Here is a 227500-nt window from a genome sequence, read left to right on the forward strand (position 1 = left end):
TTGTTTATTTGGAGGAGATATCCAGATGTAGGAGTTGGTGGATTAGGATCACTGTATCGATTGCAAGAACAGTGTGCGATTTGTATTCTGTATTCTACAGACTGGAGCATTTCACTCTATACAAATAATTTGGCAGAATTCAATATTGGTTGGTGATTAAAATGAACTATAAAGGTAAGTTTCTGGAGTTGGGAACTTGCGCAAATACAACAGGTATTCTATGTTTTTCCAAGTAGGTCTTGAAAGGGAGAGCTGGTGTAGATTTGTTGAAGTTTTGGACTTGGTTTTAGGTATGAAGAAAGATCAAAGTTTCCATATAAATCTTTATAGTCTAATGATCAATGGGGTTGGAAAGATGTTGTGCTGTCTGCTGTGGCACCTGCGGAGGAGTGGTGCAATCTCTGGTGGATGTGGCGGTGGCTGCTAGTAGAGAGAACTTCATTGGATGTAGGATTTGTTGCGTCGAGAGGGTTAGAGCCTGGTACTCCAAGGGTAATGGAGTGGGCTTGGAGTCTGGTGGGCTGGGTATTAACTTTACTTTGCACTTGGGGCAGATTTTGGGTATAAAGTGGTACATCTAAATAAATTTAAAGAAACCCCATGGTTTCTGTCAATTACCTTCTCTGAAGCAGGCTTCATATCCATCTCAGACTTCGCAAGATGCTTCCAAGTTCCGTTAGTAATCCAGGCCTAACGCCCGCATAATGGTAGCACAAAGTTAGATCCGGTAATGTAAAAGGGAATACAGCTGAGGCTCAAAAAGCACATAATGAAAGAGCCTTGGAATTGTACGTACTACAGCTGTTTTGTCATTGGAGAAAGAGCAGTTGGCTAAATTGCTTCGCAGGTAAGGGATATCAGCGCAATCAGCCTTGAAGGGCAAGAATAGGTAAAAGCCAGACTTGGTTCAGACAACTCATGGAGTGTGGTTGATGCCTCTGTACCTTTTGAGGGAGAGGAACCCTGCATTGATGAGAGAAGAACTAGTGAACCTCCATTGGTGGCTGTTGACCAGGGGACGGGGGTTACTAAGAACCAAGAAGTTTGTGTTGATGAGATCTGGGGGTAAAATTGATGGTTTGAGAGAAAAATCTATTGGTGAAGGAACCAACTTTGGTAAGGTTAGAGTTCAGAAGGTATATGCTTGTTGGAAGGCGACACATGCGCGTGTTGAAGTGAGAAAATTTTTGAAGAGAAGCCACGTTATTCTGGTGGGAAAACAACAAAAATTTTTAAGGAGCAATACAGAAGGAAATTTATACATGTGAAAGCTCCAAATGTTCAGAAGAGTGCTACATTTGAGAGGTTATCAAGGGTGAGGAGGAGAAGAAATCGGGGGGTGTCTCGGATACTAACAGTGAAGTCGGTAGTGAGTTTGATTGTGATGGGGGTTTGCTTTTGAATGAGTTTTGGTAACAATATGGATATGCTTCTGACTCATCTGATTTGCCTGGGGATTTATTGTATGTGACATCATCTCTGAAGGAAGTTTTAGAGGGGATTTTTCTATTTTGAAGGATTATGGTTTGGATAAAAAGCTATGGGGTAAGTATGGGATTCTGCTCACCCTTGCAGAAGACGTTAATGTGAAGGATTCAGAAACTCAGCAATTGATGGATTAGATGGGATTGTGGCTGTTTGATTCTGTAGGAAACAAAGTTTGACTTGTGCATGGGGTTCAGTCAGGTACAGTTTTGACCAATACTGAAAACTGAATAGAAAATATCAGTTTTTAAAAATATTGAACCGAGACCGAACGATAAGCTAATGGTTTTCTTATTGCAAAAGTTTATGATTTTACAGCTCAGTTTGGTTATTAAACCGCTTTAACCGTTTAAATAAAAGCATTCAATACTTCTCCAAGGCAATTATTCGCAAGTTATGCCTTTATGTGGAGAACTTATGTACATGGGTCAGGTGCTAATGCACATGCAGTCCCAGCCAAGGAGATGAAGCAAATGGATGGGGAAATCTGTATGTATAGGGAAGAGAGAGAGTGAATATTTGAATCATTTCCAATGCGGGACAAGGAAATTGGATGGAGAATATTTGCAAGGTGCAAGTGGGCGGTGGTTGGCTCAACACTTGAGCCATCTTGTGTCCCACATTGAAATTTCTTAAGTGGGAGCGTCCCCATCTCTATAAAATTTACCAATCCTCCCCTCACTATAATAGTAAAGTTCATCATTAAAGGAGAATTGAAGTAAAAACATCACTAAAAAATATTAATATATTTTACAACCTGCCTTAAGCAAGTATCATGTATGCAATGTAACAAAACTCATATATATCAAATTTATTAGATAATATGGTTTCCCTATTTTGTTTTGGTTTGAAACTGAAACTGAACAGAAATTTAAAATCTTTTAATTTCAAAAACTGAACTGAAACTTAGTTCAGTATGGTTTCCGGTCTATTTTTGATTTTTTCAGTAAAATTAGTACACCTCTACTGGATGGTGGTAAAAGAAAGGTGAAGAAGGGATAGAGGGAACTAACTAATTTCTAGTGCTTTGTTAATTATGATGGAGAGGGTTTGAAGAGGGGTTTTCTTGGCGAATCATTGTTAGATTTTTATTTTATTTTCTTTTATATTTTTTGAGGATTCCTTGCCCTCTCTCGGTTGTAAGTTCTCCTCCTATTTTAATGCATCTTCTCTTCTTTTCCAAAAAAGGAAAAAAATAAAGAAAGCTTTGGTTTTGAAAATTTGTCTGTCATTTTTTCTAGGAAGAAGCAGAATTTTTCCTTGCTTTGGAATAAGATTCATTCTTTAGTCTCACTTTTGCATGTTAGTTTGGGGGTGCTCCAAGAGAGTGAGCTTCTCTGAGGTCGTATGGGATTGGTTACCCCTGTTGGCTCAATTGATGTATTTTTTTTTTCCCTTTTTTTTATTTTCAACTTTTTTTTTTTGGTCAGATCTGATTAAGAGGATATCTTACTCTCCTTTTTCGATTAAGAACTGTCCTTTTTAATCACATATACACTTAGTAATGCTTCTTATTCTTATTCTTGTGGCAATCATAGAGAAAGCATCCTTCCTTTTGAACTGGTCAAATCTTCCTTGCACTTTGAAAATTGCTCTTCAGATATTTTGTCCTCAATTTACTGATTTTCTTTTGTTTCTTCTTATGCAGCACTGGGAGCACATCTGTGAATGCAAACCCAGCAGACGTCGTCTTCTTTATCGTCATACGCTGGCTGAGTTGAGTGACTTGGTGCTTAAGGCAGATAAAATTGATTTTGAGGGGACACCTCAAAGCCGAAATTTACGAAGACAGCTTTCATGTTCTAGCGAATCAGCTGCTTTGACTAAAAAGGTTCAGATTGTGGTTTTTTTCCTTGTTCAGTATTTTTTTTTAAGCATTTCATGTATGTTTTGGTTGGAGTGGTAACAGTTTATGATGTTAAAATCTGTTCATCTTGAGTGTGTCCCTGGCCATCTCTTTGGTTCCTTGTTTACCTTTTTTTTGTCATTCATTTTAAAAATTACATTGTTACAGTTTAAGTGTGTCAATATTTCATTCCATCATTAATTAAAGTTTAATTATTTTAAATTGGTATCTAGTGCAATTTTAATGTTGGAGATTTGGATGAAATTCGTACCAACTTCTGAGTAAGGAAGATTTATAAAGGTGCTCATTTTTGTCATATCCAGCACCCCAATATAGCGTGGGAGCCTCATGCGTTGGATGTTAAATTTTCATTTTTTTTAATTATAAATTTTTGTCCATCCTCATTTTTGGATCAAAGATATAGCTGAAAAAAGCTACTTAATTGAAGCAAGATTTATTTTTAGTTTATCTTTCCCTTTTACAGTGAGAGTGCCTTCATTTTTTCTAGGGATTCCATGGTCAATTTGTAAGATTTGAATTTAGGGCTTAAAAAAAATTGGGTTATGATCTTAGTGCAGATCATTCCTTTCTCTCTGCATAGATCTGGATATGACTAATATTGGTACATATCCCGTGATCCAAAAACTCCCTTCAAAAAAAAAATTTGGTAAAATATGAAACTGTAGAAGAAAAAAGATATAAAAAAAGAGAAAACCTGAAAAGAATAGGAAATAAGATACTGAAACATAGAACACTTTGGTGTACGAGTTGAAATTGATTCCAGTGGCACAAAAATCCAACAGAGAATCCATATCTTTCAATTTTTGAAATTTTTTTGAAAGTTTGTTTTCTCACAATCTACTGAGAAGGGAAGAGTTACTCTAATTGGTAGTGATATTAGCATAGCAAGAGACATTTGTATATGCACTGGTGAGGCATCAATTTGATTTGTGTCTTGGAGCCATATTACCCTTGTCCAAGCCTCAACGAGTTCCAGGTTCTAGCATAAGTGCCCCTCGGTGGTTTGGTTCAAACTTGAGGATTCAATGGTCCAGAATTTTGTTGCTGATGAAATTTTGTTATTACAAATTAATGGTGTCTCAAAAATTAAGAACTGCTAATATAATTTGTGAGGGGTGGTCTTCAGAAATTAATTTGCAAGGGATGAGAGGAATCCTTCAGTTCAGTCTCTTTCAAGGTTGGAATCTTCCCCTTGTTTCTATTTAGGCATGATATCTGTTTTCGGGATTCAATCTCTGAAGGGCAATTTCACTATTTTTTTGACCTGGCAGTGAACATGCAGACCTGCTTTCTACAGGACCTGCTTTCAAGGCACATGGTGTAGAGAGTGTCATGGCTTCCTGAGTGATTTGGAAAGCCAAATCTCCTTTGAAGGTGGATTTTTTCTCTAGGGAAAGTCACTTGAGAGTGCATTAACAACTTACAAGGGAGGAAATGGGAAGATTTTACAAGGGGGAAATGTTTTATGCAATGATGGATATTTGTTGGGTGCATTCCAACTTTATGATGGCTGAGATTTTCCTTGGCATGAGCTTCTGAAGGGGAAAAATAAGGATTTTTTGGGTAACAAAGAATATTAAGAGAGAGAGAAAGAGAGAGAATAAATACAAAAAATAGGATAATGTATTGCCCACTAAAGCACAAAATGAGAGAAGAAAACACTGAAGAGTTGTAAAACAACTAGTGATACTCTTCTTGGTAGTTCCTTTGATGATTTGTCAATGAAAATCTCCTCTGAAGAAACCATTAGTAAGACACCAAAGAGATATCAAAAACACACCCTACAACTAACTTGTTTGACAGGATTAATTGAACCATAAAGATTGGTGCATCCCACTCCTCTCGAATGCACCAAATCTCCTACCAAAAAGCTTTCCTTGCTTTGTTTTGCCAAAGCCCTTGGAAAAAATGAACATGTGCTTCCCAGAGAGAGAGAGAGAGGGCACCTATTGCTCTTGAAAAACAGCGAACAAGTTAATCTAGACTTCCCACAAAATTGAGATTTTGGGTCTAACAGAGATGACATTGTAAATTTTGTTGATATCTTCATTTTGCTTTTGACTTTTTGTTATGTTTTACACATTTTAATTTTCTATGAATTCTTGTTTGATTTTCTCAGCGAGGCTTTTACATGAATTTAGCCTTCTACCAATAACAAGTTAATGTGAAACATTTCTGTTGAAAATAACATTGTGGTGGTCATTGTTTTAATTTCCTAGTTCTTATTTTTCAAGCTGCAGATACACAGTTCTGGGATATCTGATTTGGTGCCATCTTTGAACCTTTTACCTCAATCATGCACTAAAAATTTTTGTTTTATTGAAGTATGTCTGGTTAAGATAGTCATGTCATTGTCATTTCAGAGTTTCTGGACACCTTATTGCTTGTAGAAAACATTTTGAATGTGGCACTATTTCTTGTAGCATGTTGTTGTTTCTATTAGTCATTTCTAATAAAAGGGCATCCCCGGACTAGAAGGCTCCTCATTGCGAGGGTAGAGGAGGGTCATCACAGTGTATGCAGCCTTACCTCTGCTTTTTATGCAAAGCGGCTTTCCTTGGACTCAAACCCATTATCAACTGGTCACAAAGGAGCACCCTACTGTTGATCCAAAGCCGCCCTCTGTTTCTATTAGTCATTTCTGATCATTGTAGTAAATAGATAAAAAGGATAAAAAATATTGATAAAAGCAAGGATTCCAGCAATGAATGGTGCATTGTTTAGGGTTGCACTTGGTAAGAGGGAAAAATCAAGATACTACTTTTAAAAATATTCCTAGTTTGTATTAGTTAAAAACATTTTTTGTTTCACCATTCAAACTTTTCCCATTTTATTACTCTATCAGCTATGAGCCAACTGAAGTGATTTAGTCAGATGTGAGAACTATTTTAATGTAGACTTGTCTTAAAGTTAACCAGTGAGAATTATTTTAATGTAGACTTATTTAAAAAATCTGATCATTTTAACTTAATGGGTCTACTTGCTGAACAATTTTGTGGTGTGCTGCTTTTCTTGTTTAGTAAGCACTTTATTTTTTTCCTTTTGTTACCGAACGCTGCTTTTAAAGGGGAGCCTTGGTGCAATGGTAGAGGTGTTGCCATGTGACCTGGAGGTCATGGGTTGGATGGATGCATGGAAACAGCCTCTTGCGAAATTGCAAGGTAAGGATACATACAATAGACCCATTGTGGTCTGCCCATTCCCTAGGGCCTGCATTCGCGGCCTTTTTTTAATAATTGCTGCATTTCTTGGAAAAATAATTTGCATTTTGCTATATATTGTTCCTCTGATGTTTCTGTTGGCTTGTACTTTTAGGCTGGATGGTGCTTGTTTCATTATATCAAACTACAGTCTCACTTGGGTCTGATATTATATCAAACTACAGTCTTACTTGGGTGTGATATTTCATATTGTTTGCCAGCTGTATTTGTGTTAACCTTAAAACGATTTAGGTGAAATTATGATCTACGATATTATCAAGATATTTTTGTCGAATCGTTTGAAGCTAGAAACCAAGTAATGTGCAGGTGGAAGGTGGCCATGTTAATCACATTCAACTTGCAGATGATTGGATTTTGCGCTCATGTAAGATTCTGCAGATGCCGTTTTCTAGTGATGCTTTCGTGAAAGTACTGAAGGATGCTGAACAGTTTCTTTGGGCTGGTTCTGAAATGGATCAGGTGAGATTCAAATTTTTATTTGTTTAATATCATGCAATTCTTGATTTTGTCCTTTTGTCTAAGCAATTTGTCTTTGTTCTGCTTTGGACTGTAGGTGCGTGACATGGCAAAGAACTTGATTGAGGCGCAGAAGTGGGCAGAAGGCGTAACAGATTGTGTTTCTAAGGTTGAAAAGTGGTTGCGTCATCAATGCCCTGATTCAGATAAAGTGTGCCTTGAATATGTTGATGAATTGCTCAGTTTCAATCCTGTACCCTTGAATGAGCCTGGGCTTCTTAAGTTGAAGGTCACCTCATTTTGCCATGCAGTTTCTAATTTTTTATTTCGCAGTATGAAAATTGAGAGACTTGATGCCGTTTATTTTATTTTATGCAGGATCATGCAGATGGGGCAAGGGTTTTGATTCAGGAAATTAATTCTGCTCTGTCAAATGGCTTAGAGGTTTTTGTAACTGAACTCTTACTTTTTCCCCCAATAAAATGTCAAACAAATATTTATTTATGCAAATAGAAATTGTCTTTTGGATAATGAATGTCTCTAATTCATGTTGCTCTGCTTACCTTCAAAATTTTTGTTATGATTAACTTTGTTTCATTTTGGACAACTACTTCTACAGATCTCTGAGCTGGAAAAGTTGTACTCTAGAGTTTGTGGCTTATCGATTTATGTAAAGGAAACTGACAAATTAGCACAAATGATTTCTACAGCTAAGGTACATTTTATTTGAGATTTGTTTTTTTTGATAAACAAAGAAGTTAAATAGATGAGAGAAGAATGTACATCGGGAAAAAGAAAGAGAAAAAAAGAAATGGAAAATAGACCAGGGAGAATAAATATCCTCTCCTTAAATCAGTTAAAAAAAACTACAAAAAGCCAACTCATGTAGCAGAGCCAACCAGTCCTGCAGGTCTTCCAAAGAAACATGACAAAAAAATCCATTAGCTGACACCCAGTGATTCAAGATATACCACTCTACTCGAAAGCTGATTATTAGCAGTAGCCACCCCTTTGAAAATTCTAGCATTCCTCTCCAACCTGGCACATCAAATAATAGCCATAACAGTGCATCCCCCCAAAGCTTTTCTATGGTTCCCTTTATCAAAACCTGAAATGTGATCGTATTAAAAAGCCCTTAAAGTGAGGGGACAAAACCAATCTTCACCAAAAATACCAAATTGTTTATTCCAGAGTCCAGATGACACAAAGGCAGTGAAGAAACAGAGTGAACTAGTCTCACCAACTCCTTAAAAACAAAGGGCACAAATATCTAGAGACAAGGCCTTATTAGGCCTTCTCTTCTAAAGCAAATCATTAGTATTAATTATTTCAAGAACTGCAGTCCAAATAAAAACTTTTATTTTTGAGGGAGCATTGGCTTTCCAGATCAAAGAATACAAACCAAAAGGATCCGCATTAGGTCTCTAGTCAAGTAGGAGAAAAAAGATTTACAAGAGAATTCCCCATAAGGATCTAAACCCCAAACCCTTTTATTCCCCACATGATTAGACTCCAGACTCAAGGGACAATGGTCAGAAACAACTCTAGGAAGAACTCCTTGAGTAAGGTTATGAAAAGCATCTTCCCATTCAGTGGTAAACAGGAACCTATCAATCCCAATAGCTGCAGATCTAATGTCATCAGTGAACCAAGTAAAATTTTATGAGATATTATGGTTTAAAAATTTAAATAATTCTGCAACCTTCAGTAGGGACACCTTCACCTGGAGTTAATTTGCTCATGGGCTTTCTACCTTCGTCATATATATATATATATATATATATATATATATATATATATATTGTTTTTGTCTTATTTATTTCTCAAAAGGAATAAACATTTTATTTTAGATGGTAGTATTAGTTTTTGAGCTCTTGCGTGCACATTTACAGATTATCTTCAATGCCAATCCTAGCTCCAAAGGTATGAATTGGCAAAGTGTTTGTTATACTTTCTCTTGTCCCCCCTTCCTAGGTGTTGATTTTACGCTTAGAGGTCTGGGTGGATGGCCTTTTGCCACTTTGATTTTCTTTCTTTGGTTGCTGGCTAGACACTGGTTGCTAGCTAAAGATAATTGTTCTAGTTTGACTGCTATACACAATGTATCTCAGGCCCAGTTATGATAGCTTGGATTGTGTAAATGAGTTTCTTTTTTTGATCATTCTGGTTTCAATAAGAGCAATATTTTTAGTTAAATTCTAGGACATGAGTGTGTTGTTTCACTGCCTTTGCTAATGCTTTTTTTTGGCTGTTCTCTTATTTGTGTCTAATTCAATGTTTTAAAAGGCGAAGGCATAAGACGTAAGCCTTTTGAGAATTTATTTTTTAAGATATATTTAAAATAAAGTAAAAATTAAGAAAATCACAAATGTACTATTGAGAAGAAAAATTAGATGTACTTCGCAAAATACTTGTTGGCTATTCAAAAATTGCTAGCTTGAATATATGACATAAATCATGACAAGAGATAGCTATACCATTACAAAGTTCAAACTATTTTCATGATGCATGAGACAACTCTCAGTTATTTTGGAAAGGTTGAGGTTCAAGAGTTTTAGAAATAAACTCATATTATGACATTTCTTTTATACAAACATGTAGTTAAAATTTTCTAACTAATTCTAACTTGATAATCGCACACCCAAAATGTGTAAGCCTCAACTAAAAAGGCGCAAAAAGCGTGCTTTTTGTAAAAAAATGTGTAAGCCTCAGCATGTAAAGCGTTAGCCTTTTTGGAATTTGGTATTTTAGATTGAGCCTCATGGCATTTTAAGCATGCCTTGCCTTGGGGCGAGCCTCAATTGAGCCTTTTAAAACATTGGTCTAATTAAATGATTACTATGCACAAGTAAAATCATTCATTTTCAATATATTCGACAAAACCATTTTAAAAAAGTCATTCCTCATTGTCTCCTTTATTGAGGCCACCACTAGCTTTCCAGATATAAATATAACCATTTCTTCCCCACCCCCTTCCTCTCATCTAGTCATGTTATTGTTAATTTTATGTTAACAACCTCATTTTAGTTTGAATATGTTTCTTATTTGCTGCCTAGCATTCTAAACCATAAGGCTACCTTGCCTTACAATTGTCTTATAAATATTTCTTGGCTGAATAGGTATTTTATCATGACATAATACATCAGTGGCAGATATCTACTTTTTCTTTTGTTCTTTTAGCTATATTCTCCCAAATTTGCCCCTTCAATATAATTTATGATATCATTCTGGATAAGGAGAATGATAGTTTTTTGTGTCTATTAGTCATTCCATTTTTTACTATACAAGTATACTTTCATTTTTGTTTCTAATTTAAGTGAAAATGCATTCTGTAAAATTGTGTTTTGGTATTACTGTAATACTTTAAACCTTTGGATTCTAAATTCTCTTCATAGTTCTAGCTTGAAATTCATCTTGATGCTATGTTTGCGAAGTTAAAATATAGTATACTTTCAATTTTTTGTTTCTAATTTAAGTGAAAATGCATTATGTAAAATTATGTTTTGTTATTACTGTAATACTTCAAACCTTTGGATTCCAAATTCTTTTCATAGTTCTAGCTTGAAATTCATCTTGATGCTATGTTTGCGAATTTAAAATATATCATATTCACCATGAATACTATCATGGATATGTCTAGTGTGATCTGTTATCAAAGAAAAACCATTTGCATTATCTCCTTTGTCCTTTGGTATTTATATATATTTTCTCAAGAGAACTATTGAATGTGATGTTCTCTGTACCTTTCCAATAATTGCTTAAATTAAAAACATTTTCCTTCAGGATTTATTATGCAAGTCAAATTGATTTTTTTGAAAAAAAATGTAGTTTCATTTTTTAGAAGGTGTATTCTAGAGATTTTCCAATCACAAATAGGTGTACATCAAGGTTTTACTTTGAGTCCATATCCTTTTACTTTGTGATCGATAAACTCTCTAGGAAATATCGAAAATGAGATCTCTTGGTGTGTTTTATCTATAGATGATATTGTCTTGATTGATGAAAGTAGGAGTGGAGTGGAATCTAAGTTAGAACTTTGAAGAACCGCTTTAGAGGCTAAAGTTTTAGGATAAGTAGAAATAAGTCTGGGTATATGACCTGTAGTTTTAGCGATGTAAGTGGTAGTGGAGAGAAGATTAAACTTGATAGTCAAGAAATTAATAGCACTTGTAGATTTTGATATCTTTGATCTATTATGCAAGTGAAGGGGACATTGAAGAGGATGCAACACATAGAGTTAAAGCAGGTTGGGTGAAGTGAAATGGAGGAGTATGTTAGGCGTGTTATATGATCATAGAATACCCTTAAAATTAAAAGAAAAGTTCTTTAAGACAGCTATAAGGCTAGCTATGTATTTATGGTTCAGAATGTGGTCAACTAAGAAATAACATGTAAAAAAATTAAAACATTTTGAAATGCGAATGTTAAGGTGGGTGAGCATATATGCAATAAACTAGGCATGAAATCAGTTGAAAGACAAGATAAGTGAGGGGCGGCTTAGATGGTTTTGGACATTTGAAACGCAGGCCTAGTAGTATACCTATGAAGAGTGAGTGAGTTATTGTTTTGGGCATGAAAAGGGGTATAGTGGTAGGCCTGAAATAACTTGGAATGGGGTGGTGAGGAAGGATTTAAAATCTCTTAATCTAGTAGAGGAAAATGCTCTTGATTGGGTGAATCGGCGGAAACCAATTCATGTAGCTGACCCCATATTGTTGTTGTTGTTGTAGTTTCATTTTTGTGTAGTCACCTTCATCAAAGTTTCTCTTATTTATTCATTTATTCCATGGAGTTTGTGGAATATGATTTTTGGATTGTTTCCTGTGTACTGGGGGTGTGTTATTTTCTTGGGAGTCCTTATTGATTATTTTTAGAGGTTTTGGGAGATGTGAGGATGCAATGAGGTTTTGGTGCTGTGCAGTTTGTTTGCTGTTTTTTTGGGTGTTCTGGTTGGAGAGGAATGTTAATGATTTCATGATCATTATTTGCCTATTCATTTGATTAGGGACAGGATTGTCTTTTTAGCATCATTGTGGGAATTCTTCTCTCTTTGTTATAGTGGTTCTTGTTTCTCTGGTCTTGAGCGTGATTGGTTGGCTTTGTTTGCTTTATCTTTCATATATAATGTTGGTTTTTTCTTTTTCTAATTTAAAAAAAAAAAAAAAAATATATTTTTTAGTTTTGGAGCCTGAATTATCCTCATACTTTCTAGATTCTCTTAATAGTGTTTAGGAGCATGGATTTCAGGCCTTGGATTTGGTTTTGTGTGGATTTGCATGAAACTCAATACAATTTTGTACTGCATGTTTTTGTCCAAATTCAAGGCGTGAAATTCATGCTCACAAATGCAGGGTTAGTAAGTTTTGGTTTTCTTTCGGAAAAATCAAAATTCATAGGCCCCAAAGAGCTGACATGCACCAGCATTACAATGCACCATTGAATATTGTCTTCACACACACTCATCCACATTCATTGAGCTTCATATTTTTTCATGTTTGCATAGTTTTGCTGGTTTGTGCACTTACAAGTTATATCCCCTGCTAATTTTTGTTCTTCCTCCAGGTTTGCAGAGACGGCATGAGAAATTGCATCTCAGAAAGATGTCCTGCTGCAGTAGAGATTGATATGCTTTACAAGTTGAAGTCTGAGGTGATTCAGATTTCTTTTGTAATCTATAATTACTGTCTCGCTTTGTTTCTTCATAGATTTAGATTTTGTTTCTTTTTATTAATATGAATTTTCTTGGATAGGTTTTGGAGCTTCAAATTCAACTCCCAGAAACAGAAATCCTTTTGAATCTGTTAAGGGAAGCTGAATCATGTCGGGCTCAGTGTTGTGAGATTTTAAGAGGTCACATTACTCTAAAGGTAAGTGTAACCCTCTTAGATTGTCTTAGTGTTTTTTTTTATGACAAGTGTCTTGAAATATGAACTTTCACTGGAGAGCATAAATTTTCAACTTTTAACTTCTGCAGAAAATTGAGGTGCTTTTTCAAGAATTGGATGTTTTTCCAGTAAAAATACCCGAGTTAGAACGTCTAAGGCAATATCACAGGGATGCTGTTTCTTGGATTTCCCGTTTTAAAGAAGCCATAGCTAATGTTCATGAACGGATGGATCAAGAAAATGTCATTGAGGAGTTAAATTGCATTCTAAAAGATGGGACATCATTGAGAATTCAGGGTTCACTCCTTAGCTATACAGACCCTTGTGTTTTCTTATTGTTAGCATTAAACCAGAGCCTAATTTTTTGCATTTTTTCTGAAACAGTTGATGAGTTGCCTCTTGTTGAGCTTGAGTTGAAGAAGGCTTGTTGCAGAGAAAAAGCTCTGAAGGTACTCACTGTATGCTATTTTTCATCCAAACTTGTTTCTGGGGGTTATAATGTGAAAATTACGTAAAGTTATCTTCATTAATAATCCTTCTTGGCTCTTGTTCTTTTTCTATTTCCTTAATGGACTTTGATGTTTCGAATATCTGCACGATTAATCTTTTTTCTACCTAATTGTTATGATGCATTTTTCTCCATTTTTTTTTTTGTGTGTTTGTAGTTCTAGGATTTTTTTACCCTTGATGTTCAATTCTAGACAAGTAGCTTATTATTGATAGTTGATACAGGCATGTGGTACTAAAATGCCTATGAACTTCATCCAGCAACTGATGATGGAAGCTGCCACGTATGCTTTCTTGCCTTGATGCCTCTTACAATTGAGATTATTAGGATTTTTGCAATTGATCATTTCTATTTTAAAATACATGTTGGAACTTTTTCCAGGCTACAGATGCAGAGGGAGAAAATATTCGTTGATGTTTCTGGGGTACTTGCAGCAGCCTTGTGTTGGGAAGAAAGAGCAAAACATATTCTTGCAAGTGAGGGTCAGATGTCTGACTTTGAGGATGTTATTAGGTTTGACTGCTTGTGTGTTATTTCTTTTTCAAGTGAATGAATTTTATGGCTTGTAAATCTTTTCTGGCTTTAGTCAATGAGTTCTAATATTGTAGGACTTCGGAGGACATATGTGTGATTTTGCCATCTCTCAACGATGTCAAGGAGGCGGTATCAATGGCCAAGTCCTGGTTAAAAAATTCTATGCCATTTTTAGCACCCAGTTTTTCTAGTGCAGCTGCTCCAAATTCTTTGCTTAAAGTTGAGACCTTGAAGGTTCTTATCTTCTCTTTCTATTTGGTTTTCCATATATTTATAAAAGTTTGTTGTCATAATGACTTCTTTTTTTGCAGGAGTTAGTTTGTCAGTCAAAGCTTCTGAAGATTTCTCTGCAAGAAAGAAAAATGATTCAAACAGTTTTACAGAATTGCTTGAATTGGGAACACGGTGCCTGCTCTTTACTACAAGATTTAGAGTGCCTATTTAGTTTGAACAGTATTAGCAGTGGAGCAGCCAATGGTCTGATCTCAAAAATTGAACGTCTTGTTACTGCTGTGGAATCCATCACAAAAGATGGTTTATCTTTAGGTTTTGACTTTAAAGAGATTCCAAGACTTCAAAATGCCCATTCCTCACTCCAGTGGTGCTACAAGGCGCTTTCATTCTGCCCTATATTCCCATCGCTTGAGGTGATCAACCTTATTTTCAGTTCATGGATGACTTCATATCATCTATTATATGTGAACTTGTGATACTATACATTCTTTGTGCAGTTGTCTGTACATTGAAATGCTTGTTTCTTTTTATACGCAAGTTATGTTTGTGGAGCTTAATTGGGGAAATATGCAAGCTTCATGTGATATATGCAATTTTTTTTATATATGATGGCGTGGACCAAACTGTTATTGGTAGTTGGTCTTCTTGGTTAGCAGGTGCTTATTTATCTAACTAAATTTGTTTTTTGATGGGTCATAGTTTTCTTTTTCAAATTTTCTTCAAAAAATCAGGTGAACAAGTAATGAAACTAATCTATTAATTTTTCATTAATGGTAAATGCATCTTTTTTGATAATTCTATTATTTTTTTCATTACTTTAACTTGCTCATAGTCTTTTGCTATGTTATTGTACTTACAACTGGTAGGGGGCTTAGAAATTACTAAAATAAAAAATTGTACGAAAACTGTACCGTTTTCAATTTGGGTTTGATTTTCAGTTACAGTTTGGATTTTTTTTATAATTTTTGAAAAATTGGTTATTGATTTCAGTTTTGATTTTAGAGGGAAATTAAAAATGAAAAACTAAAAAGCTAAAAAAGCGTATTTTGATTTGTTGGAATATAAATTTACTTTAAGTTCGTTTTATTAGGACTCATCAATTAATTGGTTTTTTATTTAGTGCTCTTTTGTTTCATTAATTAATTTGTGGAGGGAGGTGGAGAACGAATATAGAGGGGCGAGTTGAAGTGGTATCTACATGGGAGAGGAGGAGGCCGCCCCACTCTCCCTTTTTTCTACGCATGATGGAGGATGAGGAACCCGCCCTCATCTCTAGTTCCATTGTACAGCATGGTTTGTGCTGTGACAGTGCATGCTGCACCTCACCTGAACCCAAACTCCCATGGGCAGCGCACTGCATGCTGTATATGCATACTGTGCTACACAAGGCAGTGTTTTTTTTGAAGGGGAATGGGTGGTTCCCACCCTCACATAAACAATGGAAGGAAGGAGGTGGCTTTCTCTCCTTTATATAGATCCCCTAGCCCTGCACCCTCTCCAATCCAACCACAAGTTGAGCTTCTACTGTGTGCCTTTCCCTAACCCTTTGTTGATCTTTGCAATGCCCCAGTTTTGGGCTGAGTTAGTAGTTAAAAGTTTTCTGTATGGCTCAAATTTTGGGTTGATGGTGTTGGTCCATGTACAGTTCACTATTGGGGTCCATTTGTTTCGTGGGAAATTCACCACTGGAGCATGTTTTCTATATTTTATGATTGGGTCATCTCAAAATACAGTCAATGAAAATGGTTTCCTTAATCAACAATAAGAAAAATCTTAAAAGATGAAACAGTTTGGCTCAGGATTGGTTTTACTTAAAAGCGAACTGTAAAAATTGTTTTATGGCCTTAATAATTAGGGTCCACTTGTTTCACAGAAAATGGACCTCTGGAGAATGTTAAGAGTGTTTTCTGTATTTTTCTGGTGATTTGATCTTAATGAAAGTTTCCTTGATCAATGTTAATAAAATCTTAAAAGATGTAAAACAGCTTCCATTTTTTAAATGTTGACGTCGCATTTGTGGCTATTAGCACAAAACAAACTAGTGAAAATAATTTTCATCATTCTATCTAAATAGTAGTAAAGTAACCATTTCCTATGAAAATAGTTTCTATGGAAAATATTAACTAAAATTTCAATCAAGATGTGATTTCCACAAAACAAGCAAACCCTTTGATGCCTAGTCTTGTTTCTAGTAGGTCTTGCCTTTTTCCCTTTTTGTTGCTAGTTCTGTTTATGCTGTTGTTCTTATACAGTTTACAGGGATTGTCATAATTTTGTAAAATCAGTGTATGATGTATCTTAAAGGTAACACATTTAGTCAAGGGTGGGCTTGAATAAAAGTTATTGATGAATGCAGTCTTAATGAGTTGCTTCAAATGCGAGGTTAGGCTTGTGCATATTATCATTAATAATGTGTACAGTTTTTTTTGTCACAAAACTGAGCCTAAACTTATTGTTCATTTTTCTACTAAAGAAACTCTTGAGATGCGTATCTTAATGATATCATCATGATACAAATTGATGATACACATTGATATTACTGTTTTGTTGGGTATGCTCTTGTTCTCCTCTCGTTTGTGTGGCATAGATCTCTAAAAATTTTTTAGTCAAACTGTCCTTTTAGGATATCATAATTTTTGCATTTTTTCTGATTTTTCCTGTTCTATAATGCCTATATATTTTTTGTTGTGTTGTTTGATTTCATATCTTTTAACTCATTCTAGCAGAGGGTCAGAGACTAATCCCAGGAATAGTTGTTGCACCATTTGTGTTGATCCACTACACTGGACTTGTACTTGTGAATTTTTGCTACACAGTTTCTTTAAACTTCTATGTTACAGTATGGTAAAATTAATGTCATTTAGCATAGTTCTCAAATCTAGACTGGACATTAATTGGGTTATGAATTGTTGGCCTAGCAAATGATACTTTTTCAATTATAATGAAGATAATTCATTCGAGTTATGCATATGATATGTTTGATCTATACAATTGATGGAGTGTGTTGAATTTTAAATGGCAATGGCTTCAGTAAAGTAGCATTGAGATGCTACTGTTCAGGGATTAAAAAGGACCAAACCTTACCCATAGTGGGGAACTGCTGCACTGGGTGTCCCAGGGTAGCAGGCCAATGCATGGTTGGGCCCCTCCATTATTAAGAGCAAGAAGGGAAAAAAAAAAATCTCAAGCCATATTTATTTGGCATAACAAAAGTTGCACCGAGCTGTGATGACCTGGTTGATTGAAGATTATGTAGACTAGTTGACTTGCTGATCTGTATAGAATATTCCATATGACGAGTAGGTTTGCTGATGTAGCTTGGTTCTGTTTATTATGTCTTTTAGTATTCAATATTTATGACGCATATTTTTGTTGAATGAAAAAAATTTTTATTACAAGTATAGGATGCAACATAAAACAGAATCACAAAAGTACCAAATGTGATGGATGTTTGATAAAATAGCTTACTCAGTGATGTTAGTAATTTACGTTGAAAATATTGTAGCATCTTTATGCTTTTTATTTTTAGATTTTTTTTAAGATCTGCTCCTAAGAATTAAATTAGTGACCAGGAAGTTATTGTTGAAAATTGTCTTTATTTGTATAATCATCTACCTATTTTAAAGGCAAGTGTGAATGAATGAATTTCTTGAGAATGTGAGGTTCTTGTGTGTGTGTGCGTGCGTGTGTGAGAGAGAGAGAGGATTGTACTTTTTGATTAGCTTGTTTGATAAAAGGATTGTGTTGCTTTTTCCTTCTCAGGAGGTCAATTTGTTGACAGAAGCTGCAGAACACCTTCCACTAACATGTACCTCCACTGCTTTGTTGAGTTCATTGCTTGATGGGGTTAAGTGGCTAAAGAGAGCTTCAGAGTTGGTTGTTGTGCCATGTCATTATAGAAGATATAAGTTGACTGATGCTGAAGAAATTAAAGTGGAATCTCAGGTATTCAATTTGTTTATCTACTCCTTCATTAGCTTCATGCCTCATTATGAAGCATGGGATACATGGGTACCCATTCTTTAAAAGTTGAGGTACTATATGGTGAGGATACATTTATTATTAAATATATATTATAATATATATATTTATTATAACGTACATGCACCATTTTACCATGTTCTATCTAAAAAAAATAACAAGTACTGAAAAAGGTTTAAATATAATACACAACATGATAAAAATATTGGATAGAAGTCTAGGGATTTAAATAATGTCATTTCTTTGTCATAACTTGTGTTGTTTTCTTTAATTATTTAGCACTTTGCTAATAAATATTTTTCACATAAAAATATTCCATACAAATATTTTTAGTTTTTCAACTATATGTTTAGTGTCTGAAGAACATTAGATGTATTTTCAATGTCAAAACTTTTGCTTGCCCACAGAAGTATAGGATATGTCAAAGAATGTTTTTGAACTATCTGGCACATATTTGAAAGAGCTTCAGAGGCGTATGGCTAATACTGATATAATCCCAATACAATCACCCTTTTTAAAAATATCCATGTTTCATGAATTCCTTGTTATATTTTAACTTCCTCCTTTGCATGCACCAACTTTTAACTTGTTCTACTTTATCATTTTAAATGTTATCTAGTACTTAAGCTCTACTTCTAAAATTGCAGATGTTGAAAGTCTCCTTTCCGGTGATGGTTGATCAACTTGTAAATGCTGTTGAAAAACATAAGTGAGTTTTTTTATGGGTGTTCCGTTGTTTCCTTTCTGTTATCTCTGTCATTTTGAAGGGAAAATTGTTGCTTGGATTTGTATCAGAAAAGATATATGCTGGTGGTTCTTGTGTTTTCTAGGCCATTTGTTTGTTTCAGTGAAAAAACCATGTTCATGAAGTCCCCATGTAGCATCCCAATTTTAACAACCTATGATGATCTTGGTGATACTGTTGAACCAAATAGTTGCTTGAATAACAACATTTTTGTTATGTTTTCAGTTTTTTTAATTTACTGTTTATACTTTTTTCATTATAAGTTGTTTTGATGGACTTAAGAATACTACAATTGAACACTTAATCTCATTGTTAATCGAGGCTCTTCCAAATAGGCTATTTGTTATTTTCCTACTCTTGAAAACTCACTAGACAATATTTTAGGTTTATAACATTTAAATTTATGAATTGTAACTTTTAAATGCATTTTTTAAATATCTATTTATTTCGGTAATAGAATCTTATTACCCATCGAAGGGTCCTGCTTATCCCTTGCAGCGATCTCATGTAGGATCCTGATTTTAACAAACTTGATTTTAATAATTCATTTCTTAATAAGAAAAGTTGTTGTATTTTGTGATTGTTTCTGAAAATTGATTTTTGTTAAAATTCATGAATATTGGTTTTTTGAACTTTTTGCCTAACCCTAGTAGGCCACTTGAGGTATTGTGAGAACATACGAGGTCGGGAACCCGAGGAGAAACCCGGGGGGGGGGGGGATTGAATTTGGTTGTTCATCTGGGAAAGTAAAATCTTTGTAGTAAGAAAGTTTCATTCACTGAAAAAGAAACAAAAATACAAGAGAAAAAAGAAGAAAAAACAATCACAGAAGTGCTGCCCTCCAATCCTCATCCTTAGACCTATTAAAACCTCTCAACTACCTCCCTCTTTCTCTAATTACAATCTTCCTTTTGGCTTCATAAGCTCTTTGTCACTTATGTGCATGTTTAATTCATATAAGCTAGCATTCAGGCACATGTGTTAGAAATAATGCAGTCAAGGTCTTAAATTTTGATTTCGGCTCAAATTTCGAAACTCCAAAAGTACGGAAATTTTGACAAAAAATTATATTTCGATGTTAATTTCAATTTCAATTTGAAAAATAACGAAAAGTAGTAAAGTATGGAATTCTTTGTGATAATTTAGAAATGGTTCACAAACATAATAAGGTAAGTTTTAGGACTAATATATTACAAGTTAAATACATCTATATGTTGTGTATGAGTTGGAAAAGTTGTAATATTGTTTGTGTATCAAAAGTATTTGTAAGATAGTGTGTGTTAAACATATTTAGTTAATACAAATGAAATTCATAAATAATTTAAACATCATTTATTTTACAAATAATGATAATTTAGACATGAATGGTTAAATAAAATGTTGTTGTAAGTTTATCTTTTCATCTAATTCCAAAAGCTCTTGTAATAATCTTTTGATTCAATAAAAATCAATAAAATAAATTAACACAGAAATTTCACTTCACTCCTAAATCTCTCATTTGAATTTTGAGGAAATTCCATTGCGTAGTTAATATTTCAACAAGTTTTGCTAAAATTTCGAGATTTCAATAAATTTCGGATGATTCGTTGAGATTTCGATGGAAATCATGCAAGATTGAAATCGACTGCCATTTCGATTTCGAGGGTGACTGAAACTGGAAATTTCGAAGAAAATTTTGACAATTTCGTGAAAATTTAAGACCAGGAATGCAATTTTCATTAAATTCCTGTTTGAAAATTGCACCTAACAAGTGAATGCGTGTGCGCACACAAACACATTCCAATTTGTTTGAGGAGAAGGAATTTCTAAGAGAATCATTCCTGTTCCTTTATAGAAAGGCCACAAAGTAATAAAAATATTTGTTAACAAATTCGTGATTGCATTAGTAAATCTCAAGTGTTGTACTTGAGGTGTATGCCACTTCTTTGTCATTTACATAGACAAAAGATTTGTAGGAAAAAAAATTTTGCTCCATTTGGGAGCATGGATTTCGAGCCTTGGAATTGAATCAGGGTATTTCAATACAAATTTGTATTACTTCAAATCCAGATCGGCCCAAATCCAAATCCAAGGCTTCTCCCTAACATAGGGTTTGTGTATGTATTCTGGAATTCCTTTTATTATTATTTATTTTTTAATTTTTGTTATCTCTTGGATCCTTGATTGCTTATTACATAAATGCAGGTTGTGGCTTGAGCAGGTACATCTGTTTTTCAATCTGAATTTTGGTGACCGTTCCTTCTCTTTATTGATGCAACTCAAGGTACTACATTGATGCAGTTCAATTAAATATGATTACTTATTTGACCTTGTAAAAACACATTTTATGATGTTCACACTCCAAGCATGCTTCTGACTTAATATGACTGCTACTTTTCATAGATGTTCAGAGCTCTGATCTTGCTCTCCAATCTTCTAAGTACAGCATTTAAGGAAAAAATATAATTTTGCTCTATTCTTGCTTATGTTCATCCATAGCTTCAAAATTTTATACTATATCTTTAAAAAGTTTATTTTGTTAGCTCTCCTCTATCTACCTGCCTGATGCCTGGATCTGTGGTTTACCATACATTGAAGATGATAGTTTGTTTGTTAAACTGGAGTTTGGAGTAGTGAACTGAAACTGAGATATTTTTTGCATGTATTGAACTATTTTGTAGCTTTAGGTGGCAATTTAATGTTATCTTATTAAGTACCTTATCGAAACTGTATTGATGTAATTTGTGTTTTTTTTTGGGTAATATGATTGCATCACACTCAGGAGCTTGGGGAGGCAGATGCCTTTAATTGTCCAGAACTAGATATTATTTTATCTGAAGTTGAGAAGGTTGAAAAGTGGAAGATACGCTGCAAGGATATTGTAGGAACTTTAGTTGGTGAGACGAATCCACTGCCTGGTGCTTTGTTAAAGGTTTGTTCAAGATCTTTTGCCCTCACTGTGTCTCTAACTTTCATGCACTTGCATCACAGTTTAGGCCCTTGGAATCTTTTTCAATGTTAGACAGATAAAACATTCTTTAGATAAATCTTTGCGCATATATGAGACGTCAAGAGAACACAAAGAAAGAGAGGGATGCATCATAGTTTTGGTGACTTGAGTGTATTTTTCATTAGATTGGAATATTTTGGCCCTTAGATTTTGATTACTTTCTGGTTGTATTTTTCTTAATTTTTTGATGGTTTCTTTACTTGGGAAGTTCTTAGTCCTTTGTTTCATTGTGCTATCCTTCTTTTCACTTTGTAAAAATAAAATAATAGAAAATTAGTTTATATAATTACATTTAGAATTTTTTTCAATGTTGGACAGATAAAACATTCTTTGGATAAATCTTTGCACATATATGAGACGTCAAGAGAACACAAAGAAAGAGAGGGATGCATTTGCTGCTTCATAAATTCTGATAATCAGGAGTTTTTAACTTGTTCAACCTGCAAGGACTGGTAAGGTATTTCTTGTGAGTGTTTTGATTTCTGCCACTTGTTTCATATATTTTTCAGTTTCTTAACTTTATTCTCACAACTCTATCTTATTCAAATGGGTTGTTAACGTTCAACCTCGGTCTTGTCAAATAAACATTTGAGTTTTTCAGGTTATAAAAATTAGAACTCAAAATCCATTTGATTGGAATTTGATTTCTGATCGGAGGATTCACTGATGCTAATCTTATTTGAAGGAGTCATTGAACCTTGTATGATAACTGTTTCATTTTTTATATAAATTCCGTGATCTCATTTGTTACATGCTTGTCATATTTTTATTTGCAGTTACCATTTGCGGTGCTTAGGACCTAAAGTGGATGGCATAAATGATGCAAAAGAATATGTATGCCCTTACTGCCAATTCATTGAGGGTGGATTGGTCCCTCGAAATGGAGGGGGTCTTCTGGTATGCTGATGTTTGTTTATTGTAGTATTAGAACTGAATGCGCTTAAATTTCCAGCCTTACCTTCCTTTTTCTTGCACAGAAATCTAAAGCAAAGCGTGTGGAGCTGAAGTTGCTTTCTGAACTTCTTTCTGTTGCTGAGGATTTCCGTGTACGGTAATAAGCTGCATCCTTAATTTATTGTGAGGAATTATATGTCATTGCTTTGTTGTACGTCAACTGTAGGTGGATGGGTAGGCGGGCTGGTGGGATTTCTGGCGGGGACTCATGGTTGAGGTTTTAAGTTTTGATTCAACTAAATTTCAAGGCTTCAAAACTACAGAAATTAGGATGGAAATTTTATTTTAAATTTTAAAAATTGATAAAAATTAACAGTGAAGTGTGGAATTTCTTTAATGAAACTTTAGAAACTATAAACAAACAAAAAAATGCAAGATTTAGAGCTGAAATATCATCTGAAAATACGTCAATAACAGGTTTTGGTGTGTAAGGTGCAATAACTCTAATATAATAACCATATAAAACATATTTATGCTCAATTAATATAAATGAAAGTAATGCAACTAATTTTAGACAAAGTGCCTGAATGAAATGTTGTGGCTAGTATCTAAGTTCAATCTTGTGCAACATTTTTAAAAATATGAAAGCTTTCATTCTTATCCTTCTTGTAATAATCTTTATTTGCAATAAAAAGACTACTTTTTAATATTGAAATTTTATTTATATTTAAAATTCGAGATTTTGATACTTTTTGATGATTTGTGGAAACCTCTTCAGAAATTTTGTAATATGGAAATTGACTACCATTTCGATTTTGAGGGTGGTGGAAAGTGGAAATTTTGATAATTTCATGAAAATTTAAATCATGCATGATTGTTTGAATTAGTATGTGCATTTTATCTATGTGATTGCTTGATATTCAATTTTTTTGGATTACCTATGCAATACCTTGCCTATTTTTCAATATATCTGGAGATATACCTTCTGTTAGAATGTGATGCAATGATTTGGCAATAGGGATTGGACATTAGTGTTTCGGTGTCAAATCACTATGTGGTGTTTGGTCTGCAGAATCAGGGCTAGAATGGAAGTAGAGTTCCAGGCCTGGTTCCAATTCCATTGCTTGGTTTCCAAAAATGGAAGTGGAATTGCATTCTTGTTGGAATGCTGATTCATCCACTTGAGGGAATGAATGGTGATTTTGCCTTACCCATGGGAATCCCCATTCCTTTTTTGCCTATTATTTACCAAGACCAAAATAAGCTCCTATATAATGTTTATTCAAAATTTGCCTTCGTCCCTGTTCCTATTTCCCCAGCCCCTCATCTCTGCATCTTTTCTCTCAACACCTATCTAACTTTGATTTTGGTTCTCGTGATCAGTGACATTGTTGAAAAACCCTGGCAACCATTGGGCCATTGGAGCCTTCTCTTTCTCTCAATGATGGACTTTTTCTACAATAGATATGTGATGGATTCATCTGACCAAAGCCATCAAAGTTAGTTTGTCGTCAGTATCCCATGGCAATAGGAAAATATTTTTTTTAAAGAAATTTCAAAATCATTCGATTGGAGCATTGAGCACAAGAACGACTAAAATTCTTTTCAGAAATATAACTGAGGCCTCCCTTTATCTCTGTGAAGAAGAAAAAGAAATGGGTTTTGTTGAAGTTTATAGTTCCAGAGTCTTTCTGGAATGGACTGTTTTCATCTGTGATAGATCCAGTGATCCACATGTACATGCAACGGCGTAATCCTATTCCGATATCTAATCCATCCCTTGGTCTAGTCCATTCCAGGAAGGGTGATTACAAGGTTGACAAGTGGTAGAGAAGAGAGCTTATTGTTCTCTTATTTTCTTACTCTTTCCTTGCTTTTGTTGAACATTTACTCTAGCTTTTGCCTTGTTAATTTGTCTTGCTTATTTTACTTGTAATGTGTAAGTAGTTGGCTTGCAGCTATTTTGCTACTAGTTCATCAGATTCATCATCTTCTTGCACAAAATTTTGTAGGGCTTCATGGGAATTTCCCTCCATCTCTAGAGATTTCTTTACCACCCTTGCCCATTATTGGATTCGAGTTTGAAATTAAACTTGCATAAATTGATCAATAGAAGTATGCTCCTCTATCATTGTTATACAGTAGTTCTCCCCAGCAGCTGAAGTGTGAACAGGCAAAAAAATTGGTTGAATGTTAGATAATTATGAAAAATAAAAAATTTAATTAAATCTCTTAAAATTTTGTAAAATGAAGTACTTTAATTTTGAGATACATGTATTCAACATCTTGTTTTTTGTCCTGGTTTTATTTATACATTGTTGTGTTGTAATCTTGTATATGCCTTATATTTTATTGCCTTGTAAACAAGTTTTTATATATTTTAATTTTCTTCTATTATCCATCTCTCATTTCAACTATTTATCCTATAAATTACTTTTACAATTTAAGAAGTTTTTGTTTTAAACTTAAATAAGTATGTATTTCAAAAAAGACTTATCCAAACTATTTTTTTTTAAGGAAAATAAGTATTTTCTAAACAAGTACTTTTAATAATTAATCTTAGACTACTTTTAGAAAGTACATTTTCACATAACTACTTTTTCCAGAAAAGTACTTTATTAGTGGTTCCAAACAGTCTCTTGACCAATTATACCATTGGTTCAATCGGGTATGGTGAAGTGGCATTTTGAACCAACCAATGACCTTTTGGTTCTAATTTCACTCTGGTTCGAACTTCTAATAACACCATCCTCTATACCAATTCCTTACATTTCTGCCCCTTTTTCTCTCTTAAACTGCTTAAATTAGTGAAGAGTAATAAATAATAACATGCATAGCGATTGAAAAGAAAGCTTTTTATTTTTTTTATTTTTATTTTATTTTTTATTGTTATTTTTTTATCGTCATCTATCTTCCATTTATCTACTCCATGCTTTGACAAAATCTTTACTCCAATCAACAATGATAATGACTTCAATAATTATCTGGTTGTTTGTAGTTAGTATATAAAAGGTCCACTTGCTTCATGTGATAGTAACATTTTGGTCCTCAGATAGGTCCCTGTCATTTTATAGTTTTGTTTGGTTGGGGGAACGCGAAAATGGAAGGGTTGTCAGGAAAATGGGTAGGGTGTTGTTATTTGGAAAAGAGGACAGAAATTACTGCTGCTTTTCTAAAGCCATTTTCTGTTGCTTTCTCTGGATTTGTATTTGTGTTGCTTTTCTGATAGTACTCCAATCCAGTCACTCCATTAGTTTTGTGTAGTGTACGCCAGCCAATCATTCCTTTAGTCAAGTGTGAAATTTTATGAAGGGTATTTTTAGGAATGCAAAAAATTGATATCAAAGTTGGGAATTTCCTTCATGGAAGTAGAGATGTTACTGTGAGTCAGCACAGGGCATTTAACCCAACTCCAAGTCTTTAAAACTCAAAATCACTGGACCACTCTTTATTTTTTATTTTATATGTTAATTTATAATAAATAATGTTAGGTCACACGGATCACCCACACTGCAATTGGCAAATACACAAGACAAAATTGCTAGAATGAAAGAGAAGTAAACAATCAGTGGTTTGGCACTAGGCCTACATCCACAGGCAATCCGGCAAGAGTTTAATTACAACCTAAACCTTACCACCACCACCAAACCCTAAACCCAGCCATCCTACGCAAATTAGCCAGCATCGGAGGATCAACCTAGAAAACATTCCAGGGATTGCCAGAAAACTCAGCTGTCGCTGGAAAATATCCTGGCTGTCACTGCCTCTCTCAGAACCTTCAAAACCCTTACATATTTCACAAGACCAACCATATACTCAACAACAGAAACTATCCCCCCTGCCCCAAAATCTGTAGTTCTATAAAATCCCATTGCCGGAATCCCCTTCATGTGCCCTATGTGATGGCTGACTGCTGGCGGTGCCAACCCCATTTGCCGTGTTTCCCAGCCACTTTTTCGACCATGCACTGTTAGCCATTCTGTTGTTGTTGTTCAGTATTAGTGAAGTCCATTGGCGAGTCTCTTGGAGCAATGGCAGCGTCCATTCATTGATTTTGTGGATCTGTGGCAGTGTTATGTTTGTTTGTTGGCGACTCATCTGTGGTTGTTTCGGCAGGTGACCTTATTTATTGTTGTTTTGGTTAGTGTTATTATTCCTCTTGTTTGACATTGGTCTAGTTTTTGAGTGTTGGGATGTAGTCTATAATCCATAAATATGCTTCCTTTATCACTGCCTTAGATAACAGTTGAAAAATTGGATGGAAAGATATATGTTTAGTGGTCTAAGGCTGTTAGGGTCTATTTAGCTGGGTTAGGAAAATCTAACCACTTGTTCCAATGTGGACCCTCTAATGAGAAGAGAAAAGAAGTGTGGACTCGAGATGTTTTGACTGTTTTCCTCTTGTACGCGATGGAACCCCAGATTGCATGGATGTGCTTGCATCTAGGAGATTTAGGATTATGTCAAGCTTTTGTACTCTAGTAACACATTTCATGTATGTATGATTTATCCCTGGAATACCTTTAGTTACAATAGGAAGATAGGAGTGTGACTGAGTATTTTACAAAGATGAAGTGTATTCATGAGGAGCTTAACATTGTGCAACCTATAACCGCCAATGTTTGCGAGATGCAGAGGTAGAGGGAGTAGATAACAATTCTTCAGGATCTAGCGGGTTTAATTTGAGGCAGTCCTGTCCCAGACACTTGCTAGTGCAAAATTGCCATCATTTGCCGATGTTTATTCTTGAGTCCTTCTTGCTTCCTCCATCACACATTCCCTTGCTCTCGCACCTGGCTCTGGAAGGATAGTCTTGCCATGCAATTTCTAGTTTTCCACGCAGCGGCTGCAGAAGTTATTGAGATGGTTCAAGTGGTTGTGGTGGAAGAGATGGACGAGGTAGAGGCACTCCTCGCAAGTGTGCTCATTGTGGACGAGGTCATACTATTGAGCAATTTTGAGATTTACATATTAAACCTTCTCATGTTGCCAATGTGACCACCATAGACTCCCACCATAGATTCCTCACCTTTGGGGCCAGGTGGGAGCAACATACTATATCTATGTGAAAGGAACATCATTCCAATTCTAGTAGTATCAAGCATCCCAGGAAGCTTCTCTTCCCATTGCATCCCTTGTCCAATAACCCTACAATTTGTCTGTCATCTAGTACTTCTTGTTCCAGTCCTTAGGCTGCAAATTTCGTAGCCACTGGTCATATCACAAGTATACCTAATCTCTTCTCTATTCCCAACATCCTGAAAACTTCATTTATTATTCTTACAAATAGATCCACCACTACAATTAAGGAATTGGGATTGTAAATCCCACTTCCTCTATTTCTCTTCTTTTGGTTTTGTATATTCCTAAATTTCCTCTCGATCCTATATCAGTTAGCAAGATTACCAAATCCATGAATTGTTCAGTAACATTCTTCTCTGATTCTATGGTCATTCAAGATTTGAAGATGAGGAAGACGATTTGTAAAGGGTGTGAAGCTGGTGGACTTTGTCAATTTGAGCTGCTATTACCTTCTACTGCTTGCATTTTTGCTGCCAGTTGCCACACCTCTCCAAATTCATTGTCGCCTTGGTCATCCTTCATTATAAAAATTGAAACTACTTGTTCCGAATTTGGGTCCTGTGTCTAGTCTTGATTATGAATCTTGTTAGTTGGGAAAGCATCATGATGTCCCTTTTGCTTCTCGAGTCAATATATAGGCAGCAAGCCCTTTCGTGTTAGTCCATTCTAATGTTTAAGGTCCTCGTCAAGTTGTGTCCAAGTTGGGTTTTTGATACTGTAATCTTTGCGAATGATTATTCAAGGATGACTTGGCTCTATTTAATAAAAGATCGTTTTGAGTTATTTCATATATTTTTTGGCGTTTGTTCTAAAATAATGACTTAATTTTTGGTTTGCTAGTTTGCATACTTTGAAGTGACAATGCTAAAGCGTATTTTAATACTCAATTCACTACTTGTATGACTAAACTTAGTATTGTTCATTAGTTATCCTATGCCCACACTTCTCTACAGGGGTTCCATAGAGGGAAAATAGGCATATCCTTGAATTCACTCACACCTTACTTTATCAAATGCATGTACCTAAAGTGTTTTGCAATGATGTTTTTCTTAGTACTTGCTATTTTATCAACAGGATGTCATCCTATGTTTTTAGTGACAAAATTCCCTACTCCATTCTCTTTCTAGTTTCACCTCTCTTCTCTTTACTTCTTTGTATATTTGAGTGTGTGTACTTTATTCATCAGCTAACTCCCGGGGTGGATAAGTTGGATCCTCGTGCTATAAAATGTGTGTTTTTAAGCTACTTACTGTTCTCAAAGGGGATATTGTTGTTATAGTTCTACTCGACATTGCTTGTTTTGATTCTATTAATGTTATCTTGTTTGAGTCTATACCATACTACCATTGGTCCTTGAGTGCTAATGTGTATCTTCCTCTACCTAATCTTTTAGATTCTAGTTTGTTGTCCTTACCCAGTCATCCACCTATCCCCAAAGTCCTTCTAATTGTCTCGAGCGTCCTAATTTGTAGGTGTATTCATGATGGTGATGATAATCAAGGTAATAAAGCCTAAAACATTTTCTACAAACTAAGTTTTAGACCAAAGATTTGAGACCATTGAAATACTACTTGTGTATAGAAGTATTCAGATCTCGTATAGAAACTATTTTGTCACAAAGGAAGTATGTTCTTAAAATTTTGGATGAAATTTGGCTGTTAGGATCCAAATTCCAAACCGGTTGATGCACCCAATGTTTTAAAAGGTGAAGGTGTAAGGCAAGGCGTTTTACCCTTTGTGGGGCGAGGTGTAAACCTCAAGGCATTGAGGCGTAAGCCTTTTGGGACTGTATTTTTAAAAATAATTAATATGTAAAATAAATTTATATATAATATAAAAATGATAAAATCTTTAGAATAATGGAGAAAAAAATAAAAGTATAATTCATAAGTATCATATAGGCCAAATTTAGCTAACAAATCCAAATAATGCATGTTAAAAGATAGGTATGAGCCATAACATCACAAAATGGACACCATTTTCGTGCTTTAAAGCTTAAACTCTTAAAATAAGCATTACAAGAAGAAGAGAAAAAGCCAAATTAAAGCATCACAGTGTCTCATCATCCTAGGTTCTGAGAATCTAAATCTAAATTAACAAAGTTCAAAGAGACTCTCTTGCCTTTGTCTTGAGTGCCTAGATATTCAATAAAGCTATAGGTTAGGACTTAGGAGAAATATAGAATTATAAAATGATAATTTAGTAGATTCAAAAATGACTATTGATATATACGTACTCAAGTTCGTACAATGATCACTAGTCCTTCTTTTGCTAGGAATTATGGAATGCGAGCTACCACAAGCTTGTTTTACTTGAGCATTATCTCCTTCAAAGCTACCACCGGCAAAGCTCTAATAGCTTCAACTTCAAAGAGATTTTCATCATCAAACCAAGAAGTATCTTTTGGGAGGACAAGTTTTTCCATCTGAATGATCCACTCATCATCTAAATCTACTTCCTCCACCAATATTGAATCATAATTTTCTCTTCTTCTTATAGTTCCCACCCTCAATTTGGTGTTGTACTTCACATAAAGTAGAGCATTCAATCTCTTGTGCTCTAATCTATTACTCTTTTTCGTATGAATCTAAAATTGAGTTTAAGCCATTTAAATTTTTAGATGTTAGAAGATAATTGCATATTTGAGTTTAAATGAGAATAACATGGCATTTGTAAGAACTAAGAACTTGCTCAAATGTGCTCCAAGTCGCCTCACATCCACTAGCACTGCTAGTCAAGCTAAGAACATGAATAGCAAACTTTGTCAATTCTAGGGTTTTTGTCATAAAATGCTTCCACCAATCAGCTACAAAAGAAGAAACACATACTTCTAAGTTATAAGAAGAAACAAAATAGAATACTATTACTAATTAACTAATTTTTATTGATGTATTATTTTTACCTGGACTTCTCAACATTTTAGAGCCAATAGCCACTCGAGTCCCAAATTTCCCTTTTGCATTATCAAACAAATCCAATTGGATGTCTGTAGCTAGCCTTTCTTCATATCCCAACATTCTATCCATGCATTCAAATAATCCTCTCTTCACTTCTTCTCAATCAGAGAAGTTCTCCCTGCAACACAATTGGGGATTTAGATAATATCCTGCAGCATGTAAAGGGCGATGAAGTTGTGGAGTCCATCTATCATCTATTTTGCCCCGAATGGGTCCATACTTGGCTTGTCTAGAAAATTTGCAGCAATTGTTTCCTTCGCCAAATCCATCAACTCATAGATAAACCCCATGGCTGGTCTTTCCTCAGAATCAACTTCCCTTAGGACACACAAGAGGGACAATTCTCTTGATAACATAAGCCACGTGAGGCCAAAAATATTGGTCAAATAAAACAATTGAGCAAGCCCTTATACCTTCATGCATTTTTGCATATGTAGAAGTACACCACATCTCCGAAGAGAACATAGTTTGAAGGCCTCACTTTTGTTTGTGAAGGCTTTGAAGTGTCAAAAATGCAGTAGCAAAACGCATCCCTGCAGGGCAGATGAGTTCTTTGTTGTTGGTGAAATGCTTCTTCATCATTGCATGTACATTGGAATGACTATAAATAAATTTCGCAACTTGCTTAGCCTTTAGGATTGTGGTTGCATGGATCTTCAATTTTGCAATATCCTCCAACATGAGATCCAAACAATGTGCGGCACATGGAGTGCAATACAGCTTCTCCCTCTTTTCCATAAGCTTCTTTCCACCTCTTATCATGTTCTTCGCATTATCAATTATCACCTGCACAACATTCTCCTCACCAACTTCCTCAATTACCTCATCCATATACTTAAACATCAAATCACCATTTTTTTTATAGAATCAGAAGCTTCAATGGATTTTAAAAACCATGTACCAGCAGGAATTTTCACAAGGAAATTAATCAGGACCATTGAACATCCATCAATCCAACTAGCAACCATGATAGAACATCCATATTCCTTCCCAGCTTTTTTATGCTCTTTCAACATGACATCTATGTCTTTCACTTCATCTTTAAGGATCCATGTCCTCATTTCTTGCATAGATGGAGCTTGAAACCTGGCCAGTAATTAGCAATACCATCCATCATAACACGCCAATATATGTCATCCATCAAACTAAATGGAAGAGCATTGTTGAACACAAAACAGCCACCTTTTCTACACACTTTATTTCTCTCTTCTTTCTTCCATGTTGAGTTTAGAGTGGCTTGTTTGGTTAGTGAAGATGCGAACTTTTCCATTGGACCTCTAGCCCTAGGATTAAGGTCAACCCCCACTCTTTTTTTGCTCAAGACTGATGGAGAAGAAGCACTCTCTATCCCTCCTCCTGGACTCATCTCAATCTCTTCAAGAAGGTAATTTCTTTTACATTCTCTTCTTGGAATTTTCAAGAGCGATCTTGCACTCCTCATCTCTCACGTTTTGAGGAGGTTTTGGGCAAGGTTTCATTCCCTTCCTCGTACTAGCCAAATGATGTTTAAATCTTGTCACAGTCCCACTGCAAGTTTGATCACAAAATTTTCATCTAAAATATCTTTCTCCATCAACTTCTTTTATGTATTTCCAAACAAAATTTTTTTTCTGCCCCTTCGATTCACCTTCAGACCTGTTTTTGTTTATTGAACAGGAACAATCAGCAGTTGCAGCAGGAAATTAAAACTTTGTCAGAATTGAGAGCTCTTTACAGGAAATGGGGAAAAGAGCAGCAGAGAAACAGCAGCTCTTCAGTATTTCATTGTGGACAATTTGGGAAAAAGTAAAAATACTAAAATAAACAGCAAGGAAAATTGGGGAGTATCTATTGAAAATTGAAAGTGAAAAATTGAAACAGGCTCAAATGGCAGTAACTGAAAATTGAAATGTAAAAATTGAAAATTGGAAGAGCAGCTCTTCAATCAGCAAGGCTTCATTAGTTCATTCATTGGTTTTGTTCTTTAACAATTTTCCAATTTTTCATAATTCATATATCATATATGAAAATTGATAAGTAAAAACAATTCAAAAACAGCTGCAAATGCAACTCACCTTGACTCTCAGAGTTTCAGTTGAGACTTGAGAGAGATAGATTTGAGACACTGGCAGAACAAGATTGGAGAGAGAGAGAGAGAGAGAGAGACGACAACTTGGAAGAAGGAAGAGCTCTGCGCAAGTCCTTCAATCGTCGAGAAGGGGGGGGGGGGGTTGCTGTCAATCCCTAACTTATCTTCTTTAATATATTTTATATTATTATGTTTGCTCCCAAAAGGCGTACACATTTCCAGCTGAGGCATAAAAATTGTGCCTTTTGGTTTGAGGCGTACGCATCATCCCCTGAGGCGAACACATTAGAGGAGTTTTGCCTTTTAAGTTTCGCCTCTAGAGGAGGTCAACCAAATACATCTTTCGTAGGCTCGCTGAAAAGTTGAATTATCTCATAGTCGCTCAACCAAATATATCTTTCGCAACATGTGTTGTGAGTCAATTTTTGGATTCTTCGAAGACAAGTCATTTGGAGGCAATAATTTGCATCTTGAGATATCTCAAGGGTGCACCTAGGAGAGGTCTCTTATATCGAGATTAGGATACACTTTTGTTTAGGGATATACTGATGCCAATTGGGTTGGATTACCTTTAGATAGAAGATCCACAGCTGGGTATTGTTTCTTTATTGCTGGTAACTTGGTCCTAGAATAGTCAAAAAGAAATCATAATTGTTAGGTCAAGTGCTGAGTCAAAGTATAGAGCCATGTCTCACACTACAAATGAGCTTGTTTGGTTGAGAACGTGTTGGAAGAATTGGGTTTTTCACATTCTCGGTCTGTGGAGTTGATGCATGATAATCAAGTTGTTCTTCATATTGCCTCCAACCTAGTCTTCTATAAGCAGACAAAACGCATTGAGTAGATTGTCACTTTCTTGGGAGAAACTTGCGTAGAGTCTCATTATGACCACTTGTGAAGTCTGATATGCATCTTGCTGATTTTTTTACCAAAACTTTTTTTTGGGGGAGGTGGGGGTGGGAGATGGTGTTAAATTTATTTATAACAAGCTATGAGCATATGATATCTATGCTCTAGCTTGAGGGGGAGTGTTAATGGTTGTTTTAGTCATTTAGCATTATTAATGTGTTAGTGTTATTTTAGTAAGGGTGACCCATTGCTATGTTAGGTCTTTTGTTTTACTCAAATTTCAACACCGTCAATATTGATGTTTTTAGCTATGTTCAATAATATATGTGAGGAGAGCTTTGCATTTGCACACTTCTTGCCTTCAATGAAGAAGGTGGTATCAGCACCAAAGATCTTAATATCTAAGGTTCAAGGTGCCGATCAAGACAAATGGTGTAACTGTAACTTGGGAGAATGATGTGGGGCAATAAAGGATCAAGCAAAAACAAGTTCAAGTGTTGCACTTTATTTTTTAAATTACAGATGTTGTGGGCATAGCTGTAACTTTTTAACACTTGCTCCAGGGTTGTACTTTCTTATTTTTAAGAATCCTTTAGTAAGTCTTGTTGTCCAGTTATTTGCTTTGAAGTTAGTTGTGGGTTGGTTCTCGAAATTTCTTGCTTCTCAATAAAGTTGAGTACTCATATGATTGGTTAGTGTGAAGTATATAAAAGAGTTGTATTCTCTAGCAGTGGATATTACTTATGCCCTTTGAGGTTTTCTGCGATAGAATGCTACCCACCTTCCAGCTCAAGATAATTGCGTGCCTGATTGTTTTTCTTTGTATTTTCTATTTTCCAAATTCAGTTTAATATATAATCTTGAACAATGTGATGACATCTAATAGTTGTGGCTGCTTTTGACAGGATTGAAGAAAAAGAGATATTACAGGAACTTGTGCAGAAAACACTTGCATGCAGAGCTTGCTTAACTGAAATAGTGGATTTTACATTAACTTGTCTTGATGAAGATATTGGGGCCACATTTAGAAAGCTAACTACTGCTTTAAAGGTACTGTGCCCTGGTTTTGTCACTATTTAATTTTTATGTCTCCTCTTGTTTGCATAATTAGATGCTTCTTTTTCTAGATTTGTTGATGGTTATGCTTAAAACATGCCGCAAGATTAAATAATTTCCTTTTCGTGACTGCATGCACTTCTTTTTCCCTTGCACACAGGCAGTGGAAATGGGAGGCGTCTCTGATCATCAGGGTAATGACAGCCTAGAGCTGGCATTAACAAGAAACTCGTGGAAAGTTAGAGTAGATAAATTGTTAGAGAGTCTGCAAAAGCCCTCAATCCAGCAGATTCAACGGCTTTTGAAAGAGGTGTGTCCTGCTGTTCTTCATTTGTTATTGGGAGCATTTAACCATTTTCTGATAGATGAATAAAAAATAAATAAGAAAATTCCAGAAGGTATGTGATCTTTTGCACATCCCAAGGTCCATACAGCACAGAAACAATGACAACAAAGACTTGAGTTGTCATTTTGCATGATATAGGGCAACATCTTCTAGAAGTTGGATTGTCATGAAGTCCTTTCTTATAACCACCTCACTCCAAGTTATTTTAGGTCACTCTTTCTACAAATAGCCTCTAGTGTCAGTTAAATCGCTTCCTCACTGGAGCCTGGTCTATTTTGCTAGGGTCCAACCCATTTTACTGGCTGTCCCTTCCATTATCTGCTACAATCGCCACTTTAACTTACCTACTATTTTGCTTGTTTCTTATTTTATCTTTTAAAGTTTTACTGTTTCCTCATCTTTACACTCATTTTAATTGCATTTGCTTTCTGGATATGTGATGTAGCATCAGTAAGGGAAGATCACTATACTTCCGAATTTCAAATGCACCAAATTAATGTACATGGCTTCAACATTCTAATTTATAGCAAAGACTAAAATACAAGGAAATTATGAATCAACCCTAGACCCATTCATTTGAAATCCCACCCCCACATACACAAGCCTAACAAGTATTAAACTAAATGCATCTGGTGGATCAAACAAGCTCGTGACCTTATTCTTTGGAATTGGCCTCCAAATATTGTCAAAGTGATTCATGCATTGGCTGGCTTCCCCTGGTATATCAATATGTTTTTTCTTAGTTACCCAATATTTTGATTCATGTTACTTTGCTGGTTTCGAAAGGAATGCTAGATGCATTATTTTCCCTTTGTTCGCTTATTTCATCCAAGCTGAAGGAATCCTAGGAATTTCTTCACAATCTAGTTTTGCCTTCTCTTTGTCATTCCTACGAAAGTTTCTAGATTGCATTTCATGTGTAGATTCACCCATGCATATGCATAGAAACAGAAAGAATTAAACCATTTCACAAGAGTAAGTTTTACTACGGAGGCACCTCAAGTGCCTTACTTGAGTAAGTGTTAATAAAACTTTCAGTTACATAAGGTCCCGATTTTGATTTGGTCTTCTATTATAATTCCCTTTCTCTATTTTTGGAGATGGTTTGTTGGACGACAATTCTCCTGTTCTGGGGAAGAGTAGTTACAGTATTCTGAGTAGACTTTTTCTTGTAGGCATGGTCTTAATTTCTGAAATTCTGCCAAATTTCAGACTCCAGGAAGGTTCGGACAGAAACCGGGTTTCAATTTCCAATTTGCAAGATATTGGCTGAAATTTTGGGAATTTCTAAAGTTTTGTCTGAAATCCCCAAAATTTAAAAAATTTAAAAATTGGCAAAAAAAGGAATTTTGAGGTTTTCCATTTGTTTCTGGACTATTTGCAATCATCTACTTGAGTGTTTAGAAATACAGTATTGATAATAATATGATAATTTATATTAATATAATATAATATATATTACATAAATTTTAAAAATAATATTAATATTATGATATCTTTATTAATATTTAAAATATTATTATATATCTTAATATAAATATTAAGCTATCGTTATTAACATTTTTATTATATATAAAAATATTATAATATAAAATAATTAATAAAACAGTATTAAATTCTAAAATATTATGATATACTTGTGGTATGATTGTTGATTTATTATATTAATATTTGTAATCTCAAAAATAAAACAAAAAAATATTTATCATTATCATCAATTATAATAACAAAATCTAACAATGCTATAGTATTTAAAAAAAATATAATACTATTGTATATTAAATATACGTAGGCACATATACGTTACAATGTAATAATAATATATATAATAAAATATATACTACAAAAATATAAAAATAATATTAATACTATGACACCATTAAGTATAAGTATATAATAATACTTTTAATATAAACTATTTTAACTATTATTATTAATATTTATATTATATATAATAATATAAAGGGAAAAAGACACTGACCTCCCCTTAAGGTTTGAAAAAAAGACATTGACTTCCCCTCAGGTTTTAAAATTTCTAGAGACCTCCCCTGAGGTTTCAAAAATGTCATGAACCTTCCTTCGGTTTGCCAAAAAGACAAAAACCTCTGCTCAAAACCTAAAGGAAGGTTCATGACATTTTTGAAACCTCAGGGGAGGTCTCTAGAAATTTTAAAACCTGAGGGGAAGTCAATGTCTTTTTTTCAAACCTTAAGGGGAGGTCAGTGTCTTTTTCCCTTTATATTATTATATATAATATAAATATTAATAATAATAGTTAAAATAGTTTATATTAAAAGTATTATTATATACTTATACTTAATGGTGTCATAGTATTAATATTATTTTTATATTTTTGTAGTATATATTTTATTATATATATTATTATTACATTGTAACGTATATGTGCCTACGTATATTTAATATACAATAGTATTATATTTTTTTTAAATACTATAGCATTGTTAGATTTTGTTATTATAATTGATGATAATGATAAATATTTTTTTATTTTATTTTTGAGATTACAAATATTAATATAATAAATCAACAATCATACCACAAGTATATCATAATATTTTAGAATTTAATACTGTTTTATTAATTATTTTATATTATAATATTTTTATATATAATAAAAATGTTAATAACGATAGCTTAATATTTATATTAAGATATATAATAATATTTTAAATATTAATAAAGATATCATAATATTAATATTATTTTTAAAATTTATGTAATATATATTATATTATATTAATATAAATTATCATATTATTATCAATACTGTATTTCCAGGAATCAAGATTTGATTCCGAAGTGAGAGTCTGGAATCAAAATATAGGCAAAAGGAGGAATCCTATTCTTGCGTGAAATGGGAATCAGAATGAGATTACTGTAAAATAAACATTAAGAATTCGAATTAATCATTCAAATTCCAATTCCTAGAGTTGATTTGCAGTTACCAAATGCCACCTAATTGATTTGCTGGCTCTTATTCTATTTCTTTTTCCTCTTTTCCTTTGTACGGTTGACACCATACTTGGGCGCTGACATGGTGCATCACTTTGGGGTGACAACGTAGGAAGAAAAAAATCTAAGGGAAAGTAATTGTTGTAGAGGTTAAAAAAGTGGGGGATAGAATCATAAAAGTCAAGATTGTCTTAGGCCCAGAGATAATAAATGTTATAGTGCATATGCTCCTCAAATAGGCTTTTAGCTGAAAATGTTAGAAGGCAACTTTGGGAGGATGTGAATAGTATTATACAAGGGATAGCACGGACTGAGAAAATATTAATAGGAGCTTATTTGAATGGAAGCATTGGAAAAGACGATAGAGGTTATGAGATGGTTCATGGAGGGTGTGGACATGGAGATGAAAATGAGTTTGGTGCCTTGATCTTAGACTTCGCCATCTCATATTATCTTCTTACGATGAATACATGATTTAAGAAGAGAGAATAATCGTCATGAGTAGGCAAAATATAAGTTTCTTAAATAGGAGGGTAGATCGTTGATCATGCAAGGATTGTGAAGTGATCTGAGGTGGAAGTTTATACAGAACATAGAATTTCTAGTGCTAGATATATGTGTTATAAAATGAAACAAGAAGGGTAACATAAATCAATGCAAGAGAACTAGGTGGTGGAACATAAAGGGAGAAAAAATAATAAATTTAAAGATAAAATGATCAAAGAGGGATTGGATATTAGAGGATAGCGTAGACGCATACACTCTTTGGAGTAGGATAGCTAGCTCTATTAAAGAGATAACAAGAGAGATTTTAGGTGAATCTAAAGGAACATTGTCAGCTAGTAAAGAAAGTTGGTGGTAGGATTAAGATGTTCTAAATGTTGTAAGGATAAAAAGAATTTTGTATAGAACATGGAAAAAATGTAGAAAAATGGAAAATTTTGAGAAGTATAAAGAAGCAAGAAAGGATGCAAAAATGGTTGTCAGTGAAGCTAAACATGGAACATAATAATTTATATGTTGGATTAGATACAAAAGAAGGAGAAAGATGCATATTTAAACCTGAAATAGCAAGAGAAGGAAAGAGCAAGGACTTAGGTAGTGTAAAACGTATAAAAAGTGAAGACTGTCTTGGTTAAAGAAGACGTAAAAGAAAATGGAGAAGTGACTTTATTAAACTATTTAATGAAAACCAAGTAGAAGGCTTATAATTGACAAATGATAAAAAAGCTAGAAAAATTTATATTTATTCATGAAATTAGAGTTATTGAAATTAAGTTTGCATTAAAAAAAATAAAAATGGAAAAGATAAAGGATTGGATGATGTCCCATTTGAAATTTGGATAATGGAATTATATGGTTAATTAATTTATTTAACACAATTATAAAAACTAAGAAAATGCTTGACAAATGGGGGAAAAACACTTACCTATATAAAAAAGTAAAGAGATATTCAAAATTGTAATAACTATCGTGGAATTGTACTTATAAGTCATACATTAGGGACCCTTTGGAATCTCTTATTTAAAAGTACTTTTCTTAAAAAATGCTGAATTTTGTAAGTGCTATTAGTTAGTGTTGAACTAGAAAATAGTTGAAAGTCATAAGTGTTGTTTGGTTGCATCTAAAAATAAGTGTTGGTTACAAGTTCTGATTAAATAAGCAGTGTTTGAATACTTACGGTTATTATTAGTGCTCCATAAATTTATAGTATTATTATGAGTAATAATCATACTATATATTAACATGTAATATATATATATATATATATATATATATATATTATAATACATAGCAAAATAATATTTAATTGTTAAATTATGTTGATAATAATATAATTGAATAACTTAACATTTTAATTAATACAATAACAACAACAACAAAACCTTAACATAAAGTTTATTAAGGAGGAGGGTTGCGTTAGGTAGCTGACAGCCAGTGTAAAATTTGTCAGGTAACTATGATATGAATCCTTAACATTTTAATTAATATTTTTTAATTGATATTTTGAATTAATGATTTAATTAACCCGAAATAGTCATTATTATTTCTTAATTGACAATAATATTATTATCACATGAATAATACTATTACATTCAACATATAATAAATATATTATAATACACAACAACATAATATGTATTATTTGTTAAATTATGTTGAAAATAATATTATTAAATAAAATAAATTTTTAATAAATATTTTCTAGGAAATACTTTAAATATTTTTCAATTAACAAGTTGTTTAAACCCTAACAAAGTCATCATTATTTCTTAATTTACAATAATATTAATACTAAGTTACATTTATTATAATATTAATATCTATTTTTTTAGAAACCAATAATTTCTAATTAATAAATTAGTCGAACCCTAGAATGCCATTAAATTTGTAGATTTGGAGAGGCTAATCTGCTGAAGATGCCTTGATCTGCTGGTGCTTCACTGTTTTCAGCGGTGTCCGGCAAGGAAGGCAATGGGAAGAGGAGGGTGACAGTGTCCTTGGTGTGAAGAGGCAACAGTGTGAGGTTGTGTGGGGAGGGTAAGCACAAATCGTGGCCGAAAGACCTATGAGGAGGGCGTGCAGTGGCTGGTGGTACAAAGACTTAAGGTTAGTTTGGTTTTTATGCCTAGGAGATCAACTATAGAAGCCATATAGTTTTTAAGAAGATCAATCAAAAAGTTTTGGAAAAAGAAAAGGGACCTGCATACGATTTTATTGGCTTAAAAAATGCATATGATAGGGTACATAGAGAAGTTCTATGTTGTTTCTTAGAGCAAAAGGGAGTATGTAATGGGTATATTAATGTCATTAGAGATACATATGATACTGTAATGACTAACTTAGGATTACAAATGGAAAATCTATGGCATTTCCAATCACAATAGGTGTACATCAATAATTGACTTTGGGCTCTTATCTTTTTGTATTAGTGAAAGATGAACTTACTAAAAGTATCCAAAATGAAATTACATGGTGTATATTGTTTGAAGATGATATTGTCTTAGTTGATGAAGCTATGGATTGAGTAGAATTTAAGTTGAATTATGGGGAAGCTTTAGAATCTAATCCCTTGTTTGGTTTGCGAAATGAAATTGAAGTAGGAAAGGAATCGAAAGAGGAATAGAATCAAGGTAGGAATGAAATTTCTCCTGGAATACAATTACCGGTTTGGTTAGCAACATGAAACGATAGTAGAAATCCAGTTTCAGTTTCTTTCCAATATTTGGCATCCTTCAATGGCTTCTAATGGAATGAAAATAAGTCCTTTTTCAAAAATCCGTAATACATAATTATTTAATTTTTATTTATTATTTTTATTTTATAATTGTGATTTTTATTAGTTTTAATATTATTTTTTATTGTTGTTATTGTTATTTTTTTATACTTTATACTAATTATTATCCTTAAAATAATAATAATAATTATTTTTCATTTTTATTATTATTATTTTTATTTTATTATTATTATTTATAGTAATAATTATAATTGCCATTGTAATTATTATTAGTTTTATTATTATTTTTTTGCTATTTTTTTGTATAGTTATTCTGCTTAAAATAGTAATAATTATTATTATTTTTATTTTCCTCTTTACTACTATTTTATAGTTATAAATATTATTATTATTTTTTATTATTGTATTGTAACTGTTTTAATTGTTATTGTTTTTATAATAATAATAAAAACTAGTATTGTTATTGTTGTTGTTTTTGTTTGATTATTATTTTCTATTATTTTATAATAATGATTATTATTTTTGTAATTATTGCTTTTTTATTGTTGTTATTACCATTTTTATTACTTTTATAATAATTATTATTCTTAAAATAATTATTGTTATTATTGTGGCATTTTTATTCTATATAATGTTCTTGTTGTTATTATTATTTTAATAGTAATAAATATTATTATTAGTTGTTATTATTGTTATTGTAATTATTATTAGTTTTTATTATTTTTATAATAATAATACCAATTAGTATTATTATTTATTTTTTTTTATTATTATTTTTTATGTTTTTTTTTTCATAATAGTCATTATTATTAGTGTAATTGTTATTGTTTATTGTTGTTATTGCTATTTTTATTATTTTTATAATAATTATTATCCTAGTAATAATTAATATTTTTTTCCTTTTCTTATTATTATTACTCTTTTTGTTATTATTATTTTACAATAATAAACATTATTTTTATTGAAGTCATTATTAGTTATTATTTTTTAATATATTTATAATAATAATTATTATTTTAGTGTTTTTTATTATTAATATGGTTCTTGTTATTGTTATTATTTTATAATAATAAATATTATTTATTATTATTGCAATTATCATTAGTTTTTATTATTTTTATTATAATAGTATTGAATATTAGTATTATTCGCATTTGTTGTTATTTTTTGATTTTTTTTTTTTAAAAATGATTCTTATTCCATGGATTGAAGATTAATTCTAGTCTATCTGGACTGGAATCGTGATTCCCGCATTCGCAAGAGTTGTATTCTGGTCTGAATAGGATTCCGCTCTTAACTTGCGCAAACCGAACACAGGAATGCAATTCTTTTTTAGATATTTGATTCCATTCCAAGTCTGATTTCGCAAACCAACTGGGGGGTAAAGGTTTTAAGTTAAGTAGAAATAAGAAAAAGTATATGAAATGTTATTTCAGTCATGGTAGGAGGAATACTGGAAAAAAGTATTAAATTTGGTGGTCAAGAGTTACTAATTCTACTAGATTTAGATACCTTGGATCTATTATGTAAGCTAAAAGGGTGAAATTGAAGAAGATGTTTTGCATATAGTTAAAGAAGGGTGGGTAAAATGGTGAAGTGCTTTGGGTGTGAAATTAAAAGGAAAGTTTTACAGCATACCTATATGACCAACTATGCTATATGGATCATAATGTTTGGCAACTAAGAGACAAACATATTCAAAAAGTAGAAGATGTTGATATGAGAATAGTAAGGTGGATGAGTGATATAATGTTAAAAGATAAATTGAGGAACAAACATATTCACAGTAAGTTAGGTATAGCACCTGTAGAAGATTAGATAAGGGAGGGGTTGGCTTAGAAGTTTTGGGCATGTGAAACATAGGCAAAGTAGTGCGCCCATGAGAAGTGAGCTTATTACCCTTTGCAGCAGTAAAAGGGATAAGGATAAACCTAAATAATTTGGAATGAGATAGTAAGACTTTAATAGCTCTTAAATTGTCAGATGAAATCGCCCACAATCGTGTAAATTGGCGGAAAATGATTGGTGTAGCCAATTCCACCTAGTGTGAGTTGAGGCTCGGTTTTTTGTTGTTCTTAAATTGTCAGATGAAAATGCCCACAATCGTGTAAATTGGCGGAAAATGATTGGTGAAGCCAACTCCACCTAGTGTGAATTAAGGCTCGGTTTGTTGTTGTTGTATCCCCTTTTGTACGTTCTTGTTTGTAATGGATTTTTTTTCTATCCATATTAATATAACATTCCCAAAATTTCATCACACTTTCCGTAATTTATTATAATTTTCCAATGTTTCTATCGAAATCCAAATATTGGTTGAAATTTCTATAAATTTAGGCCTTCAAAATTTCTGTTGAAGTTCAAATTCTAATCCCTGGTTAAGAGGAGGAATTGTCAACTGGCAGAATGGAAATAGAGTATTTGATACATCTTCCCTTGTTGCAGTTGCTTCTCTCAGTAGGGGCATCATATGTAGTTGATCAGCTACAACGTTATTACTGCTTCACATGAAAAACAAGCCACCACTTTAGTTACCTCTGGGTGCTAGCTTTTGTACATGAAATCATGAAACTATAATTTGGGTTATACTCATGCAGGGAGCAGCTATAAGCATTCCGTCTGAAGATCACTTCTGGCAGAAACTTATGGAAGTGAAGCGCATTGGCATGCAGTGGGCTGATACTGCTAAGAAGGTCAAGAACTTCAATTGTCGAATAACTGATGTCATATTTATCTCTGAATAAGTTTGTTATAGCCCTTAAAACCATCGGTTTCTATTGTCCAGGTTGCAATGGATAATGGTGCGCTCGGATTGGATAAAGTTTTGGAGCTCATTAAAGAGGGTGAAAATTTGGCAGTTCACTTTGAGAAGGAACTGAAGGTAGCGAGCTCTAGTTTTGCTTCTGCACGCCTGAGCATTTGATTTATTTGTATTTTTCTTGGTGGCTGCAGCTATTGAGAGATCGAAGTATGCTCTATTGCATTTGTCGAAAACCCTATGATCAGAGGGCAATGATTGCTTGTGATCAATGTGATGAGTGGTATCACTTTGATTGCATTAAATTATCTACGGCACCAAAGATCTACATCTGCCCCGCATGTAAGCCTCAAACAGAAGAGCTTTCTACTTCACCGTTGGTAGATGAGGATAGGTAAGCATATACAAAACTAGACACACACACATGCACCCATTTATTTATTTGATAAAAAAGGCTATTTTCATTTTATTGGCTTTCTTTCTTAAATGTTTAGGCTGTGTTTCTGTGGCATGCTTTAAATTGTTGCATCTTGAATACAATGATTCTGTTTGGTGCTTTTTCTGGAGATCTCTCTCTCCCTCAAATGCATTCTGTTTTTTAACGTTTTAGGCATCCTAAGGGAAAGAAAATAAAAAAGTTATTATAATAGCATGGGAAAAACAACATTAATCAATTGCCCGTCTAATTTTATAAATAATTGAAAATTTTACGAACGGGAATTTGCTTCAGACAATTATTTTACAATTTGATATTCAGATATAGAATGCCGAGGTCAGCCCATGCTAACTAGTGTGGTTTTTGTTATGTCGTAGCACCTTATCTGCTATGGCCTAGCACCTTTGAAAGCTGTGAGTGCTGGTTCATCAAAGGCTTTTTAGTCCAAGACATGCCCCAACTGCCTTTCGGAGTTTGGTAGCCTTCAATATTTGATTGAAGCACAAGCTATAAAATATATCTTCATCTAATATCACATTTTTGTGGTAGTTTTATCTTCTTGTATGATTTCACTTTGCTTTTCCTAGAAATTTATTTAACATAAATCTGCTCCTACATCTATAGATGGTATGGGATATGGAGTTCTTGTATACTTATTTTAATGCAGTTTTACTGTCCACAGTTCTAGGAGGAATGGCTTGGCATGGGGAAGAATTTTTATACAGATTAATTATGGCTGAACAATAACACTCGTGGCTCTCATTATCGTATTAGGTCTCTATTAAAATCATTAGAAGACTCATGTTTTATCATGTGGAACCCTAGCTTACGGGACCTGCTGATTAGTTGCTTACATTTTTCAGGAAAATGTTGGTACAGCATGTTAGTAATCATTCAATAGCAAATATGGTGTTTGCATTGAAAAAAGAGCTTTGAGCTTACATTTCTTATGGGGTTGAATAGTCAAGTCGTTTTTTTTCTCCCTTTCCTTTTTTTTCAGAAAAAAAATTATTGTTATTTTTTTGGGGGGGTTTGCCTTATTTCCAACAACTGCTTTTTCTCAAATGCTCTGACAGGTCAACTGGCGCCAAATTTGGAGAGCCTCAAACACCTTCTCCACAGCACAGAGAGACAAGAAGGCAAATGAAAAACAAGACCAGTGTAGAGCAAAAGGTCCCTGTTTCCGTGGATCACAGTAATTTTTTAAGGTGTTCTAGTGGAATTGATCTTTTATTATGGAGAAACCGAAAGCCTTTTAGAAGAGCAGCTAAAAAACGCATTGAACTTGAAAGCCTTTCCACTTTTTTCCATATACAACGGTGAACACAAACATAGAAAAAATGTCAATCATTTAATTTATTCAATTGATTCTTATGTTCTCAGGTCAATTATGTTGCCTGCCTAATAAGCCATAATGAGAAAAAACTTCTCTTTTCCACTCCTCTTTCTGTACGGTCATTTTTTGACTGTTTCATGTGCTTAATTGCTTGTGGAACTTTTGAAAAGCAAATGTCATGATGTTTAATTCCAGCTATTAGTCTTTTTCTCTTCTCTCTCTCTCTCTCTCTCTCTCTCATGAGGTGAGGTTGGTTTTGAAGGACAAGGATGGTATGACCAACCTTGTTCCTTTTATCTGCATAAACCCCACTTTCCCTATTTGGTTATGCGTAACTCACGGTTTGTACATTTATCACGTTTCCGTGTTGATTTGGCAACAGCTCTGCCAGTTTATTGACTGCCTGCTTTTTTATCCCCCCCGTCCCCGACCCACCCGCCTGATGGCGGAATCTTTGAAATGATTGTGCACATGTTGGTTACAGTGCTGGGATGCTGTCTGTACAAGTTGTCTCTACAGGTAACGTAATTGAAATATTGTATGGCGTCTGGTGCTTACGCACTGTTGTCAAGCAGAAAGCTGGAAACTTTCCTCCCTCAGTTGTAATTCTTGTTCCTTCCACAGTTATGATCATTCTTGTTCGGCTTTAGACTTGTCCATGTTTGATTGATACCTCTAGAAGAAAGGAAGAAAGCCTTCATTTGCCACGAAGTCTTTGTTTTCTTTATATGTGTACATATTTTCAACTGTGTTTGGTTTTACTGTCTGCTGATAAGATTTCTTTTTGGGGCTGCGGAGTTAAAATGGTAATGCCGAAAAGAGTTTGATTTCTGGATGGAAAGAGAAGCAAGCTTTTCCTGAGGACTTAATCCAACCAAAGATTGCAAGAAAAATCCCCTAGATGTTGATGCAACAAATTACTTCATTTTCTACTTGATTGTTGTTTGATCATAGTTTACTCATTTAAAATGACTGTTTTAGGGAATGTTATTGTGCTTGAAGGCAAGCTATTCGAACATCTTAGATTGGATTGGATTGCTTTGCCCATGGAGCTTGAAGGTGGTCGGGAATTTATGGCCGTGCCTTTGGCTTTTGATCGATGAAAGATTATTTTGAATGTATTAAATATTAACTATCATCCTTATTGGCATTGCTGGTGAATTAAGGTTGCACTGGATTTGTGTTAGTTTGTAGTAAAATTATATTGAATTTTTTTCAAAATTGTATTCTTTGTGAGATGGTAACAAATTTAAATTCAAATTCTGAAATTCATGCTCCAAACATTACCTAAAAGAAATATAAGCACCAGGCTTGATGTAAATAAAACCCAACTCGTGATGCTATCACTTTGCCCTAAAATGGATTGCTAGTCACAAAATGATTCAGACACAGACGGTTGCACGCTTGCTGATCATCAGTTCTGATAATGAAATGGACGACTAGTTTTTAATCCTCATTTTTTGTTTCAAATATTTCAATTTATTTCCTTTTATTTAAAATAATCTATACAGTTAGTATTAGACTTGAAATCAGAGAAGCTTCAGAACTACTTGCATCTTTACTTTATCTGCCTGACGTGTAACATTTTCTCCACATTCCTATTCCCTCTTTATGTCTCTCTCATCATTTCAATTATCATTGTTCCCTTGAAAGAAATTTGCAATGCGTAAGGAGAAAAGCACACAATGCACGTGCAATTCGCTACTGTTAATAATCAATAAGAGCTTCCTCTGCATCATGTACACCGCCAATTAATTCAAAATGTTTGACATCCAACTTTAGTTCTAGAAGCACTTGGGGTTTGTGTGGAATTTAAAAAATGAAAGAAAAATATAAAAAAGTTTACTTTTTCATTTTTGATTATAAAGAAAGTGAGAAAGAACGTAAAAAAGTATACCAAATAAATAAAATTATGACTGTACGCGTACTAAAAAAAAATGTGAAAAGTGAAAATGTGTTTATTTCTTATTTTTCTTTTTTTCCCTTACCAAAATTCTTGATCCAAATGGGTCCTTAATCCAAAGAATTGGATGAGATACAATTAAGATTAAATAAATATTGCCTAGGAATGTGATGATTTAATAGGGAAAATCACTCATTTATACATGTTATTCCATATTTCAACTTGTAATTGGAAAGGAATTTATATACTTGAGTAATTAAGTTTGAAAATAATTATTATTTGTAATGGATTTATAAAAAATTAATTTTTTTTATTATTTATTTATTTATGGTAATGATAATTTTTTTGAAATTACTCTATTTTAACTATTCTATTAATACGAAGGGACACTACCTGAGCTAAATGTAACCCTATTTTTTTATTTAAAACTAAAAAATGATGAATGAAATGAAAGAAACGTACGAAGAAATATTATCTAAAAACCAAGAAAAGTAAGGGAGAAAACAAAAAAATTTCAAAATGCGATAGCATTACTATATATTAAAGCGTATGTATACACTTAGAAAATGGCTAGTAGTGCTGGCTGGATAATGTCCTTGTGCATGAATGAAAAAGAAAATAAATGGTAATTAATTGATTATCCCAAAAAAGGTAATTATCCCTCCACTTCTCCATATATTTGTATTTTATATATTAAACATATAATTAATTGGTCCTAATATCAAACATATAAGGAGCGGATTCACTTTTAATATATGTATAATTTGAAAAACAGTCATAAGGACACGTAGAGGGGGAGGTGAATTCATGCCACTTCCTCCTCTCTCTATATATAAGGAAAGCTAGCCGGCTAGGTTCTCACCAGTGGGTTCAAATTTAGTTCAAAGTTTGGCAAGACCAGTTCATCATCATCATCCTTATTCTAGCTTACATTAATTAATTTCATATTCTTTCTGGTCTGCGCTGTAGTCTGTGCTAGCCGAAAAATTAAGAAGGTACCGTTTGGGGCTGGTGGAGAATTCCAAAGGGATCGCATTGATCCCCTTACTTGATTATATATATATAGAATATGATGCATGGGATCATGCGATCTTTTTGGACTTTTCCCTCTGTCACTACTTGATCACTCATCTTATCAATTATTGTTCTATCTTCTACATGCCTTGGAATTTTAATTTCTTGTGGAGCAATCTGATTAATTGCTTCTTCTGTCTGATCTGATCTCAGGTATGTACGTCTTTAATTAGTTGATTTCTTCAGTGAACCCAGTCTTTTTGAATTATATATATATGAGCCTCTTCATTGATATGGTGTATGTGTTTGGCAAGATTTCTTTCTTTTCATTTTTCTCGGAAAGGAGGCTTCCATTCTTACATGAATGAAAGGATTCAAATTAAAAGTTAAAAGGGTCCATTTTGATATAATTTATGTTTCTTATTTTCAGTTTTCATTTCTATAAAGTGAAAATAGATCAACGACATGTTTGTTTATATTATTAGTTTTATAAATATTAACTAACAATGACAACTAGTTTTTAATTTTTATTTTTATTTCTGAATTTATTTTTAAAATTTTTAATTTTTATTTCTAGTTTTTTATTTTCATAGTTAAAACCAAATGCCTCCTAAGACTTTATTCGTCATAATTAGAATATTTTCTTTCTTATAATACTCATTATATTAATAACATATAGAAGTCAAATTGTGTTTATATTAAATTTTGAGGCTAAACTTAGTTTTTAATCTTTGAAGAATGAATATAATAGTAATTCGTACTCACTTTATAGTGTATAGTTTATTTTTTATTTTTTTATTGTTAAGATATTCATATAAATTCTTTTAGATAAGAAAACAAGTATAATAAAAAGAAAACATAATTAAAATGAAATGAGGATGAGAAACCCTCAAAGAAAATCACAAAAGAAACAAGTTACATCAAAGTTGTCTTCCAATCCCTTTGAATAGTAGACAACAAAAGACCCCCGGAAACCAAAAGAACGAGCCCAAAAGGAGGTAAGAAAAATAATTTTTTCGATCTTTAAAAACTTTAGCATTCCTTTTTCAATCAAAGTGATTGCAAGATTGTAAAAACAGCACACTCCAAAATACCCTCTCTCCTCCATGAAACCCCAAAACTTCAGTTTTAAAAAATCTTAAATTGTAGTTGGAGCCACCCAAACATCACCAAAATACAAAAACAAATTGTTCCGCGGCATCTTGCTACCTTACAACGTGTGAACAAATGACTAATGGTCTCATTATATATTCATTGCATAGCATACGCATTGTTAGCTCCAAAATTTCATTAATACGATTTTAATGATAACAAATTATTATGTACTAATAGCTTTGTACTTAAGTTGTTTATATATAGGAATAAGCCATTGAAGTTGAAGAACAAAGAGAAGATTTGAAGACTTAAATTCTCCTTTGTTTGTATTTTTACTCTCTCGATTGTATTGTACTTTAAATTATAAAACTATAAAAAGATATAAGGCGTAGCAGAAATGAGCTTAAACTAGAAATTGTGAACAAAAGGAAGATGGATCCCAGCTTTTGTGCTAGGGGTTACCAACTAGCCCTTGAAAGTGGTTGACCAATCTGACACATTTTGCCTCTAATGATTTATCCTTCTCTCTAACTGTTAGCAAGTGGTTGACCAAATCTAGTAAATATCGACCAATTTGACCAACAAAAAGGCTCAACGAGTGGAAAACAACTAATTTTTCTTTAAACTCCAAATATATATGTCCTCCAAAGCCATAAGAATGTTAGAGAATATACACATACTAAATATATAAGTGTTCTAGCCTTAAAAACCTCACTTAGTACCTTTGTACTCTATATTGCTTATTCTTAAGAGGTCAGAAAACTCTTGAGCCATATATTTGATTATTCTTTGAGAGTTTCCTTTATGAGTTTCAAATTGAATATCTTCATTGTGAGAAATTTGTTTTTGTGAGCTTTATTATATTTTATTTTTTTAGTTTTCGAAAAACAAGAAATTGTATTTGATTTCCTTAGTCTCTAAAAAATAAAGGGTTGTATTTGATTGCATTGTTTTCAAAAAATAAGGGGCGTAATTGGTTCCTTTGATTTTTGTTAAAACAAGGGATTAGTGGAACCTAAATATGGTTTGCCTTGAGTGAGTGGATGCATGTCGGTTGCTAAACCACTATAAAAGAGTTTTTAATTCCTCTTCCCTTCTTTCTTTAAAAATTGCTTTAATACTGTGTGTTCTACTTAGTTTGTCTCTTAGGTTGTCATTTGGACCAACAATTGGTATTAGAGTAAGAGTTCTTCTTTTAAATTTTGACTTAATAGTCTTTTAGTGATCCATGATTACCTTAACACCATTGAGAGATTCTCCACTGTTATACCTCCATTTTTTAATAGAGAAGAATTTGCATATGGTAAAAATAGGGTGACTATTTTTCTAATCTCCCTTAACTTTGAAATTTGAGATGTTATTTATGATGGATGTACTCCTCCCAACTATCATGGAAAATGGTGATATTTGTTGAAAATTCCACTTGTGAATTTGTCCCACATTGGAAAAATTGAGTGGATCGATGATGGGTACTTATATACATGGTTGAGCCCAAGAACCAATAGGCTTAAGCTTTTGGGTGAAGTTGGTGTTCACCCATGTGTATCAAGCCCACCCATGGGCTCTTCCAGTCCTAACTAGTGGTATAAGAGCCGATGGTTCGTAACTCTAAGTGAGTGACATTGTAAAAAGTTGAGACGTGAAAATAATTCTCTTGACGTGCTAACAGTTGGAGGACCAAGTGTGTGGCCAAGACCAATAAGGATCATTTAGGCTGTGGATGGATTCGAATAGGGTCAAGACGTGAGAGGCAGGATTAGTTTGGAGGCATGTGGAATGCAATCCGACGCATGTAAGGCGCCAGTAGTAAGGCCCACTTGAGTAATTGTTGGGGAATTAGGCTTACTCCCATAAGGGAGACGATTTCCGTTTAAGGGGGAGCAATTGAAACTTATAAGTGAGGGGGAGATTGAGAATTCCACTTGTGAGTTTGTCCCACATTGGAAAAATTGAGTGGATGATGGGTGCTTATATACACGGTTGGGTCCAAGACTTAATAGGTTTAAACTTTTTGGTCAAGTTGGTGTTCACCCATGTATATCAAGCCCACCCATGAGCTCCTCAGGTCCTAACAAGATTAAACTAAAACCAAAAAATTTGTGAAATGATAATGAAAAACGCATGCACTAAATAAATTTCAAAGCTACAAATATTTTGCATTGTACATTAGATTGCCAAAAATTTTGTCGCATTATTAGATGTACCTCCGTTAATCAAATTTGGCACACACTTCATGTGATTTATAAAAAAAACCTTTAAGGTAAATTATCGAGGATAATTATGTTTGTCAAAAAAATATGAAATGTTTGAAATGCATCAAAATGAGAAAATTAATTATATGTTTATAAGGTTTACTAATATCATTAATGCTTTAAAATCTCTTGATAAGAATTATATTAATTTTGAACTTGTGTAAGAATACTTAGGAGTTTGTCGAAAGAGTAGGAGGGAGGTCAAGAAGACCACAATCGTAAAGTCAAAAGACTTACAAGAACTTCCTCTTGAGGAGTTCTTCTTACACATGAAATGGAAGCAAAATTAAAGAGGATAATGGACATAAGAGATAAAGAAGAAGACATTTGCACTCAACTCAACAAAAGAAGGAGAAGAAGATAGTGATGAATAAATAGTATTCATCATCAAAAAGTTTAAAAGATTCGTCAAAATGAAGAATGATGAAAAGAATGATGAAGCAAGCAAGCAAGAGAAAATCACTTGCTATGAATGCAAGAAGTCCGGGTACCTTCAAATCAAATATCCATATCTCAAGAAGGAAAAAAGAATATTCAAGGAGAAGACTTCCAATGCTATTTGAGAATATAGTGACTTTGATCTAGACTCTAACAAAGAAACAAAAAATCTATATTCATGACTATTGAGGACAAAGATGATGTTGATTTTTTTTAGTTTGATCTCTGTTTTGATACTGACAAAACACAAGTTACTTATGTGTGTATTTAGCATGTGAACAAGTCCATTAATTTAACACACACATAAGGGAACGGAAATGGAAGCCTGAAGGACTTAAATACTATATGATCTGACATATTCCACGAAGACTGAAGAAGAAGAAGAAGAAGAAGAAGAAGAAGAAGAAGAAGACATTTGTGTTATTTTGTAATGCATTTTAGTTTTTATTATTTGGCCTGTAATAATGAATATCTCTGCAAGATATGACCTAATGCTCAGGACAAACCATAGACTGACCATAGGGACCTAACCTTTCATGAAAAATAATTTTCTAAAATATTAAAATCATACAAAGGTTTTTCAAAAAATAAATAAGGGCAAAAATTGAGGAATTCACTGACCTCGGTCGACCGACCAACTAGTGTTATAATCAGCTCAGTCGACCAAAGTTAGGCAAAGTCAAAGTTTGACTTAGTTCGGTTGACCAACCATTTTTGAACTTAACTTCCATAGTCAACCGACTACTGAACTTGACTTTTCTACCTTCCTCAGTTGACCGACCCTAAAGAATCGGCAGACCAGCTCAAGTGTCAGTCGACTGAACCTATAAAGGTTCAGAAAGTCACCCAGGCCAGCCGATCGACAATTTCCTCGGCCAACCGAACCTGTTTAAAATTTCAAAAATGCTATGTGAGGTTAGCCGACCGACGCAGGCACCGATCGACCAAACCTTTCGGGTTAGGTTAATTTCCAGTGCTTAAACATGTTTAATTTTTTAATTAAATAATTTTAAAAATACCAAACGTATACCCAACGGTCAAAAATTATGAGAAGTCTATATATACTCCTTCCATAAGTAAATTAGTAACTTTGATTAATTTAAAAAAAACTCCCTCAAATATTTTTTAATCAAAGTTCCTCCATACAACATTTCATTGCAAAATTTTCTTTTTGGGCAAAATCTTTCACGCTCTCCAACTCTCTTTCATTCATACTTTGAAATTTTATTTTACAAGAGTATATTTTATTTGGTATTCATATCATCAAAAGAATTTTACTCTCATTAATTCTTTTATTTTTTTAAAATCATTCTTGAGAGTAAATCTTGGTTCTCTCCACATGTTTTCTTGATAAATGTTTATTGGAGAAATCATTTTCGTGCTTGTGAATCTTTTGCACTTCCATTGCAAGATTCCTAAGCTCATCTTGTTTTATTACACAAATTCATTTTTGAGCTAAAACTCTAAAATTTCCTATACTTTGTTTTGAAAATATTTTTGGAGATTTCATTTGAGGATTTGAAGATCTTTGAGGTACTCATTGCATACTTCATTTTTAATCAAAGATCACATTTGTGCAAAAATATCTTTGAAAGCAAACCCTAAATTCTCCTATTATTTCTTGAAAAATATATTAGAGAGAAAATTTTATTAGGGTAAAATCTTTAAAGCTAAGTTATATAAATCATTTTCAAAGATTGGAAAAATTATTTTGAGAAAAATACCCTTACTCTCTTGAGCAGATTTCATATCATATGAGAGTGTATTTTAGATGTAAAGACCCAAAAAATTAAAATGATTGAAATAATAAAAAAAATAGATAAAATAACAAATAAATAAATAAAAGGAATGCATGGGAAAAAAAATTTTAATTTTTTTAAAAAATTAAAAAAATTAAATTAAATTAAGATAAATTAAATAATTAGTTATTAAATTAAACATTATTACATTGGATTTAAAAAAAAAAGACTAATTGAAATAAGATATGTGTGTGTATATATAATAATAATAATAATAATAATAATAATAAGTATAAGTTAAAGATATATATATATATAAAGTGAAAGAAGAAGAAGAAGTCAGAAGGTTCACTGCCTCCCCCCCCCGCTGTGAAATTTTCTTCCGCCTTCAGTTCGCTCCGTCTCCGTCTCTCTCTCTCTCTCTCTCTCTCTCTCTCTCTCTCTCTCTCTCTCTCTCTCTCTCAATTTCTCGACGAGTTTGCGACGGATCGGGAAACGGAAGGTGCCGTTCGATTCTTGGTTCTGCTGCCGACATTTCTACTGGAGCAGATTTTTCATGAGAACGGCTTAGGCACTGCTCCTGGGGAAAGGTAATTTTTCCCCATTTTCTCAATTTTGCTTTAAATCAGTTGTTAAATTGACGATCGAGTACCACCACGTAGTCCTAGTCGCGATTGCCGTCATTTTGACGTGGATAAATTTCAATTGGGATTTTTTAGGCCCTACTCCAAAGCGAGAGTGAGATTTGTGAAATTTGACAATTTGGATATATTTGCGGGTATTACTGTTTATTTGGAGATTATGACCTTAGGAAATATTTAAATAGTATTTTATTTAGGAATAATTTAATGGAACTAGAATTTTTGATTCAGGGTCTGAGTGAGCGCTGTAGGTATTTTTCGGAATCCCTGTTAGCGTAGTTCAAGAAACCAGGTAAGGGGAAAATTTATATATTAAATCAGGTTTTTCATAAATTAAAAATAATTATGTGTTATTTATGTATATATGTTTTTATGTGGGTTTAAAATGCCAGTCATGAAATTTATGTTTTCTGAGTCTAGGATTGTTGATATAGTTATGTATATGTGAAAGTGAACGAATGAAAGTGAAAAGAATTTTCTGATGAATTAAATAAGAAATGAAATGTATTTTGAGTATATAAATGTTAAATGTGGGTTAGCTTATTTTATGAGAAATATGTATGAATTTTACTAATAAATTGTGTGACATGAGAATTTGTGCAAATTATATGTTAAATGTATGAGATGCACGGCTAAGTAAGTAAAGTAATGAGAATAAAATATGATATGGACAATGTTGTCTGTGTATGTTAAATGCAACCATGTAAAGGCACGACAGCTGAAAGCCGGGTTAGCAGATTTTAGCGCATTTCTATGTAGACTAACTGTAGCAGATTCTAGCGCATTTCTATGTGGACTAACTGACGATGGCTAAAGAGCGGTTGTAGTACAAAGGAATGAAATGAAAATGTTATGAAATGAAATGACAAAAAATGACAATGCAATGAAATGAAATGTGAAATGTGAAATGTGAAATGTGAAATGTGAATGATACAAATGGGAAAGAGCCACTTAAAGTGAAACACAAGGAAATGTTAAGTTATGAATATGAAAGAATGTGAATGATTGAATAATGATGGAAAGAATGATGTATTATGATATTAGAAGTATCTATGTATATTAAACATGTTACGATTGGGTGACGTATACTCTTTATCTGAGGTCTTGTTGAGTAAGGCTAGTGCACTAGTAGCTTCAAATGTGGCAGTAGCTGCATAACGCACTAGGGCAGAGGGAACCTACTTGTATGGGCGGGTAGAATTCCCTATTCTTAGGGCTTTTTCTGGTAAACTGTTGTTGAATGCATGAGTATGAGATCAAGTTAACACTTGAGGGCTTACTGAGTAAGGTGAGTGCTCTGGTATGCTTTAGTAGTGACCTTCGGATTACCTAAGTATCAGAGCAGAGGGGTGCTACTTGTATAGGCGGGTAATCACCCCTATCCTTGGGTAATCTCGTGGGTAAACCTTTGCATGTGATTGTTTACGTTCAGAAAATGACTTTCAGTATTATGTTAATGATTTGCAAATATTATAAAATGATATGTATAATCTTATGATAGCCACACGCTGTGTTTAATATATTGTTTATTCCCTTACTGAGATGTGTCTCACCTGAATATGAATTTATCTTTTTTCAAGATTTCCTCGAGATCGAGCTTAGAGAGCTCGAGGTTTTTATAGCATTATTGGGAAATAGAAAAAGAAAAGGGTATATTTCTATGTTAATTTTGAGATGTATATGTTATGTTTTATGTTTTGTATTTTAAATCTTCTAGATATTATGAAAGGTTGTGAAACATATTGGTATTATGAATACTGAATAATGTTTGGAGATATGTATATATTTGAATACAGGTGGATGATTAATTTATTATGGTTGGTAGATGATTTAGAAAACTCTGGTATTATATAATTGAGAGATTATATTTATGTTTTCCGCTGCGTATATGTTGATTATGGATTATGATTTATTAGGATTTTACCAGGTATAACGCGTCGAACCTGGGTTTAAGGGTTCGGAGTGTTAGATTTGAGCCTTTAATGTGTACATTTTTGCTTGTATTTAGAAGCATGTAATATGTACAAAAATTATTTTTATTTTACCAGTTGGGTAAAACCTGTAAATTGAACTAGGGCATCTCTACCCCGTAAAGGAGACCGGTTTGATTTAGCTTAGTAAATTGAACTAGGGTGTCTCCGCCCCGTACGGGAGATAAGTTGGGCTCAGCCTGATAATTGAGTTGGGGTACTTCTCGCCCCGTAAGGAGAGGCTGCATGGTTATGGCTCAACCCTGTAATTGAGGTGGGGTACTCCTCGCCTCGTAAGGAGAGGTTGTTACGACTTTTGCTCTGCTCGTTTAAGTGAACAGTGATAGTGAAATCTTTGAGGGGTAAGCCCAAGGCGAGGAAGTAGGCTGGTTTGGCCGAACCTTGATTACAAATCATGTCTCTCTCTCTCTCTCTCTCTCTCTCTCTCTCTCTCTCCATCTCATTTATATTTCTGCACTTTAATTTCCACGTGTGTCTGCTTGTCTATTTATTGTTATAATTATTTGCATGCACACATTAAATTAAATAAGATATGCTCCACACGTGTATGTTTACATTTATTGCTCAACCATTATACATACACACTTTAAAATATAAATGGGATATGATGTGATATCTATAAGCTAATATATAATTTGTTATGAATGTTTTATTGGTTTTAAATATTAGCATACCTGATTAATTGAGGGAATTGAGACTGCTTAGAAAGATCTTAAGTTGTGTAATACTGATTGCGATTTTAATTTAACTTAGGAAGAATTTTAAATATCCAATTCACCACTCTCTTGGGATTACACCAATTACATTAGACGAGATAAGCTCATTCTCCTTGAATGAAAATTTTTAAGATAAATTATTTAGTACCTTTAAATTTGGGATTGGTTGATAATGACTTTTCTTAAAAAATGAATCTTGGACTCTTTCAATTCTTTTAACATTTTCAAAATAATTTTTTTTCGCCCAAGGTTTCATCTAAAATAAGGATTTTTTTTTTGGGTAAAAGAGGGCAGCACCTCCTTTCTTATTGTTGACCTTATGGATCATTCCCAGTTTTGATAATGACAAATACTTTGGTATTTAATGGTTTTCAAGTTTGTGTGCATGATCATACTAACTGGATCATATTGATGGCATGCGGCACACAGTGGCTTGAAGTAAAAGAAGACCCAAAAGATTCATTGTTGTAATTTTATAAGTTTAGTATTAGGTGTGTAATAGTAATATAGGAACGACCTATAATAATTAATGCATGACATGCATATAGGATCGATAAGCTCAGTAAAACCGAATGATCTTAGGGAACACCCTTCGGTCGACCAACTTCGGATTTTTTTGATAGGGTAAAAAGACCTTAGAAAAGACCCTAGGTCTTAACACTTAGTGCACATTGTCCCCAACATCACTTATCATATTAGGGGAATTAACTGAGGCAAAATTGAACTCAATATGAAAAACATTGTGAGAGGTTGGGAGACCGAACCCTTGGTGTTCAAAACACCCGACCATGGATCGGTACTTACACAAGTACTCCTACACAGCTAACCAACCACTACACTCTTGAACCACTAGGACTTTAGTGTCGGTTACTCGAAGGACCTAAAAAACATTTGTATGATAGGGGTGAGACATCTCTTAGTAAGGGAGAAACATGTTATATCAGTGTGTGGATGCATGAGTTTTATTTCAACAACAAATATGCATTTCACAATACTAGTATTTTCACAAATACAGTTCAAGTATATGTATGATACAAAAGCAATACGATCTAGTGTCGTTGCACCCCTCGATCTAAACCGGACTGTCTAGTGGTATTTCACACCCTTCGGCAAAAGCTAGACTGTTTGGTGGTATTTCACACCCATCGGAAAAAGTCGGTGGCCTCGGTAAGCTGGCATAGCATAAGCCCCCACACCATTGAATCGGTGCAGGTCTGGTGTTCTCACACCCTTCGATAAAAATCAGCCGATCTAGTGGTATTGCGCACTTTTCGGCAAAAGCCAGACATAAAAGCCTGTGGTCTTATTCCTATTCGGTTCAATATCTTAACCTATGACTTTTTAATCTAGCCCTTTTGATATATCCCCATCGGTATTATCCCGCCACAACATTTTCACAAAACCTGGAACATTTTGGAACTCACGTCCCCATATCTTATTTGAATAATTCACAGCCTATGGTAGTTAACCGGCACGCTTTACTACAAAATACATTATTCAAATTCATCATCTCATTCCACACTCATTTAGGTAAACAAACAATTACATATTAGGTATTCCAAAGATACAACTTAAAATAATCAAAGGCACTATCATCTCTATATCGCAGTTTATACCAATATAATGTTTTCCAACAAAAATGGAGATGATACCCGAAACCCCCAATTTTTCCAAAAACGGTAAACCGAAAATCCCAAAATTTTACCCAATAGATTTTCCCAAATAAGTAACCAAAACATTCGTAGAATCGTAAACTACAGTTTTACCTATTCAGATTACAAAAAAAACTGATATAAACAGAAACCCCTTACCTTTCCCGAAAATCGAAACACGAACTTAATCGGTCCAAAACAACAACACGAGACCCCCAAAACCTAAAAATCGAAGAACAATACTTCAATATATTCACAACTACTGCAAATCTACTGAACTAGAAATGAAATCGAACTTTTACCTCAATTTTGGATCAAAACTCGAAAATCCTTGAAACGAAATTTCGATCTCCTATAAACGTAGAGATTCCCCCCTAATCCACGTGGTAACGTCGGATCGTTGATTTGGATAACAGACGGCCCGAAACCCTAGAGAGAGAGAGTGGTTCGAGTTCTAGAGATAGAATCTTAGTTTACTTAACAATGAAGAAATGAATAGATATTTATAACCCCTTTGACCCGGCCAGACTCATTGACGAGACGGTGTCCTCGTCGATGAGCATAAGAAGAGAGTTCATCGACAAACCTCTGAATTTCATCGTCGAGCCGTATAAGGGGCCTTGTTGACGAGAAAAGGAGCCTCGTCAACGAGCCCTGCTAGTTTTCCCTTTTTAATTTCCTTCCTCTTTTCTTATTTTTTTAATTCAAAATTCTCGGGTCGGGTTCTTATAACGTCCTCTCCTTACAAAAATTTCATTCTCGAAATTTGTAATCTCTCACTAGATAACTTACACAAAACCAAAACGTATACCCGACTCTAGAAAGAGTCGGCGGCCACCCACATAGCAGCCCCTTTCCAAATATATAACATACCCTTACTTATGACGGAGGAATACCGTGGTCACATACACAGTGTCTCGGGAGTTCACAATATCACAAAAGTTTCCTAGAGACTAACCACATATTAATACTCTAAATAGATACATCACATACTTACCTAAACTGTACCTGTAAACATTACCCTCATAAAAAATGTGGATATTTTTGGTGCATTTCCGTCTCTAATTCCTAAGAAGCCTCCTCAATCGCGTGATTCTGCCACAGCACTTTCACTAACGGTATCTCCTTGGTGCGCAGCTTCTGAACTTTCTGGTCCAGAATCTGAACGAGTATCTCCTCATACGTCAAAGCATCCTCAATCTCTAAGGATTTGTAACTAATCACATGTGACGGATCCGGCACGTACCTTCTCAACATAGATACGTGGAACACATCATGAATCCTAGAGAGCATTGGAGGAGTGCAATCCTATAGGCTACTGGACCCACTCGTTCAAGTACCTCAAATGGTTTGATATACCGCGGGTTCAGTTTGCCCTTCTTCTCGAACCTCATCACCCCTTTCATGCGATTCTCATGAATATCTTACCCCTAACCTCGAATTCCAATTCACGACGACGAACATCCGTGTAACTCTTCTGCTGACTTTGAGCTGATTTAATTCTATGTCTGATCAATCTGACCTTCTCAGAAGCCTGTTGTATGAGTTCAGGACCTAATATTTGCAGCTCACTGACCTTATCCTAGTATAGAGGATACCAACACCTCCGACCATACAATGCCTTAAATGGTGTCATACCAATACTAGCTTGGAAGCTACTGTTATAGGCAAATTCCACTAACGATAGAATTTGAATCCAACTACCGCTGAAATCTAATACACTTGCTCGTAACATATCCTCCAAGATCTGTATCACCCTCTCTGACTGCTTGTCAGTCTGGGGGTGGAACCTTGTACTGAAAGTAAGCTTCGTCCCCAGTGCCTCATGTAAGCTCTTCTAGAATCGAGAAGTGAGTCTTGTGTCTCAATCTGAAACAATGGACACCGGTACCTCGTGCATTCTGACTATCTCTTGCGCGTATAGATCTGCAAGCCTACTTAAAGAGTAGCTAACCTTCATCGGCACAAAGTGAGCAGATTTCATTAACCTGTTCATGATCACCCAGATTGCATTCTGTCCGTGGTGTGCTAGTGGTAACCTGGTGATAAAGTCCATGGAGATATGCTCCCATTTCCACTCTGGGATACTCAATGGCTGCAATGGCCCTGCCGGTCTCTGATGTTCAGCCTTTACTTGCTAACACGTGAGGCATTACTCCATAAATTGAGCAATCTCCCTTTTCATGCCACTCCACTAGAAAGATTCACGCAAATCCCAATACATCTTCGTGCTACCCGGATGTACCGTATACAAAGAATGATGCGCCTCCTCTAAAATTGTCCTCATTATCCCCTCGTCGTTTGGAACACACAGTCTATTTCCAAACCTTAATACACCTCCCTCAGAGATTTTAAAATCTGCAGGTAGCCCCTATTGCACCTTCTTTACAACCTCGACTAATTCTGCATCATTAGCCTGTGCGGATTTAGTCCTCTTTAATAATGTCGACTGGATCACTAAGCTAGCAATGAAGCCTGATGATTACCATCCACCAACTCCACGTCAAGGCTTTGAAGATCCCATCTGATATGATGCTGAGCTATCACTGTAGATAATGTGGCATGCTCTGACTTCCAATTTAACACATCAGCTACCACATTAGCTTTCCCCGGATGATAGCTAATGGTGCAATCGTAGTCCTCGATCAGTTCCAGCCACCTCCTCTGCCTCATGTTCGACTCCTTCTACATGAAAAAGTATTTGAGGCTCTTGTGGTCCATGAAGATTTCACACTTCTCACCGTAAAGATAGTGTCTCTAGATCTTCAGTGCATACACCACTACCGCCAACTCCAGATCATGCGTGGGGTAATTCTTCTCGTACTCCTTGAGTTGTCGAGAAGTATAAACAATTACTTTACCCTGTTGCATCAGCACACATCCCAAACCCTTCAAAGATGTGTCGCTATAAATCACAAAACCACCGTCCCCAGATGGGATGGTTAAAATTAGAGCAGTGACTTGTTGATGTTTCAACTCTTGGAAACTCTGCTTGCACTCTTCGGTCCAATCAAATCTCACACCTTTCCTCGTCAACCGTGTCAGTGGGCTAGATAACTTAGAGAATCCCTCCACAAACCGCTGGTAATACCTAACCAGTCATAGGAAACTCCGAACATCCTACACGCTCTTTGGTTTCACCTAGTCAACCACTGTTTCTATCTTACCTAGATCAACTGAGATACCACCTCCCAACATGACATGTCCAAGAAATGCAACCTGCTTCAATCATAACTCACATTTATCAACTTGGCATACAACTTATTTTCTCATAGTACCTGAAGTATCAACTTTAGATGGTTTTTGTGCTCTTTTGAACTCTTTTGATCCAGGTACTCATGAAAAACCCTGTTCATTAGGTCCATAAATACTGTTAGAGCGTTAGTTAACCCAAATGACATAACCAAAAACTCGTAGTGATCATATCTGGTTCGAAAAGTAGTCTTCGCAACATCCTCAGTCCTAACTCTCACCTGATGATACCCTAATCGTAGATCGATCTTCGAAAAGACTTGCGTTCCCTGCAACTGGTCAAATAGATCATATATATGAGGCAACAGGTATCGATCTACACTGTTACCTTGTCGATCTCACGGTAATCAATGCACATTTGCATTGACCCGTCCTTCTTCTTCACAAACAATACTGGAGCTCCCCAAGGCGAAACACTAGGTCAGATAAAGCCCTTATTCAGTATTTCCTGCAACTGCTCCTTCAACTCTCTAAGTTCAATTGGAGCCATCCGGTATGGAGCTTTAGAAATCGGTGCCTTGCTTGACAGCAATTCAATAGCGAACTCCACCTCATGATCAGGAGGTAAACCGGGTAAATCTTCCGGGAATTCATTCAGAAATTTGTTAACCACTCGGACATCTTCAAGTTTCAAATCATCCCGTGGTGGTTCCTTCACACAAGTTAGGTACCCTTGACAACCGTTCAAAAGTAACCTTCTTGCCTGCATAGCTGACAGAATTTGTGGCATCGAACGCACACATGATCCTACGAACTCATATTATGTTTCCCAGGAGGTTTGAACACCACCACTTTTATACTACAATCAATCATCACAAAACTAGATGATAACCAATCCATCCCCAGTATAACATCAAACCTGTACATGTCGTATACTACCAAATTCACCGGTAGCGACCTTCCCTGAATTTCCTCTGGGCTATTCTCTAACATCTTCCTACATATCATCACACTCCCAGACGGTGTAGCCATAGACAACCCCTTATCCATCACTTGGGTTTTAGCCCCACACATTTTCAAAAAATTCGCAGATATAAAGGAGTGGTTTGCCCTTTAATGGAATAAAACAACGACTTTATTTAAAAGCAATAACATGGTACCTTTCACCACGTTGCCAATGTGTTCTGCATTCGTTGGAGTAAGCGAGTACACTCTTGCCTGAGCTCTGTTTCCCCGAGGCACCTGGTTTTATCCTCGGTTCTGACTCGGTGCAACCGTATCAGACATCGATGTAGGATAGTTTCGGGATACATGGCCCGATTCGCCATAGCATAACAGTTACCCATGAATGACCGACACTCCCTATCATGCCACTTACAACACTTGGCACAATGCACGCGAGGTGGATCCCCCTGAAGACCCTATCATTCCGTATTCTGGCGATTTCCTGAACCAAAGTTCCTCTTCTTCCACTGTCCTTATCTAGAACCAATCTGAGCACCAGAAGGTACCGGCCTCTTTTTCTGATCCTGTGTCACCTCATCCTTTCGAAGACCAGCCTCAACTACGGCGTCTTTCTCCACTAGAATCGAAAACTCCCGAATCTGCAGCATTCCTACCAGCCAACAGATGTTCTTCCTCAAACCCTTCTTGAACCTCCAAGCTTTTTCGTACTCGTTCAAGATCATACATGGCGCAAAGTGAGACAACTCGATGTATCTAGTTGCGTAACTCTACACTATTAGGGTCACCTGAGTCAGACTCAAGAACTCATCTGCCTCTGCATCACAGACGAAAGTAGGGAAGTATCTCTCGAAGAACACCTCCTTAAAGCAGCCCCACATCATCCCAGGTGAATCGGCTCTCTGCTCCTTAAGCAGACTCACAACCACCCACCACCTTTCAGCTTCTCCTACCAATTGAAACATAGCATAGAGAACTTTTTGCTCATTGGTGCAATGCAAAACTTTCAGTATCTTTTCTATCTTCTGCACCCAGTTCTCTGTCACAATCGGGTCAGATCCCCTAGTAAACGTTAGAGGATGTATATGGGTGAACTTCTCAATAGTGCAACTCGCAGCCATAGGTGGACGCTCTCGTACCCTAACACTTCACCCGATCTCTCACATAATATGTCTGGTCAAGCCTTGAGGCACGGAAGGTGACCCTTCACTCATAGTCCCCTCCGAACTACTATCCTAGTTGCTATTTTTGGGCTCCATACTGAAATAGTATAGGAATAGATTAGCATTCCTATATCATTGCACAATTAACACAATCATTTATAGAATAATCATGTTAAACTCTAGACTCTCAGGTTCAGGTCTGCCCTACTGCACAAACACGAAACCATCAATGGTTTGCTGTGATTTTACCGAAATCATCATTCTAGGAAAAACACAGAACACCGTCAATGAATCCTTGTCTAGCTACAAGACAACCCTCGACCTACTCTACCAATTTCCTACATCCTATACTCTGGTATGTTCACATAATTACGCCTAACCAAGTACAAGACCTAACAACCTGGTTAGCTCTGATACCAAGTTGTCACGCCCCAAACTTGGAAATGGGCCCCAGGGTATAATTTAGTAACCTAACCTATCCTTGTATCATACAAACGTCCATAATACTATACAATATAAGGATGCAATCCCGTAGGGTTCACGTATACCCTATCCACCATCACATACACAATCATATATAGCAAAATAATTCAACCTAATACATTTATGGTACCATACCAGAGTCTATACAAGACATGATCTAGTTCCCCCAAAAACACATAACAAACCCTGGGTGTCTACATAACCCAAAATGACAACCCGACCATGGATCAGTACTTACACAAGTACTCCTACACAGCTAACTAACCACCACGCTCCTGAACCACTAGGATGCTAGTGTCGGCTACTCGAAGGACCTGAAAAACATTTGTATGATAGGGGTGAGACACCTCTCAGTAAGGGGGAAAAAGGTTATATCAGTGTGTGGATACATGAGTGTTATTTCAAAAGAAAACATACATTTCACAATACTAGTATTTACACAAATATAGTTTTAGTATACATACAATAAAAAAGTAATACGATCTAGTGTCATCACACCCTTCGGCCTAAGCCGAACTATCAGGTGGTATTTCACACCCTTCGGCAAAAGTTGATGCCCCCGGTAAGCTGGCCTAGCATAAGCCCCCACAGCGTTGAACCGGTGCAGGTCTGGTGTTTTCACGCCCTTCGATAAAAATCAACTGATCTAGTGGTATTGTGTACTCTTTGGCAAAAGTCGAACATCAAAACCTGCAGTCTTATTCTGACTCGGTTCAATATCTCAGCCTACGACATTTTAATCTAGCCTGCTTTGATATATCCCCATTGGTATTATCCTACCACGGCATTTTCACAAAACCTGGAACATTTTGGAACTCACGTCCCTATATCTCATTTGAATAATTCACAGCCTACGGTAGTTAACCGGCACACTTTACTACAAAATACATTATTCAAATTCACCATCTCATTCCACACTCATTTGGGTAAACAAACAATCATATATCAGATATTCCAAAAATACAGTTTAAAATAAACAAAGGCATGGTCATCTCTATATCGCAGTTTATACCAATATAAAGTTTTCCAACAAAAACGGAGATGATACTCGAAACCCCCAATTTTTTTCAAAAATGGTAAACTGAAAATACCAAAATTTTACTTGATAGATTTTTCCAAATAAGTAACGAAAACATCCGTAGAATCGTAAACTACAGTTTTACCAATTCATATTACAAAAACAATTGATATAAACAGAACTCCTTACCTTTCCCGAAAACCGAAACACGAACTTAATCGATCCAAAACAACAACATGGGACCCCCAAAACCTAAAAATCGAAGAACAATACTTCCATATATTCACAACTACTGCAAATCTACCGAACCAGAAACGAAATCGAGCTCTTACCTTTATTTTGGATCAAAACTTGAAAATCCTCGAAACAAATTTTTGATCCGCTATAAATGTAGAGATTCCCCTCTTGATTCACGTGGTAATGTCAGATTGTTGATTCAGGTAACAAATGACCCAAAACCCTAGAGAGAGAGAGAGAGAGAGAGAGAGAGAGAGAGAGAGAGAGAGAGAGAGAGAGAGAGAGAATCTTAGTTTACAATGAAGAAATGAATAGATATTTATAACCCCTTTGACCTGTCCAAACTCATCGAGGAGACAACGTCCTTATCGACGAGCATAAGAAGGCAGTTTGTCGACGAGCTTGAGATTTTAGAATTTCCCAAAATCCCTTTGCATCCTCTCGTCGACGAGAAAAGGAGCCTCGTCGACAAGCCCTGCTAGTTTTCCCTTTTTAATTTCCTTCCTCTTTTCTTATTTATTTAATTCAAAATTCTCGGGTCGGGTTCTTACACTTTAAAATATAAATGGGATATGATGTGGTATCTGTATGGTAATGTTTAATTTGTTATAGATGTTTTATTGGTCTTAGATATCAGCATACCTAATTAATTGGGAGAATTGAGACTGCTTAGAAATACCCTAGGTTGTGTAATACTGATTGCGATTTTAATTTAATTTAGGAAGAATTTTAAATATCCAATTCACCCTCCCCTCTTGGGATTACACCAAGTACATCAATTGGTATTAGAGCCCGGTTGCAATAAGGTTAACCGCATTTGCATAAAGATTGCAACAACTCATTTTCAGTGTATCCCTATTTTGAGGGTCAATATTTTACAAATCCTCTACTGCTTTTACTGTATATATTTTACCTTGTAGATATTGAAAATTATGATTTTCATAAAATCAATTGATGGGAGGATTTGAAAAGTGTTTGACAAAGTTTTTCATATCCCATTAAAAATGATTTCAAAATGCGTTTGTTCCCACTTTTGAAATTGAATTGAATGGCCATGACATGAACTTAATGCATATCATTTGAGTGTCATACATATACATATATATATATATATATATATATATATATATATTGTATTGTTCCTTAGCTACTAATGCTTCTACAAGGTTTATGATTTATACTAGTACTAAAGAAATTTCGGGAACAATGAGCGGTATGGAAAAACGGAGAGAGAAAGGAACACCACCCCAAGCTTAAACGATTAAGAAGGAGTAAAACGTAAAGGTATATCTATCATCCTTCTAATTTATTGAATAATTCATGTTATGATTCACATGATATATTGTGGGTTAATTTGTGAATCATATGATATTGTACACCATCTTATGAGGTGCACTTAAAAAAAATATTTTTTTTATACTCATAAGATTTTAGGATATAATGTGAATGGGGTTATAGTGCTTTAAATGCTTAAATCGTGTTTTGTGCTTAAAATTCTAAATTTTAGTATACACTATTATCATACTGAGACCCATAAAATAATCAAGCCAATGCGTGAGTTTTAATGATAACATCCAATCCATACTTAATATATATACATATCAACATGATTGGGTAATATCTGAATACATTGGCTATAGTATGCTTAAAATAAATCCCCTTCAAATGGACAACGTATTCATGAGTTGAATATTTCTTTAATGTTATATATGCTTTAAGTTAAATATTTTAAATATAACATATCATGTCCATCATACAAAATTGAGTTTTAGGGAATTAATCATTATACTATATCGTAGCCCTAAACTCATAATGAAGCTAAAATGCTTAAACATCTTCAAAGCTCATCCCTAGTTAGAAATTATTGAATAAGTCTAAGCCTAAAATGCCAAATACTGATTATTGAAAATTTGAGGTCTTGGCTTAGATTTGAAAGCATTAAAGGTGAAAATTGAAAATATAATGATGCTTTGACTACATAAATGAGGGGGAGCAGAAAATTTAGTTTTAATAAACCCTTTATGGCAATGTACTTATTTTCAAAACGTCGTTTTATTATGGTTATATTTTATACCTTTATGCTATCTGTACTGAATGCCATCATCCATTTTTGTTTAAAGTTTGAATCATATTAGATGGATGGACTATTTTTGAAACAATCTGCAAGTGTGCTAAATGCTACTATTCATTGATTAACAAATGATAAATTATTTGATTGATGGTTTTATAATTGAATTAAAATGAGTTGTATGATACTTTGAACTGAAAGCTTACTGTCCATTCTTCGCTTAAATGATAGTTTCATTTAATGGACAAATAATGCATTTTCATTGATTGCACTACTGAATTGCATGCTTGAATTGGAATGCCAAGTGCATGACTAATGCAGTATGTTGTGCATTACATGTTGGTGGAACGCCAAGTGCATAACTGATGCAGTATGTTGTGCATTGCATGTTGGCAGTGGATATAGGTTCTCGCATGCTTGAACTGAATGGTATCTCTATCAGGTTTTAGGTAAATGGTAAAATGAGAAAATGTCCTATTTACAGACGGCATGTTGCCAAAATTTCACTAGAATTTTTCCAAAAGCAAAACCGTGTGCTAAAGATGATTATGATAAATTTATTGTTAAAATTTTTTTGAAAGGATGAGTGAAAACTAAATGGATATTAAATTCCATCCTTACATAATCATCGAGTATTTAGAGGAGCTGAGCTCCATCCTCTGAGAAAAGGCTTAAGAGACTCATATGCATCATACAGGTGTACCTTTTCAAATATTGAGTCTCTTCTAAAAAACGTTGAACATCATATCCGGTTTTTAAAGCCTTATAATTTGATATGGAGTGTTCTAAGGTTCATGAGCTTTGTAGAATGCCTTGATATACACTTTCAGATGCATGTGTGTTCTATAGGGAAGACTATATTGGTCAAATGATAAAATGCTTTGATATATAGATATCCAGTATTGTTGTGCTAAGAAGTTTTAAAATGATTGCCTATACTAGTGTGCACGCTAGGTTAACTTTATGAATATCTTCATAATGCATGCTAAATAATTAAATAGGTTGGTACATGTTGAATTCCATATGGCATGTGCTGGATTGAAAAACATGTACAATCAACATTCCTTGAATTTTCCTAGGATGTCCTTCATCGTATATACATCCTCTAACTCTAGGAAAATCTAATTAATGGACACCATTTAGTCCAAATCTTTGGGTTATGTACTTTCACTCAAGACCTAAATGGTAAAACATCATCCTTGTAATTAAATGTCTCACATTATGATGATAGTCCATAAACTAGGGAAATTGCATGACTTAGGGGGAGTTCTCATTTTGCACACACTCATTATGTATATTGAGTTGTGCCATCTTTATATTAAACCCCTATTGCATAATCTTGAGTATAGCCTTGATTGGCTATCATGTTTTAAAATCAAAATGCATTATGTCATGTGTATATGCCAAATGATTAATATTTGCTATATGTTGAAATCCTTTGAAAGGATGAATATATGATGAATGCTCTTAAATGAACATCATCATGGAACTAAATGCAAGAATGTATGCATGTAAATATATAGGGGAGCTTAAGCCCTATTCTTAAGTAAAATGATCATAATCACCTGCCCCATGGACTCACATTATTGTTGTTTCTACTTTTTGAGTCCGAATCTTTTGCTAGAAATTCATGAACATCATATCCTGCTCATAGTGAATCAATAATGGATATGGATTGTTCTTGGGGGGGCATAGGAACACCTTGCACATGACTTAAATGTTAAAACTCTAGTGCATATGTTCTAGGAATGGTTTTACTAGTGAAATACTAATTGTTTAACATATATCCAGTAAAATTTGTGTAAGAATGAAAAATAATACTTATACTGTTTAAACTGTTTTAATGAACTTTCACTATTAGTATCAGTATAAGTAGCTAAAAGCATCTAAGCACATAATCAAATCGATTGGGGGAGTTTTTGAACTTACATTTTCATAGCTTCGGTGTATTCCCAAAAGGGAGGGGGGGTGAATTGGGTATTTAAAATTATTGCCTAGGTCAATTGATTTAACAGCAGTATTACATAACCTAGGGTCAATCTATGTGATTAACAAATAAACATACACGTGCAATGAAGGTAAAGTGCCAAAAAGGAAACAGTACATGCAATATGTTATCGAGGTTCGACCAAATTGCTTACGTCCCTGCCTTGGCGGACAAGCACAATGATTACCATTATAGGCTCACTTAACGGGTGGAGCGGCGCCTAAACAACCAGGTCAATTAGCACAGGGCTAACCTTAACCTTTACAAACAATCCTTACCTGGCTGGATTACCGCCCCCTCAGGCCACACCTAGAAATACAACAGTATTTTGTCAATATAACCGATATAGTGATTATGCTTTCATGTAAAGCAGATATGTACCAAAATATAGTACAAACAAATATGCACTCACATATGATATACATTTAATGTTCAGGTGAGATCCAATATGTAAACTCTCTAAGATGTGTGAGTGTATGTATATGTGAGAGTTCAACCTTTGATTCAAGATAAGATATTCAACACACAAATGATCAAAGGACTAGAAAAAACAATATCAAGGATAATATGCAAGCTTGTGTAAAATAATATTTTTGCAAATCAAAATCCACAAGCTTAATGAGTCTTGCAATCAAGATGCAAAGACTCACTAGCTATAAGGGTATTCCCATTAAAAGATTTATTGTTTAAATCGGGGGAAAAAACCCTAGCTAAAAACTTTTAATGAAAATTAATCAATCAACAAGTAAGGAGAGTTTTAGCAATGTAGAACACTCAATAACACTTTTAGGAACTTGATCTATCAAGGGAATAGCAAAATAGAGTGTATGGAAGTAGTATGGGCTAAATGGGATTTTGAAAATTTGAGAGAGTTTTTGCTTAATGATCTTGCTAATCAACCCTTAATTTTGCAAATGAGAAGATATATATAGATAAGGGGAAAATTATGACCGTTGGGGACTCAATGGGCATTATTAAAAATATTTTAAATGAGTTTAACATTTTAACCTTGTTTAACCCCTTTAATTTTTCAGTAAAAATTAATTTACTCCTCGAGATTCAGGTGCCCGATCTGAGGTTCGAGTGCCCGAATAGACACACTTAAAAATCACTTTTTAAAGGTTAGAGTGTCTGAAGAAACGATCGGTCGGCTAAATAAAAGTCAGTAGCATTTGTCGCATTGTTCGGGTGCCTGGTGAAAAGTTTTGTAGCCCGAACTTGCCAATTCGGTCACCCGGGACATATTTGAACGTGGGATCCGGGCGCCCAATTTGGTGAAAAGGTGTCTTGACATGTGTTTGGTTGCCTGAGGGCAATAGGTTCAAAACATGTTCGGTCGCCCGAAGCCTAGTCAAACTGCTGACTTTCTAGTAGTTCAGGTGCCTGAGGAGTTTTGAACTCCTGGGGTTTGGTCGCCCGACCTCTCTCATATTATGCCATTTTTCCAAATTTTACTTCAATTAATTCCTCTGATTATGTAAGTGATATAGGGACTTATTAGTGCATATGTGTTGGGACCTAAAGTCTTTTCAAGTACACCCAAAAACCTGGCGTCGGTCGACCGAAGGTCATTTAGTCCCTATGGTCTTGTTGAGCATTAAATCCTATCATGCATGCAGATGCATTATTATAGACCATATAAATTATTACAGACCAATACAAAAATTAATGCAAATACAATTGAAAATAGATTTTCATTCCTTTTGCTTCTCCAAGCTCCATTAATGAAGCTTGATCTTCATAGTCTGCATGACTTGTTTGAGTTCCTACCAATAGTGCATGCTAAGGATCAAGAAGCTCAGTGTACATGTGAGAAACATTGATTTTGTCATAATCAAAACAGGATCAGACTCATAGAGTCAACACATTTCTATCTTGTTGTGCTAAGCCATTCTTAGGCTTAGATTTGATTTGAATTCAATGTGGCATGTGCATTAAAGTATGATGACTTTGTTGAATATCTTAAATTGAAATAATATTGTTTTCCATGTTTTTTTATTTTATTTTGCCATATGATATAGGACCAAGTTGTTTAAATCATTTTGGATCAATATGTTTGCATCTTTCTGATTATAACATACTATGTGCTTAATTGTTTACTAGAAAGATGTTTGCTTGCTTGATCTTTGAATTAAAGGTTCTTTTTTAGCAAGTATTGGGTAATCCCCAATATTTATTGAAAATCCTAAGGGGATATACATATATATATATATATATATATATATATATATATATATATATATACACACACATTTTTTTAAAGCAAGAAATGAAATTATATAGAATATATTTTATCTCTTGCTTAATTATGTGCTTAAATGCTTTCATGACCCATGTTATCCCTTAAACTCAAATTTTGTGTCATGAAATTTCAAATTTTTTTTAAAGGTGTTGCATAATTGGTTCATTGATTATACATGAAATGCATGTGAACTAGTTAGATAGATTTTATGCTTAAACATTTTTTTTTTTTTTTTATATATGCCGCATGTATATTTCTGGTCTGACCATGTTTTTCATGTCATTTTTTTTAATGACCAGTTAAACAATTTTTGTGTGCAAAATTGCCAAATATTTTTAAAACAACTCTAAATTTTTTTATGCCCAAAACCTATACCAAAAGGGGGAGAGTTTTCTAAGAAAAATAAAAATTAGTTCAAAATGGGGGAATTCTCTTAAGTTAAGTTTTTTTTTTTTTAAATGATCAACGTGTTTTCTACTTACCTTAGCCCTTTTTGTTAATGCCAAAAGGGGAAGAATTTTATAAGTAAAATGATAATGACCAAAAGGAAATTTTTTTTTTTGGGGCAAACAATAAGGGGCAAATATCTTAGCGTAAATGTGCTTTAATGCAAAAATTAAATGCATAATTAATTTGTAATGTCTTCTTTCTTGATATGCTTGTGCTATATTGTCTGCATTTTTAAATTATGCATATTGTTAAGGAGAGTCTTTTTAGGCTGTACCCATTTTGCTTTTAGGTGTTTGTCATCATCAAAAAGGGGGAAATTGTTGATTTTTTAAGTCCGATATTTGTTTTGATGCTGATAAAGCACAAGTTACTTATGTGTGTATTTAGCATGCGAATAGTTCCATTAATTTAATACACACATAAGGGAATAGAAATGAAAGCTTGAAGGACTTAAAGCCTATACGATCTGGCGTATTCCATGAAGACTGAAGAGTAAAAGAAGAAGAAGAAGAAGAAGAAGAAGAAGAAGACATTTGTGTTATTTTGTAATGCATTTTAGTTTTTATTATTTGGTCTGTAATAATGTATATCTTTGTATGATATGACCTAATGCTCAGGGTGAACCATAGACTGACCATAGGGACCCAACCTTTCATGAAAAACCATTTTCTAAAATATTAAAGTCATACAAAGGTTTTTCAAAAATTAAATAAGGGCAAAAACTAAGGAATTCATTGACCTCGGTTGACCGACCAACTAGAGTTATAATCAGCTCAGTTGACCAAACTTAGGCAAAGTCAAAGTTTGACTTAGCTCAGTTGACCGACCATTTTTGAACTTAGCTTCCATAGTCGACCGACCGCTGAACTTGACTTTTCTACCTTCCTCGGCCAACCGACCAATTATGAACAAAATGCCCTCAACTGACCAACCCTAAAAAACTGGTAGACCGGCTCAAGCGTTAGCCAACCGAGCCTATGAAGGTTTGAAAAGTCGCCCAGTTAGCTGATCGACCCTTTCCTCGGCTAACCGAACCCGTTTAAAATTTCAAAAATGCTGTGAGGTTAGCCGACCGACGCAAGCACGGGGTCAACCGAACCTCTCGGGTAGGGTTAATTTTCAGCGCTTAAATGTGTTTAATTTTTTTATTAAATAATTTTAAAAATATCAAGTGTGTCCCCAACGGTCAAAAATTTTGAGAAGTCTATATATACCCCTTCCATAAGCCAAATTAGTAACTTTGATTAATTTCAAAAACTCTCTCAAATATTTTTTAATCAAAGTTCCCCTATACAACATTTCATTGCAAAATTTTCTTTTGGGGCAAAATCTTTCACACTCTCTAACTCTCTTTCGTTCATACTTTGAAAATTTATTTTACAAGAGAATATTTTATTTGAGTATTCATATCATCAAAAGCATTTTACTCTCATTAATTCTTTCATTGTTTTAAAATCATTCTTGAGAGTAAATCTTGGTTCTCTCCACATGTTTTCTTGATAAATGTTTATTGGAGAAACTATCTTCGTGCTTGTGAATTTTTGCACTTCTATTGCAAGATTCATAAGCTCATATTGTTTTATTGCACAAATTCCTTTTTGAGCTAAAACTCTAAAATCTCCTATACTTTGTTTTAAAAATATTTTTGGAAATTTCATTTGAGGATTTGAAGATCTTTGAGGTACTCATTGCATGCTTCATTTTTAATCAAAGATCAAATTTGTGCAAAACTACCTTTGAAAGCAAACCATAGGTTCTCCTGTTATCTCTTGAAAAGTATTTTAGGGAGAAAATTTTATTAGGGTAAAATCTTTGAAGCCCTTATTATATAAATCATTTTCAAATATTGGAAAAATTATTTTGAGAAAAAGACCCTTACTCTTTTGAGCATATTTCATATCATATGAGAGTGTATTTTAGAACTTTTAATGTGTACATCTTTACTTGTATTTATAAGCATGTAATATGTACAAAAATTATTTTTATTGTACCGGTTGGGCTCAGCTCGTAAATTGAACTGAGGAGTCTTTGCCTCGTAAGGGAGACCGGTTTGATTTAGCCCGCCCGGTAAATTGAATTGGGGTGTCTCTGCCCCGTAAGGGAGACTAGTTGGGCTCAGCCTAGTAATTGAGTTGGGGTACTCTTCGCCCCATAAGGAGAGGTTGTATGGTTGTGGCTCTGCCCTGTAATTAAGCTGGGGTATTCCTCACCCTGTAAGGAGAGATTGTAATGGCTTCTACGCCACCCGTTTAAGTGAGCAGGGATAGTGAAATCCTTTATGGGTATGCTCAAGGTGAGGATGTAAGCTGGTTTGGCCGAACCTCGATAACAAATTGTGTGTGCCTCTCTCTCAATCTCATTTATATTTCTACACTTTAATTTCCACGTGTGTATGCTTGTTTATTTATTGTTATAATTATTTGCATGCACACATTAAAATAAATGAGATATGCTGCACAAGTGTATGTTTACATTTATTGCTCAACCATTATACATACACACTTTAAAATATAAATGGGATATGATGTGATATCTATAAGCTAATATATAATTTGTTATGAATGTTTTATTGGTTTTAAATATTAGCATACCTGATTAATTGAGGGAATTGAGACTGCTTAGAAAGATCTTAAGTTGTGTAATACTGATTGCGATTTTAATTTAACTTAGGAAGAATTTTAAATATCCAATTCACCACTCTCTTGGGATTACACCAATTACATTAGACGAGATAAGCTCATTCTCCTTGAATGAAAATTTTTAAGATAAATTATTTAGTACCTTTAAATTTGGGATTGGTTGATAATGACTTTTCTTAAAAAATGAATCTTGGACTCTTTCAATTCTTTTAACATTTTCAAAATAATTTTTTTTCGCCCAAGGTTTCATCTAAAATAAGGATTTTTTTTTTGGGTAAAAGAGGGCAGCACCTCCTTTCTTATTGTTGACCTTATGGATCATTCCCAGTTTTGATAATGACAAATACTTTGGTATTTAATGGTTTTCAAGTTTGTGTGCATGATCATACTAACTGGATCATATTGATGGCATGCGGCACACAGTGGCTTGAAGTAAAAGAAGACCCAAAAGATTCATTGTTGTAATTTTATAAGTTTAGTATTAGGTGTGTAATAGTAATATAGGAACGACCTATAATAATTAATGCATGACATGCATATAGGATCGATAAGCTCAGTAAAACCGAATGATCTTAGGGAACACCCTTCGGTCGACCAACTTCGGATTTTTTTGATAGGGTAAAAAGACCTTAGAAAAGACCCTAGGTCTTAACACTTAGTGCACATTGTCCCCAACATCACTTATCATATTAGGGGAATTAACTGAGGCAAAATTGAACTTAATATGAAAAACATTGTGAGAGGTTGGGAGACCGAACCCTTGGTGTTCAAAACACCTCGGGCGCCCGAACCACTGAGAAGTCAACGGGTTGACCAAGTTTTGGGTGACTGAACCTAAAATGAACGTATCGCCCTCGGGTGACCGAACCTGTGTCAGGGTACTTTTCACCAACCCGGGCGATCGAACCTTTGCGTTCTAAATCGCCTCGGATGACCGAACACTGAAGTTCAGTTAACCGAATCTTAGACCGGGCGACCGAAGTGCGAATAGTGTGTAAATCGCCTTGTTAGCCTTAGAGGCTATGTGAGCTTAACTGCACTGTTTTGATGATAACAACCCATTAGTGGTTTTAGGTAAGCTTATCTTTGCATATCAAGCCATGATTAGTATGAATACAAATGCAAAGATTAAGTAAATTAGTAATAGGTTAGACATTATCAAAAAGGAGGAGAATGTTAGCTTTAGTGGCTACACCATCATTATTTAATGTGTTTTGATGATATTAACCTATATGTTGTTTCTAGTGTTTTCCTATCTTAGCAGATCTAATTTAGTACAGGTACAAAGTGTTGGATACATGGAAGTACCAAATCAGAAGCAAAAATCGGACCAAGTAGACATCAAATAGAAAAGATCGGAAGGACGCTGACTCGTAAGTACCAAAGCACATCCTGAAGTTTTTATTGTGTATAAATTAATTGTAATAAGGGTTGTGTGAGTGAGTGCGTATTGTAACTCTTGCGGTGTGTGTCTTGCATGATTTCTGAGTAAGAGATGAGCCATTGCATAAGCATACTAGGACACATGAGCATATAGGATCTGCACAAAAGTAACAAACTCACAATCCATAGTTTTCTAAATTAAAACAAGAGTTTGTCAAATGAATCCTAAAACTCAAATATGTTTTCAAAGGGACAAGTTTTTAACATCCTAGTTTTAAGAACATTTTTATACTTAGTCTCGATCGTGTTAAAACAAGTTTATGTCCTAAAGATTCAAATAAAGTCAAGTATATTTATAAAAGGACATACTAAACATACAAGATATCAAAATGAGTTTTCAAACGTGTTTTATTAATTAAGATATCTTATATTCAAAAGGAAACTCATTTGGACAAGTTTTAATCTTCATTAGACTTAATATATTTCATATACTTTTTTCCAAGAGTGTTTTGAGTCATTAAAACACTTTCTAACAAAGAAAAACAAAGCAATCGTCACTACCGTAGTTCAACTTTGAGTCATGAACACCTTGAGGTATTTTGGGCATAACTTTTTCTAAAAAAGTCCAAATGGGACAATCTTAGTGTCCCTAGAAAGCTAAGACAAAATTCCACAACTTTGATTTTATGAATTTTTCTGATTCAAGGACCTCGTTGATGAACATAGGAGATTCGTCGATGAGTCCAACGGGCAGAATGACATTAACGAGCGGAAAACGGCTAGTTTGCCAAATAAAATATCTTTTCTTCCCCCCAACGGCTAGTTAACGGCTCATAAGGCTCTTGGGCTATAAATACAAGCTATTAGGCTTGTATTAACATGGTTTTGAAGGCTTTTGATCATTCTTAGTGAAAAATATATCTTTACACCAAAACCTAAGCACCCAGCACTTTGCATTGTTGTTCTTCATTCACAAGTTCTCTTTCTCTCTTGCTCTTTAATTGTGTTTGATTCATTACTTGAGAGATAGTGTGAGGTTTGCTTTGTATTTAATATTTGCTCATTTGAGGAGCATCATATTATATTTCTATCATCTTATTATAAAGTTTTTTGTGGACCATTTGGTGAAGGTTCTTTGTGAACCGAAGAGGCTCTTGGTGAGTGGATAGGAATTTGTTCCCAAGTTGTAAGGTTTCTCCACCAGTGAAGGAGATAGTATAGTGGAATCCTTGAGTTGGTCTCAAGGCGTGGATGTAGGCTTGGTGCCGAAATATGTAAAAATACCAGTGTTGATTTTCTCTCCCTATACTCTTTATTATTTGTCTTGTGTATGATTTAAATTTCATATATTGTGATATAATTGCTTGCATCTTTTCAAGTGTTTTATTTTGTAGAAAAAATTTGTAATTCCATAAAAGAGTCCATTCACCCCCCCTCTGGACTATTTACTCCCGAGCTAGGACGTCTAACACGCCTTGGTTCAGCCAACCGAACCTAGACTCGGGCTATCGAACGTTTAAAAATAGCTTTTTGAGTTGAGTCTATTCGGGTGACCGAACTAAGGTTCAGTCACCCAAAACCTCTCGGGTCGCTTATTTTTTACCGGGATTAAAATTAAGTAAAATGGGTTAATTTTCTTAATTGGTTTAAAAAAAATCTAATAATACCCTATATGTCCCCAACGGTCATAATTTACCCATTCTCTATATATAGGGGCTCATTTGCAAAAATTATTGGTGATTAGCAAATAGGATTAGCCAAAAATTCTCTCAAATTTCCTAAACCCTATTTGTTCATTCCAACCCCATAACACTCAAATACTTTCATTCCTTTGAGAAATCTCACTTTGTGAGTATTCATTTATTGTTTGTTATTGCTAGATACTCTTAGCATATTCATTGTTGTTTGATTTTCAAAGTGAGAGTAAAGCAAAGATTTTTCCCCCGATTTCATTTAATAAATCTGGGCGTGGGAAAAATCTTATAGGTAAGTGAGTCTTTACATTGTTATTGTAAGACTCATTGAACTTATATTTTTGTGTGCAAAAATATTTTCACAAGCTTATTTTCAAACATCTTTTGTGCTAGCATCTTGAGAAAATATTGGTTGAGATTGTTTGATTATACTTGCTAAAAATCTTTGAAACTCTAATTTGTTATTGAGAAATATTTTTATACAAAGTTTCAAAGATTAGCTTATTGATACACTCTTGTGCTTGATTGTTTATAGACATAACCTTAATTGTTGTTTGCACACATAAAGCATCGAGCTTATAGTTCATACATACTTGAGGTGCATTGATTATATTGTGCGTAGTGGTACATATCTGTTTAGTTAAGAAGCATTTGCTTGTATGCAAAATTTGTACTACATTTGTTGTATTCCGAGCATGGGTTTGAAGAGGGAGACTAGCCCTATTGAATAGTCCCGAATTGGCTTAGATCCGGTTAGGAAAGTTAGATGTACCATCCTAGTAAGACATATGTTGAGGTCAGTCCCGCTAATTGACCTAGTTGTAACTGGTGCCGCTCCACCAGTTAAGTGAGCATTAGTGGAATCCTCAGGCTTGCGAGCTAGAGGCGGGGACATAGGCAGTATTGGCCAAACCCCGATAACATATTGTGTGTGTAATTTACTTTTTTGCAAATTTATTTACTACATGTGTATGTTATATTGTGAATGCTGCACAAGATTTATTTTCCGCTTATTATTTTTATCTGCGCATATTGGAACTGCATAGACAGACCCTAGGTTTGTGTAATACTGGTTGTTGGATTAGTTGAACATAAGACAAAATTTTAAAATTCCAATTCACCCCCCCTCTTGGGAATGCACCAAAGCTAACACTTAAATTTATTAATAACCCTCACCTATAACGGAGGATTACCGTGAAAACAAAAAGACACTTGGGGCTTACATAATAACCAATAAAACACCCTATGCATCAAACCAAATAAAAGAAAAAAACAAACCTATACCAATACCAAAAGGAAACCAATTAAACATATCTCATATAAGTCGTATCCATCTTATCCAATCTATACAAACCTTTAATAATTTTAGGAAGTTGACTACTATTTGTAAACAAATTACTCCTCTCTATGGCACCTTATCGAGTCAACACATCTGCCACTTTATTCCCTTCTCTATAAAAAAGAATTATAGAAAAATCTACTCCTTCCAATACACCAATAAGCTGCTCCCAAAAATCCCACAAATACCATAAAGAGCATTTACTGGATCTTATCCAATTTACTATAATATTCAAATCACATTCAATGTCAATATTGGTATGACCCAATTGATCTAAAATAAGGAATTAAAATTGTTTTTAAACTTGTATTTCCTTTACAATGTTTGATTATATTCAAATCTTTTGCTAATTTTTGAAATACAATGAAAAAATTTGTGAAATATTGATTTAAAAAAAAAAAAAAATAGAATAAATGAACATTTTGATGATAAACATGTTGATTGAAAATCTCCTATATTGTTGTTGATCATATTAAATATATTGATAATGTAAAAGATGAACTTGAATGAATATTTTGTTATGGTCATCAAGTTTATTGGTAATGAGCATCTTATTGTTGAATTTGAGTTTGATTGAATATCATGATGAAATTTAATATATTGAAACATCATTGTAAATGGTTCTATGAATTTCATTTTTAAGAATAGATTTCATTTTTGAGAATCCCCTCCTAAAAACCTTTTAATATTTACCAAGAGGGAGCAAACATAAGTAACAATATTTTTTATTGTCACCTTTACTATGTGAAAAATCTTTTTGAAAATATGAACATTATTCTAAACCATTTTGAAAAAGATAATAAATGAATTAGTGAAAATTAGACTTTGAAATTTTCACTTGAAGTTCAAATTGTAAATCATTTTTGCCCCATATCTTTTCTTTTTAATATTGACAAAGGGGAAGAAATTTCAAACATGGAAAGTTTATTTTTAAATTAATTGGTATTAATTCTCTTTGAAATGACTTAGGTTTAGCAATGATTGGTATGTAACTGTTTTTGACGTATGACCATATATTAAATTGGGCTATCATTAATTGTCATAATTTTTAAGCATGCTAAAATTTCATGAGAGCATATTGACATATATATATTTTTTTAAATTGAAACTTCGTGCTTTAATGTATAAAATATTTAGCATTTGGTTTTGATGATGTCAAAGGAGAGAGATATGAAAAATAGGAACTTTTGTGTAATTTAAATATCTTATATTTATTCCTATTTTTTGTGAATAGTTTGTCATCTTCAAAAAATGGAAGATTGTTAGTCTCAAAGTTTCGTTAACATGATTTTTATGATAACAAACTATTATGAACTAATGACTTTGTGTTTAAACTGTTTTTCTATGAGTATAAATCATTGAAGTTGAAAATTTGAGAGGAGATTTGAAGAGTTAAATTCTTATTTATTTGTATTATTATTCTCTCAAATGTACCTTATTTTAAATTGTAAAAATATATAAAAAAAAAAAATATAAGGCATAGCGCAAATGAGCTTAAACTGAAACTTGGGAACAAAAAGAAGACCGAACTTGGCCTTTGTGCTAGGGGTGGTCGACTGGCCTCAGTGGAGGCTAGAGGCCCTAAAGGCAATTGATTGGCCTGACAACTTTTTCCTTTAACCGTCTTTTTCCTTCTCTCTAACAGCTAGTGAATGGTTGACCAAATTTAGTAAGCGATCAATCGATCTTACTAGCAAAAAGGTTTCAAAGGGTAGAAAATGGTTAGTTTTTCCCCAAACTTTATATATATATATATACATGTCTTCTAAAGCCTTAAGAATATTAGAGAACATACACACATTGTGTAGCGATCCCAAAAATTGTTATACTTGATTAGGGTTATGATCCTAAATTTTTTTTAAAATTTAATTAAATTAAAATTAAAAAATTAAATTATTATTATTATTAATTAAATAATATAATATAATATAATATAGTAATATATTATAATATATATATAAGTAAGTAAGCTGAAGGATCCTTCAGGATTCAATTTTTTTAAAAAAATCTAGAGAACGCCCCCCTTTCTCTCTCTCTGTCTCTCTCTCTCTCTCTCGCCAACTCTCTCTCCTCACATCTCTATCTCTCTCCTCCGCCCGTCTCCCTCACTCTTCAATTTCTTCTCCAATTTTCGGCTGATTGGAGAATGGAAAATACTCTTGGGTTCCATTCTCCGTCACCGACATTTTAACTAGAGTAGATTTATCGTAGGAGCGTCGTAGGCACCACTCTTGGGGTGAGGTAAGGGGAATAAATTATGTCAAGAATTTTTATAATTTAACCGATTAAATTGTAATATGAGATTACAAGAATTATATACACGTTTTTCTGAATATTCTGGCATATGCAAATTAGATTTTGGATTATTATTATTATTATTATGAGGTAATTAAATTGGTGTTTGTGAGTTTAGAGATTTTATAATAATTGGTATTTTAAAATTGAACTGATTGAATTAAAGTATTTGATTTATGGATTATTGTAGTAGACTTTCTGAATGATTTGACCGGTTAAAATTATTGGTTTGATTTATTATACATATTTTGTAAAGAATTAAAGTGAGTAGGGTTGATTATCTACGTTTTTTTTTCTTTAAATACATATTTTGAGTTAAATAAATAGTGAAAATAATTAAATCGGTGTTTTCGGTAAAACAGATATTGAAAATAGAATGACCGATTTTCTAGTAATTTATATAATTATGAGAAACACTCAAATCGTGTGGTATGAGAAAGAATATTATTGTTTAATTAAAGTTATGAGTTTATAGTATGATATATTGATATACTGAAATGTGTAGGTACTATACTATTTTTGGAACTATGGAAAAGAAAGTAAAGTATAGAGTATTATTATTGTTAAACTGCAATGTATGGTTTAAGAACTTCGATGGACCATAGAACGCTTGGTACTGCAGTTACAGTAATGAAGAGCTTAGTGCAACCACACGTCTTGGGGAGAGTGTTGGTATTGAATAGTCGAGTGAGCTAGTGAAGTGTAGAGTTCCCACCTGAAGTTTAGACCAGGTATGGGATGACCATTCGTACTAGCAGAGGTAAAGTGTAGTTGACTTAGTCTAGTGGCAGGCCAGCCAGGGTTAAGTCCAGCTTACGGACCACACAACCTGTCATGGGGGAAGCATGTCGTTTATCCATTCGGGAGTGAGTTCTTATATTCATATTTGTAGATTTAATCAGAGTATAACAGAGTAAAGTATATAAAAACAGAGCATATTTAACAGAGTATAACAGAGCAGAGTATTTCAAAGATTATAATTCACAGAATACAGTTGCAAAATGTTTACAGTACACAGCTTATAATTGCAAAAGTATTAACAACTTATAGTTTATAGTAGGTGTGAGTTATAGTTTTCATATGAAAGTTAATTATAGCAAAGTATTAAATGTATTTTATTCTGTAGTTTTTTTGTGTAAATGGGGCGAGGTATACTCTCCGTCGAGGGCTTGTTGAGTAAGTCGAGTGCCTTGATAGGTAACAGTTGTAGTCACACCCAAGTTAAATAGGTAAGGTTACATAAGGTATTAGAGCAAAAGGGTGTTACATGAATCAGCGTGTAATCTCCCCAATTCTTGGGAACTCCCGCTTATAAATAATGGTGCATGTGTGAGTATGATCTATAAATGATTTTACAATTATTGTTTATTAACAAATGGTTATTTTATGTACACACTAAACTCATTGGTAACACATTGATGATAATTTATTCCATCCTTACTAAGAAGTGTCTCACCCCATCATTATCAAATATTTTTCAGATGTCCTGTGGAGAGAGACAAGAATCAGAGCAATGCAGCGGAAGCGTGGGTGGGGTTAGAAATAGTAGTTTAGATTAATAATTAAATTTTTTATTTATGGTTTATCTTAGAATTTCTAAGAATGTATTTAAATTTGTTATTGTAGATATTTTGTAATAAAAGGTTTTTAGTACTCTTGTATATAAATATTGAGGTCTTTCGTTGTATAATTAATTGGTTTTAGAGATTATTATTTTTTTTAAATAACACTTTGGACCCTAGTTTCGGGTTCGGGGCGTTACACACTGAATATTCAAGTGCTCTAACCTTAAAAATCACTTTTATTCTCTTTGAGCTCTAAAGTTCTTAGTCTTGAGAGAACTCTAGAAAACTCTTGAGCCTTATATTTGATTATTCTTTAAGAGTTTCCTTTGTGAGCTTCAAATTGTGTATCTTATTTGTGACGAATTTGTTTTTACTAGTTTTGTTGTATTTGGTTTCTTTGATTTATGAATAACAAAAGGTTGTATTTGGCTTCTTTGGTCTCCGAAAAACAAAGGGTTGCATTTGGTTGTCTTGTCTTTGAAAACAATAAGTGTAATTGGTTCCTTGGTCTCCATTAAAACAAGGGATCAATGGAACCCAAGGTGATTTGTCTTGAGAGAGTGGACATAGGCCGGATGCCGAATCATTATAAAGAGTTTACAATTTCTATTCCCTTCTCTCTTTAAAATGCTTTAATATTGTGTGTTCTGCTTGGTTTGCTTAATTACTTTAAAAATTGTGTCAAATATTCAATTTTCATTAAACCAAATTCACCTTCTGTAACGCCTTGAACCCATAATCTCGGGTCCGATGCGTTATACCTGACAAAATCTTGATAATCCATAATTCAACATATACGCAGCGGAAAAACATAAACATAATCTCCATAAAACATAATACTATAATACCATATATAATGTCGTAATACCAGAGTTTACTATTTTCTATCTATAAATCCATAAAATCCAACCATCACCTACATTTCCATAGATACATACATCTTTTGAATATTTCAGTATTTTCCCAATCATTCATTTCTCAACAGACTTAAAACATAAACTTAAATTTAAACTTTATACAATTCCTCAGTATATAAAAAAATATACCCTTTTCTCTTTACAACCCTAAAAAAGCTATACACCCTCGAGCTCCTAAGCTTGACCTCGAGGATGTCCTGAAAAAGAAACATTCATATTCGGGTGAGACACATCTCAGTAAGAGGAAAGGGCTAGGAGTAGTATTCATGGATTTTATGAGATTGGAAAAAGAAAGACCCTAAAAGAAAGACCCTAAAGTGTCCCCAATCCAAAGTTTTGTATCTCCAAGCAAACTTAGCACGAAAGAATACAACACACCAATTGAAGAGTTGACTCAAACTTTGCATATATGTCGTCCAAAGCCTTAAGATTAATCTTTGAGAGTTTCCTTTGTGAGCTTCAAATTGTGTATCTTCATTATGACGAATTTGTTTTTACAAGTTTTGTTGTATTTGGTTTCTTTGATTTATGAAAAACAAAGGGTTGTATTTGATTTCTTTGGTCTCCGAAAAACAAAAGGTTGCATTTGGTTGCCTTGTATTTGAAAAGCAATAGGTGTAATTGGTTCGTTGGTCTCCATTAAAACAAGGGGTTAGTGGAACCTCAAGGTGATTTGTTTTGAGAGAGTGGACATAGGCCGGTTGCCGAACTATTATTAAGAGTTTGCGATTTCTATTCCCTTCTCTCTTTAAAATGCTTTAATATTGTGTGTTATGCTTGGTTTGTTTAATTACTTTAAAATTTTTATCAAATATTCAATTTTCATTAAATCTAATTCACCTTCCCTCTTGGATTGCTACTTGAGCCCACACACATGTCGTGACTAAGGGCTTTGTAAGGCCTTTTTTATTTTTTATTTTGGTAGCATATCATTTGTGTTGATCTTGTTAAGAATTGAATTCCAAATGAAGGCTTGGATTTTAAAAGAAATCTTTATTTTTCAAATAGCTTTGTGTAAGACCAAAGGGCTAGGAGTAGTATATGTGGACTTTATGAGATTGAAAAATAAAGACTCTGAAAAGAAAGACCCTAAAGTGTCTCCAATCCAAAGTCTTGTATCACCTTGCAAACTAAGCAAGAAAGAATCTAGCACACCAATTGAAGAGTTGACTCAAACTTTACATATATGCCATCCAAAGCCTTTAGATTATTCTTTGAGAGCTTTCTTTGTGAGCTTCAAATTGTGTATCTTCATTGTGACGAATTTGTTTTTACAAGTTTTGTTGCTTTTGGTTTCTTTAATTTATGAAAAACAAAGGTTTGTATTTGATTTCTTTGATCTCCGAAAACAAAGGGTTGCATTTAGTTGCCTTGTCTTTGAAAAATAATAGGTGTAACTGTTTCCTTGGTCTCCATTCAAACAATGGGTTAGTGAAACCTCTAGGTGATTTGCCTTGAGAGAGTGGACGTAGGGCGGTTGTAGAACTATTATAAAGAGTTTACGATTTCTATTCTCTTCTCTCTTTAAAATGCTTTAATATTGTGTGTTCTATTTGGTTTGTTTAATTACTTTAAAATTTTTATCAAAGATTCAATTTTCATTAAATCCAATTCACCTTCCCTCTTAGATTGCCACATGAGCCAACACACATGTCATGACTAAGGGCTTTGTAAGGCCTTTCTTTTTTGTAGCATATCATTTGTGTTGATCTTGTTAAGAATTGAATTCCAAATGAAGGCTTGCATTTTAAAAGAAACCTTTGTTTTTCAAATAGCTTTGTGTAAGAGGAAAGGGCCAGGAGTAGTATATATGGATTTTGTAAGACTGGAAAAGAAAGACTCTGAAAAGAATGACCCTAAAGTATCCCTAATCCAAAGTCTATCTTCCCGCCAATTAAGCACGAAAGAATCTAGCACACCAATTGAAGAGTCGACTCACCAACCTTGCTTTTATTAAGACTTCTAAAGAAATAAAAATACCAAGAAAGAGAACCCCCTCTCAAAAAAAAAAAAAAGTTGAAATTAGTGCATTGTGAAGGGTAAAAAGTCTAAAAAGTTGTGGCATGAATAGATTTCAAAGAAAACTCACCAATCCAAATGTCCTTATATATTTGAATTTTATCTCCAATACCTGCTTTAAAATGAGTAAGAGTAAAGAAAATACTAGTAACCTAGAATATAAACTCTTAAGGGCTTATATGACTATCACCTCCTTTGGAATCTCATCTATTCATATGATTTTGTATTTGTTATTTATTATACTGTACTAATAAGGATTTAAAATAGAATAGTCATAGTGATAAATGTTTCTGATTTCTAATAATTTTAAATAAATAAATTAATAAATCTAGACCAGTTAAATATCTTGGTTCAACTATTAACGCAACTTAATTTTAATATAAATAATCACATACTTTTACAAATCACGCCATCATTATTTTAATTTTGCAAGACTTTTTCGGTAAAAAAATATATATTATTATGATTTCAAATAAAAATAGATATATATATATATATATATATAATTTATAAATAATATATAGCTTTTTCTATTCAGAGCGTTCATCTTTCCTCGTTTATTTACTATGAGCCATCTCTATATACGACACATGTAGGAATGACAAGATAAATTGAAATCCGAGGATGACCCATAATCCATCCATTTAAAATCGAATTTAAATTTAATACCATTTGATCTATATATAAACGGGTCAAATCCGGACACAATCTATTTAATTTCAATCCATTTATGACCACTCAACCCGTTAACCCGTTTTGCCGCGCTGCGGCCAAAAGCCCTAGCCTTCTCGGCCCCGAAGTCGCCTCTGTATCGGTGTACGTCGCGCGTTATTCTTCGGTGTCGCCGTTCTTCGACAGCCAGGTCATGCTGTTAACTGAGTTTTGTGCTCAGAGTTCCAAGAAATTGGGGAATTTCCAATTTCTTCGCCACGTTTCCTCGCTCTCTCGGTTGTACCATAGCTCCAACGCAACACCAGGAAGTTGCCCAGCCACGTTTCCTTTCTCTCCCTTTCTCTGTCGATATAGTTAGGTCAGCCTTCTTGCTTTAATGTGGGGCTTCATCGCGCAACACATCCCACTACCAGCATTCTCTTTGTCGAGAACTCAGAAGCATCTTTGTTATGTTGCTTCACTAGGATAATACCAGTCTCCCTCTCTCTCTCTCTCTCTCACTGGCTTTCATTATTTTTGTTGGTTTAAATTGTGTTATATTGGATTTTAATTTTGAATTATAGGTTGTTGTGACCATTCTACTATAACTGAGATTTAATTGATTTTTTTGTTTGTTGGTTTTCTATTAGCTTAATTTGAGTTATAGGCTGCCAATATCAATTTGTTTGAGATCTGAGAGATTTTGTTCAGGAACAGTTACAATGCAATTGTTACTAATATTCGTTTGAGATCAAACATATTCCTATATTATCACAGTTGCTTTGTGAATTGTTTTCCCTTGTTATAAAATAATCTATTTATTCCTAATTATAGAAAAAAAAAAAAACTGATAAATGTTTATGCTTTATGCTTTATGCTTTATGGTTTTTTTTTTTTTTTTTTTACGATATGCAATTTCTCCAAAACCGATTCTCATATTGATTAGTTCGAACCAATGAGATGGGCCCTGGTGTGTTCTATAATGTGTTTGTGAAAATGTATGAGTGAATCCAAGGGAGTTCTACTTGTGGGGTCATTTGAATTGCAGGACAATGTACTAAATCCGTTAACCATCCAGGTCTGTTTATATGTTTGCGAAAGTTTTATCACATCATCAGACTGGACTGATTAGTTACTAATATGGTAATATGCTGATTCATATAAAATATTTTTTGGTTGGTTGTGAACTAAGGTAGTATTGTGTTTCTTATTTCTTTTCTTAAATTTAATTAAAATATTGTTGTCACTTGAGATGTTTTGCTCTTTTTTCAGATTGTTTGAATATTTTTGCTGAGGTTGACACTCTTTTTTGCGTTGTTTGTGGTAATTCCATCAACTCTCATCTTAATTTCATGTAAGATAGTAAGATTTAATTGATTATTTTGTTTCCTTGAATTTCTATTTATTTTAATTTGAATTATAAACTACTGATATCCAAATGACAGCACCTAATGATACTGCTATTACTTTTAATCTGTTTCTTCCACATCTACAAACTAAAAGAAGTGGCATGAACTATTTACGAGCAGTTGATGATATCCTTATAAGTTTTTAGAGTTGTATACATGACAGAATCATGGGATAAGGGACAAAAGGAAATAAAAATGAATCTGAGCACTATCTCAACAAGTCTGCAGTGCCTAAATGCAATGTTAAAAGTTAAATCTACTATGTGAATTTTTCTTACCTAAATCTAAATTTCCCTTTTGCATTACTGCCACAAATTCATTGTAGTCAATGTGGGCTATCTTGAAAGGCAATATAGAATAAAACTAACTGAAGATTAAAAGACTATCTAAAAGAATTCCCCAATGGCTGGTGAGAGTACAACTATGTTCAGTGGCCTCTGGCGAAAATTAGCCCCTAAGGGATCCTGTAAAACCTACAAAATCCATGCAGCTCACTCATATCATATATGAACAGTCCATCAAGCTGGAAACCATGACCAAACCTTATAAATTTTCCATAAAGCTGGAAATCATGAACAAGGTTTTTTTTTATTCCTGCCAAAAGCCAGAGGTTTGATTTCTTATATACTTGAAGGATTGCAAAAATAAGTAATTCTGCATTCAGTGCATTTTTGGAAAATAGTTTGGGTCCATTTATTTGTGGAAAATATTTTTCATTTTTCTAACTTTTAGTTTTCCAAAGAATTATTAAAAATTTATCTTATTTTTTAATTTTTCAAGATTCGTATTATAAAAGTAGAAAATAAACAGTTTGTTTAAATGTGTAAAACATTTTTTTATTTTTTATTTTTAGATTTCAAAATAATCACAAAAAAGATAACTTGTTTTCCAGTCCAAAATTTATATAAGGTAATTCTTAGAATCATGGATTATGGTGCTTGAATTTGGATTTGTGTCAATTTAGAAGAAACTCTATGCATAATCCACACAAATTAAAGTCCAAGATCCAAATTTCATACTCCTATATGCACAGTAAGTTTTAGAAATCTAGAAAAAATAATGATGTTTTTTCCAACTTTTTTATATAAATTTGGAAAATTAGAAAACAAGGTGGCACTTTTGTAATTATTTGAAAAATTAAAAATGAAAAATAAAACTATTTCCACAAGTAAATAATGCCAAAACTATTTATTGTTGTTCATTTATCTCATACAAATGTTGAATGAAAAATTAGCTAACTTTTTTGTAATTTTTTTAGAAAACTAATAAAGAAAATGAAATTTTTTTTTTCCAAAACTAAACAGGCACCTATCTTTTGTTTCATTTTTTTTTTTTTGTAAATAGTTTATTTTTGTTTTCATTTTAGCCACCATTTAAGGACACTTTGAAAAGGAATCAGAAACGCATTTCCAATAGTCATTTTATATGACTAACCAAACATAGTAATCGCATTCCATTAGTGATTCTTGTCTAGACTTGATTCATTTCATGCTTCGATTCCATTCCTTGAACCTTATGATGATTTAATTATGCTGACAAAGTATTAGTCTTGCGTTTTTCAATTTGACAGCATGTCTAGTTGAGTAATTGCACTACTTTTTGGTTATTCATCCTTTGGGACATTGACATGCATTGCTATTGTGCAAAAATTTATTTTTCAGGCCAACAATTTAGGTCAAGATATGGGTTAAACCACAAAACCAGCACGGCAACCTGTCCACTTTACCTGTTTACTAGTTAGTAGTTACATTCAAGAGCGAGTATAGCACATAATAACAACCCAACCACAACCCTGTTTTGCCTGGCTGAGGTTTGTTATTTCATTTCATCTCTCCTTCTGTGTGTGTGTGTGTGTGTGTGTTAGGGCATGCACACTCAAGAAAGTAAACTTTTATGGTTGCCAAACTTTTGTTAGCCTACCGTGTCTGGGAATGTCACATTATTCAGTGCATGTTTGATGAGTCTGGCAGATGAAGTACGTGAAACCCTTAAAGTTGTTCTCTGAATTGCTCAAGAAAGATGCTATACAACAAAGGCGCTTGCTTGGTTTGGATGTAGGCAATAAATATGTAGGCCTAGCTGTTTCAGATCCACTTAATATAGTTGCTTGCCCTTTAAGGTATGACCCTATCTCTAAATTAATAAGATTCTTGCAGTACCATGCCTATTGATAATTACTGACTAAACAGTGGCTTAGACCCACTTATATTGAATGAAGTTGCTAATTACTCAAATAAATAGCTGGGCAAGAACTAAAACTTGCTGAGGAACTTCCTTGCAATTTTTGAACTTTGGTTTATATATGTTGACATTTTATGCTCACGTGGAGTGTGAAGCAGGCAATGTGCTGGGCATGTGTTTGGAAATCCATGTTTATGCAAGCGTGGCAACATTTTATTTTGGTACATATTGATGTTTGCCCATAAGATTGAATTATTTGAGCACATGTGCACTAGACTGTGTGCTTCACTGACTGATAGGAATCTAATGCCATGTTTGGGAGCATAGAATTTGAGCCTTGGATTTTGAATTTTGTTGATTTGGACAGAGTACAATGCAAAATTGTACTATTTCCAATTTATTTTGGGTTCTTATTTAGGGCATGTTCATGCTCAATTTGTTGAATAATATGGATTTTTGTCAATGCTCCAGTGTGCTGATGAGGACAAAAGACGATATTGATTTGATGGCCAGTGATTTTCAAACTATGGTGTGTTTGCCTTTCCTATTTGATTTATTTTTGAGTTTTTCTATGAACCGAGATGGAATTTTGTTTGGAATACTTTCTCAGATGAAATCTAGGATTAGGAAATTTAAGGATCATGCTGATCCTGGAGTGCAAACATGAAGCTCGAAATAACTTCATCACTAGTTATAAGTTATTTTATCTATTTAAGGCATTGCATATCAAGACCTTTCTGTTTGAAAGAAAATTCTTTTTTCGGTCTTAGTAAGGTGACTATGCTGCATTTTATCTGATGTTCTCTTCTTTTTTGTTAGCTTTTAATATTTGAAGGGGGTTTGGGAAGATGTTTTTCTTGTCATTAACACCATGGATACTATATCAAATTGTATTGTAAAGTTTGTTACTATTTTGCATCTGCTATTTTCAGTCTTAGATTTTGTAAGTGAATAATTGATTATACACCTATGGGATGAGGAACTCTGTTTAGTCATGTGCTTTAGTTTCTTGATTTTTATTTAGCATTGCATTTGTGATATATGTTGGAGCCCAATTCCCCAGCCTGGTAATTAGGATGAATTAACTTTGTATTTCAAGAATCAATATCATTTAACAGAGTAGCCATGATTTTTTCATCATTTATCTATTTTATTGTTGATTATAGATGTAAGCTGAGGTGACTATAAATAGAGGTTCGGTAGATGCCTAATTATTTTTTTCACAATAGTGATTACCTTGCTTCAAGTGTGGCTCCATGTAGTCCTATTAGACCAGTATCTTTTACAAATTTTGTGATAGATATATATGGAAGAGGTGACCTCAATATTATGTATGCATGTATCTGAGGCCATGAACAATAACTTTATTTATGTTTGACACAATGTCCAACTTATACACCTCTTTTGTCTATGAGCAGATTTCTGAACTCTCAGTGTCAGGCTTTGTTGTTGGCTGCGCTTTTGATAGATTCGGGAAGTGCCCAGATGTGTGTTTTAATCTCATTAGTCTTCATGCTAATATCTTATTATCCTGTCACATTATTCTTTGTTATAATGATTGGTTAGGTTGCGCAAGTGAAGATTTTTATCGATGATCTATGTAAAACGGGAAAACTAGAAGGTTTAAAGTATACATTTTGGAATGAGTCCTTAACATCAAAGGTGAGTGTCACACAGGGAATATGATATAGAGTTCAATTCTTATGGTTCTTATATTTCTGTGAGGCCATGGTTCTGTGTGTGGAATGCTTGCAAAAGTTTTTATTGTATCATTCAGTGGGTATTTCCCAGAAGATGATTGATGCGTAGAAGATGCCTGTAATTATCCAATAAGATTCGCTAATTTTGATTTTCTTATGTGGTAGATTTGAGTATTCATGGTTAAAGGAACTGTCAGAAACTAAGCCTACGCATAGCATGAACAGAAAGAACTGTCATGGCAAAGTGTCGCCATAACTGTCATACGTTGTTATACCTAAGACAATTCTGTCCACTGGCTTCACAGCCCACTTCATAATCTAAATTACACAGAATCTCTTGATTGCTGGTTTATTTGATAATGATGGCTGCCGTGATGTTGATTTTTACTTGAATGCTTGTTCCCAGGCTGCAGAATTGCTACTGAAGCCTTTGAAGCTGCATCCAGTGATGTCCAAAGCAATATTGGATAAATTTGCTGCTGTTGGAATTCTCCAGGTGATCAACTGGGTTCAACCATATTTTTTCTGTATGTTGCTAAGTGTATCAGTCTGTTGTGTTTTGCATGCAATTCTGAAGCATCATTGGAGTGTTATATGGGAGACACCAGTATAATTATGATATAAAAATATTAAGAAGTCAATCTGTTGAAAACTTGAATACCCTTTCATTAATTTAGTGCCCAGTAATAGTAAGGTCCAATGAACAGTGCACGAAACAACAGTGGATTCATTTCAAACCTGCTTTTCTCATTTGGGGCTCAAATTTTAGCAAAAATCTAGTTAAAAATTTGAACTAGAGTCAGAAAATATCTAGTGTTTTCAAGGTTCTAATGCTATGGAATCAAAAAACTTTATGATTTCTGTATTGATCAAACTCGAATCTTCTTTGGAAGTAGAGTAGCCGATTTATTGAAGTTTGTCAACTTCATACAGCTTGGCTGATTTTGGCTTTCTTGGTGTTGTTTAACACCCCTTGATCTAATATATTGATGCTTGCCTCTTTACAAAAAGAACTTTGTTTAAGAAACTCTTGTTTATAAGCTTGGAAATCATATCAAGTGATGTGTTGCTTGTCATTTAACAGGATTACCTGGACACACTGAACAGGAGCATGAAGTTGAAATCAGTCACAAGGGCAAGGCATTCCAGGATCTGGCGACTGTAAATATCACACTAGCAAACTAGAAATGTTGTAACAGTTCTCCTCGGTGAAATTTTATTTATAATATTAATTAGGGGTTATTATTCCATGCAAGTATTATTACAGTAATCCATTTTTTGAAAAATTAAGACGAGCTAGGACACGAGTATAGGCTATCCATTTGATGTCGTAACTAGTTCGTGTGTTTGAATAATCAAGAGAGGTTCAGAAATCTCTCATATCGCTCCCGGACCTTACAGTTCTGAAGTCTAAACTGAGTCAAGCCTGTCTTGTGGTCATAAAATCCTAATACCAAAATTGTTATATGTTAGTCCATCATGTTCCATTTATTGGAGTTTTCAGAATTTCTGTCAATAAAGCACTCGCATTTTTGTGCTGCGAGAAGAGTAATGGGGTATGCAAAGCTTTTTTGGCCAAAGCATTTTTGTGCTGCAACTGCAAGAAGAGTAATAGGGTGTTCAAAGCTTTTTTGGCCAAACGCCAAATGGAGAATTGTTGTCAAATAAAAAAGGGCATCTATTAAACAACTTCACAACATAATTACTTATTCATTTCTAATTTTTAAAAATGGGTAAAAAATTATGTTAAAATAAGAAACCAAGAGAAAATACAGGATGAAGAATGTGACATCCTTTTTAAGGTCCCTTTTGAGAAATGAAAGGATTGAGATGATGAGTGTAATATTTGTATGATTCTTAAATGTGTATAATATTTACATATATATATATATATATAATAATAAATTTACTATGATTTGTTAAGAGATGTTCATTATAATTTTGTTAATTAATTAAATGGGCGTGGATCTATGTTCTAATCACTTATGAATGGGCTAATTTGAATTTGAAACCTTTTAATCTTTGTTAAATGATGACTTAATTGAGCTTGGCCTCTTGACTCTTTCACCCGTATCAGATCAAATTATTTGAAGGAAATGCACTTACAATGAAATTAGAATTAAAATAATTTGATGTTATATTTTAATCAAAATTTTAATTTTCATATGAAGATTTTATGTTCTAAATATGATCTTAAGGACCTAAATATTCCTCGTTTCTATTTTATTGTATTACATTAAAGAAATATGTTATGACTATTTATTTATTTATGCTACTAGTTTTCCATTTATATTGTCACCTTTAATTGTTTTCACATAAACTAAAGATTAGATTTATGATTTTCAGTTGTTTTATCGTTTGATTGTTATAGATTTATAGTATTTTAATATCTACAATTTCTTTTTATTGATCAAGCATTTATTTTATACATAATTTTAAAATTAAAAATTGGAAAATAATCGTATAAATTTAAAACATAATTAAAATAAAAAATATTCATAAAACAAAAGTATTTTTACTAGCTTTCAATTGTTATGTTCAATAAAATTATTTTCAAAGGATTAACAATTTTAGTAAAATAATTAAAACTATTTTTATCTTTTACAATAAGATTTTTTATTTGTATTCTTTTGTATTTTTATTATTTTCATTATATTTTCTGACTATTACGTGTATAGTTAAAGACACACTTAAGCATTTCCTTCAATTAGGCATTAATTTATTTTAATTTTGAAAATATTAACTAAATAACTTGTTGATTTTTAAATTTTAATTTTTATTATTCTTTTTCATAAGCATTTTGCCAAAAATAAAATAAAATCTAGGAGTACTGTCATTGAATATTTAATGTTTGAGTCAAAGACTCAAAAGGTCATCAAATTTGGTACAAGTCAACTCAATTGAATTGACCTGGTTCAAAATTCAAAGCACAACAAAAATTAAAGCGTTGCAAGTGTAAAAAAAAAATAATTTAAAGCTAAATAGTAGAATGCTGAGTTTCCATTTTAATATTATTTTATAATAAAATATTAAATAATATTTCGTTTGGAAAAGATTTTCCCCTTTTTAAGGCTTACGTAATCTCACAACTTGATCCAACGAGATTTAAACAAATTTCGCTGGACCAAACTGCGAAATTTAAACGGGCAGGGCTTCTCGTGATGATGCATGGCAAGCTGGGAAGCAAATCTCGTAGGACAAAACTGCGAGATTTGAAAACAATGTGACATTTTTGTAAATATTTGAAAATTTAAAAATAAAATAAAACTATTTTCACAAGTGAATAGTGATACGTCTTTTTTTCAAACTGTAGTTCAGTTATTTTAAATAAAAAATTAGTTACACTTTGTCACGCTATAGAATACTCATCATTCTATCAAAGAAAAAGTGAATATGTCTATCCAATTCTATTAGCTATTTTAAAATTTTAAAAATTATGAGTTTTTGTTTTAGTTTCAAAGCAACTCCTAATTATTGCATTTTAATTTGCTCCATTTTTAAAGTTATTTACTAACTCGACATTTTTCAAGTCGTGTGCTTTGATATATTTTTCAAAGTTATGTTTCTCAATTTTAAAACATGTGAAGTGATAATTCATTGTAAATTCTATGTTTATCATTTAATTTGTTTTCAACACTATTCTAAAAATATAGAAGTGAATGTTTGATTTTAAGGTTTTCCTCAGTTTATATTTTTTTTATTAGAGTAGAATTGCATGTATGATAGGAGGATTAAAATAGTGACGTTAATTTTTTGAGATAATTTACATCATGATGGCTATTTCTTTGATAATGAATAGATTTCAAATACATTTTTGTATGAATTCGAGTTGTGAAATGCGAAATAAACAATTAAATAAATTATAACATAAAACATTATTAAAGCTAAAAGACGCATGCATTGTGTTTATATCACCATTAAAAGAATAACTATCACTAATGTAACACATTAGCACAAAAAATATGTGATAACATCATGTTTCATTCGAAACTGTCATGCACAACTTTTATTCACATATACATGTTGGGAAAAATGAATAAACATTCCCAATTATACATAAATAATACAACAATGCTATACAAATGAAATGAAAATTATCAATGTTATACAAATGAAATAAACATAATGTTATACTACTCAGTGCCGTAGCGAGGCCGTCTCCGGGATCGGGGTGGCTGCCATCTGTGTCTGCCCTCTCCTTGCTGGTCATCTGCATTTGGTGTCCTGTCCCATCGTCGTACTGTTTGTGGATCATTTCCACCAAGAGGTACTGCGTAATCAGCATCCATGCGAAACGGATGGGGAGATAATTGATATGATGGCTCTGGACGAGAATGAGGTGGCATAACAGGTGCATCAACCTCCTCCGCATCGAAAATTTCGTCCAATAAGTATAACATCGATGGGGTGGCAATAGAGTCAGAAGGGGCGTCAACTTGTTTACTAGACAGTCCCGCAATATCAGCTCTTGGCGAAGGCACATACGGTGCTGACGGGCCGAACACGTACTCCGCCTGTACAACCGGTCGCGAGAAGGTGAGACTCAATGGACGACTAGAGGAAGCACGTCATCCTCCTACTGGAACTGCTCGACCTCCTCGTACTGGAGCTGATTGACCTTCTTGTGCAGGCGGGTCAGGTCGAGGTGTAGGGATCTGTCGGCCGTCCTCGTGGACAAGGTCCAATCCAACTCACTAACCTCTGGATTGCAGGATCTGGAGAGATCTGATCTACCTTATGTAGTATGTCAGCTTGCAGTATATGAAAAAAATTGGTTAACATATGCAGATTGTAACGTACACATAACAAAAGTAAGTGTGGGTTAAAGTCTTCTTACGAGGCTCATATATACAGCAGCGGTCTTGTTGACGAAGCATCGTGTGATGAACCTATACTAGGTAAAGTATGGGTCATCCAAACACATCAGACCGTCCTCTGCCTCCATCGATGGAATATAGTCTCGCTGATGCTGTAACGACCTACCTATTTTACCATATATTTTTTTTCCATAATAAATACTCATATAAACTCTAACACCTACTAAATTGATGTAATCATTATCAACCTGGACCCATGGGTACTAAGGATAAACCTGTCATATAAACCTGTCATATAACTCTGATACCTAAGCAGCAGGAAACGTAATATATAAACATGCCATCCAACCAACCACAATACCAGAGTCATACTAAATTTGTTATATATATACAATCATCCACCAAAAGACCAAAAAGTAACCTAGCCTCACTTCCCAAAAATAAATCTAACCCCAGCTCAATAACTCACCCTTCTGATAGGGTAGTTCGGTTGGACTCTACTGCCGCAAAGCTCTATCTTCTCCTCTACCTGGATTTCCTGAAATTTTTGAAATGCTGGGGTGAGACATCTCTTAGTAAGGGAAATAAACTAATATCAATGTGTGGCGTTATAAGCATTTTCGTGTTATACATATATACCTAAGCATATTTAGTAAAATCTGTCTGTAGTAGAATTGAGTAAAACATGATGTGTCATATCATAATAAAGCATACTAGATTTCTATACATGAAAATTATCTTATAAAATTGTACAATACTGAAATAACACCCAGGATGGATAACTAGCTAATGTCATGTCTTACCCTCACATGATTAGGTTGTGTAACTCGAAGGCGGGACCTAGCAATGGCTGGCCGACCATGCTAGATCGACATAAATTTGTAAGTACGATGGGCCTACCCCTCCTGGTCTCGAACTGCTAAGGGAACAACTCCACTCTACACTGAAGCCACCTCGACTGCCATCTCCCACACTATTGGTCGTGTGGTAGCACTGTCATAATTCTAAACATATAGCCACGATACCGTGTTCTTGAAAACTGAACTAAACCATCCGGGTTCCAATATCATATAATAAGTTTCATATAATAAACATAGTTGCTTCATATTCCATAGCAGCAACTGACATATAAATGTTTTCATAAATCCTGTCATATCATATATGATTATGGCATCTGCGCCAATATGAATCACGACACCTGCGCCGACATAACATATCATGTAAATCATGGCATCTGCGCTGGCATTTTATAACATACTAAATCATGAAATCTCTGTACTGTTTAACATAATATTTTAGAACATAGTTCTTGTACTGTTTTATGGTTTTTCCTGAAAACTGGAAATACATGATTATTCTGGGAAAACATAATATTCCATTAACATAATTTTCATGGTAAATGTTACTCATGCCACACAAAAAGGGTAATATCCAAAACATAAAATTTGTTTTAAAATCATATTTCTAGTAAAATACATTAAAATCATATTCCTGATCAATAACAATATTTCCAAACATAATTCTACAATATACATATTTACCTGAAATTAAATGCTGTAAAATAATAAATATATTTTCATAAGAAGGCTGACTTAGTTTATCCCCTTACATTGCTTACTGAGAAGCCCACAAAACACCCAATCCTACACCTGCAGTGTTTCCAACACAATACCCTGAAATTAATATTTTTCCCAACAAAACTTCAGTATAAACCCATTTAATATCTTCCCTCAACCCAGAAGTACCAAATACCTTAATAAATATTAAAATAATCAACTTACCCAAATTTTGGGATGATTCCCAAACTTACCAAATCAAATTTCCACTCCAGCTATGTTGTAGAGAATCTCCCCAGGATCACCGTGGTAACTTCTGATCGTCAAACCGGGAAGAATCGGAGCCGAATTTCTAAAGAGAAGATAGAGATTTCGATTTCTAAAGAGAGAGAGAGAGAGACTGTGGCATGCAGGAAATTTTGCGCAGGAATTGAGTTTGGGACTATATATAGAGTGTTGTCCACGTGGCACTCGTCAACGAGCCACAACTTCTCGTCGACGAGTCCAAGCAATAGTCTCGCCGACAAACGCCTACTCCTCATCGACTAGATTAAGGCCTTGAAAACGACCCTCTCGGTAACTTCTCATCGACAAGACATACATTCCCGTCGACGAGCCAAGAGCCCTGCTCGTCGACGAGCACTTCTACACTCATCGACGAGACCCTATTGAAATCTCTTTTGAAAAATCTTTTTCTCTCATTTATTTTATTATTTAATTATTATAATTCTTCAAGTCTTTACAAATGCTCCAATGCAGTCACGCATATCTTGTGCGTAGTCGCCTAGTTTGTGACCCCTCGACCGCATCCATCCATGCCATGCAGTCATCTGCATCCAACCATCACTCAACAAATTGTGTGCCCCCTCGGCAGAACAAGGGGTCATCGTGACCATCAACCCATGCTCGCCTGAACCGGTGATCATCACCCATTATCAACACGCTGTGATCAACAGGCCCTAGATCGATCCTACAAAAGGCGCCAATGAAATATAGTAAATACAAAATGAACATGATGTGTAGTAAAAGTTCTATAAGTGCGTCATAAGTCAATGCGAAGGGCCAGCTGCATCCCCTAGTTACATCCTTCTCGGCTATTGAAATAATGTGCAACGCGATAAAATGTTAGTTGCACAAGGGCCGTTATTGGGAGGCTACAAGCTCCTTTCAGGGCGGCGTTAAAACATTCCACAAGGTTAGTGATCATGTTCCCATACCTTCATCCACCAACGTGGCACTGAGTCCGCATATGAGGAGGGATCTGCTCGAAAAATGACTATACTGGTTCTCCACCCTCATCGAATATCCTCTCCATCCACTTGTCAAATTTTCTTACCTAATGCTCCATTCCCGCTCGCTAAGCTATACATTTCAGATTGACACTTTGTACTTTTGTATTAAAGTTGCTGACCATGTGTCGAAGGAAGAATAGGTGGTGGGCACGTGGTGATTGCCAATCAGGATTTCGTTGCGCTGCAGCGAGAATTATTGGATGCCGATATGATATCAAGCAAATATCATCCCTATCGATAATGGAATGAAGACAACACAGAAACCAATTCCATGTGTCCAGACTTTCCTTTTGGACAATAGCAAATGCAAGGGGAAATATTTGTCTATTTGCATCTGGGCACGTCACAATTTGGAGTTTACCTTTGTACTTACCATACAGGTGTGTCCCGTCTACATATAACGGGAGGGCAGTGACAAAAACCTTGAATAGATGCTATAAACGACCAAAATGTAGATACAAACGTTGTGGTGTTCTCGCAACCTAGAACAGGAGTCCACCTCCACTTGACTACAGTACCAGGATTGTACACGCACATCGCTTCCATCCACTTCGACAAAGTTTGATAAGACATCTCCCAATCGCTGAAAACTTGGGCAATTTCCTTTTGTTTGCCCAACCAGACCTTCTTATATGAGATCGAATAACCGAAGCGATGATCTATGAACTCTTTCAATGTGACGATTGATGTCAACGCATCTTCCCTTATCATACTCACTATCTCCCTAGCAATTAGGGACAATGTGATTTGGTTATGGTCATGCGAGAGAAGTTCATTCAAACAAGTGTGCGGACCACTATATTAGGTGATTTCGAATAATCAGTGTTTTATCTGACACATTGCACACACTTTCCATCCGCAATTGAACTCCTTACACCTAGCAACCCATAACATTGGGGTAGACTGCATAATGTAGAAGTCATGGTGGGTTCGAGCGTGATAAATTTGCACTGCTGCTATCAACTGATCCTTCGACCCTAATAGCATCCCCCTAGCCAGCTCATATGATTCAACTCAACGAGTTGCCTGTATAGGAAGCTCCTCTTCATGTGACAAATCTGCAACATCTACGTCAATTTGAGGGTACATTGGAGGTTTGTCCATTAACTAGGCGTTGTAGGTGGCATCATTTGTTCCACAGGGGGTAAGTTCACATCATCGGTGAACTCATTTAACCCTTCACCTGTTTCTTGCTCGTACATGTCTTCATCTTCTAAATTAACATGGTTTTTAATATTTATCCCCTCATCTAACGCAATGTTTGCAATGGCGAATAACGATGCTTGACCTTTTGTCAGAACTTCTTCACAACCTCCTTGATCATCCATGTGAAGAACATGTCTTTCGTACGATCCCAGACATTCATTGAAATCCACAGCAGGCGTCCCACCAACCTCCGCACTCGTGTATTGTAACAACCTTCTTAACTTACCACATTATCAACCATATTACCATCATTAACTTAAAACATAATAAAGCCATCCCAAACCCGTGGGTAGTGAGGACACACTTGTCATACACAGCAGAAACTTAAGCAGCAGTAAATATCAATTTCATACACTCAACCATAAGATACAATATACCTGAGTACCTATATTCTACCATATACTGTTTAAATATACAATCCTCAAAGTCACTAAAAGATAAAACTACAATCTACTACCAAAAACTAGCTAATCCTAACTCAAAACTTATCCTCCTAATGGGAGAGTAAAAACTGTCTCAACGGCGGCCTCGGTCTGTCGATCTTTCTGGGTTCCCTGAAATGATTTAAACTGGGGTGAGGCACCTCTCAGTAAGGGAGATAAACTAAATACAATTGTGTGACAACATGAATATTTAGGTGTTATAATAAATATACAGTACATATTGCATGCTTAAAAACATTGATAAAATTATAGCTGAATAACATACAATCTCATAATTATACTGAATCATACTATTCATAAAATCATCTAATATAACTAGTAATTCTAAAAATTTACCCAGGATGCATAGCTAATTGATGTCATGTATTACTCCCCATGATAGGTTATGCAGCCTAAAGGTGGAATCCGACAATGGCTGACCGACCACTGTAGAGTTAAAAATGTCTGTAAGTACGATGGGCCCGTTGCACCCTGATCTGAACTGTCAGGTAGACGTTTACAACTCTACACTGAAAGTCACATCAACTATCCATCTCCCACCCCCTCTACTAGCAGAGGCAGTTAGCACAAGTCTGAACTGAAGTGAACTGTATAGTTACGGTACCGTGCTCCTGAAACTGATCTGAACTATCATCCGAATTCTAATAACATATAATACACGTTAATATATTATTTAACATAAATAGATTGATAGCATTTTCTTATTTCTGTAATAACATAAATAATTACGACATAGTGCCGAATATATTCATAACGGCGACCTTGCGCCGAAAACATGCATAATCCACGGACTTGCACCGGCTATCAATTACGGTCTTATGCCGAACATAACATACATATTGATTTGAGTAAATGTATGATTTATCATGTATTCTAAAATCATAATGTACTGCATTATCCTGTTATTCCTGAAAATCACTGAAACATGCTTTAACTGTAAAATTGACTTAACATAATACGATATGCATAAAATAAAATTCATGTCACACAATGTTAAATAAAATCATACATTCTGTTCTGAAATCATATTTCTTGACATTTCATATTAAAATATACATTCTTGTATAATAGCAGTATTTTCCCAAATATATATTTTCTCAATATTACCCATATATAATACATGCTTTATGAACATAAATCTGCTAATAAATAATAATAATTTTCATGGAAAATTACTACTTTATTTTATTGTAACGACCCCGACCCGCCACATGGGCTCGAAGTGCTACTTTAGTGACGTTTGTGTACCTAATACCTTGTTCATCATATATAAAACACATATATGCAGTAGAAATAAAATACAAAATCCTCAAATTACATTACCAGAGTTCTAACTATCTTTATACACAAATATATCCATTTTCATATAATTACATCTCATAAAACTAAACAAAAATAAAATCTCTATTTACACACTATCTACATAAATTTACACCTCTAGCCCAGCTCCTCAAGCCCGCTAGACCCGATCTCTAGGATTTCCTGAAAAGATAGTTTGTAAAGTAGGGATGATGCACAGTTCAGTAAGGGAAAGATTAAGTTAATGTCACAGTGTGACCAACATGCATTTAGATTACATAAAATAACCAGTTCACTAAGCAAATAAACACATTTATGAAAACATTCTTATTTTACACTCACACGCACAATTAGCAGAGGATAGGGAAGATTACCCGCTCACACAAGTAGCTTCCCTCTGCTTTAGTTCCATTACTATTATCAGGGCACTCACATTTCTTAGTAAGCCTTCAAAGTTATCTTATTAATTAACCGTATTCACATAAATTAACAGATATGCATATAAGACACTCTCTGTGACAAACACATCATTTACTTCTCCCATGGCATGGGTTGTGCGGCATGACGGTTGGACTAAGCCTAAGTGATCAGCCTAAACAAAGTCAAAAATAACATCTTCTGCAAACACGTCTGCAGGCATTCATAACAAAGTTGCAGGTCTGACACCCTTACTTCAACCTCACACAGGCAGTCGGCTAGGACCCCCATACACTTCTACCTAGAACAGTGTGGGTGCACATGGTCTAACTAGCAACGGTACCGTGCTCACAATACACTGGTCCCTAGAGTTCCTAAAGCATATCATGCAATTTAGATAATAGAAATCACCATTTAAAACATCATTTCACATATATTCCCTGTTATTCCAAAACCTGGCCCCCGACCACAAAATACAACCTGGCTCAAAGTCGTTTAAACAAAACCCCGACCCTCAATCGTCAAATCAAAGTCCTGCATTTTTCACAAGTAGTTCCACTATTTTTCACAACAATTCCAGTATTTCTCAAACAATTCAGTATTTCAAAATCCCAAATCCAGATATACAGTAATCTATACAAACTAAATTATCTGCCACACAATTTTTCACATTTTAACATATCCATATAAACAAACGAGATTTCCACCATTCATTTTATTCAAAAATACCATACCATATATCCTACGTTTGTAAAATCCATTTCAAACGGTTGGTTTTCAAAATAACCTTTAAATTTTTAAATAAATAAATATATATATATTTATATAAATATAACAATTAAATTGATTCAAATTTCATAAAATTATTGACTTAACTTAATCCCCTTACTTGATTCCTAAAAAGCCCGCTAACACCTCGGCCTACACCACATAGCGTTCAAAATCCCTGAAACCCTGAAATTCAAACTTCACTACATTACTCATCACAATCCCTAGAGTAACTTTTCCTAAAATTTTCCTAGGCTCTGAATACCCTAAATAGCCTAATAAAGTCTAAATTATTAAACTTACCCCCGATTTCCCAGAACTCCAATTCGAAAACCTGCTCCGGCTAGATTGTAGAGAATCTCTCCACGAATCTCCTAACAATTTCTGTTCGTTAATTGGGCTTATAGTTTAAGAGAAATTGAGGTAAGTTTGAGAATTAGCCTTACCCCAAGAGATATGCCTACGCCGCTCCCACGACAGATCTGCTCCAGTAGAAGTGTCGGTGGCGGCGAATAGAGCCCAACGGTATTTTCGAATTTCAATCGGCCAAATATCGAAAACGAAATTTAGGAGAGTGGGAGAGATGGGACGGAGGAGACGAAAGGGAGGCCCTGTCTCTGTTCTTTCTTCCTCCTAAAGGATCCTGAGATCCTTCAGGATATGTAATATATATATATATATATATATATATATATATATATATATATATATTTATCATTATAATACTATATTATTATTATATTATATTATTTAATTAATAATTATTTATTTATTTATTTTAAATTTAAATTTTTTTAATAATAATTTTTTAAATTATTTTTAGGATCACTACATTTATTCTTTTACCTGATTACTGAAAAGCCTCTACAATGTCTAGTCCTATACCCGCAGGATTCCCCATTCGACATCCTAAAAATAATATCTCCCTAAATAAAATTTCAGTATTTCTTTGAGTACTACATTTCCTATAACTATAGGAAAGCCAAATATTGAATAAAAAGTCTCACCTTGAATTTGGAATGAAATTCAAGTCGACCCCACCTACGATCCACTTTAGCAGATTTGAAGAGAACTTCCCTAGGAGTGTCGTGGTGGCCTCAGATCGTCGAACCGACAAGAATCCGGCCCGAAATCTTATAGAGAAGGGGCAAGGGACAAACAGAAGAGAGAGTGGAGGGTTTTTGCGTGTAAATCTACAGAAATATTCGAGTTTAGGCTATTTATACACCTGCACTCGTTGACGAGCCACGTCACTTCGTCGACGAGGCAACGAAGGAAGTTCGTCTACAAATGGCTATTCCTCATCGACAAAATTCAGAGCTAAAAAATAGCCTCTCGGTATCTTCTCGTCGACGAGGCACATGTCCCCGTTGATGATCCCCTAAAGCGTGCTCGTTGACGAGCATGCTGCATTCATCAACGAGACCCCTGTTATAGTTCAAATTTAATTCCTTCTCTCCTCCTCCTATTATTAAATTACGATAATTATTCGGGTCTTTACATGTATGGTTCAATACCTTCTTTCGTAGTCATTTCATAATGACATGTTTGTTGGGTGTCTTCCTCCACTTCAACCATATGCTCGGCAGGCGTCCTCGTCTGCCTATTCGCGGTGACACCCATTTGAGGAATGGTTTTGACATATAACTGCACAGTTAAATATGTCGAACCTACACAGTGTGCATCCAACACAATGCGCAGACCATAATCATCAGTTATAAGAACAGTCTCATGGAAGACTGTATCATTGAACCCTTGCATAGGGCATCTTGGGGTCACTCGCAATGCATATTGATCTAGATTAATATGCAAATATTTGTATATCTTCGCATACAATTTATTTAATTTAATCTTGTGGCCAATTCGAATTGGTCGAACCGGTTTAGTATTATAACTAACACCTTCTACTCCGGTGATAATTCCTCCCCTCCATATACAACAACATCGTCACCGAAACACTGCTTAAGCTTCCTTCCATTTAGATTGACCCTCAAGGAAATAGTAAAGATGTCACGCCCCGAACCCGCCAAGTGGGGACCGGAGTGTAATGTGATTCAATCACCTGTGTCTAATACCATAACCTCAATCACGCAGCGAAAAAAATAAATAAACATCCTTAATAATATATCAAGGTACTATATAAACATCCCAAAATAATATTTCTCAACATCCAGTATCCATATATATATATATATATATATATCTCAGAAAAACTAAAAACATAAGCCAAAAAAAATACAACCAAAATTTGTACCCTCTCACAAAAATACTATGCAAACAAACCCAACCCCGAGCTCGCTAAGCCCGATCACGCAAAGGTCCTAAAAAAGATGAATTGTATAACGGGTGAGACATATCTCAGTAAAACGGAATAGATTAATACCAGTGTGTGACTATCATGAGGTTTGTGTATAAAATATAATCATCATTTACAAATTAATCGACAATTATGAAATCATTCTATGTCCTTACTCGCACACATGCAACGTATTTTATTAATGAGAGTTTTCCAAGGACTGGGTTGATTATCCACCCATACAAGTATCATCCCTCTACTCTGATACCTTATGCAACTTATGGCTACAACTGAAGCATATTAGGGCACTTACCTTACTTAGTAAGCCCTAAGGTAGAGAATATATCTCGTATTCACACACATTCACACAAATGTTTACAGGTAGAAGTTTTCGACAATAGAGAAGATTACCGGCTTATACAAGTAACTTCCCTCTATCCTAATACGTTATGCACCCCAGTATGACTATATCATATTAATCAGGGCACTTGCCTGTAACGCTCTAGAAAATAATATGCATGGAAGTGTAAACTTTTTTATTTAATTAAATTAAATAATTAAATAATTATTAATTATTAATTAAATTATATAATATAATATATTAATATATTAATATAATATAATATTTTATTATTATATATGTATAAAGATTGAATCTTGAAGCTTAAAGAAGCTTTAGGAATTCAATTTGATTCTTGCAGATAGGACCCCCCCCCCCCCCAAAGCGTCTCTCACTCTCGCCAACACTCTCTCCTCCATCTCTCTCTCTCTCTCTCTCTCTCTCCTCTCATTTTCATGGCAGATACTTGGCTGATTGGAAAATGAAAAATATCGCTGGGTTCCATTCTCCGCCACTAATATTCCTATTGGAGTGAATTTTTCGTAGGAGCATCATAGACACCACTCCTATGATAAGGTAAACCCACTTTTTCTCCTCAATTTCTTTCATATCTTCAGTCTAACTAAAGATCTGAAATCACCATGTGATTCTAGGAGTATTTCTCTACAAGTCTAGTGGAGCGGATTTTTGAACTAGACTTTCGAGGCACCACTCCAAAAGGGGTGGAAATATTGGACTCTTTGGTGGTGCTAGTGTAGGAAAGACTGCTAATTATGGAACTTATCAACAATATTGCCAAAGCTCATGGTAATTTACATTGAATTGTGTTATAAGATGCTTTTTTTTTTTTTAAATAATTTATAGTATTTTTATTGAGTACTCATTTTTTTTCCCTGTTCAGGTGGTTTTTCTGTCTTTGCTCGCGTGGGAGAGCGAACTAGGGAGGGAAATGACTTGTACAGGGAATTGATTGAAAGTGGTGTCATTAAGCTAGGTGATAAGCAGGTTGGTGAGCTGCAGATCTATGCTTTTATTTGTTTTATTTTGTCTTGGTAAATGATTCTCATCTAATTTCATCTACTTCTATACGCTGACCCTTCCTCCAGTCCATAATTATTTCTAAGTACTCTGTATTTTAGGCTGATAGCAAGTGCACCCTTGTGTATGGCCAAATGAATGAGCCTCCTGGTGCTCGTGCTCGTGTTGGGCGTACGGGGCTGACTGTGGCTGAGCATTTCCGAGATGCTGAAGGGCAAGATGTGCTTCTCTTTATTGATAACATTTTCCGCTTCACCCAAGTATGTTTGCATTTGATTTATTCGTTACCTTCAAGTGATGCATGTTTGTATTTGGTTATGTGCTGATCTTATTATCTTTGCTGAACTTCCATTCCATCCTGCAGGCTAACTCAGAGGTGTGCTTTGCTCGGTCGTATCCCATCTGCTGTGGGTTACCAACCTCCTTTGGCTACAGATCTTTGAGGTCTTCAAGAACGCATTACGACAACCAAGAAAGGTTCCATCACATCTGTCCAAGCTATCTATGTGCCTGCAGATGACTTGACAGATCCTCTCATGCTACCACTTTTGCCCATCTGGATGCCACAACTGTGTTGTCCCGACAGGTTTGGCTGTGCTCATATCTGAATTAAGGAAATTATTTCTTCTGTATTTTTGGTTTTCACTTTTTTCTTTCATATTCGTGGCTTATGGTTTTTAACTTTGTTTCTGGTTTCTTATAACCAGATTTCTGAGCTTGGTATCTATCCAGCTGTTGACCCCTTGGATTCTACATCTCGCATGCTCTCCCCTCATATTTTGGGAGAAGAACACTACAATACTGCTCGTGGTGTTCAGAAGGCTCTCCAGAACTATTAAGAATCTTCAAGATATTATTGCCATTTTGGGAATGGATGAGCTTAGTGAAGATGACAAGCTGACTGTTGCACGTGCTCGTAAAATTCAACGGTTCTTGAGCCAGCCTTTCCATGTTGCAGAAGTGTTTACTGGAGTCCCAGGGAAGTACGTAGAATTAAAAGAAAGCATCGCCAGTTTCCAGGAGCATCGCCAGTACATACAGATATTTAATTTGTCTGTTAGAGCTTAGAATTCTCTGCGACTGTCATTTTGTGTTTTTTAATCCTGTAGCTTTGGACTTGGAGAATAGTTTGGTGGGTTGGTAATAATTTGTTAACGCGTAATAGATGCTGTGTCATGTGAGTTTGATACTATCTAAAGAAAGTGTGCGCACATGGACATGTGCACGTATATTGAAACAGTTTTCCCAGTGGACATATCTAATGAACTCGTTAGATTGGTGTCTGTTTGCACTTGGAATTTGTTTGAAGTTTAAAGTCCCCCCAAGATGGTACCTGCATGAACCACAGTATAGTTTTATTGTGCTTGTTGTCTAACGTGAATAACGAGGAATCATGGTCGTTTTCACCATCGTAATCCATGGTTAACGGCTTCAGTCTGCTTGTATGGGCTACATGATGAGTAATTGATGATTCATTAGTTGAGGAAAGAGAAGTAGTGTTAAGACTTGAGGCTGGCTTATTGGAATTTCGTAGTAGCATGGTTCTGATTTAGTTAATTTGCAGGATATCATTGAGGAAAGCTATAGCTTTGTCAAGGAATTATTTGCTTAGCTGAGTTTCTTTAATAAGTAATTTTCGTGAAGTTATTTGTTTAGCTATGTTTCTTCAAGGAGGAAGTGAAAATATCTTATCTTGTAAGTGATTTAAATTTTTGTTTTGAGAAGTTGCTGGTTTAATGTTCAGGGTTAGGTGGGTTAGGGTTTACTGGTTCTGGGCGATCATTGTGGGTTGCTTTTGATGCTATTGGTGTTGATGGAGAAAATGAGTATGGTTTGGGTCAAATTGATAAAATGATCAATATAAATCCGAAAAGGAATGTGAAGGTAATGGGAACATAAAATAATAGACCGATTGTACTGAGAACTCTCGCAGAAAGATTTGGATGCACTACTCTAATTATCATACCCTTATGGCTGCAAGCCTTTGTGTTAGTTTTCAACAGAAGCACAAGAGAACTTGATTTCATCAATTTGGATTAGATTATGATTGTACTGATTGGTGAACATTTGTGAAAATGAGAAATACAATTGGAGCCTAGGTTGTCTGATTGGAAGTTCAGAGGAATATGGTTCTGATTTGGTGAATTCGCTCAACAACATAGGAACAGGAAATAAACTGCATCTTAAGGAAGCTTCCCCAGTCCTCACTCCACAAAAAGGGGTACTAAACACACATACATATTGGCCAAGAACACAAGGGACGGTGGTTAGAATCTTGGATTGATGGTTGATTCCTAGTTTGTGAAAGGTTGTATGATGGTGCAGCAGAGTTAGGTGGATTAGGCCTGAAAAGAACTATTTTATGTAGCAGAGAAGATGATATAGGAAAATATATTGGATTTGTTCAAACTATGGAGATAGGAGATATATATATATATATATATTCTTTTTTTTGTGGCCCCTCTGAACTTACTTAGTCTAGTCAAAAGCACACTGGGCACATGCTAAGGCATGGTGAGGTGCAGACCTGGTACTTTTTAAGCTCTCAAGATAAGGTGCCTTAAAAACTGATGCACTTGCCTCTGGCATCCACCCATACGCTTGCATGAGGTGCAAGAATCAAGAGCTGGTGTATTATTGACCCATGGAAATAAACCCATTTGAATTAAATAGAATTTTTTGAGAAAAATAAAACACTTAAAGAATAAAATGTTAACTCTCTCTTTCAAGAAATTAAATTAGATTATTTGAGGCAGTTTGATTCTCCCAGTTTCAAATTTGAAGACGTATTTGCAAAATTAAGCCACGATAAAATTAGTTACCCAAAAATATAGCTGGATGTTCAAGTGCTGAGAAAATTAATTTCAAGAAACTGTATTGGAGGCCCTGGTCAAATTTCGGTCATACACAAGATTTGTGTAACTAGCATAACTTCTGAAAAATGCAGTCTGCATTATTGTAGGGTTTTGGTGTGTAATGATTGTGGTTGGTTCAGATGTGACGCAATATGTAATGAATAGTGCAATTTTGAATTCTTTGTTGCATCAATGAACTTGTTAAAGGGAAAAAACCATGTATCTGTTCCGATTCACTATTTTAAATATTGAGTATTAATGTAATCTAAACTAAGAGATCATAAAAATAATGAAACATAAACAACAAAAGATACTCTTGTTTCATATTCCGAGGATAATCACATAAATACATAAATATTTAACCAAAGGGATCATAAATAATATGGATGAATGTTAGATTACCGCTTTACCTAAAAGCTTAAGCTATTAGGTTGTGAGCCAACAATGTATATTAAGCTTTAACACTCCCCCGCACGTGCAGCCGGACAACACTTGGAGAGATAAACACACAATAAATTTTTGAATACCACAAAATGCAGGTGATGAGACTAGAACCCAGAACCTCCTGGTAACCATCTCTGATACCATGTTAGATTATCACTTTACCTAAAAGCTTAAGCTATTAAGTTGTGGGCCAACAATGTATATCAAGCTTTAATAATGAAGAACTAAAGTCCATTTGCTTTCAATTGTATATTTATATCACAAACATAAATCCTAAACAATGGAAGAAAAAGGTTTTAAAATACAACTTTTTCTATTCCACATAGCAGGATGTTTAATTAATTAATCTTAATATTGAGCTTCATTCTTGACTATTTGATAGAAAAAGGAGGTATATAGTTTTGAAATTTGTTTTATAAGCATTTTTTTTTTTTTTTTTTTTGAAGAATTCAGAAACTATAGAAAAACTAGTTTTAAGCAACCCATGGGTAGTTTTGGGGAATACACAATGATATGGATGTGAATTGGGGCATAATAGTCAAAATTCTAAACCATGGTAATTAGACAACATTTGTACTTGATGAACTATATTCTCTTCAAATATTTCAATGCATGAAATTAGGTAAATTGAAGAAACTTTTATTTCAAGCTAAGAAACATTAAATTCTAAGTCAATAGAACATGCATATGTTTACTATTATATATATGAGTTTGTGTGTGTGCATATGCGTGCACGTGTGCCTTGGGTTCTCTCAATCTCACTCTGTTCTACTAGCTTGGCTGTATATGAGATGATTTTATAAAATTTAACTGGTCCCGGTTGTAGGGTTATTGGTGATTTTTATTTTCTTCTGCATTGGTAACAGGGTGATTTTGTATTTTATTGCAGTGGAAACATGCTTGCAATGTGTATGCTAAAGAATGAGACCGGTTCAAACTTATTGAACTTAATCAAAAGTCTTTAGTGAGTTTCTTACTCAAGGCTAATTGAAAGATGGTTTTCATGTTGATCTTTAAGTGGTTGATGATGTGGAATCATTAGAGAGGCAAAAGAAAGAAAATGGGAAGAAGAATGAGGTGAACATGAAACAATGAAAGGAAGATAGAGGTTTAGGGTGGGGGGGAATTCAATTACAGATTACCAACTTGATAGTAATGCGTTGAACTAAGTTATGGGTAAAATTATAAATATGAAAATTGCAAGCCAACCCCTTGCTATTTACTATTCAAATAAAAGCTTCTAAGTCTTATGAATTTATAATAAATGGATATAATCCTAACTAGTTTAATAAATCACACCATTGAGCTTAAGACCCAACAAACCCCTGATCCTATTCTTTGAAATCAGCCTCCAGACACAGCCAAACTGATTAATCCAATTTCCAGCATCTTGTCCTACTTCAGTTCTCCCCTTTCGGGAAGAACCCGACCCCCATCGAGTTACGGAAAGGACTTAGGAGACAATCACTCTAAGAGGAATCATCATGAGGCAAGAGGTGGTTGTGAGCTTCGGTGGGGTGCATCAGGCATCAACTTGTCCTCCTTGTCGATGGAGAATAATAATATATGGTATCGTGCTTTACTCTCCTAAAAGAATCTAATAAACCTTAATTGTAAGAAGATCAAAGTGCACTGTATTCTCTGTCAAACCAAATCTTGAATGAAGGCAATGATCATCCATCTTCAAGTTGGGTATTGCCCACCCATCTATCTTCTACGGGTATACTGTACCTTTAGATTCAACTTCAGTCGGACACTACATTGTGCAGCTACTGGGTCAATGACACAGTATGGAACTTCCTCTGGCTAAACATCTAAGTTTGAAAGACACTGATTATGTTTGGAAGATACTGATTCTCTTCCAATCTTCATTTCTTTCAAATTTATGCAAAGAGAACACAGGTCAAAGTACTAAACAATCCCTTTTTCCTACGCTTCCATCTCATGTAAGTCACTTGGGATGTTTCATTCAATTATCAGTTCTTTGGGTTTGATTAACGTCATCCTTGTACATTTGGCATTATTTGGTAGGACATTGTGTAGAATGATGCCCAAAATCTTGAAACTTGAAATTGCTGGCTGGATCTTAAGTTGACCGCGAATGTGCTCAAGGCATTCATAGAGTTGGTGCAGCCTGAACACCTTTAGCCAACTGTTTTGACTTTTTGACTTTTCTTGTACGCCACCACCGGTGGTCTTCTCAAAACAAAGGACTGATGGAGTTCTAGGGGTGGATTACATTGCTTACCCTCTTTTGTCTGAGCAGGTAACCTGAGCTGCATTTCCATCCAACTGTAATGAGATGGCAAACAGCCAGTTGGATTTTTTCTATAAAGCAATGGTCGCAGATGCCTCTTTCTTTGAATGACAACTTTGCATTGGTCACCATCTATTTGATTCTTTTTGCTGTCCATCTCAAAAGTGACTGTATTGTACTTATCATTTATTTGTCATTTTTTCACAAGAGATGTGAATTAAGAAATGGAGTGAAGAGGGAAGGGGGTCCGAATATGCTAGGAGACTCCTTGGTTTCTTATGAGACCACTGGGAGCAAAATATTACTGTTAAAGCTAATATGTAAACATCGAACGGGAATCAAAGCAATGAAAAATTGAACTTGAAACTCAAAACAGGTTGATGGAAATGCACGTCTGGGTATTTGGGTGTGTGCTATTCTATCTGATAATCTGGAGAAAACCTTCAATGATGTAGTTGATGAGGGTCTTGATGGTGTTGGTGGTGTAAACTTTGGGAAGAATGGGATCTGAAAGTGGCAGCAGCAGGAGTTTCAAAGAGTGCATGATGGCATTTTTCCCATGGGCTGCTTGCAGGAGTTCAGCAATAATCTGGTCGAGGTTCTGATCTTACAAGTGGAGGGATATCATCAATGAAGAAGTGTAGGTCAACTAACCAAAGTTGGATCTGTTTGTGTGATAGTGTGTGTTTGTTTATGGCAGATGGGAGCTTAAAAAGCAAAGAGGATGACTCAAGTATTAGATAAAAAGGTGAGGGAGGAAGATTGTGGGAATGGAGTGTGGGAAAGTTTTTATTAAGTGTTTTTAATAGAGGGGAGGCAGTTGGTTTGAAGGGAACTCCAGGAAAATAAAGAACTGAAACATGAGAGAAAATAACAAATGGCAGGAGTATTGAAGTGGGAGAAGAGAGCTTGGATTGAAGGTGCTATGGCACCAATTGATGTGTATCGGTTAGAGGAGAAAAGAGAGGAGGCATGAAGAATAAGAATGAGAGGAGAGGATAATTAGAGAGGAAGAGGGAGACTTGGAGGAAACCGCAAGACTCCAATTCAGGTTGCAAATTAACAACTTGATTGACATTAATATATCACAATATTTTATAGGAAAAAATAAAGTTAAGAAAATTAAAAACTAGTGTCTTAATAAATAAAAACCCTCATGATTCACAAATTTAAAATAAATCCCCACAATCTTACTAATTAGTTAAACTAAGCACTTGGGCTTGGGACCTAACAAACCCTTGATCATATTCTTTGGAATCAACCTCCAATGAGGGTCAAATCAATTCATCCAATGTATGGATTCTTGTTCTACATTTGGGAAATTTTGTCTGCAAGTGTACATTGGCCTGATCTTTATGGGATCCCATCATTGTGAAATGTTGTTTCTAGTTAGTTCTTGTTTGGGTGTGATATCTCTGTTCCAATCTGTGCTTTCACAAACTTTTGTTGTGTATTGTTTTTAATGACTTATTGCTGATCATGGATGGGAAATTTTATTTGCCCCATGAGTTATATTTTCTTTATTGTTATTCTCTTGTATGATGTTCATATATTTTGGCTTCTATTTTGGCAGGGAGTCTTGGATGGGAAATATGATGACCTTTCTGAGCAGTCATTTTATATAGTTGGTAGAATTGACGAAGTAATTGCGAAGGCAGAGAAGATTGCAAAGGAGTCGGCTGCTTAATTGTTTCAAAATTTGCTTCCTTATTTGCTACATATGGACTTTGGAAGGGTCACTAATTTAAGGCAGAGGATTGGCAATGCCAGCATCAAGAGCTGCAATCTTCTTCCCGCCCCTTCCCTTCCCTCCTTGCCCGAAAAGAATATTAGTATTTACTACTTCATCCAATTTAAGTTTTAATTTTTGGTATAGTAGTGTTATTAGGAAGAGAAATGAGGCGAGGATATTCCGAGGCCTGAGGCAAGGGCACGATCCTTGTGGCATTTATTGTGCAATAAGAAATAGACTCAAATGTGTGTATTTGATATATACCGGATATTTTTAACCCAAAATCTTAATTTTGTGTGAACCACTGGGTAAGAGTGCTTTGATGGTTTCCTCAATTTGTTTTCGCTTATGTTATTATGGATCATAGAGATGGTTTTTGGTATGCAATAGAAAAAGAAATCACCACCAACTCAAGTTGAAATCCCAAGTACAATAATGAGGCAGTGGAATTTCTATAGGCTTGGTGTTAGGGAGTGACAATGTCATGGGGAAAAGAGGGAGAGAGAGACTGCTATAATTGTATTCTCCAAGGATTTAGAATGAATATATGATTATCTGTGTTAAGGTTTGTATGGTCATTCTCTTGGAGTTGAATAATACAAGTAATCCTTTTCATTATGGTGTTTTGTTGCCTTGGATTGTGATATCTCTAATTGTTATAGTCTTATTCTGTGTATGAAAATATATTGTTCATGTGATCCTATTGTTCCTTATTTTCTTGAGTATTGAGACTCGTCTGATGCTCGTGTTTGTAGGCTTGAACGTGTGAGATTTGATTGACTTGTCGAGAGAGAGCTCTCAACGAGTGCCACACGGCCCTTATTTGAGTCCCATTTTGAGTGTCCGTGACAGTTGGTATCAGAGCATAGTGTGGGTGAGCACCATGAGTGAGAATATGAGAAACAAGTCGGGAAAAGTGGAGTGCATTGAGGCGCTTGAGACAAAACTTGTAACCCTGGAGTCAACGTGTTGTGAACTCCAAGGATTGGTGGCAACATTGATAAAGGAGAAAAGTGTGCCAACAGAGCTTGAGGCCGCTAAAGAAAACCCCAAAGAAAATCTCTATGGGGTATCAAAATTTGTAGAGAGACTTAAGGAACTTGAAAAATTCATTCCACGTGTGAAATCCCTTGAGAAAAGGCCAAGAGAGCTTGAGGCCTTCCATAAGAGTATCGAGCAGTTGGAAGCCTTTGAGAGTAGGCTAAAACATATTGAGGACATATTGTCATCTCTTTCGTCCCAACAGAGAGAGCCAATAGAACTTGAGGCCTCCTTATGGGAGCTAACGGATAATTTTGATTTCCTTGCAGAAGATGTTAAGGAGTCTATTACTGCTTTGAAGGAAGATTTGAAGGAGATGGACAATATCCAAAGTGTCGTGGACCAGGTTCAGATGGATTTACAAGAGATGACGGTGAAAGTGAATGCAATGGCACAGATAGCCCGAAGGCCGGTTGCAGATCCAAGTGAGGGTTTTCGATTGAAGGTAACGGAACCTAAAAGTTTTAAAGGTACGCGAGATGCAAAGGAACTAGATAATTTCTTCTTTGATATGAAGCACTACTTCATGTGCTCACGAGTGGATCTAGAAGTGGACCGGGTAAATATGACAACCGTATACCTAGTTGGGGATGCAAAATTGTGGTGGAAAACTAAATTGAATGATATTCAACACAACAAGTGTGTCATTAACACTTGGGAGGGGCTGAAATAGGCGTTGAAAACCCAATTCTATCCAGAAAATGTGGAGTACATAGTAAGGTGCAAAGTAATGGAATTGCAACAAATCGGCTCAATAAGGAATTATGTACGGGAATATTAGCCCTTGATGTTAGACATCATAGACATGACCGAATCGGATAGATTGTTTCATTCTCTTTGGGGTTTGAAGACATGGCCAAAGAATGAACTACACCGGTAAGGTGCTAGTGATCTCTCTTCTACCTTCCTTGCTATTGAACAGTTGGATGATTTTTCAAACAATTCTGGGAAGCAAAATTTCCCTACATTCGCCAATAATAATTTCAGGCCCAATAAAGTATATAAGCCCACAAATGAGGGAAATGACAGAGAGACAAATAGTTCTTGGAAAAATAAACGAGCGCCCATGAATAGGGAGAGGAGAGGCAAACGAACGGGTGGTGGAGAGCGTCGAGTGCCAATCTCATGTTTTCTTTACATGGGACCACATCGAGTGGCTGAGTGTCCTAAACAAAAGGCTTTGAATGCTTTAAAGACCCTTCGAGGGGAAACCGAGACCCCGATAGCAACCCCAAAAGAACAACAGAATATGGTGGGAGCATTAAGATTTTTGGGGGCATTAGAGCGTCAAGTAGTTACCAACAAGTCTCAAGAGAAGGGTTTAATGTACGTTGATCTACTTTTGCATAGAAAGAAATCAAGGCCATGATTGATACAGGGGTCACCCATAATTTCATTGCTGATTCAGAAGCCCAACGGTTAGAATTACAAGTAGATAAGGATGTGGGGAAGTTAAAAGCAGTGAATTTTCAAGCGTTAACCATGGTGGGAGTGGCACCTAAAGTAGCCTGCCAAATGGGGTCGTGGTCTAGAACAATTGATTTCACCGTGGCACCTCTCGATGACTTTGATGTGGTATTGGGGATGGATTTTCTTAAAGTGACACGCTCAATGCTGATCCAAGCTGCGGATTGTCTTTTAATAATGGGAAATACACCTTGTGCGGTCCCTGCAGCCAACAATAATTTCGATGAGAGGAAGTTGCTTTCATCCCTCTAATTCAAGAAGGGAGTAAGAAGGCGAGAACCTTCTTTCGTTGTTCTACCGGTAGTTTCAAAAGATGAAGAGATAGGGAAATATCTAGTTGAAATTAAGGAAGTTTTAGAAGAGTTCAAGGAGGTAATCTCGGAATAGCTACCTAGGGTTTTACCACCTCGACGACAGATTGACCACGAAATTGAGCTTTTGCTGAGAGTAAAGTCGCCAGCACGTGCCCCTTATCGAATGGTCCCGCCAGAGTTAACTAAACTTAGAAGACAACTGAATGATCTAATTACAGCAGGATTCATCCGCCCTTCAAAAGCACCTTTTGGGGCCCCAGTGTTATTTCAGAAGAAATAATATGGTAGTTTGCGTTTGTGTGTAGATTATCGAGCTCTTAATAAAGTGACGATTAAGACTACTTGTGTCACCCGGTATGGAGCATTTGAATTCCTTGTCATGCCTTTCGGGCTAACAAATGCACCTGCTACCTTTTGTTCTTTAATGAATCAAGTTTTTCGGGACTACCTTGATCAATTTGTGGTCGTTTGCCTTGACGACATAATGGTTTTCAGCACATCCTTAAAAAAACATAAAGATCACCTTCGGAAGGTTTTTCAAAAACTCCGAGAAAATCAGTTATATGGAAAAGGGGAGAAGTGTGCTTTCGCTCAAAAGCGTATTAAATTCTTGGGACATATCATTGAAGAGGACCAGATATTGATGGATTCAGCTAAAGTACAAACCACCTATGAATGGCGAGCACCTACATCCGTTAGAGAACTGCGATCTTTTTTGGGCCTAACCAACTACTATCGAAAGTTTGTAGAAGGGTACTCCAGAAGAGTTGTATCGTTAACAAATTTACTGAGGAAAGGGGTATCATGAGGATGGTCAGAAGAGTGTCGATCAGTATTTGTTGAATTAAAGGGAAAGATTGTATGAGATAATGTGCTAATCCTTCCTGATGTGACAAAGTCGTTTGAAGTACAAGCAGATGCCTCAGACTTTGCATTCGGGGGAGTTCTTTTCCAGGAAGGGCATCCAGTTGCTTTTGAAAGTGGAAAATTAAAGGGTGCCGAACGGAACTACACAGCACAGGAAAAGGAGCTTCTCGCAGTGGTACACTGTCTATGGATGTGGAGGCACTATCTCTTGGGGTCCAAATTTGTGGTAAAAATCGATAATGTAGCAATTACTCACTTCTTGTCACAACCTAGACTAACTTCAAAACAAGCTCATTGGTAGGAGAAGCTAGCTGAATTTAATTTTGATTTTGAATACAAAGCAGGGAAGACGAATGAAGTGGCCGATGCTTTAAGTAGAAAAACCAAATTGGCAGCATTGAAACTCATCAGTCATTTATCCACTAGTAGGGTGACATTACCTTTGAAGAATCTTATCAAGGAACATTTAAGTACAGACCAGCAGGCGCAGACACTGAGTAAACTAATAGAAGAAGGGAAGACATGACAATTCTGGGTAGAAGATGGACTGATAATGACTAAAGGCGAGAGAGTCTATGTGCCCAAAGCTAAAAACTTGAGGAAAACCTTACTCAAATAGTATCATGATACATTGTGAGCTGGTCATCCGGGATGGCGAAAAACTCATGCATTGATTACACAAGGGTACTATTGGCCGAATATGCAAGATGATGTAATGAGTTATACCAAAACTTGTTTGATATGTCAACAAGATAAGGTAGAAAGAAAGAAGACCTCAGGTTTATGGGAGCCATTGCTAGTTCCTGCCAGGTCACGGGAGAGTGTCTCTTTGGACTTCATTTCCTCGTTGCCAAAAATAAAGGAGTATAACACAATTTTGGTGGTGATTGACCGATTCTCAAAGTATGCAACTTTCATACTAGTCTCGAAGCCATGTACAGCAGAGAAGACAGCTTAACTATTCTTCAAGCATGTGGTGAAGTATTGGGGTGTTCCAGAAAGCCTAATCAGTGATAGGGATGTCAAATTCATTGGGGGATTTTGGGGTAAACTCTTTCGTTTGATGGGTTTAAACCTTAATCTGTCTACCAGCTACCACCCACAGACAAATGGTCAAACCGAACGTTTTAATGAGATGCTAGAAGAATACTTGCGATATTTTGTTAACTTAAATCAGAAGAATTGGATTACTTTACTGAACACGGCACAATTCTGTTTTAACTTTATGAAATCTTCTGCGACTAATAAAAGCCATTTTGAGATTATGACTGGTTAACAACCGACTCTCTCGCACACTCTGGATGGTCCATACAAAGGAAATTGCCCGAAAGCATACCAATTCACAAAAAACTGGTTGCAAAACATCGAAGTCACCCGAGTTCAGTTAGAAAAAGCATCCAAGCACATGAAGAAATGGGCTGACAAAGGGAGACGACCACAACAATTTGAAACTGGAGATCTGGTTCTTGTAAAAGCGCCACCAGAGACATTTCGATTTCTTCGCAGCAAGGATAAAAGACTTTTACGCCGTTACGAAGGTCCAATCAGAGTGATCGAGAAGGTGGGACATGCATCTTATCGGCTTGAACAACCCGAATGGATGAAAAGCCACAGACATCCAGTCCATCTCGTGTTCATGTAAGCAATTTAAAGTCATTCGACACAGATGAAGCAGATCCGCACCGACAAAAGATAAGGAGATCAACAATTTCCAAAAGGCAGCCTGTAAACAAAGATGTTCAAGACATCATTGCAGACAAAGTCATCAATGCAGAAGGTCGTCAACAACAACAATATCTAGTTCAATGGCTGGGGTTGGGGGAAGAAGAGAATAGTTGGGAAAAAGCAGAAAACCTTCAACATGTCATACAAAAAGATTGAAGATTTCAGAAATTTAAAGACAACGACATCAGCTTCAACATCAGCAGAGTGAGAACGCCTTCTACAACACATTGACGAAGACATCGATAAAATGAGTGGGGGAGGATGTTAGGGAGTGACAATATAATGGGGAAAAGGGGGAGAGAGATACTGCTATAATTGTAGTCTCCAGGGATTTAGAATAAATATATGATTATCTGTGTTAACGTTTGTATGATTATTCTCTTGGAGTTGATTAATATAAGTAGTCCTTTTTATTATGGTGTTTTGTTGCCTTGGATTGTGATATCCCTAATTGTTATAGTCTTATTTTGTGTATGAGAATATATTGCTCGTGTGATATCCTATTGTTCCTTATTTTCTTAGATATTGAGACTCACCTTGTGCTCGTGTTTGCAAGTTTGAACATATGAGATTTGACTGACTTGTCGAGGGAAAGCTCTCAACGAGTGCCACAGGGCCTTTACTTGAGTCCCATTTTAGGGGTCCGTGACACTTGGCATACAAGACGGTGGATTTTGCTAAGAACAAACAAGCGATTGCGTGGCTGAGTTGAAAGGATAAATCAGTGCATTAGAAAATTTCCTGGTGGTGGAAGCCCAGAAGTAATCGCCGGCTTATTGGGTCTATGTCCTCCACAACTACTCCCTTTAACCTGACAAAAGCTGAAAGAGATAAACTCATGCAATATGCCTGCATCAATTCGTAATACATGCATTACATCCAAGCTTTCAACAGATTTGATGAGCAGTTTAAATATTTTTTTATTTAGTGATATTATACTAGAGAGGGTTCATCTATAATTTTTTTTATTGCAAATAACACACGATATCAACCATTTTAGAGTGTACCATATGAGCAAAAACATCTCTACAGACAAGATCTTGTTCTGTTCCCTATTTTAAGCACACGCTGCACCTTGAATTTAAAATTGGTTGTTTGATTATTTATACATGTTCATTACTCATGATTGAATTCTTATTATTTTCTTAAAAAAATTAAAATTAAAATCACCATTACAATATGATTGAATTCTCTAATAACTTTGCAGACGCTAAGAACCATGCAGGTCACGTCGTCTGTTTACTTGGTGGTGGGTGGCCATGCACTTTTGTTAACATAAAGCAGCTAACCCAATCTTTATTACGCATGCCCGAAGTTGGGAACAAAGAAATGATAACAAACTTTCATCCAACTCAACGTGCTCATCCAAGTACTCCAACTGGGTTTTGAAGCAGACCAAAACAAATAAAAATCTCTACTGACCCAAAAAATGAAAAAAAAAAAAAACAAAAAAAAAAAAACAAAACACACAAAAAATAGAAGCTAGATTTGAATCGAATGGGGAAGAAAAATCTTTTTTCTTATCAATCATGTAACTTCTATCCAATCAATTCAATCAGACGAGTCGCCAATTCAATAGACAAGGATGAAATGAGCGGCTCAGAACAGAAAATGACGCCCATTGCCCCTCAAATGTAGTTTAATAATGAACCTGTAAAGAACTCAGCATTTACTTATAGGTGACCAATATTTCTCCAGTAGCTGAGAAAGCTAGAAACCTGGTTCATCTGTCACCACCAGAAATGCTAAATGACACAAGGCAAACAGCCCAAATTGAAGATCAGCTACGTCTCTTAGGTTGCTGTTCCCATACATGTCAATGGTACGCAACACTATGGTTTTCCCTTCTTTTGTATGCATGGCACGTGTAACTAAAAAGCATGTGCCTGTGCGTCTGTGTATCTCCAAGGCATGTTCATTGAAACACCTAGTATCAGAATATCTAGGAAAAAACAGCAGTTAAAATGAAGAATTAAACAAGAATGAACAAGAGAGACCCTTACATAGACTACAAAAAGCTCTCAATGTTGAGCTCCACATAGGAACACGGATCAGGGATGTCAAAATTGTTCAAGACCTATGCCACACCAAAGAAAGACAACTATGTCAATTTAACAAGATCTTTTATTTTATTTTATTTTGGTGCTAGGGACATAAATTTAAAAAAAAAAATTTATTTTATATAATAATGAAATTTACTATAATTAAGCATGATATATCAGCTTGGTCCAAAAACAGCATAAGAAATGGACCATAAAACGTTCTAGAAATGACTGCAAGGTTGCCAAAGTAAATCAATACATGCTACTGACCAGGAAAAAATCCAAAATAAATAAATAATAAATTATCCAATCATTTCAGTTTAATGAAAATGTTAAAAGACATATACAACAGTAGCTACATATAAGCAAAATAATACACACACACACACAGTACTGACAGGTAACAATGTAACATCATGCAAGAAAATAGAAGACATGCAACCAATTGATTACAGGACATAATATACACAAGAAAATAAAAACTATGCAACAAGCAATGAAGTTTTCTATCTTAAACTGCACAAATCAGATCCAAAATCATAGAAGCGCATAGATCTTCTAATGGCTGTTATAAAGCAAGAAATATGAAATGTTAAAAAAATCAATCTGCAAAAAAAAAAAAGGGGCAAAAACAGTTTTCACTTTTATTTTAAATTTCCAGCTTTGTAAACAATTACAAACTGCCACCTTATTTTCTAGCTTCCGAATATTTGTATAAGGAACTTGAAGAACATCTTTTCATTGTTTTTCAACTTTTATACATAAATGTCGGAAAGCTGAAAAAACAAGATGGCAGTTTTGTAATTATTTAGAAAACTGGCAAAGTATTTTCCACAACTAAGCAAGCCCTAAACATCCTTCCTATATCTCACCAAATGTCTCACCTAGCAATGCTTGGCACAACTAGTGCTTCGTGGTACACTTGGTAGTGCAGCATTGGCTCATCAAGCTGTATCATTTAGCTCAAATATAAAACTAGTTAATAATAGTAAATTTACCTCTGGATGAACAATGCCAAAAGTGCCTATCTGCTTCCCCTTGTGAATGATGTTGGCTTGTCTACCCAGGAGAAACTCAGGCTCCTGTAATGAATGTTAGGATTGTAGGTATGAGGGCAATGGAACATAGCCCAAAGAAACCACATAATAAAAAAATGCTTACATTTGAATGTTTTATATAATAGCCTCTACTGTCTCCAGATGTAACAAAAGGAGTCCCAATAACTTCCATTATTCTGTCCACTAGGCAATGAATCAGCTGAAAATAAGATAATACAAAAACTTAGAATTTCAGATCATGTTAGAAGGGGTAGGGGTAGACCTAAAATAACTTGGGAGGAGATAATAAGGATTTAATATCCCTGAATCTGTCAAAAGAAATGGTTCATGATCGCATAAATTGACGGAAAAGGATTCATATAGCTGACCCCACCTAATGGGACTTAAGGCTTGGTTTTTTTGTTGTTGTTGTGGGAGCTTAATTCTTGCAATATATGTCCAAATCAGAAAACTGACATGAAAGAAGAGCTAAAAACATTTTTCCATTATACAAAGAACAAAAATGAGTCTGATGCATTTAAATAACTGATAGCATTGTCATATTTCTATGTGGAGGTAATTTGTCATGAACACAGGAAAGAAACCAAGGAAGGTTGAAGTAATTACAAAAATTGAGCAATAAGCAGTTCATAAGCCTGCACAAAATTGTAAACCCAGCTCTTTTCCAGAAAACACAGAAAACACTTTTAACACTAAAATTCATCAAAATTCAAATTATAACCTCTAGCTCAATTTGACAGTATTAAAAATCAAAATCTACACAATTTGCAAGTAAACTACAATGTAAAAGGCTAAACTGAAATTCGAAGGTTCATAACCAAGATGTTCAACCACAATGTACAACAAAGATGCACATACAACAATTTATAAAATTGACAACAAAGACATACATACAACGGTTTACACAATTGATATTTAATGCCTTGTGATGGAGCCAATGTAGAACTTCAAATGTTTACATTGTAGCTAGGATTTTGTTTTAGATCTGTCAAAAGAAATGGTCCATGATGGCATAAATTGGCGGAAAAGGATTCATATAGCCGACCCCACCTAGTGGGACTTAAGGCTTGGTCTTGTTGTTGTTGTTTGTGAAAAATTCTGATTATTTTAGCAATTTAGTTAATTTAGGGTTATTTTGTATTTTAAGTACTTCTCAATTTTGTATTTTAAGTACTTTGCAGTTATTTTGCAAATGTATTTTTTAGTTGTAATGTCAGATATGTAAGTACTTTGTTTATAATGTATGAAACAGTGTTTTATCAGATTTGAATTCAGAATATCTCCCTCTCTCATACAGTTCTCCTATACTTCTTCCTCCTTTCTTCTTCTGTTCTTCTCTATTCTGTCTCTAGATCTTCTGTCTTCTAATTGCTGTTCTAATCTGTTGCTGTCTCTCTCTTTCCTTCTCCCCAGTTAATTCTTCTCACTTTCTCCCTTCTTTCTATCTCTATTTCTGATATTCTGTCCTACAACAATTTAGTACCAAAGCCTGGCCACAATGACAAATCAAGGAAATCACAAATTTCCAGAAAATTACATTTGTCCCCCTCAGTTTTTGAACACCATTGTCCAGCCAACATTTCGCAACACCTCCCTCACCATTGGTAAGCCCCATCCCCTGCAATTTCACTTTCATCGGTGGCTTCCTGCCACCTGAAACTAATCCAGCCAACCACCCACAAAATCCCACATTCACCATTTTTTCTTGACACACCACCACCGCCACCATTCGATAGACCACCACCACCATTCGACAGACCACCCCCTCCATCTACTATCATCCAGAAGATTATCACCAGAGGAGCCTTGCCGGCAGCACATGTGCTCTTGACAGTTTCAGAAAACCACTGCTTCCAGAATGGCAAGAACTTTAATTTAGCCACGATATTTTGAAAATTTTTTGTTATATTTTGGCTTGGCTTCAAGATATTTTTATCCATACTACTAGATCTTGGAATGCCAATGCAAATTTAAGTGTTTTGAAGGCCTGCCAACATTTAGATTGAGGCCCAGCTGCAAAAGTTCTGCAGCTTGAGCTTTGCTGTGATAAGTAGTTTACCTTTGTGAGATTTGATGCTGGTTTGAAGAAATCCAACTTTGATTGTTTGATCAAATATTTTTGGAGGAAAAATCCAGTGTGCCAATGATTACGCGCCGAAACTGCGTAATTGGACGTTTAACCCGAGCTTTACGGTTTATATTTTTAATTAAATGTCCAAAATTGTCCAATATTTTAATAAAATGCGAAAATCATCATTCTTGAACTTTATTGCACTATTTATGAGAATTTGGTAATTTTTTGTCGCAGGAAAATTCCCGAGAATCAAAACCAACACCTGTTCGTATTTTATGCATAACTTTTTTCGTCCGAGCTCCGATCGAGACGATTCAAATTTCTGGAGAAAGAGGAAAGGATCATCTACAACTTTCGTGTTTTGAGTTTTGTGAGATACGGGCTCCAGAAGAGTCAGATTTGCGATGAACATAGAATGAAAAAAATGAAAAAATATAGCAATTCGGGTTTCCTATTCGGGTCTAGGGCTTTCCCCCCCTATCCTATTTAACCCTTCTCTTTCTCTTCCTGCGTAGGCAGCCCCCATGGCTCCCCATTCTCCTCTTCTCCTTCTTCTTCTTCTTCTTCTTCTTCTTCTTCTTTAGTTTTTTTTTTTGTTCTTTTCAATTCTGCTTCTCTCCCCTTGTCTCTCTTCCTTCCCTTTGTCTTTTCTCCCTCACTCTCCCCCTTTCCTCTGTTTTTCTTGGCATCCTCTGCCCTCTTGTAGTACGGCCAGCCTCCTCCACCATCTTCAGCAGTCCCCAAGCACAGCAGAACACTAGCCGACTCCATAGCAGGACCACCAAAGCGCAGCAGCAACTTCTCCAGCACAGCAACAACTTCACGGCTCCATGGATTTGTTTCTCTCTCTCTCTTTTCCTTTCTTTCTTTCTTTTATTTACTTTTCTTTGAATCTTGGAATATTGAAGAAAGTTTAGTTTTTTTTTAATGATATTGGAGTTTTCTTTCTTTTTGTTTAAGTTGAGTAATGTTGGGTATTTCATTATTGTTAAATTAATCTCTTTGTTTATCTAATTGATAGTTATTTTAATTTAGCATTCTTAATTAAATTTAGATATTTTTTTTGTCGAAATTCGATTTAGTTAGGGTCTATGATTAGTAAAGGTTGTGTTTTTATTGTGTTCCGTTATTGTTTACGTTTTTTTAAATTTCCGTTGAATTCATGTTTGCATTTAAATTGTGAGTCTTGATTTGATCTCTTAATTGTGCTAAAGGTTCGATTTTTAGTAGGTTCGGGTTTTTTTTTAGTATGTGTCTAGTTTAGTTTCCATTGTGTGTTTTTAATTCCATGTTCTAGGTTGCCATTTTTAATTAACGCGTGTCCCAGTGTGTCCTTAAGTAGACTAGGGTTTTCATTATTGTTATTTTAATTCCATGTTTAAAGTTTCCATTTTTAGTTAGTATGATCTAGTGTTTCCTTGAGTAGACGTAGGGTTTCTATTCTTGTTTTCTTTTATTTAGTGCATGTTAGTTTAGGGTTTTAAATTGTGTCATTTAATTCATCAAAAGTGAAATTGAACCATCTTGAAAATCCGAATCTGAACCAAGTTCAGTACCTTTTTAATTTCGATTGGAAGAACGTAAAATCTGAAATTAAAACGCATTCCCTGAGGAGACGATCTAGCCCTTGGGCTTAATATTACATGACAGAATTCCTATACTTGGAATAGCTTCCGAGCTGCTCATTTTTCGAGTGAGTCAAGTTTTTGAAGAAATCCAACTTTGATTGTTTGATCAAATATTTTTGGAGGAAAAATCCAGTATGCCAGCATCTTTCAAGTTTATTAGTAGAGTATCTATGATCATCTAAGGACCTTGGGTAAGGTTGCATAAACTAGCACTACTTGGACTCCACAGAAATTGATTTAATATCAATAACCTGATTGGTACTTGTTTGAATTTGCAACAGTCCACATTTGCTACATGGCTTTTTCCAAATACCTAGTTCCCACCTAGTTGGAATTCTCAACAATTGATAAAACCTAGGAGTCCTCCTGATTTTGATGGTTGTTCCAAGTCCAAAATTTTTCTTAGATTGGTTGGATGACAAAGATAGTTATTTTAGTTGGTATAAATTGTGTGACCACCAGAGTACATACTTAGCTAAATCAAAACTTCTTGGTTTAGCAAAGTGAGAATGGGACAAAAATTATTGTGGGAAAACCTGTATCACTTGTTTTGAAATTAAATAAAATTTGAGAGAGAAATATGCCCCACATTCTTATAGGAAGCAGTTAGTGGTCCAACAGCATAGTCTTATGCAACTTTCTTCTATTATCACTGATCATTACCTTAAATTTAGAGACCTCATTTATTGGTGTGCTCTTAGTGAGGATTGAGGAACCTGGAGTGGTGATTATGTTCAAAAAAGGGTTGAGGGATGAAATTATAAAGCACATTATTTTGCAAATTTGGAAACATCTCTCTCCCTCGCTTCTTCCTCTCTGCATTTCTCTACCCATCCTACATCCCCTTGTTAAGAACACACAAAATGACAAAGACACAAATACATACTCTCATTCAAACTAAAAAAGCCTGGTGTCCGCTTGTCAAAAGAGAACATGTTTAAAAAGGGTGAGTAAGAAGCAAAAGACCACCCCTCACAATTTAGTTTGAGATACTGATCATACACAGCAAATGACCAAATATTGTGGATCAAATTTGATGGCAGATGAATTTCATTATATTCATAAAATTTCAGCAAATGAAGCAAATCCATCTTTGTTGTAGGAACTCTCCCTTGTTTCTTCCTTTCTGTATTTCTCTACTCGTCCTACATCCCCTTGTTTAGTTAAGAACACACAAAATGACAGAGATGCAAATACATCTTCTAATTCAAACTAAAAATGCCTAGTGTCCGCTTGTCAAACGAGAACATGTTTAAAAAAGAGTGGGTAGGAAGCAAAAGACCACTCTCCACAATTCAGTTTGAAATAATGATCATACACAGCAAATGACCAAATATCGTGGATTCAAATTTGATGGCAGATGAATTTCAATATAAATTCATAAAATTTCAGCAAATGAAGCAAAACTGTCTTCGTCGTAGGAACTCTCCCTTGCTTCTTCCTCTCTGTATTTCTCTACTCGTCCTACATCCCCTTGTTTAGTTAAGAACACACAAAATCATAAAGATGCAAATACATCTTCTCATTCAAACTAAAAATGCCTGGTGACCGCTTGTCAAAGGAGAACATGTTTAAAAAGAGTGGGTAGGAAGCAAAAGACCACTCCTCACAATTCAGTTTGAGATACTGATCATACACAGAAAATGACCAAATATTATGCATCCAAATTCAATGGCAAATGAATTCAATATAAATTCATAAAATTTCAGCAAATGAAGCAGATCTGTCTTCGTCGTAGGAACTCTCCCTTGCTTCTTCCTCTCTGTATTTCTCTACCCGTAATACATCCACTTGTTTAGCTAAGAACACACAAAATGACAGAGATGCAAATGCATCTTCTCATTCAAACTAAAATGCCTGGTGTCCACTTGTCATAGGAGAATATGTCCACAAAAGACGGGTAGGAAGCAAAAGGCGACTCCTCACAATTCAGTTTGAGATAACGATCATACCCGGAAAATTAACAATATTGTGGATCCAAAGTTGATGGTAGATGAATTTCAATATATTCATAAAATTTCAGCAAATGAAGCATGTCGCGACGTTCTCGAACACGAACTTGGGACGACTGAAAATGAAGTTGAAGTGTGGATTTTGAAAATGTGATTTTCATGGAAAACAATGCGTATGGAGTTGTCACTAACCTTTTGAAGTGTGGTTAGAACACTTAATTACTACCCTATTAAGGGTAGAATCAGCCTACGTCATCAGAATCAGGCTCGAGAGTTCGGTTACGTGAGGGGAAGGTATTAGCACCCCCTACACACCCGTTCTTACGAACGGTACCTAATTAATCGAAAATTATCCCAAAATAAACCTAAAAAATCTTCTTATTTTACTCCATTTCGAAAAAGTGTGAAGAAAATGTACAAAATAAAGTACTATATAGGTATTCCCTCATAACCGGGGCATATCGTGCTCTAAAGAGCTCAATGTCTCTCTTTTAAAATCATCAGGATATGAAAATCGAGATGGTACAGTATGAAATACACTCCCGGGGGTTTTGAAATTTGCAAGGTTTCTACAAGTGTAAAAAGGATATTCCGGGAGGTTTTGAATTTATTTGGAGATAAATTTGTAAAGGTGTGTTCTCTAACCCAAAAATATTTTTTCCTAGTTTCCTATGACTTTTATGAATTTTTATGTGATTTTTTCAAGTATAAAGCAATTTTAATCTCCAAAATATAATTTATGACCTTTTTTTTATTTTTAATTGAAATAACAAAAAGTCAATTAAGCAAAAACAATAAGAATCAAGTTAAAATTATTTTTAAGTTTTTTTTTTCTGAATTTTTTTTTAATTTTTCTAAGTGTAAAAACAAATCTGGTTTGCAAAAATATTTATGTGAATTTTTGGCATTTTATGTGATTTTTAACATGGGAATTATTTTAAACAATGAAAACTGACTTAAAATATCTTTTAGAAAATTTCCCCCCAATTTTCTAAATTTTTTGGAAATTTTCCTGAGTTGTTTAAGAATTTTTGTGAATTTTAAATGTATTATTTGGAATTTAAAACAAATGAAAAAATTAAAATGAGAAGAACCGAGTAAAACTAGTTCCTGGGGGGGGGGGGATCGGTTTAAGGTCCAGGTCAAGACCTTGATGCGTGTCACACAGCGAGCGGTGGGCACATGCGGGTGAGGATTGGCCTCGTGGCACGATCCAAAGCATCCCTCGAGAGATGATGATCCAACGGCTGTGGAGAAAACCCGCGTGTGTCTGTGTGCATTAATTGTAAAGGAGACAGGCAGGACACGTGTTGCTTGGCGTGCGGAGGAGTGTGCAAGCATTTATGAAGGGGAGCTGGCAGCATTCAATGCCCCTGACACGGGTGAATGCTGATCGTTGATTCGCTTCGGCAATCCAACGGTAGTGATGGAAAAACACGCAAATCGCCCGCGTGTCCTTATCCGAGGCGTTCACCACTAATGCCAAATGAACGGTCAAGATATGGTTGGGTATAAGTTGATCCTAAGGCTATGGGGGTTCCACGTGGCAGCATCTTACAGCTTCAGGAGCAAACATACTTAAAACTCATTTTTTTCCTTCCGTCTCATTTTTCCATTCTTCCTCGAATGCTCTCAGTCTCCTTTCTCTCCCTTCTCTTCTTCTTTTCCTCCTCTGTCCCCTGCAAATCCTAATCTTCTTTTGTCACTCTCAAAAGCCCCCTCTCTTTTCTGAATCCCTTTCTATTTTCTTCCTTCTCAGATTTCCACGAGTAGGAACTACAAGCAAAACCCTAGAATTTCACCTTCAGCTCCTCTTCTTTCTAGAAAGCCTGCCACTCAGATTCGAAGCCCTACCCCCAATTTCTGCAACTCTCACTAACCATCTGAAACCCTAGAGTTTCAGATTCCCTTTCTCCCCGGTTTCGAACTAACCTAGCTCTTTCCCTCCGATCCTCAAACTTTCCTCTCTCTCTCAAGTGCTCTCTTTTGCCCCTCTTTCAAACTAGACTCAAAGACTCCCCTTCTTAAATCTGAGAACCCTAGACTTGTAACTCTGTCGAGCCTAGTTCGAAAATCCAGAGACCCTAAAGCCCTTGCCTTCTTCTAGCCCTTTGTTCGAAGACTCCCTGAGGTTCGAAAAACAGAAGCCCTAAATACCCAAGTTCTCTCTTCTCAGTTCTCAGGCCTACTCAAACTCCCCCTCTTTCCAACTTCAAGAGGCCATGGCTTACATGTCTAAGCCATTTTACAAGGGATTCATTTTAGCACAAGGTTTGGGTGCCCACATATTGATCGAAATCTTCAAAGGAGGAAGAACGAGGACAAGAGCTAAGTGTTTTTCTCCTTTTGGTTTCCTTTCATTATTATTCTTCTTTTTTTCTTTTTTGTTTTTGAAAATTGTTAGCAACATGTGTATGCTTTGTGTGTTGGGGATATGATGAGTTTTGATCGCATAGGGTTTCGGGCTTTAGAGTTAGGATTTCAAGGTTGAAGACAAGTCAATGAGTTGTGTCAGGGTTGACTCGCACAAGTCAACCCAGGGTGGGTCATGAGGACTCGGGTGAACTCGAGTGGGATGAATCACACGTGTGGCCTAGCACGTGAGGGGTTTGGGCTTTTTCAGGGATTAAAAAATTTTGATGGGCTTCAGGTTGAAGTGTTTAGTGGGCTTGGGTTAAAATTTAAAGATGGGCTTCAAGGGTTAAAGTTCTAAATGAGCTTCTGTTTAAAATTTGAAAAGGGGCTGGGTTAAAACAGAACTAGGCCTGGGTAATTTTGAAAACCAATGGACCTTGGGGGTTTAAATTTCAAATGGGCTTTGGGCAATTTTTTTTTTTTTTTGTAATATGGCCTTTGGTTTAAAATGTTAGAGGGCCGAGTGGTTTTCAAAGTGAAAGTGGGCCTCGTTTTAAAATGTTAGTGGGCCAGGTGGTTTTCAAAGTAGAAGTGAGGCCTCGGTTAACTTTATTAAAATGTGGGCTACTTTCATTTAACCTGGAATGGGCTGGCTTTTAAATTAAGTTGGGCATCTGGGTATTTTCAAGAGTGGGCTGGGGTATTTTAAAAATGAGGGTGAGGCACGGTTAACTTTTAAAACGAATGGGTTTTTTTATTTTGAAAGTGGTTTGGGCTGTGGGGCTTCAGTTAGAATGTTAGGTTGAGTGTTCGGGTTCAGAGAGTCCGGACTCAGATCCAGGTTCAAGCCCGGATGTGGGGAGACTTGTTTCTAAAACCCGAATCCTCATTCGGGTTCAGGTAGTTTCTTGAGGGCTGGTTCAAACCCAACTTCAGACTCAGGTTCGAGCTGGACCTCCAGAGATCTAAGATTCTGACCCGAACTCATGTTCGGGTCTGGGGGGAGCTCAAGTTCAAAACCTGAGAAAATTGGGTAAGGAAGGTACCTGCATTCATATATTCCTAATCCATAATAAACGCATAAATTGAACAATCTTAGAAATAGGGGTTTTGAATGGTTACTCTCCTCTTTCCTCCTTTTGATGTCTGGCCGTGTCTGATTTGAGGTCTAGTCTGACTCTCTGATTTTGGTTCTCAAGTCCTAATTCCCAGGTTCTAGTTCTTTAGTCTCTGCTCTCTGTGATTCAGCACCTCTGCTCCCACGTCTCTGAATCTCAGTGATTCAGAGTTTTTTCTCTACTCTCCACACTATATAGTGTGGAGCTTCTTTCTCCTCTCAATTTAGCCGAGCCCCCCCCCCCCCCCTATCTTTGATTCGCTCTCTATTTTGGCAGGACTTTCCCCCTTCTAACTCTCTCCTCTCTCAATTTGGGCAGGGTGCTACTACTTTCTTCTGTGTTTGCAACACTACGGGGGTACCCTATTTATAGGGAGCAGGGGTGGCCTCTTGGCGCCAAAACTTGCTCCCTCTCAAAAGAATTCCCTGCACTGGTAGAGAATAATTCTGTTTACCAATCTCCCTTTTCTGCGCATGTGATTTTATTTTTGATTTATTTTATTTTTTTAAATTTCTGTTAACAAACTGTGTGTTTCCTGCGCGCAAGTGAACCTGGTGATCCAAGTGGCAACAGAGCATTGGAGGGCATGGCATCTATTATTTTATTTTTATTTTTGTAATTTTCTTTTTGCTCTATTGTGATGTACCCCCGAGTTGGTTCTCCCTACAACTTGTATTTGTAGCATTCCCACTTCCATGTACTTACCTGTTGTAACCTCTCCCTGTATTTTCATCTGTAACTTTTATTTTACATCCTCTGTATGCTTAGTCACTCACGTGTACACACGTGTTCTCTTTTCCTAAATAATGATGTATGTACTTTTTAAATGTGACTCTAGAGTTGACCAATTTTGACCAAACAAACATGGTTACTAGAATGACTTAATAACCAAAAGACCGGCTATAAAATTAAGACCTAATTTAAAGCCAAAAATTCATTTTGAATGACTTTAATTAACAAATCCCTAGACTCAAATTTAGAAATTGAAAAGCTCAATTTTCCAAAAAGATAACAGAACTTAGTTTTTGAAATCAATTAGAAGACTAGAAGAAATTTTGAAAAATTCAGAACAATCTTAACCTTAAACTAGAATACTCAATTTTCAATCTAATGGAAGGACTGAATCACAAGAATTTAACTAAAAATTCAAAGAAATTATTTTCAAGATTGAAACTACGGACTCCAAGTTTGATTTCAAGACTTAAACTCGATACCTAGCCTAAACAAGATTAATACGGGGGTCTCAACTAAAGGACCGCTAAAGGAGACTTATTTGCAACTAAAAGGATCTATGCTAGGATTATAAACAAGAATCAAGAAGACTTAAAATGATTTTGAGAGACTCTATTCTTTGGCAAAATTTTTAAGGAAGTCGATTAATTAAAAGGACTCAATTTTTCGAACATCATGGGTACTCAGGGTCTTAATTTTAAAACTCAGGGTCATTCAGGGCTCAAATTCGAGTCTTATTTCGACGAGCTTCTTTGGGGTGGCCTGGTTAAAATTGGGGTGTCAACAAAGCAAATCCGTCTTCATCGGTGTTCCTAAGTAGGATCGCTAGGATGGTTTGAAGGATCTGATTGTACAATCAGATTAAGGATCATAAGATTCTACTAAATACATAAATAAATATATAAAAAATGCATTTGTATGTTTTTTTTCCATAAATTTCTAAGATATGAACTTACAAAATTGGCTAGTAAGTGTTGAAGACTCAAAATTTACTAGTATCTACGGTAGGGCCCTCATATTACAAACAAAAGGAAAAGATGAAGTGTTCAAATCATTTGAATCGACCCACCTAGCTAGAAGGTTCCTTTCGCTACTGTTCAAAGGTTCAACCAACCATTGATTTGCTTTAAACTTCCGTGAACCTGATGCGAAGTTGGTGAAACCTAAGCCTAGCTATGTCACGCGAAGTGCAAGAAAGGAGGGGGGGTGGAGAAGTATCGCTTTTCTTAGGGGACCAAGAGAAAGGAAAGGAGATATGGAATCGGTGAGTGGCAATTGGTTCAGCGGTATTATCAAAAACAGCCTTCTATGTGCTGTCAGAGCCACTTTTGTCCCTTCTCCTTTCCTTTGTCCCTCCGTGGTTCTCAAATGGTCAGCTTTGAAGCATCGTCCTGACCTACTCATATTCCTATCTCAGCACATTCTTCACCCTTTTTCTCATTTCCCATTCAATTTGATAGTGGGTGACATGCTCCTCAGTTATCTTATGATAGCAACTTGAAGTGCATCACGAAAAAAACAAATAAGAATTGAATCTTTCAAAACACTAGTAAACAAGAAAGACTATAATTATTAAAGAGAAAAGAAAGCAGTCTTGAAGGAGGGCTGAGGGCATTCCTTCAATTAGGCATTCGGGTGAGAATAGATTCCTAACTTAATCAGAGACAACTTATAATGAAAATGATATAATTACTTAAAAAACAAGAACATACAACAAACAACCATATAACATGAAAATCAAACAAAAGCTAGACTATCAAGCTAGCTTTATCTTAAATGTCAGCATCCAAGCCACCATTTGTCTCATCAGTGCCACTAAGACTATCATCAATGACTTAATCAAGGCCACTGTTAAAATCACCACTGTCATTATCATTATTATTGCTAAATGCACCAACGTATTATTTATATATTTTCATTCTTAGTGTTTAAGGTTGACACCACTAAACAAACTAATGAACCAAAAACTAAATTTTTGACTCATAATTTTGTTGATGTAAACTAAATCAAGTCACTTTCTAAGAAGTTCATTTCACGTATAATTTATATAAGACAGAAACCAAGCCTATATGAGAAATATTTTGGTAAAGATTTTAAAAATATGAAAGAATGTGGATCTCACAATCCTACCACAATCTCCCTATGATTCTTTGATTCCACCGATCCTACTAAGATTCTAGTGCAACAACAACAACAACAAACCAAGCCTAAAGTCCCATTAGGTGGGGTTAGCTACATAATCCTTTTCTGCCAATTTACACGATCATGGGAAATTTCCTCCGACAAATTCAGGGCTATTAAATCCTTACTATCTCATTCCAAATTATTTTATGTCTACCCTTACCCCTTTCTACTGCCCCTCACATTAACTAGCTCACTCCTCATTGGCACACTATTTGGCCTACATTGGCCCAAACCATCTAAGTTGTCCCTACCTTATCTTCTATAGGAGCTACACCTAACTTATCATGAATATGTTCATTCCTTAATTTATCTTCTAATGTTATACCATTCATTCTTAGTATTCTCATCTCCAAAACTTTTACTTTTTGAATATGTTGTTTATTAGTCGCCCAACATTTTGATCCATATAGCATAGCTGGCCTTAACAGTCATCTTATAGAACTTCCCTTTTAATTTTAGTGGTATCCTTTGATCACACAGCATGCTCGAAAAACTTATCCATTTTACCCAACCTGCTACAATTTTTCCTTAAGCTTGCATAACAGATCCAAGGTATCAAAATCTACTAGTGTTATTGACTTCTTCATCATCAAGTTTAACCATTGCTCCAATATTCCTCCCACTATGACAGATATTACATTCCATATATTATCCCTAATTTCTACTTATCCTAAGACCTTTAGATTCTAAAGCTTCTCGCCATATTCTAACTTAAATTCTACTCCACCCCTAGTTTCATCAATCAAAGACACTACAATCTACAAAAAAATAATAATAATAAAAATAAACCTCCATATAAACTCATTTTGGATACTCTTAGTAAGTTCATCCATCACTGAAGCAAAAAGATAAGGGCTTAGAGAGATCCTTGATGTACACCTATTATGATTGGAAATTTCCTAGCCTCCCCATGTGCAGTCCTAATGCTAGTCATTAATCCATCATACATATCCTTATTTACATCTGTACACCTACTATATATGTGCCCCCCTTCTCTTTTTTCTAAAACCCACCACAATACTTTCCTAGGTATCCTATGATACGCTTTCTCTAAGTAAAAAAAAAACAATATGCAAGTCCCTTTTCTTTCTAATAAACTTTTCCATTGATATTTTTAAAAGATACAAAGCTTCTGTAGTAGATCTCCTAGGCATAAAACCAAATTAATTTTCTAAAACCCTTATTTCTAACATTAATCCTTGTTCAACCACCCTTTCCCATAGATTCATTGTATGGTTCAAAAGTTTAATTCCATGATAGTTATTATAATTTTGAATATCTCCTTTATTTTTGTATATAAGTATTAAAATGCTTTTCCTCCATTGGTCAAGCATTTTTGAATTTTTTTTAATTGTGTTAAATAAATTAGTTGACCATATAATTCCATTATCACCTAGGCATTTCCAAACTTCAATTGGGATGTTATCTAATACCATAGCTTTTTCATTTTTCATCTTTTTCAATGTTAACCTAATTTCATTTACTCTAATTTTACAAATAAATTTCATATTTTTAGCCTTTTTCCTCACTTGTCAACTCAAGTTTAAGCCTTCTACTTGGTTTTCATTAAATAGCTTACTAAACTAACTTCATCATCTTTCTTTGGTCTTCTTCCTTAACCAAGACAGTACCATCCTCACTTTCTATTGCGATCTTACAAACTTGCGATTCTATCTAGGATCAAGATCGTTTTAGCAAAGTAGGGTCATATGATCATACAATACTACGATCATGATTGCGATTTTTTCAACAACCATAACCAGCATGTATTGTCATTTGACAATTGACTTGCATTCACCTGGATTAACATGCATGTACTCAATAACCATGTGTTTCAGCAAGTCATATTTGAAAAAGTTTCTCATTCTAAGCAAATTCTCAAGCTTGCCTCCGTTTTCTTCCTAAAGCTCTAGCCAATGGAGAGGTGCTATATGACATAGGCAAGACTGGCCAATAGCAACCTATGGCCTAAATCAACTTAGGTAGCCCACAGAACATGAAATAGGGACACAGGAAATTACGCACACATGTATAAATGTAAGCATATAACGCATATGACAGAGAACACATGTACATAAATATATTACATATAAAAGCCAAGTTTTTTAAATCCAAAATATTTTCAAAAGATCCAGCATAGAAGTTCTCAATGTCAATTCTTCTGTAACTCAGACTAATAAGTTTTGAATGAACTGTTATTGTTATTTTTCCCCTTACAATCACAAATTTTCATCAATAAAATAAGAGAAATGACATCAGAATTTCAATATTTTTTTTACTATTATGTAAAAGACATTAGAGGAGTATATGGAAGCAGGAGTATGAATTGACCAGCTTGGGAGCTGCTTGAACTTGACTCAGTTTCACTCTATTCAGGTTCAAGTCGAGCCCCAGCTAATCTAGTAGCTTTGAATTATTTGAACAGTACCACTCATAAGCCTAATTGAGATTTTATTATTTTATTAATTTTTTATATTGCATAAGTGATATATATTATGTATTGCACATGTACTTAATATTAAATAAAATTTATATATTTGATGCATAGATTTGATATTATTTTATAACCAATCAAGCTTAATCAAGTTAAACTCTAGTTGGATGAAGTAATAGTCAAGTTGAGCTCAAGTTCAACAAGCACAAGACTAACCAAGTTTAAAACGAGCTCCAAGCTTAAAATTTCCAAGTTGAGTTCAAGCATCCCACTCTGGCGACCAGACTTAACTTGAATACAGACCTATATAGAAGTGCTGAAAAAGGGTTTCTAATTTAGGACACATTTAAAAATTGAGGACATTTTAGGGAAAGCCAGGTTTATGTTGAAGGAGTGTCACCATAGAAGTGGACACGACACTTTATAGAAGTGCACATGCTACACAGCTCAACCCAGTAAAAACCTGCTGTACTCATATCTGGCCAGGAGCAGCCGTGTCATTCTTATGCAATCAAATGCATAATTGTTCATAATAGAGCCGAACTGGAGAAAGACAATTGAGAATTAACAAGAGAACCAGACTAGTAGTAAATTTGTATCCCTCCCCACATCTAAATCCTTTAATTTTCCTTGAATTTGTATTATTTACATGCATGCATGCCAGAGTCATTAGCACATGGGACTTCTTTCAAAATATAAAATCAACCTATTTAATATATAGGCTTATACAAGAGAAGTGAGTACTGATAACTGTTAGATTGTAACTTTACCTTTGGACAAACAATGTCAAGCCTTAACACTGCCCTGTGTCACGGTCCAACTCTTTTCACACCGTTGTGAAGGGCCGTGCGACGCTAGCTAAAGCACTCTTGCTTAACTAGCCAGCCTATCGTTTACCAACATTCATCCACAAAGCACTTTCATTAACATTCATTCAGATAGTAGCGGAAATAATAATCAATTCATGAAAGTCGTGGCAAACAGGCCGTAAACATTGAAGCAAACGTAATTCATTAACAAATCCTCCATTGACATGTTGTACTTAGCGAGGGAGGCAAGTAGGCTTAGCACGTTGACAATTGCTAGTGAGTTTTACAATGACTGATGAACACTCACCCTCCCCTAAAGAGGTTTTTATGTAATTATCATCCTGACACTAGGAAACATCAAAGTGACCGAGGAGTCATACTGCCTTATTTGGCTTACAAAGACTCTACTAGCAGAAAATAACCCTACACTAGTATTTACATGATGGAAACCCATCTAAAGCATACGAGATAAGCGGTCATAGGCAAGCATAATGCCCTGAACAAGCTTAGCTCGTGACATTCTCCCCCACTTATGCGGTCGACGGCCTCGTAGACTTTTGGCGGTAGGTACACTTCAAATTTGTCCACGAACGGTTGAATATCTTCCGCAGAAATCCAGCTGATTTCTTTGTCATCAAGGCACTTCCACTTCACTAGGAACTTCTGCCGCTTCTTCCTTGAGGATATGAACTTTCTGTCTACAAGGATCTCTTCAACATCATGTTTGTCAGGTTGCACTAGCTTCAACTCTACGCTATTTGACTGACTTCTGCTCAGGTTGTTAGTGTTGGCGTTGAATGGCTTGAGGCAGCTGACATGAAACTGCGGTCTTCTCTCCTGATCTGCACACTTCTTCATCTACTTAGAAGCTTTCTCTAGATAGGCTTGGGCAAACTTTGCATTTTGTCTCCCTTCACTGGTGAAGATGTACGCCCTAGGACTCTTTCGTCTGTACGGCTCGCCCACTGTGTGAGGTAACAGTGGCAGCTGGACTGTAACAAGCTCAAAAGGGCTCTTGTTGGTTGTTGAGCACCTTTGGGCGTTGCCACAAAACGGAGCCACATCAAGTAGTTGCAAGCCATTCTTCTGGTTGTCGTTGACAAAATGGCACAAGTACTCATCTAGCAGCTCTCTGAATCTCTTCATCTGTTCGTCTGTCTGTCGATGATAACTCGAAGAGATGTCAAGGTGTGACCTGAATATCCTGAAAAACTCTGCTAAGAAGTTGTCAATGAACATTAAATCTTGGTCACAAATAATAACTTGGGGAACACCCCAATGTTTCACAATAGTCACAAGGAACAATTGTGTCGTCTCCTCTGCCAAACAGTACTTGGGTGCGGCCATGAAAGTACCATACTTCTTCCGCTCCCTCTTGTCTTGTTGGCAAGTAAGACAAGTTTTGGTATAATCAACCACATCATCCCGCGTGTGCAGCCAATAATACCTTCCCAGTAGTCCTGTCCTTGGAGTCATTCTCCACGAATACCCCTCAACGAACTTCCTATAGTATCTAGTAAGGCCAAGAAAGGAACGCAACTCCTTCACTGTCGTGGGGATCTTCCGTTCTTGAATCATCCTTACCTTCTCCATACCCCTCCGGATATGACCTTGTTCAACGACTTGACCAAGGAATTTGTTGCTCCGCCAAGCGAAAGAGAAATTCTCCTTCTTCACATTCAGACTGTTTCCCTTCAGCCTGTCGAACACCTTCCGTAGATGCTCTTCATGTTTCCTCTGAAACAACACCGATGCTCCCAACGGCGTTTTGGAAGGGTGAACACATCTCGCTTCCAATTCATCAAGCTGTTTCCCCAACTCTACTATCTCTCGAAGCGCAATCCGACATGACCCTTTAGCAGGTGGTTTCACTCCTGATAACAACTCGATCTCTTGCTCCACAGTCCGTCGTGAAGGCAAATTGTGAAGCAGCTTATCCGGCAACACCTCCTTATCCTCATCCAACACCGCTTGGATGGTCGTAGGCTCCAGCTCTTGGCCTACTTCTTTGTCTACCACCACCGTGGCTAGACGTGTCTGCTCACCCTTACCCAATCCTTCATTGAGTTGTATGGCTAAAAGGGACTTCCCGTCGTCTCCTATCGTTGCAACGACTTGCACCATGCACGAGTGATCTCCCATCAGACACAGGGAACCAGCCGAAGGCATCAGCACTGCCCTCATCCCCATTAGGAACTCCATTCCTAGAATGACTGGATAGTCATCCAATGGCACCGCTGTGAAATTCGCATGACCTTCCCACTGTCCAAGCTTTATAGCCACTTTCTTGGCTACTCCTAGAGTAGGGTGGGCTACAGAGTTAACTGCTTTCATGCGTCCTGTATCCTTCTCTAAGGATAAGTTGAGTCTCCATGCTTCCACCTGCGAAACAAAATTATGAGTAGCTCCCGTATCCACCATAGCGTGAGTACTCTTCCCATTTATCCTCAAGTCCACAAACATTAACCCTCTTGCTCGTGTAACTTTCGGTGTTTTTGTCTACTTTTCCAATGCATTCACCAACCGCACTGAACCCACCCTCGAGGCATCATCCTCTTCCCCCTCGTCTTCCACTGCCTGCTCTACAATGGAAGCCTGTAAGGCATTAAGTGATGCTTTATGAGGGCACTCAAAAACTCTACGAGGACCTCGACACAAGAAACGCTCAATTTTACTCTTCCCCTTTCCATTGGGTGTGTTGAACCCTTGAGACGACGAAGCTTCCTGTGAGGTTGATGATTTAGAGTCGGCTCCCCCACTCTTGGGTTTGCCATTCTTGAAAGACTTTCCACTGTTTCCCTCTCTGCAAACCGTTTGGACGAAGCGGTATCATCGCCAGCGTAGTCAATCAAGCGCTCTGCAGCCGCTTGTGCAGTTGACAAGTCTTGAACCCTTTGCCTATGAAGTTCAGTTCTTGCCCACGGTTTCATCCCCTCAAGAAAATAGAACAACTTGTCCTTCTCCGACATATCCCGAATATCCAACATTAAAGCAGAAAATTGTTTCACATATTCGCTAATTGACCCCGTATGCTTGAAATCTCTCAGTTTTCTCCTTGCATTATACTCAACGTTCTCAGGAAAGAATTGGGCCTTGAGCTCTCTCCTCAAGTCTGCCAACTATCAATTACACAGTTTCCATTTTCAATTTCTCTGTACTTGGTACGCCACCACAGTTTGGCATCACCAACCAAATACATGGTCGCAGTATCCACCTTTGCATGTTCTGAGGCCATCCTCACAACGCGAAAGTACTGCTCCACATCAAACAAGAAGTTCTCTAACTCCTTGGCATCTCGGGCACCCCCATACGTCCTGGGTTCTGGCACCTTGATCTTGCTAACTCCCGGAGTGTTGGAGTTCCCCATAGCAAAAACCATCACATTTACCTTTGCATCCAGATTTGCCATCCAGGCTTGCAAAGTTTCCACAGTATGGCGAAAGTCCTCTGACATGTCGCCTATCAAACCTGCTTGACGTTTTTGTGATCCCATCACTTCATCAACAAGTTCTCTCATCTGGGCCACCTCCGCGGCCATAGTGTTGGTTGTTTCCTCAACCTGTGCTTCCAGCACACTGATCCTCTCAGCATTGTTTGGTGCCATGGTCGCTTAACAAACCTTCCCAAATCCAACAACGAAGGCAATCAAATTCACGTAGCAACTCAACCTTGGGCTCTCACCAAGTGTCACCGACTTGCCAGATGTCACGGTCCGACTCTTTTCACACCGTTGTGAAGGGCCATGCGGCGCTAGCTAAAGCACTCTTGCTTAAATAGCCAGCCTATCGTTTACCAACATTCATCCACAAAGCACTTTCATTAACATTCATTCAGATAGCAGCGGAAATAATAATCAATTCATGAAAGCCGTGGCAACCGGGCCGTAAACATTGAAGCAAACGTAATTCATTAACAAATCCTCCGTTGACATGTTGTACTTAGCAAAGGAGGCAAGTAGGCTAAGCACGTTGACAATTGCTAGTGAGTTTTACAATGACTGATGAACACTCACCCTCCCCTAAAGAGGTTTTTATGTAATTATCATCCTGGTACTAGGAAACATCAAAGTGATCGAGGAGTCATACTGCCTTATTTGGCTTACAAAGACTCTGCTAGCAGAAAATAACCCTACACTAGTATTTACATGATGGAAACTCATCTAAAGCACACGAGATAAGCGATCATAGGCAAGCATAATGCCCTGAACAAGCTTAGCTCGTGACACCCTGCATGTGCAGCCCAGTTGCACATGGAGAGATAAACAATAAATAACAACCATTACAGGGAATAAGATAATTTTTAACAACCAATCAATAAAAGCAGGCAACAAGATTAGAATCCAGGACCTCCTGGCAACCATGACTCCAGTACCATGTTCGATTACCACCTTTACCTAATTAGGTTGTGGACCAAAAATATATTTAAAGCCTTAACAATTATTAATTCCAAAAAAATGTGCATCCAGCATCTATAAAATACATCAATGTCTCAAAATCAACCTTATTAACAAATAGGCATACCACCATCATTAATATTTTCTTCTTCTTTTACCACAATTATACTAATAATGTTTATCATTTGTTCAGCAAATATAATCCACAAAGCTTCAATGGCAAATGTGCTTCCAATAAGAATCATCTCTTCAATTAGGACAAGATGTTCAAGTTGAAAATTAAAACTACTTTAACCATAAAATTAGATAGTCTAGTGAATCAAACTACTGAATAATAACCTAAAAAGTGTCGTAAAATTAAATTGCATTAATCTAATCCTTCTAACAAATTACCTTAAAATTTTCAATAGACAAAGCCTGGTAGCAGAAACATTTTACCTCAAACCCTGAGTGAGAACCACAATAAAGTGCTGCAAGTTGGCGACGATTTGTTGCACCCACATCTTTTGTCTCATCCAATATTGATATATCACCCACTTCAAATATCTACAGCCATAAAACAAAAACAAGAAAATGTTTTACACATATCACATGCATAATGAACTAATCACTAATGCCACAAAGTTCACTGTGCATGAACTGATTAACTGTCATTCTATAAGATATAAAAATACATGTCCAGAATATAAGTGATCAGCAAGTGGATGCGAATGCATGCGCGGACAAAAAATCTCCAACAAAACTTATGTTTCTCCTTTTGCAACAAACTCTTTGCAATTTAATAAATTGATCAATCAAAGAAGAAAATAAATGCATCCCAAGGATTGCTGAAAAATTGGCATTACACATTGTTTTCCTTCTTTGTTTCTCACTAAAAACCCCAAAAGAGATCTTCATGGGGTATTCCAGAAGGAACTACTAGAAAACTCAAGAGCAGCAAAGCAAATTACCTTATATACGGAGAAGAACCAAGTATTTTAATAGGCCAGTCGCTAATAATGCGATATAAAACAGATTATCTGTGAAAGCCCATCCTCCAAGTCACTAATGCCCATGAAGAAAACCACCCTCCTTCAGAAAGATTACAACACCTATGACTCAAGTTACATGAAATCTGTTTGTAAAAGCAGTTCCAATCCATTACTTAATGCCCCACTGCCACCATTTCCTTATGCTATTTATGCACTTGAAACTTCATCCATACATCTTTTGAGAAATATGCTCAAGCACACAGCATGCTCTCGAGTCCAATGCAATTGCAAAAAAAAAAAAAGATGATGGTGCATATAATATAATTAAACTTTCTGTGATATTTCTGAATGTAGTATTTGTTTTATCAAAGGAAAATGTAAAAGAAATCCACAAAGAGAATATGTTTGGTTTTAAAAATTGAGATAGTGACCCGTTTTTCATATATAACACACCACTTAAAAATTAGCTACATTGTAGAATCCCAATTACTCGTAGAAGATAAAAACAATTCTTGAAGAGTAAGAACAGCAGGATGCACCACAAGAATAAAAAATTGTCGTAATAGAAAACAGAAATATACCTTGATGGGCTTGGGATGGTCTTTGTTGTGCCCGACAGTCTTCAATATACCCGGAATAAGACTGGTTCGGACAACCTGTGACAGGCAAAGTTATTCATGGTATCAAATCTTCAATTGTGAGATAGGGTAGAAAAACATGTCTCTGAACACATGCTTCCAGTCTAGTTATGAAGAGGGGCTCATATATTTAAATCTTGCAATGAATATGATTGCAAGAAAATCACACAACAATGATGAGAATAGCCAAAATATTTAAAACCAGATCAGTATATAGTGAAATACAAGTCACATCAACCGTTCTAAATTCTTTTTTTGTTGCCCTTTCTCCAATGAAGAGTGTTAATTATTATTATCTTTGATTAGTTTGGGGCTTACTCTTATGAACCAATGAAATACCTATGGTTTAATACATAATAAATTGTCTATCCCTTTTTTCAGACAGACGAATTATGAGTTAGAGCTTTGTTAGCAATAAGTGTGAATTAGTAAGGGTATTATGGTCATTCTTATTGTACTTATATTATAAATAGAGGGAGAGACCTATCATTGAGTTTAGGTCTTCCATTTTACCCAATTACTCAACATGCTATGAGAGCTGGTTACTAGGAAGTCTTCGTCTAGTCTCATTGCCTGCATTTATTATGCGGTGTTTAAAAAAAAAATTATTATAGTTCCTTTAATGGGTGTTATCTATCGTGTGTGTATCTCTCCACGTGCTGTCGGGCTGCACATGCGGGAAAATGTCAAAGCTTGACATACATTGTTGGCCCACAACCTAACAGCTTAAGTCATGGTTTTAAATCGCGGTTGCGGATAGGGTAACGTAACGGTAATGGGTGTAATGGGAAGCAGTGTCAATTTTGGTCTGAATGCCCTTTCCATAGGGTTAGCTTTCATTATATAGAAGAGATTTACATAGTTGCCACCATAATTTCAGGCAGGTTTTCAGCACCTAAATGCTGGCAGGTTTTCAGGAACATGCTGCCAGGTTTTCAGGAACATGCTGTCAGCACCTAAATGCTGCCAGGTTTTCAGGAATATGCTGCCAGATTTGCAGCATTATTTACAACTGATATATACAATATAAATATAAATTAAAATAGTTTAACTAAGCTATTTACATCCTAAATTATCTCTGTTTAGCATCCCCCCCTCAAATTGATGTTGGTAGATCAAGAAGCATCAATTTGTCAACCAAGAACTGATGCCGGTGCCAAGATAGAGCTTTAGTGAATATGTTTGCAGTTTGATGTTCGGTGGAAATGTGAGGAAGAGTAATCACTCGTTTGTCAAAGGATTCACGTATGGAGTGGCAATCAACTTCGATATGTTTCGTACGCTCATGGAAAACAGGATTAGCGGCAATCTAAATAGCACTGGTATTATCAGCATGAAGAGGAATGGGATGAAGTCGAGAAAACCCAAGTTCACCCAATAACCCACAAAGCCATGTGATCTCAGAGCATGCGGAAGACATAGCACGATACTCTAACTTAGTGGAGGACTTGGAAACTCTGTCTTGCTACTTATGCTTCCAAGAAATGAGTGCATTGCCTAAGAACATGCACCAGCTAGTAACGGAGCGAAGAGTCTCTACACATTCGGCCCAATCAGCATCACTATACCCCATCAATTGTAAGGAAGATTCCTTAGGAAATAACAACCCGCGTGTAGAGGTGCCTTTTAGATATCGGATAATGCGGCGGACAGCAGCTAAGTAAAGATGTCGGGGAGCCTACATAAATTGACTAACTTGTTGCACGGCAAAAGAAATATCAGGACGAGTAATGGTTAAGTAGTTCAAACTCCCAACAAGCTGCCAATACAAGGATGGGTCTGATAGAAGTTCGCCTTCCTTCTGACGAAGCTTAAGATTTACCTCCAAGGGAGTAAGAACAGAGTTACCTAACTAGAGACTAGCCAATGAAATCACTTCCTGCGTGTATTTGTGCTAGTGTAACAACATATCGGTTGGAGTAAGATGCACCTCAAGACCAAGATCTTTCATGTGAAAAGAGCACTTGAGATGTTGTTGTAATTGCTTAATTAAAGTAGTATCAGAGCCAGTAATTACAATGTCATCAACATATACCAGAAGCAATACAATTCCTCCAGAAGTCTTGCAAAGAAAAAGAGAGGAATTAAACTGGCTCTGAGTAAACTGAAAATCAAGCAGAGTAGAGCGAAATTTATCAAACCATGCACGCGGAGCTTGTTTCAGACTTTCAGTCCATACAGGGATCAGCGTAGCTGGCAAACCTCTAAGGAAAGTGTGGCAAACATACCAGGAGGTGGAGACAAAGATTTCTTCCTTCAAATCCCTATGTAGAAAAGCATTCTTTACATCCATCTGTCGGAGAGACCACCCCTGCGACGTAGCAAGTGCCAAGAAAGTCCGCACAGTAATCATTTTGGCAACAAGTGCAAAGGTCTCTTCATAATCAATACCATACTCCTACCGGTTCCCAAGAGCCATGAGACGGGCCTAATATTTGCCCAATGACCCATCAGACCGAAACTTGACTAAATACACCCATTTGCAACCAATAGGTTTGACACTAGAGGGACAAGTCAGAAGGTCTCAAGTGTGATTATCTTGAAGAGCTTGGATTTCTTCTTGCATGGCTTGTTGCCAACATGCTTGCATGGCTGCCTGGGCATATGAGTGAGGAACAGAAATAGTGTCGAGAGTGGCAGTAAGCAAGGTATGAGGAAAACCATACCTATTAGGTGGCTGTGTAACCCGAGTGGAGCGCCAAGGAACCACAGAATTAGATGACGGATCAATGTCTGGAAGGGGCGTTGAAGGAGGAGGATGTCGATGATATACCACACCTGGTATAAATCACTCAATTGAAGGAGACACATCATCAAAAGTAGGAAGAAGAGTAATCGAAGTATCAGAAATAACCTGAGACCGAAAGAAATTTTGATTTACGAAGAAAATCACATTTCGGGAAATCCATAATTTATTTGTATGAGCATCATAACAAAAAAATCCTTCCTGAGTAGGACTATATCCCATAAAGGCACACATGACAGACTGGGCAGCAAGCTTGTGACGCTCCACAAGTGGAAAATGAACAAAACAAACACACCCAAAAGTATGAAGTGTTTGATATTCAGGAGATATGCCAAATAATTGAAAATAGGGAGGATCATAATTTAAAGTGACAGTAGGCAAACAAGTGAACAAATAGACAGCAGTAGATAAAGCTTCTACCCAGAAATTAGAAGGTAAAGAAGAATCAATCAACAAAGTACAAACGACGTCTAAGAGATGACGATTCTTACGCTCAGTGACTCCATTTTGTTGAGGGGTATAAGGACAAGAACACTGGGAAATGATCCCCTTTTGTTGAAAAAAATTATGAAAAGGATGAGATACGTACTTCCCCTCCCCCCCCCCCCCTCCTCTGAGTCGGAGCGTAAAGTTTTGATACAAGTACTGAATTGTGTCTCAACAAATGCAACAAATTTTTGAAAGACAGAAAACATGTCAGCTTTAGAGCGGAGAAAATATATCTAAGTGAAATGACTATAATCATCAATAAACGTCACAAAATAACGAAATTGACCATGAGAAATAACAGGACTTGCACCCCAAACATCAGTATGCACAATCTCAAAGCAATTAGAAGCACAACTACCATGTGCAGGGAAAGGTAAAGTTTTACTTTTACCAAGACAACAAGTAGCACAGTCAAAAGATACAAAAGAACAAGAAAAGGAATCTTTGTTGCCCAAGAAACTATGTTTCATAAGATGAGCCAATAACACAAAATTAGGATGACCCAATTTCTTATGCCAAACTTCATTATTATTGGCAGTAGTTGTACAAGCAAGAGAAACAGCATTAGGAATAGAAAACTGTAAAGGAAATAAACGTCCCACTTTAGGCCCCTTCGCAAGCACCGTCCCCGGCACCTGCTCCTACACAAGACAACAACCACGAGAAAAGTGAACATCATAGTTATTATCTACCAATTGTCCAACAGAAAGCAAATTGGTGGACAATCCAGGAGAGACAAAAACATTGCGAAATGAAGAGCCCAAATTATTAACAGCAGTAACTGCCATCAGCAATCTGAATATTTTGTGTGGCTTTATACTTACGAACATCACGGGGACCAGTCATATCACCAGTCATATGATTAGAAGCACCCGAATCAACAATCCAAGAAGTTGACTTAGTAACCGTACCATGCAAGCCTAAGGCCGTAAAAGCAGACACAATCATTTGTTGGACCATTGCTGGTGTGAGAACAACGAATTAGAGCTTACAATGGGTGGCGCAGAAGAAGAAGAAGAAGAGGAGCAAACAGCAGCCTGAAAAACTTGGGATTGGCGATGTTGAGGCCGCACTCGACAGTCTTTGACGAAATGTGGCCTACTTTCTTGCAATAGTGACAAACTTTCTTAGGACAATTACGAGCAATATAACCAAACTCCTTGCAACTGTAACACTGCAACTTGTTCCTCCCTCTCTTGTGCTGCATATGCTACATTCACAGCATCAGAAAATACTTTCTTAGAAGTCATACCCATCTGAGTGGATAACCATTGTTCTTCACGCAACAAATCTCCCAAACAAATATCCAAAGAAGGAACCGGATTACGGTTCAATAAATTGGCACGAACGGGCTCAAATTCAGGTCGAAGTTTCATCAAAAACTGATCACGTTGACTCTCAGCATTGAACCACTTGAAGAGCAGCGAGTGCCGCAGGGGGAACCTTAGCATGAACAATAGCAGAATATTCGCTCCAAAGATTAATAAAACCAGAATAAAATTGTTAAATAGGTAAATTACCTTGACTGTAATTACTAATTTCCAACTCCAATTGGAACTTCCGAGCACTATGATATTAGCGGTAAATGCGGTGGAGATAATCCCACATAGCCTAAGCCGTAGTAAAACAGCAAAGATTGGTCACAAGGTGAGACTCAAGTGTCCCCAACAGCCAAGAGATTACCTTAGCATCCTTGACCTCCCATTGTGCAATTTCCTTTTCATCAACGGGAACTTGAGCAGAACTATCAATATGATTTGATAATTCGTTCGCTTTCAAGAGCATTTTAAATTGGAATTCCCACGTAGGGAAATTCTTTCCATTAAATCGAGCAATAGTCTTTTCAAAAGACATGATGAAAGGCACAAAGAAAAAATAAGCCCAAGCAGTCAACCAAATAAACAGCAAGCCTGCCCTGTGTATGAAAAATGACACAGCAGAGGAAGAAACACAGCAACTTTGTCGATCACACCAAGAGGAGTCGAAGCTGCTGACCACCACAGAAACTGCTGACAGCCACAAAGATGCCCAACCACCACGAAAAAAGAAAAACGCCAATATGAGTAGCCTGCAATCAAGAACAGCATGCGCAACTAAAAAAAACTCCGGCAGCCCCCAACAAAACTCAAAAAACCACCAATGTGGATACCACAGAGAAGACCAACTCCCACGAAAAGCAAGACGGAACTCGCTGAAACCAAGAACAACGAAATCAGAAGCGGGGCTCTGATACCATGTCAATTTTGGTCTGAATGCCCTTTCCATAGGGTTAGCTTTCATCATATAGAAGAGATTTACATAGTTGCTGCCATATTTTCAGGCTGATTTCAGCACCTAAATGCTGGCAGGCTTTCAGGAACATGCTGCCAGCACCTAAATGCTGCCAGGTTTTCAGGAATATGCTGCCAGATTTGCAGCATTATTTACAACTGATATATACAATATAAATATAAATTAAAATAGTTTAACTAAGTTATTTACATCCTAAATTATCTCTGTTAACAAGCGGGAGTAGCAGATGTTACATAACGGGAAGCGGGTGTAAAGGTCGTGAATTTTTTTGAAGCACGCACAACCTTGTGCATATTAGCTTACTTGCATGTTTTAAGCTTTTAGCCCTTCCTAGAAAGAGTTTCAGTGTATTTTGGATCCTTTAGTTTGAGTAATTAAGTTATTTGGTAAGGGCAACAAGTTTACATTTGTTTTAAACCACCATCGACAGAAAAATGTGTGTGTGTATTCATGCTCCTCATTGTTCTTATATGTGATAAATTCCTATGTGTGCTGAATTAATTAATAGAATAAAATACATTATACACTCCATTAATCTATTAGACACATAAGACATACAAATAATACAAATATAAAATAGATACAAAAGAAAGAAGGTTGAAGTTGAAAAATATAGAACATAAATATCACATTACTAATATTATCAAAATAAAATATTTTCCTAACAAGTTAGAATTTTCAAATTGTTAATTAACGCATCTATTGTGAGTATTTAAAGAAATGGTAAATTTTGTATCATTGTCATCATTATAATATTTTCTCCCTCTCGCCACATGGCATATTGAAAATGATTTATGAAAGAGAAAGAAAAAGTGAGAAGAAAAAGTAAAAAATAAAATAATTTTTTTGGTGCAACAGTCCTGTAGTGGTTGCGTAATGGCCATAGTAGCCTTTACGTAATGATTGCAGTCCGTCACGGCCGCTACAGCTGTGATTTTTTTTCCTACTCATTTCGCGGTGTGTAACGGCATCGGTAACCCAAAAAACTGTTACATAACAGCGTTGTGTAACAGTCGCGACTGTTATTTAAAACCATGGCTTAAGCTTTTAGATAAAGTGGTAATCTAACATGGTATCAGAGCGTGATCCAAACTAAACCCTACTCCCCTCAGCCATTGCCGGGAAACACCACTCCCACAGCTGTCCTTCCTAGATTCATTTCCATCCCATATTATTTCACAAAACCAACCATACACCCATAAACAGACACCCCCCCCCCCCCCTTTTCAATGACTCACCCCAAAAAACCCCATCGCAGGAGGAGCCTCCATGCAACGGCCAAAGGCCATTGCAGGGCCGATACAATGCGCCGGCGCATGAGTGAATTTCCGGCCACCTTTTTTATTTTTTTTTTCACTGCCATGCACTGATTCCTTCTCTAGACTATATTATCAAGCTGTTAGATAAGTTTTTTGCTAAAAAATTCAACCTTTTCCAAGTACGCACTCGCGGCATTCTGTTAATGTTTGTTCAAGGCTTGTGAAGGCTTCTTCATCAGTTTTTTGGAGCCATGGCAGCATTCATATGTTCAGTTGTGAGGCTGTGGCAGTGTATATCCATCAGTGAGTTGTTCACCTTGTCCATGGCAGTGTGGCACCCAAGGAATGGTAATTTGATGCTTCGTGAAGCTGTTGATCAATTGTTAATGAGTTTATTGGGTCTGACATGGATGTATTTGCTGTGTTTTTTTATTCACTATTCTAATTCCTCCCATATACCAAATTATCAAGCTGTTGGGCATGTGTTTTTTTTGCTCCAAGATCCAATCTTTGTTATGACAATGCACTCATGGTAATTCGTTAGTTGTTGTTCGGTGTTAGTAACGGGCATTGATGACCTTCTTGGGGCAGTGGCAGTGCTCATAAGCTGCTTTTTTTTTTTTGGTGAGGCAGTGGCAGTGTTGCTTTCTTGGGGCTGCATCTGAGGTTGTTGGTGATTTGTTCATGGTAGTTTCAGTGGTTCACCTCCAATTGTTCCAGTGTTGAGTGCTGCTTTCTTGGGGCTGCGTTTCAGTTTCTTGGTGCTATGGCAGCCTTGTACTGATTATCTGTAGCTTGTTCATGGTGGGTCACCTTGTTGGTGGATGTTCCAATTGTTCCAACAATTAATATTATGATCATTGTTCCGAGTTTGTGAATGTTGGGATGGCGTTTGCAAATCCCGAAAGTACAATTTTTCGTCAGTCACTTGTTTGAGTGAACCGCGTACCGTGACTACATCAGAGGATGAGTATTCCAGGTTTCTACAATATCAATTGTCTCAACAAGCATCTTATCACATTGCTTCTTTTGCCCAGAAAGGTAATCCTGTCTACATGTCATCTAGTATCCTTCCTACTAGTCCTTGGATTATCGATTATGCTGCCACTGAACATATAACAGGTACAACCAACTTCTTTTCTGATCTCCAATATCTAAAAAATCTCCCTCAAGTTACCCTTACTGATGAGTCCACCATCACTGTTAAGGGGATAGAAACAGTAAATCCTACTCCTTCTATCTCTCTTTCTTCTGCTTTATACATTCCTAAATGTCCCTTCAATCTTATGTCAGTTAGTAAGCTTACAAAGTCACTAAATTGTTCTATCACATTTCTTATTGATTATGTGGTCATTCAGGATCTGAAGACGGCAAAGGCAATTGGCACAGGACGTGAGGCTCATGGGCTTTACTACTTTGAGTCACCTTCTCCACCCATTTCCTGCACGGTTGCAGCTACACCACTTTAAATCCATTGTTGTCTTTGTCATTTATCCTTGGACAAGTTGAAACCGGTAGTACCTGCATTGAGTTTTGTGTCTAATCTTGAGTGTGAGTCCTGTCAATTGAGAAAGCATCATTGTGTTCCCTTTGCTCCCCGGGTCGACAAATAGGTGACTAGTCCTTTCATGCTTGTCCAATTTGATATTTGGGGTCCTAGTCGTGTGACATCAAAGGTTTTGGTACTTTGTTACACTTGTTGATGACTACTCTAGGATGACTTGGTTATATTTAATGAAAGATCATTTTGAGTTGTTTGATATCTTTTGTTATTTTTGTTCCAAAATAAAGACTCAATTTGACATGCCAGTCAAGATACTTTGTAGTGACGATGCTAAGGAGTACTTCAATACCCAATTCAATACTTATATGACTAACTCTGGTATGATCCATTTGTCCTCCTATGCCCACACTCCACAACAAAATGGAGTTGCAGAGCGAAAAAACAAACATATTCTCGAAGTCACTTGTACCCTATTGTCTTAAATGAATGTCCCCAAAGTCTTTTGGAGTGATTATGTGCTCACAGCCTGCTCCCTCATCAATAAAATGCCATCCTCTGTGCTTGGTGGTAAAATTCCATATTCAGCTATCTTTACTAAGGCTCCTTTGTTCTCCCTCCTCGTATATTTGGTTGTGTCCTTTGTCCATTAGTTATCTCCAAGAATGGATAAGATGGATCCTTGTGCAATCAAATGTATTTTTCTAGGCTATTTCTATACTCAAAAGGGATATTGATGTTATGGTTCTACTTTACCTCAATTTTTTGTCTCTACTGATGTCACCTTTTTTGAGTCGACACCATACTACTCTAATTCCTTGAGTTCAGTTGAACTTGATGAGTCCCTTCCTTCGTCTTGTTTTCCAAATCCTAACCTAGTATCTATGCCCAATCCTCCTATATCTTCATCCAGTTTGTGTCCTTCTCGTCGCTTGAATCATCCCAATTTGCAAGTATACACATGGCGAGTCAAGGGGGAAGTGCCTCCTCCAGCTTCTACTAATGTGCCTCTAGTTTCCTCGTCAGATGATTTTATTTCTCGTGATGTTGATCCTCCAATAGCTGTTCGAAAAGGTAAATGCACTTGTACCCAACATCTAATCTCTAATTTTGTTTAAGGGGGAAGTGCCTCCTCCAGCTTCTAATACTATGCCTCTAGTTCCCTCGTTGGATGATCTTATTTTTCGTGATGTTGATCCTCCAATAGCTGTTTGCAAAGGTAAACGCATTTGTACCCAACATTCGATCTCTAATTTTGTTTGTTATGATTTCTTGTCACCCTCTTATTACTGTTTTGTTAGTACTCTATCTTATGTTGCTCTTCCAAAATCTATTTTTGAAGCTCGAACCCAATGGGAAGGAGGACGGCGATGGTTGAAGAGATGAGTGCACTACGTGATTATGATACTTGTTGCTAAGGGGTATACTCAGGTGTATGGTTTGGATTATTCAGACACATTCTCCCGGCCTGCGAAACTTGCCTCGGTACGTTTGTTCATTTCTTTAGCCACCACTTGTCATTGGCCTCCACATCAGTTAGATGCGAAGAATGCTTTCCTACATGGTGATCTACATAAAGAGGTATATATGGAGCAACCCCCTAGGTTTGTTGCTCAAGGGGAGTCAGGCGTAGTATGTTGGCTCAAGAGGTCATTGTATGGATTAAAACAATCTTCAAGAGAATGGTTTGACTGTTTTAGTGCTGTAGTATTAAGTTTGGCTTTCATCGGCGTGCAGTAGATCACTCTGTGTTTTATCATCATACTCCATCTGGCAATATTTTGCATATAGTATATGTGGATGAAATTGTTATCACTGCAAGGCCTAAAGCTTTTTCTATAGAGTAAGTTTCAACTAAAGACTTGGAACCATTGAAGTACTTCTCGGGTATAAAAGAATCGAGATCTCGCACGGGAACTATCTTGTCACAGAGGAAGTATGTTCTTAATCTTTTAGATGAGACATGCCTATTGGGCACCCATGGATCCCAATAGTAAGTTAATGTCAAATATGGGTGATTTGTTGCCTAACCCAGGTTGGTACCAGAGACTTGTTGGAAAATTGAATTATCTCAGTCACTCGACCAAATATATCCTTCACAACAAGTGTTGTGAGGCAGTTTCTTGATTCCCCAAGAACAAGTCACTGCGATGTAGTAATTCACATTTGGAGATATCTCAAAGGTGCACCAGGGAGAGGCCTCTCATATTAGGATCAGGGTCACACTCATATTCAAGGATATACAGATGCAGATTGGGTCGGATCACCATCCGATCGAAGATCCACAACCGGGTATTGTATCTTTGTTGGTGGTGATTTGGTGTCTTGGAAAAGTAACTGTGGTTTCCAGGTTGAGTGTTAAGTCAGAGTATAGGGCTATGGCGCACACTACATGTGAACTTGTTTGGCTGAAGAACATGTTGAAAGAACTAGGTTTTCCACATTCTCAGCCTATGAAGCTGATGTATAATAATTGAGTTGTTATTCATATTGCCTCCAACCCTATCTTCCATGAGCGAAAAAAGTACAAAGCACATTGAAGTTGATTGCCACTTTATTCGAGAGAAACTTGTACAAAAGCTCATTACAACCACTCATGTAAAGTCTAAGTTACAGCTTACTAATTTGTTCACTAAAGCCTTGGGAGGTGCTCATATGAAATTCATTTGTAACAAGTTAGGAGCATATGATATATATGCTCCAGGGGGAGTGTTAATGGTTATTTAGTCTTTTAGCATTATTATTATCATTATGTGTTAAGAGTTTTGTTAGTAATAAGTGTTAGTTAGTAAGGGTATTATGGTCATTCCAATTGTACTTACATATATTATAAATAGAGGGAGAGACCTATCATTGAGTTTAGGTCTTCCATTTTACCCAATTACTCAACAAAGAGCTTCACAAAATTTACAATTTATTGTTACATATTCTCGTAACAGGGTGCTATGTCTACAAAAGATAAAAATACTACTCTCCTACATTCAAATTAAGCATCTGTCTATCTAAGTGTATAAAACTAGAGAGAGCGGGGGGGGGGGGAGAGGGGAAGAAGAAACCTCCATTAAAGTTACTAGAATTACAAAGGAAGGGATATAGAACAACCCACAAAAGGGAGAGAAGAACTGAAAAAACTTAAAATAATCCTAATTTAACTAAAACTTCTAAAATAACTAAAATTTCCAAACCAAAACAAAATTTTTGGTTCATCAATTTCATCATCCAAAAAGCTCTTACATTGAACTAACCCAATTTTTACATTAAACTTTGTGGCTTGCTTCTTGGGCTGTTCCAGGACTCGAACATTTTGTTAGATTGCATTTGTTTGCACTGAAGGACTGCATCGTATGATATACTATCCATGCAATCAATGAAGGCTTCAATTCCACACTTATATAATCCATGATGAGAAATTTTAGGTTCTCTAATAGTTTCATATTTAGCAATCGAATAGTCCACAACAATATCATCTTTGATAAGTCGCTATGCTATTTGAATCTCATATTGCTCAAAATATGAACTCTTCTGTCTATTGAGATTGAAGAAGATCTCATCCTACTGTTCATGGAAAAAACTTTGACATTAACAAACTTCTCATTCTAAGCCAAAAGGAAGTTAAGGTGCAAATCCTGTCCTCTTTATTTCTGGTATCCCATTGTATTGAAAAAAGATCATAATGAACAACCAATCTATAAATACTCCCTTAGAAAAATTACCATTCAAAGCAGGCAACATCCTCAAGACAAGGCATGGAGCCCATGTAACATTTCTAGAACTTATATCCTATCAAAAAAATGCACCTCCCTGGGTTAATACACCTAAAAATCCTCCCTTAAGGATGTAGCCAAGTCAATAGGTGATGAATTGCCCATGATGATGCCACTAATGCAAATCATGTGGCTTATGCTCAACAAGTGGTTTGGTAGGATGAATTGACCATGATGATGCCGTAGATGCAAGTCTCTCCTCAGGGATCTTGATAGGTTTGGTAGGACTGTTAGACCACAACATGTGGGTTATGCTCATCGTAAACATAGGGAAGAGCACACCAATGATATTACAAAGAAGTTTAAAGTTGATCTGGCCTCCTATGATTAAGGGAGCACAAAAATTACCCAAAAACCAAAAACTGGACCAAAACTACACCAACATGTGTTTCAGTTCAGATTTTCGGTTTCGGATTTTGGTTCTGATTTTTAAAAATAAAAAATTATGGCTTCATTTTCAGTTTTTGGCCCAAAACCGAACCGGAAAAAAAATTAATTAATTTAGCAAACTATATGTCATACTTTTATATTTTATTAAAGTTAAGTTCTGTTGTATACTCACCTTCATAATTATTTAGCCATTTTATTATAATTCATAACATCCCTAACTTCAGTAATTGTGATTAATAATTAAGTAGTTAGTACTTAACTTGTTTTAGCAAATTTTAAAATGGGGGGAAGCTGGGATACAGTTGTAGCATTTTATATGCTCCCCTAGTTTTTAGATCTTCGATGTGGGACAACAAATTTGCCCCTCTGCAGCAGAAAGGTTGTGCACTTGTGTAGCTGTGCTGCCCCACCTCCAAGATTTCCACTCCACATCAGCTGTGCATGTGAAGGGAATAGATTTCCCTTGTTATAAATACTAACTCCAGCCCTCCCCCCTTCTCACATTCCAGCTCATATTCTGGACTTGAAAGGGAGGCCTGGATAAAGCTCACACCCCTTGATTGCTGGTTCAAATTTTGACTAGCTCACAAGGATATCAATACAGTCCAAGGATTTGAAAACTAAATTTAACAGAACCAAACCAGAAAACCAGCGGTTTAGTCTTTCTTTTAACTAATTGTTTACAGTTAGTTTTGGTTCTCGAAATTTCAGAACCAAATAATTCGTTTCAGTTGTCAGTTTCTCCATTAACTGAACTGTATAAACCGATAAAACCCCTAGATGGTTATAAGAGTTGGAGGATTACTTTGAGTGGGGTACAACATGACCGACAAGTCCTGAATTCGACCTGCGAGTATGGAATTCATTGGCTCTGCTAAGCTGTATTGACAAACTATTCAATGTGCCTTAGTGTTCATGGTAGACCACCCATTGTTCAGTAGGAGGAGATGAGGGTTAAACAACAAGAGAAGTACATACATAAATACCCACTCGTAATGCACAATGCTCTCGAGCCACATCTGCAGGCATAAACTATACAGAGCAGTAGCACTGAGTACATAACTCATTTTTAGGATTTAATTTTAAATTCTCATATTTCCTATGAACCCATGAACATTGCATTAGTACTTTGGTGAAGAGAAGAATGACTCCTGGGTTGGAGTAACATATCAACTGTGTGCGTCTTTTGATAGGATAGGGTGTTTCACACCCCTTGCATCTAGGAATTCCTGCAACCCCATACAACTGTTCAGGTAGCAAGTCAAACTGTCAACCTGCATCCCTCCACAACCAGGTACTACATTTTTGTTGGTGGAAACTTCATAACTTAGAAGAGTAAGAAACAAATTATGGCGTCTCAATCGAGTGCTGAGCCAGAGTATCAATCCATGGCCCACACTACATGTAAACTTGTTAGGCTAAAGAACATGTTGGAGGAACTTCGTTTTCCACATTCTTAACCTATGGGATTGATGTGTGATAATCATGATGTTATTGCCTTGCACTGGTCTTCCATGAATGAAAGAAAAACATTGAAGTTGATTGTCACTTTGTTCGACAGAAATTTGGACAAAAACTCATTACAACCACTGATGTGAAGTCTGAATTCCAACTTGCTGATTTATTCAGTAAAACTTTGTGGGATGCTCATGTTTAATCCATTTATAACAAGCTACAGGAGTATATGATATCTATGCTCCAACTTAAGAAAGAATGTAACTTTTCACTTTAGTTATTAACCATTATTGCTGTGAATTATGGTTGTGCTAGTAAGTGCGAGTTAGTGCAAGGGTTAGTAAGGGTATTATGGTCATTGTAATGTACTTGGCACATGTTATAAATAGAAGCGTAGACCTATCATTGCGATTAGGTCTTCCAATTTACACAAAATACTATTACAGGCACCATTACTTGTTCAAAGGTATTGGACTCTGCATTGCATGCACCTCCATTCATGACTTCTTATTTTTTGGCGCTGCATGCAAGAGCCTAGGGATAAGACCACTCTTCTAGTGGTGTTGGAGGATAAGTTCTATTCACCCAATTAAAGAAAGGCATCGTTTGGGTTGTGCTGCAATATTGCACACACCAATTAGCCAAAGCTAACAAGCAGAACCCTAGCCTGTACACCCTAGATCCACTTCCATACACACCTCAGAAGTATCTTTGAGTTTGGGGTTGCCTAGGACTACTAGGGGTTGTTAATAGATATTCAAAAATAGTAGATTTCATTCCATGAAACAAAAACTAGTGATGCTTCCCACGTTACATGTGTAGCTAAGCACTTCTTCTGTGAGGCTACTAGAGTCCATGGGTCCCACCTTAATGGTGTCTGGTAAGGATGACCAGTTCACTAGATATTTTGGAAGACCTTATAGAAATTATTTGAAACCCAACTAAAGCTCTCATTTGCGTCCCATCCTCAAGCCTGATGAACAACTGAGGTGGTCATTCATAGTTTGGGTGTCTTAGGTGCATAATGGAGACTAGAATTTTGGATTTGTTGCAGCCTACTGTGGAGTTTGAATATAAATATTGTTATGAATTAGTCTACTTGAAAGATCCTTTTGAGGTTGTCCATGGATTTTCAACAATTTGCAAATCCTATCCACAAACTGATGCTTATCCGTTAGTTTTAGTCAAATCTTTTTTTCTAAGTACATTTGTGACTTTTATACTGATATTAGGCAAAAGATTGCTGCAAGTACCAAACACTATAAGGCATGCCGATTTAATGAGGGTGACTATATGATGGTAACTGTATGACATGTGTATTACCACAAGCATTCTTCTAAGAATTTGCATGGCAATGCATCTTGTCCCTTTTTGCATTATTTGTTGTCTTGGCTCCAATGCTTTTGTGCCTAAACGGTGGTACAAGCATTAGTCCTATTTTCAATGTTGAGGACTTGCCACGTCATTGAAACATAGTCAAGCCTCCTTTTGCGCATGCATATATCTCTCCTTAATAGAGCTAGTCCTCCATTAGCTTTGATTCATGATCTTGTGTCTTTTCCACTGCCATCCATAGATAGTGTTAAAGAGTATTTTTGAGGACAAGTATGTACCGTCTAGACATGGTGGTCAAAGATAATACCTTGTGGAGTGGACCAATGACCAAAGACTAATTACCCAACTTTTGACTCCATGTGGATAACCAAGGATGAGTTGCATCACCTTGATTGAGAACATTGACACAGAAAATTCCGTATTTCCTCACCAAAAGCGAGTTCACCCCAAGAGAAATAATGGGATTACACTAGGTAGGATTTTTGTGTTTATGTGAAGATGTAATTTAGGTTTTTATTTACTGGATTTTATCTTTCAATTTTTTGGATTCAATATTGTTTCCTTCCTTATTTAATTTTTACAAGATAAGTCCATATAAAGGCTCCGTCCAATAACATTTGGGACAAATTGCACTATTAAAATTAAAAACCCTAATGGCCTATTGCCCTTTCCTTCACTTTTTCCTTTTCCTTTTACCTTTTCCCTTAAATTTTCTCTTCATAATGTGATATTCTTAGTATTAGCATTTGTTAGTCAACTAGAGTGATATTTTTTTTTTATCATATTTCCCCAAAATTTATAAAATCAGAGTGTATTTGCATTATTGAATACGCATTTATTCTTAACACTTATATTCATAGTAATATTATGGTTGATTGATTCATGTAGCAAAAATAAATTTCTAATCTAAGAGCTCGTTGGTATTATCTCTTAAATATGTTGTACCAACCATATCTTTAAATTCTTTATAAATGATTCTTGGGCATCACATGGAATTCTGATCTTGTTACTTAATGTACTGAAGATGGGATGAAAGGTAAGCATAGTAGTTGGGGCTGCAGTAGTCAAAAAAATGAAGAAACTGACACACAAAGAAAACATAATTTTTGGTACAAGGGAAGGAATTTAAGTAAATAAAAGCAAACTCAGGAAGAATTAAAATGCTCAGATCTCCAAAGCACAGGCAAGCAGCAGAAACTCCAAAAAATTCAAATTGATCTGAAAGCGAAAGAGAAAAAGAAGTAATCATTCATGCTTCATGTTGTATTCTTGCCCAAATATGATGATGATGATGAACGATTAGGATAATTATGATGATTTATCTGCCCGCCATAGTGCCATATTCAGTTGGTTTGATCTTGCATAAGAGCCACAATCACAGACCAAGATGCTTAAGAAAAGCAAGAAAGAGGGCTCTCTTCATTTTAATTTTTATCGCACAAGCAATATAATGAGCCAAAGAAATTTCAATTGTTGGAACCACAAAACCATAACTTGTTAAAATATCTTTTACAGCCCTCCCCAACCTTCTTTTTGCAAATATGTCCACTCGAATTTCCATATTCCAAAAATGGGAGAATTTCTATGGGCTAAAAGAGATGCTCAGGTACTTAGGGCATGCGTGCATTCAAACAATTATGATGGTAGGGTCACAAGGAAATTAGATGAAAATTAAATTTTTTAATTTTAATCTAACTATAATTGAATATATAATGATATCACTTATCTATTCCATTGTCCCCATTGTTGTACCTTTTTCTGGATATGCTGCCTCTGCATGCCCATTTAGATCATGTCCACACTTCATACACCCAGATAAAGCTTCATAAAATCAAATGCATCATGGAACACAAACCACCTTATCACGGTAGGATTAAACAAACCTCAAAATCTGAGGAGCGAGGGTTTCCAATTATCACTGCTGTTGATTTGTCATCTTCACGGTTCAGCATGGAAAAATTTTCTTTGTGAGAGCATAAAATCCAGGTCAACACCTCTGTAAATCCATTCATAGCAATCTGAAGAGAGAAAAGTAATTAAACTGATCAAATATGGTAAGAAAAAATCACTTGTAGCCTCGAAGCAAAGTAAGCATAGTCTTTAAATTGACCAAAAGCAATTGTTTACAAGCAATCATCAAGTATTTTATCACGTCTACATGCAGTGTCATACCTAAAGCAAGTATATTACAATTAATGTATTTTTCAAAGGCATATGAAAAAAATGGCTACACAAACACAAGAATGATGCCTCAAACATCATAAACACAAAGCTTCCCTATGTAACATTTTGCTGATGAAGGTAGTCAAGAGAAGCCTGCCCTCATATATTCTTAGCAAGAACATTATTTCCATGTAAAAAAAGAAAATGAGCAACATATTTTGGGTCTTCTACAGTACAATCTTCTAACTAAGCAATGCCCCCCCATTAGCAAGAGTCATCAGAGTAACATGCTCCATCAACTCAAAAAAATTGGGAACTGCACACGCAATATAAGAGGCGGCTTGAACTGCTCAGCCCCAATAAATGGTTTTTCAGGCTAATAGTTCCGTTAGAAATATGAATTAACGTTCCCATTACCTGCCTCATTACAACTGGAACCGTATTCTCTCTGTTCTTGTATGACCGCAGGGAAAGCAAGTAAAGCAATTGAATCACTGAGCTAAACTCGCAGCAAATCAAAAGTTTGACATGAGCCTTTGCCCAGAGAAGAGAGAAAGGAAAGGAAGAAGGCAGAAATCCAACTAGCAATTTGTGGAGTTGAAAACAACATTGACTTCTGCAAGATTCTTCCATCAATATTCCGGCCAACCATTTAATTTATTTTCCTTTAAAAAAAAAATGGAAAAGTGTGCCTTATGGTTTAAAACCTCGACCTATTTGGGCAGCAAACTCAGAATGCACAATTTTAGAATATCTTTTGAATTGATGGGACATTGCTCCAAAAACCATTGTTTGGCGCTTGCCCCCAGAGGGGAGGATAGGGGTTATTGTCAAAAGAACTATATTTTGAGATTCATTAGTCATTCATTCTTTTCCTCAGCTAATGTTTTTTTGCATGCACAAGTGTGCATTTAATATTGTAAAAAGTAAAATGTAAGGTTTTACTTGTCACGATCTCACTCATTTCATCATCCATTTTCTTTTTTTCTTTTTTAAATATATTATTCAACTTCGCTATGAGTTGGAAAACCACATAAGTTTGTACTTGCATGGAAGTCATCAAAATCGTTTCATGGGAAAAGTAATCCCATGGTTGTTCCTAACACCTTCAGCAAGGTTTCTGCAATTTCCTCCAATTTTTGGTGAAAAAACCAGAATTGATTGATCTAATCCCTGCAGTAACTGTAGCACTGCTAAGAAAGGAACAAGTCAGGGGAGTTGGACAGTGATGTTAGATATATTAAGAACTTACTAAAAGGGATATTTACAAAACAAACAGCAAATCAGTGCACCACCACTAAAAAGAATTGAACCTTAAGTATAGTCAATGAAAAAGACAATGCTATGATAAAGTTCACAACAGTAGCCATAAAATTTTGGAATGAAAATCTTACTGTATGTGAATCATAAGCACCAACACAAACAGAAGCAATTGACATTATAGAAAAGGACTCCCAAAAAGTTTATAAATTCACTAGAAATCCTATCCCACGCCCCCAAAACAAAAGGGAGCTTTATGGACAGATTCTGCACTGTCCTTCAATTAACAGAATTCATTTTTCAATGCAACTGAAACAACACAAAGCAAACCAGAAATATACTATGAAAAAGAGGTCATGTGAACAAATGCATGAATATTTGAAATTGAAATTTACACCAAACTCTGTCAAGAAAGGATGAAGAATCAAACATAGACACCTTTATAGGCCTGGCTGATAGTAAAACATAGAAAGAAACTTTTTGCAAACAAGCTCTTCAGAATGCAGCACCACTTTGAAACATCTAACAAAAAAATGCACCAGAATGTAAACATGATGGCAACAAGAACCTGCTAAGTGTGAGTGTAAATTCGCTAGAAATCCTATCCCACACCCACAAAACAAAAGGAAGCTTTATAGACAGATTCTGCACTGTCTTTCAATTTACAGAATTCAACTTTCAATGCAACTGAAACAACACGAAGCAAACCAGAAATATACTATGAAAAATAGGTCATGTAAACAAATGCATGAATACTTCAAATTGAAATTTACACCAATTTCTGTTAAAAAAGGATGAAGAATCAAACATAGCACCTTTATAGACCCGGCTGATAGAAAAACTTAGAAAGAAACTTTTTGCAAACAAGCTCTTCAGAATGCAGCACCACCTTGAAACATCTAACAAAAAATTGCACCAGCATGTAAACATAATGACAACAAGAACCTGCTAAGTGTGAAACAGACGGCACAACACACACATGTGCAAAGTCTGACATTGGGAAAAGACTCAGATGTGGACACCTGCACTTCGAGTACTCTCTTAGGTGGATAGGCACATATGGTTGTGCTCGGTGCAAGGCGAAAAAAAGGCACGCCTGGTGCATATTTTTGGTTCTGAATCAGGAATGTAAGCAAGCGAGTTCCAGCAGAATCATCCACTTACTGGCATGTAAAATCATTTAAGGCTTAAGCAGCTGTCATTTTGTTCTTTCAATTTCATGTACATATGATTTTGCATGTAAATAAGGAAATATCTATCATCCAATCCAATAATTAAAATTTTTAAAATTTTGAATTCTTCAAGAATTAAAAGTCAACTCACCCTTAAAATAAAATTGAAAAAGTTGACAGTTTGCAAGTTTAGGTAGATACCTCTCAAAATTAAAGCTTATCAAAATTAATTTAGCCTAAAATTATTGGAATTGAAATACCAAGAAACATTCTCAGTAAAAAATATGAAGTTATAAGGCCTTGGTCAATATTTGATAAAATACCCAGTTCCAGATTTGGACAAATTTAGGGCATGGTGAACCCCATAACTAATGCTAATTTCATTTGAAATTTCAACAAATACATCAAAGTCAAGAAACTAAACCAAACAAAGCATAAAAACTTTATTTCAATAAAATTTATGTAATTAAGAACTAAATTGACAAGGTAATTCGCATTAATTCTCTACTAATCAATGTACATTGACTTAACTGACTGTGCAATACCAGAGATCAGATAATTTGAGGTTCCATGTACTATTTTTATAAATATAGTTATATTTGAACAAATTCAAAAGTCTAAAATATGATTGGTTTATACACAACTCCAGCACATGTTTGCCTCATCTTTATATAGCATTCACCTGCAACTTGTGCCTAGGCCCCAAGGACCCATTACACCCAAGTGTGCCTCAAGCCTTAACAATTATGAATGCATAAGTGTGTGCACAAAAACGGTTCTCCTTTTTATTGTTATTAAATCAGTAAGGTAAAGCATTTTCTTTTCCCCACCTCTAATCTGATAAGATCACTGAGTTGGTTCAAAGGCAGCGGCCTCAGAGATGCAGGCTTTCTCTTTGGAATGTTATTGTACCCATAAGCGATTGCAAGATCCTTCAAACAAAATCAAACATGCTTTGTCAAAGGGAAAACATTTTAAGTAGGCTTGACAGGCATTGTGAGATTAAGACGCGGCATTGAAATGATTAAATGTAATATTTATCATTACCTCCATAACATCACATGGATGAAGGACGTCACTTCTGGTTGGAGGTACAGACACAATTAAATTGCAATCCTTATCTCCTGACTCAGACAGTTCGGCATGCAATTGCATTTTATTTAACAAGTTAATCACCTGAAACATAGGGTAGATTATGTATTTACATAGTAAAAATGTAACTAAGCCCGTTGCATGCCATTGAAAGTGCTGACACGGGACAAATACAACGAAATGATTTATGCATTATAACATGATAGCCTGTGTTGAGCTACACATTACAGTTGCCTATATGTTAGATTAAAAATACAACATGAATTATAGAAGTAAGTCAAAGCAAGTACTGATAGAGATGATCAATAAATGCAATGCAGTACACATCACAAACAGTATTCCCAACACAATAGTTATTAACTTCAATTACAATAACAAAAATACAATACAGTGTAGCTACTACTAGGACAATATTATAATGACAAAGGCATTCCCATCGTCACAAGCCGAGCTTGTTCAGGACATTATGCTTGCCTGTGACCGCTTGTCTCGTGCGTTTGGGATGGGTTTCCATCATGTAAATACTAGTGTAGGTTTATTTTCTAGTGGTAGTTTCTTCCTATGCTAAAAAAGGCAGTATGACTCCTCGGTCACTTTGATGTTTCCTAGTGCCAAAGTGAGAATAGCATAGAAAGCTCTTTAGGGGAGGGTGAGCATTCATCAACTTGTAAAACTCACTAGATATTGAAAACGTGTTTAGCCTACTTGCCTCCCTCACTAGACACACAATGTTAATGGAGGTGTTGTTAATGAATTACATTGTTTCAATGTTTACTGCTTACTTGTCACTGCTTTCATAAGTTGCTTACTGCTTCCGCTGATATTTGTTTGAATGATAATGAAAGTGTTTTGTGGATGAATTGTGGTAAACGATAAGCTAGCTAGTTAAACAAGAGGGGTTTAGCTAGCGCCGCAGGGTCCTTTCACAAAGGTGTGAAATAGTCAGCCCGTGACACCATGCGATGTCAATAGAGGCCTGGCACCATGTAACTGATGAAAAGCAGCTGATAAAAAGCACTAATTAATTGTGAGATTTTGATGGACAAATGCAAAGAGGCTGCACATGAGGAAGATTATGGAATTTGGGATTAGTGGCTCAATTTTAAGATACCAATGCATTTTTTTTTTTTTCTATTTTGATGGTATTTTCTCACTTTATTTGGTCCTGAATTAGTAGATTGCAGGGTTTTATCTGTTAGGGAGACACTGTTCAAGTTTTATTAGTTTTCCTTACTGTTATTTCTTGGTTCCCAAATATGATAGACCTTTGAATAACTTTGATATGAAATTGATTTATAATTTAATAATTGGAATTGAGAGTTGAGAATCAGAGTTTTACCCTTTGTGTTCAAACATGTGTCACCATTGTCTGTTAGTTTAGTCAGCCCTGAATGCACTGTGCTGCCACCACTATATTTGCCAATTAGTCATACCCACCATCCGTTGATATTGACCACCAAATGAAGCCCCCCATGAGCCACCTTCGTTTTTTTTTTTTTTTTTTTTGGATAACGAAAGAAGATATCATTACTAGATAAAGAATTTACAAGAGAGAGAATGAGATTCTCCCGAGATAAACTGAGACACTCCAAAACTAAACAAATAAAAATACCCAAGAGAAAAGAGATTATAAGTCAGTGTGTTCCTCCAATCTCTTTGAAACACCTGGAAGGTTGCCTCTTTAAAAATCCATAACCAACACACCACAGCGAGGCCAAGTACTTAATTATTTTTTCCCAAATCAGCATCTGGTTCAGTTTTTTTCCCAGAAAATATCCCAAGTACTACATTCCATCCATAAACCCCATAATACTGCAGAAAAAAAAAACACACACTTCCATAAAGTTGCCCTATCCTTCCTTCTACCAAAGCCTGCAAAGCATATATCTAAATAATCTTCCACCGAAGGATGACAAACCCAGCTTTCTCCCATAACGCCAGAAAGCATATTCCATATACTATTGTGCACCAGTGGCACTGAACCATTGACCATCAATATTCATGGAGCAAGCCTCAATTGAACCCCAAAATACATCCAAACATACCCCAGACTCTGCTTATTCCCCAAATTTATGCAATCTCCACCAAAATTCCATTGGCACCCTCAAGCCACTGTAATCCATAAGAACGTTAGTTAAGACCCAATCCCATTCAAGGCCCTTCTAATGTTCAAATCAAGTTCCCATAATTTCAATAAAGTCCTGCATACAAATCAATCACCAAGAAGTTGAATCCTGAAACTACACACTGCAGTTGTTGACAGTTTGTTGTCAATGAGCGGAAGCTTCCCCTTCTATTGTGGAAGTCAGAAATCTTCCTTTATCATCAACCATCTCCCCCACTGTCAACCAGAACACAAGCCACTCTTTAGAATAGCGCGTGCAAGAGAGGCCCGAAACAAACAAGGTTATGGCTCATTCCCAAACTAACCAACTGACCTGACTTGCACTCTTTCGTTTACTAATAAAAATAAACCAAGTCACCCAACCCACTCATCCCATCCCACTTTCATAAGTGTATCCAATGAATATGACCCATAATTGATCATCCTCCACAAATAAGCTCTCTCTCTCCAAGGGAAAAAATAACTGTTGCCAAGGACCAATATGAATATGTTCACACCATAAAGGACTAGGAGAAATCAAAGGCAAAATTTCAAGCATGACATGAGGAAGTGGTTAAAAGAAATTAACTATGGCTCGAGAGAAGAATACTCGAAAAATAAGTTAAGCAAAAAGGAATTAAGGACGATAATGGTCCATCTTAATTCTTGTAAAAGAACAAAATTATTATGAATTTAGAGATAATGGTCCCTACATTATGCTAACTCTAGCAATGAAATATTGAATCCCCTTCCAAGCATTATCAACATGAGAAGAAGTTGAGGAGATGACGAGTGAGCCATTTGGAACCCCAAGCTGAAACATGTGAATCTGAGAACAAACATGAGAATATAGAAATTTCTAAAGGTCAACAATCCCAGGAAAACAAAGTCGCTGGATTAAGAAACTGCAACATGCCTTATGTTAAATTGATTGTTTCCAATAAATTTGCCAACCATGTCTCTACTAACTCTTTAGACATGAATTTTATAATTTTTTCCAACGCCTGCAAATTGCTTAAATAATCTACAAGCATGCTTTAGTTCCTAGTTTGTGATAGTCCTTTTTTCTTTTTATATGTATAGAAAAAGAAGATATACAACAAGAAGAGGAAAGAATGTACAAAAACTCCTAGTATGGAAAGTACAATAGGAAGAGGATAAGAAATCTTCCAAAGTGCAAAAGAAAACAACCAGAAAATTACAACAATGCTGCCTTCCAAACCCTAACCAGATCAGGCAGAGGAACACTCCCAAAGAAACCAAAGGAATGGACCCAGAAAAAGGCCAAAAACACTGCTCTATCCCACAATAGACATGGAGAGGTAGTGTGATCCTTAAAAGCTCTTGCATTACTCTCCACCATAAAGTCCACAAAATAGCAGAAACTGCATTGCGCCATAAAACTTCTACCTTCCTACCCTACTTTCCTACTCGATCCAAAACCTCGGAATCTCACACATACTGCCCACCACCTGAGGTGGCTCACAAGCTTAACCAAAGCGAGAAATGAAGGCACTCCAGTGATGCATTGCCACTCTACAACGAAGGAAGAAGTTAATAGAAGCAATTGCTGTGGCTCGTCAGTAATAAACCTTCAGAACTGGTAATCCAAATCAAACTTTGTTCTCTATTATCCCATCTATTCCCTTCAATTCTATGTGCAAATTGTTCATATATAAGATAAAAATGTTTTTTTAGTTTGATCTATTACCAATAGATTCCTTTGTTTTGTAGTATTATTCCAGTCAATCAAATTTGTTGAATAAAGAGTATTAATCATAGAAATTCTATGATGGAAGAAGTAAGCATTTATTTCATTAGATTGCAGCACATCACACATATATTAGGGCTGATGGCTGAGGGCCTCATAGGGCCTTCTGATCTTTAACAAATCATGAGTGTTAAACCTGTTCAGAGTCTTAAACCCCTCCAAATCCTGGCCACCCATGTTAATGCCTGCCACCCCACTCTTGGACAAGTTGATCTTTAATCCCAAAATCTTTCTGAAAATTTCAACAAAATAATTGCCTTCCAGAATTTCAACATTGTCCTCAAGGAACAAGATAGTATCATTGGAAAACTAGAGATGAGACACCTCTACTTCCTCTTTGTCAATTGGATGAACCCCTGATCACCCCCAAGTCCTGTGCATGCAAGAGCATCCTGCTTAAGACATTTGTCACCAGGGTAAACAAAAACAAAGAACGCAAATTTCCTTGCTTAATTCCCTAAGAAGCCCTTAAACCACTCTCTGGACTGATCATTGAAGATGACAGAGATATTGATTAAGCTCAGACAGCCTCAAACCCACTTTCTCCACACTACCCAAAAACCCTTCCTCCTCATCACATAATCCAAAAAACCCCAATACACCCTGTCATGAGCCTTCTCAAAGTCCAGCTTATAGACTAACCCCTTCCTCTGCTTCCTCACATCCTCTACCACTAAATTAGCCACCAACGCAACGTCTAAAATTTGTATGTCTATAATGAAATGAAAGCCATAGTCACCATATCCACTAAAACCTCTCGCAGCCTCTTGAAAAAACTTAAGAAAGAATCTTGTAAAGGCTAGTGACCATACTATGGGGCTAAAATCCCTTACATCATAGATTTCTCCTTCTTTGGGACAAAGGTAAGAAAGATTACATCACCCTTGGAAGGGTATTTCACATATATATCCTCTTTTTATTTATTATACTGATTTTGTTGCAGATAATGGAGACCACATACTAAAAGGGGTGGTTTTTAAGACTTTGAAAAAGGCTTATGATTGAGTTAGTTGGAACTTCCTTGATAACATCTTTTTTAGAAAGGGGTTTAGTCAAAGATGGCGACCTTGGATGAGGTTGTGTTTATGTAATGCTTCTTCATCTGCTATTATTACAGAGAGCCTAAGTCTTGGTTCAGGGCTTCAAAAGGGGGTTAGGCTAGGTGATCCTCTTTCTCTTTTTTTGTTTGTTCTTGTGGTAAATGTTTTGAGTAGATCGGATTCTAGAGCTGTAGATAGAGGTGTTATGAAAAGGATTGAGGCAGGAAGTTATGGCCTTGTGGTTTCTCATCTTCATTTTGTTGATGATGCTATTTTTTTTTTTAGAAGATCATAAGGAGTCGGTCCCTTTTGAATATGCTTATTATTTTGCAATTGTATGAGAGGGTCTCCAACTTAAAAATTAATTTGGGAAAGATTAGAAGAGTATGTTAGCTTGCATTAATTTGGATATTCTAGATCTTTGGAATTGTCCTCTTTATTGGGTGTGGCATTCTTGATTGGCTTTTGATTTATTTAAGAATGCTTTTAGGATGTAATCCTAGATCAATTGGGTTTTGGCATTCTATGGTGGAGAAGGTGTCTAGGAGGTTAGATGGGTGGAAGGGTGCCTTATTTTTTTATAGGTGAGCATATAACATTCATTCAGGCTTGCCTTGCTAGTATTCCTCTTTATTTCTTGTCTATCTTTAGAATACCTATGAAGGCAGCCTGTACTGTTAAAAAGATTACCAGAGATTCCCTTTGGTCCGGGGCAGGGGAGAATAAAAATCACTTGGTTATTTGGGACTTAGGACGTTATGTGTAGGTCTCAAAATGAAGAGGGGGGGGGGGTTTGGGTCTGGGTAAAATGGCATCTAAGAACATTGCTTTAGTTGGTAGATGGTTGTGGCTCTTTCCATTAGTGGAGTCTTCCTTTTGGCACAAAGTGATTCAAGGTAAATTTGGTTTGCAAGATAATGGGTGGGATACCAATTTAGTGCTGAGATGTTCTTGCCATAGACCTTGGAAGGGAATTTCACAGTTATATCCTCTTTTTATTCGTTATACAAATTTTATTGTTGGAAACAGGAATGTATTCGTTTTTGGGAAGACAATTTGGACAGGTTCTTTGCTTCGCTCATCTTTTTCTCATTTGTTTAGATTGTCCTTTTCGCTCAATGAATCTACTACTACATTTTTTATTTTTAATGCAGCTGGTTTCTACAGGCTCTTAATGATAGGGTGGTTTTGGATCTTGCCTCCTTATTGAGCTTGTTGGGTTGTAGACTCCTTTCTAAAATGAGACTATTGTTCCTGGATTCTTGATTCTTTTGGGGAGTATTCTTGTGGTTCTTTATTTTAGCACTTCACCAAAAATAACTTGTCTTTCCCTCTACACAGATCCATTTGGAAGGCCAAAGTCCCCTCTAAGATGAGGGCTTTTATTTGCTTGGTTGTTATTAACAAAGTTAACACTAACAATCTATTGCAAAATAGGAGGCCTTTCAAGGCTCTATCTCCAGATATATGTTCTCTTTGTCCTCAAAATTCAGAATCTGCTTCTCATCTAGTCCTTCATTGCTCCCTTTTCTTGGACGGTGTGGGATAATTGTTTTGCCTTCTTTGGAGAGAGTTGAAATGGCCACTAATACCTTGTGTATGTAGAGGAGCAAAAGGAGGAATCTACATGAGGAAGGGCTCACATCTGATTAGCTAGTAGTGAAGCATTTGGCTAATTTGATTTGATGTGGGAGATAAACCGGCAGCTCTTTCCATTGTGCAAGCAAGATTGGTGCATTGGGTGTTTCCAAAGTTAGTGAAGGAATTGTTGGCTATCTATTTTACAGGTTTTGTAAGGGGTAAAGATGCTTCGGCACAATGGAGATGCTCAATTTTTCCAGTTTTGTGGGATAGAGCTATTTTGATTTTTTTGTTCCATTTTTTTTTCTAAGGAAGATTTCTTATTCTCCTTGTAATTTATATTCTTTTCAATAAAACTTTCTATTTTTTTTATCAAAAAATATTGCATCTAGAGTTTTGCATGAAAGCCCATGGAAATTCATTTTGTAGCTGTCTCTTTCTTCCTTTCCTTGTGTTAAATATAAAGTGTGAGAGGATTGTAGGATTCACTTTTAAGAGGATATTTATCTTCAGGAGATTTTCCTTATGTTGCTCTTAGTTCTGTCTTCCATCTAACTTCTAACTCGGCCTTTTGAGGCACCTATTTCTTCCTTTTGGGATTATTGACAGTGGTGGTGCATTTTGGGATTTCAATTTTCACATTAATCTCAATGATAGGGGAGGCAGAAGAGCTTTTTTCACTTCTTAAGGTCGGGTTCTATCAATATTCACCTTTTCGGTATGTTCAGTTGTGGAGTTTGGAAGCTTTGATTTAATTTTATTTGTTATTTTTTTATAACAAATGAAAGTATATTAAATAAAAAGAAGAGAAGGCACAACATGCGCAGACAAGGGATCCATCAAATAACAACAAAAACAAAAAAGAAGAAAAAATAAATAAAACAAAAAACACAAGAACCCAAAATAGAACAAAAACAAATTAACCAAGAAGCCTCTTTTTCAAACCCTTTCCATCGTAATTTACCGAACTCTCCAAATTTGCTAATTCCCTTTGACCCTTCATCATAAGACCTTATATGGCTCTATCTCCGATTCTCCTGATATGGGTGTTGTGTGTTATGCGTTATGATAGTAACGAGGATCTTTTTCTTGCTTGGAGTTTATTAAACAGACTCTTTGGCTTGTTCATACAGCTCAGTATGTCCTAATGAAGGCTTTTTTATCTGATCAATTTTAGCGGTTTCAAAAAGTGTAAGAATATTAGGACTCTGTGGTGGTCTGCAGTTTTGTCTGTTTTATAGCTCCTTTGGCTAGAGAGAGATGCTCATATTTTTTGAAATTGCATGTCATCTATAAAATTGATTTGGGATAAGATTGTATTCTTCACTCTGCTGTGCAATTGAGGATTTTTTTTTTTTTTTTTTTTTGGGTAGATTTTTCTTTCTTTTTCTAGTATTTTTTCTTTTAAATTTTTTTCTAGGTTTGCTTTAGAGGATCTCACACTCTTTGTAAATTCTTTCCACCATTAATAAAGTTCTATTTTTCTATCCAAAAACAGAATCAAAATTAGAACGTTAAGCATTCAGTAAATATAGTTATCAATGTAAGAAATATTTATATTATTTTATAAATATTCCCTTAAAGTGATTCACATTTCACCTTTATTTTATGGTTCCAATAAGCACATTAAGTGATAGTTGTGATTGTTTACATTCCACATTAAGTGCACTTAGTGGTTATTTATCCAATGAGTGCATGAATTAGTAGTCTTGTTAGTGATAAAGTTACAAACTCTTCATATTTGTTCCTTGATGAATGGAACTAATGAGGGAGCTCAAAAGTCATAAGAGTTATGTGAAGGGTCCCTGGTCTTGCCTATAAAAGGGTCTGTGTATTCCATCAATCTATCCCATCAAGTCTAAGGTAAAGACTAGAAGACACTTCATAAAATTATAGTTCTCTTTGCTAGAGATTGAAGTAGCTCTTAGTAGTATATTTACAAGTCAAGTACAATGGACGGAGGTACAAATTTTTCCGCTGCTCATGTTTTTAACATGTTATTCTGTTTGATATTCTTTCATTTGGTATCATAGCCAAGCCTCTTAGCCTATGCTTGATTAGTAATATTGACTCTATTTGGAGTTGTTTAGGGCCTAAAGTTTTTTCACCCAAGAATACCTAATCAATCTTGGAAGTCAATATAAATGTCATGTGGCTTGATTTAAAATTTCGAGAGTAGCCATAGCATCCCGATAAAGCAAATCAATTTAAAAGTTTGCGCCACAATATGGTTATTGATATTAAAAATTGTAATTAAGTTATGAAGTCAGTGACCTGGCCCTATAGGGAAGTTGTTGATTTTATAATTTAGTTAGCATGAGAAAGTAAATTTATAAATGTGGTGAGGTTGCCCTAATGCCCTTAGGATAATGGGTAACTTTTTGTCATATTAATTAAATTTATTTGTCTTACTAGTAAATTCATGCGTCTTGCAACCTTGGCCCATAGGAAGGTGGAGTTTACTATATAAAGTTTTAATATTTTATTTCATAGCATTAAAGTCATTTCTAGGTTTTGCAGTTTTTTTCTTTAGTTAATAGTGCACAACATGTTCCAATGCTTGAAGATAATTTTTCTAACTAGAAGGATTCCCTTATTGTTTACTCTTGGGTACATGGATCTCGATTATGCACTTCGGGAAGTGAAACCACCTACCCGTAAGGATGGTGACGCACAAGAAGTCTTTGATAAGCATGCGTGGTAGGAGCAAACCAATCGTTTAAGTCTAATGCTCATAAAGTCCCGTATGGGAAAGAGCATTAGAAATGTGATTGGTGAGCATGAACATGTTAAAGATTTTTTGAAGACAATTGAAGATCAGTTTGTCAATTCTGAAAAAGCTCTTGCTAGTACCCTAATGAAGAAATTCACTAGCAAAACTTTTGACAACTCTAAAAGTGTTTGTGATCACATCATGGAAATGAAGGACTTAGCGGCTGGATTAAAATCCTTAAAGATAGAAATTGAGGAACCATTTTTGGTTCACTTCATTCTGAACTCCCTTCCACCAGGGTATGGACATTTGAAAATTTCATACAACACTCATAAAAAAAATTGGACAATAATGGAAATCATGACAATGTGTGTTCAAGAGGAAGAGAGGTCAAAGCATGACAAACCAGAAAGTGCTCACTTGGTGGCTCATGCGAAGTCAAAAACCAAAATGGGCAAATTTGACCAAGGCAATAAGAAGCAAAATTTTTCAATAAAGAAAAATGACGATAAGGCACTTAAATGTTTCTTTTGTCGCAAGGGTCATATGAAAAAGGATTGCCTAAAATATAAGAAATGGTTAGAAAAGAAAGGTAAACTCCTATCTCTAGCATGTCATGAATCTTTTTTTGTAGAAGCTCCAAAAAATTCTTGGTGGATTGATTCTGGTTCTACAATCCATATTGTGAATACAAGGCAGGGATTTCTCAACCTAAGGAAGCCAACGGAAAATAAGCGATTAGTCTATTCAGGAAATAAAGGACAATCCTCGGTCGTGGGTGTTGGGAAATTTAGAATAATTTTGCGATCGGGACTAGTTTTAGATTTAAATAATGTATTTTATATACTAGATTTTTCAAGAAAATTGATTTCTGTTTCGAGGTTGGCTGTAATTGGTTATGGTTTCTTATTTGAAAATTTTGTTACTATACTTAAAAATAAAGTTCCTATTGGTACTGGTATTTTAGTTGAAAATCTTTTCAAGTTTGACTTAGATCCTGATTTTGAGCAAAATTATTTATGTTTGAATGTTACTGCTGGTATTAAAAGGAACATTTTAGATGAAAGGTCCTCGTTATTATGGCATAAGAGATTGGAACATATCTCTTTAGAGAGGATTAAGAGATTAGTAAATAAAGGAATCCTAAAAACTCTTGATTTTACTGATTATGAGACTTGTGTGAACTACATAAAGGGCAAGCAGACCAACAAGATATCTAAAGGTTCAAGAAAGAGCTTAGACATTCTTGAACTCATACACATGGATATCTATGGACCATTCTCCACTCCTTGCCAAAATGGTTAGAAATTTTTTATTTTGTTTATTGATGACTATTTTAGGTTTATGTATCTCTATCTTTTGAATGAAAAATCTGAAGCACTAGATACTTTCAAGACTTATAAGGCAGAAGTAGAGAAACAAAGGGAAAAGAACATCAAGGTCGTAAGATCTGACAAGGGAGGAGAATATTATGGTAGGTACACAGAAAATGGACAAATGACTGGTCCATTTGCGCAATTCCTTGAGCAAGAAGGTATTGTTGCTCAATACAGTATGCCAGGCACACCTCAACAAAATGGTGTAACTGAAAGAAGGAATCGCACCCTTATGGACATGGTAAGGAGCATGATTGCTCATTCCAGTTTACCACTAACCTTGTGGAGTGAAGCGCTAAAAACAATTGTGTATATATTAAATCGTGTTCCATCCAAGGCTGTTCCCAAGACACCTTTTGGAAATTGGTGTGGATGGAAACCTAGTTTGAATCATACACACATATGGGGTTGTCCTGTTGAGGTGAGGATTTATAATCCTCATATAAAGAAACTTGATCCTAGGACAATCAGTGGGTTTTTCATTAGGTATGTGCTAAACTCTAAAGGTTTTAGGTTTTATTGTCCATCTCATAGTCCAAGAGTTGTTGAAGCAAGAAAAGCAAGGTTTCTTGAGGATTGTGAACCTAGTGAAAGTGATCTTTCTCAAACTATTAAGTTCGGAGAGACACGTGAACACACTGATGGGGGTCATTTGGTTGAATTGAGTCAAAATCGACCGCAAGGTCATCAAGAACAACCATTGTCAGGACATAATGTTCACAAAGAAGAGGTTCAACCCGTAACAAGTAAATTGTTACAATCAGATTCTACTGAATCATTACCTAATGAGGAAGTAGTAGTTAGGAAATCCTCAAAAATAAGGAAACCTGCAATTTCATATGACTATGTTGTATACTTGACGGAGTCTGATTTTGATGTTGGACCTAAAAAAGATCCAATCACGTTTTCACAAGCCATGAGTGCAGATAAATCTACACTGTGGCTAGATGCCATGAAAGAAGAGTTGGAATCCATGCATAAGAACCAAGTTTGGGATCTCGTCGAATTACCAGAAAGGAAGGCAACTATCGGCTGTAAATAGGTCTTTAAGACCAAGCGCGATGCTTCTGGTAATGTCGAACGATATAAGGCTAGATTGGTTACTAAGGGTTTCACTCAAAAGGAAGGCATTGATTATCATGAAACCTTCTCTCCGGTCTCGCAGAAGGATTCATTTAGGATAAAAATGTTTTATTTAAAATTACACCAAATGGATGTGAAAACGGCATTCCTTAATGGGGATCTTGATGAAGAAGTACACATGAGGCAGCCTGAGGGTTTTAGTGATGATAGTCATAAAGTTTGCAAGCTAAATAAGTCAATCTATGGTTTGAAACAGGCTTCCCGCCAATGGTATTTAAAGTTTCAAGAGGTTATCATGTCATGTGGTTTTGATGAGAACATTGTGGATCAATGTATATACCTTAAGGAGAGTGAGAGTAAGTTCATTTTCTTGGTCCTGTACGTAGATGACATTCTCCTTGCGAGTAATGATTTGGGTTTACTATATAAGACTAAGCAATTTCTCTCTCGAAATTTTGAAATGAAGGATTTGGGTGAAGCCTCTTATGTCATTGGCATAGAGATTCGCAGAGATAGACAACAAAGAATTTTGGGTTTGTCTCCAAAGGATTACATTGAAAAGGTTTTAGAGAGGTTTGGTATGAAAAACTACAAGTCCTCAGTAGCTCCCATAGTCAAAGGGGATAAACTTCAAAAAGACCAGTCACCCCAACATGCATTGGAAATGGAGCAGATGAAAGATATTCCTTATGCATTTGCTGTGGGAAGTTTAATGTATGCTCAGGTTTGCACTAGACCTGACATAAGTTTTGCCATTGGATTGTTGGGTCGCTACCAGAGTAACCCAAGATTCCAACATTAGGTAACTGCAAAGAAGGTGATGCGATATTTGCAAGGAACAAGGATTACATGTTGACTTATAGACACACTTATTTTTTGGAAGTAATCGGGTATTCAGATTCAGATTTCTCCGGTTGTGTAGACAACAAAAAGTCAACCTCTGGATATATCTTTCTTCTTGCTGAAGGAGTTATATCTTGGAGGAGTGTGAAACAGAAAATTATTGCTACGTCTACAATGGAGGCGGAATTTATAGCCTGCTATGAAGCATCAACACAGGCCTTATGGTTAAAGAATTTTATCAATGGTCTCAAAATTGTTGATTCTATAGAAAGAAAGATAAAGATTCTCTGTGATAATTCTGCTACAGTGTTCTTTTCTAAAAACAATAAAAGTGGAAGCAGAAGCAAGCATATCGACATAAAGTATCTTAATGTGAGAAAGTATATCAAGAAAAAAATTGGTTACAGTTGAACACACCACTGCAGACTTGATGATTGCGGATCCAATAACCAAAGGTTTACCAGTTATGCAATTTAAGGGTCATGTGAATAATGTGGGCCTTTGTGGCATTTAGTTTTTTCTTTTCTTGTACTTGTTGACATTTGGTCACACAAAGAGTTATTTTGATGACTCATTCAGTATTACGCATATAAAGATAAATTCATCATATCCATCAGGATATTAAGGTTGGACCCGAATGACGTTGATCATTCATAAATTTTTTCCTAAAGTACTTAGTTATGAAGTATTATGCATTGTAACACATAGAAGGGAATGTTTGATCAATAAGTTCCTTGTGTAGTATGACTTAAGTGAGTAGGAGCAATCACAATAAAGATTATGTGCATGCAATTAAAGTTATATCATGACTCATTTAGATAAAGAATCTGTGTTATGTGAACCAAGTGGGAGAATGTAGGAAATATTTATATTATTTTATAAATATTCCCTTAAAGTGATTCACATTTCACCTTTATTTTATGGTTCCAATAACCACATTAAGTGATAGTTGTGATTGTTTACATTCCACATTAAGTGCACTTTGATGCGAACCTCAAACGACATGCGTTGAGACCCAACAAACAATGTTGGAATGCTTGCCCAAGAAAGCTAAAATTCAGATTTTTGGATAGATATGAGTGGTAGACCTCGACCCGTTGTTTACGACAAACAAGAACTTTGGTATATACGACCTCAACCCGTTGTTTAGTGCGAAACACGAACCTTGGTATAAGGAAGACGCCACAAACGGTGGTGGAAAGCCGTTTGATAAGTCATTGGTGAACGCCACGGGAAATTCCGATAAGTTCGAAAAGTTCTTCAAAAGAACCAAGAAGAAACAAAGCCTCAAAGCCTCACATTTTTATTCCATTCTCTTCCTTCTTACAATGGTGAGATATATATAGCTAGTTTGGGAGACAAGGACATTAAACACTTAACAATTCCCACACAAACATGGGAGATAAGAACATTAAATACTTAGCAATTCCCATACAAACATGGGAGACAAGGACATTAAATATACCAACTTACTAGACACATTAATGACTCTTACAACTTACTAAAATCCTATGCAAGCTAGGTTGCCTTGCAATACACCATTAAGTCAAATCCCATATTTGAATTAACACACAATTATTAATAAGGAGATTAAAGCCATTAAGCAAGATTAGCTCCATCACAAACTTGAATTAAGTTAATAAGTCTTCATCTTTCTTTGGGCCATGCTTGGAGTGCCCCATTTTTGAATAAGCCCAAATATCTTGAATCAGCCCGTGAAGTATTTCTTTGATTTTCTTGGATCTCGCTCTGATGATAGGCCCAACTGAAACATATAATGGATCCTTCCATGGTGCTTATTGATTCTCATCACACTTGGTGGTTATTTATCCAATGAGTGCATGAATTAATAGTCTTATTAGTGATAAAGTTACAAACTCTTCATATTTGTTCCTTAATGGATGGAACTAATGAAGGAGCTCAAAAGTCATAAGAGTTATGTGAATGGTCCCTAGTCTTGCCTATAAAACGGCCTATGTATTCCATCAATCTATCCCATCAAGTCTAAGGTAAAGACTAGAAGACACTTCATAAAATTATAGTTCTCTTTTCTAGAGATTGAAGTAGCTCTTAGTAGTATATTTACAAGTCAAACACAATGGACGGAAGTACAAATTTTTCCGCTGCTCGTGTTTTTAACATGTTATTTGATATTCTTTCAATCAAAGGTTTAAAATGACTCAATTGACCGAAACAAAAACTAATACGAAAAAAAAAAAGTGCTGTTTTAAAAGTAAGAATTGTTAACACCATCCTCTTTATTTTAAATCACAAAGCACAAAGCAACAACAAAAGGAATAGAAGTTAGTATTGTACACTCAAATTCTTATTCAATTTAAAAATAAATTTCAAAGTTAGCTTTGTGTTAGTGTTTAAGGCAGAAATAATTTTATCATGGATGCATTTAACAGGGGCAAATCAGAATTTTTTGCCTTTGAAATAAGCAAAACATTTCAGTCAGATCATCATCTGACACTATACAATGCTCAGAAGAAAAACATTCGCCAATTGTCAACCACATACATGAGCAACACAATTCCTAGTGCAGTAGACCACAAGAATGCTGGTTCAACTCTATAATTATCCTGTAAAAAGGTGAACCCATACTCCCCACTTTTAACATGTTCTGAATGCATACATGACATCCAGGCATTGCATAAAACCATTTTACAGTATACTTCCACACTTGGAATGTTTTTTCATTTACTTTCACATCCGAAGACTTACAGAAATATTTGTTCCTCACTGTTAAATCACAATAAGAAACAAATCCTTAAGCTATCAGTCCATGGTTAACATGAATATGAAATCTTAACAATTGCCCTCAGTCTGCCCATGCACTCTCATATGGGTCCTGGACATGAAATGATGTTTTAATGGGGTAAATACTCTCATAGGGAATTGAATCCAGTACCTACTGGCAACCATGACCCCATTACTATGCTTAGAAACCACTTAAAGGTTTAAGCTTCAGATCAAAGTGGTTTTCTAACCCTTAACAAACTCCAATATTCCGCATTAGATCTCAGTCCTGAATCCCAAACATCTAGCCCGACTGTTACAAAATCAAAGTCATGTCTCCAAACAAGAAGGCAACAATGACCTGTATAAAATATCCTAAGTTACTCCAGTCAATGATGAGAGATCTCAATGTGCAGAATCGAACCAATGCATAAAAATGTGGCTGTATGAAGTAACTTGTCAGAATTCAACATTGTTGCAAAAAAGTGCATATTCACCAACATCAGACACGTGGAAAATATTATTTAAAATATTTACATATTAGTTAAGTAATTATTAGCAACTACACTGCTTAGGTACTTAAATAGTCAAAAATATTTAAATGGAGCAAACATCATAGAGGAAACCAAGCAACTGCAAGAAAACTCACATTTCAACAACCAACTTTGAAAAGACGCACAACAAATAAAGTCCATCAGATAAGAAGCTGAACGCCACTGATTTAAATATATCTTTTTGTTCACACAATGAAAGTCTCAAACCCAATACCTAAACCCAAAAACTCATCCTACCCAACCACAGGTCATACCTTCAACCATGTCAAGTGATCTATCAGTAATGCTAATGGTTGGATGGGATTCTTGACACTCAAGCTCATAAAACAATCAAGCATAAGTTTGTTAAAGAAGACTGGAAAAAACTATAATACCTCTTTTGCCTCCAAAGAAATTCCAATTGAATCAGTAATATAGGATAGAGGAACTTCCGTATTGTACATTGACAGATCAGGATAAACACATGATGTTCCATCAGGGCATACCACTTCAACAGGTTCAATTTCAAATTTATTTTTGCAGTAAACTGAAAATGTAGTCACCTAAAAGAAGACAGGAGATTGAATTCAGAATTATCTGGAAAACCACAAACACGACCAGATGCAATCAAAGCTTATCAATTTCTTACCATTGTGTTCAAAACAATCTTGGCCTTTGTCAAATCAGTGGCTGTGCATTCAATGAACACATTCTTTGTATTTAGAGTGATTGCTGAATGTGCTCCATTAATAATAGGAGGCAAAGATAAAACAGTTCTGCAGAAACAAACATCCGGTATGAAAATATAGTGGCAATGCAAATTTGACATGGACACAAGTGAGAAATTTCCACAAAAACCAGCACATAAACTCATCAAATACTTACACAAGTACACGGAATATCTCTTCACACACACACACAGAGATATACGTGCATAGCTATCAGATCTAGATATACGTCAGGTTATTAGTAACAAAGAGCAAATGCACACACACATCTAGAGATATCAGGATACTGGTAACCAGCTTGTGATGCCACACCCTTCTTCTCTAACTGTAGTTAGTCTACATGATCTTGAATAATAGTTCACCAGCTGAAATACACTGATCAATTTGCCCCCTCTTGTTACAAGCTCTCCAATCTAAGAAATTAAATAATTCCCTTTTGCAATTTAACTTCCCCATGGATATTGAATAGTGCATTGTGATTGTGAACAGCATCTGACAATTGTTGATTGTGTTAAGATGAGAATGCTACTTCATAGGTTGAGTAATGCATTGTGATTTCAAGGTACCTCCATGACGCTACAAGTTAAGTTGTCTTGGGATATTTGTCCAGGTACGTGGATTGAGAAAACGATGTTTAGCTCTTTATCTACAGGGTAGTAGAAGGTCAATGGAAGGTATTTCTTCATATGCCATACAATAGAGTATTGTGGTTTCAAGATGCCTATTGCATGTTGCCTGCAGAATCAGCATGATGTAGGACAAGAAGCAGGGCAATGGATGAACTCTCATCGGAAGATGATTAAGGAGAATTGGTTTAGGAATTATTGGATTTCAGCCCAGTAGATTTAGGAGTAATTAATTAGGCTTATGTTTATTTGGACGTTCATTTGTAATATTCTGTTTTAGGGGTTATTCTGTAATTTCATGTATCTTTGTATATAGGTAATATATGAGTAATTTCTTGCATTTTAGGCAATCTTACAAATAGGGTGTGAAAACCATCTAAGAGTTAGTTTTGATGAATTTGAACTCAAAATGAAGTGTGATTTCCCCCATTGTGTCTCCTCCTCCTCCTCCTCCTCCTTCCCATCCCCTCTATCTCTCGCACATTCTCTCTTGGCTGTAATTTCATGTTGCTGTTCTGCGTCATTTGGTACCAGAGCCCAACCTTGATCACAGCATTCTTTCATTTTCACTACCCCTATTTTTCCTCTCTTCTTCAGTCTCTGTCTCTGTCTATTTCTGATCTTCTGATCTTCCCTCTCGGTTCTTTTTCTGTTTTCCTGTTCTTCCTCCCCCTTTCTTCTCTCCCCTGTTCTTCTTCTACTTTCTCACTGAATCTAATCTTTTGATCTATTGTTCTAATTTCTGTCCTGCAGTCTCTGTCTTACTCCTCTGCTCTTATTCTTTCTAATTTTCTCCCATAATTCTCTTCTTCTCTCTCTTATTCCTTGTTTTCTCTCCCTAATCTCTTTTATTTCTCTCTCTCTAACATTCTGCAACTATGGAATTCTGCAATTTCTTCTCTTGTTCTCACATCTTCAATTTTCTCTATTCATCATTCTCTCTCTATCAATCTCCCATCTTGAAACCGTCCACAAATTTAAATACCAACCCCAGATTTCAGCCCCTTCACTCATCCATTCTACCCTGGAATTTCAATCAAAAAATAAAAACTTGCAATCTCCAGAAATTACAGCCGTGCCCTTCATTTTCGAATTCCATTTTCAGTCACCCTTTCACAACACCACCATAACCAAATAAAACAGAAACCTCCAAGCATAGTTGTTAGAAACTTACGAATCTCGATTCAATTCATACGATTCGTATCAACTCCACATGAAATCGATTCGAATCTTACTAGCGAATCTAAAAACTACTGAATCATTGCCATTCTATCGATTCACCTTGTGAATCTAACAAATTGATCTAAACCAATCAATTCACACAATTCTAGATCTATCATATCCTGACAAACCCGACTAGTTAACTTTTTTTTTGCTTCTGTTTTTACACGATTACCTTCCACTCCTTGTCTAAGTTTGTTTTGTACTAAAAAAGAGAAGATATCGAACTTCACATCTTAGGTTGCCTTCACAAAACCATTCTTCACCCTAGGAGTGTACTATTATGCTATTAAGAAGAAGGGAAAGAACACTCATTGGCTGAGGCGGCACTCATGTTTCATTGTGTTAAGATTCAAGAGTTGTTTTGTGGTATTTTGTTCAATTATTATCATATTTTTTCTATTTAGTCTATGAAAGAATACACATGAAATATTATTATTTTTTGTTTGTTGATAAACATCAAAATTCAATTTTTTTATTATTTTCTCTTGATCACTTCCCTTAAATAGCATAAAGTTCATAGTTTTACTAATATTTCTTGACTCTTTCTCTTTCTCTTACGATTCGGTACGATTTGATCCTTGAGTCTCGATTCCCAAAATTGGAATTTCGATTCACAATCCAAATCTTAATTTGAAAACTATGCCTCCAAGAGGCCCTTACCCAAAATTTCATCACCTTCCAACAAGCCATGTGGTCTCATGCACTGGAGAAACATTACCCAGCCATAGCCCCTTCAAAATCCCTAAACTTCCTGCAATTATTTCTTCACAGTGCCACCACCACTGGACTAACCACCCCTCAATCTACCACAGCCCAAAATTTCATCACTGGAGGACATCACTGGTGGCACATGCACCCCATGCACCGGCAACATGCATGTGGAGAACTCCCAGAAACCCCTGCGACTTCTAGACTCACAATAAATTGGTTCCAGCCACAATATTTTGGGTTTTTGTCCTCATATTTTGATGTGATGTGCGACATTTTGATTTTGGACTTGATATTTTGCGAGGAAGCACGACATTTTTATATGAAAAGATAGGGATTGGACTACTGGTTTTCCATCAGCACTTTGGAGAGTCAATTTGTCACTGCCAGCAATAAGAATCAGACTTTGCTGCATTTGGTGAGTTCTCTAAGCAATTGATCCTCCAACATTTCAAAATTGGAGGCCAATTTTTTTTGCAGCTGGGGGAGATTTGATGCAAAACAAGAAGCATGACAATGGATGGATGGACCATCATTGGAGGCTGATTACGGAGAATTGGATTGAGGAATTATTAGATTTTTCAGCCAATAGGTCCAAGAGTAATTAACTAGGCTCATGTTTATTTCGGGGTTCATTTGTAATATTTGTGTCTTTTTAGGGATTCCTTTATAATTTAATGTATCTTAGGGATATGTGTGTAATTTCATGTATTTTAGGCTTTCTTACAAATAGGGCATGCAGGTCATGTAGAAGTTTGTTTTTGATGAATTTGAATTGAAAGTGACTGATTTCCCCCATATTATCTCCTTCTTTTGCTTCTTCCTTCTTCCCTATCCTCTACTCTCTCCCACATTCTCTCTTGGTTGTAATTCCATGAGCTCCGCTGCATCACATTATTGAGCTCTTGCTGTAGAAATGGAAGTCATTTTACTTACTAAGTTATTAATCAGGTTTGTATAGTAGTGGAAGGTCCACAGAGACTGCTGAAATCCCAAATATTGATGATTTTCCTGGCGCTTTCCCAGATGAACTACCTTGATTATCACCACCTCAAAAAAAAGAGTTCTGTGATTGATCTCCTTCCAGGTACAGCACTGATATTTATTACTCTATATTGTATGGCTCCAGCATATTTAGAGGAGCTGCTAGATTTGGGTTTCATGATGACAAGTACTTCAACATAGGGAGCACCTGCATTATTTGCTAAAAAGTAAGTAGGTTCTCCAAAATTATCTGTGGATTTCAAGAAACTGAACCAAGTATAAAAAATATATATCCTTTGTCTAGGACTCATGAATTATTTGATCCCATATGTAATCAGAACAGTTATCTAAGATTAATCACTGATCTGGATATCATCAGTTGTGCATCTGGGAGTCAGATAGGCCAAAGACTAGTTTTAGTAAGCATTATGGACCTTACTAGTATTTGGTTATGCCATTAGGACCAATCAATGCCCTGTAGCCTTTATGGACTGACTGGACAGAATACTCAACTTTTTTTGGATCAGTTCGTAATTGTTTTTATTGAGGATATGTCGATTTAATCCAGAGATAGAGCATGCAGAGCACTTAAGGATTGTATTGCAAATATTTCAGGACCACATATAATGTGCTTACTCCTTAGAGATTGAAATGTGAAAGCGGCATTACAAAGGTGAATTTCTGGACCAAAATATTGAAAGCAGGAACATTAGTGAGTCCAACCAATAAAAGTTGAAGCAGCATTAAACTGGGAAAGTATCGAGAATAATTTCAAAGATCAGGATTTCTGCAGGATTAGCTAGATATAGTCGGCTGAGAATTTTTCTGCATTGCTGTGCTGTTAACTACCCCACACAGAAAAGGAGTGCAACTTATTTGGACTGAGTAGGTGGGAAAGCTTTTCCAAAATTAAAATGAAGACAGATCAAAATTTGGGAATGGACATCTTCTAGGGAAAAAATTTATAATTTTTCTGTCAATAGCAATTTAAAACAAATGCTCCCTTACTAAACAACATTAGGGAGTTGAGCTATAGGATAAAAATGCATTAGAACTCTTTTTAAGAAGGGTTCAGAGCTTGAAACATGCAAATAAACCAATATACACAAGATTGTATGCTTGAAAAAAATTTCACAACCGTTACACTCGCTTCCCATTATGTAGCATCCACTACTCCTGATTCCAGCTAAAACCCATTAAAGTTATGCTGCGATACCCGCTACTATTTAAAACCATTTCCCAAATTTGCAAATGTTGTCCATTGGAAATTCTTGTAAAACTGCTTATTTGGGAAGTGAGCGTAATTTGAGGGCAACGACTTTGTACATGTTAATTATAACTTCCGATTGCAAACTAGTTTTATTTCTTATCCAAAAAAAATATATCTATATTAAAAAAAAAAATTTCTTCTTATTAGATTCCTATCATTATCTATTTGATTGAAGGCTTTCTTTATTCTTGCTAATGACATTAATTCATACTTAATAGTTAATTGTATTTTTAGGCTTAAATTTGAATTGTGACATTAATATCCCATTCATTATGAATCAATTGACAAAACGAAGTTCTGGGTGGTAAGGGAAGAATTGGAAGGGGGAGCTTGATTATAATGAGTTAGAAGTATACTTGAGGAAGAACAACCAAAAATTGGAGATCATGTTCTCACACACTTAAAGGAGTAAAGATTAGTTTGATAAAAACTAGTTCCTTAGTAATTATATTTACGGCAATACGTTTATTTTCATGTGTATGTGCATATAATATTAGTATATCAATTTACAGTCATTTTATTGCGTGGATAATGAAGATGTTTTCGCAATGCTTGAGAAAGAGGTTGATTTGGCATCTTTTAGTAGTGGAGAGAGAAACAGTCGCAATGATGCCGATGAAGATAGGCTGAATCCATGAGTCTTAAATTTGGATTGTTATGTTTTACTTTAGTTTGGAACCTAGGGTTGTTAATTATGATGTATACATGTCACGTTTGGGATGTGTTTGTAATGACAATGGATGGTGTGATGGTGTGTGTTAATTTGGATTTGGAAGTCTGCCTTTTTACTTTGCAACACTATCTTTGATAGGTTATATAAATTTGAAAATGTCGGATCATGTTTTATTTGTTTTAACTTTTAAGACGTGTTTAGTAATTTGATTTGCACGCAAATTGCGAGCATCAATCATGTAGTAGGCTAGAATAATCCATCTATTTTTCCCAACTTCTTAGTAATTTGTTGATTTATCTATTTTTTCCATATTTTTTGAATTTTTCAAAATAAAAATGCAACTATGCTGTCATGCTGATGTCACCCAATTGGCCTGGATCAATCAGACCAGTCAACCTGGGAATTGGTTGGGCAGCCAGTTCACTGTCTGCTCTGACTTTCAAAACATTGATTGTTACTAGAGACACCAGGAGCAGCCCCTGATTGCAATACAGGGTTAGTATTGGGATCCACAAACAATGATCTTAAAAATAAGCAGCATGCAAGGAAAAGGAAAGAGAAACTGTCATACCTATTTCGATCAAGTAAAACAGGAAACACAGGAGAGTTCTCAATTATGTGCAAGAACTTCTTCAGTTTTAAATCCGACTGCCAAAATATTAAAGGTAAAATCTAGATCAACATAATGCATTGAAGCGTTAAAGAAGAATAAAATATACTATAAGATTATAAGCTCTGGAAAACAAAAGTAGAATCATGCACAGGGGAACCACCAAATCACAATGGCAAATGATGGAAAAGCCATTATTAAACACCAGCACTGAAACACATACACCAGTTAAGTTGTCATAGATGGACTCACTTTGTAAAACTCCATCAGTTCATCAGCTCTGAAGCTTTTTGCCTGAATTTAACCACCATATTAAATAGGAGTCAATTTCAGCCATGTACTTGAAGTTTAAAAATAAAAATTCATATATTAAAAAGAATTAAGGATGAGGGCAGTAGAACGAAAATGGAATTTAAATAATTTATTGAAATTTCAAAAAAAAAAAAAAAAACTATGGAAGCGGAAATTTTTGCATGGCAAAGTAGACAGTTGAACTGCTACCAAGTGGCATACAGTTTTATGCTGTTAAAGACACCATGAATCTACAATGAAGGCGTTCTACTGACAAAGAAGAGCTAAATATACTAAAAAATTACATGCCTAGTTCAGAAGCACAATATTGCAAATGAAAGGGCAAAGGGAAACAAAAATAACTAGCAGCAGAAAATTAAAAAAAAAAAGCCTTCCAAGCTTTTGCTCTTGGGCTCCTGTTGGCATTTCCCCTTCAAAAAGTCATTATCGACAACACATCACTCACATGATCATAGTTCCAGTTCTCTTTAATTCTGAATATTTGTCTATTGAATATTGAACCAAAATAGTTTCCATTTACCTGTTTCAGGGGCACAAAATTGATCTCTGAAGGTGGCAATGCCTGTAAAAGTGAATTGAAAAGAAGGGTCAAAAAATATACATGCAAGTATAATGCAGTTATACATCATTGTTCACTTCTAAAATTGGCCATCCACAGAGCAAACCCAACAACCCATTGGACACTGAAAAGCTGATATGCAGAGTTACATCTTAAAATTTACAGAAATATCACTAAACAGTCCATGGAAACAAGAAATATACTAATGTATAAGTTTATACTCTGATCCCCCCTTTTCAGTGTTTTTCTTCCGTGTCTTGGATGGGGTTTTTAGCATCTTATTCTGGGCAAGAGCATTTTTCAGATAGCAATTAAGAGCAGCATCTGTTTCTGTGACAGGCTTCAAAGGAATTTTGAAAGCTGGATTCTTATCATCCAAGACTGCTTCAGGTGTTCTGTAGATCTTCATATTCTAATGGCAGGAAATCAGCAACATTCCAAAGGGAAGGAGAGGAGTGTTCGAGCATCTTGCATTCTAAATGTCTCACTAAGAATCCAAATCTCCCGTGCAAACTCTCTTTTAGAATTCATTGCTGACTGCTCCCATCCACATTAGACTAAGCCAGAATTCTTCATTTCTATAACAGTCAAAATACTAGCACAGTCCCATGCAATGCACAGGAATATTATTTATTCTCACTTATAATCTAAATATTTTAACACCAATCACAAAAAGTAATCTAAATATTTTAATAAATTAAAAAAAAAAAGTTCTTATATAAACTGCAAATACAGTATCAATCTAATCATATGAACCATATTACAATATCTATAATTTAACGTATTTGTTATGATAATTTTTCTATGCCATGAATTAGTGTTTTACATGATTGAAAATGTGACTTTAAATGAAGCCACCTAGTTAGACATCCTAGAGATTAGAGGTAATGTTATTTCCCATATAGTTAGCATCCAGTTAATTTAATTATGGAACATTATTTAAAAATATTTTTAAAATATGGAAAGAAGTTATACTCTCAAAAATTGGACCATGCAATACTTCTTAACACCATAATTATTATTTATTTCTTTAATAACAATATCATGATAATTGTTATAGATTTCTCTTCCATTAGGAATGATGGTAACTTCTGGTCTTCGGATTCATCAAGGGATTATTCTTGTAAATCCTTATTTTTGTCACCTGATTCAGGCTCATGTGGTACTTCCTCTCGATTGGGGTGTGTGAGAGACTAAAGCACCATATAATATAAAGGCATGCATTTGGCTGGTGGCTAAATGGAGTCAACACCAACAATCTGCTGCACAGTAGGTGGCCTTCCAAATCATTGTCTGCTGATATATGTATTATGCATGGAAATAGCTCTGAGGATGTGTCTCCTTTGTCTCTTCAATATTTATTTGCTTGGGGCCTGAGGAAGACATTTTGTTGGCGTTTATGTGTGTGAATAGCTCTAAGTATGTCTCCATTTGTCTCTACAACTATTTATTTGCTTGGGGCTTGTGGAATAAATTTTGTTGGAATTCTTGGCAAAGATGAGGTTTACCAAAATTGTGGAGGCTTATACTGGTTTTGGGAAGGGTAGAGATGTTTTAAGAGGCTGTGGGAGTGTGCTATATGTGCGATACTATCAGGAGTTTGGTGGGGAAGAGATTATCAATGGGGCTTCTTTGGGACAGGATACGATGTTTGGCTTCACTTTGGCTTATAGTGCAGTCTGTTTCAAGGGCTGTTAATGCCAATCCAATTGCTGGCCAACACCTTGAACGCCTCAAACCCGCAATAAGACAACTTGATGTTCTTGTTCATCCCCACCGAATCAGAGCTGAGGTAGTCAAGTTAATTAAGCTTGAATGCTAGATCAACTCATAAACATTCTTGTTTTATTAATGAATTTTCTGGTAATTAATCAGCTACATTTTAGTGAGTGTGACAATTTCTAGATGCATGCAGCACAGGTCTGTGGTGACAGCAATTGTAATTGGAATTGTATACACCCTTTTGCAAATGGCTTTCACAATCTATCATGAGAGTAAGACGGGTTGTTTGTCTGGTGGTGATGGATCACCATAGCTCCACCTTGGCCTGGGAGGGGTGGAGGTGGAGCTGAGGTAGGTGTCAATGGCAGCACAGACATCGCTGCAGACGACACCTGCCTCAATTTTTTTATTGTTGAATGCGTCCCATAATTATTTTGGTTAATTGAATTATTTAAGTGTTGAATTTTTAAATTTCATGTTTTGAAAATTTAGAACATGGAATTAATTAAGTACTTCTTAGTAGGTTTTTGCATTGAAAAAAATCCCCATATCCATATATTACATTTATGTAATAGGCTTAGACCAGCAAGCTTTTTTGGGATTTCACCCACTCAGCATGGGGCTAAGTCCGAATAAACAAGATTATTCGGATTGCTTCAATTTGAGTTATTTTGTTATGAGCCCTAATTTAAGGTGAAACCTAAATTGTTATTCTTGCCATATTGATTTCATATTTGCTATACTCCTTATTTGGAACTAAATTCTTGGATTCTTCTCAATATTACCCAAAAAATTTTGTAAAACTTTTATTATATTACAAGCCCTAATTTGAGGCAAATCCTAAACTACTATTCTTGCCATATTGAACACGTAACATTTCTTTTAAAGTGATAATAATATATTACTTTGTGATTATGAATGCATAATTGTAAAACCAATTTTTTAGAAGAGCAATAATTGCAGAGAACTTTTTTTTTATAAAAAAAAAAAAAAAATTCATTGATAGAATAGGAATGTACAAACGGAGGAATAAGAACCTTTCAAAACTCTGGGTTAGCCCAAAAATAGAAAAAAGGGAAAACCACAAAAAGGCACTAGAAACGGCCCAAAATAATCAACATGCGCTATTAATTCAACAAGGAAATCCAATCACGCTGACTATCCAAAAAGCACGTGCCTCCAAAGTTCCCATTATCCACACACCAAAGAGAAGCCAAATGGTGAATCTTCTCCCAAACAAAACACCAAACATAGCAAATAGGACACAATTCCATAACTCTTTACCTTCCTTTTTGCAGCCAAAACCGACTAAATGGATTGCCAAAAACTCCTCCACTGTCCATGGACAAGCCCAACATTCCCCAAAGTAATTAAGCCTCTATTTCAGAGCACTTTTAAAAAGTTCTTATAGCACTTATCACTTAAAATAAGCACTTTTATAATGGTGTTTGGCTTGTACTGTAACAAGTACTTATTGCAAAAAGTGCTTTGTCGAAACCAATTTTTTTAGAACTTAGTAAGTAAATTTTGAGAGGCAATGAAAGAGTCTTTTGGCCACAAATAAGTGGCACTTTCATAAGCAGGGTCAGTTTCATAAATATAAGAAATTTCAATGGCTATTTTGTAATTTAAAATATATACATTATAAGATAATCATGTATTATTTTTATTATGTATTACAAAATATTAACTATTGATGAAATATAATTCAATTCTAGAATGGAGAAGAATCATTTATTAATTTAAATTAATAATTACAAATTAAAAATACTAATTTAATTAATAATATTATTTTAACATAAATTAATATGATAATCATATGTTATAAATATATACTAAGAACGAGATTATATTAAAAATAAAAATCAACATAATCATTAATTAAATTTTTAATTAAAATTATATTATAAAATAACCATAGATTATTTTATTACGTATTATGACATATTAATTATTAATGAAATATAAATTCAATTTTGGAAAGAATAAAAAGAACAATCTATAAATTTAAATTAACATTAAATAAATTAAATTTTTTAATTTAATTATTAACACTATTTTCAACATAAATTGATGTGATAATCATATTTATGAATATACATTAACAACAAAATTATTTTTAATTAAAAAATAATATTATATTGTTTTAATTAATAAATAATATTTAAATTTTAATTGGAAAAGTTAATATAATAATTAATTAACATTTTTATTTAAAATACATAAAAAATAATCCCACAAAGAAAACGCATCTATTAATTTAACTTAACATTAAATAAATTAAAATTTTTAATTTAATTAATAATATTATTTTTATCATAAATTAATATAGTAGTCATATGTTATATATACATTAATAACAAGATTATTGTTAATTAAAAATAGTAGTAATATATTATTTTATTAACAGAAAATATTTAAATGCTAATTAAAATAATTATTAATGAAATCGTTAATTATAAAATATGAATTTTTTAATTTAAAATAGATTTAAAAATAATCATGTAGCATCCTATAATAAAAGTAAGTATCCAAATATTACTTATTTTAAATACAACCAAACACCACTTACAACTTTCAACACTTTTTTAGTTCAACACTTATTATCAACACTTACTCAATTCAGCACTTTCTCAAAAAAAAAAATACTGTGTAAGTGGTTCCACATGATTCCTAAATACCTTGTGCGAAATCCTCCAAGCAAAGTCACAATGCAAGAAAAGATGTGGAGCAGTTTCAAAGCAATTAAAACAAAGCACACATACATTTTAAAGGAGAGCCCTTAACGATCTTCTAATTTGTGTTATTGGTGTTGATCCTATTAAGCACAACCAGCCAAAGAAAAGCTTCAATTTTAGGGGGGGACTATGGCCTTCTGAATAGATTTATAGAGAGAGAAAAAAAAAAAACCAGGGCCAGTCAAGAACTCACAAAAAGATCTGTAGGAATAAAACCCCAAGGGATCCAAAGGCCAAGAGCAGCTATCTGCTTCCAAAGATACTCGACAATCATTCAACAAGACTAACAAGGAGGGTAACTCCTCCATCTCCCTATCATTCAATGGAATCCTAAAGTGAAAATCCCAAGGAGGGCAAAGGAGCACCTTGCTCCACAATAAAAGAAGAAATAGATCCATCTTGTCTTGAGCACAAACGAAATAGGCAAGGAAAATAGGTGGACAAAATGACATTACCAAACCAAAAGTCTTTCCAAAAGCAAATATTGCAACCCCTACCCAATAGAAATTTAGTATAAGGAATAAAGAGGGAATAAATCTAAAAGATGGCTTTCCACGGACTTTCCCAAGAACATCTAAGACCCTAATTAGTACCCAACCCATTCCCATCAAGTCCAAATTTGCTTTTTATAACTTTATGCCATGGGGAAGAAACCTCTAAAGGGAAGTGCTAGAGCCATTTGGCCAAGAGAGTGGTGTTTTCCCATACAAAATTACCAAAACCCAAGCCACCCTCCCATTTAGACCTACAAACCACCTCCCGCCTCACCAAATGATCCTTAACACCCCCTACCCCTGACCAAAGGAAATCTCTCATGATTCCCTCAATCCTACTAGCCACCCACTGCAAGAATTTTGAAAATAAAAAAAGAACATACAGCAAGATAGTAGAAAAACAAGCTTGAATGAAAGCACCCTTCCAACCATCTATTTGCTTAGACATTCTTTCAACAACCAGGTCCCAAAAACTAGCGAATCTGGGATCACCCCCCAAAAGGAACTCCTAAATAAGATAATGCTGATCCAAAGCAACGCACCCTACCTCCGAGGATAACTCCCTAATATGCTCTGCCGACATATTAATTGCACGATACTGCTCTTCCACAAATTGATCATAAGCCTCGAAACCGTTTCGATTGTCGAATATATGGAAAAGCCCCAAAATATTCAAAAAAACCTACGATCCTCTAAGAATAAGATAGTATCGTCAGCAAACTGAAGATGCAAAACCATTACCTCCCCCCTCCCACTCACAAGCCTTTCACTAAAACTTTAACCACAACTCTATCAACCATCCTACTCAAGGTTTCCTCCACTAAAATGAACAAAAAAGGGGAAAAGAGGGTCTCCTTGTCTAATCCCCCTCGTAGCCCTAAACCAAGATATAGGCCCTGTTCACTAACACCAAATAAAACACATTAGGCATACAACCTTTCATCCAACTTTGCAATCTCTCTCCAAAACCCTTCTTCATAAAAATATTATCCAAGAAGTTCCAACTCACCCTATCATAGGCTTTCTCAAAATCCCACTTAAAAATAACCTCCTTCTTCTTCCTTCTCCTAATATCCTCAAAGACTTCAAAAAGCCAAATTAAAACCATCCCGCCCTAGAGCTTTATCCCTCTCCATTGCAAAGATGGCTCTTCCTCGAAAGGTCTCTCTAGCCAAGCTATCTTATCATCAGGCAAAGGGTCCCACTCTAAACCTTCCACCATCAGTCTATATTTGTCTTCCTTAGAAAGCAAATTATAGTAAAAAAATCAGTGATCCCTGAGGCTACCCTACCATTATTCAAGATATTATCCCCCTTATCCAACTCCAGCTCCCTAATCAAAATTGTCCTCATTTTCCTAGTTACTATCCTATGAAAAAGTCTAGAAATACAATCACCTTCTCTAACCCATTTAAACTTCGTCTTCTACCTCCAGCTTCTCATTTCCTTAAGAATCACCTCTTCCAATTCGTTCTTAAATGATATTTTTTTTTTAGCTCCTCCTCATATGAGAATAGTAACTTCTTTCCTACCATCTAATTCAGCCAATTCACCTAAAATACAATTTTTTTTTAGTCTAATGTCTCTTAACACCTCCCAATTCCACTCTTCCAATTTTTGTTCCACCCTCTTCAATTTCTTCATTAATATAAAACCTTTCCAACCCTTATCCACATCCTCACTCCAAAACTCCCTCACCAAAGACTAAAATGTTTCATGTTCAAGACACATATTTTCAAACCTAAAGGGTGTAGGACCCCAAGACACCTTCCTAGATTCCAACAGAATAGGAAAGTGGTCAAAGGTGGCTATAGGAAGAGTGGCCTAAGAAAGATTAGGAAACTCATCCTCCCACTCACTAGAGAATAGGAACTTATCAAGTCTATTGGCCACAACCCAAGCCCCTCCCACCAACCATGAAAATTTCACATTACTCAAAGGAATATTCCTCAAGACACTCTCCCTAATAAATAAATCAAATTTCAGCATAGCCCTCCCCCCCCCCCCCCCCTTTTTCTTTTCCCAAGGAAACCTCACCGCATTGAAGTCGTCCCCAACAATCCACTCAGGGGAGAAAAATCCAGGAAAAGAATAAAGCACATCCCAGAAGGAGCTCCATAGAGTAGGCCTAGAAAGATCATAATTTGAAGAATCCCACCATTGACCCCGGTCTCTCACCTCTGACAAGACAGAAAGAGAATAGAAACCCACTAGGCTGTCCACTTTGGCAATGATACAGGTGTCCCACAACACAAGAATGCCCCCCTAACAACCTCCTCATCAATTGATCAAGCTTCATCTCCTAAATATAATCAATATTAGGAGAACTCCTAAGCAAAAACTCCCTAACCAAACATCTCTTCCTAACGTCACCAAGGCCCCTAATGTCCCAACTGACAATCTTCATATCCTAACTCGTTAAGCCCCTCTCCCTATACCCTTTCCACCCCCATAATTAATGGAAGAAATCAGATTCTTTAATTATTTCCAAACCTTCTTCTTTCTCCTCTCGTAAGTTTAGGACCCCAATCCCAATCTTACCTTAATTCCAACAAGACTCACAAGCCCAAGTCATTCAAGAGTTCTTTTGGATCTTTGCAGTCTCTCTCACCGCCCCTAGAACCAAGAACAGAGGAACTACCCCTAGCAAGACCTTCCTTGTGCCATCAAGCATCAATAGAAAGAGAAGACTGAATTGGAAAGGGAAGAATACTTTTTTCCAGATTTGGATGAATTCGGATTAGAGGAATAGTTGTCTCTTCATCAATACCCCTCCCAGCATCAGAAGGAATATCATTAAGGTCCACCTTTACAGGGGTAGGCTCAAGAACGGGGGACAAAGGCCCCTGTTTTCAATCAATTCTTTACTCCAGTATGAGTTGTGCTTTATAGTATCATCATCCTCTTGCTCAATGTCCGAAGACAAATAAAAAGTCTCTTCTCCTAGATGATGAGTATCTTCTGAGGGAATTAAGCTTTGTTTTGGTATCTCCGCATCCTCATTAGCAATAGTTCTCTCTGAGAGTTGGTCCCAATCCCATTCTCCTTCCATAACTAAATCGGCTCGCAACTGGGCAACCAACACAAAAATGGCTTAGGTCATCTTCCGATTTTGAGAGCTTTTCCCATGATATTAAATAATAGCGACTACGTAGTGAAATGGCTTATACGTAACAAAAAATGAGGCTCTGATACCATTACAGGCTGCTAATGCGGCAAACGTAAAATTCACGGCTGTAACAACCATTACAGAACCATAACTGCCCGTAACGGCCGTTACACTTACGTTATGGTCAGTAACCGCCGTTACACACTGTTACCGCTGTCGACGCCTTATCTCCTCGAATCTGCTTCATTTTTTTCCGGCTCTATTTGTGTGTTGCTGCTTTTTCCCCTCTCATCTCCTTCCTCCAACTTGGATCTACTGATCTAAAGCTTCGAAACAAAAATCAGCTTCAATTTGTTGTTTGACGCTGTACTCCACATGTCTATTGACTCGGCTCTTCGATCTCTAGAGATTTTCACAATTTCTCTACAAAATTTCTTTTCTAAAATTTAGGGTAGATTTTACAAGGAAATCGTGAAATCAAGAATAAATTTAAGGATTTGGAGGCTTGCAACTTAAACTCACTCCATTCGATAGGTTTAGTTGCTGTCGGGACTCCGGGTATGTCTTCTTCCAGACTCTAGTCTTCCTCCTCCTTTTTTAAGAAAATTATTTCTTTTAATTTGAAGTAGCAGAGCCTACTCCAGCACTACTACAGTGCTACACTGCAAGTAGCCTACTAATTTAGTTTATTTTATAGTTTCATGCTCATACTAGTTACTTAATTACTTTTATATTATTTTATGTATGTAAAATTGTAAATAATTAATTACATAAGTAGAATTTATTAATTAATATAAAAAAATTAGTATAAAGTATTGAATTTATAGATCTACATATTTATTATTTAATATTAGATTTAGATTGTAAGGCTTCACTTAGCAATTACTAAATTAATAATTACATCTTCTGATTTTCATATTTTATTTTATGTGTGTAACAATTAACAATGTAAGTAATTAATTATATAACTAAAAAATTATTAATTAATATAAAATTAATGCAAATTATAAATCTTCATATTTATTTTTTTAAATACCATGACAATTAATAATTTAATATTAGATCTACAGTTTATAATATATTCTAATTCCTACACAATTAGTCAAGTGACTCAAGTACACTACCTTTTAAATAATTAAATTGTAAGATCTACAATTCTACATTTATTTTGTTAAACTATAAATTGCAATATAAATAATTGTATTATATATAAATCAACTAAAATTTATTTAATTTGAAAAATTATCATAATAGAATCAATAGATAATAATCTATTAGTATTAACTTTATCAATTCCTATTTCCTGTTTTGGTAGTTATTAAGTATTAAGTTACTAGTTAATAACTTAATACTTAATAATTAGCAACTTAAAGTCTTAAATTTAATCCATCATTTATGTTATATTGTTATGTAATTAGCTAATTATGTACCATTTTATTCTTAATTTCTTGTATAAGGACCATAACTTTTTATTTTAACTTGCATAGAAATCATCCAAGCAAGCATCAAGATGCCGCGTGATAAAAAAGGAAATGAAGAGCTACCTAGTGAAGACATTGGTTGGCATTTTTCTACTCTAGTGGAAGGTAGTAGACATGTTGTCTTCTGTAAATTACGTGGAAAGATAATTAAAGGAGGAATTACACAATCAAAACAACACTTGGCACATAAAAAAGGTCAGGTGTCATTCATGTCCAAATGTAACCATGCAAGTTAGAGAAGAAATGATGATACATTTACAACAATATGCTGAGAAGAAGAAAGATAAACAACAAAAGCAAGAAGAACTGGAAGCTTAAATTAGAGGAGATTTGAAAATTTGAGTGATGAAGAAAATTCAGACAAGGAAAGAATGAAATTTGCTTGACAAGAAAACATACAAGTACAACAAGAATGAGAAAAGAGGCAAATATTTAGGGCATGAACTGGTGGAAGCGGCAATTATTATGAATAGGACAGGGGCTCTAGTAGTGGCAATGCCAGTGGTTTTGGTAGAGCTCGGTCATAGTGTTCAAGAAGCTGGAGGTAGAGGGCAGCAATGGATTAACCCCAATGTCCCTAAAGCTAGATTAAGGGCGATGGATCCTACTCTAGAAAGGAGTGCCAAGCAACCAAAAATAAATATCAAAATTTTGAAGGGTTTGAGTAAATTAGGAAAAACAGTGAGAAAATTCCTAATTTATAATTGAATTCCAACAAATATAGCTGACTCACCATTTATGCAGTCGATGCTAGATGTTGCTGCAGATGTTGGAAAGGTGGTGAAGGGCACATCATCCTATGTGGTCTCTGAACTATATTTGGAGCAAGAGTATCAGGAAATGAAAAATTATATATCTTCTTTTGCTAGCATTTGGAAGGAAAGAAGTGTAACCATTATATGTGATGGTTGGTCAGGGCCCACAAGAAAACACAAAATAAAAATTTTAGTTTATTGCAATAGAGGCACTATCTTCTACAAGTTAGTTGATGCCTTTGATGTACCAAGCCGAACAGCTGAATATTATTTCAGGTAATTTTCTAATTTTGATTGTCTACGTAAATAGTTTTATAAATTTATAAACTTGAGTCACTTGGTGACTTGTATATTTTTAATTAAGTAGTAGTAATTATTAAATCTATAATTTCATTTCAGATTAATGGAAGAGGTCATTGAAGAGATTGGAGAAGAAAATATTGTCCAAGTAGTGACTGATAATGAAGCTACAATAAAGGCAAAAGGGAAATTATTAATGCAAAAGAGGCCCAATCTCTACTAAACAGCATGTGCAGCTCATTACATAAACATTATTCTTGAAGACATTGGTAAGAAAAGTAAAAAGAAAGTGGTCTTAGAAGATGCAAAAACAATAACCTCTTTTATTTTACAACCACACATAGACAGTGAATTCATGAAAAAATTCACAAATAATAGAGAATTGCTTCATCGTGCTATCACTCAATTTGCCACCACCTTTATTGCCTTGGAGACCATTGTCAGGCATAAACAAGCATTGAGGGAAATGTTCACATCTAATGCTTGGAAAAAGTCAAGGTTTTGGATGGCAAAATCAGGCCCAACATATGATGCAAAGAAGATTATCTTAGGAAAAGAATTTTGGCAAAAGGCCTCTGATATAATTAAAATGCAGAATCCTTGGTGAAAGTTCTTAAATTAGTTGATGGTAATGAAAAACCAACCATGGGTTACATATATGAGTCAATTGATAGGGTGAAACTGGCTATTCAAAAAAAATGTCGGTTCTATAAAGATTATTGGAAAATAATTGATAACCGATGGAGTTTTCAATTGTATCAAGGCTTGCACGCAACTGGTAAGTGTAAATATTATATTGTTACGTTCTTGCATAGTTGCATACTTGCATTAAAACATTATTATTGACTAATATGTTTATGAATTTAATTTTAAGATATGATTTTAACCCCCAATTTCTTTATGATGCGCCACCCTCTCATAAAGTTGCTAGAGAAGTCATGGATGGGGTTAAAAAAGTGATGACCAAGTTGGTACCCAATATAAACACTCAAATTCGAGCTATTAATCAAGTAAGTATTGATTTTATTTCATAATAATTGCTATAATATATATATATATATCTAATTAATTAATTTTACTTCACAATCATTCTTTTCTATTGCTATATCAAGATAGACAGGAGACATTTGGAACTCCATTGGCTCAAAGGGTAGTGAAACAAACAAATTATGGTAAATATAGATAAATAATAAATGAATGGATCTATTTTGTCATTTTTATGTTCAACTTTAAATTTTCAAAAATACACTATATTGATTATTGACAGGCATTTTTCTTCAATTATTCAATGCAACCAAATGGTGGATCCACTATGGCATATGTGCTCCGGAGCTCCAGAGAATAGAATTTACAGTTCTTAGTCAAACCACATCAACTTTGAACTGTGACTATAATTGGAGCACCTTTAGCCTCATCCACACGAAAATAAGGAATAGATTGAAGTACATGAGACTACAAAAACTTGTTTTCGTGCATTACAACATGAGGTTGAAGTTAACACACGCAATGAGGAGGAGCCAACAAGAAATTGAAGATAGCTTCAACCCCATCAACTTGGACAATATTTTTGAAGAATATGATCCTCCGAGTCCATGGTTAGAGGAGAGGGAGACACCATTACTTGATGGTCAAGACAACTCAAATTGGTTAGATGAAGAGGTTGGTGGTACTACAAAAGGAGGTGATAAACCACCAATAAATGTGCATGATCCAAGTTCAAGTCCTCAACATACACAAAGTGATGATAACCTTGGTTTGGGCCCACCAAGAGAAGATGATGGTGGTAGTGGTACTGGGGCTGGGGGTGATGGTGGTGAATGTGGTGGTGCAAAATATGATTATGGGTATGACATGAGGACTTCATTTGTATGGGACACATTTCCTCCTGGTCTTTATGAATTACATGATATAACTGAAAATTAAGATATGGATACTCCTCTTGAGTACCAATCTTCACAACCTAGGAGGAGAAGTGCTATTAGTGGTGGCCTTGGTGGGAATCATAGAGCATAGACTAGAAGATGTTACCGACATCTAGATCATGACTCAACTGAAGATTCATATGGTGTGGTTCGTAGTTTTGGTGATTTTGATTTAGATGATTCATCATAACAATCATATGTATCTCATGATAGTCGTTATCATCCAGTGTATCCACCACCTCAACACTATGATATATCATGCATATCATCCTTATCCTAGTGGATCAAGGTCTAGTGAGTCTTCTTCTACTCACTACCCATAGCCAACCCCAACCCCAACCCCAGCCCCAAGTTATGGATATCATTCACGATATGGTCAAGAAGAAGATTATTCACATCCTATATCTATTGGATTTTCGCCACCAGTTGCTTTTCAGGAGCAACAACGAAATGACGTGAACATGGGTTTGTTCAGCTATGCATTTTCGCAAGGGTGGGGAGATAATTCCCAATCCCAATCTCAAAATAGAGATGGAGACTATTAAGAACCTCCACATCATTCTTTTTGGTGGTGAAATGTGACTCAGCTGTACTATTGCAAATTGTAATATTGTATTCATGTATTGACTATTAAACTATTGATACTAATCATTTTTCAAATTCATGTATATCGACTTATTAGTCATTTTATGTCTCTAATCAATTGGTTCTCCATTTCAATTACATTTCTATATTTTTTTATCCATTATAGTGCAAACTAAATATATATATATGACTTTTCTTGTAAACAGCACATTAAAATTAATATAAAATTCAAATTACCTATTAAAAAGTATTTGTAGGTTGAATTAAAGCAGTCAAAATTCATTAAAAATCATGTACAAAAGGATTTCATGCTTACTCTTCAATTTTGGCATGATTGTGCGTGCATGAAAATAAATTCACGGTCATTAGCCCATTTCCCGTTACGTAAAACCCGCATCTCATGACGCCCACGACCATCACGCAACGTTACCCACAACCGTGATTTAAAACCATGAATTTTCCTCATCTTCATCATTGCCGACTCCTTTTGCTGCCTCATAATTAGATGGTGTAAAAGGAGAATAACCTATAACAATATTGCACTTAGATCCCTTACTACTAGGTGGAGCATCTTCCAACCGGTTGCAAATATCATTTTAACTAGGAAATTAATAGCTTAGGAAGTCAATACTATCTCTCTTCAAGTTACCTTTCAGAAGGAGCTTCGCAGCCTGTTTAGCTTCAAAATACCTCTCCCCTGAATTTGAATGCCAATCATCTAAGATGCCAACCTTGTGTTTAGGTGGAGGGTCCTTCTGAGAATTGTTCGAGGAACCATCTCCTTCCTTGTCTGCAGCAACTAGGGGATTAGGGGGAACACTTTTATCTCCTTATGTCAAACTAATTCTCAGTGGGTTTAGGATTAACGGGCCCCCTTCCTTAAATACAATAAGAGGTGGAGTTTTCTTTTGAGTTGGAATGGGCCCAATTCCCGTATTTTCTCTAACGACCCATTTTGCCACAGTTTTGGGTTGCTTACAGTAGCCAAGCCCATTCTTCCCTTTTAGCACCTTAAATTAGAATAAGAAACAAATTTGAAAGTTGAACTAGGAATGAAAGTAGTCCTTCTGCCCTAGGAATCACAAGATTCATCTCTCTCCACCGATCTCTTCCCTCTCCCTGGCACTATTCTGATGACGTCGACAAAGGATTGTTTCTCCAATTGCCTCAATTCCCCGCTCCACCTTTTGAGTGCAATTTGTGACCAATGAGGTTCAAAGAGCCACACTCTGTGCACCAGAAAGCAGCTCCACCAACAGGTTCAGTCATAAACTTTAGAAGAGCTTTGAAAAAGCTTCTCCACCCGACGTTGTTCTAGCCTTTAAGAATACATAAGACTTGGCTCTTTCCTCCTTTTGTATCCTTCTCCATGTGTATGAGTCTCCCTTTCCCATTGAGTTGCAGTTCGATGGCGACCCATGCATCCCCACCTCTAAGATTAAGACCTCCTTGAATTGTGTACCAACACAAATCACCTCCAGATCATCTCTCTCTGTCGATCTCTTCCCTCTCCCTGGCACTATTCTGATGACGTCGACGAAGGATTGTTTCTTCAATTGCCTCAATTCCCCACTCCACTTTTTGAATGCAACTCATGACCAATGAGGTTCAAAGAGCCACACTCTGTGCACCAGAAAGCAGCTCCACCAACAAGTTCAGTCATATTAGAAGCTTTGAAAAAGCTTCTCCACCCGACGTTGTTCTAGCCTTTAAGAATACATAAGACTTGGCTCTTTCCTCCTTTTGTATCCTTCTCCATGTGTATGAGTCTCCCCTTCCCATTGAGTTGCAACTCGATGGCGACCCATGCACCCCCACCACTAAGATTAAGACCTCCTTGAATCGTGTAACATCGCAAATCACCTCCAGAGCCTCGATGATCCATAAGAACTCCTCACTCTTCAGCAGGATGTGTAAAAAGTGTCTCCTAGAGAACTCCCATATCCGAATGGTTGAGGGGTAAAGGTGATTTGGCATAGGGTTTTGCGGTCCACCTTGAGTAGCTCGATGGCGACCCATGCACCCCCACCTCTAAGATTAAGACCTCCTTGAATCATGTACCATCGCAAATCACCTCCAGAGCCTCGATGATCCATGAGAACTCCTCACTCTTCAACAGGATGTGTAAAAAGTGACTCCTAGAGAACTCCCAGATCAGAATGGTTGAGGGGTAAAGGTGATTTGGCATAGGGTTTTGTGGTCCACCTTGACATTTGATTGGCCTCCCCATGCGAACTCCGACTCCACCATGGGTTTTTACTCAACTCCCGTTTGTTCCCCCATTTTCGACAGTCTCCTCTTGTCGATCTGGTGACATTCAACTGAGAAGAGTAGAAAAGCTTTGTCGTTGAGGCTATTTCGTATCTTTATTCAAAGGAGGGCAAAAGAGCTACTTTGCCCTAGCTGAGTTCAAGAAGCTAGTCATCATCGCTATGTCTAGTTGTGATGTACTTAGGGCCTTGAGGACTACAAGTTGATAGAAACTTAAACCTTATTAAAAAATCAATAAATAAATAAGCATTATGCATGAGCTTCGGTCCCCACTAACTGCAAGCCCAAGATCTGCCACTAAAATAATCCCTTTTCTCCCTTATCCCTAACCAATGAAAATTCCTCATAACTTTCTCAAGTTTACTTGCTACCCCAACAGATTACACTGCAGCATCTAGCAACTTTAGAATGAAGAAAGATGTGGGAATTGTCCTATTAAGAACACTTCCACAAAACACATGCCATCTATTTAACTTCTTATTTCAATCTATTTCACCACACAGCTTTACATGAATCTCCACTCAAAATACTATTCCATCAATCATTAGTTCCCATAGCTTTCAATCGTGAGCCAAATATTCTCAAACCTCAAGGGGGTTGGGGCACAATTTTACTCCAACATCAAAAAGAATAGGATGATGGCTTGAAATCACTCTAAGAAGAAGCTTTTGCACAACCTAAGGGAAATGTTCTACCCAATTCACCAAAACAAAAAACTTGTCAATGATAGTGTCTCCCTAAAAGGGATGGGAATGCAAAAGAGCCATTTTAGACATATATGATCGTGTCCAACCATTTAAAATTAATATTGTGGTAAGAAGTTTCTACTTACAAAGCACAAATAACAACAAAAGTATGCCTTCTATCCACACAAGCAAGCTACAACTTCTTTTCACCAAGACAAGAGTCGATATCATGTCCCATTAAATAGAATACTCTCCACATTTCACTCTTGATCAAATGCCATATGTCCACAATACAAAGAAAATAAGCATTATTTTCAGAGATTATATCAAAGAATAATGTGCAAAGATCACATCGCATGTTTCAAATATCATTTCCACAAAAATATAAAGATGAAAACCCTACCTCATAAGTGAAAGAGCCTTGTAACGTATCCAAGTCATGAGTCCCAATAGCAACTAGAGTTCTTCGCCTATAACAAGAAGTAAATGTAAGCAATTCAACTAAGGATTACATCAAATCTTTGGAAATATACCAAGAGGAAACAAATTAACAGACATAATAGCAACAGCTAACAGAAACAAATAAGCAGCCCAAGGTAAGCAATCAACAAGATGTAACAGCACAATATAAATTAAATCAGCTTTAAATAAAACTATTGAAAGAAACACAAATTACGGAAACCATTCACTTAATGGGGCATACAAAGAATAAAATTGTGTGAAAGAACACTACCAGAAATCATGAGCAACGTATGCTAGCTGTCTTTCCATTTTACGTTCCTAATGGCACTGTTTTTTTTTTTTCCTTTCTGACAACTTAAGCTGATATACTAACATGCTTACATGTCTTTGAGTAAGCGTCAGGGTTAAAATTTATTTTTTTAAGAGTAGTTTGGTGGATATAAATTTAGAACAGTGGATTTTATACACATTTGCAGACCTGGCATGCGGGTTTTCTGTAGCTATCCCTCTTCTTATTTGGGGTGTAACTTTTAGGTGCTAACCCTGAGGGGAACTTTTTTCTCATTAGGAGGGCATATTATACTGATCCAAGTGTCCTTGTCTTCTATTCCCCTTTATTTCCTATCCCTCTTTAAGGTCAGCTGAGTGTTGCTCAAAAGTTGGAGAAGTTGATGGAAGGTATTTTGTTGTTGGGCGTAGGTAAGGGTAACAGGGATCATTTGGTTAGTTGGGATAGGGTTTGTAAATCAAAGTGTGAGGGTGATTTAGGACTGGGACCCTAATTTTCAATAACATTGCTTTTGAGGGCAAATGGCTATAACATTTTCCCTGAAACCCTATAACATAAGGTCATTGACAACAAAGAAATGATCCAACAAAAGGGTGTGATAGGCCAAAAGGATCTTTTGGCATTGCTTATGTCTTTATCATCCTTTGAATTGCCATAATGCTCCTATATGTACTTTCCTTGCTTATGAGTAGGATATTGTTTCTTGTAATTTTAATTCAGAAGGTATTTAATTGAGAGGGAGGCAGCTAATCTTGCCCAACTATTCGGGCGCTTGATTCTTTTAGTCCTTCTCATGGTGAATTGATGATCAAAGAATTCTGAGTTTTGGATGGTTCAAGGGAGTTCTCTGCTGTTCATTATAGGATTAATATCACAGATTCATGTTGTTCATTATAGGGTTAATATTAATGATTTGCTTCACTATAGAAGACCTTCTAAAGCTTTAAATCTAGATGTTTGCACTCTTTCCAAAGCTGTTATATGAATGCTAGTCAAATTGTGCATTTCATGGATACTCCTAATAAGTTCATCCTCAATAGTGCAAAAAGATAATGACTCAGAGAGTTAGGTAGGTTGGGTAAAATGGAGAAGTGCTGTAGGCATGCTATATGATTGTAGCTCTTAAAATTATAAGGGAAGTTTTATAGGACGACTATAAAACCAGCTATGCTATATAGAGCAAAATGTGAAACAACTAAGAAACAACATATCCAAAAAGTAAAAGTAGCCGAAATGAGAATGCTATGGTGGATGAGTGATGTAACATTAAAGGAACATATTCGCAATAAGTTGGGCATAACTCTTGTAGAAAATAAGATAAAGGATGGGCAGCTCATCTGCAATGTAGGCCAAATAGTGCATGGATGAGGAGTGAGCTAGTTACTATCAGGGGCAATAGAAGGGACAGGAGTAGACCTAAAATAACTTGGAATAAGATAATAAGGATTTAATAGTCCTGAAACTATCAGAGGAAATTTCCAACTGTAAACTAGCAAAAAAGGATTCATGTAGCTGGCCCCACCTAATGGGATTTAAGGCTTGGTTTGTTGTTGTTGTACTTTTTCATGGGCCAATTGAAGCAAGCTTGTATTTTGGGGAAGCATTGGTGCTCTCTTCTTCTTTAAAGAGCTTTTTCCTTCCAAGATTCAAGGGCTGTTGGGGTCAACAGGAAGGAAAATTACTTGAAGTTATGCTACATTTGTTGCTGTGCAGTGTATTTGCTTGAAATATTATTCTAGAATCTTTAGAGGAAGGAATTAACCTACATTGGTGTGGATTAGGGTCCTTTAGTTTTTGGCTTCTTTGTGCTGCACAACTTTTGGCTCATTTCTTGAGATTTGACTGGTCAATGTGCAGCAAGCCTGGAGGGCTTTGGTTTTTAGTTGGTTTTTTATGTGTTAAAGAGCAAGGACTTAGGTGATGTAAAATGTATAATAAGCGAGGATGATATCGTCTTGGTTAAGGAAGAAGCATAAAAGAAAGATGGTGAAGTTACTTTAGTAAGCAATTTAATAATACCAAAGTAGAAGGATTAAACTTAGAATTGACAAATGAGTAAAGGCTAAAAATGTGAGATTTATGTGCAAAATTAAAGTTAATAAAGTATAGTATGCATTAAAAAATATAAAAAATAGAAAAGCTATAGGACTGGATGGCATCCCAACTAAAGTTTGGAAATGCCTCGATGATAACAAAATTATATGGTCACCTAATTTATTTAGCAAAATTATAAAAACTAAGAAAATGCAAACAAATGGAGAAAAAACACTTTAACATTAATATACAGAAACGAAGGAGATATTCAAAATTATGATAACTATTGTGGAATTAAACTTATGAGTCATACAATGAAAATGTAGGAAAGGGCAATTGAACAAAGATTAAGATTAGAAACAAGGGTCTCAAAAAATCAATTTGGTTTTATGCCAAGGAGATCTACTACAGAAGCTATATAACTTTTAAGAAAATCAATGGAAAAGTTTAGGAAAAAGAATAGGGGCTAGCACATGGTTTTTATTAGCTTAGAAAAGCATATGATAGGACACCTAGGGGGAGTTCTATGGTGGATTTTAGAAAGAAAAAAAAATGGCGCATGTGGTAGGTGTACTGATGTCATTAAGGATATGTATAATGGAGTAATGACTAGCGTTATGACCACAAATGGCGAGTTGGAGAATTTTCAATCAAAATAGGTGTACATCAAGGATCTACTTTGAGCCCTTATCTTTTTGAACGAGCGATAGATGGAATTACTAGGAGTATCCAAATTAAGGTTCCACAATGCATGTTGTTTGCCGACGATATTGTCTTGATCGATGGAACTAAGGATGGAGTAGAATCTAAGTTATAAAATGGAGAAAATCTTAAAATCTAGAGGTTATATGATACATAGAAATAAGATAAAATATATGAAATATAATTCCAATCACGGTAGGAGGAATACAGAAATATATGATACGTAGAAATAAGACAAAATATATAAAATATAATTCCAGTCATAGTAGTAGGAGGAATATTAAGCTTGATGATCAAGAAATTAATCGCGCTAGTAGATTTCGATACATTAGATCTATCGTGCAAGATGAAGGAGAAATTGAAGCTAAGAGTTAAAGCAGAATGGGAGAAGTTCTTCAGACGTGTTATGTGATCGTAAATACCCTTAAAATTAAAAGGAAAGTTCTATAGGACGGCTGTAAGACTAGTTATGCTATATGGATCAAATAGTTGTGCAACTTATGAAACAACATATTTGAAAAGCAAAAGTTATCGAAATAAGAATGCTAAGGTGGATGAGTGGTATAATGTTAAAGGATAAATTAAGAAATGAACATATTCGCAATAAGTTAGCCATAGCTCTTGCAGACAATAACATAAGGAAGGGGCTGCTCAAATGATCTGGCCATCTTCAACGTAGGCCAAATAGTACATTAGTGAGGAGGAGTTAGCTAGTTTCTATATGAGGCAATAAAAGGGGTAGAGATAGGCCTAAAATAACTTGGAATAAGATATGAAAATTGGTGGAAAAGGACTCATGTAGCCAACCCAACCCAACCCAACCCAGCAAGACTTAAGGCTTGATTTGTTGTTGTTGTTGTTGTTGTTGCTGTTGTGTATTTTTAAAGGAATCACTTGTCCTCTAATTCTTGCATTTGCTCTTTTCTTTTGATAGTATTTCTTTTTTAGTTTGAAAATATTTATAGTCAAATAAGAAACATTAAAAGTTAAATGACCAAAAATTATAAAATAAAACCATAACCAATAAATCCATAAATAATTTAAATATAAAATAACAATCAATAACAAAAAGTATTAAAATATAAAGGTTTTTCATGAATTAAAATAATCACTTTCATTTCCTAATTAATGGCTAGAATATCTTTTTATCAAGAAAAAGAAGTTTTAATAAGAAGAAGAAGAAGAAGAAGAAGAAGAAGAAGTATGACAAGAAGCATAAATAATCCTCCTTAAAAGATACAGAATAAATCAATTCAGCACAGCCAACCGATCACATTTTGAATGAAAAAACGAAAGCCATTTGAAAGATCCAGCTGCAAAAACCCACAAGGAGGTCAAATACTAAATCCTATCCCAAAGCACAATCAAAGACATCTTCTTCCCCACAAAAATATGAACATTCTGTTCCAACCAAATCCCCCACAAAACTGCAAATGCACACCTCCGCAAGGCCGAAGCATCATTAACTCTTCTAAAACCTGAAAAATGGGCAGTTAACAAGTCTTCCACGGACTCCAAACATGCCTAATTCTCTCCAAAAAAGAATCTAAAAGGTTGCTCCACGCCCTCCAATAAAAGGTGCAATGCAGGAAAAAGTGAGAAGCAGAGATTCTGAATTTTGAAAACTAAGAGAACAAACATCTGGTAATTAAGCCTTAAAAGGCCTCTTACACTCCATTAAGAACAACCAACCAAATGAAAGCCTTAGTCTTAAAGGAGATTTAGCCTTCCAAATGGATCTATGAAGTGGGAAAGATAAGATTTTATTGGTTAAATGCTCGAAAAAATATTTACAAGAATACTCCCCAAAAGAATCAAGAATCCAAGAATGATAATCTCTCCTTTGGTAGAAGGGGCCTACTTTCCAACAAACTTAATAAGGAGGCAAGCTCCAAAACCTCCCTATCATTAAAAGCCCTACAAATTTGGAAATCCCAATAGAAACCAGCACCATTAGAAATAAAGAAAGAAGAAATTGGTTCACTTTGCGAAGAGGACAGTCTAACAAACGGGAAAAAGATGAACAAAGCTAAAAAAAACCCGTCCAAATGTCTTCCCAAAACTGAACACGATACCCATTTCCCACAATAAAATTTGTATAAAGAATAAAAAGATATAACTGTTAAATACCCTTCCGAGGACTATCACATGAATAACTCAAACCCACATTAGCATCCCACCCATTATCATGCAAACCAAATTAACACTAAATAACTTTGTGCCAAAGGGAAGGCTCCTCCAAGGGAAATCGCCACAACCATACCCATTGAAGCAATGTTCTTTGACACTAACTTACTAAGACCAACAACCCCCCTCCTTTTGAGACCTATAGACAATACCCAAATAATCTTTATTCTCCCCCACCCCAGACAAAAGTATATCATGATCCTCTCAATACTACTGGCTACCCTCATAGGTATTCTAAAGATAGACAAGAAATAAAGAGAAATATTATCAAGGCACGCCTGAATAAGTGTAAAACTTCCATCCAGAGAAAATAAAGCACCCTTCCACCCTTTCATTCATCCAACTTCTTAGGCACCTTCTCCACCACAGGATCCCAAAACCCAAGCAATCTAGGATTTCCACCTGGGCACACCTAGATACCTCAGAGGCCAATCATGAATACCACACCCAACCAAAAAGTACGATTCCAAAGATCAAGAAATATCCAAATTAATACAAGCTAACCCACTCTTTCCTAAATTTGTTTTCAAACTAGAGACCCTCTCAAACAATTGCAAAATAGAAAGCACATTAACAAGAGACCCCCTATGATATTCTAAAACAAAAATAGTATCATCAGAAAATTGTAGATGAGAAATCACAACCTGCTCATTTCCCACCCCAATCCCTCTCATGAAACCTCTATCTACACCTCTAAAAACTAACCTATTCAAGACATTTATCACAAGAACAAACAGAAAAGGAAAGAGAGGATCTTCTTGCCTCCCCCCCCTTGAAGTCCTGAAACAAGATTTAGACTCTCCATTAATAATGACAAGGAAATAAGCATTAGATAAACACACTCTCATCCAAGATAGCTGTTTTTTACCAAATCCATTTCTTAAAAAAATTTATTAAGAAAGTTCCAGCTGACTCAATCATAAGCCTTTTCAAAACCTACCTTAAAAGCAACCTTGTTTTACACCTTCTACAAACATCCTCAACAACCCCATTTGCTACTAAAATAGCATTTAAGATCTGCCTATTCCCACAAAAGCACTTTGAGCCTCCAAAAGAGTATCCCCTATCACAAAACTCAGCCTCTTAGCTAAAACCTTTAGCAATGATCTTACATATGCTACTAACTAAACTGTAGGCCAAAAATCTGCAACTTTAACAAACCTACTCTTCTCATGAACCAAGGTGATGAAAGTAGAATTAATGCTTTTTTTATAATAAAAGAGGAATTCATTAATAGAATAAGACTATACAGCTAGGAGAATAAGACATCTCCTTAACAAAGTCTGAAAAATCTAGATTAAAAAACCCAACGAAACACCCTAAAGACTGAAAACAAAAAAGAGAAAAACCATCACGCAGTAACACTCCAAGACATAACGCCAATCGCGTTGAATATCAGAAAAGCTCACCCCTTTAAAACTCCCTTGTCCCACATGCCAAAGAGAAGCCAAATAATGTATCTTTTCCCAAACCAACAACTGGGACGACTTCTTCCCTAGAAAAATGTGTGTATTACGCTCCATCCACAACCCCCAAAAGACTGTAAAAAAAAAAAAAAAAGCACATTTCCAATGCGCAGGCCTTTCCTTTTTCTAGCCAAATCCAACAAAAGACACTGCTTAAAAATCCTCCACTATCTTTGAACTCACATAACATTTGCATAAAATACTAAATAATTTATTCCAAACACTCTAAGCATAGTCACAATGAATAAACAAATGTGATGATGATCTGAACAATTAAAGCAGAGAACACATATGTCTGGAGATATAGCCTTTAAAGGTCTCCTAACCTGCAGCAAGTTATTGGTATTAATTCTACCAAGCAACAACCAACCAGATAAAAGCCTTAATTTTAAGGGAACTCTGACCTTCCAAATGGGACTCTAGAGAGGAAAAGATATATTAGACCTATTAAAAAAATCACAAAAAAATTTGCCCGAATAAACCCCCAAAGGATCCAGAGGCCAAAACTGCCTATACTCCTCTAAATAAAAATGATAGTTATTCAACAAGACTAGCAGAGAGGATAGCTCTACCATCTTCCTATCATTTAATGATCTACGAAAGTGGAAATGCCAAGAAGGTAAAGGACCACCTAGATCAACAACAAAAGAAGAAATGGACCCATCCTACCCTGAGCTCAGGCAAAAAAGGTGTGGAAAAGAGGTGGACAAAATTACATTCCCCAACTAAAGATCTTTCTGAAAACAGATATTACCACCTCTTCCCACCAAGAATTTAATATGGGGAATGAAGAGGGAATAAACGTGAGAGATAGATTTCCACGGACTCTCCGAAGAACATCTAAATCTCAAATTAGTATCCCACCCATTCTTGTCTAATTTATACTTACTTTTAACAACCAAACGCCATAGTAAGGAATTCTTAAGCAGAGACAGCCAAAGTCATTTAGCCAAAAGAACTGTGTTTTAAGACACCAGGTTTCCAATAATCAAACCACCCTCCTATTTAGACCTACCCACCACTCCCCAACTTACCAAATGATCCCTAATACCCCCTACCCTCGACCACAAGAAATCCCTCATTATCTTCTTATTATCTACCCCCACCAGTAGAATTAATGTTTTTACCCAAAATCACATTAAATAATAACTCATTAAAGAGCTTCATTAAATCCCCTCCAACAATATCCCAGAAATCTTGGAAGAAGGCCTTACTAAACCCACCTGGACTAGGAGCCTTATCCCTCTCCATCTTAAACACAACTGCATTAACCTCACCTTTATCAAAAGGCCCTCTAGTCCTTCACACATAGGCCTGCAATCCTCCTCCTCAGTAAACGAATTAGCAAAAAAAAATATGTATCTCCCTAGTAGTCGAAGAAGAATTAGTAGTAACCTCTCCTCCCTTTAGTTCCAATTCTACAAACATATTCCTCCTCTTCCTACTAGTAGCCAAACTATGAAAAAATTTAGAATTACAATTACCTTCCCTGACCCAGTTAAACTTGGTATTTTGCGTCCAACTCCTCTCCTCCCTTCAATTCCAATTCTATAATCACATCAATCGGCTTTAACCTCTACACCTTATCACATTCTAAAACACTCCCCTCTTCTTCTTTTCTATCCAATGAATTAATCTCATCTAAAATGTTGTCTTTCTTCACACCACAATCCTCAAAAACTTCAATATTCCAAATTTCAACTCTTCTTTAAGGCACTTTAATTTTTTCATAAATCAATGGCTAGAATATGAGTTCCTAAAGTTCTCCATTGCGCTGTTCTCCATCAAACTCTCATAGTGGGAGAAAATTCGACCCTGAGTTTTGAAATGGAATAGCAAGGACAATGCTATAATCTAAACCAGAACCAAACATGGAGCGAAACCAAGGAGTAGCACTAATACCAATTTGATGTAGTAGAGCAACAAAGCGGGAAGATGAAAGAGGAACAAAGAATAAAGAAAGAGGAGAACAAATACATAAATACGACAATTCTTGAAAATTTAGAATATGGAAATTTTTAAAATACTTATATTTGTTATTGATTTCACTTAACAAACAACCACCAAAAAAACTCATAACATAAAGATAGATGTGTTAAAAGGTATTATAGGTAGTCTAATACAAACAAGAGAAAAATAATTCACAAATAGAACAAGTCCAAATAAACCAATTATTGAAAAAACATAATTAAGAGCTCACAATAGAGGGAAATGGAAATAGAAACCCAAAATTAACAACAACAACAACAAAACCAAGGCTTAGTCCCACTAAGTGGGGTCGGCTATATGAATCATTTTCCGCCAATTTATGCGATCATGCACCATTTCTTTTGATAGATTCAAGGATATTAAATTCTTACTCACTATCTCCTCCCAAGTTATTCTAGGTCTACCCTACCCCTTCTACTGCCCCCTACAGTAACTAAGTTACTCTTCCTCACAAGTGCACTATGTGGCCTACACTGCAAATGTCCATACCATCTGAGTCATCCCTCCCTTATCTTATCTTCTATAGGAGTTACACCTAACTTACCACAAATATGTTCATTCCTTAATTTATCTTTCAATGTTATACCACTCATTCATCTAAGCATTCTCATCTCGGCAACTTTTACTTTTTGGATATTATGTTTCTTCGTTGCCCAACATTCTGATCCATATAGCATAGTTGGTCTTATAGCTGTCCTATAAAACTTCCCTTTCAATTTTAAGGGTATTCTACAATCACATAGCACACTTGAATCACTTCTCCATTTTACCCAACCTGCTTTAACTCTATGCATTACATCATCTTCAATTTCTCCTTCAACTTGCATAATAGATCCAAGGTATCAAAATCTACAAGTGTTATTTATTTCTTCATCATCAAGTTTAACTTTGTCTCCAATATTCCTCCTCCTATCATTACTAAAATTATATTTTATATGTTCTGTTTTATTTCTACTTATCCTAAAGCCTCTAGATTCTAGAGCTTCTCTCCATAATTCTAACTTAACCTCTACTCCGTCCCTAATTTTGTCAATTAATACAATATCATCTGCAAACAACATACACCATGGAACCTCCTTTTGAATACTCTTAGTCAATTGGTCCATCACTAAAGCAAAAAGATAAGGACTCAAAGCATATCCTTGATGTACACTTATGGTAATTGGAAATTCTCTAGTTTCTCCACCTATAGTCCTTACACTAGTCATTACTCCATCGTACATATCCTTAAAGACATCAGTATACCTACAACATACACCCTTTTTTTTCTAAAACTCACCATAGAACTTCCCTAGGTATCCTATCATATGCTTTCTCAAGGTCAATAAATATCATATGCAAGTCCCTCTTCTTTTCCCTAAATTTTTCCATTAATCTTCTTAAAAGACAAATAGCTTCTATGGTAGATCTCCCAGGCATAAAACCAAATTGATTTTCTAAGATCTTCGTTTCTAACCTTAATCGTTGTTCAACTACCCTTTCCCATAGTTTCATCGTATGACTCATAAGTTTAATTCTACGATAGTTATTACAATTTTGAATATCTCCTTTATTTTTGTATATAGATATTAAAGTGTTTTTCCTCCATTCATCTAACATTTTCTTAGTTTTTACAATTGTATTAAATAAATTAGTTAACCATATAATTTTGTTATCCCCCAAGCATTTCCAAACTTCAATTGGGATGTTATCTGGCATTTTCTTAGTTTTTACAATTGTATTAAATAAATTAGTTAACCATATAATTCCGTTATCACCCAAGCATTTCCAAACTTCAATTGGGATGTTATCTGGTCCCATAGCTTCCCATTTTTCATCTTTTTTAGTGCAAACTTAACTTCGTTAACTCTAATTTTGCAACTATAAATCTTATATTTGAATAAATAGAAACCCAAAATTATTAAGAAATAAAAAAAACCAAGTCTGCATAGGACTAGAACATACCTACTAGTCACAAGCAAAGCTTGTTCAAGGTTGTATTCTTGCCCATGCCCGCTTTTGTTGTGCACATTGGGAGGGTAGCCATCAAGTAAATACAAGTGTAGGTTTTATTCCTTAAGTAGGGTAATGCCTTTTTGAAAAAGGAGAGTACGACTCCTCGGTTATATTTATGCTTCCTCATGCTAGAGTAGAAATTGCGTAGAAAGCTCTTCAAGGGAGGGTGAGCGTCCATCAATCTTGTATAATTCACTAGCAATTGTAAACGCATTTAGCCTACTTTCCTAATGCCTCCCTCACTAACACACATTGTCGAGGTGTAAGGAAACGAATTGTGTTGCTTTACCATTTACAGCTACACTCATGTTCACTTTCATGGTTGCTTACTACACCCGCATAATTTGTATCCATTGGTCGTGAAATTGTTCATGCAATGAGTCCATGGTTTACTTTCAGCTAACTAGTTAAGCTTGTGTGCTGCAGTTAGTGCCACAAGGAGCAAATCAAGGCCATCAAGGGCAGCTATGTTTCATATAGCCTCTAAATACTCAGTTCCAAATTTGTGTTTGAGCAAATCACTGGTGGTAAAAGATTGAAAAAGTATCTCTAATAAGTCCAGTTCACTTAATGGGTGTAAAATTAAGAGACTCATCTTACTAAAAGGCTACTAAAAGCAAACAAACAGCCCACACAATTCCAACTCTTTCTGCTTCTATTTTATATCATGTGAATAAACCCATTTAGAAAATAAAAGCATAGTGAAGTGCAAACTTCAGAAGAAACTCATCTCTTACCGGCAAATGTTTTGATGAAGCCTATCTTGAAGATCGATAAAACTGTTATAGCTTGCTCCATCAAATGTTATACCTCTTAAAACAGCACAAACTATAAATGGGCGAATCAAAGATGTCTGCAAGGGGAAAATAGAATTTTTCATAATCCTGAAATTGAACTAAAAAGAGCCAACGATAGATTTGTAATTTCAACTATTACCTCTGGTTTTATGTGCATTTTGATCATCGATTGCTTGCTAACCTTGGTCACCATATACACAGGTATCTTTTGAACCCCAGTAAATATTCGAAGAGCTTGAGCAAGACCCTCAAGGCAAAGCAAATCATATCTGCATTTAAATTGAATACATAAATTTTGGCTTTTTTTTCGTGAGATAGGTAAATAAATTAATGCCTAGTATTGCCGTACTTACATAACAAAAAGTGTGACAACATTTTTTTGATATATTGGTAAAAGCTTCACAAACATTTTCTTATTGGCAAAAGTCTTACAAACATTATTTAATGGTGAAATCCTATGCGCAGCCCCAAAAAAAGAAAGGTGAAATTCTAACAAACGTTTGCAAAGTGTAAATAAGACTAAATTCTCTTCTTTTGCAATAGTTACTATAAATTGTATATATTTCCCCTATATTTTGTACTATATAGGTACATCACATCTCTTGCTTCTTTATAATTTGGGTAAGCCCCAAAGGTTTCTAATATTACATTTACACTCACTTCCTCAAGGGTTTAACTCCAAATATAGGCACGTATACAGTATACACATACACGTGCAAATATTTTTTTTTTCTCTTGAAATGACCATAAACCACAACACATTGATGTTTTAGAATATTCCTGTTGGATGCATAAAATACTTCTCTATTTTCGTTCCTGCTCCGTATGGCAAGGCCGAGGCAAGGTATAGGATTCTATGCTGCCCTAGCCCTAATTGAGTAGAATAATTAAGCATATAAATTATATATTTTCTATTAGAGTATTATGGGTGTATTTTTACATATTTCTACATTTTAAAATATCTTACATACTTTTTTAAAATATAAATGGGCAAATTTAGCCAGAACATGTTCAGATCCAGTAACCTTGTCCAGCCCAGCCCAGCCCAGCCTGTCCAATGCTCAAGTCTATTTCTTAATAGCTAGTGGCCTTACTTTCTAGAGGCAGAGTTGACATTTTTGGAATTTAGTATTATATTAAGCCACTTTAATATCAACCATATGATTGCAAAGGATATCAAACCTCAAGGGAGTACAATGCATATTTTTAAAACCTTGAGAAGCTAGAATTAATCCTAATAATTATTACTGACATGTTTATACCAAAACAGTAGAATTAACCTTGTAAATAAAATTCAATTCTGTATAAAACAGAACATACCCCCAAAAAGCAAACAAACAACCAAAAAAGGGAGAGGAAAACCTAGATAGACGCACTAATCAAAACTTACCTATTTGCAGGGACTTCGATTCTGTAAATGACTTCTTCATCTTCACTTGCTTCTTCTTCCAAGTGCTTTTCTTTTCTCATAATTGCTTTTTCTGTTGTCTGAGTCAAACATTAATTAATATTTATAAGACATTCGAATTTTTTTAAAAACTTTAATGAAATATGAGAATACCACCAATAAAATTAATTTATGATTGTTGAGAAATCGAAGTAGAATGAGATGAAAAATGGAACTTTATGGGGGTCATTACTATCAAAAATTATGAAAAAAAAAAACCAAAAACTAGAAGCTAGCACCCTGTTTGCTTAATATCCCCAAAAATGAACCAAATTAAAAATCTAATTAAATACAAGCACATTTTTTGTCCTTGGATTGAATACAATTAATATATGATTAAAATAAAAAAAATAAAAAAAATTAAAGATGTTATAATATGAAATGTAAAAATAATATACAAATTTGTACTCTTTTGTTCACTGTATAAAAATAATAATATATACAAATTAATTTTAAATATTTTACCTAATAATTATATTTTTAAACTCTCTTTTTAGACTATCAAGAAAAGTCCTATGATATATCAGGGTTGAAGAGTGGTAAAATATTTTTTGGATGATTTTTATTTAAAATTTTTGTTTAAATTCATCTAGAAATTTTATTTTTAATTTTCTAATTAAAAAAAATCGTGTATACAATGATTTAATTATTTAAAAAAAAAAAAAACAAATTTATGATCTATACTTGTCGTATCAGATTCACAATAAAATAAAATAAAAACAAATTTATGATCTATATCAGATTCAAGTTGTGAACCAAAATCTTAACTTTGTGAATCAATGGAGAACCAAACCATAGATTCAGCACAAATTCTAAAATTCTGTTTTACGGTACATGTATATACCTAAAACAAAATACAATAAAAATGAAATATATTGATGAAATATTGAAATCAAGTGCCCTGTTATGTATACACATTTATGTATGAACAAATAGTATGCTACTTCAGAAAGTTGAAAAGTATATTTGGCTCAACTATGAAATGTCATAATGCTAATCTCTCTCCATATCTAAGGACTTCTAGCTTCAAAACAAACTACTATCAAGAATAGTCAAACAAATGAACACCTTATGGAATTGTCAAACTCTTTATAAAATGCTTAGGAAATCAAAAGTTTTGAAAAAAAATTCAGGAGATAAAAGTAGAAGGATTTTTTTTATCATTTCTAGAAGCCCTTTGAAAATAATTTAAGGCCTTTTGCACTAAAGAAAAGGGTCAATTTTTGGATCTTTAAATAGCTGGGTTTGATTGAAAACCAATTGGAACTATTGGATCCAGTTTGGATGTGCACTTTTCCCGAATCAAGAATCTTACAGTTTGAATCATAAATCATAAGATTCAAATTGAGAATTATAAGATTCATGGTCGATTCTTGCTCATTTCAATTCACCAACTAGATTCAACAGTTAGGGGAGAAAATCAATAATCATACAATTTTGAGAAATAAATTTGGGATATTCAAGTTGTGGCAACTGGTTGCCACAACTAAAAATTATAAAATTTGATTTTCAGCTACTGACACAACAGCTGAAAAATAACAACAAAAAAATGCAACACAGACAAAAATGTTGTCTTGCTTCATTGTATAGCAAAAAAACAAGAAAACAAAAATAATACGCAAACTTCCCCCATGTTTTCTATTGGAATGTCCATTTCTCCAACAAGCTAAAGATAAAACGTATAATGGTACTTTTTTTGTTTTATCCTTTGTTTTCCTATGCTTTCTAGGCAACCAAACATTGTATAATGATTCGGTTAAACAAAGTGTAGACCGTGAACTGCTTACCACATCATCCAGCTCAATTCCGAACTGAAAGCACAGATCTTCGAACTCCTCTTGTGCTGAAATACAATGTCACAGGATGCCAGAAATTTCGTACTGGAAATGAATTGAGAAACCAAACAAAATGGGAGAGGGAATGGTATGGAGATGGCTTACTGTATTCTCTTCCCAGGGCTTCGAAAAGACGATCCCTTCCAACGCTAACGGTAGGCATGGCGACCTCTGGGGGAAACACCGCAAGAGAAACGAACTAAAAACCAATGGAGCTCTCCAAAACCCTACAGCCTCCTCCGTAGGTGGATGGGAGCGGAGGAATCGGCGGTATCGGCCGGAGGGTGGAAGAGGAGGAAGCTGACGAGAAAGGAGGAGCTTTTCAGAAGTGCACGGAAGGTGAGGAAGATGAGAACGCAAGTAGGAAACTTTGAGGGGGGAAAAGCCGGCGAGGGGGAGAAGGAGGAGAAGGTGGCGGCGAGGACGGGAGCGGAGGGAGGAAGAAGAGAGGAGTTTTTTTCCAGTTTTATTATTAAAAATAAATAAAATATTAAAAAATACTCTAATTGATAATAAATTTTCCAAACTAATGCTCACGTCGCATCTTGATGCGGCAAAATTTAAATTGATGAACTGTTAGAAAGGTGATGCGTGGCACGGAGGGGAACAAATCTCGCAGTTTGGTGCTGCGAGATTTAAAGTGAACAGCCAACGAGAAGGTGACCCGTGGCACAGAGGAGAGCAAATCTCGCAACTCCAAGCTGCGAGATTTAAAGGGAGTAGCCCGCGGGAAGGTGACACGTGGCACAAATTTCGCAGCACCAAGCTATGAAATTTGTCTTTGAAATGGCCGGGCGTGTAACACGTGGAGAATCTCACAAGTCTATCCTGCGAGATTTGCTTTGTCTGCTCATATCTCTCTTGAGCGCTCAGAAGACAATCGTTTGCAGAGGAGAAAACAGATTGCAGAGAGGCAGAGGTTGTAGGTGACCGTTCGGGCGAAGGCGAAGCTATTTAAGGGAGAAGATGGGGTAGGTATTTTTAATTTAGCAAAAACATGAATTTCATTGTTTTACTTACTGAGAAATTTTTTGCATTGAGTTGGATTTATTTCATAACTTTGTTTGGATTATTTCGATTCATTGTTACATTTAGACAAAGGTTAGTTTTAATTTATTTGCTTTTTTATTTTTATTTTTGCATGTTCTGCCTATTAAATTTATTACTCACATTCATAATACTAAGAAAATATTTTGTAATAATTAGTTGGTGTAAATGTATATCTAATATTTGCAAGTTAAAATTACTGTATATTCACATGACATACATTTTAAGAAATTTGGATTCCCCATCTTCATATCTATTTGCAACAATAATAATATTAAGAAACATTTTATTTGGCTTGTTACGTCAAAAATAGTTATATTTGCATAATAATTAATATATAATATTTGATTGATTTATGAATTTCATTTATATCAATGACTATGTTTAAGAACAATTGTTTTATTATAGATATTGCACCATATAAATCACATTTTTGACATTAATGTGTAATTGAGCAATAATAGTTTAGTTACAAATCTATCATTATTATGTATATTTAGTTAAATTGAAATTAAATTGTAAAATCTCAAAACCAGTGTTTGTTATTTTAAAATTTGCTAAGCAATGAATGATGTTTTGATGAAGATCAGTTTAATATAACCCACTAGTTGCGTACAAATTTGTTTGACATGCGTATTCTTATACATATATTTTTTTGATTGCAATACTATTTTTTAATTGACTTTAAGGTGTTCAACATATATATTACAGTATATCATTCATTATTTATAATATATAATGTAAAATCTGATTTATTATGGAGCATAATTTATTGTAGATTAAAACAGAACAGCCCTTTAAAAGAAACGATGGATGCCTACATAAAAAAAATTATGAACACAAATTTAAGTGACATTTGATCAAAATAAGTTGATCTTTCGGTGTAGATTGACAAAGTGAAATTATTCTTTCTATGCATAATTTTATTCACAAGATAAAAAAGCATTAATCTTTTTAAGAGGTGCAACCATTATGATGGTTTTCAAAGTTTGCCATACACTATTTAGTAACAGCACTAGTTGCTACTAAAACTTGAAATATATTTAATAAGCATAATTTCATAAAATGATATTAACATTCAAATTTGTGTACTTTTGAAGCCTCAAATTTTTAATTGAAGTCAAAATTTAAAAAACCTAGTTCCTACCTTCCTTCTCATCTCAAGCCATTAAACATTAACCTCACAAATTAGAGAACAATCTAACTTTAAGCATAGGTTTACCGCTATTTATATATTAATTTAATTAAATATATATAACAATGAGCACTTATAAGTATTTTGTTTTATGAACAAACATTCACAACTACTTATGTTTATTCCTCAACCGCAAACAAACCCCTATAAAACCAAATTTAAATCTTATCATTTTAAGTTTATTGTTATTTGACCAAACACATAATCAACTAATCCATTTATTTAGAAAAATATGTTGTAAAATAAATATTACCATTGTCATCATTTTTAGTTACGTAATTAACAAAACTCTTTCAAATAAAGGTACAACTATGAATAATGCGCTGTGTTGTGCTTCAAAGGGTTAGCTAGGGTTCGTAAAAAAAAATAGTGTTTCAATTTTTGTGGTTCATATTTTCTAACACATGATTTTTTTTTTCATCACCATTACTTTGTCAAACATTTTCTTATACAAGTAGTATTAAGATAGTCACTTTTATTATAAGTATAAAAAATACGTTGTTATCAAGTGAATAAGTCTTTTTTCTTTCCTGAGCACGAATTTAAATGTCTCTTGCATGGCTGATGCAGTGATGTGAAGTGCATACTGGTAGATATCATAGGTTCTCGCATGCTCAAACTATGTTATTACATTGCTTGCAAACGTTTTAGGGTCATTGTAAAAATGGGTAAATGTTCAAATTATAGTCGGCATGCTGCTGAAATTTCAGTAGGACTTTTCATAGAAAAGTCATAAATGCATGCAAAAATATTTTTGAAGTGATGAGTGAAACATTTAGGGAAGATTGCATGCACATGAACGTAGTGAAAATAATTCTTAATTACTATTGACTTAGCATATCACTTATACATACAATTGTTGTTTTGCATAGGTCTTTTATCTTTCCCGAGCGTCTATCTAGATGGCAAGAAGTTCAAGCAATACTGCGGCGACAATATTGTTGTACATAGGGGATCACATTATAACCAGACAAACCGGTGTTAGTTATAGTATTCCGCCAGTTCGACCTATTTGAATTGGCCATAGGTGTAAATTAACTAAATTGTATACGAATATATACAAGTATTTGCATATTGATCCAAATCAATATACATTGCGGGTAACCGCAAGATACCTGATTAAAGGGCATCATGATACAGTACTCTATGAGGCTGTTCCCGTAACTGATGATTACGGTCTGCGCATTATGTTGGATGCACACTGCGTAGGGACGACATATTTGACTGTGCAATTATATGTCGAAAACATTCCTTACATGGGTGTCGCCGCGGATGGGCAAACGGGAACGTCTATTGAGCATGTGGTTGAAGCGGACGAAGAAGATGCAGATCCATACACAAGTACAGATGTTGGTGGGATGCCTGTTGTGGATATGAACGAATGTCCGGGATCGTCGTTCGATCACACACGTATGAAAGACCTATTATTGACACGGATGATCATCACGTTTGCGAAGAAGTTCCAGCTGAACAACCAGGATCATTGTTCGTCATTGCAAACAAAGCGTTAGACGAGGGGATGAACATCATGAATGATGGTCATTTACAAGATGACATATACGAACAGGAAATTGGTGAAGGGACGAACGAGTTCCCCGATGATGTCGACCCACCCCCCGTGAAACGAATGATGCCACGTATAACGCCAAGTTCATGGACGAACCTCCTATGTATGGTGTAATTGACGTAGATGCTGCAGATTTGTCACGTGGTAAGGAGCTTCCTATATTGGTAACTCGTTGGGATAAATTGTCAGAGCTGAGTCAAGGGATGCTATTTGGGTCAAAAGATCAGTTGATAGCTGCTGTGCGAATATACCACGCTCAAACGCACCATGACTTCCACGTCGTGCAGTCGACCCCACTGTTATGGGTTGTTAGGTGTAAGAACTCTGATTGCGGTTGGAGAGTGCGTGCAATGTATCGGCAGAAACACCGATTTTTTGAAATCACTCAATATGGCGGTTCGCACACATGCTTGAACGAACTTCTCTCGCAAGACCATAACCAAATCACGTCGTCCCTCATTGTTAGGGAGATCATGAATATGATCAGGGGAGATGCGTCGACATCGATCGCTACATTAAAGGAGTTCATAGATCATCGATTCGGCTATTCCATATCATATAAGAAGGTTTGGTTGGGCAAACAGAAGGCAATTGCCCAAGTATTCGGCGATTGGGAGATGTCTTATCAGACTTTGCCTAGGTGGATGGAAGCAATGTGCGCATATAATCCTGGTACCATTGTTAAGTGGAGGTGGACTCGTATACCAGGTAGCGATCAGACCGCAACATTTGTATCAGTATTTTAGGCGTTCGCGGCATCTATACAAGGTTTTCCCCACTATCCTCCAGTTATATGTGTAGATGGGACACACTTATACGGTAAGTACAAGGGAAAACTCCTTATTGCGACGTGCCCGGATGCAAATAGGTAAATATTTCCCCTTGCATTCGCCATTGTGCAAGAGGAAAGTTTGGACACATGGAATTGCTTTATGTGTTGTCTTCATTCCATTACGGACAGGGACGACATTTGCCTTATATTAGATAGGCATCTAGGGATCCTCGCTACAGTGCATCGCAATCCCGATTGGCAACCACCACGTGCCCACCACCGATTTTGCCTTCGACACGTGGTCAGCAACTTTTGCACGAAGGTGCATAGTGTCAATCTGAAGCGTATGGCTGAGCGAGCAGGAAGGGAGCATCAGGTAAAAAAGTTTAACATGTGGATGGAGAGGATATTTGATGTGGGTGGGGAACCCGCGAAGACATTTTTTGATCAGATCCCTCCTCATATGTGGACTCAGTGCCACGACGGTGGCAAAAGGTATGGGAACATGACGACTAATCTCGTTGAATGTTTCAACGCCGTCCTGAAGGGCGCTCGTAGCCTCCCAATCATTGCCCTTGTGCAACTGACATTTTATCGCGTTGCACATTATTTCAACAGCCGACGAGAGGCTGCTCGTAACGCAATATCGGGAGGAAATGCATTCACTCCTCATATATTGCTAGCAATGGAAAGAAAGAAATTGAAGGCGACCGGACATCGTGTGACAACGTTCAACCGATCTAGGGGTACTTTTAGCATCACGACTGGGCAGTTGGGACCTCATAAAGGAAACAACGTGCAAACCCTGCGCATTCAGGATAAGCATGAATGCTTGTGTGGAAGTGACAAGCGTTACACTTTCCATGCTCCCACCTTCTCGCTGCATGTGCGGAGACACGACTGAATGCTATGCAGTACGTTGAGTCATGTTGGAGCACCGCCGAACACTATGCGACATATGCGGCGAATTTTCATCCGATTATGCACGAGACGTACTGGTCAGCATCCTCGTTGCCCACTATACAAGCAAATCCAGCGTATGCTCGACATAAAGGTCATCCTAGGAGCTCCCGTATACACAATGAGATGGACGCAAGGGAAGGTAGGAAGAGGAGCACGTGCAGACGCAAGGGAAGGTAGGAAGAGGAGCACGTGCTGCTGACCAACAGGGAGAGGGTAGATGCAGACGGCAGCCACCACGACCCCAGAGACGACCTTGCTGCCGCACGGAATAGTTTAGCATTATTTTCATTGCATTTGATTTGTGTGTATATCATTGATTGTTTTTATTTCATTTGTATAGTATTGATTATTTTTTTATTCTTTTTTATATATCTTTGATTATTTTTTTTTCACTTGTATAATATTTGATTATTTTAATTTCATTTGTATAGTCATGTGTCTTGTGCACACTTCATACTCTTAAAGTTTATTTATATAATTTTTCAAATTAAATTGAGTTGAATAAAATAACTTTTATTTAACTAAACAGTGAAAGATTCGACCTTTGCTCCCAATAATTAAATACTGCCAAATATAAAAAATGACACATAACAGTTATATATATGTTGCAACATGCAAATTGCGGAAGCCTTCACCCAAGATGACAATGGATAACAAATTTTTGTTATTTTAAGTTTGAATGGTATTTCTAAATTTGATTAACTAATTTATTCTGGCATGAATTTGAACCTAGAAATTTTAATTTGAATACTAAACAAAAAATTGAATATTGAAGATATGATTGCCTGTTTAAATTCAT

At 35.5% G+C, this 227500-nt stretch overlaps 4 protein-coding genes across 13 annotated transcripts in view; 3 read left to right on the forward strand and 1 right to left on the reverse strand.

Annotated features, from left to right (window-relative positions):
- Window positions 1-46089, forward strand: part of LOC131164836 (lysine-specific demethylase JMJ17) — a 69774-nt gene extending 23685 nt beyond the window's left edge. For both annotated transcript variants that reach the window (XM_058122336.1, XM_058122337.1), the window contains 26 exons: window positions 3134-3316; window positions 6880-7032; window positions 7127-7318; window positions 7408-7473; window positions 7649-7744; window positions 12592-12678; window positions 12780-12896; window positions 13004-13211; window positions 13299-13363; window positions 13647-13705; window positions 13804-13935; window positions 14031-14190; window positions 14268-14603; window positions 17953-18135; window positions 18819-18880; window positions 21101-21179; window positions 21678-21827; window positions 22224-22357; window positions 22682-22802; window positions 22883-22956; window positions 34661-34805; window positions 34972-35121; window positions 43963-44058; window positions 44151-44246; window positions 44318-44517; window positions 45636-46089. In XM_058122336.1, coding sequence (XP_057978319.1) covers window positions 3134-3316; window positions 6880-7032; window positions 7127-7318; window positions 7408-7473; window positions 7649-7744; window positions 12592-12678; window positions 12780-12896; window positions 13004-13211; window positions 13299-13363; window positions 13647-13705; window positions 13804-13935; window positions 14031-14190; window positions 14268-14603; window positions 17953-18135; window positions 18819-18880; window positions 21101-21179; window positions 21678-21827; window positions 22224-22357; window positions 22682-22802; window positions 22883-22956; window positions 34661-34805; window positions 34972-35121; window positions 43963-44058; window positions 44151-44246; window positions 44318-44517; window positions 45636-45882 — 3591 coding nt within the window. In that variant the 3' untranslated portion in view covers window positions 45883-46089. The remainder of the gene's footprint in view (window positions 1-3133; window positions 3317-6879; window positions 7033-7126; window positions 7319-7407; window positions 7474-7648; window positions 7745-12591; window positions 12679-12779; window positions 12897-13003; window positions 13212-13298; window positions 13364-13646; window positions 13706-13803; window positions 13936-14030; window positions 14191-14267; window positions 14604-17952; window positions 18136-18818; window positions 18881-21100; window positions 21180-21677; window positions 21828-22223; window positions 22358-22681; window positions 22803-22882; window positions 22957-34660; window positions 34806-34971; window positions 35122-43962; window positions 44059-44150; window positions 44247-44317; window positions 44518-45635) is intronic.
- Window positions 46090-87699: 41610 nt separating this feature from the next.
- On the forward strand, window positions 87700-94186 carry LOC131164837 (uncharacterized). Of its 9 annotated transcripts, none has more exons than XM_058122340.1 (9): window positions 87700-88136; window positions 88914-88964; window positions 90712-90860; window positions 91021-91169; window positions 91703-91760; window positions 92650-92718; window positions 92798-92893; window positions 93338-93427; window positions 94016-94186. In XM_058122340.1, the coding sequence occupies exons 4-9, from the start codon at window positions 91021-91023 to the stop codon at window positions 94094-94096; spliced, it is 543 nt and encodes a 180-aa protein (XP_057978323.1). In that variant the 5' UTR covers window positions 87700-88136; window positions 88914-88964; window positions 90712-90860; the 3' UTR covers window positions 94097-94186. The 9 variants fall into 9 exon arrangements, with proteins under 9 accessions (XP_057978323.1, XP_057978326.1, XP_057978324.1 ...); XM_058122343.1 differs by having other exon boundaries at window positions 87702-88020; window positions 90966-91169; XM_058122341.1 differs by having other exon boundaries at window positions 87706-88020; window positions 88914-88995.
- Window positions 94187-107933: 13747 nt separating this feature from the next.
- LOC131163508 (ATP synthase subunit beta, mitochondrial-like) lies at window positions 107934-115646 on the forward strand. The gene is given in 11 exon segments (XM_058120102.1): window positions 107934-107941; window positions 108062-108130; window positions 108132-108172; window positions 108267-108370; window positions 108505-108663; window positions 108768-108781; window positions 108783-108937; window positions 108940-108989; window positions 109111-109239; window positions 109241-109420; window positions 115530-115646. Coding segments are annotated over 11 exon segments (1026 nt in total).
- Window positions 115647-122605: 6959 nt separating this feature from the next.
- LOC131164838 (phenylalanine--tRNA ligase beta subunit, cytoplasmic-like) lies at window positions 122606-221614 on the reverse strand. The gene is made up of 20 exons (XM_058122348.1): window positions 221263-221614; window positions 221110-221165; window positions 219266-219363; window positions 218015-218144; window positions 217816-217931; window positions 206358-206424; window positions 189853-189894; window positions 189273-189314; window positions 188982-189058; window positions 182847-182973; window positions 182593-182760; window positions 166367-166495; window positions 166150-166251; window positions 162608-162742; window positions 145437-145511; window positions 144323-144430; window positions 124309-124404; window positions 124146-124229; window positions 123109-123182; window positions 122606-122999 (listed from the first exon to the last, which is right to left on the reverse strand). The coding sequence occupies exons 1-19, from the start codon at window positions 221318-221320 to the stop codon at window positions 123114-123116; spliced, it is 1779 nt and encodes a 592-aa protein (XP_057978331.1). The 5' UTR covers window positions 221321-221614; the 3' UTR covers window positions 122606-122999; window positions 123109-123113.
- Between the last annotated feature and the right edge of the window lie 5886 nt (window positions 221615-227500).

The sequence above is a fragment of the Malania oleifera genome, chromosome 9, assembly GCF_029873635.1.
Source record: "Malania oleifera isolate guangnan ecotype guangnan chromosome 9, ASM2987363v1, whole genome shotgun sequence".
NCBI lineage: Eukaryota > Viridiplantae > Streptophyta > Magnoliopsida > Santalales > Ximeniaceae > Malania > Malania oleifera.

What these genes read in the sequence shown, in the direction of transcription:
- LOC131164837 (XM_058122340.1), top strand. Translation starts at nt 91,021, where the DNA reads ATGAAGTACGTGAAACCCTTAAAGTTGTTCTCTGAATTGCTCAAGAAA. An exon ending in ATAGTTGCTTGCCCTTTAAG is followed by an intron (nt 91,170 to 91,702) that starts GTATGACCCTAT and finishes TCAATGCTCCAG; the next exon opens with TGTGCTGATGAGGACAAAAG. An exon ending in CTGCTGTTGGAATTCTCCAG is followed by an intron (nt 93,428 to 94,015) that starts GTGATCAACTGG and finishes GTCATTTAACAG; the next exon opens with GATTACCTGGACACACTGAA.
- LOC131164838 (XM_058122348.1), bottom strand. Translation starts at nt 221,320, where the DNA reads ATGCCTACCGTTAGCGTTGGAAGGGATCGTCTTTTCGAAGCCCTGGGA. An exon ending in ATCGAAGTCCCTGCAAATAG is followed by an intron (nt 218,145 to 219,265) that starts GTAAGTTTTGAT and finishes ATTTAAATGCAG; the next exon opens with ATATGATTTGCTTTGCCTTG. An exon ending in GTTCTCACTCAGGGTTTGAG is followed by an intron (nt 124,405 to 144,322) that starts GTAAAATGTTTC and finishes TCTTATTTTCAG; the next exon opens with CTGATTCATTGCCTAGTGGA.